Source organism: Saccopteryx leptura, chromosome 2 (genome assembly GCF_036850995.1).
Source record: "Saccopteryx leptura isolate mSacLep1 chromosome 2, mSacLep1_pri_phased_curated, whole genome shotgun sequence".
Classification (NCBI taxonomy): Eukaryota; Metazoa; Chordata; class Mammalia; order Chiroptera; family Emballonuridae; genus Saccopteryx; species Saccopteryx leptura.
Window position 1 is genome coordinate 250,458,497 of NC_089504.1, and position 265,758 is coordinate 250,724,254.

At 50.3% G+C, this 265,758-nt stretch overlaps 4 protein-coding genes across 19 annotated transcripts; 2 read left to right on the forward strand and 2 right to left on the reverse strand.

The window, feature by feature from the left end:
* The first annotated feature begins 12,810 nt into the window (after positions 1–12,810).
* Positions 12,811–32,231, forward strand: PIWIL1 (piwi like RNA-mediated gene silencing 1). The gene is made up of 20 exons (XM_066365991.1): positions 12,811–12,885; positions 13,210–13,321; positions 16,187–16,312; positions 16,807–17,021; positions 17,346–17,467; positions 18,356–18,436; positions 19,049–19,246; positions 19,562–19,673; positions 21,551–21,677; positions 21,887–22,004; positions 22,471–22,585; positions 23,546–23,733; positions 23,999–24,071; positions 25,377–25,577; positions 25,674–25,777; positions 26,604–26,674; positions 26,799–26,952; positions 29,828–29,953; positions 31,810–31,957; positions 32,115–32,231. The coding sequence occupies exons 1-20, from the start codon at positions 12,811–12,813 to the stop codon at positions 32,229–32,231; spliced, it is 2,583 nt and encodes an 860-aa protein (XP_066222088.1).
* A 5,015-nt stretch (positions 32,232–37,246) lies between these two features.
* On the reverse strand, positions 37,247–168,209 carry RIMBP2 (RIMS binding protein 2). Of its 15 annotated transcripts, XM_066371199.1 has the most exons (25): positions 163,601–163,664; positions 138,534–138,668; positions 91,829–91,918; positions 89,771–89,893; positions 84,589–84,693; positions 79,323–79,373; positions 77,205–77,225; positions 71,878–72,082; positions 67,524–67,669; positions 66,359–66,435; positions 65,076–65,185; positions 62,822–63,634; positions 60,616–60,767; positions 59,161–59,601; positions 57,342–57,482; positions 54,647–54,805; positions 50,687–51,376; positions 49,121–49,238; positions 46,678–46,862; positions 45,873–46,041; positions 42,125–42,228; positions 41,055–41,126; positions 39,753–39,887; positions 39,246–39,292; positions 37,776–37,840 (listed from the first exon to the last, which is right to left on the reverse strand). In XM_066371199.1, exons 5-24 carry the CDS (start codon positions 84,688–84,690, stop codon positions 39,266–39,268), a joined length of 3,918 nt encoding a protein of 1,305 aa, XP_066227296.1. In that variant the 5' UTR covers positions 84,691–84,693; positions 89,771–89,893; positions 91,829–91,918; positions 138,534–138,668; positions 163,601–163,664; the 3' UTR covers positions 37,776–37,840; positions 39,246–39,265. The 15 variants fall into 15 exon arrangements, with proteins under 15 accessions (XP_066227288.1, XP_066227292.1, XP_066227287.1 ...); XM_066371191.1 differs by lacking the exons at positions 39,246–39,292; positions 163,601–163,664 and adding an exon at positions 168,139–168,209 and having other exon boundaries at positions 37,247–37,840; XM_066371195.1 differs by lacking the exon at positions 39,246–39,292 and having other exon boundaries at positions 37,247–37,840; positions 62,822–63,631.
* A 17,309-nt stretch (positions 168,210–185,518) lies between these two features.
* On the reverse strand, positions 185,519–216,336 carry STX2 (syntaxin 2). 2 transcript variants are annotated; one of them, XM_066371207.1, is made up of 11 exons: positions 216,102–216,336; positions 206,597–206,671; positions 205,169–205,268; positions 200,097–200,171; positions 198,772–198,845; positions 198,012–198,120; positions 195,555–195,628; positions 195,326–195,463; positions 193,891–194,001; positions 191,562–191,687; positions 185,519–187,612 (listed from the first exon to the last, which is right to left on the reverse strand). In XM_066371207.1, exons 1-10 carry the CDS (start codon positions 216,129–216,131, stop codon positions 191,607–191,609), a joined length of 867 nt encoding a protein of 288 aa, XP_066227304.1. In that variant the 5' UTR covers positions 216,132–216,336; the 3' UTR covers positions 185,519–187,612; positions 191,562–191,606. The 2 variants fall into 2 exon arrangements, with proteins under 2 accessions (XP_066227304.1, XP_066227305.1); XM_066371208.1 differs by lacking the exon at positions 191,562–191,687.
* Positions 216,337–227,661: 11,325 nt separating this feature from the next.
* Positions 227,662–230,916, forward strand: RAN (RAN, member RAS oncogene family). Its single transcript, XM_066371209.1, has 7 exons — positions 227,662–227,772; positions 228,259–228,304; positions 228,573–228,657; positions 228,750–228,875; positions 229,911–230,098; positions 230,268–230,438; positions 230,527–230,916. The coding sequence occupies exons 2-7, from the start codon at positions 228,269–228,271 to the stop codon at positions 230,569–230,571; spliced, it is 651 nt and encodes a 216-aa protein (XP_066227306.1). The 5' UTR covers positions 227,662–227,772; positions 228,259–228,268; the 3' UTR covers positions 230,572–230,916.
* Positions 230,917–265,758: the final 34,842 nt, after the last annotated feature.

Sequence of the window (265,758 nt, forward strand, 5' to 3'; positions counted from 1 at the left end):
CACACACACACACACACACGCGCGCACACAGGCGCACGCACATGCACACACAGGCCATGAGAAAGCAGATCTCTCTCTCTCTCTCTCTCTCTCTTACACACACACACACACACACACACACACACACACACACACGGGCTGTGAGAAAGCAGATCTCAAAGCCAAGCCCCCTCGTGTGGGATTGGGAATCAGGGAAGCTGGGCGTTTGGGGTGGGGGGGGGGTGGGGAAAACTTGATACAAAATGGAAAATCACAAGCTTTCCAGGAACGTTCAGCTTCAAGATGACTTTGTCTCTGAGTCTCACCTGGTGGCCCTGAGCACCAAGCTGTTGAATGCATCCTGACCACCCCCACATCCTGCTCACACACTCCCATTACCCAGGTACTGACTTCAGGTGTCTTTGGAACCAGCCGCCTCCTGTAAGGAGATGCACATTTGTGTCCCACCGACCCAGGTGTTGCTAAAACAGGAGAGGCTTGTCCCTGTCACAGTTGCCCCAAAGGAAGACAGCAGCAGAGAAGGAACAAGAGCTGCTGGCTTGTTCTGTGTGAAGTCAGCCCACCGCCACTCCCCCACCCCCTGCAACACGTGGCCATCCCTAATCCCCTCAGGGAAAATTTGGGGCTGTCACTGTTTGCTCATGAGCTGTGACAAATGAAATACCCAGAAAGAGAACATTTGCGGAGGTTGGTTTTCATGTGGCCTTTAACGAATTTTGGGGGGTGGGGGGGTGGGGGGAAGTAGCAGGGAGAAAGGCCAGGGGAAGACAGCCCTGAACAATTCCCAAACTCACAGCAATCACTGTCTGTCAGTGTTAACTCTGGGCAAAGTTGGGGGTGGACTTTTAAAATCCTTAATATTTCATGAAACGGCCACTGATGTTTACAGGGTTGGTTTTCATTAGACTTCCTGGCTGGGCTGCCCTCACCCCGCTCACAAGGCAGGGCCTTTAAAAATAACACTGTGAAAGGGCTTTGATAATCCTTCTGTTTATCTTTCTGACCAAGCTGAGCTCAGATGATTCTCAAATCATATTTCTGTGGCTCTAACCCCCCCTCTGGCCCCCAGAGAGCGCAGCAGGGCCGCTATATAATCAAGTCCCCCACGGCGGGGAGGGCGGTGCCCAGGGCAGGCTCAGGGTAATCAGGAGACAGTGCGCCTTGCGTCACGCTGCCCCGTTTTGATGAAATATTCATCCATATTGATATGGAAGGCATCAAAATTACGGCTGAGAAGTCCTCTAACCTCTTCCTGAGCGTTAGCCTGACATATTACATGTCGCCCTTTCAAAGGGTCACCAAGCGTTTGATATTGTGGGATGGGGGTTCCCGGCCTTTACGATGAGGAAAAAACTGAAACACCTCTGACCCGCCCAGGGCCGACATGCCGTCTCGCTGTGTTGTTAATGAGAGTAAGCTGCTGTTTTTATTATTTTGAAAAGGGTGTGGGTTCACACACACACACACACAAACCATATGATACAAACAGGCATAAGGTAGGAAATAAAAATGATGAATACGACCATTATCCAGGGCATCTGTCTTTCTAGATCTGCAGACCACGTGCAGCACTCAGACACACATGGGAGATAGTTCTAAATACACGGGGAGAAAAAGAAAGAGACACAGGAAAAGAAAGAGGAGAGAGAAACAGAGGAGACAGGACAGGGGAGAGGAGACCTGCTCAAGAGAGGGCACATTACTCTGGCCACTTTGCCTACCTTTCACCACTAACAATGAATGGCAAAGTTTTTGATGCTGAGGAACACGGACCTGCACATAATTTGTTAGGAACTCGATAGATTACTAGTCTACAAACCATTATGTACTCAGAGAACAATATGTCTGTTGTTTCCACATGGTCTTGTCTTAAAGACATGAGTTCTCCATCACCTTTTTTGTTAGAGGTTAATGCCCTCGCCGTTACCCTTATAGCGAATTAATAAAGTTGAGTGTGAACTGCTATGTCAGTGAGCTGACTCTCAGCTGTTACACCCCAGTGTCCAGGAAGCATGCCCTTTGTTGAGTGTTATCAGATTTCCTTGAGGACCAAACATGGTGGGCACAGGAAAGACATGCATCCAATGGGAAAGAAGAGAAGGGTGGCGAGAATAAATGGAGTAGATCTGGGAAACATTCTAGGATCCTACTAGGAATTGTATGTGTAACTATGGTAAAAATTGAATACACGGGGTCCTCGGGTTACAACACTGTTCCGTTCCTACAACAGTGACGTAACCTGAATTTTGGTGTAAGTTGAAACACACCCTAGCCTAAGTCACTTAGCTATCCTAACACCATTGTAAAGTCATCATCTAGAACATAAAAACAACTAAGCCACAGAAAAAGGAAAAGGACATAAACATACTGTACACTGTACTATAGTAACAGAAAAAATGACCAAAAAATGCATATAAAAAAATCCTTACCTATTTTGCTGTGGTGGCTCGCACACTGAAAGGGGCACTGCAAGGCAGGAGAGAGGGACCCATTGGGAGGAGGAAGCTGGAGAGGCAGGAGAATCTGCAGACGGTGCTGAAGATACTGGGTCAGGGGAATCAGGATTGCCTAAGGAACAGGCAGGAGATGCTGGAGATGATTCTCCTTGTACTACAGGTGTTTCATCTTGAGAAGCAGTTGATGGAGAGGGTACAGGATCTGTTGCAGTCTACCTTCTTTAAGAATTATTTCAGGCTCATCTGGAAGGTTGATGATGACTTCTCTTCCAAAACCTGCCTATTCCTTCTCTTTCTCTCTTCCAAAAACCTTCTGCCAAACCCTTGGTAGTAAATCTCTTGGGCTCTGGGGTTTCTATCTTTTCCTCTTTAATCAGCTGCTTCTCCAGCTGAATGAGGTCCTTAGCAGACAGCCGCCAAAAAAAGCAACACGAATGGAACACTTGTGCTTTTAACTGCCAAAAATGGCGTAGGTAAGTGTGCTGGGGGAAGCCAGCCCCTCAATTTTTTTAAGTTTTTATGAGAGTGAGCATCGTAAACTTGAAATGTCATACATACAGACTGTCATGACCCGAGGAACCCATTTCCAGCTACATTAGTGTTCGTTTGCATATGTTAATGACTTCCATTTTTCAACCAAGGATGTAACTTCTTCGTTAAGGCGTCATACATATCAAAAGTGTTTTTAGGTCTTTTATTTTCATTTTTTTAACTGCACCAAACCAAAAGTTCAGCCTTTAGTCTTGGAAGGCACACGAGAGGCAGCAATTATCTGATGTGAATCTGCACCGTTTCCTTGTATGATATTATTCGGCTCCCACAGAACAGAACACCCATCAACCATGACATTGAGAATTGCTGTCCTGCGTTGATTTATTGAGCATGAAAACTTATTTATTTAAGCAGGTACACATGCGCAGACTCTGCACTTAGGGGGATGAATCGCTTAGCGGTGACTGACACGAGCTTTTGGCCCAGAGAGACCTAGACCCAAAATCCACCGGTTGCTGAATACATGCCCACACCTTCGTTTCTTTGTCTGAAAAGAAGGAATGGTAACTGTGCTTATCTTGCGGGGGGGGGGGGGGGGGGGGGGGGGTAGGGGTGTGGGGACAACATGAATCGATGTCCTGATATCACTCAGCGGCATGCCCTGGGGCAGGGCAAACGTGCTGTTCACACTGAGTGGCCTACAGAGGGCGGTGATGACCACAGGGAAGGAAACTTTCACACCCAAGCTGGTCACTATCAACACTGAACCTGGACACATGGTTTACAGCTGCCCAGGCTAGAGGATTTTCAGGTGAGTGGCAACCCGATCACACACTGACGACATCAGTGAATTAAAGTGGAAAACCCATCTGGAGTGACATGCCTGTCTTTTGGATGAGAAAATGAAATTTTACAAAGGTGTCAACTCCCTGCCTCCCACCCCCAATTCACCTGTAGGTTGTTGTGTTTTTTACAGCGTCCATCAGAAAGGGCTTTTCCCAGAGGTAAATGTGGGTTAGGAAGAGCAGGAATAGTCATGACTGTCCTCCCGTGAAACTGCAGCATGGATCAGACACCAAGCCAAGCATTCCTCTGCATCAGGGGCCCCCAAACTGCGGCCCACGGGCTGCATGTGGCCCCCTGAGGCCATTTATCCGCCCCCACTGCACTTCTGGAAGGGGCACCTCTTTCATTGGTGGTCAGTGAGAGGAGCATAGTTCCCATTGAAATACTGGTCAGTTTGTTGATTTAAATTTACTTGTTCTTTATTTTAAATATTGTATTTGTTCCCATTTTGTTTTTTTACTTTAAAATAAGATATGTGCAGTGTGCACAGGGATTTGTTCATAGTTTTTTTTTATAGTCTGGCCCTCCAACGGTCTGAGGCACAGTGAACTGGCCCCCTGTGTAAAAAGTTTGGGGACCCCTGCTCTACATCATCTCACTTTATCTCCTTAACATCTATATGGAGGAATCATACCATTCACGCAGTTAAAGCACACAAGTCAGGGCGTTTAGTATCTCCACAGGGCTGTGTCTCATCTGCACAATGTTAGGACACTTCCATCACCCCTGGGAGGAAACGCTGTGCCCATCAGCAGTCACGCCCCGTTTCACCACAACCCACCTCCCAGCCTTAAGCAATTGATCATCTCACATCTGCCTTTTATAGATTTGCACATTCTGGACATTCCCTGTGAATGGAGCCACAGGCCATGTGGTCCTTTGTGGCTTTTTTCACTCAGCATCACAGTTCCCAGATCCACCCAGGAAGTGGCACATGTCAAGAGCTTCATTGCCCATATTACCCACTAATAAATATCCCACTGCGTGGACAGACCACATTCTGGGTATCCGTGCACCTGTGATGAATATTTAGGTTGTTTCCATTCTTTGGTTATTATAAATGGTGACATGAATATTCCTGTACATGTTTGTGTCTGTGTGTATGTGGAATGCTGGGTCACATGGTACCTCTATGATTAACCTGTCGAGAAACTTCAGGGACTATTTTCCAAGCAGCTGCTCCAACTTACGTCCCCGTCGGCCGTGTACAAAGGGGATGGAGGGGGCCGATGTCTCCACCTCCTGATTGGCAACTGTCCTTCTTCTAATCATCCCGGTGGTGCGATGTGGTATCTCACTGGGGTTTTCAGTCTACTCTGCTTGATAACGGGTCTTGCTCAGCGTCTTTTTGTCTGCTCATTAGCCATTTCCATATCTTCTCTCTCTATTCAGATCCTCTGACCTTTTCTGATTGAGTTATTTGTTCTTATTACGGAATTGTAGGAGGGTTTTGTTTGTTTTTCGTATTCTAGCTACCACTCCCTTGTCACAAATAGGATGGTATCATCTGCCAAGAGCAATAGTTATACTTTCTCTGCAATCTGGATGTTCTCTGTTTTATTTTCTTGCCCGATTACCCTGCCTAGCATCTGTTGAGTAGAACAGGTGAGAGTAGACATTCTTGTCCTGTTCCCCCATCCAGGAGGAAAACACCCCTGTCTCCCCCATTTGATATCACAGTAGCTGTGGGGTTTCCATAGACCACCTAGTCAGGTTGAAGACGGTCCCACCCCATGGCGAGTTTGTCACGTGTCCTGTCACAAAAGGATGCTAACACTTGTCCAATGCTTTTCCTGCATCTGTGAAGACAGCCGTGTGGTTTGGGCCCATTAATCTATGATTTGTGGATGTGAAGTCTACCTTGCACTCCTAGGATAAATCCCACTGTGTCGTGGCGTAGGACCTTTTTGTTTTTTAATATGCCATGGATTGAGTTTGTTAGTATTTTGTTGAGAATATTTGCACCCATATAGAGAATATAGGTCTGTCATTTTCCTTCCCTGTAATAACATTGACTGGTTTTTGGTATCAGGGTAATACTGGACTCATTATTTAAAAAAAATATTAAGAAATCTTCCTTCTTACCCCCCCCCTTTTTTAATGTGTGCATAATTCATATTTATTCTTCTTTAGATGTGTGGTTAAGTTCACCAGTGAAGCCATCTGGGCTCAGGCAACATGAATAAAGTGCTAACCATGAGTTTACAGACATAGAGCCAAATTAACCAGAGAAAAGTGGTGTACGATTAGCAGGTGGCGTGCAATGTGACATTTGTGTGTGAATGGTTCCTTCTCCTAACTAGGTTGTATCCCTCTCTGCAATCTTGTTCATACGAGCGATTTGTATCTGAAACCCTCCTTGAAGTACAAAGACAGACTTCAATCCCATTAAAATTGCATCATCCCTGGCTCTCGTTAACAAAATCCAACACAGCAAAATTTCCCCATGCATCATCACTTATCAGACGGAGGTCTGGCATTCATTTGAGTAAAATAAAGCCGAAGTCACTGTCACTTCACTTACCTGTAACTCAGGTTTATAGACAGACACACTCCTCCTTCTTTTTTTTTTTTTTTTTCTTTTTTCTTTCTGAAGCTGGAAACAGGGAGAGACAGTCAGACAGACTCCCGCATGCGCCCGACCGGGATCTACCCGGCACGCCCACCAGGGGCGACACTCTGCCCACCAGGGGGCGATGCTCTGCCCCTCCGGGGCGTCGCTCTGCCGTGACCAGAGCCACTCTAGCACCTGGGGCAGAGGCCAAGGAGCCATCCCCAGCGCCTGGGCCATCCTTGCTCCAATGGAGTCTTGGCTGCGGGAGGGGAAGAGAGAGACAGAGAGGAAGGGGGGGGTGGAGAAGCAAATGGGCGCTTCTCCTATGTGCCCTGGCTGGGAATCGAACCCGGGTCCCCTGCACACCAGGCCGACGCTCTACCGCTGAACCAACCGGCCAGGGCCACACTCCTCCTTCTTAACCTGACACAAAATTTTAGGCAATTTACTTATATGATCTCGTTCAGTTTGTATGGTGCTCCTACGAGGCTGGAAGTTTTGGTTCTCAAATAACAATAAGGTGATGGGTGTCAGGGAGCTGTGACTTGCTTGGGGGTCACACACCCATAGATGTGCATTTTATCATGTATCCATTCAACAGATATTAAATGAGTCAATAATTTTAGGAGGGACTAACAATGGCAGTAAGTGATGGCGGCTTTGGGGGAGGGGCTTCAGCCACCTTCCCTGATCCACAGCCCCCACTCAAGCCAGCCCAGATCCACAGAAGACTTGGTGACCCATATGCCTGCCACATAAACACACTTCCAGACCAATGCCCTGGACCCTGCCCTCCCTCCTGCTTGGGAATGCCAACAGTGTCACTGGGTCCAGGCTGGGTGATTCGCTACAAAAAATATCCAGTGCCGTGTGGCCAGTCTATTCCACAGCCAGGAGCCAGCACCAGGAGTGTGGAGAATGGATAAAAAATTGAGATGTTCATTCAGGTGTCCAGGTGTGTCTAAAGCCAGGAACCACAGCTTCCAGATATCCTGAGGACGACTGGTCTTACACGCTCAAACCAACTGTCTAAGGCAAAGTCTGGTTCTGCTCCCTTTCTGGGCACGTGGCTTCCAAGTTACAAGTTCAGCACAATTCTCTGTTGCCTTCCCGACTAAAGCCAGAGGAAGATACTCATCTGGGATAGTGCTTTATAACGTCCCCAGGGTTGCATCACGTCACAGAGCTCGACAGAACTTCCCGTGATTTTGTAATAAAACTGCCAGTGTTTAGCTTCTGCTCCTGGAATGTAAAGAACTGCAGTGAGACTGGATGACATTTCAAAGGCTCCAGTTTATAAATAATAATACAGCTCAGGTTGACACATGACCCAAAATGTTTCTCCGTCTGCCACCAACCAGTTCACTCGTCCAACAATTTCCGAAAGAGGTATGTTTCAGGCTGGTTAGAAATCCAGCCTTGAACTACTCATTAAAAATATTTATCTATAGGCCCTGGCCTGTTGGCTCAGCGGTAGAGCGTCGGCCTAGCGTGCGGAGGACCCGGGTTCGATTCCCGGCCAGGGCACACAGGAGAAGTGCCCATTTGCTTCTCCACCCCTCCGCCGCGCTTTCCTCTCTGTCTCTCTCTTCCCCTCCTGCAGCCAAGGCTCCATTGGAGCAAAGATGGCCCGGGCGCTGGGGATGGCTCTGTGGCCTCTGCCTCAGGCGCTAGAGTGGCTCTGGTCGCAACATGGCGATGCCCAGGATGGGCAGAGCATCGCCCCCTGGTGGGCAGAGCGTGGCCCCTGGTGGGCGTGCCAGGTGGATCCCGGTCAGGCGCATGCGGGAGTCTGTCTGACTGTCTCTCCCTGTTTCCAGCTTCAGAAAAATGAAAAAAAAGAAAAAAAGAATAAAAACATTTATCTATATTGAATGTAAACTCTCATTGAGAAGTAAAAAATTTTAAAGCTTCTAAAGCAAAGCCTTTCAAGAGGGAACTCTAAAAAAAAAAAAGGAAGGAAGGAAGAAAAGAAAAAATTCGGAGTAACTATGTTATTAAACTTAGAAAGAAATGGAAGCTTCAGTGAACAAATTTAATTGTGTGTGTGTGATTTTATCATCTTTCAAGACAATAGGAATCTCTTTCCAAATTATATTTTTCAATGTACTCTCATCCTTACCATACTCCAAATGTGGAAACTTTGTGACAATTTCCCCTCTTCTGGGGAAGAGGCAGCGCCAGAAAGGAATGTCTCACAGGTCAGTCTGGAGGGGAGAAGCCCAGGGTCTGGCACTCCTTAGCAATACTAATAAGGATCTTCCTTCTAACAGACAATGGAGTATGTATGTTTCCCACGATTTACTTGGTGTGAAAGACCCGAAGAATAGATGCTGGAGGAGCAGAATCTGGTAGATTTTCTGGAACTCACCTGCAGGGGCAGCACCTGGATTCCCCTTAGGCTGAGCGACCTGGACATTCAGGAAGCAGAAGCTAAACATGGACAGCAACTTGGGTATGTATGGAGATTCAGCTTGATTCAGAATAGAGATCAATGAGCACTTATTCTGGACACACAGAATAAGAACCCTTGGATGGGGACACTAGAACCACCTACATCTTGCTGTGCCACAACTTCTGATGTCTTTAGGAACCAAGATTTCATACATCCTACACCCCAAGACACTCTGACAATGTATCACATGAGCACTGTCTCTTTGGCAGCTACAAGGAGTTCAGGAATAGGAGGTATATAAACACGGAGGGGAAAGTGTCCTTTCTACCCTATCTAATGTCCATTCAGGAGATTTCTATCCCCTGCATTTAAGGTTGCAGAGATCTATTTCTTGTTTTATTGCGTCATCTGCTGGTCAAGTCGCAGAACATGGTTTTCACCAAAAGCTTCCCTTTCCCCTGCAAAAGTTCATGTCCACATTGTATTCCAATCAGCGCTTTTCATTTTATAAAAAGCGCAAACCTTTGGAAGGTCTTTTATTTTTTTGGAGGAGGGGGCAAATTACTCCTGCCTGCAAGTGCCTTGCCTTTTCTTTTAGATTCTTTAGGTGTGAATATCAGGATCACAGATCCTGCCTCAAATTACTCAAACTTCTCTGAGTGTAAGCAACACTTGGCATCTTTTGTTAAAATTCTTTGCTCCCACCCAAAGCGACTGAAACAGCATGATCTGGGAATGTGTGTTTTCACAGGTTCCCCCCCCCCCCAGTGGGTTTTGACGATCAAGCTATGAGGCAAACAATGAAATCTAGCCTGTTTCTTTCAGTCCGTCCCTCCTCACCCCCCTTGGACAAGACGGTAGGACTTGGGGAAATAACTGGCTTAGGGAGACTGATGCCTTCTCCAACCCGCCCCTCTTCCAACCTCCACCGACATGTACACTCTTAAGGATGAATAAAAGCAATACGTTTTTGCTATATCATAAATGTCGCTTTATAACAAGGTCCTAGAGGTAACCAGATTGCTACACTGTCCCCTACGCTCGCTTGGTTATAAAGAAGTGATTGAATTCTTATAGGACTTCACTATGTAGTTCTTACTTACCATCAGCCCCACTTCCAAGCTGAGAAATAACTCCGTTCTCTTTTCCAATATTTACAATCGTGTTGTGTTGATGTTGCCCCAAGAGGAAGCGAACTCCTATGGCGTCCGCTCCAGCATCTAGCCCAGCGACCCATGTCAATCAACGTGGACCCTGAACCAGGTGTCTCAGCATCGACCTGAACTTGTCAACGATACAGGTGAGCGGGTCCCACCTACGGAACCTGCTGAATCGATGCAGGTGAGCGGGTCCCACCTACGGAACCTGCTGAATCGATGCAGGTGAGCGGGTCCCACCTACGGAACCTGCTGAATCGGAATGTCTGTAGCGTGGTTGGAGCGACCTGTGGGAAGCAGCCCCGCAGGTAGGTACTGTGGGGGCAGGTCCTCTCATGTTGACAGGCATGCACTCAGCACGCACCTTGTCCACTTGGAAAGCTCCGTGTGGCAGATACGCAGCCCCCCCCCCCCCTCCTGCCATCCTGCCTTAACCATGCCATTTTATTTTGGGGGGTTGGGAGTGCGCTTTCCCAAGAGGCTGAGAATCTTGCTCTCTGGATCCAAGCCTACACGTGCTTTTGTGCCCAGAAACCACGTGGTGCCTGGCTAAGTGGGTACCCGGAGCCCCGCCCTCTCACCCCGCAGCAGCCAATCAGGGTGCAGCGTGAGCTCCGCCACCGGCTGTTAGCCGCCGCACGTGCGGTGCCATGGTCCGTGAATCCGTGTCCATCCGCCCCGAAAGCGAGTACCGCGCCCCGCCGTCGCCTGCTGCTGGGCTTCCCCGGCATCAGCGAGGTCCCGGCGCGGAGGGATCCTGCGTGAGTAACCGTTGGCGCGGCGCAGCGCAGCGAGGACTGTTGGTGCGCAAGTGGCGGCCAGGCCCAAGGCGCTTCGGAGCGCAGCCCCAGGGCCGGGTGAGGCGGCGGGAGGGACCGGGACCGGGAGGTCGCGCAGTGTCAGGCCTGGGGCACCGCCCGCGTCACTCTGGGGAGCGACGGGGATCGTAACTGCGGCCGGGTGGCCTGGGCAGACGACGTGCACAGCGTCCCCGGGCCCCGGACAGACATCGCCATTCTGCGCGTCTCCTGAGGGCGGCGCGCTCCGAGTGGGCGGACGGACGGGCGGTGAGAATGGGGGTCTCCCCCGTCGTCTGATGATTTGCGTTTCCAGTAAGTTCCAGGTGCCACCGCCAGGCAGGGGCGGGCGCCTGGAGACCCGCCGCGCCTTGCACTTTCCATCTGGAACAGGGAGCTGTTCTTTAGGTTTAAAAAAAAGTGGCAGTGACCACCAGGCTGCCCGGCAGCGGAGACGAAGGGCTTCTGGCCTGGATGAGTTTGGGGGGCTGGTTATGGTGCAGGTGGGAGATGGTCCTCAGGGGAGAAGCTGGAGTCTCCAGGTTTGGGGAAGAGGGCGAGGCACTTGAGCCAAGGATACAGCGAGAGTCACGGCGTGTCGGTTGGGGTGCTGGTGAGGTTTGCAGGGGTGCCAGCCTGGACCCCCCAGCATGCCCGGTGCGGCCCTTCGCCTGCATCGCCACCGTGCTGGTGTCCGTCGAAATGAATGAGGCCACGCTGGCACCCTGGCAGGTTGGGTTGCGGCGTGCCCATTCTGGGGAATGGTCGAGTTAGAATCAGGTTGGAATAGTGTGTGTTTTCAGGCTGCCGTGTTTGCCTCTGACCCTGCGGACCTACTAGGAAGGGAAAGGGGTGTGTCACACCGGAAGGAGGATGGATGGTCACGGAATAGAATGTTTTCGATGCTGTTAAAACTCAGAAAAGATGATAACTCGATGATTCAAAGCAAAGTGACAATGTTCTATTGGCAATGCCCAACCCACTGCTGCTGAGCGCCCTGAGTTCTGTCTGGTGGCACTGACCACCTGCAGGAACTTGAGCAGTCTGGTCCGTGCCCGCCTCGGGTTACACCGGGCATCACGGGTGTTGCGGAGAAGCCGGGCTCTCTCGCACTGATCACAGGGGGTTCCCTCTTGTCTGCAAGCCCGGGACCGAGCACCAGTCCTACCTCATTCTCCATCTCAGTGTGAATGTTGGCTCATCAGAGAGGCAGGCCTCTTCAGCATGGACGTTAATTCCTGCCTTCTTTGTAAGAATGTTCTGCTTGTTTGCTTTGCTGAACTTGAAAACGTGGATAGGTACAAGTTTATCTGCCTCACCCAGTGGTGCTGATATCTGAATGCTCTGTCTGTGCCAGGTGCTTTGTGAGGGCTTCATGTGCCCTCACATGATCTGTGTGGCAGGTTGTCACAGCTCCTGCCTGCAGGTAAAGCCTCGGGTCCAAGCTTATGTAAAGGGGCGAGGTCTGGGCCGCACAGGCCCTCGGCAACCTGATGCTGCTACTTTTGGCTCTGGTGGTAGTGGCACCTCTTGGAAGAGGAGAGAGTCATTGGGTCAGGTGCAGAAGCAGCAAGCAGTAAAGGAGAAGGTTTGAGAGAAGTGGCTGAGTTATGTTTCTTTAGAGAGCACGTGGACAGTGGTGCCACACTCCGGAGAGAGACGCTGGGACATAAAGGGCGTGGGGGGTGTGAGGAGAGCCAGGAGGAAGCAGAATGTGTTACAGGGACGACACAAAGGCCCTGGCATGAAACTGCCACCCAGCCCAGCCCCACAGCAGCTTATGTGAACATCTTAGGTTTCTTAACAGTTTTTCTGTCTATAACAAATCCACTGAAAAGTGAAATATTGTGCTCAGTAAGGCTTCCACATTAGCCTGCTACCCAGCACAGCACTCCGTCCACAGTAGGCACGGAAGTTTGTTAAAAGTAGGAAACTTTGTGCTTTAAAAAACGATGTGGACAGGTTAGAAACGTGGTTAGGCAGGCGCTTATTTGATAATTGTAACTAAATCCATGTGAAGGTGACCGTGTGTAACAGTCAAATGTTACTGTCTACACGGTCGAAGCTGTGACAGTGTTGTCTTTACCTTTATTTCCTTTCAAGAAAGAACAAAATGACCGGGCGAGCCCGAGTGCGCGCGCGAGGAAGGGCTCGCGGTCAGACAGTGCAGCACGTGGGCGTTGCTGCGGTGAGTGACACCAGAATGGAACTGGGTACCAGCCAGCCCGCTCCCCCAGCTTGGGCTGGCTGAGGGCGGGTTTGAAAACTGACCCGTGAAGGAGGCAGAAGTCCACAGGAAGGTCGGCTCCATGTCCCCAGGGGTCAGAGGCTGGCTCTTTACTTTTGTTGGTGACCTTTCTTGAAGCTGAGTCTTTAGGATAAAACATTTGATTACTAATTTAGATCAGTTTGGGTTCAGTGCCTTCCTTAGACTCTCCTAAGACTAGGTACATGTTTTGTCTCATATCCTTGACCTTGTGACATAGATGCTCTTGTTTGTATGTAACTACAGAGTCCGCAACCTGGGTACAGTCAGCCGCGGCCTCAGCAGCTACTGTCTGAGGTGGAATTAGTTGGCCGTGGACGTCTGCGAGGACCAGTAGGAGCAACAGCCAAGTCACAAGGTGAAGGGAAAGTGAAAAGTGTGTGAGTGCATGCGTGGGTGTCAGACGTGAACCAGCCACCAGTGTGCAGACCCTACATGAAAAGGGGCCCTGGCGGCCCTTTGAAGCTTAGGAAGCTGTCCTCTCTCAGACAGACAGCCTGCTACTTGGGAGTCTCACGTGTGTCCCTGCTCCCTTGAGGTGAGGAGAGAACGTGCCCCTGGCTGGGTCCCAGGCTGTTCCAGGAAACTAAACTAAACTGAGGATACATCTGCTGATTGTGCATTTAAACCATTTTGGAACATTCTCTGGGCTTCTTTACTGTTCCCAGAAGCTGGACCATGATGAACACAGGACACTTTGGTTATAAAGCATGTTCACACGTGTTGTGTTGGCTCAGCCCGTTTCTCAGATGGAAGGCTGAGGTCGAAGCTGTGACAGCAGGTGGAGTCAGAACCCCAGTTCTGAAGGCAAACACTGCTTTTTAGCTCGATGTTGCAAAATGAATTACTCGGATATGTGACAGAAGATTCTTCTACGGTTTTCATTTGGTTTTTGCATAGGAGAAAACAGCCCGTGTCCACGCAGGGGTCAGGGTAAGGACATCAGGTTTCGGGGGGGGGGGGTAGTGCAGGAGAGCGGCTGCATCCAGAGGCGAGAGACGCGTGGTCCTGGAGGGCTGCTGCTTCCTTGCTGGGTTTCCAGCTCTAAGTCCCCATGTGCTCCAGACACAGTCATGACCAGCGACCCCATAACCACAGACACTCTCAGTGTCCAAGACAGCATGGACACAGGTGGCAGGAGGGAAGATATCGTTTCTAGCTGCACACTGAGAATGTGTATTCTCACGTGTTCACGCTACAGAGCTGGGACAGTGAGCAGGGGTGGCAGACAGGACATACCCTGAAAATACAACGGCCAGTGGACTCAGGAGGACTGCCCTTGAATTTGAGCTGAACTGGAACGTCATGTGCCGGTTCCTTCTCCACCGTTAGTCTTTGCCAGTGTGCTCCCTGAGGACTGCACAGCACTGTAGCTTCTGGTTGGTTCTGTCCCCCGCAGACGTCCCCCCAGACATAGCGTGAGCTCGCAAGTGCACAGGGTGCTAACCGCAGCCCAACAAGCATCGATTGGCAGTAACAGAACAGCCCTGGGGATGTCAAGTCCGCACAGGGAGTGTAGTCAGTGATGCTGTAATGCCTGTGCATGGTGCTAGGGGGCGGGGGTGGTTAGAAACATCAGGGGGATCACTCCCTAGTTATATAGATAGCTAATGATTATAGTGTACCCCTGAAACTAGTCTAAAACAATACTGAATGTCATCTATAGTTGTAAGTTTTTAAGAGTCAAGTAAAAACCATTGCACCTTAACAACAGAGTACCATTTAGCCATTTTCAGAATGAAGAAACCCACCTGAGCAATGTCACATGAAAACAGGTTGTAAAACAGCCTCTTTGTATTTTTAATAACGTGGATGTATATATACATTTTCTGTTTGAAAAGTGTTGCGGAAAAATCCGCACATTGTTGATAGCACTTTATTTAAAGAGTCAGTCGGAAGACAGTGTGTCTTGTGTCTGTCATGTGACATATCCAGTCACGTGTAATGCTTTTCTGGCACAAGAAGTTTTATTTTTTAAGTTAAGGTGCCTCATAAAGTTATGGGTATCTATCTCTTTAAAGGATTGTATTCAATCCTTTGTTTCTCTAATCTTGATGCCTCTGTTCTTTTGAAACTTAGCATATTTGACTTACTGAGCTATTTCAAAATACTTAGAAAAATTTCACTGAGTTAAAACTATGAGATGATGTGTTGGAGCAGTTTTAAAAGCATGTCTAGATTAACACAGCCTTGACCTGCACATCAGGTGGGGAAGAGTAAATCTAAATACACACTCTGTATTCATCTTTACTAACTTGCTAACAGTCACCGTGAATTCTGGGACACTCGATCCCCTCTGGAAATGGAGGAATCTGTCTTTGCAGTGAGGATCGCTGTGAGTGTTGAAGTGAGGACCCCATCTGAAAGGTGCTGTCACAGTAAGCATACCGTGTCTGCTGTGTTTGGAAATAGAGATGACGAGCTGAACAGCTGTCTAGTTGACAAGGCATCATTAGGGTGTGGGGTCGCTGAAGCCTCTCACACAGAACGAGAGCAGACCCAAATTGTTCCCAGCACAGTGCTCTGGTGGCTGCTGGAAGGGCTTAGCGAGGTTTCCAATTTCATCTCTTCTGAACCTGTTATCTACAGACAGGCCGGCAGCCGGGCTTTGGCTACACGTGCTAACATCCAGGTCACATGCACGGAGGGTGCACAGCTTCATCATTATTTATGTTCAGAAACTGGCAGTCAGGTTTTTGCATGCAGAGCTGAATTTTTTTAAATGACAGATTCAGATTTTTCAGGGGAAAGTTCAGACCCAGCCTTCCTGACCCGCTGTAGCTGTCAGGTCGGGTTCAGTGCGCCTGGCCTGTTGGTGTGGTTCCTCAGTCAAGGCTGTGGACTTAAAGACTGACATCCTGGGGGTGGAAAGTCCATGGAGTGAGACAGGTACGAACAGTTATGTGTCTAAAGGTCTGTAAGTGGAGCCCCTGAGGGTGGTGAGTTGCCAGAACCGGTGCTTCCGGGGGGACATTGTCATGCACAGCTCAAAACACTCCTGTGAGGTGTTGTCCTCGCCGTCCATGGGAGGAACTTGAGATCACATGGAAATGTTTTCATGGTCTATCTGGCGCCAATGTTGTGTGTAAGCCCGTTTTCTGCCATGGAAGTCCAGTTGGCAGTCTGAGCTGGCTCTGCTATTCATGGTCAGAAGGAACTGGGCCTTGTTCTTTATTTCATCTTCCATATTGTTTAGTTGTGTAATATTTTCTTTTCTTTTAAGAATTCCCAATTTCTGCTGGATTTCAGGAGTTATCATTAGCAGACAGAGGAGGTCGTCGTAGAGACTTCCACGATCTTGGTGTGAACACAAGACAGAACATTGACCATGTTAAAGAGTCAAAAACAGGTGGGTTAATAAGGACGCAGTTTCCTGAGCTGACCCTGCCAGTCCTCAGGACAGGGAATAGGAGGAAGCCCAGAGGCTCACATCCATACTGGGTGACACCATTTTACAGACGAGGTGTGTTGGGTTTGGGGTCCTGCATGGTCTTCACTCTTCCCTGTCCCCTGATGGGGCTTTAATGCAGAGGTTATAGATGTCTCTACCTGTCTCAAGTTGTTTGATTAAATACTACATAGATTATTTATTTTAAAACTTTTTGCCATGAAGAAATTTGGTTGGTCCAGTTGTAAGTTACTTAGTCTAAGGAGAATTTGCTCTAACTGCGTGCTTTTAGGGATGGGCACAGACAGGATGGCGGTCCCGGAGACAGGCGTCAGAGCAGGTTGTGCCTGTCTGTGCTCAGCTGTTGTTCACAGAGCTGGTTCTGCCACGGCACAGGGGCAGGTTTCCGGGGAGTAAGCCCGGTGTCTGGTTCACCAGCATGGCCTCTTTCTCAGGCTCTTCGGGCATCATCGTAAGGCTGAGCACGAACCATTTTCGGCTGACCTCCCGGCCCCAGTGGGCCTTGTATCAGTATCACATCGACTACAACCCGCTAATGGAAGCCCGCAGACTCCGCTCTGCTCTGCTTTTCCAACATGAAGACTTAATCGGAAGGTGTCATGCTTTTGATGGAACAATACTATTTTTGCCTAAAAGACTGACGCACAAGGTATTTCAAATGCTGGGTTGGGGAGAGGGAGGTGGGCGGTTCCGCCTCAGAGCAAGATGCCCACACTCTCGAGAAGCCCTCAGTGTCCCTGTCCCAAGGACTGGAGCCCTCATGCCCAGGGGTGCTGTCCATGTGCGTGCGCCCACACTCCGAGGAGCTGGTGGTGACTGCAGCGTCACACTGTGCCTGCTCCTCTCTCAGCTCTTTTTCTCACTGAAAAGCTTTCTCGTACTTGTTACTGTCGCCCTGTCAAACAGGCACTGTGTGATTAGCTTAGTTTTCTGTCAGCAATTCCACGTTCAGTTTTCCACTTCTCTGCATCAGGTTACGGAAGTGTTTAGTCAGACCCGAAACGGAGAGCACGTGAAGATAACCATCACTTTAACAAATGAGCTTCCACCTACATCACCAACTTGCTTGCAGTTCTATAACATTATTTTCAGGAGGTATGTTAGCATTTTTTAAACACTTTATTAAGAAATATTTAAAACCTACAGGAAAGTTGAAAGAGCTGCATAGTGAGCCCTGGATGGCAGGGGTTAGGGTCACGGGGCTGCTCTGAGCGTCCCCAGCGCGGGCCGTGGTGCACCGCTGTAAGCTCCCCTGTGGACTGCACCTGCTAGAGCCACAGGGAGTGGGTGCTGCGCGGGAGCGCCCCACTCGCCCTGATGTCTGCTGCTCCCGCAGGGCCTGTCTGAGGCTGGGCAGGACTGCTGGCTGCATCACGGGAGACGCATGCATGCTCTCCGGCTGCTTTCAGTGCAGATGCCATGTTTCCACGTCCACAGGGCCCTTTTCTGTGAAGCTTTCCTGGGGGGGGGGGCAGTCTGGGCGGGGCTGAGACTGATCTGTACTTTACCTCTTCCAGGTGGCCCTAAAGTATGGCCACTGATGCCAGGATGTTCGTTTTGGTGGGTACTTGTTTTGCATTAACATAATTAGTAGACCTATGTTTTTCTAAGTGAGGGGCTAGTAGACTTTTTCTGTGAAAAGGCAGGTAACCATGTCCAGTTTGTGGGCTGCATGGTGTCCATCTCAGCCACAGAGCACACGGAGCACGTGCCAGTGAGGGCTCACAGCTGAGCTCCAGCTGGACTTGAGTGATGGATGCTGACACTGAATTTCATGTAATTCGTGTCTCTTTTGATTTTTTTTGGCAACCTTTACAAAATGTGAGACGCCATTCACAGTCCCTCAACCCTGTGCCAGCAGCAGCTGTGAGGGTCAGGTCCGGCCGGGGCGTCCTTGGCCAGCCCCACGCTGGACGGCGCTGCTGTGACTGTGGCCAGAGGGCCTTCCCACTCACTGCTCTGCTCCGACCTCTCTGTCCCTAGGCTTCTGAAGATCATGAATTTGCAACAAATTGGACGGAATTATTACAACCCAAGTGACCCAATTGATATTCCAAATCACAGGTCTGTATGAAGTGGAGACTTTTTAGTCTTGAGGTTTAATCGCAAACTTTCAAAGTGGTACTCAAATTTGAAATGCTCAGATTTACGGCTGTGGCTGTTGGTGCCTACCATAAAGTGAACATTTAACTTGGCCTGAATAATCGAGGAGACATCCAGAATACTTGGATTGTAAGAGTCACAAGACAGTCTCCCAGGGTTGCTGGGGAGTGTGCAGTTGTCTAACGGCAGGCATGCACGTGCTCACAGGTAACACACCTGTCTGCCGACGGCCGCTTCAGAGGTTGGGTATCCTGGCTACGGCCCTGGTGTTTGGTTCATTAAAATAATTTAAGATGTTTTCAGTTAGATTGGCAGTCTTTTCGTGTCTTGGGCCAGGACACAGGATACTTTAATGAAGTTAATATACTAACTTAAAATGGACCTTATAACATTACTATGAAAGGATGTTCATGGTTGAAGATCTCAAGAGCAGTCTTTGAAACCATGTAAAACTTAGAAATAAGTCAGTTTATTCCATGAAAACTCTGTGCCTTAGACTCAATTAATGAGGACTGCGGTTATCCCGCACGCAGACTGCGGCATCCCCGCACGCTGACGCCCCCTGTGCCGCAGGTTGGTCATCTGGCCTGGCTTCACGACCTCCATCCTGCAGTACGAGAACAACATCATGCTGTGCACGGACGTCAGCCACAAGGTGCTGCGCAGTGAGACCGTGCTTGACTTCATGCTCAGCCTGTACCAGCAGACGGAGGAGCACCGGTTCCAGGAGCAGGTCTCCAAGGAGCTCGTCGGCCTCATCGTGCTTACCAAGTGAGGTTGCACACCGGGCGCCTGCACTCGGGAGGGTCCGCCCCACAACATGTGCCGCGCCCCGAGGACGAGGATGGGGGCACCGGGAACCTCTAGAGCAGAGGGCCTGGGAAGCATCCTCTTTGTGAGGGACACACGTCTGATGACTTTCCTCCCGTCCAATTTACCTTTGTTCTCAAAGAGTGATTCAGTGGCTTCCTTGTCTGTTTGCACTATCTGTAAGAAATCGTTTTCCTTTCCATGGCGTTGTGTGTTACTAAGTGACCAGAGTTTAGTGGTTACTCCATGTCTTGTCAAATGCTGATTGTTCCGCAGGTACAACAATAAAACATACAGAGTCGATGACATTGACTGGGACCAGAACCCGAACAGCACCTTTAAGAAGGCCGACGGCTCAGAAGTCAGCTTCCTGGAGTACTACAGGAAGGTGCGGTGCTGGGGCTGTGGGCCAAGGCATGGGCCTCCCCGAGGCCATGTGGGCTGGAGCAAGCTGGAGCGCCATCCCTCAGTGGGGCTCTCTGAGGCTTGCGCGTTTGGAAGGTCTGGGAAGGCAGCCACCATGAGGTAGTGGTGGCTTATTGCCAGCTGAGACATGCCCCGTTCAGGCCCCTTAAGCAGCAGAGTAACCGATCACATTTGAACCTGAGCATGTGGAGGACAGATAGACATGGCCATAGAGCACAGACACTGCAGGTGCACTGCTGACCATACGGTCCCTTTCTTTGTCGTTCATGCTTTTACCCTCCCCTGGGGTCAGGCTCCCTGAGCCGTCAGGTCCTGCGGGTCAGCTGGTAACCCTGTGCTGACAAGCTGGATGGGCTGGCGCTGCACAGCTGGCTCGGTTTGCTGGGTGACCCACTCACATGAGCTTTACAGAGACCACTCTTGCTTTTGGCACTGCGGGAGTCTGTCTCTCTGCCTCCCCACTTCTCACTGCAGAAAAATACAAAAAAAAAAGTATAGGTCTATTTCTACAAAGTATATCAATTAAAATCTCAAACTTGTCTTTGAAGTGCTAAAATTCACCTTTTTTTACATTCAGTAGATTATTTCCTTTTTCTAAAAAGCTGTACAAATGAGCTGTTCTGTACTCACGTTTCATCTCACAAGCACACACCTGACTCTAAGCGTCCTCTTGCTGGGTATGTGCTGTGGCCTGTGGGCTGCCGCTCCCCTGCAATGGGCTCAGGTGCCACCGTGCAGGGGGGCGGCTCAGGAGGCGCCCTGAGGGCTGACCGCACTCTGGGCAAAGTGAAAACAGGTCAGCTTGATTTCTCTTATTGACCTAAGTTCCTCGGGGTCAGAGGTTCTGATGGAAGGGTTCGCCTCTGGGGTTTGTTACTTGTCACTCTTGGGTGGGACGAGGTGGAGTCGGCCAGCAGCAGCAGGACCTCAGTGGGGCTGGACATATCGCGAGAGCGGGTCCTCACAAGGAGCCCCGGCGGTGCTGGTGGGACCTGTTGCGCGGACGACCGGGAGCGCAGAGAGAGGGACAAACGGGACCATGACTGCGAGTCAGAATGCGGATCCTCACCGACCCTGCCCATCCAAGTGTCTGGGAAAGGCAGTCCACAGGGAAGAAACGCGGCACCACCTGCTTTAAATGGGATTAAGTGCGTGTTTAAAACTTGATTTGGGCCTGACCAGGCAGTGGCGCAGTGGATAGAACATTGGACTGGGATGTGGAAGACCCCGGTTCGAGACCCCAAGGTTGCCAGCTTGAGTGTGGGCTCATCTGATTTGAGCTAGGCTCTGCTATAGCCCCAGTCAAGGCACATATGAGGAAGCAATTAATGAACAACTAAGGTGCCACAACAAAGAATTGATGCTTCTCATCTCTCTCCCTGTCTGTTCCTCTCTGTCACAAAAAACAAAACAAAAAACAACTTGGATGACTTTGCTATTGGTATGGTGGCGCAGTGGATAGAGCGTCGGACTGGGATGTGAAAAGACCCAGGTTCAAGACCCTGAGGTCGCCAGTTTGAGCGTGGGCTCATCTGGTTTGAGCAAAAGCTCACCAGCTTGGACCCAAGGTCGCTGGCTCAAGCAAGGGGTCACTTGGTTTGCTGAAGGCCCACAGTCAAGGCATGTATGAGAAAGCAATCAATGAACAACTAAGGTGTCGCAATGAAAAACTGATGATTGATGCTTCTCATCTCTCTCTGTTCCTGTCTGTCCCTATCTATTCCTCTCTCTGACTCTGTCTCTGTAAAAAAAAAAAAAAAAATTTAACCGACTTTTTTGTCAGTTGATGGTACTGAGGGCAGTTACTGTGAGCAGTGATGACACTCTTCTCTCAAACAGCAATACAACCAGGAGATCACTGACCTAAAACAGCCCGTGCTGGTCAGCCAGCCCAAGCGGAGGAGGGGTCCGGGTGGTGTGCTGCCTGGCCCTGCCATGCTCATCCCTGAGCTCTGCTACCTCACAGGTACAGCCAGTCCCACGTCCCCAAGGGAGGCTTCTCCACTGTCCCCCCTCGGGGCTCTGGCCCTCAGCTGCGTTTCTTCACACCCTCCCGTCCCCAGAACAGCCCTTAACGCTGCTGTGTCCCCTTGAAATTCTCCCTCTCTCCCTCCAGATGCTGAGATGTGATTCTTGTCCCCTTAAACACAGCCCTGTTAAGTGTTTTATTTCCAGGTCTGACTGATAAAATGCGCAACGACTTCAACGTGATGAAGGACCTGGCCGTGCACACGAGACTCACACCTGAGCAGAGGCAGCGGGAGGTGGGGCGGCTCATCGACTACATTCACAAGTATGGCTGCCGCCACTGCTGGGCGGCCTCTGTGCTGGGAGGCGAGGCGGGGCGGAGGCAGAGTGGCTCTCTCTTCCTTTTGCGCTGCAGTGAGGGGTGGGTTTGCTCTGCATGCTTCTAGCTGAGAGAAGAATACAGTAGTTAAACTTTGTAGCTCATGGCTTTCCCAATTCTTGTTAGAAAAGTTATAAGACAGTGTTTTGGGACAATTCTGTTTTCTCTCATATAACATCAAGGGGTTTACTTTGAGGAAGAGAGAGTTTGGGCCTCAGGACTTTAAGTCAAGGGTGTTGTGAAGGGAATGTGGGCATGGGAGCAGATGCCATGAGGAGCTTCTGTGTTCCCGCATCTGTCCTGGGGTTTCAGCCCCGAGACACACATGGGAAGGGCCTGGGGTGGTTGGGGTCTCTGGGCATCGTCTGTGTTTCCTTGGGTCTAGCAACACGTAAATGTGCTCGATTGACAGAGATGATAACGTTCAGAGGGAGCTTCGAGACTGGGGTTTGAGCTTCGACTCCAACCTGCTGTCCTTCTCAGGGAGGATTCTGCAAGCGGAGAAGATTCACCAAGGCGGGAAAACAGTAGGCGGCTTTAATGTTGTCATGAGGTCGGGCTGGGGGCAGAGACGCTGCTCAGCAAGCAGAAAGCGCTGCGGCCACCAGCGCACGGTGGCGTCGTGGGCACCCCGGGTGGGCGCTTGGCCCGCAGCCTCTCCCCCAGCTGCGCTGAGGGCAGCTCAGACCAAGTTCCTCACCCGAGTCATTTAAGGGGTGGGACTTCTAGGTAGGTGGGTTGCTATCCAGTCTGCCATGAAAGTGATGCTCACGTGGGAATTCCAGGGTTAGCTGCCTCTTCCTTCTGTCTTAGGAGATGTGGGTGAAGTGCTGACACCTTTTCCATTTTGTCCTGAGAAAAGGCATTCGCATGTGAGTGTGACGGAAGCGGTGTGAGTGCAGACACAGGGGCGATTCTGTAGGCACTATGCCTGGTGCTTTCTGAGCGCTCCGTCGGTGACAACCTCATCACACAACTCTGGGTTTTGTTACCCAGGCAAAAATACTGCAAAGAGCCATCCCCACTGGGCTGCTGGGGATGTGGGGACATAGTGCCAACCTTCCCTCTGATGCCTGTGACCGGGTCACTGTGCTGTCGGTGTCAGCCTGTGCCTTGTTGTCAGATGTCACAGCAGCTTTCAGTGTCTGACACCTGAGTCAGTTGCTTCCGTCTTTATCCTGAGGGAAGCACCTTCCTCCTGAGATTCTAGGAAGGAGGATAGAGAAGGCAGCTGGGACACTCGGAGTGCTTGTGCTGGAAGTGCGGGGGCAGCTGTTATGTGAATAGAGCTTACAGTTGCCACTGTCCTTCCGTCACAGGGCACACATCATCTCCCCCCACCCCTAGAGCCTCTGTCCATCATTGCCACCCAAATGGATGGGCACACTGTGGCTCTGAGGGTCAGACATGCCCTGGCAGTTAGTTATGACCGCCAGCTCTGTCCTGGGGCGCATGTGAATTCACAGTATCTCTGAACTCTCCCCTAGTTCGAGTACAGCCCACAGTTTGCAGACTGGTCCAAAGAAACAAGAGGTGCATCCTTAATCAGTGTTAAGCCACTGGATAACTGGCTGCTGATCTACACACGAAAGAATTATGAGGCAGCCAACTCACTGATACAAAACTTATTCAAAGTCACACCAGCCATGGGCGTACAGATGAAGAAGGCAATGATGTGAGTGCGTCGAGTCCTGTCCCTCAGACATGATGGGTGGACATGTGGCGGGTATGGGAGCTCAGAGGGATGAAAGTGTCACAAACAGTAAGTTGACCTTGGTATAAAGGCTGGATACAGGCCCACATCCTGTAGGTGCACGAGCGGCCACGGTGGGGCTGGGCAGGGCTGTTGGTGCCACCCTGCCCGGGTGACCCGTTTTGTGTCTTGTGTGTTGCGTCTACGTTTCCTTTCCTCAGCATCAGATTACACGTTTCCGTTCCAGGATTGAAGTGGACGATAGAACTGAAGCCTATTTAAGAGTCCTTCAGCAAAAGGTGACATCAGATACCCAGATGGTAAGTAGCTGGTTGATCTGTGGCGATTGTTCTATTGTAAAAGGAGCAATTGGCACTTGAACATCTTAGAACTCATTTTCCAGATGTTTTTTTAGGTTTCCAGAGCGGCCACAAAAGTGTGTTCTCCTTCTTCAGGTAGCTAAGTTAACACTAAGCCCAACTCTGTGCCTGGGAGCTTGTTCCCATGCACTGCAGAGGTGAGGGGAGTGGGGAGACACAGCCACCTGATACTCTGTTGGACTCAGAGACTTTAATTCTCTAGAAAATTTGGGGAAAACAGGCACAGGAATAAAAATCAGTGTAGTTGTTCAGCACACACGGAAGTAGAATTAGTGAGAAGGCTGAGACACATTTCATAAGCAGCTTGTGTTGCTTTAAACCTACGGGATGGATCGTGATGTTGTCTGGGTAATGGACTCGGGGTGGGAAAGGGGTTTTTCACATCAGCAAGGGAGAGGAAAATCTGGGATGTCAGTAGGGAGCACCTGGGAGTCAGGGCTGGATTCAGCTCCAGCACTTACATTTGGAACCCCAGAGTTTGGGTAGGAGTGGGTACATTTATTTTCCCACTCTATTGAGCTATAGTGGGCACATTAAAGTGTACAAGCTACACACCATGAAGCGATCGTCACAGCAGGGTTCGTGCCGCTCCGTCAGCTCACATGGCCACTGCTGTGATGTGTGGTGAGAACGTTGGAGATTGAGGCTCTGAGGCCCGCGGCAGTGCCACTGACTGTCACCATGCCGCACGTGAGGTCCACCCGCCCTCCACCCGGTACCCCCACCAGGCACCCCCACCAGGCAGGTGGCACCTCTGTCCTCCGTTTTGCTTCCAGGTGGCCCAGAGCTTCCTTGGAAGCTTCCTGGTCTGGTCAGGTTCTCAGGCCAGAGCTTTAGAGTTTAAAAGCCATGATTCCGGGGGTCCTGGGGGGGTCCTGCATGACTGACAACTGAGCATTTTAGAAAACGCCCCATCTGTCCACCTGTAAGCTATCACTTACTGGTTTTGCCCTGTTTCCTGCCTCTTGGTTGTTCCCAGCTGGTGACTGAACATGTCCCATGCAGCTCCCGAGCGGAGTGGTGGTCAGTGCCCAGGTGTTTGCTTGACATGTCTGTCAGTGTCTGTCCCTTAGTCATTGGACAGAATCAGAAAATACACATCACGCTGCCCAGCCACGTGGCAGAGACCAGAGTGGAACACGTGACCACCATTTCCATCTTGGGGGCTTCGTTTCCTGTTGTCTCCTTGACCTTGATCATCAGTTTCCTAATTCCCTGAATTGAGGGTATTTTGTTTGTTTGCAGGTGGTTTGTCTGTTGTCAAGTAGTCGGAAAGACAAGTATGATGCTATTAAGAAGTACCTGTGCACGGACTGCCCTACGCCTAGTCAGTGCGTGGTGGCCAAGACCCTGGGCAGGCAGCAGACGCTCATGGCCATTGCGACGAAAATCGCCTTGCAGATGAACTGCAAGATGGGCGGGGAGTTGTGGAGAGTGGACATGCCTGTGAGTCTTTACTGGTGGAGTCAAGTTTTAATTGCTTTCAGAAAACCAGGTTTACTAGTATTCCAGATATCTAAAATGACAATGTTTCTATTCAAGCTAAAACTAGTGATGATAGTTGGCATTGACTGTTACCATGACACCACAGCTGGACGGAGGTCAATTGCAGGATTTGTCGCCAGCATCAATGAAGGGATGACTCGGTGAGTGTGACCCGGGCACTGGGGATTCTGTCACACACAGGACACAAGCCCAGGCAGCTGGTCTCGGCTCTGTGAGGGACTGGCGCAGAGCTACTGCTTCGTTCCTAGCCTGCCGGTTTTTCTGACGTGAAATCCAGAAAGGTCGGAAAGAGAAATAATTACTAGCTACCCTGTCACTGCTGATTCCCTCCACCGTCCCTCATCGGGGGTGGTCAGTCTGCATTTCAGGTCATTTTACTGGTCTTTGTACTGAGGGGAAAGGTGCATATCGTTAACTGTGATCCTCTCTAAAACAAGGATGTTTATTGGGCACTGAAATCATTGACTTTATTTTGGAAAACCCACTTCAGTTCACCCCAGTCACTTGTGTGTTAGTGCAGTTATTTCCAATGCTTTTACGAGAACTGCTGAGAACAGGGCAGTTGAAGGTGTGTCTCACTCTGGCATCACCAATGGGCCTGTTTCGAGGTCTAAGGCTTCAGGAGCATGGCATGTACACTGGACCCTCGAGGGGAACATGGAAGTGAGCCTGACGTGAGTGCTGGCTTTCAGCCTGGGAAGCCCCTCCGGGCACTCCTGGGTGTGCACTCCCCTCCACAGGGGATTACTGTTTCGTTTCTGAGGAAAGAGAATTCAGGCTGTGGCATTTATCAGGGGTTTGCTTACCTTGTCACTTGCGTTTGAGATATCATGCAGTGTGTGAGGTGTTACCATGTCTGTAAGGGGGCTGAGGCTCCCGAGTTGCTAAGAGCAGAACGCGTGGACGGTTCAGAGGGAAGGAGGGCCCGATGGCCACGTGCTGAGCTCCACCCTGCTCTCTCAACAGCTGGTTCTCCCGCTGTGTGTTTCAAGACAGAGGACAAGAGCTGGTGGATGGGCTCAAAGTCTGCCTACAAGGTCAGTCTCCTGCCGGGCCTCCTGGTCCCCGCCCGGGGGCCTTCATGACCTGTCCTGAAGCCATGCTTCCAACGCGGGCAGGACTGGGTGGAGCCCCGTTGTACTGTGTTGGACTCTGTTGCAGCCGCGCTGCGGGCCTGGAACACGTGCAACGAGTACATGCCCAGCCGCATCATCGTGTACCGTGACGGCGTGGGCGACGGCCAGCTCAAGACGCTGGTGAACTACGAGGTGCCGCAGTTCCTGGACTGCCTCAAGTCTGTGGGCCGCGGCTACAAGTAAGCCCCATCTGTCACACTCATGCCGCCTGCTTTTGTCTGAGCCTATGGCCTGAGAGGACCTGGGAGGGACAGGAGGGTGAGTGGGGGCGGTTTTCCCCCGAAGGTGTCAGGGTGGCTGTGGATGTGTGTCCGGCCCTGGTTGTCCGCCGGCTGCCTCCTCACCTATAGCCATGAAGCACAGGGCTCAGACTGCCCGGCCCTCTGCAGTGTCCCTGGTGGGGATTGCAGTAAGTGCCCCAGAACTGCGTTATACGAGAACTGGTCAGGGGTGACCAGCCTATGTTTGGTGCCGTCGCAGGAGGCATACCACCATGCTTGTGCCAGCCGGGCCTGCATGCTGCCCATGTCCTAGGAAACCCTCCTCTACCCCTGCAGACAGCGGCGTCCCTGCATTGGGCAGCACCTGCCTCCCCTCAGGTGGCTGAGCGAGTGAGTGACATGTCGTGGGTGCATCTGACGGGCTGGCTGAGCAGGGCTGCTGCTCTGGGAGCAGGTGTGACCAGGGAGGCTGGGGGCTGGTGCGTGTGCACTTCTAGCCAGCCCTGGTCACTCCAGAGACGAGCGGCTCTGAAAGCCATTGACTGCCGGGGCCCAGTGCGGTTTCCCTGGCATGTGGGCTGAGCAGAGTGCGCTCCTTATTTTTAGCTCAGTTGGAGGGGATCACCAGGCCTCCTTTGGCCAAATTCTAAAGGTGTTGATTCTACACATTTGTTATAATGAGATGGTGATGCCAGTAAACATTCCACGAGTCCAGATGTTTTTATCTCCTGAAGTAATTGTGTTTGGGATTAAAGTGCCAATAATCATTTACTATTTTGGAAGTGAAGGAAAGTGTTGTTTTCTAGACTCCAAAAACTTTTAATGCTAACATAATGGTATTGACCTCATTTTCTCCTGATGTTTCTCTGGCCCCCTGTGAGGGGCGTTCTCTGTGCAGGGGGAGGTGTGGGGCAGAGGAAGGTGCCACGTGGCTGCGGCTCTGTCCATCTTAGCTGGTACTGCCGCACACAGCTCCTGGCGCTGCTTGTCTTCGTTACCATTTCTCAGCCTGGAGAGAGGCGGCTCCAGGCTGTGCAGAGCACAGGTAACAGTGCGAGAGCATATCCCTCCTTGAGCTGAGCGTTTGGATCCTGGGACACTGTCGGCCACACTGGGCCCTTTGAGCCATTTGGGTTTGGTTCCCAGGACTGCAGGACCAGCTCCTCATGCGCATGCATCTGTGTCAGAATTCTCCTCGGTGAGTGGTCCCACTTGTGGGGCGTGGGGCTCATCAGCCTTCCATTGAGCTGAGAGGGGTGCAGTTGCAGGGAGGGAGTTCAGTGGCTGCTAGACGACCCTCACGATGGCGTGAGTGATCTCCCCTGGGGATGCTGCTGTTTGTGGCTACAGAGATGAGTGACTGTGAGCAGTCAGTCTTGAAGTCGGTGTTGGGTTCATCCTGCTTTGCATTGTCCTAGGATCTGGGAGGGAAGAAGTGAAGGGGCACGTGGGATACGCTCGCACGGCACCCTGGACGTACCCAGCATGGGGGGTAACTAGTCTGGAGAAAGCGGAGGGCTGGCTAGTGTCCAGCAGTTATTCCATTGTTCCTCACGTGGAGAAGAGCAGTTTGGACTTCACTGTTTGCCATCCTTAGAATCACAGTGTTTGTTTTTACTTGAAAGGTTGATGTTAACATTTTATAAAGACTCAGCACGGGTGAGCTGATTTAGAATGTTTGAAATAAGTCAAAAATTACTTCAGTATACTGTGACTTGTCTTTGTGTCATCTCATTTGCTAACCTGTTGCTTGTGATGTCACAGGACTAAAATCCATGTTGCCTTTTGGTTGCTGAGACTGTGGGTTTATTATATCTAGAGCTGTTGATGCTGGGCCCCAACTGATGTCAACAGGCAGATAGTGACATTTCTGAAGATGTCCTGTGTTTACTTAAGTGAAGTCACCTCTCTCTCCCTTCTCTGTTTGGTGACTGCTCCATGAAGGAGCACAGTTTGGGGTCTCTGGACCATTTTTCCAGGCAGTGTATTGGGAACGGCCCTCCCCAGTCCGTTCTACATGTGGCGTCCTCTGCTTCCCAGAGTGTGGACTCCGTGCATTTATGCCCTTAAGGAACTGGTGCCCTGCTGGAAGAGAGCCCAGGGGAAACGGAGGCATTGCTATCATAACATCACACGTGCTTGTCACACAGCAACACGAAGAGCTGTGCGTGTCCATGTCCACTCGCTCCCAGATGGTGTGTGCATAGGTGTGACCGCTTCAAACAGGATCTGAAATGAGCCTTTATAGGCGGGTAGTAAAGGGTGTGTGGCCGTAACCCAGGCTGATCACAGGCTGCCAGGAAAGGCTGCCCAGGGAGAACCACAGGGCACGCAGGGAGCCGGGGGCTGAGCTGACATAGGGCTGGAAGTTCAAGGGGGACACCAGGTCATCTTGACCTACAGAAGCCCCAGGACAGCTGACGTGGGAGGGAGGGTAAGAATGAGCACTGCAGTGTGGCAGGGCTGGGGGCGGGGCCTCCACATTGTCAATCAGGTAGGCATTTTGAAAAGGAGGAAACCATTTAGCTTACCAGTCAAAGACTTCAGAGTTACTATTTTCCACATGGTAGAAAATGCCAATGAAGGGAGTCTCAAACTGTGAACTCAGAAGACATGTTGGACTTACCGTGCAGTGTGATAGGTGTGTAATATGCGTGGTCTGGTAACCACATGGAGGTGATCTGTCCCAGGGCACAGTCACTTCACGCCAGATCCTCCCAGGTTGAGGCGTCTTCCCGCACAGCATGGACGGCAGTGTGCACCTGCAGGGTCCGGCTGCCGGAACGGCCACTGCCCCGATAGGCTGCTGACCACCATTCCTCTCCACCGTCAGCCCCAGACTCACGGTCATCGTGGTGAAGAAACGAGTGAATGCCAGGTTTTTCGCTCAGTCTGGAGGAAGACTTCAGAACCCACTTCCTGGCACAGTCATTGATGTGGAGGTTACCCGACCTGAGTGGTGAGTCCGGCATGTCTGGTCAGGGGAGGCTGTTCTCTTATTTCGGAGCATGGCCCTAGAGTTCGTGATCTTGAACACGCTGACTTTTCCGTGCTCATGTTGTCTGTCTATAAATTCCAAGATGACCAGATAGCGCATGGTTAGTTCACACTGTCAGCAGCAGAGTGGTTTCTGTGCTCGTGTCTGTGGGCTGAGGGACCATCTCACAGAGCACAAATGCAGAGATGGGGCGGAGCGGGCGCCTATGGACTGCTTGCACTTGTTTCTACACGTGGAGCCTTCCCACAAGTTCTGTGTTCTAATCAGAAGTTTTAGAGCTGGGATGTACTTATTAGGCAAAGGTCCAGAAGTCACACCTGAAACTCAACTGCAGATGAGGAAGTGGCTTCTGAGTAAAGATAGCTTTTCCTGTAACTGGAAGCTACTCGGCCCCAGGACAGAGAACCCCCGCCAGCGTCCCAGGCACAAGCACACGCAGAGTCCAGCTCAAGGACATGAGCACCGGTTCTGCGTAATCACAGGAATGCCTTCCTCACGAGTGAACAGCTAGGGCGATTTGGCTTTACATGGAAATATTGGGAACCATTTTCAAAAGGCACTTTTATCAGGACACAGTTTCAGCTCTAGTGCAGTTTCTGTGTGAAGCACTCCTGCAGGAACCCGGGCGAGGGAGCCGTCACTGTGCTGTGTGAACACGTTTGTGCAGCTCGGTGTGTGTGACAGAAATGCTTATCTGAGCTGCACACTTGAACTTCAGTCTTTTTCTCTGGCAGATGTTAGTGGGGCAGTGCTTACGCAGGCGCTAACCACTTGGAGAGCCAGCCACAGAAGACAGCACTCTTCCCACAGGTGCTCCCGCTGTTCAGAATGGCCGTCCCACTTTTCTCACTGCCCTCTGGTGGCCACAGAGCCAGTGCAGTAGGGACCAGAGGGCATGTGGCTTCTGCACAGTGGGGAATGCAAGTTGAATTTGGAAGTAGGACAGTTTCACTCACTTTCACTAGATGCTGCTTAAAACTTAGCTGCCGACACAGCTTCGATCCCACAGAAGTGCCCTCAGAACGAACACCAGACCTGTTGAGTTGCCACACTTTGAGTGACAACGTGCTTCAGTTAGGACTGAGGCTTTGATTACAGGCCTGGTGTGATGCCTCTATTGTCTGGGGAGGTCATTTCCAAAACCCTCATCCTTCTTAAAATCTGTAATATGCTATTGATCAGTTCTGACTTCGCACCTTCTCTAGTCTCAGGGAACATAATAAATGGCAGAGTTAGCTTCCTCACATCTTTATCAGGTCAGATTATATTCTCTCTGGATATAGATTTTATTAATCCTAAGAAACTGGAAAAAACCACTCAGTTCTTTTTGACCATTTGTTCCCGTCCTGGTTCCACTTACGGCCTTCCATTCTCTCTTCCTTTTGCAGACTTGCTTTAAATCCTTATGGAGTGAAGTGAGTTATGTGTATCTCTGTTAAGTACAGTGGGAACAGCTAGAGGGAAAGTTCTGTGGTGAAGATGCATTTGGAGGTGACAGAGCCTTAAGCTGGGCCCCATCCCCACTGCCCTGCTGCTCCATGTTGTGGACATGGAGGGGTGGACTGTAGTATGCCCAGCAAACGTTCCCTGTGCCTCCATGCAAAGAATAGCAGTACATAAGCATCTTTCACACCCAGACAGTCCACAGTGGTTCATGCCAAGTGTCTGGACTTGAAGGGGAGCACACCGTCTATAGGACACCAGGTCACATCACTGTCCGAGGTCTTGTCACTGGAGGAAACCTAAATGCCCCTAATTTTAGCTTTCAGAAAGGTAAGCCTTACATCCACATGGTTTGTGTGTGTATGTAACTCCAGGTACGACTTTTTTATCGTGAGCCAGGCAGTGAGAAGCGGTAGTGTCTCCCCCACACATTACAATGTCATCTATGACAACAGTGGCCTGAAGCCGGACCACATCCAGAGGCTGACATACAAGCTGTGTCACATCTATTATAACTGGCCGGTAAGTACCTCATGTGGTGACGTTTGTTCCCACTGGGAGGGCCACTTTTCAAAATGGCATCACTGTATTCTCAAAGGCTTCCATAATTCATGTGACTTACAAGGGAGGAAAGAGACTTCGAGTAACGAGTAACGGAAGTTTTGTTTCCCCACCGCAGGGTGTCATCCGCGTGCCTGCACCTTGCCAGTATGCGCACAAGCTGGCTTTCCTCGTGGGCCAGAGCATCCACCGCGAGCCAAACCTGTCCCTGTCCAACCGCCTGTACTACCTCTAGCTGCTGAGGAGCCACGGTGCGGTCTGCTCTTCCCCAAACGATAACGGGTTTATTTCTAGCTTATTTTTTTTAACTGTTCTCTTTGTAGATGAAACTTGAGAAAGGAATTAAGAGGTCTGGAATCTTAATTCTAACATTGCTATTAACTGACTTATTTTATAGGTAAAAAGTAAGATTTTATATTTTAAATTGTTTGCTTCTCAAGTATATGGTGAGGGTTTTTGTTTGAAGAAATGTGGGTAATGTACTCGGAAACCATTTGAAAGTACTTTTATGAGTGAGAAAGTCTGACATAACTTTTATTAACCTTATTTTTGAAATATTTATTTTGAATATAAAGGAGAAAAGGCATAAGGTGGGAAGCGCACTCTAATCCTAAGATAAGGTTTTATTTAGATATCTTATCTCTCATATTTTAAAGATAAAACCCTGACCAGGTATAGGAGAGACGTGAAACTGGAGAAATAGGCTTATTTTTCATGGGGGGGGGGGTAGGTACTATGGAGCTTAAAAAAAAGATATTTGACTGCCTCAGGCACTAGAATGGCTCTGGTTGCAACAGAGCGATGCCCGGATGGGCAGAACATCGCCCCCTGGTGGGCGTGCCGGGTGGATTCCAGTCCGGTGCATGCGGGAGTCTGTCTGACTGCCTCCCGGTTTCCAGCTTCGGAAAAATAACAACAACAACAACAACAAAACAAAACAAAAAACAAACAAACAAAAAAATTCTGTCCAAAGAAATATTTTAACACCTTTTAACAGAAGAGGCCAGTAGTCTATATTGTTACTATTTAATTTTGCAACTAGGACATCATTCTATTTGATATAAAATAAAATTGAAGTGAATGTCACCTTATTTGAATTAGTGTAATTTTTTTATTGAAAGCATATGCATTTTTCTTGATTTAATGTCTTTTTGAAACTGTTGGAGAGTCCCTTCCATCAAAAAGATGTTCCAGGTCTACAAGCTAAACTAGTCACCAGTGAGGTCCAGTGAGAGTGGACTCTGTCAGAGAGGCCTCCGCTGCAGCAACAGTGTGAGACGGGCATCCACAGCTTGTCGGGAAACGCAGCCTAAGAAGCCAGTGTCCTTGTGAAGTGGATGATTATAACGGTTTCTCATCTACACATTTGTAGGAATTTTCAGGAAATTTTGTTAAGAGCAGGTTTGAGGTCAATGAATAATTGTATTATGAAACCTTAAAACATTGCCTAGCAATGGAATGGATATAAACACTAATTGTACACCAGCTGCTGAAGCTAGAATTCTATACAGTTCAGTAAAGTTACCAGCCTTACTCTTATTAGACTTGGTCTTATGCAATAAGCAACATTTAGATTTAGCCTTAATTAACATTGTGGATGAAAACCATTTTAAGAATTTTTGTAGTTCTTCGAGCTAAAATTGTTAACATTGATCGTGGCTATTAGTCCAGGTTTCTTAAGTTGTTTGACTTCTAAACATTAGAGAGGAAAGCAGAGGATTGTGAAGTTTCAGAAGAATGCCAAATAGAGACAGGAAACCAATGATGAAAGCTCTTACAGTATTAAGGAGTATAAGGAAGGTTGATTTGGGGCACTGATTTTTTACTTACAGATTTTTATGGCTGGCCAATCACTTCAATCCTTAAAGTCTTATTCTTGGCAGGCTTTTGTGTCTTTAACACCATGAAAAATTGGGAAATGTGGTAATTCTGGAAAAGTTGCAGTAGTCAAGAGACTCTCCCTCACTGTATGGTAAAGACTTCATTCAAGGGACAAAAAAAGTTGCTCAAATTAATATAAGCCAAAAGGGGCATGGATGGGCTTTCTCATTTATCCTGGGCAGTGGTTCCCTGAGTCTATTAAACGTCCCTCATTAGTTGTTGACAACACAGACTGCCAGCTCCGCACAGACCTGGGAGCTGGAGGTGCAGGGAGGCCAGGTGAACTGTGGTGGCAGCCGGGAGCCGCATGGTCTCGGACTTGGGCAGACAAGGCTGAGCAGCTGGAGCGTCAGAGTGATGAGATGACACGGAGGCTTCTCTGTCCGGGTCCTGCTTCCTTCTGCTTTGGTCTTAATCAGACTACCTTTACAGGTGCCCAAGGCCATGTCCAGGTTCATGTCTCGGTCCCGTCACCCCCCCACCCCCAGTGAAAGGACTCCTTGGGAGGGGCACCCCATGGCCTCAACGCAGGCAGGTGCCACACTGGTCCTGGGTCAGTGGAGGCGGCACCATGCAGGAAGGGCCAGGCCCTGCTCCTGGGCCACCAAGCACCTTCCTGTGTGGGAAAGGCACTGCCACACCATCTTTCTGGATGACACAAGAACCTTGAGCACTAATTCCTTTCCCTCTTTCCCATCTTACAGGTCATTGTTTTTTTAAGTCAACTTTATTGAGGTATAATTTTCATATAAATGGATGCAATTTGATGAATTTTGGCAAATTTAAACACCCCCGTGTCTGCCACCATGAAGATTTAGGAGCTCTCTTATAGTCTCTAAGCAACATTTTGTTTTTCAGTATACCTGTCTTACACACATTTCATTAAATTTATCCCTGAGTCTTTCCTATTTTTGATGCTAATATAACTACATATAATATTTTTTACTATGTTACATGTGTATTTTAATCTGTTTCTAATTGTTACCTGCTGGTCTGTAGAAGTGTAGTTGATTTTTGTATGTTGATCTTGTACTCCATCACCTTGCAGATTCACTGATTAAGATCAACAGCCTTTTGTGACCCCTTAGTGTCGCCCACAGTCATGTCGTCTGCAGAGAGACTGTCTCACTTCTTGCCCAAGTGCACGACATCAGCGTCCTTTTCCTTCCTTGTGCTGGTGAGAAGCCCCCCACAGTGTGGGACACAAGTCATCAGTGGACGTTATTGCCATTGAGGGTGGCATTCCTGTGAACTTTCCCAAGTTGAGATAAACTTCTGTCATTTCCTGCATTCCTAAACAGGCATGATTCTTGTCCAGGGCAGGACTGTCCCTGCATCTGCTGACATGACTAGAGCATTTCTCCTTTGTTCTGTTGATGCAAATACATTGCTTTTTCCCAGCATTCACACGGGCTCTCCTGTTCTTTGTATACTGCTGGATTCAGTCTGGTAATATGTTAAGGATTTTTCTTTTCCATTCATGATGCTGTTAGTCTGTAGTTTTCTAGCAATGTCCTTATCTAGTTTTGGTGTCAGGATAATGCTGGCCTTTTAAGTTTGAGTATTGTTCTTTCTTGTCGTCTCTGGAAGAATTTGTATACAGTTGTCATTTTGTGTACCTTAAATGTTTGTAATCTTCACCAAAGCTAAGTCCAGTTCATTGTTGCTTTGGATTTGTTGGGAAATCTGATTTTCAGAAGATGGAGAGAAACATAGTTCTACTGCTGCTGATTTTTCTTTTGGAGAAACTGTTTTCAGTTTATTTTGTATTGTGGTAAAATATATGTAACACAAAGTTAACCATGTCAACCATTTTTAAGTGCGTCATGGCATTAAGAAACTTCACACATACTTACATCGGTATTAAACTGGAATTTTTGTTTTAATTCAAACACTCTATTTAATCTAGCATTTCAGCTTTTGTTTCCCTTTTAGAGCTCCAGGATTTGTTTGCCCTGCATAACTAACTCTGCACCCTCCCCCAGCCCTGACTCTGCTTGTATGGGTTTCACTGTTTTAGATCCTACAGTAAGTGACATCATGCAGTATTTCTCTGTCATCAGTTCTACACTTTGTAAATGCAGTGGGTGAAAACAGTTCCACATGAATGACATGATGGTAGCGGTTATAATGATATACTCACTTTCATACAGGCATTTGAATTATATTTTTATCTTGCCATAAACCTGTTCGTTTTACCTCTTAATTAGGATAAACCCTATTCTTGGGAGAATTTTAAAATAATTATTTTTAAATTATTACTAATATAAATAAGGTTTTTAGGAAAAGTTGAGAAGTGGTGTTCTGTTGTATTTAGTTGGTGAGGCTCTCAGCTCATGTCATCTGAATTCTAATATTGCCAAAGGGGAAGGTATTACAGAATGGTTTGAATTCACTTTCTGGTCTTTGCTGTTTCCTATGCACAGGAATACTGACTCAGTGCTGCTTACCTGTTTTTGCCACTGACTGGGTTGTCACCAATGTGAGTGTGACAGCGCTTTGTAGATTACTCTCAAAAACCTAGGTCCAAACTACATATTTTTAAAAAATAAAAGGAGTTCCAAAAAAGGCAAGGTTATAATTTCTTTTGTCCATGGAGAATTCAGTTGTGCTGCTATGATCAAGTGTTCAAAACAATACAGAAGAGATGGCATTGTATAAAATAACAGTTTTATTTCTAGAAAATATTGGACAGTAACCATACACATACATGCCCACACCCACACAGCACTTCAGCACAGTCATTTCCTTTAACAAACCCACCGCAGAGTAGATTACATTTGACAACATTGCTTAGAAGACACAACAAGGAAAGCTGTCAGTCGTTCACAAACCTTCCATAAATTACAAAATAAAGGCAATTTTAAAAGTCGGTATAAAGAGTAAAAACAATTTACAAGTGGACAAGAATTACAAAATACTGACCATCGAATGCACCTGCCAGCAACTGTGAGAGTCTTTGTTCAAGTGCCAGTGGTGAGGGCTGGTGTGGAGCCATTTGAACAGACTGAAATTTGGGTGCTCTGCTGCGGCTTGTGCGTGATGGGATGGCTTTCGTGTGTGCTCTTCGGTGTTTGTGTGTGCCTGGCATTCTGACAAATAACGAAGGAACAGAAATCCATGTGCCACAAAGTGGGACACTGAAAGCAATGGGTAGTGTCAGCTTTCTGGCAGGTTTGCCTAGTGGTTTTACCAAATGAAGTTCCTTGCTCTCCTCTGCTTTGAATGATTTGAATAAGTAAACATTTCTGTGTTGCCTGGATTGCTCTGAAAGATGCAAACCAGGGTCTTAAAACTCACAGCCTGGACAACTAGTTTGAAACCCCTGTCTGTGTGTGGGGGTGGAGAGTACTGAACGCACCACACATATGAGTGTATAGCGAAGTTTTTATTGGACAGTACAAACCATTGTGCAGGAATAAGGCAGAACATCAAGGCGAATCAACTAGGAATTTCAAGACCAGAGTTAAAGTGACAGTTATGCATGTGAGGCAAGCATTCTGAAGAGGGAAGAGGGTGAACACCATTCCTTCGGGGCAGATGACAGATGCACAAAGACTGGAACCACGGGTGGGAGCCTAGTGGGGGCCCTCCGACAGGCCTGGGGCAGTGGGAGCTAGTGAGCCCGCCCGAGGCCCCGGGAGGAGCACAGCTGTCCTTGCAGGTGCTCTAAAGTGGCTGGAGGGGGAGGCGGGAATTAGGAAGTGCTGGAGTCAGGAAAGCCCTAGTTTGGAATCAAAGAAACCACACGATTTGGAGTAGTCCGGCTGCTGCTCACTTCACCGCGCCCAGCTTTTTCAGCAGTCTCTTGCCCTTGAAAAGCAGCCCCTTTTTCTTTCTCGAGGACATTTCCCTGCCTCTCCCAGGACTACCAGTACCCACAGATGATGCAGGTGACCCCGAATGGAGATGGGCTGTGGGGGACGGCGCTCTCCTTGCTGTACCTGACCCCTCAGGAGGAACCTGGTAGGTACAGTGTGACAGTTTATTGAGTGTCAGCGCCAATACCACAAGCCACTCGGCACACCACACGCCCGGCCCACGCACAGGGAGGGAAGGAAGGGAGAAAGGAGGGGTGTTCTTTCTTCTTTCAAGTGTTAAGGTGCCATGGGAGCACGCCCCCGCCCCGCGCCTCTGGCCATGGTCTAGCTGGCTCAGGCTGTGTCCTCAGGGCAGAGTGGCCAGTGCTTTGGCAGACAGAGCTAGGAAATCACTTCCTTTGTAAATTAAGACCAAAAGTAAGGGGAAAGCTATTTTAAGTTGATAGTAAAATTGGCCAAGTACCCATCAGTAATCTCAAAATCAAATGTTCATAAAGGGAATTTTGTTGTTTTTGAAAGCTACTTGGGTCTATAAACCCTGGTATGGTCAAGTGCATTCCTGGGTTAGAAACATTGGAGATGGCACACTGGTTGAAAGAAAAAAAAAAAAAAAACTAAAATGAACCTTAATTATAATCAAAGAAAGCTTAAAGGCCCTTATTGTGTGCTATCATCATTCACACACAACTGGAGATGGAATTTTGTCAGTTGTGTGCACAAGGTCGAGTTTCAGTGTCTCCATGACCTCAGCAGCTGTGCTCACGTGGCACCTGGTGGCCTCGCGCCTGACCTCGCCAGAGCAAGCGCCCTCCTACTACTGCATGTTCAGTATTCAGCAGGCAAGGGGTACCAGCCAAGGGGCTTCAAGCTTGCTTGGATTTAAAATCAAAGTCTAACTCTAATGGAAAACACCTTGTCAAGCATCCCAAAGTCACCTGAAGATACCGTGTCCTCTGTCTAAGGCAATCACCTGAGCTGCGTGCCTCACAGAACTCAGGATTGCATTGGTATGCCACCAGACTAGCCTTCCCCCATGTCTTTGTGCTTTGAAGAGAAACTAAGCTCTCATTAGAAAGAGGTATGGTGATTGCAGGCCGCACAGGCAGTGCGTGAGCACCTCCAGCCAGCCCCCTCACCGCTCAGCGGCTAGATCAAGTGACGCTTTAAAGTACTGTATATCTGCTGTAGTAAACATGTGCGAGGTTGTGCTTTTCCCAGAGTGGCTACCAATGCAATACGCAGCCTCAGTCATGAGCAGACATTGGAGCTCTCTGCGTAAACAAACAGCCTCTTAAGAAATATGTTCCCAATGTTGGCCTTTCAAACAGTCATGTGACTAGTTGGAACTGGTCGTGAAGCACAGGTCACCTCACTGCACAGTCAGCTTTACAACTGAGACCAAGTGACACCCTAATAGTTTAGGTCCAGTGATTTTTTTTGAGACATATTTCTTTTTTTACCCCCACAGTGAACCTTAAGTCTACCATGTTAGTCCATTAAGGTAGCTTAGGTTGGTATTTTACAGGTATCTTCAGTTGCTCACTTACGTGAAGGCTACATTGCCTGATTAAGGTGTGAAATGAACACTCTTCTTCTGTTTCCAAGCAGATGAGCAAAGAAATAAAAATATATACATAAAAATATAATATAGAAAAACTCGCAGTGATGAAATAAAATAAAAATGAGACACTAAACATGAATGTTATCTAATTGCTCGTGGCAGTGTGATCTTTGGTAGAGGGGCTGGCACCCTCGCGGGGCAAGTCTCCACTGCTGCCCTTGAGGACAAGGACAGGCCAGTACTCTTCCTGTTCATCAGACTGTGTGTGTCACGTGGTGGGGTCCCTTGTAAGTGTGGGTCGATTAGAACTGAAAGGGTCATTTTCTGTGCAGTAAGATTGGGAAGTAAGCATTTTTAGGCACAACCCCCAGAGACAGGCGGAGGAAAAATTCAGGGTGTATGCTTTCAGGCCAAGATGTAAAAGTAACAAAGACTGTATGAGAGCGTGGGTGGCAGTGGCAGGGACACTGAGCATGCTGGGACGGCTGCTTACCCTCTTAGCCTTGGAACGTGCCGGCGTGTCCTGTGCGTGGTGGGACGGGGCATCCGAGAGATAGACTTCCACGTCGTCAGGCACTTCTTCCAGGAAGTTTGAAGGCACAAGGCCTTTCTGCCCATTGAGCTCCCCCTAAAAACACAGGTGAGGGAGAAGGACCGTTTACTCCTCTTCCCACGAACCCACTTCTCCCTTGGCTACAGGAACAGACAGCTCAGAGCAGTGTGGGGGACTCACTCTGGTTCAAAGGAGGTACGACTTGAAGGGAATCGTGTTTCCAGACAACCCCAATCCTGACAGTGACCTCTGTGACCTGCCCTGGTCTGGCTGGTGGGGCAGAGCTGAGCAATCTGGTTTGTCGAGAGGCCTGGGTGGTTCTTAGCACCAGGCCTGCCTGGAGCCTCCCTGGAGGCCATCTTAGTACATGGGTCTCAACACTGGGATCTCAGCACACCTGGCACACCAACCCAGACAGACTCACTCCATTGTAAGGTAAGGGTGGGGGGCAGAGAACAGCTCGGTGAGTTAACCTGGCAAAATGGAGCATACTTTCATCCCCCTGGCACACACGTGCAGGAAGCCCTGCTTCATACTGGAGCCTCCTTCCAGACTTTTCCACCCACTCACATTTCTGCATGTGCAGGGTAGGATCATGGTCCACAGGTCGGGCTGCTATCTGGACCGAGGGCGTCACAGTCCACCACTGTTGCTTCTTCCCCCCTCAACACCAACCTGCCCCATATTTGCCCCAAACCAAGCCCCAGACCTGCTGCCCCAGGCCCATGGGCATCCGTTCTCTGCTCACAGGTCTGGGTGACAGCATGAAATAGTCCGCCTCCTGCATCAGCATTAAAGCCGCCCGGGCACACAAGTAACAAGGGCAGTAAACCCATGGATGGGGTCCCCCAAGGGGCAGAGGATGCCTATGACTCAACCAGAAACAGCCCAATTAAAAAGGGGCAAAGGACTCAAACAGACATTTCTCCAAAAAGGAATGCAATGGCCAACGTCATGACTACAGAGAAACGCAGAACAAAGTCAGGCGGTGCCCTTACCTCCCCTGGGATGGCTACCGTCAAAAACAACAAAATTACCAAAATGCAGGAACCAGTGCTGTGAAGATGAGGAGGGGTTGGAGCCCCGGTACAGCTGCTGTAGGAAAGCAGCCAGCTGGATCCTCAAGTACAAGTACAACCCTCTGACCCCACAAGTCCACTCTGAGTTCATACCCCAAAGAGAGAGAGAAACCAAACATACCCAGTGAGTGAAATGGGGCATCTTTATATTTCAAAAACTTACATAGTAAAACCCATCCTCATCAATTTCACCGAAAACAGAGATGATGTCTCCCGTGCAAAACGTGAGCTCAGCCTGCAGGGACAGAGCATGCAGTGAATAGCCTTGTCCTCTACAATGTGGGTTTTTCAGAAAAGTTGTGATTTACCCTTTTTTCTTATTTGGTATTAAGCTACTCTTTCAGTCAAATGAGAAAGAAAGGTACAACATTAATGATCGCCTCTGTTCATGGCCTCTTAGAAACTGTGACCCTTTGAAACCAGGCCACCACAGGAAGGCGCAGAAGTGCCCCGATTCCAGCCACACGCAGGTCACTGGCATGCCCACTGTGGTCTGTCCTTACAGCAGTCAAACCATTAGCTTTAGCACCTGGGATGTCAGGGAAATGTTCCTCACCGGGTAAGGACCTTTAATAAATATTCTCCCATTAAGTCTAAGAAAATCTGCGTAACCAAACGTCTATTTCGGTGTTCATGAGGGGCCAAGCTCTAGGCTGGGGCCACACAAATCTCGTATAGGTGCCCAAATGCACTTGTCTCTCTAAATGTGAAGATAGGAACAGAGAGCCCCTACTGAGGGCCACCAGGCACCAGAGAAATGTCCAGCCTGTTCAGAGCTCTCTGCACTGGACCCACAGGTCAGTCCCTTGTTGGGCATCACAGTATCACTGGGTGCCAGTGATGCAGACACCCCCACCCTCTGAGAAAGCTGTTCCATGAGGTGAACACCTAACCTTTCATGTCTGAGGCCAGCCCCTGCGGTTTCATTCGTGTGCACAAAGTGCAGACCCTCCCTCAACCTCCAACATGGGGGCTGAACTGCCATACTAGTCACTGACCCCACATGGCTCTTAGTCCTCTCTTTAGGGTGACACTATTGGGTACTCAGCACTGGGCCTGAGCCACAAACTGTCTTCCCAACAATGGCCACTGTACCCTGAGCATGTGAGTAGGCTGCCCGCCTGGCCCCCTGCTGAGCAGTTAACTACTCTAGGAGCCAGTCCTATCGAGTCACATGACTCTAGCATGGTGTTCGGGGACACTATGGGAAAAGCAGTGAGTAATGGCTGGTACCTCGACATCGATGTTGGGTGAGCTTTCTCTTGGATCGTAGTCATACAGGGCCACCATTCTGCGTGTGGACACTGAGTGCTGCCTGCCACTTCTCCTGTTCCTTTCTGCTTACAGCAGGGGAAGAAAAAAGCCATTGTGACTTCATTGCACAGCAGTGGGGCCCCTTGCCCTTGTAACCGTGGCAGTGGGCCCAACATGACCACCCGCTACCAGGTCTCAGGCTCATGGACACTGGTGACAGCCTCTGCTTTGAGGTCAGTCACCTGGGCTTACTATTCCTATGCTTTGTCTTACTGTTGAATAAGCAAGCCCATCTTCGTAGGGCCTGGGGATGATGTTTCCTTAAAACAAAATATATATATTCCAGAGGTAATGACCAGGCTCTAAATTGCTAATTTCACAGAGGACATTACAACTGTGAACTTATGAAGGTGACAGGGACAGTCCACATGTATGCTCTACTGAGCTGTCACTCAAATCATACAGTCCATTCTTCCTGACTATACTTCTATAGGTTATGATCAACTCATCGGGTCACATCACAACCGTGACCTTCAACCCAGTCTGTCACCGCTGAATCCTACATGCCCCTCATTTCCCCTCCAGCCCTAGGTAACCAATGATCTGTCTCCTGTCCCAATGCGTTGAGTGGAATCTGCAGCACATAACTTGGGGACTGGGCCTCTGTCATCTAGATAATGCTCCCAAGACCCGTTCATTACAGGTTCTGTCCTTTCTTCTGTTCTCACTGGGAGGCAGGTGGCACTGTGTAAATGCATCAGAGTTGCTACATCCATTTACCAGTCCAGAAACAACTGTTGTTTCCAGTACCAGTGTCACTGTCAGTCCTGCAGTTTAGTACATGAACACAGTCTCCATCTCTCTGAATTGTGGGACTGTACTGGAGGTTCTGCAAAGTGGTAGTGGCAGCAGGTGACAGTCCATGCCACACTGTTGCCGCCACTTGGCCAGCTTGTTTCATTGTAGCTCTTCTGCTGAGTGTGCCTCAGATTTCCATCACCGGCTCTCTCAGTATTTCACCGAGGTTACACATCCATCCACAAGCTGAATTACCATCCATTCGTCTATCTTCTTTGGTGAAATGGCCCTTCAAATCACCTGTTGACATTTCTGTTGGGTTGTTTTCTTGACGTCAAGTTTTGAAAGTTATTTGTGTATCCGAAATACAAACCCCTTTTCAGTTGAATTACTATAAATACTTCCTGCCAGCCCACAGCTTCTCTTCGTTCTCTTAATGGCATCTTTTTAAGCTTAGAAGCATTTAGTTTTGATAAAATCTAACATTTTTTTTCTTTTATGCATCATAATTTTAGTATCTTACCAAAGAAATCATTCCCTGGTCATCACAAAGTCTCCCTCTGTTTCTTCTAGAAGTTTTGCAGGCTTAGTTTTTATATTTAAGACAATGATCCATTTGGAGTTCTTTTTTTTTCTTCAATATAACAATATGGCTTGAGATTCATTCTGGGCATAGGAACGTCCTGCATTTGTTATTGAAAAGACAGTTCTTTCTCCACTGAATTCCCTTTTTACTTTTATCAAAAATCAATTGACCAAAAAGTGTTGGTCTGTTTCTGGACTCCATTCCGTCTCACTGATCCAGTGCGCGTTTCTCTCCATCACCACCTTGCCTTGATTAGTTCACCTTTATTGTAAACTCTTATGATCAGGCTGTATGAGTCCATCAACTTTGTTCTTTGTAAAAATTTTATCAGTGGTTCCAATTCCTATTGCTTTTCATATAAATTTTACATTTAGCTTATTGATTCTACTCACATCCCAACCTGGACTCTGAGTTGAACTGCATCCATCTCTAGGTCAGTTTGGGGATATTTCATATCATAATAATATTGAGAGCATGGTTTTATTCAGAAATTCTGTGATTTCTTTAACCAATGTTTTATAATTTTCAGCATACAGACCCTGACATATCTTGCTAGGCTTAACTCAAAGTATTTCATGTTTTGTTGTGTTATTGTAAATGGTATTATTTCTAAACTTAAATCTCAAATTTTCATTGCTAACATGGAAATACAATTGCTTTTGTAGCCATTGACCTTGCTAAGCTCACTTGTTAGGAACTTCTAGTTCTGTTTATATTATAGGTTCTTCGAGATTTTCTAAGTAGATTTTCATGTCACCTCCAGTCTGCGTCATTGACTCCTGTTCCTCCCTGACTGTGCTGGTCAGGAGCTGGATCAAGGGGCTAGAAGAGGAGGCAAGGGCAGATGGGCCTCCCTCCAGGCTCTCAGTCTCTCCCCAGTAAGTATGAGAATTCCTAGGAGCCAGAGGGCAAGTAGATGTCTAGCTATACTTAGAAAAATAAAACAGAATAAAGAGATATTTGATCTAATGGATGATGTAATTCAAGTTACTGGTTTTTAGTGGACCACTTCTAGGCTTTCTGGGTCTGTGATTATAGCCCATCCTCTCTCCTCTATGAATCCATCACCACTGACATCAGGGAAGGAAGTCAACCATGAAAGGCAGTATGAAGTAATGGGCTCAGAGAACTTCAGCTCATGGGCTTCATGTGGGCAGTAGATTCATATAAAACCTCAACTGTTGGACGAGTTTACTAATACCAGAAAGGTTGATACATTTCATTATTCTTACAATTATGCACACTCTTTGAACCACTGAGTTTTGTCTTTGAAGTCTGATTAAGAAGTTAACCTAGGCCCTGGCCGATTGGCTCAGTGGTAGAGCATCAGCCCAGCGTATGGATGTTCTGGTTCGATTCCTAGTCAGGGCACACAGGAGAAGTGCCCATCTGCTTCTCCACTCTTCCCCCCCTCACTTCTCTCCCTCTCTTCTCCTCCTGCAGCCATGGCTCAAATGGAGCAAGTTGGCCCTGGGCGCTGAGGATGGCTCTATGGCCTGTGCCTCAGGTGCTAAGAGCTCAGCTGCTAAGCAACAGAGCAACGCCCGAGATGGGCAGTGCATCGTCCTCTAGTGGGCTTGCCTGGTGGACCCTGGTCAGGGCCCATGTGGGAGTCTATCTTTCTGCCTCCCCTCCTCCCACTGAATTTTTTTTTAAAAAAAGGTAACCTAATGTTTCCATGTATTAAAACCTTAACTATGAATGACATAAAACTGATGTCTCCAACTACTTAGAAAAAGTAGACACTTTTTTTTTGTTTTGTGGGTTTTTTTTTAGTAGACACTTTTTAAAAGAGTAGATTCCTTGCACATGGGAAAAATGAAGATCATATAAATGTCAAGTTGCTTCAAAGTTCAGTGTCTGCTAAGGGTCTGCTTCCTGGTTCACAGACAACCATCTTCTCGCTGTGTCCTCACATGACAGAAAGGGCAGGGTGCTCTCCGGGGGGGGGGGCCCACCCTCATGACCTTATCCCCTCCCAAACTTCTCACCTCTTAACACTACTGCCCTGGGAGATAGGATCTCAATACAATAGTCTGGGGACACGGATGGACAATCCAAAATGACCACGAAGCAGGTGTCTATCAGGTGTGAAAAACTTCAGTGAGCAGGGCTGTGCTTCACCTTCGGGCAGAAGGTCGACTGCGTTTGCATCAGTGTCTAGGTGCACATGTCTGTAAAGCATGCAGAACTCTTACCACCCTGCTCCACAGCGCGCGTTTTGTACAAGGACAGTCAGTGGTGAATTTTCAGACACCTCTGGCATATTCACGTGCCACCTGCACGGGGACAGCCGGAGAGGAGCCCCACCAGCGAGTTCCGGTGAAGGGGGCCACTTCTTACCTATCTTCTCCACTGGCGTGTTGAGCGGGAGGAAGCCTTGTCTGAGGAGCTGGTCCATCATCTCCTCATCGTCGGCTTGGATTTCTGAGACCATGTTGCAGGGAATGAGGCCAAGTCTCGCACAGGTCTCCCCGCGGTAGAAGCCATCCGCATCCTTATCACCGTAAACCTGGGGCGGAGAGAACCCAAGGCCTTGTGATTGGCTGACTCAGAATCACCCACCTGCTTACAGTGCAGTGACTGGCTAGCTCAGAATCACATCTGCTTACAGTGTGGTGATTGGCTGGCTCAGAAACACACCACCCTTACAGTGCGGTACCTGGCTGGCTCAGAATCACGCCACCCTGCTTACAGTGCAGTGATTGGCTGGCTCAGACTTAGTTACTGTCCTTTCAGAAAGATCCTGTGCCTTCAGGACACAATCAGACACAGAAACATCATAGGTTGTAAGCAAGAATGCCACACAGCCCTCAGGACCAGGTTGGGGCACCGCAGGGCCCTCCGGGGCAGGTCTGAAGTCACACAGGGGGGAGAGGTGTTTGACGAGACACACATTCCCAACCCCCACCCCATGGAAGTGCCAGGGAGGCTACGGGCAGGGAGATTTCCTCCCTGAGAAGACAGTGTTGGCGGCTGTTCCAGAGTAGGACATCTCGGCCAGGAGGGGCGCTTCCTGTCACACAGCGGCTGGCACCAGCACCATCCCCAGGCCCTGCTGCTCCCCAGTGCCCCCTTGGGCCCAGGCTCACTCTGACCCGCCAGGCCCTCGCCTCTTGACAGTCGGGACACGCCATACAGGACCCACCTTGATGATCTGCCCCTCCTTGAAGGGCAGCTCCTCCTCCGCAGCGTCAGGGTTCGGGGACATGCTGAGCGGGTCATAGTCAAACAGTGCCACGAAGATGCGGGCCGGGGGCTCCTCGGCGCCGGGGTCGGTCTCAGAGTCCTCATAGAAGTCAGGGGAAAGCCTGTCCCGGTCGCTGTATTCATCTGGGAGGCGAGCCACGGAGGACAGAGCTCGATCAGCCCAGGGACTCGGGCACACTACCCTTCTCTTTTAAAATTGCATGTTACATGTGGGTGGAGATGGGTCTTCTTGGCCAGGGGTATGAAAAGCCTGTGGTACACACAAGCCAGGTACACGGACACAGGACTGAGCCAGACAGCTGTATGTCCTGGGACAGGCCGAGTTCTGACACTGCCACGCTGGACAGGTCATTCAAAGGCCATCACAGGCACCACAACGTTGTCTCCACAACAGGCCATCCAGAGCTCAGTGGGCGCTTCAAAGGCATTTGTGCATTCGTGCATTAGTCACAGTGGGACGTGGCTACCAAGCTGTTCTGTTCTCTTAGCTCTAAACATCTGAGTGGCAGGGCAGCACTCTTCATTAGTGAGGATGAGTGACTTCTACCCACGATCGCAGCTAACAGTGACTCTTTCTGACCCCAAGTTCACATGCACATAACACGTTAGTGTTGCTGCAGACACACATCTCTGTCATCATGTACCGTGACCTAGATGAGTGTGCACATACATTGTACACATGGAGAGGGAGAGTGCATGGGCTAGCCGCTGGCAGAGCGTGTGGTTCTCATCAGTGAGGTAGCCAATGAGAAATGCTGTGTCATCAGAAGAGAGGGCAGGCTGAGACAGCAGCCAGTCAAGGCTTTCTCACCTCACAGGAATGCATGAGGGGGACAGCAGGTTGTCCCAGGGGTTTGGAGAGACAGGTGATGCAAACTCAACTAAGCCACTGGCTTTTGTCACCAGCAGAAACATGTAGTCGAAAAGTAAAAAGTGCCTCATTTTTGGGAAACAATGTCTAAAGTCCAGTGAGATATTTACATTATTTAAGTTCGGAATCTTTTCAGAATGCCCAGATCAGCTAAAAATACAGTCATCTCCCTTCTGCGAGGGAACAAAACTTAAACAGCAGGCCTCTTTAATTGTTTTGTTTATAGTCAATGGCAAAATCTCATTATTATCTCAATAGTGCAACGCCAATGAGACCCCGAGAGTGGAAGGAGCGCAGGGTGCAGCGGCTGCCTGTGTGGGTGGGAGGGGCTGCAGAACTGCTGTCAACACCAGCAGGGTGCTGGGCTCCATGCGCTGGGACTCGGCTGGAGGTCTGCAGACAGCCTGACTGCCAGTGTCACTGAGAAAAGGGCAGTCGGCCAGTCAGCAATGTTTACAGCCTCTCCCCTCTGTACAGCCTCTCCCCTCTCCCTTCTTTCCTCCCTGGGGGAAAGAAGGCGCCTTCCTCAAGGGCTGGCCTCACTCATTTAGGGATTGGTTTTTATAATCTTTACTCTCTGGAAGTGGAGAAGTTGGGCTGCTTCTCCTTCTTTTGGGGCTGCTGAGCAAGATTTACTTTTGTCTTCTAAAAATGTAACGGGGCCTGACCTGTGGTGGCACAGTGGATAAAGTGTCAACCTGGAATGCTGAGGTCGCTGGTTCAAAACCCTGGGCTTGCCTAGTCAAGGCACATATGGGAGTTGATGCTTCCTGGTCCTCCCCCCTTTTTCTCTTTCTTTCTCTCTCTCTCTCTTTCTCTCTCTCTCTCTCTCTCTTTCTCTCTCTCCTCTCTAAAATGAATAAATAAAATCTAAAAAAAAAATTGGCCCTGGCCGGTTGGCTCAGCGGTAGAGCGTCGGCCTAGCGTGCGGAGGACCCGGGTTCGATTCCTGGCCAGGGCACACAGGAGAAGCGCCCATTTGCTTCTCCACCCCTCCGCCGTGCCTTCCTCTCTGTCTCTCTCTTCCCCTCCCGCAGCCAAGGCTCCACTGGAGCAAAGATGGCCCGGGCGCTGGGGATGGCTCCTTGGCCTCTGCCCCAGGCGCTAGAGTGGCTCTGGTCGCAACATGGCGACGCCCCCTGGTGGGCAGAGCGTCGCCCCTGGTGGGTGTGCCGGGTGGATCCCGGTCGGGCGCATGTGGGAGTCTGTCTGACTGTCTCTCCCTGTTTCCAGCTTCAGAAAATAGCAAAAAAATAAATAAAAATAAAAAATAAAAAATAAATTTTTTTTTAATTAAAAAATGTAACGGGACCGTTAATGTGAGGATATTTATAAAAAGATTTTATTTCTCTTGTGCTATTTCTGACTTCTTTTTGCCACAATGGAGAGTTTTCTGTATTTAGAGGAAAATGATATTACCAGTCATTTAAAAAATATATTTAGATTAAGGACTAAGCAGCCATGTGTCCTGTGATTGAAAAACAGACCAAGGTGTCAAACAGGCACTTACCGATGGACGGGACCATCACTGGCCGGGCCCTCGGAGGGACAGTGCTGCCGTGGGGAAACCTGCGACCCATGTGATCTGCCCTGTCAGCTCGTCCTGCGGTCGCTGGGTTTCCTAGAATCTGAAGACAGAACAACAAAGTCCTGAGTCTTGCCAGCCCTGGGAACACAAGAGTTAAGTCAGCCAAATCAATTCAACTTATAAGCAGAAGCTGTAAAGGCAACTAAACTTAGCTTTTAACTGAAAGGTTAGCTGAATGGCCTGGAAGACAAAGCCGCTCACCCCAGGCACCCCGACTTCCACAGCAGAGTTGCTTTTCGACACCCTTGGGGATGGGGGGTGGGAGGACAGAGAGAGTTCCTTGGGAGGCATCATTGTGTTGCTGCTCCTGCTGCAGAAGCTAGACATTTTGACCCAAAGTAAGAGTGACTTAAATACAACTCCTTGCCCCAATGGCCCCTTTGACTATGTACAGCCGTGACCTATAGGCTCTCCTTGAATGATCACAAAAGTGGGAAAATGCTGCATGGCCACAGGTCCCACTGGGACAGAACTGTACGTCAGGTTACTGAAAATTCAAAGACAGAAGTTTCTGGGTGTTTGAAACTCAAGGCAACCTCCTGGTTCTAATTTGAAGACACCAGTCATATTTAGGCTAACTTAATGGTTGTCCTGTATGGTTGTGTGTCTCTAACATGCATTAACAGTCAGAATCATATCAGATGATCAAACCAAAACCTCCTGCTCCCTGGTAAGTAATTTGAGTGGGGAAATCCTCGGGACCCAGGGAAGGAACAATACTTTTGGGGTTCTGATGAAAAAGAGGGCTTGTTGCAGGCAGGGCACAGCCTGTATCTGGTCCACTGTGACCTTCTTGTGGACAGATCATAAACTGCACGGGCTCAGAGCCTGGCCCACCTGAGGTTTCACCTGTGTGTTCATGGGTCACTCAGGTGTGGGAGGAGCAAATGTTCTGCAGAGAGGACAGCCAGAGATGAATGAAGCCCCTGACAGCCACTGACAGACCTAGAACACAAGGCAGGGGCATGTCTAGAACTGATGATGAAAAATTCATTCTGAAAACTGAATGCAGGGAAAAACTTTTGAAAACAATTCGCAAAAATGGGTCTCTTCAAAAATCGTTACATTTTTTTTCCAATTATAAATGAAGGCCAAAAACCTAAAACCACACCAAGAAGAAAACCTTCAATAATACCCGTAGTCATAAATCAGTCCCTCCGTTCGTTTTGAAAAAGTATGTGTTGTCAAACTTTTGGATAATCATAGTTCAGCTAACCCTTAATTAAAATTTAGATTCAGTTGTCCTTTAATTAAAGCAGCCATAATCATCGCTGATTTGGGGGCAGGGGGGAATCATTATTCAAAAGCAAAATAAAGAAATCTTGAGCACAAAAGATTGGGAAGCGATGGGCCAGGAAATCAAAACCGCATGGAAAACTAAAGACAGGCAGCAGAGAGTCCCGGGGAGGCACCAAATAAAGAGGTAAAATGGAGGATGCAGACGGATTGGTCTGGCAAGCGGAGGTGAGGAGGGCTCACTGCACACACCACGGGGCCTTCTGCAACTCGGGGAGAGGCCTGTGCGTGTTGGGCAGTCGCCCTACACTGGGGTGCTTTTATGCTTTTCTTCCAGACGTCCAGACCCGCGGGCTGGTCCCAGCCATGCCTCCTGGGGGAGGGCCTCTCCGGGCTCAGGCGGCCATCATCGCTCCTGACGACGGGAGTGGGGTCCACCTGCTCCCCAAAGTCTTCTTCAATGCTGGTCTGCCGGGTCAGCGTCCGCCGCCGGGCCAGCAGGGGCCTCAGGCTCCTACAGGGACAGAGCCCAGGGCCTGGGCTGCCTGTGGCGGCTGTGTTTCTGAAACTAAATCGCAGGTCCTCTTCTTCACTCCCACAGTCCAGGCCACTGTCTGGGCTCCTGGTGGCTGAGCGGCTGAACCGACAGCCTCTGTCCTCGAGAAGGAAGTCCTCGGAGTGGGGGCCCGCTGCGGAGCCCCTGGGTTTGGCAGGGAACCAGGAGCCCTGCGGGGCCTTGTCCCCCCTGCAGGGCCTGGCGGGCCTGGGCTCCCGGCCCCTGGACGAGCACCCTAAGCCCTGTCTGTGCAAGAACTCACAGTGCTCTGCGTCCTCCTCGGCTACTTCAGGGATACTGAACAGTCTCGTACTGTGCGGGGCCTGCGGGGGGCACTCGGGCTGCTCCAGGAAGGCCCCTTCAGAGGTCCTATGCTTAGGGCACTCCTAAGGGGACGCATGTGACAAACGGTGTGTGAGCAGACATGAAGTGGGCCGAGGGAGGGAAAGAAAACACAGACAGCATTAGTCTCAGAGGCCATGAGGGCAGGGAACATGCTGCTGGGGGCGGGGGGTAGCATGCTCACTCAGGCCAGGCTCTGACATGAGGATGGAGCCGGGCAGGAGAGGCGGGTGCAGGGTCAGACCATGCAGCTAAATCAGAGAAGTCGCTGGGGGCTGGGGGTGGCCAGGCGGCACAGGGCGGGACCCTGCCCACAGACCAACGTGCTTGGTTCTGTGAGCCTGTGTGCCCAGAGTGCCAGGGAGAGCTGATCCCTGCTGGCCGCCCCACAGTCTCAGGCAGCTGCCCAGCATGGCCCAGCCAAATCACAGAACAACTCCTCTCCCCTTTCACTCTCCTGTCGCACTTAGCTGCAATCCTTCTTTCCCACTTAGCTCAGTATCACTTTTCTCCCAGGCTAAAATTTAAGTATGAAACCAGGACCTTGTCACTCAGCACATGTCCTCGCTCTGGGACCAGCACCTGCTCCACAGTCTAGCCCACTAATGTCTGCAAAAGTCTGGGGGTCTGGGCCCTGGCCAGTTGGCTCAGCGGTAGAGCGTCGGCCTAGCGTGCGGAGGACCCGGGTTCGATTCCCGGCCAGGGCACATAGGAGAAGCGCCCATTTGCTTCTCCACCCCTCCGCCGCGCCTTCCTCTCTGTCTCTCTCTTCCCCTCCTGCAGCCAAGGCTCCAATGGAGCAAAGATGGCCCGGGCGCTGGGGACGGCTCTGTGGCCTCTGCCCCAGGCGCTAGAGTGGCTCTGGTCGCAACATGGCGACGCCCAGGATGGGCAGAGCATCGCCCCCTGGTGGGCAGAGCGTCGCCCCATGGTGGGCGTGCCGGGTACATCCCGGTCAGGCGCATGCGGGAGTCTGTCTGACTGTCTCTCCCTGTTTCCAGCTTCAGAAAAATGCAAAAAAAAAAAAAAAAAAAAAAAGTCTGGGGGTCTGCCTGCCCCTCCTCCAGGTTCTAGACTGCGAGGTCGGAGTGGAGAGCTGTGTCCTGGCCCCCAAGGGCCCCAGGGCCTGGGCCCAAGCTGGCTCACCCAGGGCATGAGTGCCGCGTGTCTGCACAAGCCTGCCCGGACTATTCCCCAGCCTCTGTCTCTGCTGTGCAGCAGGATCCCATGGGGGTGTCTCTGCTTTGGGAAGAGTGGGCCTCCCGGCCAGGCATGCCCCCCTGCCTTTCCTCCCACCAACTGCCCAGGTCCTCAGTGGACAGACCATGTAGGAACATCATGAACTGCTGCCCTGCTTGTGTGCACACTGGCCTGTGGGCTCTGTGAGCACAGGGGAGTGACAGGTTCACCTGGTGCAGTGTCTGCCCACGGGAGTGGGACCGCTGAGTGCCTGATGAGCGGGTGAATGGACCTGTACTCTGCCCGCTGAAACATCCCTCGTTTGCTAACAGGATACTACAGCATTGATTCTGGGAACAGGATGGCCAAAGACACCTGTGGTGGAGTGCAGGGTCTACCGGGGAGCTTCTGGAGGCCAGCAGGGACCATGCCAGGCAACTGGACCCTTCCAACCAGGAAAGGGGCTTGGCTGCAGCTTGGTGAGCCCAGGGCACAAGACCCCAATTCCTGTCTTGGAATTTCTAGAGAAGCCAGAAATCCAGAACAGCCTGAGACATCTGACTGTTAAAAATGTAAGAACACTACTGTGGACAAACTGAAGTGACCCTGCTGCTGTCAGCAGCCTCACCTCCTGCCATGTTCTTGAGCCCACACACTTCCTGCCAAGTGTTTGGCCCCCATTTTCGGCCAGCTGTGATGACCCACTCAGCTGTTCCCAAGGGAACGGGGGCCGTGCTTGTGCCGTGGGACATGGCCATCGTGTATTGTGATGACCCTGCCTGCCCTCTGGGCCTCCTCCCTGGGAGAGAAGATGACCTTTCATTTCTTTGCTCAGCAGTTCTCAGGAAGTACCATCCTGGGAGCTTCCCCCAGCAGAGGCATTGCGGACAGCGGGAAACTGGGAGTGTGCTTCTCTGGCTATGACCACCAGGGTGTCCTGGGAAAGGCCAGGCCTGACCCCCCAGGGCAGCCTGGGGCCTTCCTCCATCAGGAAGAGCTCCTGATTCCTGTGGACGGGGTGGCTTTGGGAACTGTCAGGGGCAGGGATGAAGAGCCAGCCAGAGTAGCGGAAGCTGCAACCGTGCTGAGTTGGCACAGGGACCGGCCTTGTTCTTTGGTGCCAGGCCTTTGTGGGGGCACAATCAGTCTCTCTATGCAGGGAGGCACTGGGTTGGCAGCCAGGTTTGGGTGTTGCCTTCCACCCACCATTCAGAATGCATGACCCTGAGTTCCTAGAGAGGGCACACTGGCCCCTTACTGCCCAGTGAGTCACCTCTATAGAGAGTCTTTTTCTTCTGAAAACCCCACAAAGCTGCTACCAGCTGTTCAGCCTTTTGCTGTCTTCCCCATTAGGTCGGGAAGAGCCCAAGGGCAGGGGTCTCATTTATCCTTACACCCCCAGCCTGGTGCAGGGCCTGCCATGCAGAGGTGACCAGCCCATATTGCCCAGCGGAGTGAATAAATGCCCGAGCCACAGCAGCCAGCAGAGTGGTGGACAGCTCCCCCGACAAGACCAGAGACACACAGTGGACCAGCCTCTTACTGCGCTCAGTTTCCATGAACTTGACCTCCCAGCAAACCCTCCGCTGACAGCCACACCAGAGGATGCTTGGTCTCTGATGGGAGCTGTCTGAGAAGGGCCTTGTTTTTGGACCCCACTGTCCCCTAGGATGGCCGCCCCTCCACCCCCTCCCAGAGGACCTAGCTCCGTCATGGAAGCATCTCACAAGTCCCAGCCAGCCCACGTGTCCCTGACCCTCGGTCCTGGCACAGGCTGACCCCTACTCCCTGGCTGTGGACTCTCAGAGGATGGGCACTTAAGGCTGGGTGTGGAGTAGGGGGGCCTTCCTTGTTCAGGTCTTTCCCGTTCAATTCCTGGTGTGGAACAGGGTGCCCCTAGGAGGGTGCCAAATGTGTTCTCCCAAACTCCTTCATCCAGACTTTTTGGTGAAGAGAATGGACCAAAAGGAAGGACAGGGAATTAATTCTTGGATGCAAATTCAATGGTGAAAAAGAAGCCAATCCAAACCCATGGGCTTCTGGGGGCTTCCAGAGGCAGGGTGAGGCTCCTCGGATCCGGCCTAGAGCCCCAGCAGAGAGCAGGACGGGGGAGAAGGCCGTGCCTGGCCACTGACCTTGAGGGCATTGTGAGATGTGCCGCTGGGCCTGCGCCTGCCCCCGCCCTCCAGCTGCATCTCCAAGCACAGCTCTTCCTCGTCCTCCTCCATGATGTCCGAGAGGTCTGAGCCCCGGCTACTCTCGGTGTGGTACTCGTCTCCATGGCAACAGTGCAGCTGGGGGCAGGAAGGGACATAGGTGAGCGCCCCCGCGAGGCTCTGCTCCCTTCCCTGATGACGCGTGAGCTCAAAAATGTGTCTGTGAGCGCAGAGACATGGCCTCAGCATCCATGTACTCGTGAGCTGAGAGGGCCACGGGAGGACCAGACAGGGTCCCCCAGTCTGAGCCCCAACAGGAACAGGCAGTGAGACCTGGGACTCCAGGCAGACCAAGGCCGGGGCTAGGAAAGCATCTCTTTCCTGGTGCCACCAGCATCTCTAGCTTAGGGCTGGACAAAGACACAAGGAGAGGTCGCACACCCAGGTGGCCACAGGGCTCAGGGACCATAAATGGAGAGTGGTGGATGGTGTGGATGTGGGCTTCTATGCACCTGACCGAGGAGTTTAAGATTTCAAATAATAGTATGTGGTCTAAGATACACAGGCACACACACACGTACACACACGGGCTGTCTGGAGCACAGCCCAGGATGGCTGGGCAGCATCAAAACTCTGTGAGGCTGGACTCAGTCTGTGCCCAGTTTGTCGCAGACACTGGCTTGGGGCAGTGTTAGAGGTGTCACGGAAAAGCCTCTGGAAAGTGAAGGGTGTACTTGGTCAGCGGCCTGACGGGGGCCCGGGTGACATGCACACCAGTTCAGCAGCTCGGCCTCTCTCCCTGTCCTGCCTCCCAAGCACGTACAGCAAAGTGAGTCAAGTCGCAGCGTTCAAACTGCGCCCTGGCTGCGCTCAGCTGTGTGAGCACAGCGCACCCATGGCAACACTCTGTCCTGGCTCAGTGCTGTCAACTGGGGACAGTCCCCTGCTTCCTAGTACATGACCCGACGAATGTGTGAAACAGCATCCTGAGACATGTTGACTAAAATACCCCTCTTTCAATTACCACCCTAAAGACGGCCTGCAGGGAAAGAGGCAGCAGGAGGACCCTGGGCAGGAGGTTCCAGAAGGTTCCAGAAGTTCCGCCTGACTCGTGTCTGAGAGAGGTGGCCTGGAAAGTCCTCAGCGAGGGCAGTTTGCTGCGCCAGCTTCTGAGCTGCTCCAACCCTAACTCTTCCAGTCAGGCCCCAAGTACAAGACACAGAGGCGCGTGGGTTTTAAGTGATGAGGTCTTCAAAGGCCCCTGGGAATGAACCCCCCTACAGGAGAATGGTCTCACTTGATGCAAGACCAGTGATGAGTTAGCAATAAGCTAGGGCAGTGGTTGGCAAACTTATTAGTCAACAGAGCCAAATATCAATAGTACAACGATTGACATCTTTTGAGAGCCAAATTTTTTAAACTTAAATTATATAGGTAGGTATACTCCTTATCAAGGTAGTGCCCGCATGTGGTATTTTATGGAAGAGCCATACTCAAGGGGCCAAAGAGCCGCATGTGGCTCGTGAGCCTCACTTTGCTGACCAGGGAGCTAGAGGGTGGGACGAGGTGTCTGTTCCTTGCCAGGTAGGTCATCGATAAACCTCTGGTTCTAGCACAGGGAATCCCATGAATCAGTGGTGGGCATGTGACCCTGGCCTGCCCAGTGAGAAGTCTCACGGAGGTACGGGGAAATACTTCCCTCCCAGTCCAGAGGAAAGCGCTGAGGAGAAAGCCCTTCCTCCTTCCATGCACCCCTCCTTTCTTATTGGGATGCTGTCCTACGAGAGTGTGATTACTGGAGCTGTGGCAGCTACTTCGTAACCATAAGGAAGATCAGAAGGACAGAAGATTTGGAACCCAGAGTCTGGATACAGCCGAGCAACTGAATTAACTTTGCAACTTCCTAACTGAACTTCCTGGGTACAGGGGAATTCAGTGTCTTTGTTGTCTTAGTCACTCTGAGCTGGGCATTCTGTTTCTTGTGCTAAAATCAATGCATATAGAATTAACTTATAAAGAAGCTGGTGCTTAGAGAAGCTGGGTAGCTTGCCTGCAGCTTCAATGGCAGCGGAAGCCAGTGACAGCCCCTTGCCCTGCTATAGGAGTATGTGTTGAAGGTGTTTGGTGTCTTCAAGCTCTGACACCACACAATCTGGGGACTCTCAGACCCTCCCCTCCTGCTGTCAAGTATTAGTCTGTGGTATCATTAGAAGCTGCATGGTCAGAACCTGGACACAAACCCACCCCAACTGAATTTGTTGTTTATGAGCCCGGCCTGGACATTCTGTCACTCAGAGCACAGGATACTGACCATTTTTTTCCCCGTGATGCCCAGCACATAGCAGACGCCCAGCAAACATTTACCTGGTCCATGAAAATGAATCGACACACGGTGGGTTTTGCCTAAGCTGACCCCAGGTGGTTATGTGCGGAGATGCCTGGCTCACAGAATTGCCACGTGACCAGGTTCTAGCACAGGGCAGTCAGGGCAGGGGCCTCACATTCAGACTTTTGAAACTTTCTCCAAATGAGGTCCCAAATGCACAGACATCATTAAATCTAAACTTCCCAGAGCAACTAAGATCGCTGTCCTGTGGCCCAGCCACCTCCTCATCTTTCTCGGGGACCCGAGGGGTGTCGTGACCTTCAGAGGCCTGTGCGGGGCTGTACTCACTGGCTTGCCAAGCTCGGAACCCTTCAGGAACTCGTCCACCGACGCGCCCCTCCGCTTGACATCTGGGGACTCGTAGCCGTCTTCCTCGTCGGAGTTGGCGTACTGCCCGCCCCTCTCCAGGAAGACGCTCCTTTTCTCTAGCTTGGAAGGAGAGGAGAGACGCGGGTGAGCAGAGAGACCACATGACCCCAGGGCTGCAGAGGGAAGGAGGTGTTCTGATGCCCAGGTTAGCTGGGCTCGCTCTCCCTCCGCCCAGCCCAGCCGACAGCCGCCCCCCTCCCCCGCCCCGCCAGGAGACACTATGCGCAGAAGGCCCCGGGTCAGAAACTGCGCGGCTCCGGGTGGGTTTCTGAAGCTGCCGGGCCTGCGACACAGGCCAGCGTCCCTCCCTCTCCTGCTCACGCTCACTGGAACCAGGTCTGGACACTGCTGGAAGGAACTTATGGCTACCAGTGAAAAGCCTGACTCTTAATGTGGCCACTTAGCACTTTCTTGAAAAATGAATCTCACATGTTTGCTCTCCACATCTGAGAGGGGAACCTGGCCAGGGGCCAGCAGCCCCAGGTGTCCCTGGGCCCTGTCTCTGTCTCCAGCTGCTCTGGGGTTCCTATGGGGGAGGGTTCTCAGGGTTGTAGGGTGCTTGGCTGCCATCAGACAGAGCAGAGGCCATAGCATCTGCCAGGCCTTCCTGCTCATGGGGTGTCGTCATAGTTCCACGCTCAAACGGCTAGGCTTCTGCTCTGTGAGAGGTCAGAGCAGCAGACAGTGGCCCGTGATAAACGGGCATGTTCCACAGCTTTTCCGTAATCAGAGGCCACAGATTGGTGTTTAATTGCTTTTTAAACATAGAGGCTAATACTGAACAAATTGGGAGGTTTTGCCCAGAAGCCTGGCTTGCAATGTTTCAAGAAGCTACATGGCTGTCACAGCAGCTCTCCTGCTCCCTGGAGTCCTGGACGTGACCTTCCTCTCGGCTCTGACCTGCGGGGGCTCCCTGACCCTGCCCCCAGCCTCCGGGGTTCTCCCGGCATTAGCTTTCAGAGAAGGCGCTGCCAGGAGCACCGTCCTGGAGAGACCCTGCAGGCTGGCTGGGAGGACCACGGACCCTGTTGCCCTCTGCCAGGGCCCTGACCATGCAGCAGACAGCTGGGCAGCCTGGAAGACGGGTGCCAGGCTTGTCCCCAGCAGGGGGAGGAGCCGGGCTTGTCCCTGGCAGGGCAGGAGCCGGGCCCAGCTCAGAGGACAGCAGGCTCACCTCACAGGGGTTTCTGAACCTTCACGCCTCTCTGCACACGCCACCTGGAACATGACCCCACACGCCCTGTCCCCATGACCCAGATGAGTCCTGAGAAGGGCCAGGCAGACATATGTGCTACACATACATGTATGTAAACATGTCTACCTATACATGTACCTGTCTCTGCATATGTGTACACACACATACACACACAGAGCGAGAACTCAGAAGTGAGCAGGGCCAGGTGGTGTGCCCCATTTAGGAAGATGGCCCCCCCAGGCAACCCCAGGAGGCACCTCCTGATCACTGGACACAAACCAAAGCCTGGTTAGGGGTGGTTGCAGCCACTTGCTAAGCCAGCTGGTAGGTGACTGCTGCCTCTGGTTACTCGAGTCCCTGTTTGCAAAGTGAGAACACAGTTTGATCCCATCAGGATCAGGCCTAACAAGCAACCCGAAGGGAGAGTGAGGGACACACGTGACACCCACAGTGCTGAGCGTTTGGGTGGAAGGCCTATCTCCACCAGGGTGGGGGGTCAGCGTGCACCCAGGAGCGGTGGGGACTGTGGGGGGCCAGCCTTACCCTGCTGCTCTCAGCCACTCTCTGCGCGGCTTCCCGGGCCATAGCCTTGGCGACGGAGGTGGACACGGGGGCCCCCTGCGGCTGCGGGAGGATCCGGCTGGGCGAGGGTGACCGCCTGCCCTGCAGGCTGGGCGGCTCCAGCATGTGCCCATGGGCAGGCGCCCGGCTGTGCTCCCAGGCCTCGTCCACTCTGACGTGGGGACCCAGGTGGTCGTCTTTGGTATCGGGGGCTCCGGCACTTGCTAATGGCTTCAGTGTGGGCGTGGCTCTCGGGGGGGCTGGAGGCACCAGGAGGTTGGGGGGGACAGCAGCAATGGCGGAGTCGACGGACTCACCCTGCGCAGACAGGGTCCGCACGCTCACACCCTTGGCTTCCAAGCTCTGCAGCCGCACCAGCTCCACGGCCGTACCATCTGCCGTGGGGGCAATCACCTCCGCCACCTGCCACAGAGAGAGCCCACTCACAGGCCACTGGCAGCCGCCAGCCCCTTCCTGCACCACTGAGCGGGGCCCGCCTCCAGTGCCTGCTGTGGCTGGGGACTGGGGCCCCATCTACGTCCAGCTCCACCACACTGCGCAGCCTGGACGTCCAGTGAGTTTCAGAGAGCAGAATAGGCGGGGAGGCCTGCAGATGTCAGCACTCCCCGGTGGTCGGAGGGCTGGAGGACCGATTAGGCCCATGGAGGAAAAGGCTTCCATGTCCAGAACCAACTCAGAGACAGATTCAGGGGCACAAAGGGGTCAGTGCACGAGGTTCATCACGGCCAAAGCTGGGCAGGAGGAAGGCCGGGCTGAGGCCAGGATGGGCTTCCTGTCCAGTGGAGACAGATCCGGACTGCCTGGACGGGGAGCAGAAAGGGCCATGCAGCCTGCAGGGAGGACGCTCAAGGTGGGAACTGGAGGAAGTGTGGACACTCACGTCCACCTCAGATCAGCCTTTGCTCCTCAGGGGGACTGAGGCCAGGTGGGTGGAAGATGGACAGAAGCTCCCACCCCAAAGGCCGTGTCTAATCCATGTTCTAGGATAGGGCTGGAGCTGGGGCCAAGTTTCCTGACACTAGACACTGCGGTCAAGGCCCGGCCATTTGAGTGAGGACTAATGGGGGAGAGTCAGTCTGGGGGAATCTATAAGCCCGTCATCCATAGAGGGGCCGTGATATTGGGGCACTCGAGACAGGTGGATTCTGAATACGGGGAGCAGGAGAACGAGAAAGGTCCAGATGAGCAGGGCATCTGTGGGAGGCAGGCAGAGAATTCTGGAAAGGGGGAAGGGACGGAGAAGGAGGGGACAGTACTCGGTGTTCTGCGGTGACCCAGGGGAGGGCAGGTGGCAGGTGTCTAACAAGTGCTGGGGGTTGGGCTGCCAAGGAGGGAGGGAGGACACTCCCGGCAGTCTCCTTTCCATAGAGAAGGTATAAAAACTCCCGGGGCAGGCTTCCCACCCCAACGACTCACCCTCTGCCCTTTTGCATACACGCCGTAGCCCGTAACGTTGGCCCCGTTGGACAGCCCGGTGGGGGTCAGGGCAGGCGGCTTCCAGGAGACATGGACGGTTGCTGGGGTGGCCCCAGCTTGGACGGTGACATCTTGTGGGGGAGCTGGAGGACCTGGGGACAGAGGCAGAGAACTTTTTTCACGGCATAGCCCTTGGCAGGTGAGGTGTTGCTAGGATGGGCTGGTCTCACCTGGAAAGGTCATTTGTTCGAGTACCAACTCCCAGTTGTTACGTAAATGAGTCATGGGGAACATGGTTGGCCGTGTTGTTTTAACTTTGTACAGTGACAGATGGCCACAGGTGCATTACAGTGTTCACTCGGCAAGGCATGTAAATAAATCACTGCTGTGCACCCAAAACTCACATGCAATTTTGTGTCCACTCCACTTCAATAAAATAAAATAAAAAACATGAGAAAAAGAAGGTGCCGGGCAAGGCGGGGAGATGGGCATGAGAGAGCAGAGGAGGGTGCCCTGTGGGCTATGTCCTGGGGAACCACGGCTCAGTTCTGTCTGTGGTTAGACAGAGCCGCCTGGCTGTCCCCAGGCCCACCTGTGACACAGGCCTTGACCAGTCAGTGCACCCCAGCTACAAGATGGCTGAGGGGACCCCAGCATTTGGCAGAGGTGACAAGACTCTCCCCACCCTGTCACTCTCTCAAAAGAGAATGAGAGCCTAGACTGTGTGTCACCCATGCCGTTTCCTTGTGGGAAGTTCAAGAGACAGGGCTCTGGCGACACCACCTGAACTTGGGAATCAGCTCTGTAGACATCCTGCCTGTAGCCCAGGAAGGGGCCTCCCCAGATCCCTAGTTTGCCGACACCCTGACCTGGGCTTGCAGCCCCCGCAGTGGGGAGAGGTGAATGTGGGCCTCTCAGCCACCTCGTTTGGATAACTGTGTCACAGCAGCTCAGGCGGCCTGGGAGTTAACCTGTGGGACACGCTATGTGCCTTCTCCTGGGTCCTGTCCCCTTCTCTCCAGGAAGCCTCTCCCAACTGTCCCCATGGACACGCGGTCACCTCTCCCCTTGTCCCAGTGGAGTCCGGGTCTGGGGTCTCGTTCCTCCCCAGCACTGAGCACAGGACCCCATGTTCATGGCTGTGTCCCAACAACAACAGGCAGGACATCAGACTGTCATATAACCAGTCCCCATGAGGACACACCGCTCATGACCTCATAGAGTCAGTCAGGCCCCAGTCTAGTGTGGACTCCGGGGACACCAAGGAATGAATGTGGAGTCAGTTCTGTGTTGGAAAGCCGATCGCATGGTCAGTGGGAGATAGAAGGCAGATGTTCGGTGAAATGCTAATGAACTGTAACTCTAGCAAGGAATGAGGTGGGGCAGGTGAAGGATGGGGACAGGCCAGGGCAGCATGTCAGAACTGTGACCACCACGGGACTGAGGAAGGCCCTGGGGAACAGCTTGTGTCCTCGAATGTCCCTGCAGGGACGCCTGCTCTGACCCCAGATGGCCGCTCTTCCCCGGGTGTGCAGGGCCCTCCACCTGGCCACACTGGATGGCGGCCTCATCCACGCCCTGGGGGTGGGGGGGTTGGCGCCCCTTCCCTGAGCAGCACCAGGATCCAGTAAGTCAGACAGCGAGCAGACCCAGCAGGCTCGTCCGTGTCACTGCCTGCAGCTCCCTGGAGTGTGGGGGGGTGGCCGTCCTCCCTCCAGTGACGGCAAGGACACCAAGGAGGGGACGGGGTTGCACAGTGGACATGTACAGAACCCAAACAGCAGGGATGGAGGAGCCCCTCTTCCACACAGTCCGCCCAGGTGTGTGATTTGTATCAAACAAAACAACGAGGAGTGCGGGTGCTCTGTTCACGCGGCAGGTGGCTGGGAGGAGCCAGATGGGCCCTGCTGTGTCCTGGGCCGCAGGTCCTGCCTCTCGACTCCAGGACAAGCCTCGGCCATGCAGGCATCAAAGGAAGAATTTCCAACACCGTGGCCCCAAACACAATCCAAGTTCCCTCTCTCTCCGTGTCATGCACCACACATGTACACACACATACACGCACTTACACACGCATGTCCTGTGTCTCACTGGTGACTTAGGGACCCCCAGGATAACTTAGCTGCATATGTACAGCTCTCCCCTCCTGCTCCCATACCCCACCACCCTCTGTCTCCACAGGTGACCCCCAGGAGGGCAGGCTCACCGGCAGGCAGAGTGGAGAACTCCACAAAGGCCTCCTTCTTCTCCCTCTGCTCCAAGGGCAGCTGCCACGGCATCTGGTGGGGCCTGGCCAGGACCTTGACCTTATAGGCCGTGTCGGGCCGGAGGTTGAAGAACTGGTACTTGTACCTGGCCGCCTTGACCACGTCCAGCTCCTCCTCGTTGAGGAAGATCACGTGGCTGTAGTTGCTGTTGGTGGGCAGCCAGGACAGCTGGGCGGAGATCTGGGTGATGTTGTCCACCCGCAGGTGGGAGGGGGCCACCACCACATCCTTGCCCACGAGCAGCGTGCACCGCAGCTGGTCCGAGCTGCCCCTGCTTGTCATGCACTGCACAGACACGCGGTGGGTGCAGGCAGCCATGTTCAGCTTCTCCACCAGGGCCTTAGTTCTGCCCAAGAGCGGGAGGCTCAGGCGCGGCTCCTGGTCCACCAGCACGATGTAGCCGCCCACGGTCCCCCACCCCGGCGGCACGGCCGGGGGCTCCCAGCCCACAATGACACTTTTGGCAAGTTGTTTGATGAGGGTGATTTTCCTCGGGTAAGGCACAATGTCTTCTCCGACGTCGTCGATGTGCACGTCCAGTGTCCCCACGCCATTGTCGGTGACGCCCGCGTCCAGGTGAGTGGGCGAGTGCAGGTCAAGGATACTCTCCCCGTCCAGGCCGAGGCCAGATTGGTTGATGAAGTTCTGACCCTGCTCGGTCCCCAGTGTGCTTAGCCGAGACTCGCTGTCCTGGACAAAGTCCACAAAGTTGGAGGGCACCAGACCCCTCTGCCCGTCCAGGAGTTCACCTGCTGGGGGCAACACCATGTTACTAGGGGACCTCTCTCTGGTTCGTGAGACAGTCTAACTTCCGTGTTCTGTCCATCCGAGAGGCTCTGAAGCCCAGTGGGGATGACCGTCCCCCTCCTTCGGAGTCTGAGGGGAAGGCTTGCTTGGCAGTCAAGCGACTCGGGGACTGGGAAGTGCTGTGCTGTGGTCTGATCCTAGCAGACCCTCATCTGAGGGATGTCTGACAGGCCCACGAGAAGCCATCGCAGCCATCTGTTTAATCAGTCCTGGGTTCTACCAGAGCAAATGAAGCCCCCGATTCTCCTCTGTGCCCTGTCACAAGTGCAGGTCTGGACCAGTCAGCCCTTGCCTGGATGGGGCTCCAGCCTCGCTGAACCCAGGGAAGATGGTAACGATGGTGGTGGTGACCGTGGTGTGAGGGGAATGACAGCTCACATCTGCTGAGCTAGGACCATGCCCCAGGCCCTCCTCTGGCCTATCTGTGCCCCGTTATCCTCACCGCCTCCCCGGGGCAGGGGGGGGCTCTCCATTCCACAGCAGGGGAAACTGAGGCATCAAGGGGTGATGACCTCAGGCACAGATGTCTACAGTGGTGGGGAAATCAGCAACACTGATGTGAATTTGAGTGTTGAAACGTTTCTGCCACCAGCTGTGGTGAAACGGTGCACAGTGACTGTCACTAATAGAAGTGACTCAGCCCCCAGGCGAGGCGGCTGCCACTCGTGGACAGCCAGAGAACACCCAGGACCAGCCTGTGTGTCAGCCTTGAGGCAACTCCTCGAGCCTGTGAGCTGGGCAGGTCACAGTGCTGCTCAGGGAACAGAAAGAGACCCCACACCCTGCTCTTTGTGACAGGCGATCAGGATGCTTGGGGAACTGAGGAACCCTGATTTATAAAGCTGCTATCATAGAATCCCCCTCAAGCTATAAAGGTCACAAAAGGTTATGCATTTCGGGTAGAAAAGCTCACATCCCTGATTCCACGCAGAGAGATGACTGTTAAGGGGTGATTGGCAGGATGGGGAGCCAGGCCACCCTCAGCGAACAGCAGGTTGTGAGGTCACCCTGATCCAGGGAGGCCACCTGGACGGGCCTGCCGGAGAGGACACTGATGGGGACTCGGGTGCTGGGCAGCAGCACAGAAAAGGGCGCAGAGAGCCCGCGGGTACCGGACATCCGTCAGCCCTGTGTCTGAGTGGCTGTCTGGGAAACTGCAGTGGTTACTATCTGCATCTTCCCCGAGGCCTGTGCTCAGAGCAGTCATCATAGGGGACCCACCTGGTCACCAGAAAGGGGACCCTGGAGGGTGAGCGTGGAGGTCAGAGCCGAGCACCAGCCAACAGGAGTGACTAGGGACCAGGCCTGTCCCACAGGCCCTGGACCAGTGAGTGCAGTGGGGGGGCCTGGACACGTGCACCGACCACCCACCGCACTCTAACAGACCTTCATAGAAGCCATCCTCATCCATGTCCCCGTAGACGTAGAGGTACTTCCCCGCCGTGAGGGGCAACTCGGCTTCCGGGTTCTCATTGGGCCCGTCAAAGGGGTTATAACTACGGGAGAAGCAAAACTCATTCAGGAGACGCACCGACAGAGGCCGGTCATGGCCCTGCCGGCACTAGCGGCTCTCCACAGACCCGTGTGACAGGCCTGCGTCAATGATGCAGCTCTCTGTGCACTGAAACGCCAGCTTGCTCTCACAGATTTAAGACAGACATCGTTCTGAAACCCAGCTGTGCATCTGCCAACTTTGTATCAGGTGGACGTATTTATAATTCTAATGTTTCTGTTCACACAGCTCAGTTCTAACATAACTCTCAATTTCCAAATTAGTAAGCAAAGAAGAAGATCATTAATGCTATAATGTTTCCACTTTTACCCTTTAGCAAAGGGAGGAATGCGTCACATTATGCCCTTTAGTAACCTGCCTGTTTTTCACACTTCACAATATGGCATGACTCTTTCCGCCTCATGAAATAATGTATTGTGGCCCTTTTAATGGGTGCATAATATTCCACTGGATAGATGAACATACTTTAACTCTCTAATGTGGGCACTGCTGTTGCTTCCAACTCTGGGCAAATGCAACCAGTGTTGCGTCAATGTCTTTACAAAGCCCTCTGCCCACTCTCTCCCCACAGATGAATCTCTTGGAAGTATATTTGTTTGGTCACAGCCATGCACTTTTCTGAGGTCTTGGGGATGCATCTCCAAAAATCATGACACCTGGACACACCGCTTTACCTTCCATCCCTGCTGGGAGTATCAAAGTGCACCATATCCTCAAGGCTTCAAAATACTGGAATGGACATCTTTTAAAGTCATGCCCAACTTATAAATAAAACTCTTGTTACATAAATTTTGGATTTTCTAGTTAAAAGATTAACCTGAAACAATAGAAAAGCTCCAATAAAAAAAAAAAAGGGCCATTCCTGTGGGTCGGGGGTGACAACCATGCACTGTAAGGTTGTAACAACCACACGCTAGTTTGCACAAACATATTCCTGTGAGGTCACAGGCTCTGTTGGATCTCATTAAATCTCCATGGGAAAAGCAGGACAGACAATCTTATTCCCAATTGTAGTAGCCCAACAAGGAGAGTGGACAGGACGAAGTCACGAGCTTGTCAGTGGTGGGGGTGTGACCAGAATTCAGGCCCCCATCCCCGCATCTGCCCCCAGGCCCTGCACTCACAAAGGACCCCGGTGCGGAGAGTGTGGCCTCACCTGTAGCGGGCGACACACAGGTGCACCTTCCCCGAGTACCTCTGCTTGGGGGGGTTGGCATTTCGTTCATTGTCCATCTGTCAACACAAGTGACATTCGGTTATGAAGCGGTGGTCTCACATTCCATGGGGGGGGGGGGATACGGGATCATCCCGCAGTCCCATGGGGCTATGCAGCCTCAGAGGGTGGAGTTCCCAGAAGATACCGCGGCCCCTCAGCCCAGGGACAAAGCCATGCAGACTCCTAGGTCACACAGAGGACCTTTACAAAGAACAGACTCAGAGTGAGGACCTTCCCCACTTAATTAAGGCATGGAGTGCCCTGAGCCAGGTCCTGAGAGGGTCCTTGGAAAACAAAGGTAGATAATGGCTTGTGCCCTATGCTCTCAAGGGCTCAGTCCAGGGAGGGAGAGACACGCCCACCATGCTCAGGGCTTAGGGCATGAGACACCCAAAAAGACAGCATGGAGAAGGAGACTGGGGCTCTTTCCTCCCAGCTCCCCAGTCTTGATGTCTGTAGAACACAAGGACTCTGCTCACGGTGGCCCCTTACTCAGCCCCTCATTGGTCCTAGGCTGGGGGCGGAGGGGTGAGCACGAGCTGTTGTGACCATGCTCCCTGGGATGGGGCAGCCACGGGCCCCCCCCCTTCCTCATCACACACGGTCTGCCCAGCGGTCGGCATGGGCTTCTAACACAGGAATCAGACTGTGTCACCCCCTCCCAGACTTTCCTTGGTCTCAAGTGGACTTCCCTGTGGCCCAGGGGTCAACTCAGTCTCCCACCCTCCCCACTCCTCTCCACACAGACAGGCTCCGGGGCTCCCTCATCAGCACAACGTGACACCCACGTCCCCACGGCCGTCTGAGGACGGCCGCCCTGCCCCATCTTGTCCCGCCGGGTCACCGGCTTGTGTCGTCAGTGTTGCCTGACGTGCTCCATGTTGGCTTGTTCATGGTCTGTTACCCCAGGAACACAGGGACAGGGTCCTCAGCCCTCACGTGCCCCCCCCCCATGGTGGGAGCTCAGTGAGACCGGCTGCGGGAGTTCATGGGTGGTGGGGCGGGGAGACCCAGGAGGAGGAGGAGGGTGGGGAGAACCGTCAGTGTCCACACCAGACGTCACGGTACAGGCCGGCCAGCGGGCCTCTCCCGGGACGGGACTCACGTCTGACTCAAATCTGCATTTTGGGCCTCCAGATCTTGACAGGAAGGTGGGCCTGACCGACAGAGGCTCTGGCTTGTCCCGGGGAAGCTGCAGGGGCCGGATGTAGTCCCCGATCACAGTGCGGCTTCCGAAGGCACTCTCCTGACCTGGCCGCAGGCATCGAGACAGCGGGAAGAAGAGACGACGTGATAAAGCGCCTTTGCCGTCTGCCCACCCCCCATCGTTGGCATCTGCTCTGGACCCGCAGCTGGGACCCACCATCCCCCACTCTCAGTCCATTCTGGACGCCCATCAGGCAGAGTCTGTCCCAGGACAGTGGCTGGGGGTGACAGGGCTGCCATGTGAGGCAGACGGTCCTGCCACGGTCAGAGAACTGAGGGGCGTCACCCCCTCCCTGGCTGAGCACAGAGGTCACACAGCACACACGATGTGCATGGCAGCCCGTCACCACCAGGGGGATACTGTGCGTGTGAGGAGGGAGCCTGCTGCTGGGGGCGGCCTGCACACTGGACCCTGGTGACCAGTGGTGGCTGTGGAGCTGCCCACCCAGCTTGTCACCCACGCCAGAGAACAAACTCCCCTTTGCTCATACCAGCTCAGGCTGGCTCTGCTGTCCCTTAGGATCCACAGGGTCCAAACTGACACACAGGGTGGCCAAAGACACTTCTGACAAGAGACTTACAAGGACCATAAAGCTCTCTGCCCATCCTGTCCTCCCAGGATGCAAGACAGCTGCTAAGCCCTGTCCCTGTCACACGGTGGGAGAACTGAGCATTGTGACCATGGCTGGCTGGGACTCTCAGATTAGATTAGAATCAGGGATATTTTATTCCCATATCCAGATGTGAAATCCAGAAGCAACTAATTCCGTCCCCAGGATCAGCCACCCAGGGGACTGAAGACTCCCCTCCCTGGTGTCTCTCTGTGGCTATCACGTCACGGGCCGGCTTCCCTGAGTCCAAGTCAGCAAGGACCAAGTGGTTCAAAACAATATGACAAGTGTCCCACACGGGCTGCCACAGTCGTCGCCCACACAGACCCCTCCCCCACCCCCCTGCCACCTGATTAAGAGAACACCAGAGAGCATTTCTGTAACGGAGGGTGGATGCTGTCATGACCCGGGTCCCCTGCCAGGCTGACGGGCCCCAGGAGTAGGGCCTGTGCACCGTTCACAGCTGTGCTGGGCACACAGCAGGAGCAGAGGAGATAGTCACTGAATGGACCGAGTCCTGGGGACTCAAAACGCCAACTCAGAACAGGGCTCGGCTGCAGGCCAGCACTGCTTTTCTGTCTGCGCGACAGAGGAGCGTCACCCCTGACACGTGACTTGTCCCAGGCAGTGACTTGCGAGTGAAAGTGACGTGTCCCATGCGGGGCAGGAGTCTACCATTTATTTTCCCTACAGTGGAACATTCTAGTCAGGAGGCTGTCTGCCACCTCTCCCGGGCGCCCTCAGTCAGCCCGAAATGGGCGCCCAACACAATCAAGACACAGATGTGGTATGGAGCCCCCGCGATCTGGGAGGTGTCTGGCCCCGTGGAGAACCCAGCCACCCTGATGGACAGATGGACACGTGGCTCCGGAACGGCATGGTGATGAACACGGTAGCGTCGCCCTGTGCTCAGGTCTAACTAACACAGATCCAGTCTGATGGGGAAAACGATGTGACAAACTTGAGAGAGGTCCCTCCACACTTCTCAGGAGGAGGTAAGCCTAGTCACCTCAGTAACAGGGCTGCACCTGCCCCTCTCGTGTGAACATCGCTCTTCCTGCGACTCAAACGCCTCAAGGGATGCATTTCCTGGGAAACGTGACCAGTGCTTCTCCAATCCTGGCTCCAGTCCCGAAGGCAGGCTGGCATGTGGGACTGGGGCGACAGCCTCTGTCCACACGTTCCCAACTGCAGGTTCCAGGGGTGACCGTCTGTGTGCAGTTCCCGCGTGCAGTTGTCCAACGTCACTCCTCTGCATGGACCGCCAGTCCCTCAAGCTCAGACTCAGCCCTCTGCTGTCCTCCTTGGCCACCGGGCCAGGCCGGCTCCAAGCAGAAGGAAACTGAGGCATGAGCAGCCCTTCTGCCCGGGACCGTCACCTCCTCTGCGGCCCAGCTTGTCCTCTGAGCCCTGCCCTCCCACACAGATCCTCCATGGAGACCAGGAGGCCCCACCAGTGGCTGAGACCTCCATGCTGCCCACCCTGGAATGGCTCTGGCGAGACTTTGGGATTGCAGGAGAAGACCTCTCACGGGCACTTGCCTGGCTTCGACCACTAATGCCAGCGCGGCAAGGATGATGTCAGCATGACACCGAGTGTCATCTGGCTAGTGGGCCCTCTGGTAACAGCTCCTTCAGTGAGCTGAGTCTTCCATGTGGCAAACTCAGGAGACGCGGCACGGCTGTGCTTCTGCTTGTTTTGATCTCAGGGTCTGTTTTCCATCATCCTGACTCAGATCCCATTCCAGATCCACCTTGAAACCAACTCGCTCCCGTGGACCCACGAGCTTCTGCCAGAATGACCTGTGTCCAGCTGCGCAGAAAGAGCCCCACGGTCCCAGGGCCTGTGGTGTCTAGAGGCACTGCTGCAGGGGTGGGCTTGGCGCATCCCGGACTCAGCTCCTGAAGCATCCCCTGCACTGATGGAGGACATTCGCTGGGACCTCACTGCAAGCAGGATGTGGCTGATGCCAAGCGCCTGCCTTCCGTGGGATGCGGGGGCACTGGTGGTACCAGGCAGAGGCACCCCCGTGGCCAGCCCCAGTGGAACCCGGCGCGCATGTGGCTGCATTTTCTGCTGTGTAGAAGGTGGCTCCTCCAGCGGGGAGAGCCCAGGCCGCCTCCAGGCAAGTCCTCCTGACGCCCTTCTCCTCCCTCAAGACCTGGCTGCGGCCTAGCCCGTCACTGGAACAGATCTTAGCCATGAGCACCACCGTGTGCTGGGTCCTGGGAACCATGCGGCGTGTTGGGCTCGGGGGCCCTGAAGGACACGCCTTACATCCCCACCCAAACACAAACCCTCTCCCCATCTGGTCAGGGCTGACACTCACCCCCTCGTATACCACAGGGTTCACAGCTCAAACACCCCTTCTTGGCGGCAGCCCCTCTGACCAACCCTCCTAAGTGGCCCCGGCCACTTTCCACCCTGTCACCCCGTCCTCTTGGATCTCCACCCAGTCACCCACCCATCCCCTAGTTTCCTGCCTGTCCCCTCCAAGGGGGCTGTGCCAGGCCTGGCACCGGACCGCAGCCCGGTGGTGTCAGGCACTCAGACATGTGCGGGGATATCCGGGCCTTGTCCCCGCCCTGTCCCCACAGCCACCAGCATGACCCCTGTGACGAGCAGGAGGGAAGGTGTGGGGTGCTGACGCAGAGAAAGTGACTGATCCAGAAGAGCCCCTGTCGCCTTGGTTTGATAACAAGAAGAACAGGTCACATATTCTGATAAGAAAAGGGGCCTGGAGATTCTCATCTGTGGACTCATCCCCCCTGAATTTAAAAAATCCTCTCTTCCAGTGGGCGGCCGTAACTGCTACCGGGTCAGCCTGTGCGCCCAGCGAACACCCATGGGGGAAGCTCCGTGCTAAATGGGGTTGTTTGCTGCATCTACACTGCAAACCTTCAATGGGGTTTCATCCAATGTCCCCGTGACCATTCTAACTGTGACAAAGAAAAACCATCCCCAACACTCATCCCACTCCCCCCCTGCACCTCCTAAACAGAAACAAGATGGGCGAGCATTAAAACTTGCCCACTGTTCTCAGCCCTGGCCAGGTGGTGCAGTGGATAGAGCATCACTCCCGCATGAAGGTTCGACCCCAGGTCAGGGCACATAGAAGAAGCAATCAGGGAGGGCACAGCTATAGGAACAACTGAGTAGAACATCGAGCTGATGTTTCTCTTTCTCTCCCTCTCTCAAGTCAATGGAATTTTTTTTTTTAATTAAAAATTCGCCTGTATTCTCACTACCTCTGTCAGAACCGAGTTCCAGGTATGTCACTGTGTCACCAGGGGGCTGATGGGGTGGAAGGAAGAGAGATAGCCAGAGAGAAACCCGGCTGGCAGGCCCTAGTGCAGGAGTCACAGTGTAGTCCCCGCCCCAGACCATTGGGTCAGCCCCTGATGACTCCTCAACTGTGTGGCCCCCACAAGGGCCCAACTCTCCTGTCTGTGAATGGGGCTCAGAACAGCACTGAGCCCGCACAGGGCCGGGGCCATGTTCGCTGACACCTGTCAGGTGCTCCTCCACCCTGGCACTCCGGCCCGCCTGCCCTCCCAGACCCCACTGTGCACAACCGCTCGTGGGGGGCGCCAGCCACCTACTCCACCTCAGCCCAGGTGGGAGGGGCTCTGGGTACTCACCTGACCCAATGGAGGGGGCTAGTCCGTTCATGAACGGCGGGAAAGGCTTGCTGGGGGACAAGGGGACATCCAAGGAAGTCAGCAAGCTGCCGCCCAGCAGGTCGATCTTGCCCGCGTGCTGCCGAAACTTCTCCAGGTCCCGGGACAGCAGGCTGAACTGCTCGCTCTGCACGCGGCACTTGTCCTCCAGCTCCCGCACCTTGCACTGCGAGAGGCACATGGGTCAGCGGGGTGGTGGGGAGGGTGCATCTGTGCATGGCTGTGAAAGTGTTGTGTGTGCCTGTGTGTGGCCGGCGCTGCCTCCCACCTCCAATGGAACAGTGCCTGATAAAAGCCTTCGGGGGTGGACATGAGAAACCACAGGGCCATGCGCACCATGAGCTCATGGGTTCCAGCCCACCACGGCCTGTCCTGGGCTCTGCATGTACACGGGCACTTTGAGGTCTGGACTGAGAGGGAGACACAGCCCAGACTGGGGCTCGGGCACACTTCCTCCAGGGGCACCTGTCCCCAATAGTGCAGAACCTCAGAGAAGACCGCGTTAGCAATAATGAGGAAGTGCCCCTTGCAGGATGCAACTGGCAACATGGCTGCTGTTTGCAGACACCTGGGCATGTCTCAGGACACACCAGGGAGGGCAGGAGTCTCCCTCGGGCACACAGGTCAGGGAAGGGTCTCCCACCAGCCCCCTGGTTCTCTCTGGTCCCCGCCCCAGCTTCTGCACAGATGGGCACCCACTCCGGAAGGGCACACAAAGGGTCCACTCCTCCCCCCTCACCCCAGCATCCTCTGCGTGGCACTAACCACTGCCCACATTTTATTAGCTCTCCGATGACCTGTCGTCTGTCTCCACAACTGGATGATAAGCTCCAAGCCTGTGCTCTCCAGCCCCTGATCATCCACAGTGCTTTGCGTAGGGTCAGCTCATAGTAGGTGCTCAATAAATATGTGCTGGGCCAACGATAGGAGGGACCCTGCTCTGCAGGCATCGGGTTCCTTGCTAATCTGCATGAAGCCCTGCCTATCACTGCCCCTTATGCCATGGTCAGCGGCAAGTCTGGGCTGCCATGTGATTGTGTGTGTGTGGTCTGGCTTCTCACATGAGGGCAGGGACTTCTGTCGCTGCTTTCCTGCCACGTCTCCAGCACTTGAAAGAGAGCTTGGTCCCAAGCCAGCACCCACACACATGTGGTTTAACCTGAGTGCCTGTGCAGGGAAGGAGGCGGTGGCACAGTGAGAAGAGACCCTCAGACCCGGAGGCCAGCGACACGCCTTCCCTCTACCGGCCCCTTAGTCCACGGTAAAATGCTGATTACAAACCTCTAACTGATTTATCTGATTCACTGAAAAATATCGGCAGGAATCTTTTAAAAAGCTGAATGAGCTCAGCTGTGTCACTGCGTCCACCGAGGAAGGCGCAGACTGGAAGGCCGCCCAGGCACGGTGGGGATGCGGGAAAGGGTCAATGCCCACGGGCAGCTCTGACCCCAGAGCAGGGGCGAGCGTCAGAGGCCCCAAGGCCAGGGGCTCTGGGCCTCACTGGTCACACAGGCAGGAACCTCGGACAGGAACAGCCAGCAGGCTCCTAGCCCTCTGGCGACCGCCCCCAGGACATCTGCCACCTGGATGCCCACTGATGCCCAGATGTGCCAGTCAGTAGGGACATCACCAGAAAACAGTTGGTGAGGTCACCAGCCTTTTCCTAAGTGTGATGAGTGGGAAAGGCAGGCCTTGCTGAAAGGTGTTTAAACTATGCCAACTGGGTCACCTTGCTTGGTCCGCCCACTCTTGAATGAACATGGTGTGAGCCTCGCATGATCTCAGGCTGGCTCTTAGGTCTGGGTCTCCGTCTGGTCCATGTCCAGATACTGGTGTGGAGGACTTCCATGGCCCAAGGCCACCAGGACCAGGTCCTTGGTGGACACTCCCCACAGCACTGAGCGACAGAGCCAGCGCCAATATGCCACCCTGTGAGCCCTTGCTCTGTGCAAGTCTGCACATGCAGGCCAGGACTCCCTGGAGCCACGCTGCAGGGAGCGGCCGGGCTCTCCTGCCCCCGATTCCCACCAGACAGAGTCTGAGCCGTGCTGCTCACACCCACTCGTCCAATCGTCTTTCCTGTTCCTGTCCGTGTGTCTCCTCAGCGCCTCAGAGGTCCAAGGCAGCAGGGTGCCAACCCTCAGACCATGCAGCTTCCAGACACCTGTTCTCACTGGTTTCAGGGGGAATGGTCAGAACAACAAAAAGATGAGAAGAGGGGACTCGCTGAGCCCCGAAGTGCACCTCCCCAGTGAGGGCGCCTTCTGGGAACTTCTCAGGCTCCTGTTTTCCTCCAACAGAAGAGGCAGGCTTCCCAGCAGGGCCTTGGGGCCCACAGACTGCTGGCCCAGCTGGAGGTGGGGGAAGTGTGGGCAGCTGAGGCAGGCAGGGGGATAAAGCCAGGCCCTGCTGAGTCAGCCGGGCTGCTGCTGCAGGTCTCCGGCCACTGCCCTGGCCCTGTGTCTCGAAGCCCAGACGCCCAGACGCCTAATGCATCTCAGACCCCGGCTGGAGGGCGGCTGCCCCCGCACTTAGACCTGACCACCCGGGAACAGGTGGTGTAAGCGTCAGGCAAGTGAGCTACGACTGGAACAAACAGCAGAGACCTGCAAATGTGGACATGGGTATTCATAAAGACGAAGGAAAACACACCCCGAATTGGGACACCCAGCATCCCCAGTTTCTCCACCCAGTGTGTCTCCTCTGGCCCCAGCGTCACAAAGGGCAGCCCGGGAGCGGGTGCCGAGCTCTGTGACCAGCCTGAGAGGAAAGGGATGCTGTGAACGGTCACTCCAGACAGCTGACCCGGGAGCATCCCAGGCAGACGGGGTCAGGGAGCCACTTGTCTTTTGGAGTCAATGAGGGTTGTGATGCTGTTTATTATTTGCTGAGCACCTACTATGTGCTGGGCCTGATGGGGGCTCCCGATGCACTGTTGATGATGGTTAGAAAGACTCAGGGGCTAAGTTGGCATGAGCCCAGCACAGAGCAAGGGAGACAAGTCCAAGGGGAGCAATGGCCAACGTCACAAACCCTTGCAGGTGGCAGGACAGACCCAGGCCTGACTGCAGGCTCCGAGCTGGGCCCACCCCTCATTCACTCAGGGGACATGGAGATAAGTCAGGCAGGCTCAGTGGACCTCAGTTTCCTCATCTGTAACTGGGGTGCAGAATCCGAGGGCACACTGAGCGCAGACTTCAGTCACACCCAGCATTGTCACACTTCTCGGCTGCGGGGACACCTGTTGTCAGCCCAGTGCGGCAGCGGTTTAAGCCCATGTGGGCACACCGGAGCTCCCCCCTGCTTTTCTTTTCTTTTCTTTTCTTTTTTTTTTTTTGTATTTTTCTGAATTTGGAAACGGGGAGGCAGTCAGACAGACTCCCGCATGTGCTCAACAGGGATCTAACCCGCATGCCCACCAGGGGGCGGTGCTCTGCCCATCTGGGGCATCGCTCTGTCGCAACCAGAGCCATTCTAGTGCCTGAGGCAGAGGCCATAAAGCCATCCTCAGCACCCGGGCCAACTTTGCTCCAATGGAGCCTCACTACGGGAGGGGAAGAGAGAGACAGAGAGGAAGGAGAGGGGGAGGGGTGGAGAAGTAGATGAGCGCTTCTCCTGTGTGCCCTGGCCGGGAATCGAACCTGGGACTCCCACACGCCAGGCCGACGCTCTACCACTGAGCCAACCGGCCAGGGCCACCCCCTGCTTTTCCTCAGCAGCCAGAGACACGGAGGCCCCCCACACACACTTTTTCAGAGCAACCCCCAATTACAGAGCACCTTGCACCCATTATGCACCCGTCTCTGTCCTGGCACTTACGCACATCATGACAGACGCTGGAAGGCCACACACACTCATCTGAACAGGCTCTGAATTCCAGGACCGTTAGGACAATGCAACCTTGACCCTGAAATGTAACTGAGGGGTCACCAGGGGAGACCCTGGGGAGTGAAGATGTCTGGAATAGAGGTGTTACACTCTGGAATTTTAGGGACGCAGCATCATTAGAACACGTGTGCTTTGGTCCACATGACAAATGCACCCGTTACACTGTCTAACTAATGCACAGTGAACTCCACGCTGGTGGGTCTGGAGCATTAATTTGTGTGTTTCTGTAACAAGGGTCCATGTTTCACTCAGATGAGCACTGTTATGGGTGGGACCCCAGACTCCTGTGCTGCCCTCAAGGAGCCAACGCAGGCAGGGAAAGGGAGGCCTCAGGGCAACCAAGATGGAGTCAGGGCTCATCCTGGACCAGACGTCACTCCCAAATACAGGAGCAGGCATGGTTTCCCTGTCACCACCCATCGCCTCTCCCAGCTAGGACGCATGGGTTCCGGCTGTAAAGGCCATGCCGGAGGTGGGGGCAGGGATGCATACCCTCCAGCTCCTGGGAGAAAGAGAATGCCCACAGGGAACAGGCCACAAACAATGGTGAGGTATAAACCTCAATCTGCCCGCTTCCCAGACTCTCAGCATGGACGGTATTCTATCACACTTGGAACCACAACTACATTGTCTCATACAGGTCCTGGAATTCAGACGTGGCAGAGATGCCATGGGCCATTATGTCACTGGCTTGGGCCCATGACCCATAAGCAGAGGTGACACTTGGTTCTGCAGCTGAGGCCCAGAAACGCAGACACGAGCTCCCCATGCCCCTGCTGCCCACACAGACACAGAACTCCTACAACAGACACGGACGCACAGGTGTAACGTTCAGGCTCCAGGTCTGAGTTTGACGACCAACCAGCCCAGCTCTGGGCCCTCAGCTGGCCCAGAAATGCAGACACGAGCTCCCCATGCCCCTGCTGCCCACACAGACACAGAACTCCTACAACAGACACGGACGCACAGGTGTAACGTTCAGGCTCCAGGTCTGAGTTCTGACGACCAACCAGCCCAGCTCTGGGCCCTCAGCTGGGCTCCTGACCACAAGGCTGGTCCCGTGCTCATGGATCCTCTGAATTCACGGAGCTGCTCTCCCAGCCTGAGAGTTACAACCTCGTCAGGAAATCGAAAAGCTGACTCGCTGGGCCAACTCAACACTTCAGGGGCCAAGACAGAGCATTCTGGGGCCCAGACGAACGTCTATGCCTCAGGGTGCTAGCTCCACAGGCTGCTCCTTAGCCCCCCACTGACCACAGGAGCCCCACCACCCTCTGCTGCATTGGGGAGTGGCTGCTTTGGGAAGAAGAGGGTTGAGCGGGCCCAGGGAGTACAGCTGGTCCATGCACAGGGAGGCACCAACAAGCACACAGGGGCAGGAACACACTCCCCTAAAATACCTGCATGCTCTCCAGGGTGCTCTGGGCGAAGCAACAGACAACCACAGAAAGATGTGTGAATAAAAGGAGACATGACTCAGCGCATCGCACTGCCTGTCCGTTTTGCAGACCAAAGTGAGGTACAGAGCCATCAACCCACATCAGGGCGGGCATGCACCCCACCAGCCCCAGGGTCATGACCTCATTGGGGCATGACCTCAGTGGGACTGTCACAGCGGCAGCTCAGAAAGCGATAGAAAGAACAGCACAGAAAGCTCAGTGGGCTTCGGGCAGCTGGAGAAAAGTCACGCTTGCAGCCAAGAGACAATGCAAACTAGAGTGCATGAGCGGTACCAGTGGGGCCTGGTGACCTCTTGGGAAGGCAGGCCAGGTGGGGGCGGCTGCGCATCATCTCACCTGCCAGTTGTCACACTGGCCCACAGGCATTCACCAGCTAAGGGACACTTTCAGAAAACCAATTTTAATAGCTCTGATGATGACAGAGCCTTCCCCTGCAGGAGAGATGCTTTAGATGGTAATGTAAGGGATGCAGGGGTTCTGTCTTAAGTGGTTGCTGTTTTCCTGGGGACGGGGACAGGGACGGGTCCTCTTAAAGAGGGCCACCACATCCCACACCTGCAGAGGGGCCTGGAAGAGGCCCTATTGGCCTTTTCGATGGAATGGAACCGAGAGAGGAGACCACGCCCTGTGGCTATACCTGTCAGGAAAGGCTGGCATGATGGGACATCTCCTCCAGCAGGTGAATGGACGCTGGGGCTGCCCAGCACCACCCACTCACTCATCACGCACAGAGGGTGCAGATGGTCAAGACTCTAGGTCAGAGGTCCCCAAACTTTTTACTCAGGGGGCCAGTCCCTCAGACCGTTGGAGGGCTGCCACATACAGTGCTCCTCTCACTGACCACCAATGAAAGAGGTGCCCCTTCCGGAAGTGTGGCGGGGGCCGAATAAATGGCCTCAGGGGGCCGCATGCGGCCCGCAGGCCGTAATTTCGGGACGCCTGCTCTAGGGTGATCCCAGGAGCTCCGACCGTCCAGCTCCCCAGTAGGCTGGACTCAGGGCAGGACCAGGGACAGAGGATGGTCACTCCCGACACAGCACCCACGTGGAGCTGGTGGACTTGGGGCCTCTTCCCTGCCCAGCTCCCAACAGCAGGCCCGGTGGGAGAGGCCACTGGGCGGCTAAGGAGGGCCGGTGGCTGTGCTCACTGCGGGCAGTGCTGTAGCCGGGCCTCTGAGGAACCCCGCTCCTTCAATTTCCTCGACCGTCCTTCCTCTAACTCTGTGGATGCGTCCCCAGACACCAGGTGCGGAGCGCTAACCCTGGGGTAGCCCCCAGTTTAACTCCCCGCACTTAATTTCACAGCAGGACGCCCACAGGAGCTGTCGCCCCACCCTTTCCCCTGAGGGACACGGGCTCCTCACCTCCTGGACATGTGCCTGAGTAAAGGAGGGCGTGGAGCAACTGCAGCTTTCCAGCTACCATGAGGGGTCCCCCCACGGAACCCAAAGCTCCTGCCCACACAAGGCCCATCCTCCTCATGTTCCAGCCAGGCAAGACTATACCCGCGCCCCCAGCCCTGCAGCTGGCTGCATGGCTGAGGGAAACTCGCCTACCCCAGGGGTCAGGAACCTATGGCTCGTGAGCCAGGTGTGGCTCTTTTGATGGCTGCATCTGGCTTGCAGACAAATCTTTAATAAAAAAATAATAATGTTAAAAATATAAAACATTCTCATGTATTACAATCCATTCATTTCCTACCGCTCATGTTCATGGTTGCAGGTGGCTGGAGCCAATCACAGCTGTCCTCCGGGACACCAAATTTTTGTTGGATAATGCGTAACATACACGGGTCGTTGTATGGTTCTCACGGAATTACATTTTAAAATATGTGGCGTTCATGGCTCTCTCAGCCAAAAAGGTTCCCGACCCTGGCCTACCCTCTCTGTGCCTCATTTCCTCGGGCAGACAAGGGGACTCAGGATGGATCTGCACACAGGCTGTGTGTGCAGCCCTAGAGACTGGTACCCCACGGACACTTGGTAAATGTGCCATATTGTTTCTCCGTTGTTTCTCCTGGGCCTGAGCCCACCCCACCGCGTACGCCCTACCCACTTACCTCTAGCAGCTGCACGGCACCTTCATGCTCCTTCTTAGCTTCCACCTGAGCCTTCATGGCGACAAAGAAAGAAAAGGGAACATTTCATGAAAAAAATCGAAGAACGTGGGTGGAACTCAAGTCTAACTCGTCAGGGAGGAAGTCGCTGGCCTTCATTCCCCCTAACACGTCCCCAGATTCTGAGCGTCTGAATCAGTTCCCAGCTTCAGGCACAATGACGCGGATCCTGGGTGGGTCTGACCCAGTCAGAACCGAAAGGGGCCCTGACCTGCAAGCACGTATGGGCTAGGGGAACCAGACAGGGCATGAGGGCGGCAGGCCCCGGCTCTGTTCCTGTGACGAGGTCACATGAGCAAGGTGCTGAACCTAGAATGGCAAGAGGACCCTCCGAGGCACCATCGTTTCCCCAAACGTCCTAAGTGTTCGGAAACAAAACAAGGTCCCATGAACCTGCCCCCCAAATACCAGAAGGTCAGTTGGGACCGCACAGGCCCTGAAGGGGAGGCTGCAGCGGGCGTCCTGAGCCTCTACCAGGCCGCCAGCAGGTCAGCCTGTAGCAGGGCCACCTCTTCAGACAACCTGGAGCAAGAAACATCTGCTCCGTGGAAGAAAACATTCTACACGTTTCACTACAGAAATGTCTCAGGATGGCTGCTTGCCTGGACCAAAGGGTGAGTTCACACTGGATAAAAAAGTGGGGTTTATAGACACAGCGGGATATGACTCAGCCATGAGAAAAGATGAAACACTGCCATTAGTGACGACATGGATGGACTCTGAGACCATTACACTACATGAGATGAGTCAGAAGGAAATGGACAAGGACCATATGATGTCACTCACATGTGGGACAGACAGAAACAACAAACAAACCATACAGAACAAACAGAAACTCACAGGCATGGACAACAGTCACCAGAGGGCAAGGGGGGAGGAGGGTCAAGAGAGACCAAAGAGGGTCAAAGGTCACACATATGGTGACTAAAGGATACCAGATTTTGGGTGACAGGTACGTAATGGCGTACACAAATGATGTAACAGAATTGTACATCTGAAACTTAAGCTATTAACCCGTGTCACCCCCATAATATTAATTAAAAAAAAAAAAAAAAAGACTTCTCAGTGCTGAAGGAGTGCTTTCTCCAGGTGTCTGGAGAAGAGAAGCAATATCCTAAAGCCAGCGGGTGTTACCTCAGCAGCGGCCACCGCGGACAGCAGACTTCTATGGGTCGGGGCGAGGGCGCGCTGCCACCACAGCATGGGGCAGGGACCAGCAGCCCCGGCTTCTACGGGTCACACATGCACATTCCACTCCCCCATGTTCCCAAGGACGTTCATAAAGGCTGGGGAAGTGCACAGGATGCGAAAATAATGACACCGTTCTTGAATTCAGCTCAGCCTCCCAAGTGCCTAAAATTGTTCCTTTCAAAGCAAAAGCAACGATACTTAACAAAAACGGGGGGGGGGGGGGAGACAGACCAGCAGAGAACATATAGGGATTATACAAATACCACCATTGAGCCAGTCGAGTCAAAGATAGTTTTCAAATGGCAGGATGAAAAAAAGAAAAGAAACAAAAACAACAGAGTGGCTGTTAAAACTCAGCCAAGTTGGCAGAGATGCCACTGTTTCCGGGCTTGGCTAAGAATCAGGAGATGGTGTTCGTAGGCTTCTCTGCAAGCTGGGCCACTTGGGCAATCAGAGCAGATTGTTAAAATTAACAGTTAAAATTGGCAGCACTGAATCCTTGTGAAATCTAAGCAACAGCTTCAGCAAGAAGGCTCGTTTCAGGGACTGCTTTGTGGGGAAGCTGTGACCCTCATCTGGACACAGCTCCCTACAGAGCACAGGGAGCCTGAGAGGCTTGGGGTCCTGCTGTCAGAAGAAAGGGGTGACCACCCCAGGGACCAAACGTCCAAAGGGGGTCACCATGCAGACACAGTAGCTTCAGGGGAGGCAGGAACACACACACGTGATGGACATTTGTTGTCCCAGTTCTGGACATCTGGCTGGGTAGAGGGAGCATGTTGCTCTCAGAGCAGTGAGCCCCAAGCACCATGGTGACTGGGTCACAGCGGTGGATGCTGGTCAGGATGAAGCAGGCAAGGATCATCTATGGGAGCTGGAAATCCAGTTCCACACCACACCGAGGGACATTCGTGGCACCAGGAGGGGGACGGCAAGGACCCTCGCGCCAGGTCCCTGCGCCCCGCAGAGCCAAAGAAGAAAGCCGATGAATGCGTACCGCTATCCAGGACTGGGGTCTGGGAGAAAACAAGACCAGGGCTCACGCCACACTGAACAGATGCAGCGGGCACTCTGTGGTCCCCTGCCACCTACGCACAGCTGCCCTACAGGCCTCCCAGGACAGCGCTTGGAGTGCAGGCAGTATTGACTAGGGGTGACAAGGCGAGCTGAGCTTCTCAGTGGTCGCACATTCCAGTCCCAGCCCTGAAATAGAAAGCAGTCCTTTCTCCCACAGGAGGGACTATGCAGTGAGCTCAAGCAGGTGCGTGGGTGAGGGTTACCTGTGAGCAGCCTTCTGCTCAGAGCCCACATGTGGTAACTGCCCTCATAACAAGGCGACAACGTCACCGCGCTGGAAACTGAGGCTAGGGAGCCCAGAGCAGTGGGACTCTGCTCACCCTTCACCTGGCACTGGGGTTTCGGAGCCAGACTTCCGGGGCCCCTGAGCACGTGTCCTCAGTCCAGGGGCCTCTTCGGCGGGGGGCCGTCACCCACAGGCTATGCTGAGGGCTGACTGCTGTCTCCACTGGTTCCTCTAACAGGCACTGAGGGGATGCTCCTTAGCACTTGTCACCACTCATCTTGCTCTGAGCACAAGCCGCATCAGTGGAGGGGGCCTGGCAGATGTCCCTTCCATCAGTCAGTCAGTGTTCTCGGGCGTCTCTCTCACTCTATATTTGTGGGGACCTGCCACATGCCAGGCAATGTGGGAGGTGTGCAGGCCACTCTGGGGCAGGGGGCACTCCTGCATGAGGTGATGTGGCAGGGAGGCCAGGAGGAGACGTCAGTGACGAAAACAGGCCAGCTCTGTCATCATCTGGGGACCAGGCACTGTGAGCAAAGACACTCGCCTCTTCCATCCATCACTCCAGCCTTTGTGACATTTTCAGGGTCGGAACTGATGTGATTCTCCCCCTATTTGTCCACACGCTCTCCCTGTGTGAGGACAGAGGCCAGCCTGCCCCTCCCTGTACTTCTAGTTTCCAGGACAACCACTGCGCAGCCCACAACTGACATCTATTGCCTGAGCAAGTAAAGGGAGGGAGGGAGGGACGATCGACCCAGACAGCAAGGGCCGGATGATGGTCGACCTCATAGGGGAAAGAAACAGAAAATGGATTCTGTGAAGAACACACCAACTCCGTCCAACTCAAGGCTCTATCTTCCTTGTGGAACCCTGCTAAAACTTGGCACTCTGAGAAATCAGGGCATCCGCACATTTGTGTTTCGTTAGCTCTCCCTCCATGCCCCTCACCCAGGAGGCATCGTGTGTTCAGGACAGAAATGGGGATGACCACTCAGGAAAAGGAACAAGGGAAACAGGACAGCATTTGGGCACAAATGGGCACCGCACGCCGGAGTGGGCACTGGGCCGGGGCATCCACTGCACGAGACCCTCGGTTAACGAACCTGAAGGCTTTGCAAAAAACCCGACCTGTCGCCCGTGTGGGACATTCATTTCCACAGGCTTGCTATCTGTCTCAGACACACCAGCCTGGGCACGCGGCTTCCGCTAGCAGGGAGTGGGCCACCCGGGCACCGGAAGGTCCCTACACACCAAGGGTGAAGATAAGAGGGATATTGCAGCCAGTGCCCAGCAGGGTCCTCTCTGGATAACATCTAGCAAAATATTGCTTCTCAGCTGCCAGCACCCTATGATGACAGGTAACAGGACCACGAGAGTCCTCATTAGCACTGGCTGAATGAAATCTGTCCTTAGCCTGACCAGGCAGTGGCACAGTGGATAGAGCATCAGACTGGGATGTGAAGGACCCAGGTTCGAGACCCTGAGGTCGCCAGCTTGTGCATGGGCTCATCTGGTTTGAGCAAAGCTCACCAGCTTGAGCCCAAGGTTGCTGGTTCAAGCAAGAGGTCACTCGGTCTGCTGAAGGCCCACGGTCAAGTTACATATGAGAAATCAATCAATAAACAACTAAAGAACTGCAACAAAGAATTGATGTTTCTCACCCCTCTCCCTTCCTGTCTATCCCTATTTGTCCCTCTCTCTGACTCTCTGTCTCTGCCACAAAAAAAAAAAATAAAATAAAATAAAATAAAATAAAATATCTGTCCTTAATATGAAGTCTCGATAAATGATGAGAGACATGGTCTCCGAAGTTGCCCACCTGGTACAGGCCCTCTGCCCAGGGCCCTGGTTCCAAAACCCCACCAACAGACCTGGCGTAGTGGTCAGGTGGGTGCAGGAGCTGCCCATGGTGGGGGGGGGGGCAGGGGACACCAGGCTTTTAGGAGGAAATGAGATGAGGGCTTTCATGGGGACCCAAGCCCCATAGCTCTGAAAGAGAGAGTCTCATGTATCAATATCTGGGGAGAGAGAGGACCACAGCCTTTAAAGTTCAGGGGGGACTTGATGTCTCAGCCCCACGTCTCCCCAGCATGGGAGCTGTATGTGCACATACTGAACTGCTTGGTCCACTCCTTCTCCCCTCTTGCTCTTCATCTGTCTGTCTGTGTCTCTGTCCCCCCTCTCTCATAATAACACATCACAGAACCTCCCAGGTAACAGACAGAAACCAAAACTATTCAGTGAGATCACTCGGGTCTGTGCTGTGGCAGTAACAGGACGGACACACGGAGCTCTCAGGCGGGCAGTGGCCTTGGCCCAGCTGCCCAGCCCACCGCACAGCACAGTGCTGCACAAACACCCAGACCCCGTCGAGCTGGTCCCCGTGTCTCTGTGGGCATGTCCCAGGGAAGGGCACAGGGACACTGGGGCAAGGCACAGCCCTGCCGGCCACCCAGAGTGTCCTCCTCCACACAGTCTCGCATGCAGTGAGTGTCAGTGCCTCTTGTTGGTTTCTGCAGTGTGGACATGAACGCAGGTCACCTCAGGAGCAGGTGAGAGCGCGGGGAACATGAAGGGCTCTGAGTCTCCCAGGCCAGGCTCTCGAGCCTGGGACGAAAGGCTCGGTGAGCAGCCAGCACCCTGGCCCATGCTGAACCCACCCACTGCCTCTTCCCTCTGCCCCGCTGGGCACCCCGCTGCCCGCTCGCTTACCTTCTGCAGAAGGTCAATCTCCTGCTGTTTGGCGTTGAGAACAGCCAGGGCCTGCTCATGCTCCAATTCCAGCTGCTGCCGCCTCTCAGCAGCCTCTCGCATATGCTGTGGGGAATAGGGTGAGCTCAGGCAGTGTGTGGGGTCTGCGCCATGCCAGGCATAGTGAGCCCCCCGCCCTGACCCTCAGCTCCTCGCTGCTGCCCCAAACATCTCCTGAGGGCAGCAGGACAGTCGGGGAAACCTTGGTGCCAGTGTGGCTTCCGCCCCTGGCTTTTCCTTTTTACAGTTTGAATGCAAGAGCTACAAGCTCCTGAGCGAACGTGAAGCCCTCTTCCTCATGTAGAAGCAGATGTCTCTTCTCTGCACTTTCCCCTGACGCTACGCCAATAGCAGCCACGGTTTCCTGCTTTTTCCCAGGCAGCAGGCACTGTCCCAAGCCTGTCACTGCTGCTACATAGGTCACATAATTCCCATGCTAACACAGTCACCTGACACAGAGCCATGTCACAATGCCACGTAGCGCTGTCATGAACAGTCACACAGTGCTGCTCGAACATGAAACTCCAGGTGCACAGCGTGTGTGGGGGACCGGAGGCCCTCCCAGCAGGACCAGGACAACGTATGAGGAGGAGGATGGCATTGGTAAGGTAACAACGGCAAAGCAGACGCACCGCCACGTGCCGGGCATCGTCTGGGTCCACACGCAACCTGTCGAATGAGGCCTGTGCTATGCTCAATGGTTACAACAGACACGGGAAGCAGAGCAACCTGCCTAAGGCTGCCGGGCGCCGCGCAGCAGAGCTGGGAAGCAGCCCTGACGTGGCCAGCATCCAAGCCAGGGCACGCCCACCTACTGCCCGTCTCCTGGCCTCAGGCCCCTCATCCACGGCCACTTCGTGCAGACATGACAGGGGCAGGTCAGCACTGTCGGGATCCCATGCACCAGCCTGGCTCAGAGGAACCATGATGCAGCTAATGACACATTCCGGCAAATTCCCCCAGAAGACAAACAAGCTGGTGGTACATATTTAGCTCCAGGAAGGAAGTCACCAGGGGAAGGAGGGGGCCATCTCCCTCACAGGGGTCCATCAGAAACGTCACGTGGATACAGACATTGCTCCAGGTGTGCAGTGACAGCTGTAGGATTGCGGAAGGACGGAGGACCACAGACACCTTAGCCGGCTTCTTGCTTAGGAACGAAAGGGACATGTGGCTTCCAGATCAAAGGGATGGGGACAGTGGGGGGGGGGGGGCAGCATTTACGTTTCTCGGGCTGATAAACTAAGTCAATACGCAGTAGTGGTCAGAAAGGCAGACACGTGTAAAACATACAGTGTCCAGGGACACGGTGTCTCAGGTCAATGACGGCCACGGCGCGGCAGGGAAGGCAGGACAGCTGGGTGCTCAGTCCCCACCTGTACCTTCATAGCCACATCCCTGCAGGGTGGCCTCTACCCCTCACCCCTCATCCCTCACCTGCTCACCCCTCCCCTCCACAGCCACCATGCAGCCTCCTCAGTGTCACTCTCTCCCACCTCCTGGCCGAAATCAGCTCCCTGCCATCCAGGCCAGCGGCCACTTCTCTGCCCCGGGGACCCGGTCCCTCAGGGATACTGGACATGAGGGGCACCCTCTGTCATAAGCTGGGACCTCTCCGCTCCTGCCCGGGAGCCGCACACTGGCCCAGTTTCCCCTCCTGCCTGCTCCCCAAATGCTGCACTGATCCCAGGAGGCCGTCTGCACGTCACTCACAACTCCGCGAGCCCTCACTGTTCAGGCAGTCCCTGGGTTCTCCCAAAGTGTCTGAGAAGCCCTACCTCTCACCCCCAGACAACGCCCCCCCCCCACATTCCTAATAGTGTGACTTCCACTTCCATCTACAAACATCTCCCCAACGCCAAGGCCACATGCCGTGGCCCTGGGATGCTTCACATCCGATCAGCACCAAGGACTATACACCACAGCAGAAGCTCCAGCCTGCAGCGCCCTGCCGGAGGCAGGGTTTATTTTTAAAGGGTGATATTTATAGCAGGATGTTGGCATGGATACGGGCGCTTAAGTAGCCGCTTCCCCCGGGAGCTTGGATGTGACAGGAGGGAAGGGACGCGGGGTGAACTGAGTCACTTCAATGCTGAAACCCCACTCCACTGGGGCAAAGAAATGAAGAAAAAGGTCATTTCCCTTCCCAGGAGTTACCAGTGATGCTCTTAACGTCACGTGAGGATGGGCTGTGCAACAGGGGAGGAACAGGCTTCCCTCGTGTCTGCAGAATGCCCAGTGAGCCAACACAACACTCACAGCATCCCCATCTTCAGAGCGAGGGGCCATGGAAAGCCGTCTGGGCTGCACATCCCGGGACTCCCTGTCCCCTCTGTGGAAGTCAGACTTGTGCATAATGAGACTGACCGTGATGAAGAGCCCTGTGAATTTTGAAAGCTGAGAGGTATTTTAGCCAACACATCTCAGCTCCTCATGCTGGGAAAAATGAGCCTGCGGAACCCCTTTTACAAGCACGGGTGCTTTCCAGGGTCCCGACTTGCTCTTAAGTCACCGGACTTGCCTCCCTCTCTGTCATCTGACCCTGATGGACTCTGAAATCACAGGACCCAGGAAGCTCATCTACACAGTTATTAAGGTCACTTTTCTGAAAGAGGGCAGTCTGTGGCCAGTGGTCTCCGACTGCCGGGCCCAGGATCAAAAGCCAGCCAGCGGAGGGCACACATTACAGTCAGCCAGACTTGCGTTTCGCTTGTGTGCGGGGGCCAGGCACATTTCTGAGCCTTAGTTTCCCTGCTTATCGAGTGGAGGGAAAGAACCCCATCTCCCCAAGGGCATTAGCTTCAGGGTGGCTGGCACAGAGTGAGGGTTGACATGACTGTGGAGGAGTTCTGATGCAGGCTGGATGCTTTATAATTTATATTTTGTTCGTTCCGTCTTTTTCATTATCCCATTTTCATTCCTCGGGATTATCTGAATGTTTCGGTGTTCCATGTTAATGTATTTACTGAGTGTTGATGACATATTTTTACATAACTTTCAGTGGCTGCTCCAGGGATCTCCACAGACATATTTAAATTTAAATAATCTATCCAGAATTCTAATTTGCCTCTCCCAGTGGAATGCAGAAACACTACCACCATCACAGTAACTTTCTCTCTTTGTGATATTGGCCTTGTTATCATCACATTGACATGCATCGAGAAGCAGCCGACAGTGTTGTAATTTTTCTTTGAACCATCACACATATTTTAAAGAGCGTAAGCGGAAAAAAAAACCCAGCCCATTTTATTCACCCAGCTACCTCTCATTTCTGTTTCTCTTACCCACCCAGTTTTTCCTGAGCACCCACTATTGCTCAGTACTGTGACAGGTGTGAGAGGCAGTACACAGACAAAACCAGAAGTCGTCTTGGCTGGCATGGAGCTCACGTGCTGGTGGGAAAAATATACATTGATCAGACAGGGATATAAAAATGCCAACTTGTGACCTGGGCCATGGAGTAGGAGACACAATGCTGAGAGACCTGCATCAGTAACAGTTGAGTTGTGGAGTGAAGACACAGGAGCAGAGCTATTGAGGGTGAGAAGGAATTGGTTAGAAGAGGGGAAGGCAAAGCATTTTCTGCAGAAGGAGCAGCCATGTGCAAAGGTCCTGCGGTGACTGGAGTCATGGACCAGACATCCAGAATGACAGAGAAGGAATTACCTTCCTCTGGACCAAGTAGGTGGGTAGATGGACAAACGGAAAAATCAGACGGGTCTGCGTCTCACAGGGACTGTGGGTTTGCACTGAAATGGAGAAAACCTCCTGGGCATGTGCTCTCATTTATGCAAAAATAACAACAGACGCTAACTCTGTGTCGGATTCTTGGAACAGAATAAAGAAATAAACAGGCCTTCTAAGCAAATGAATCAGAACTCGGGAGGGTTTTATTGGAGTGCACATCTCACCATAGAGAAGACAAGCTCAAACTATTCACTATACCTGAGAATGACCACGGGCAGGTCTGGGTCGTAGGTAGACGGTGAATCTTTGTGCACAGACATGAGGTAATGGGGGGTGGGGGCACATGAGGACAAGAACTGGCGATAAAGGCAGATTAATTATCGCTGTGGGAGTCACTCATTAATCCCAGATAATCAGCTGTTCATTACCACAAAATAAGCCTCAGATTATCTACATCTAAACTGACTAATCTGTTGATCATGAGAACAAAATTTTGTTCTGAATACGATTTCCTTTTTCTTGGAATCATAAAACAGAAGAGGCTAAATTTAATTAATTGCAATACTTTTTTACCCCTGGGTCAGATGCCTGGACTCGCGTCTTGTGCTGAAGCATGCAAGTGGGTCACTAGAAGGAGTTTCCAAGAACCCGGCTGTGAGCCTGCTCCCAGCAATGCCCACTGACAGCTGGACAGAGCTCTTGACAGCCTCTTGTCTAACAGGATGGCCCTAACTAAGTCACCATTTGTTTAATGAAACAAGTATCTGTCTTGAAGTGCCTCACTCCATGGTCTTGATGCAGGTGTCTGATTCCTTAATGGTTTGGGCTTCTCAGGACTCAGTGGGGATTTGAGGGAGTGAGCGTCTCCCCAGGAACTTATTTCCAAATGTCTCTGTCATGGGTGCTTGTGCTGCATGTGAATCTGGGGACACTGTGTGCCCCATCACAGTTGTCCAGCAACTCCTCTAGGAACTGCTCTCGGGCCAGGGGCGGACGCCACCTGCGAGTGAGGTCTCTCTGTGCCTCTGCACCCCCATCGGCCCCAACCCGGCCCAGCCCCCGCCTCTGCCAACAGTAGCGTTGCTGAGTGCTCATGTTAAACATTGTCCCTTCCCTGCCAAGACTCCAGTCCAGTCCTCAAAGAAAGACAGGTGTCCTGTGCTGTCTGACAAACAGAGCCCTTGGCCATCCATGCGAGGCAGCCCCACCGCCATGCAGATGGCGGCCCCCGCCTCCCACTCAGCTGTGTTTAACCCCCCAAGAAATGGAGATGCATAATTGGTGCATTTACTGGACTGCTGCCAGCACACTCAATTTTGTTGTTTATCGCTTTTTATACCAGAAAAGGAGTAAAAACAGTCCCAAGAGCCCTGAATTTTGATGACAGCTTGAGACAAATCCCCCCCTTTCTGCTTGGGAACCACACAGAGCCTGAGGGAGGCGGGCGGGCACCCACCTTCAGGACCTGTTCGAGGTTCTCCAGCTTGGCTTGCAGCCGGCGCTTCTCCCACACGGCCAAGTCGCGCTCTCTGGTCACCACGGCGAGCGTGTGGTTGAGCCGGGCATACTCCGCTTTCACCTGCAAGCGGGAGGGTGAGAGGAGGCTGCTGACCACACGGTGAGAGCCGTGGGCACCCGCCCAGCTGGCAGCAGGCACGTCCTCCCCTCTGCCTTCCCCAGGCGTGGACTTTGTGGTGGGACCACGCCTGCTGGGATGGATGCCAGCCCCAAGGCCAGGCCCATCAGGGTAGCCCTGCCCTCAGTATAGTGACTGGCAGGAGAGGGGCACAGGACCCAGGAGCACCCACAAAGAATGGGGCACTGCACCGTGTGGGTGCCTGGGGACAGACTCCCTCTTTTGCTGAGGACCAAAGGCCGCAGCTGAGGTGCCGTTTGCCATCACGAGGGAATGACCCTTCTGAGAACAGGGACAAGCAGGTGCAAGGCAGGACCCTGATGACATCGTGTGAATGCCCAGAGCAAGCTGTCGTGGTGCCGGTGCATGCATGGGCCCCTCCATGTGCTTACACTCATGCTTACACTAGCTCAAACTGTGTTCTGTCTCGCTGAACAGGAAGTCCTAAGAGATACAGAAGTGTCACCCAAACGGTCTAGGATGCTGATTCTTTTGTCTAAAACTGTCACCCGTCTTAGAAGTGGGTACAAATGGCAACAAGGCTCCAGGTGGATTAGAATGACGGTTGTTCCGATCACCTTGGGAACCACGTTTGTCCTCAGCCCACAAACGCCAGGGCTACAAGTGGGCATTCGCCCCCCCTCCTGGGGGACTTTCATTGTGCAGCCCCGATGAGCCAACCCCAGATTTACTTCTCCCCTCCTACCCACACGTTACAACACGAATTATGCTTTAGTAACACTGTCACAAAGTCATGCTTTCCAGCATATTGTGTCTAGGGTGTTCCGGTAACCTGACACTTTCTGTGGCCCCAAGAAGACACTCACTGGGCATTCTGACAGGACTGGAGGGAGGGGGAGCTGCCCTGAAGAGGTCATGGAAAGGCTGACTTGCGGAGTATTTTAATGCCGTTTGCCACAGTGATGGGAACTCCGAAACCCATTGGAGTGCCCCAGGTGGAAACGTCATGGCCAGGCTGAACAGAACCGTACTCCTGTGTGAATCTCAACACAGGTGGTGTAGGTTTCCTGAAAGGGACCTGAGACGAAGACAGAGGTCTGCCCGGCCGACACCCCCCCCCCCCCATCCAGCTCCCACAGGCCATGCTGAGTCGCTGCAGCTATTCTGCCTGTTGTTCCAGTTTAAGTAAGGTTGCCCCGGGGCGAGAAGGTCAGGGCCTCCGGGCGCAGACACACCTCCGCGTGAGGGCATCCGCCAGAGCCTCTCCCCAGTGCCAGCCCGGAAAGAAGGGGGCAGAGACAGAGGGGGTGGCAGGACGACGAAGGACAGGGGCCAAATGGAAAGATAGGATGTATCCCAAAATCATCTAACTATGGTGACACGTAGGTAACATGAAGTTTACCATCCTAGCCATTTATGTGCGCAGCTCAGTGACATTGTTAGTTCACACTGTTGTGTGGTCAACACCACCATCATCTTCATAACTTCCCCAGTTTCCCAAACTGAAGCTCCACCCCATGAACCCCACCCCCTGCTGCAACCCCAGCCCCAGCTCCCACCGTCCACTCTCTGCTCCCATGAATCTGACACATCTAGGTCCCTGATGTAAATGGAACCACATAGTATTTGTCATTCTGTGACTGGCTGATTTCACTGGTCCTATGTCCTCAGGATTCATCCACGTAGTAGCAAGTGTCAGAAACCCCTTCCTTTTTAAGACTGACTCACATTCCACTGTGTGGTTGGACCTCATCCATCAGTGGACACTCGGGTTGCTTCTACGTTTCAGCTGCTGTGAATGTGGGGGTGCACACCCCTCTTCAAGTCCCTGTGTCCAGGTCTGCTGGGTGCATGTCCCCGCCTTGCCACCCTGCCACCCTGCCTCCCGGTGGCCTGAGAGTGGTGTTGATGAGTTACCTGGTCCAGCTGCTGGGTCCTTGCGGGAAGGCCTGCATACTGGGGTCTCAGGCAAGGCGCTCCCTGGGCAGCGTCCTTCTGTTCATCTTCCTATGACAAAGGGAAAGGCAATGTGAGGTGAACTCCCCAGCTTGCGGAGACATGGTGGGGAATGGCAGTTAGAGACCCGGGGCATGTATGACCGCGAATCACAGCCACGGTGTGTGGGGCAGCTGCCTTTGTCCCGAACCCTGAGCTTCCCGCTGTGAGAGGGCAGCAGTGACCCTTCATGGTGCCGCTGTGAGAACAAGACAACACACAGCAAGCAGGAGGGGGAGCCCAGCAGACCGACCTTGCTTGGCTTCTCCCCGTGCAGCAGCCCACAGACTGGACTGCTGCCACTTACTGCCGGGCCCCCCAGCCAGAGGCCATTCATAGAGCAGCTGCTGAAAGACAAAATCACCCCCAGAACAAACAGTCTCCCCCACACTTCATGAGTCACAAAACACCTTAGCACAGCGGTTTTCAACCTGTGGGTCGCGACCCCGGCGGAGGTCGAACGACCAAAACACAGGGGTCGCCTAAAGCCATTGGAAAATACATATTTATTATACAATACATGTTTAATACATTTTTAAATAAAATATGTATTTCCAATGGCTTTAGGCAACCCCTGTGTTTTGGTCGTTCGACCCCCGCCGGGGTCGTGACCCACAGGTTGAGAACCGCTGCCTTAGCAGGTGCAGAGGCCCCCACAAGGTTATGCTACAAGAAACCCAGTCATGCCTTGACCGGTTGGCTCAGCGGTAGAGCGTCGGCCTGGCCGTGCAGAAGTCCCGGGTACGATTCCCGGCCAGGGCACACAGGAGAGGCGCCCATTTGCTTCCCCACCCCTCCCCCTCTCCTTCCTCTCTGTCTCTCTCTTCCCCTCCCACAGCGAGGCTCCATTGGAGCAAAGATGGCCCGGGCGCTGGGGATGGCTCTGTGGCCTCTGCCTCAGGCGCTAGACAGAGCGACGCCCCAGAGGGGCAGAGCATCGCCCCCTGGTGGGCATGCCGGATGGATCCTGGTCGGGCACATGCGGGAGTCTGTCTGACTGCCTCCCCGTTTCCAGCTTCGAAAAAATGAAAGAAACCCAATCATCACCAGAGATGCTGGGGAGTCCCGAAGAAAAGGGTGAAAGTATCTGTTTGAGCTGATTCAGACCATATGATGTGCTCACCAGAGAGGAGTGTCTCACGTCACCCACACATGGTGTTTACCCCTGAAAAAGGCCACGGGGATGAGGGGCATGGCACCTGTGGCCCCGCCCTCAGAGACATGGTCACAGTGCTTGGTCCTCCCTCCAGGACCGGCACGGGTGCCACTCTGTCGTGTGTGCCTTTGTGGTGCTGAGTCCAGGTGTGGATGCTGCCTGCTGCTCACGCCGCTTGCCAGTCCTACTGAGACGCTGAAAAGTGGGTTGACTCACCCTGAAAGCTCACGTCCCAGACGTGGGCCCACACTGCCACCCAGGGAAGCTGTCACTGATCTCACCAAATCAACACCCTCCCCAGATTAATCAGCCCCACCAAAGGATGACCACCAAGCAGATCACAGACCACCTTATGGACTAGCTACATGCGTGAGACCAGAAGCCCCCAAAGACATGGGCTTGGGGTCAGAACAGGACAAAATGGGAATCTCCCAACAGGCGTGGGTGACCCCAGCTGTGACAGTTCACAGGAGGAGGGGAAGGGGAGAGTGGGGGAGAGAAGGGAGGAGGGGGTGGGTTTGATGTGAGGGACACTGCTGTCTGAGAAATAAGGCTCCCAGGCCAGGGAAGACAGCAGCCATGTTGGTTCCTCGGGTCCTAGGTGTACACACACAGAAAGTGATTGATGCCCTGTCAGCTGCCCTGCTGTGGGTGTTGGGCACCTGCTGAGAACTGGCCACATCTGAGGGCCTAGGCAATCGAGTCTCATAACGCACGCCTACAGCCGGGCAATGGGCAGCCTGTGACTCACCCCTCACCAGGACTGTGACTGCGGGCTGTGTGACGCCACCCCAGCTCAGCTCTCCTGACCCAAAATAGCAAAGGCAGAGAGAGCAGGGTGGTGCTGTACAGGGGGTTCTCGAGCGTTGCAGGGGGAGTAGGTGGAGCCGTAGAGCTTTTACATCAAAAGCTGCACAAGTAAGATGGTCTAACCTCTTGCAAACAGTGCAGGTGGACAGGAGGAGCCCGCTCAGTGAAGACCCAGTACCAGGTGCAGACTCAGATGTCAGCAGCCACGTCTGAGAGGAACCCTCCCAGGCGGCCAGACTGCAGGGGTCTGGGTGGGCTTTTCCCATTGGACCCACGGGCAGCTCCTGGGGCTCTGGGTCTTCAGAAGGTGCACCCCTTCTCCATAAGGAGCACTGGTAAGACCCACAGTTCCCACAGTCAGCAGGGGAGATGCGACTTTCCCAGGGGGACAAATACATGAGGACAAGGAGACATTCTTTCCTGACTTGCCAACTCTATTCATTTCAGCAAAAATTCTCTGTGTGTGTGCGGCAGGTGCTGTGCTCACTGGACACCCGGAAACAGCCGCAAGGAAACGGCTGCCTCCACGCCTCCCAGGTTTGGCAGGCGAGGCCACGGCCACCCTGTGGCAGGATGATGGTGCCGCAGGAGCAGAAATGTTGGAGTGGCCAGCCTGACTGTCCCGAGATTGTGGAGAGTAACAAGGGCAATGCACATGATGCTTTGTGGGAAACAGAAGTCAGGTGACGTCATGTGTGCAGGAGTCTATAGGGCACTGATGGCAGAAACACTGAATGGACTGTCAGCTGGCCATCAGCATCACTATCGTCACAACAAAGGGAGACTCCATGCAAGAAAAACAGTATCAGCCAGATCATTACATTACAGTAAGTTTGAGTTTTGAACTTTATTGGTCTCTCTCATTGTTTCCCCTCTGATCTGTTAGCTCATTTTGACTTTATGGTTGAGAAAGCTGTAAATATTTTACAGACTGCTTTCACCACTGGGCCCATGTAATTACATTACAAATTTTAAATATGTAACCATATGAGAGTCAAATGGAATATAGGCTATGTCGCTGCGAGTCTACTATAATCATTTTACATAAGAATGACATGATTATTATCAATTATAACCTAATAAAAATCACTTAAGTCAATACTGGGGTGTTCTTGGTGGCAGTTTCCTCCCTGAAAAGGCTCCACGAGTGGCCGTAGCATAAAGGCATGGGTGGGCAGGGGGGCTGAGTGGCAAAGCGGGAGGAAAGAGGAGAAATGGCGTATGGGGGGCCTGGCTGCGAGCCCAAGGGAGGGGCAGGTGAAGAAAAACCCGAGTGCCCTGTCCATGGTCCTGCAAGCACTGAGCGGCACACCTGCCCTGTGCGGTCAAGGCCCTGGGCAGTTGGCTAGGTTGTCGCACAATGTGGAGCAAGCTCTGGGACTCAGAGACTTTCCATTCACCAGGCGTGACATGGGGCGGGTGATTTAACCCCTCTGGCCACTGCTGGCAATTTAAAGGAGCCTGACCAGGTGGTGGTGCAGTAGACAGAGTGTCAAACTGGGATGCAGAGGACCCAGGTTTGAAACCCTGAAGTCACCAGCTTGAGCATAGGATCACTGGCTTAAGTGTGAGATCATAGACATGACCCCATGTCACTGGCTTGAAGCCCAAGGTCACTGGCTTCAGCAAGGGGTCACTCACTCTGCTGTAGCCACCTGGTCAAGGCACCTATGAGAAAACAATCAATGAACAACTAAGGAGCCACAACAAAGAATCGATGCTTCTCATCACTCTCCCTTCCCGTCTGTCTGTCCCTATTTGTCCTTCTCTCTGTTTCTCTCACAACAAATAATAAATAAATAAAATGATGCACATGAATGCACTCTGCAACTGAAGGACCATCTGAGAGTGAGAGGTAGGAAGCTACAAAAGTGTCTGGCTTCCTAGTGCACTCTGGGTCTGCGGTGGAGGTGGGAGACAAACCCTGACCACTCAGTCCCCATCTGTGATCAGGAAAAACTGTAACCCTGCACAAGGTCTAATGCTGACACATGCACGCCACCCCTGACTGGCTCAACCTCCAGGCATCGTGTAGATGCCAACAGTGCAATTACAGCGATGCACCCTGGGCTGTTTAAAAGCTACTTTTCCGGGTTCCAAGATGGCCACAGAGTAGGCAGATGCTCCAACTCCCACTTCCCAGAACCAAGGTGGATTACAACTTAAATCTGAGAACACTCATTGTTAAAGACAAACTTTGGACTAAACTAAGAGGATTCTACAGCCAAGGACCACCAAAGATCCCACACTGAGACTGGTAGGAAAGGCGGAGACACGGAAAAGTCTGTTCCACTCCCGGGAGCAGGGAGTGACGCCCGAGAGGAACTTTCGCGACAGGGAGGGCTGTGCAGCAAGTTGTAGGTCCTTATCCCCAAAACCGGAATCCCAGCCTAGAGCCCTGGAGCCTGGAAGGAGCTTAAGGACTATATTTGGCTGAGAAAGGAGCCTAGATACTGTTTGAGAGAAGGAAGCAGGACTGTCAGACCCAGGCTCCATATTAAAGGAAATACACAGACAGCCTCACTCACAGCCACTTTGCCGGAGCACCAGGAAGACACCCAAAACCCTGGGCTGAGTCACTCCCCAAATTTAAAGTGAACCAGCATCACCAACAAAGAAAAGAAACTGCCCGTCCACCGGAGGCTCCCTACCCTAGCTAGAACAAAGGCACTTAGAGCCAGGCACCATGTTAGGGACACAAATAGGCGGTGCAGAATTCTAAGCTACACCACACACCACACTGCTGAGTGTTCACCCAGGGCAGGCAGGCTGGAGGCAGCAGGGCGAGGCTACGGAAGTTCGAGCGAGCACCCACAAGCCGGCCTGCAGAGCCGGAACTGCCGTTGCCGCTGGGGAAGCCCAGGCTCACACACATCCCTGCTCGCTGAGTGGCCCGTCCTTGGCAGGTGCGGAGGTCCGAGAGTCAGCAGAGGGGGAACGCGCGGGCATGCATGAGCCCGCCAGTGAGGGCAGAAGTCATGCCTGCTGCTGCAGGGATCTGGGCAGTGTGCAAACCTGCTCTGGGTGTGGGAGTGCCCTCAGTGGCAGCAAAAGCATGAGGGATCTCGGTGTTGATCCGAGAGGGCGCGTGCGACCCCCTGAGGTGGCCCCTGAGATCTGAGCTGACGGAGGCAGCCCCGGAAGCAGTCCAAACAGGCACGCAGGCATGCATGAGCCCCACCAGGGCAGCGGCGGTCGCAGAGGCGGACTAGAACCAGTAGCACCTGAGCCCAAAATCCCCAGGTAGCAACAGCGGAGGTGGCCTGGTAAACAGACCACACAACGGGAGCGAATAACACCTGAGGCTAAGGAGTGGCCACATCTAATACCATACCTAATCAGTGAATTACAGTACTCAGTCCAACAAGTAGCCAGGAATAAGAGACAACAGAAAGCAGATTTTAGGGAAACTTTAACTTTTAAAGGAACTTCTCCCAGGCCAAGAGTAGATAAAAGCAAGCCTAGGAGTGCAGCTGATATTTACAATGGCACCTGGACCCAGCAGAGGCAGCCAGAAGATCTGGATAACGTATAGCTCCCAAAAGGTGGATAATAACCAGTCACAGGCAGTGACCCCCACTAATCTGCCCCAGGCCCCAGCCAGGGAAGTCCAGGGCAACTCAGACAAAATGGGAGGACAGAAAAGTGCAATCCAAATGAATCAACAAGAGAAACCCTCAGAAAGCAAGCTGAGTGAGATGGATATAAGCAAACTACCAGTTGCAGAGTTTAAAATAATGATTATTAGAATGCTGAAAGATCTTAGAACAACAGTGGATCGACACAGTAAGCACATAAATAAAGAGATAACAAGCATCCAAAAGAACATTGAAATAATAAAGAAGAACCAGTCAGAAATGACAAATACGATATCAGAAATGAAGACTACACTAGAAGCAATTACAAGCAGGCTGGATGAAGCAGAGGATCAAATCAGCGATTTAGAAGACAAGATAAACGAAAACACGGAAGTAGAACAGCAAAAAGAAAAGGGACTGAAAAAATCTGAGGAAACTCTAAGAGAGCTCTGTGACAACCTAAAGAGAAACAATATTCGCATCATAGGAGTTCCTGAAGAAGAAGATAAAGAACAAGGGATAGAGACCTTGTTCAACCAAATAATAGCTGAAAACTTCCCTAAATTCAGCACCCATTTATGATCAAAACTCTCAACAAAGTGGGAATACAGGGAACATACCTCAACATGATAAAGGCCATCTATGACAAACCCACAGCCAACATCATAATTAATGGGCCAAAAAATTAAAAGCAATCCCCTTAAGATCAGGAACAAGGCAGGGGTGCCCCCTTTCATCACTCTTATTCAACATAGTACTGGAAGTCCTAACTACAGCAATCAGACAAGAAGAAGAAATAAAAGGCATCCAAATTAGAAAAGAAGAAGTAAACTATCATTATTTGCAGATGATATGATACTGTATATAGAAAACCCTAAAGTCTCAGTCAAAAAACTACTGGACCTGATAAATGAATTCAGCAAGGTGTCAGGGTGTAAAATTAATACACAGAAATCAGAGTCATTTTTATACATCAACAATGAACTGTCAGAAAAAGAAATTAAGAAAATCCCCTTTACTATTGCAACAACAACAAAAAAAGTACCTAGGAGAAAATTTAACCAAGGAGGTTAAAGACTTATACTCAGAAAATTATAAAACACTGATAAAAAGAAATCAAGGAAGATACAAACAAGTGGAAGCATATACCATGTTCATGGTTAGGAAGAATAAACATCATTAAAATGTCTATATTACCCAAAGCAATTTATAAATTCAATGCAATACCAATTAAAATACCAATGACATACTTCAAAGACATAGAACACATATTCCAAAAATTTATATGGAACCAAAAAGGAACACAAATAGCCTCAGCAATCTTGAAAAAGAAGAATAAAGTGGGAGGTATCACACTTCCTGATATCAAGTTATTCTACAAGTCCATTGTACTCAAAACAGCTTGGTACTGGCATAAGAACAGGCATATAGATCAATGGAACAGAACAAAAAACCCAGAAATAAACCCACACCTTTATGGACAATTGATATTTGACAAAGGAGGTAAGAGCATACAATGGAGTAAAGACAGTCTCTTTAACAAATGGTGTTGGGAAAACTGGACAGCTACCTGCAAAAAAATGAAACTAGACCACCAACTTATACCATTCACAAAAATAAACTCAAAATGGATAAAAGACTTAAATGTAAGTCGTGAAACCATAAGCATCTTAGAAGAAAACATAGGCAGTAAGCTCACCGACATCTCTTGCAGCAATATATTTGCTGATTTATCTCCACGGGCAAGTGAAATCAGACAGGATAAACAAATGTGACTATATCAAACTAAAAAGCTTTTGCACAGCTAAAGACAATATGAATAGAATAAAGACAAACCACAAAATGGGAGAACATATTTGACAATACGTCTGATAACGGGTTAATAACCAAAATTTATAAAGAACTTGTAAAACTCAAGGAAGACAAACAATCCAATCAAAAATGGGCAAAAGAAATGAATAGACACTTCTCCAAAGAGGACATACAGATGGCCAATAGACAGATGAAAAAAGGTTCAACATCACTAATCATTAGAGAAATGCAAATTAAAACCACAATGAAATAGCACCTCACACCAGTCAGAATGGCGCTCATTAACAAAACAACACATGATAGGTGCTGGTGAGGATGTGGAGAAAGGGGAACCCTCCTGCATTGCTGGTGGGAATGCAGACTGGTGCAGCCACTGTGGAAAACAGTATGGAGATTCCTCAAAAAATGGAATTGCCTTTTGACCCAGCGATCTCACTTATAGGAATATATCCCAAGAACATCATATCACTGACTCAAAAAAAGAAATGCACCCCCATGTTTATGGCAGCACTGTTCACAATAGCAAAGATCTGGGAACAGCCCAAGTGTCCGTCAGTGGACGATTGAATTAAAAAGTGGTGGTACATACATACGATGGAATACTACGGAGCCATGAAAAAGAAGAAAATGTTACCTTTTGCAACAACATGGATAGACCTGGAAACTATTATGTTAAGTGAAATAAGCCAGGCAGAGAAAGAAAAATATCATATAACCTTACTCATTTGAGGAATCCAAGGAACAATGTGAACTGAGGAATAGACTTAAACCTGAAGGGAAGGGGGGAGGGAGCTGTTGAGAGGAGGGGTAAGAGAGATGTTGAGGGGAATACTGGGTGGGGGGGGGATGCATTCGGTAGATACTAAATCTATGTAAGCACAATAAATAAATAAATAAATAAATAAATAAATAAATAAATAAATAAAATACAGTAGTCACATCTAAAATAAATAAGTAAATAAAAGCTACTTTTCTAACAGAGATTAGAGACAAACTCAAGTGGGAAAACAACGCACTCGGCAGGTTCTTGTGCAAGCTTGTGGCCTGGAGAAACCTTTGAATTTTACGTAAAGCTTCTCTCGATAAGTTAACTTTGTTCGCTTGCACATACCTGCAGTATGTGCTCTGTTTCACTCCTGGGGAACAAGCACGGTGAAACTTATGTTGGGTCCCCCCTGGTCTCGGAACACAGGCTGCCTCAAAGACAGCACTTCTCTCACCCAAAACAGTGGGGCAGAACTAGGAGAAGGGCTCTCACAGGGGGAGCGGAGCGAGAGCAGAGAAGACAGCAGTTACGAGGCGACCTGGCTGAGGATGTGGAAGTTGGAACCCTGCATCCCCCTCTTGCTGGTGGGGAGGTCAAATGGTGCAGCCTGTGTGGGAAATGTGATGGCTCCTCAAACAAGTTAGACAGAAGCACCGCTCCTGGGAATGTATCCAAAAGGGCTGGAAAGTGGTGTTCAAACAAACACTTCCCCGCGATGCTCACAGCAGCAATGTTCACGGCAGCCAAATGGTGGGGACAGCCCAGTGGTCCCTCAGTCAATGAATGGATAAATGGACAATACGACACAGCCATGAAAAGGGAAAGAAGCACTGACCCCTGCTACAACGTGGGTGCACCTCGAGAACATGACGCTGAGCAAGGGAAGCCAGACACAAAGGTCACATGTTGCTTGTGTGTATAAATATGTGTATTTATGTATTTATATCTATACACACACATATGATATAAAACATCAAACAAATAAATCCATAGAGACAGAAAGCATGTATGTGGTTGCCAGGGCCTGGGGGAGGGGTGTGGGGAAGGACAGCTACCGGGGATGGGGTTTCCCTTTGGGGTGATGACAGTGTCGTAAAACACTGGGGGGGGGGTTGTACAGCCTTGTGGATAGCCTATATTCCATTAACTGTGCCCTGGAAAAGGCTAATTTTATGTTATATGAATTTTTACCTCAATTAAAAACTAAAGATGCCACCCAGCCCTCCAGTGCTAGAGTCTGGGTCTGAGAGAGAAGAGCCAGTTCCCCAGCTCATGTTGCCCATGAGCTGTTCCCCGCACTGACACTCGGGACAGCTGGTCCCCTGAAAGCAAACCCCCCTGGCCTCTAGTCCTCAGTCAGTGAGCAGCCACCCTCCCCAAAGCCCCTGGGAAAAACTGAGGCTTATTCAGTGTATCTGCAAGGTGGCCCCCGCTAAAGGGACTGCCAGGTTCACTTTCTCCATATGTGGTTTCGGCATCACCTGCCAACTCGAGAACCAAATTTCCATGTAAGATGCGGCTCACCATGTATGGCTCAACTGTGTCCTACCTGCCTCCCAAAACCTTCAAGGATGCGTGTGATAAAAAAGACTTATGCATTAAGGCAGTCCAGAACAATGACGACGGGAAAAGGAAAACAGGGAACAACATGAAGAAAAATGTATACCAGGAAATCTCAGGCAGCCTTCATGCCCACAGACTGAACGCCCCAGGCATGTGCTGAGCTTGCCAGCCACTAATGTGAGAAGGAGGACTTATCAATCACCACGTTGTTAATGTGAACAATGAGCCTCCCAGGCCCTTTTACAAATAACACCGCAATAAAATATATGTGTGTGTGTGTGTGTGTGTGTCCTTTTAAAAACGTGCGTGCTTTTTTAGATGATTTATGTCTTGTTACAAACAGTATTCCTTCTTTAAGAGCAAGCGCCAGCATGCTGCTCACTCCTTCCAACCCAGGGGGCTCCCCTGCACCCAGCTCAAACTCTGGACCATGGAAACTTTGAGTGATATGAGCAAATGAGGATGGGGTTTCTGCCAACTGGCCCAACCAGGCAAAATCAGGCTGACAGTGTCTGAGCATTTATTTATTAGGGGCACATAGGGATTAGTTGGCTTTGGCAGTAAACTGTGTCCCAGCCCAACCCCAACCCTGGAACCTGGACGGGAAAACTTCTCTAGGTCTGCCCTGTCCAGTATGGCAGCCCTCAGCCACATCCAGCTGCTTGATTTTAAATCTAAGTTCGTGTAAATCAAATAAAACCCCAGTACTGAGAGCAGGATTCACCTCCTCTTGAGTGTGGACAAGACTCGGAGACCTGCTTCCAGAGACTGAATGTGGAAAGAGGAAGTCAGTCCCTCTGCCATGGAGAAAGCACACAAGGGGTCACATCAGCATCACTGAAAGGATGGGCAGGGACATGGGTGTGGGAGGACAGGGGCAGACCCGCTGGGAGGCTAGGGAGGTTGGTGAGGGAAAAGGAACAAGGACAGGGGACAGGCAGGAGGACACAGCGTGCGCAAAATTTTCATGAAGCGGAATCTCAAGTCTTAGCCATGCTCCCAAGTCAAGCCAAGTCTCCCAGTTCTCTGACACTCCTGGGCTCTGAGATGAATATTCATCACAGAGTATCGGCTTAACCCCCTTGCTTCTACAAAATCCTGTTGGAAAAAAAGGTAGTAAACTGAATTTGAGAAAAGGAGGTTCACAGTTTTGAAAGCCAGAAATCCAAAATCAAGGAGTCAACAAACCACAGTGTCTCCCAGAAACAAACCCCATTCAGAACAACATAAAATTTGGCATCAGTGGGAGAAAAGGAAACTGTCACATTGCAGCTCCTATGAAAGGGGCTGCTTTGAAGCTAATAAGCCCTCCCCCCACCATGGGATGTCAACAATATGCGAGCGAGAATGTGTGTATCTGAATTTTTTTTATACAGGTGTTAAAGTATTACATTCTGTGCCAATATCCTGCTTTTCTGGCTTATGATATTGCGAAGAAAGACAGGATTTGTTGTTCATCAAAAAGGACTTAGTGCCAACTCTAGCACAGGATCTTGGTGGGAAAAACATTTAACAAGGCTTGTGTGGAGGAATGAGTGGGCTTTCACAAGACACTGGTGCCTCCTGGTATAGTCCCAAGCACTTAGAGAAATCACTCCTTGTTCCTTTCTGTCAACTTTCTTTCCTCAGCTTAAGAGGATGATGACCCGGCCCTTCCTGGTTGGCTCAGTGGTACAGTGTCAGCCCGGCATGTGGAAGCCCCAGGTTCAATTCCCAGTCAGGGCACACAGGAGAAGAGCCCATCTGTATCTCTACCCCCTCCCCCCCCCCTCTTCTCTCTTTCTCTCTCTCTTCTCCTCCTACAGCCATGGCTTGATCAGAGCGAGTTGGCCGCAGGTACTGAGGATGGCTCCATGGCCTCCACCTCAGGCACTAAGAAGAGCTTGGTTGCTGAGCAATGGAGCAAGGGCCCCAGATGGGCAGAGTATCATCCCCTAGTGAGCTTGCCGGGTGGATCCCGGTATGGACGCATGTGGAAGTCTGTCTCTCTGCCTCCCCTTCTCTAAATGAATTAAAGAAAAAAAAGATGATGAAGACCCTTTTTATTCTGCCCCAGAAGCAACCTCCTTTTGGGGCAAAACTAAGTTCCTAGGTCCACAATAAGGCTGGTGAATGGGCAGTCCACCTGAATACAGCCAATGGATATCTGAAGCCACACTAGTGAATCATATGTAGATGACAGGCCTAGTGATGAGTTGTTTATGTGCAATTCACAGAAGTGTGCATTCTTGACAAAGCAAATTCATGAATACACCAATACACCAAGGGAAGAGAGGAACCAGAGAAACCTGAGCAGGGACCCCACATGTGAGGAGCCCAGTGTGTCCCCCCACCCCATGCCATGTAGCAAAGACCTGGAGAATGAGTCAAGCAGTGTTTCCAGTTAAAGAAAATTCTTTTCCAAAAAGTCCAATTATCCTGAAGGGTTTTAGTCATACGTAACACCCACCAAATACCAAATGGTCGAGCAGTTTCACTTAGTGCTAACAGCAAATTATGAATCACAAGCTTAAAAGAAAAAGTCCCCACAGACAGAAGTGTCCCTGGCAATTTCAGCTCCCACATAAGCCACCTGAACCAGTAAACCACTGTGCACATCATTTCCAAGACACAGGTTAAAGTGGACGGTGGTCTGTGGTGCTGATAATTGTTTCAATAAAATGTGTCCACTGGCATGAGGCTAAGGCACGGCAGTGACATAAAATAACAACAGAGCTTCTAACAAATGAAAGAACAACAACCGACCGCCTGACCGCTGGTGAAGCAGTGGATAGAGAGTTGACCTGGGATGTGGAAGTCCCAGGTTTGGAATCCCAAGGTCACCAGCTTGAGCCTAGGGTTGCTGACTTGAGCAAGGGGTCACTGGCTCAGCTTGAACGCCCTGGTCAAGGCACCTATGACAAGCAATCAATGAACAACTAAGGTGATACAACTACAAGTTGATGCTTCCCCCACCCCAGGCCCCCAAAAAAGGAAAGAAAGAGAAAAAGTGCAACAACCAACCTGTGTTTTAGGAAAGAACTCATCAAACCCACATTCTTTGGAGTAATTCAGGTTAGTTAGGGAGGTGGGGAGTGGGTGGTGTACACAGACTTAATATAACAAACAAAAAAATCTTTCTTCAACAACTTGATGTGGCGATCACATAAGCAGAGCAACCTGGGCCAGAAATTATCTCTTCTTCCCAAAAGTGACTTGATAAGCACATAAATTCATGAAAGAAAATTAGCATAGTAATATACTTTTCAAGACAATTACACAACTACGGGTAGGACAAGATGTGTGTCTAAAATGTAATAGAAAATAATAATGGCAATGAAGATGACGGCTAACCAGTGACAGGATTCTTCTCCCAAATAGCACTCTGCTAAAATATATGCATCTTCAGAGCTCGGGGAAAGCTGATAAGGCATCATTGATCCCGACACTAGGAATTAATATAACATGGTCATATTTTCATAACCGATCAGCTTGCTGATTCTGCCAGTTTAATATAAAAATCAGACAAATCAGTGATTAAAAAGTATCCCATTAGTTTCTGTCTGCACTGATGGTTGAAACTGATTAGAAACAGGACAATGTGGATCCAGGGTTGCGTGTTCTGTCCAAGGTGCTGATTAGAAACAGGACTACGTGGACCCAGGGTTGACCAGGCCTGCACGTCCTGTCCAAGGTGCTGATTAGAAACAGGACAAGGTAGACCCAGGGTTGACCGGGCTGGCGGTGCCCTGTCCAAGGTGCTGGTTAGAAAAGGGCCAAGGCCATTCCATCCTGCAGCAAGTTACCTCTGCGCACACGGAACACAGCATCTCAGATTTGGAGAAAACACAGAAAAAATAAAAAATAAAGGACAACACATGTGTGGCTAGCTCCACACCAAAGAGGCACAGGACAGACTGTGAATAACGTTCACATTATAACAACACTTTCTGAGCGCCCACGTGTGCCAGCTTTTGTGTTAGACACTCTACCTACATCTCTTCAACATTTACAACAATCCCGTAAGACAGGTGTGGTTATTTTGATCCCAAATTCTAATATGTAGAACTTGAATATTAGGGGTTAAATAACTTGACCAAGGTCACAGAGCTACCAAGTTGTAATCCTGGGCCCTGAACTGACTGCTATCTCTCTCCAAACATGACACCAGGATGGGGAAACAAACTTCAGTCCATATGGTTGTTGATGGACTGTGAGTACACTGACCGTGCGTGAAACCTAAGGACCTCATTTTGTTAGGACCAATTAGGAAGCCATGGCCACTGAACACTCAGAGTCAGCATCGAGGGAGAGCAGGAAAAGCGTTTCCAAATGGCCATTTCAACTTCTGGTGAAGGCAGCGGCTGGACAACACAAGGAACAGGGGGGCTTCATTTCTGTACGGCTCACTGTCCTGGACACAGATGACTTCTACTATTTATAGTCAGCCTCTGAGGTATATTCCATCTAATAACTCCAGGATCCTGGAGACAGCTTTGAGCACACCCCACTACCTCTCATTGGAGGGCAGAAATGTAATTATATTACTGAAAACTACAGAGTGGTAACTAACAAAAGCATAAATGTATCTATTTCCCAGGAAAAAAAAACAATTTTTAATGTCTTAAAATTTAACAAAGGACCTATCCCAGGTAGGAGGGCGGGGTAAGCTGATGGGTTTTTTTTCCTGATGTTTTCATGACTTTGACCTTGGAAGGATTTCTATATAAAAACGCAAACACACAAAAGCTGCCCATGCAAAAGCCAACCCTGTTAAATGGAGAAGGAAGGTGGGTTGAGCCCTTGCAAATAATGCTTCTTGTCTGACAAAGTTCATAATCATCTGGGTCCATTTGGAGCCATAATCATAAAAGGCTGGCTCTGGAAAACACGCCCCAATCGGAGGTCTCGGCACACAAAGGGAAGGGAGCCAGCAGGGAAGGGCAGTTGTCACGGTAACCCCAGTGCACCCAGGTGAGTCCCTCTGCCCCCTCCTGATTGGGAAAGGTGGGGAGAGAGGGAGCAGAATCGGCAGCTCTGGCCCGATTCTGACTGGCTCTCGAGGCCTACATATCTGCGTCCTGGCTGCAGAGACTCTGTCTGTAAAAGTGGAGGTGTTTTTCTGTGTGTTTCTCATCGCCGGTAGGTCACACCCGCCCTGCATCAGGCCAGATCCTCATTCTCTGGCTCAGGGAGCTGGTGCAGGGTGGCCCAGCCCTCTTGTCCCTGTGGTCGACAAGACAGACTCATGGCCACCAAATGCAGCTGGTTTCATAGCAGACTCTGGAGAGCAGCGGCCCACCCTGGAGAGATGCATCGCTCTTCGCTTAGCGTCTAAGATGGATGATGGCCTCGGGAGGTGGCATCAATCGGGCTGCTGTCTGGAAACAGGTGGCCCCTCCAGCTGGGACCCGGAGCTTCCAAGGAACCATGTGGAGAGGGTGTGGGTGCTCGGGTTGGGAGGGCTGTTACCCCTACGTCTGAGGAATGGGTGCGCTGGAGCCATGGGGGAGAATGTAGAAACACAGCACCCCAACCTGTGCCCTGACCCCTGTCCTGGCTGGAAGAAGTGCACAGGACCGCCCTGGGGGTCACAGGGCAGGATGAGGGAACTGGAGCTGGGGGGACAGGATGCCGGCACGCCAGGCCATTGGGTATGAGTCCTCACTACTGCCCCCCTGGTGTCCTGCACCCAAGTGTCCCAATTGTACATAAAAGGTCCTTGACTGTGAAAGTGTCCGGTGTGGGTCAGGTCCCGGGGCCACGTGCGTTGAGGCCAAGTCTCTGTGTATAATTCCCAAGATTGGCTCCAATTTCAGATGTCAGAGAGCCACGGTCCCTGCAGGGCCTATGATTCCCACCCTCAACCCTGCGGCCCACATCCATCTCGCCACAGACGCGGTGTGGCCACCTGGACCAAGTCCACATCACAGGAGGTGCTGTGGTCCCTGGGCCACACTGAGAGCCCTGCCCAGACCTTTTCCTGTCATACAGCTCACAAGCCGGCGTTCAGAGAAACAGGGACTCAGTGAACTGGGGGGCTGGCGGCGGGGGGGGGGGGTAGGATGCAGCTCATTACCTCTCTGTCTTTGTACAAACTGTATCACACAGCTCATTTATCACCAGTTCTACTACTGACGGTGCACTACTTCACAATCAGGTTGTGAGAAGACCACGGTGCCTCACTCTGGGGAAAATCAGCTGTCCTGCTGTGAATTGAGAGGCTCACACGGGCCCCTCCACCCAAAAGCCAGCAGGATCTGAGGTCGACAGCAGCCAGGGGGATGAGTTCACAGGTGCCCTGAGCCTGCCCTCAGCCATGTGAATAAGCTGGGAAGTGATCTCTCCCCAGGGGGCAGCTGCAGGGAACAGGGAACTCACCAGAGACCCTGAGCCCGAAGACCCCGCTGGGCTGCGCCTGGACCCTGACCTTCCCAGGCAGCAAGGCAGGAAATAGGTCTTGTGTTAAGGCCCTGGCTTTGGGATAATTTATTGTGTAAGCAATAGGCGCCTAGAAGAGCTGCCTTGAGAGACTGATAAATTGTTAATTGTGTTTTGCCCCTGGAGCTCTCTGTGGTCAGCACTATGACCTTGCTCAATACCTGGCCTTCACCGGGAGACAACATCTGGGACACTGTAGCCAAACTGCCTCCCCCAATTACTGCCTCTGCCCACTCAGTGGGTGGTGAGCGAGCCCCTGAGCCCCTCGGATGCGGTTTTCTCCTCTGAAGAGCGAGGTGGTGATGACATCAGTCTTATCGCCTCGCTGTGATCAATAAACAGGCAAACAGAGGTAACATGAGCGGAGGACACTGCTCAGAACAGTGAGCGGGCATGACCAGCAGCTGTCGTTACTCCTCTGTGACAAGGATGAGGAGGACTGGAGGCTGTTCACCAGGGGAGAGGCAAACAAAACGTTTACACGTGCGGGGCCACCTCAGGCGGGCGCTTCTCAGCTGACCATGTCCCTCCAAATCCTGCTGCATTGTCTTGCTGTAAATAGCTCTTGATGATGACATGGGAGCCATTAGCACCCCAGACACAGCTGAGTGTCAACACTCGCACAGCTCCGAGTAGCGTGGACATACGGGATCACAATATTTGTGATCACCAACCGACACAGCTTGCTCTGCAAACAAACAGCTGCCGGGTGGGGCTGGGCTTTCCCTCTCTCTGGAATTAAACACGAGAAATCCCTTCCTCCTGGGGATGGTGACATAGAGACAAGAGCACTGGCCTCCTTCTGCAAGGCAGGCCCAGGCCTCCCGAGCATGAGCACGTGCCCAGCGTTAGAGCTCGGAGCCAGCCCCCAGGACCCGAAGAAGAGCGCCTCAGGCTGCACCAGGAGGTTCCTGTGCTGGGTTCTCTGTCAAGGGCAGGAGGCCTCTTTCAGAAAGGGGCTGGCAGGCATCCTTCTTGACTCAAGAGGGACCAGAACTTCTTCGTAAAAAGGCAGAGTTGGGGCCTGACCAGGCAGTGGCGCAGTGGATAGAGCATCCGACTGGGATGCGGAGGACCCAGGTTCAAGACCCCGAGGTCGCCAGCTTGAGTGCAGGCTCATCTGGTTTGAACAAAAGCTCACCAGCTTGAGCCCAAGGTTGCTGGCTCGAGCAAGGGGTTACTCGATCTGCTGAAGGCCTGCGGTCAAGGCACATATGAGAAAGCAATCAATGAACAACTAAGGTGTTGCAACCCGCAACAAAAAACTGATGATTGATGCTTCTCATCTTTCCGTTTCTGTCTGTCTGTCCCTGTCTATCCCTCTCTCTGTAAAAAAAAAAAAAAAAAAGAATAAAGTTGAGCTTCTTTAAAAAAAAAAAAGGCAGAGTTGAGGCCGTGATTCTGCCTGTCTCTCAAGCTGCCAGGAGACTTTTCTCTTCACTGAAATGTTACATTACATTTTGCTGTCTGCCCTGTATTTTTTTTTTTCAAATAATGTATTTATTCACTTGGTCATGAAGGTGAAACTGTCAAGTAAGCTGGACCTCCGAGTTCTCAGAACAACCATGGCTCCGGTTCACTAAGGGGGAGCTGTGTACCAGGGGCCTGGTCCCCATGTGACGTACCACGCCTACAGCTCTCTACTACTGTGCCTGCTCGACAGAGCGGGAAACTGAGGCTGGGCAAGGAGGAGGAACTTACTGGAGACACAGCTACAAAGCCGCAGCTCCACTGAGCACCAGCGGTAGAGACCACAGGCTCGCGGACAGAGCTACAGGCCGCACAGTGTCACTGCAGGCACAATCTACCGCGCCCACCACGTCCGGGTGACATGAGGAAGAACACGTCCGTTCCAGACTCCAAGCTCCCGACTCTCATCCGCCCCCCGTAACTCCATCTCCCTTCCTGACTTAACTTCTCATCTCCGACGGTGGCCCACCTGATGCTGGGTCTGTCTGCCTCGGCGCTGCCGGCACTTGGTCTGGATGACTCTTTGCTGTGAGGCAGCACCCAGGCCCTTATCCTAGTGCCCCCAACCACCCAGCAGGACAGCCACCCCTGACACTGCCAAATGTCCGGGGGGGGGCACACCAGCTCCCCCTAGCCCCCGACTCTGGGAATCATGGGTCTAACCCAGTTGCTCCCTCCATTGTCCAACTTCTTTCCATGAGCCACCTTCAACCATGAGAATGACCCACTAACAACACCGCTCCAGACTGGCTGCAAACCCACCTCCAAAGGGGCATGTGCACCTGGTACTAACCTTGCCGACACGGCCAGAGCATCTCACCATGTTCTCCCACCCGGTGTCTAAGAGCCCACATCAGAATTTTCTGATCACCAGGTGCCATGGATTGAACGCTGTCTTCCCAAAATTCACAGGATGAGTTCCTCTGGGAGCCCCTCGACCTCAGAAAGTAGCCTTACTGAGAGATGGGGCCACTGCAGAGGATCCATCAGATTACGATGAGGTCATTCTGGAGCAGGGGCCTCTGACTGGTGTTCTTATGAAGGACACGGACACGGACACACACAGGGAGGCTGCCGGGTGCCGGTGGAAGCTGGGAAGGGGTGCTTCTAGAGGACGAAGACGTTACGAATTGCCTGCAGACCCCCAGGAGCTGCAGAGGGGCGTGAATGTATCCCCCCACAGCCACAGATGAACCAAACCTGCCAACTCCTTCATCTTGGACTTGTAGCCTCCCAATAGCCAGAGAAGCATCTTCTGTAGGTTACACCCTCCGTTTGTGGTACCTGGAGCCACGGCAGCCGCAGCAGGTGAAGATGTGGACGCACTCACTGCCCCGAAGCCTGACGTAGCTCAGGTCCTCACTCCCTCTCTGAGGTCTCAGACCTGGGCTCACTGCATGTACTCGGGGCCGCAGCCAGGACTGGTCGACGTGGCAAAGAGAATCACGGAGTAAGCAGCTGTTTGGGAACCTGACCCACAGGAACAAGGTGTCCCCAACCGAACTGTCACTTTCTTCTCCATCTCAGGCATCACGAAGCACTGATGTCCTTCTCCTCTTGTCAACTGTGTTTTTTTCCAGCAGACCAGATGCAAGAGACAGGTTGTTACAACGTCCAGCTGACCATTACGTGTGAGTGGGTTCGGGGTAGCTGCAAAACGCACCTCAAATCTCATTCTTCGGCCAAGGGACGAACATTCAGCAAGTGAACGAGGTGCAGGGAGTGTGGGCAGCGGCTGGGAAGGTTTCCGTCTCATTTCACTTCCAAACCTGAGACGTTATCACACGACCTCTGCTCCACGTCCATCAGACTTGAGGACGCGATCACCTGCGCTCCAGGGTTTGGAAAGGGTCTTAATTTCATCTGAACTTTTTCTTAATCACCTTTTCTAGCTGATAGAGTAACGTGTGCTCCCTGTAGAGAACACGGGAAACCTGGGAAAGTACCGACTGAGACAACTGAGAGCCCGCCTGAGCCCGCAAATGCGCTGGAAACTTTGATCTGTGAGACAGAGCCCGAGAGGAGACACAGAGCATGCCAGCCATCAATTTGTGAGCCTTGTTAACGTCTGCGCCTCCTCTCTCCCTGACACGCAACAAATGAGCCACTTGTGCCTAACCAAACACTGGGCTTTATCCAATTACTTCAAAGCCACCCTCAGAGAAACACAGAGTGCTTTATCTGCAAGAAACAACAATGTTACCAAATCCTTGAGAGAGTGGGCTTCCGTCTGCAAGGCAGAAAACAGATTTAAAGCAGCTTGATCAAACCGTACAAATGTGAGCTGGTGCAGGGGGCAGTCCTTCGGGCGGAGTCGTTCGGGGTCCCACCTGGGAGAGCTTCTCCCTCCCAGGTACCAAAACCACACACGTGTGACACCGGAGGGGCTGACTCTTGAATCTCACTCAGGAGAAAGGAAATCTTTCTGCAAGGTGATCTCAGGTCTCTCCTCATTTGTCACTTGTACCCCACCTACCCCACCAGGACCAGCCCCTCCATGGAGTGCAGCCCTGGCTGCAGGGTGAGGCTGCTGACCCCAAGGGCCAGGGGCCCCCTGAGAAAAGCGTTGGAAAGCTAAAAAAAAAAAGACTGGGGCTCTGTTTGGCAGGAGTAAGGGGGACAGTGGATGTTACTAGGTGACCAAGTGTCTTCTGCTTGCTGACAGCTTGTCAGAAAGAACCTGGGCACCACCGAGAGTGAAGGGAATTTGAAAGGCAGGTGAAAATCACTGAGCTAGGAGATACTGTGCCTCCAACAAAATCCAAGCAGAAATCACTGACGGCAGAATTCGGTGTGACGGGCGGCGTGAAGACAGCTTTGACTTCCCTGACCGAATCTCTTTAGCCCGTTTGTGCTGTGCAGAACGGGTCTGCTGAGAAACTGCTATCCTGCATTCAGGTCTAAACCTAACAGGACTTTTCAAAAACCACTCAAACATCTTAAGCACAAGTGACACACAAGGACTCACCCTGTCAATTTTGTATTTTCACGGCCCTTTAGACCAGTCGGCCTTGTTCAGTCAGTCCTCCTCTGCCCAGCTGAGCCCACTGCTCAACAGGGTATTTGGGTGGCATCTCAAAGCCCAGTAATCAGCTTGAACATGACACTAAACTGTTCCAAACACAAAACGGGAGATAAAAGAGCAATTGTGTGTCTGAATGTCAGGGGGGTTGTGTTTCCAGATCAGAAGTTTCCAGGAAAATGTCTGGGATTGGTCTCTGATGATTAATGAAGCCGTTCAAAGGACTGAGCAGTCAACTTACACAGGGAATAAACCAGGAAAATGGCAGCTCGTGAGCGAGACCACGCTGGGAGCGCTCACGTTTGATGCTCATGCCCTTTGAGAGGATCAGCAGACACACGTTCCTGCAGGGAGCACCTTATGGAGGTAGAACCAGGGTTGACGTCACAACTTCAGCCTTCATGATGTAACCTCAGCCGGGTTAGTGCAGTCACCCCTGTGGTTAGTTGTCCCCTCTGCTGACTGAGTAGTTACTGGGACCTGTGTACCAGCCGCTCCTCCAATTCTGCACCTACTGACCCCAAATGTAGGTCGCCATGTCATTCGCACCATGCAATGCCTGTTTCAATCGCATGTGACAGCCAAAGTCCTGCCTGCAAGGCGCCAGGTGACTGGACTCCAGGACCTGGGTTCCTGTTCTGGCCGCAGCCTGACAACTGCTCTGACCGCTCGCCTCACAGACCCTGCTCAAGGCCTTCGCACTGGCTGCCCTTTCTGCCTGGGACGCGCTTCTCCAAGGTTGCGACCTGGCACACTGCTGTGCCCTGCAGGTCTCTGTTCATGTTCCAGCTCTTCACTGAGGCCACCCCAGCCGCCTTCTTTAAAAGGTTTCAAATGTTTCCCCAGCCACCCCATCCCCATCTCCCCTCTTCCAAAGCAGTGCCCACTAATGCCCACAATATCCTGTCCTTCATAAAAACCTTTTTAGAGGGAAGAGTCACATAAAATAGGTGAACAATGTGGTGTCGTCTACTATAATAAGGGGTCAAGAGGCCTCTGAGGAGATGGCCAACATCGTTAGTCATTGCTGAGACGCAGGATGAAGCCACAGTGAGACACCCGTGCACACCCACTGAGATGGCGTGGTTTAGAAGGGGTGGGGGCCCTGGCTGGTTGGCTCAGTGGTAGAGCATTGGTCCAGCATATGGAAGTCTCAGGTTCAATTCCTGGCCAGGGCACACAGGAGAAGTGCCCATCTGCTTCTCCACCCTTCCCCTCTCCTTCCTCTCTGTCTCTCTCTTCCCCTCCTGCAGCCAAGGCTCCATTGGAGCAAAACTGGCCCAGGTGCTGAGGATGGCTCTATGGCCTCTGCCTCAGGCTCTAGAATGGCTCCATCCACAGCAGAGCAATGCCCCAGATGGGCAGAGCATTGCCCCCTGGTGGGCATGCCGGGTGGATCCCAGTCAGGTGCATGCGGGAGTCTGACTGCCTCCCCGCTTCTCACTTCAGAAAAATACAAAAAATAAATAAATAATAAAATAATAAAATAAAATAAAGAAATAAAAGGGGGAGGTGGTGACAACAGCTCGTGAGGACACGGAGGACAGCCGGATGTGTCAGGTGCAGCAGCTCTGGGAATGCATGAGCTTCCGCAACAGAACCATCATGTGATCACGAGGGCTGACAGTGGACCCCCAGAGCAGACGCCAGGAACCTGAGCACAGACCCCCGCGGGGACTCCAAGGACTTGCGAGGACAGACCCGTCCTGTGAGCCAGCAACTCCCCTCTCCCACTCTGTACTTACGTGCTGTTGTTGTTATTAGCTGACTCTCCCCACCCAGGGCAGCACCTTGAGAGAGGCTCACTGTCCTGCATGTCTCGCATCTACAACAGGGCCTGGGAAAGACTGAGGCTCAATAAATAGTCAGACGTGAACTAGGTGAACGGGCGGATGAGTTTCCGGTTTCGTCTTGTCGGTATCAGCTGGGCACTGGGAGGCCTTGTAACTCAGAGCTTCCTGCTCACGTCCCAGCCACAAAGCACACCTCTCTAGGTCCTGCAGCCTCGTGTAAAAGACCTTGTATTTATTACAGCCATGCCTGTCCACAGGGCAGCACCAACGCCGACACGAGCACTACAGCTAATGAAATAAAGCAGTGTTTCTGGGCTGTCGCCGCACAACATTCCAATTTTGCTGGAAAAGTAGGAAGGAGAGACAAACCCACTGCCGAATTCAATTATCTTTTAAATAATGCTCTCAATGCTCAACAGAGAGCAACACGAATCTGAACACCCGTCCGGAGACAATGAACTTTCTGCCCAGCAGCCTTGTCAGACACCTGCTCTTCATGGGAATCACGCAGTGGAACCTGTCATAGTAAAAAGGCTTAAGTCTGGAGCTGCCTACTCCTACAACTTGGGGACCTGGGGGAGGGTTAAGTGACACAACAGGAGAGAACAAAAAATACTTTAGAGGCAGAGAGAGTGAGGTATAAAGAGACTAAAACAACAGGAGAAAAGTTAACACAGAGAGTTGTGTCCACACGTCACCTGCCGACAGTGGTTCACTCTGGGAAAGTCAGAAACACAAAATACAGACCAGGGGAAACCAACCTTCTTTGTAACAAAGGGAACTTCTGAAGTCTCTACACTGTTGAAATGTATATGATAACATTATATTCATATAATTATTCCTTGCAGAGTCATAAGAACAGTGATTCAAAGACACAGAAACCTGGTCACATAGCTGGGGTGTGCGGACATGGCGTTGGGTATCCAAGGCTCTTGTCCATGACTGGGTCACTGGACCCACCGGGCTGTCCCTGCTGGCTATGTGCTGACATCTACGGATGTTTCTGTCCTATGAATTAGCGTTTACAGTGTCACTATGTTGTGACCGCCATGCAGATGCCTCCTGATAGCTTTTGTAGGGGATACATCACTCCCAACCACCTCTGCCCGGAGGGGACTCTCAGGAGATAGCGAGAGGCAGGTTTCCGGTTAGCGTCGTCACCGCTCAGACACGTCACTGGAGAGGGACAGGTTGTCTCAGGAGCAGCAGAGGACGCCTGTGAGCATCTCCCCCTCACTGTGCCCCAGCAGAGACACCCAAAGCAGCCAATCCCTCTCAGGGCTCTGGGACCCGCCTACCAGGCCTCTGTTGTAATGGCCAGTCTCGGGGTGTTCTCCACTCAGCAACCTCTTCCTGCCTTTTCAGTATCTGGTGAATGGTTCTGCAAAGATATGGGGGGCGGGGGGCAAAAGTAGACTTACAGTTGTAAGCATGTGGAACACAGTGTATTTCTGTGTTATTATTTATTTACTATTGTATTATTCATTTGTCTGGTTTGTTTTCTTAATTATTATTGTTCCCTATTTCCTCACCTTAGGATTTATCTTTTAGGTAATGGTGGCTGGTGATTTTACCTACTTTTGCCCAGCCCTGTATATATGAGATTCTCTCTTCTGAAAGAATGGTGTGGCCTCAGTCTCCCGGCTCGACCCCTGGCGATACATCTGTGCCAGTCAAATAAGGTGCAGCCTCTCTTCCCTACGCCTTGGAGCCATTACGCCAAGATAACCTACCACCTGTCAAGGAATCAAAGTAAGAGCAGCTGTCACAGAACCATCACCTCTCCCTGTTTCCTCCAAAAGATTCCCAGCAACTTGAAATCTAACGTCAGGGTCTCCCTCCCTCGCTTGTCAGATAAGTTCTTTCAATCCTAAGTAACTGAAGCAGCCCTAAGGTGAATTTATTGGAAGGTCTCTCATAACATCCAGAGCAAAGCTCGACAACCAATCATGCAAAAGGGGTGACCCAGGATGCGCCAGCAGCATCAGGCATCTGAGAACTTTTTTCCCAAGGGGCTTCTGTTCATGAGCTCCAGTTCCCCAAACACCTTCAGCAAACTCTAAACCCCAAATTCTCAGGACCCCGAATCTGATGGCCAGGCTTGGATCACTGGTACTACTGCCCAAGTCAGCTCCTGCAGGTGTACAGGGTTTCATGGTACCCTCACGGAACCAGGGCCAGCCTCAGAGAGCGGGATCATTATGAGCTAAACGCTCAGCCCCTTGAGCCCCTATCCACCAAGTTGAAGATGACATGCCCCTATGCTGGGAAACTCAGAAACAATGAAGAGACAACCCCACGGCTCCTAAGACTTCAACGGCACTCATAGTCCCTGTCACACTAATAAACCCTCTGGCAAACTTGAAAATACATGCTTCTTCTCAGTAGCTTAAAGCTAAATGCTTTGCAATATCTCTTGAAAACACTGCCAGTTTCCCAGCCCCACAGTCATGCTTCTTACAGACAAGATTTGACACAAACTAGTCTGCAAGCTCTTCTCTCAGCTGGATCCTATTAGGTAGGCAGAATTACCTGTGTGCCAAACAGGCCTTGGCAGAGGTATACAAACTACTTCTGGACAGTGGGGTGTTATCCAATCAGAGAAAACTGAGAAATTCCTTAAATTGATTTATAAAATGCCACAACCGCTCCGTATACAGCCAGCAGAAGCACCTGAGGGTCGTTTATTAATGACAGAACATCTTCCTTTGCGGTCCCACAGAGCGGGTTGGGCGGGTCTCCTTGGGTGTTTTGTTTGTTTGTTTGTTTGTTTGTTTGTTTTTTGTATCTTTCTGAAGTTGGAAACGGGGAAGCAGTCAGACTCCCGCATGCGCCCGACCAGGATCCACCCCATCCGGGGCGTCGCTCTGTTGCGACCAGAGCCATTCTAGCACCTGAGGCGGAGGCCACAGAGCCATCCTCCCAGCACCCAGGCCAACTTTTCCTCCAATGGAGCTTTGGCTGCGGGAGGGGAAGAGAGAGACAGAGAGGAAGGAGAGGGGGAGGGGTGGAGAAGCAGATGGGTGCTTCTCCTGTGTGCCCTGGCCAGGAATCAAACCCGGACTCTTGCACGCCAGGCTGACACTCTACCACTGAGCCAACCGGTCAGGGCTGTCCTTGGGTGTTTTATGATTGGCCTCAGCACCATGAGTCAAGTCTTATTAACCTCAGCTCGCTCACTGCTAGCCTACAACACGCTGACCTGGAGTAGCCCCGTCGGGTTCTACCCATGTCACTGGTGAGCCCGGATGACCTTGACCCCTACAAAAAGGGCAGGAGCCTAATCCCTAAAGAGGCTGTCAGAGGGAGCCCCCTCCACAGAAGAGCAGAGCTCGCTTAGCTGAGCAAAGCACCCCCCTATGGCTGCCTAATCCAGGCCCCTGTGCCTCTCCCCCTCATCCTAGGCCGCTCAGAAGTGAGGGAGAAGGTGAGGTGGGGGTGGGGCAGGGCAGGTGTGACAGCCAGTGGTGGGAACCCCCCAATCCTGCTGCAGAAATGCACCTCCTACCTTAGAGCACGGGGACCGCCCACAGGAGCCCAGCCACACCTGACAGTCTCCTCACGTCTCGCCCACCACATGGACCCCGTCAGGGGGACCGGCAGCCCCCAGACACAGAGCACAAACCAGACAGATGGAGTGCTTAGGAAACCAACCAGCTGACTGTAGGCACCATGGCAACAGGTTCGTCAAAGGGAAAATATGTATGTGTGCGTATAATTGTGTATGAATATACATAAGACTCGGAGCACAGAAAAGATGAGAAAGAAAAACCAACTGTGATTCTGGGTAGGATGATCAGAAGTATGTATACATTTTGCTGTACTTAAAATGTTCTTTATCAGTATAATATTTTAAAGATAGATCATTATGTATGTGTATGTCCGTATGTGTGTGTGTGTCCCTGTGTGTCCCTTTGTGTGTCTGTGTGTCCTGTGTGTCTGTCTGTGTGTGTCCCTGTCCGTGTCCGTGTGTGTCTGTGTGTATCCCTGTGTGTGTCCATGTGTGTCTGTGTCCGTGTGTGCTCTTCACTAGAGACCAGGGTGAGCTGTATAAATAAACTCGGGACTCGTGACCAAGGTCTTCTCGGGTGTCAGCAATGGGTCTTCTAAGGACGTTTCCCCCCTTGCTCCCTGCCCTCTCTCTGTGATGGAGGCCTGGCTCAGAGTGTGCTGGCTGAGGAGGGGGGGGTGCCTGTTTCTGGTCTGGGTGAGGAGGCGGCATACAGACAGCATGGACGTGCCAGTAGAGAACAGAAGCCAGGTCCATGCAGCCTCTAAATGCTGCAAGGCTCTGATGTGTGGGGAATCCAGACCTTGCGGAGGCCGGCCCAGAACTCGGGGCCGGCCGCCGAGAGCGGGAGCCCCTGCAGCTCACATTGCCCATGAACACCTCCCTCGCCTGTGCCCATGTCTCAGCGGGCACAGGATGGGATTCAGGATGGGGGAAGAAAGGGCTGCATTTCTGAGGGGAATGACAACACAAGCAGCCGGACCTTCATCTTCCTGAGTCGTCATTTAGATAGGTTATCGCCACACTGCGTGATGTCCCTGTTATAAGATCAACCTTTACTTTGCTCTCTTCATAAGGATTTCCAGTTAAATGTAATGAACAAATAGGAAGTCACCAAAAAGAGGGGGGAAAATATCCATCAAAGGGATTAAAAAGAAACCCTGTCATCCACACCTCACTGCCTCAGGCCGGAGCTGAGTGAGACAAGGATCAGCATTCTGAAAACCAAGAGGGAGCCCCCCCCACACACAGAACGCAGAGGATGGAGGGCCTCCCCTGGCCTGGGCAGGAGGCCTCAGCTCAGAGTCAGTCATCCTGCTCTGTGTCCACAGAGATACGGCAATTCTGGACAAATTATTTCCTTTTAAAGAATATCTGTTACTGCTGTCATTCCCACGTTTCCATAAAGAACATCCGGGTGTGTGTGTGTGTGTGTGTGTGTGTGTGTGTGTGAGAGAGAGAGAGAGAGAGAGAGAGAGATGCTCGGATGCGGTGTCCCCCAGGGAGTGTGTCCTTCCATGTGCGCGCTCTGACTTCAGGAGGGGGGTCTCAGCCCCGCTCACAGGGAGCCTGGCAGTTCCGGGGTGCAGATGAGAAAGAGGGTTCCTAAGCTGCGGGACCACGTGCTCAAGTACATGAGGATTCACGTGCCAGGGAACAGGTTCTCTGAGACTCCCTACTGAACAGGAGGGAGGGTCCCTGTAGCCGAGGTCACCTCGCCTACACCTGGGTCTCCCACACCCTCTGTAAAGCCAGTGGCCAGGGCCACCATCACAGCCGCCTGGCCCATGCAGATTCGCATTGGATTCGGACAGGCGGTAAAGAAACAACGGAGCCAAAAACTGGTGAGCCATCATCTTTAATCCTAGCTTGCACCCAGCGGGCAAGCAAAAACACATACTGGGCTCCAAAACCCACTCATTCAGTGCTCACAAAGCTACTGACTTATCTGAGTTTCCTAGAATCAAAGGTTTCTAGCTCACCAGGCTTACTCACCTCTGTTTCTCATCTCCTTCCTTCTCCCTGCATAAACTCTGCACAAACTGGCTTTTCCTTCAGCACTCTACCATCTTGGCTACTTCTCCTGGCCTCTTCCACATGGCCTTTCCCTGCTCTCCTCTCTAATGCTAATCTCAGGAACCAAGAGTAAGCTCCAGTTCTGCCCCACTTTATAGTGCAGAAATCAAAAACCTTTAATCCAATATACAAAATAGGGAAGTCTCTAATACAAAGTCACATGATGGGATTGCACCACCCCACATCAAAAAGGGTTGGAAAGGCTTAGTCCTAAAACCAAGCCCCAGGCTACAAGGATCCTGCCTGCCCATAACCTGCCCCCAACACACATTAATATCACCTAGGCAATGGCTTCCACGTGGGCAGTGCCATCTTTAACAAAGTGAGCATAATATATTTTATCTGCCCAACACCCTCCCAACAGCACCTCCTGGCACTGAGGTGGCCATCCTGCACTCAGGGGGATGACTCAGCTCCCTGGAGCCCTGTCAAGGGCATGGTCACGTGACCAGTTCCAGCCATTGTGCTGAGAGCAGCAGCAGGTGCCTCCAGCCAGGACTACCCAGGTCTAGGGTATTTAAAAAATGTTAAACCTTTCAAGGTAACACAATGGTGATGTCATTTTACATATCAAAATACATTCATAAACCTTTTAGTGTCTATCTCTCCTCCTTTGCCTAGAGCAGGGGTAGTCAACCTTTTTATACCTACCACCCACTTTTGTATCTCTGTTAGTAGTAAAATTTTCTAACCGCCCACTGGTTCCACAGTAATGGTGATTTATAAAGTAGGGAAGTAACTTTACTTTATAAAATTTATAAAGCAGAGTTACAGCAAGTTAAAGTACATAATATAATAATAATGACTTACCAAGTAGTTTGGCAGAATAAATCTTTATAAAACAACTTACTATAGTTAAATCTATCTTTTAATTTATACTTTGGTTGCTCCGCTACCACCCACCATGAAAGCTGGAATGCCCACTAGTGGGCGGTAGGGACCAGGTTGACTACCACTGGCCTAGAGCAGTGGTCCCCAACCCCCGGGCCACGGACCGGTACCGGTCCATGGGCCATTCGGTACCGGTCCACAGAGAAAGAATAAATAACTTACATTATTTCCACTTTATTTATATTTAAGTCTGAACAATGTTTATTTTTTAAAAATGATCAGATTCCCTCTGTTACATTCGTCTAAGACTCACTCTTGACGCTTGTCTTGGTCATGTGATACATTTATCCGTCCCACCCTGAAGGCCAATCTGTGAAAATATTTTCTGACATTAAACCGGTCTGTGGCCCAAAAAAGGTTGGGGACCACTGGCCTAGAGGATTCCAGGAAGGGAGGGAGAACTAAAATCAGTTGTAGGGTGGTATGTAAATTCTATCTCTTATTGAAAGGGAAAGGAAGTTCTTCAGATAAACTTAATCCTTTCAGAGAACTAAAACTAAGTGACCCTGTTGTCTTTGTAAGTCAGGAGATTTCTATATCCTTTTCCCTCCATTTTCCAAAGAAAGGACAGGACAGAAAACCTGACTTTTCCTCTTTAAAATGGCATTGCCAATACTAAGTTTTACAGTTCTCTCGCATCTTACCACAACAGCTACTTGCCATTCCTTGGACACTTTCAATAGTCAGACATTGCTGTAAACAATGAAAAAGACAGATAAAGTCCCTGTGCTGAGGGTAAGGACAGACAGACAACAGATCGATGTCAAAGGCGGGGGTGAACAGGGTAAAGAGGATGAGAACAAATGGGACAGAGTGCGGGGAGGGGGGTACCTGCCAGAGTCCAGCTCACACGGGCTCAGAAGCCAATCCTGCGCCTCTCCCCACATCTGTGTTCTGTGACGTCACCAGGAACTTGAAAGGACCCCTGGGGGAAGTACCTGCACCATGAAAATGGGCAAATGTAACAAAGCAGAGTGTTGTGGGGTTTTCTGTTCCACTGACATGCCCGAGCAGGAAGGAGGGGGTGGGTCCACTGGCTGCATGCAGGAGGACAAGCACGTCAGACAGAAGATGACACAGACACAGGGATAGCTTGACCCATGGAACCGCATGGGCATGTGGGGAGAAGAGTAGGGAGAGGTGGAGTCCAGGAGGTGTCCCACGGGGCCTGCCGGCATCGGGAGAACTCCACATGTTATCCTGGATGTGAGGACACATCTCTCTGGCCTCCCTGCACTTTTCAGTGCACAGTTTAAAACCTTAGAACCAGAGCAAAGACAAAAAAGAAAAGAGAGAAGGAGAACAGGAGGGGAGGCGATGGAAGTGCATGATTTCACGTCCACCAGGGACACTGAGTTTCAAGCAGAAAAGAAACAACTTTGTACCATTTCAGAGTTGCTCTCAACTGTAACTTCCAGGTCCCAGTGTCTGAGGTCCCAGCAGGTTGGCTGGGACCCTCAGAGCCTGAACAGCCATCCACCCTGCAGCCCTGGGCATCTGGGTCCCGAGCAGCATCCCCCACGGGAGTCCTGGGCCCCTGTGCTCATGTGTGCTTACTCATCCCTGGAACCAAAGCAATCACCCCCAAAAAAGAACCCAACCAAGCCATTCCTGTCTCCCAGCCAAGGCATGGGCAAACCTGCCTCTCACTGGTTGGAAGATGGAGGGACATGGGATGAAGACGGAGCTGGCACAAGCCGCTGCCAGCCGCCGCAGAGCTGCCAAGGCATATGTGTGCACCACAGGCCCTGAGTGGAAGCCCAAGCCCTAAACGAGTCACACCAGGAGAGAGATTAGGAAACGGTGTGTTCCCGCTGCCGTCCGGCAGGTGCGGTGTTGGCAGACAGAGAAAGGACTTCCTGCGGAAAGGAGCCCAAAACCGTGGCCAGGCAGGTGGGTCTGAGTGCAAAAGTGACCTCAGGAAGAGCAGAAGGAGGGGACAGGTGGCTGCGGCCCCAGGGTGGTCCCTCTGGATCCATCTGCTGAGGACAGACTGAGCTGTCTTCCTTTCCTGGCCAGGGAGACCCACTGCGTCTGCCACGGTGGCTGTCGCCCTGACGTGGCCCGCAGTCTGCAGGGAAGTCAGGCCTGGTAGCCACAGTCCTCACTGTCCCTGCTGCTGGTACGTGCACCAGTCTTCACGTTTCTGCCCCATGCACCCATCTCGCTTCTTGGCCCGCCCCTCACAAGCTTTTGAGTTTGCAGCCCCTGAGACCGTAAGAAAAGTGTCCATAAGAAAGACGGAAAGGAAAGGGGCCCAGGTGGATTGTCAATGTGGCTGACTGACTGCTTTTCTGTTACGACTTCCTCGGGCTTTCTCAACTGTGTCCTGGTCGCTTCGGAGCATTTTTGAAAGTAGGGATATAAAAGGACAAGCACTTCTGGTGACCCACCAGGGGCCCCATCAAACTGTCTCTTATGCAGCCCTCCTATTTCGTCACTTTGTCTGGTCCGGGGGGGTGGGGAGGGCGGATGCTGAAACAAGATGGAGAAGGGTAGAGTAGTAATGTCCTCCACTTCCTGTCCCACACCCAGACGCGTGGCAGCTGTCCATGACAGCCACCTTCCTTTGCTCCCACACAACCCTGCCAGCCCCCCACCCAGCAGCGTGAGCTACCCAGCCCGCAGAACATTCCAGGACCACCTCTAGTCCTCAGCCTGTGCACCTGCTGGTTCCCATGCCTGGTCTGTAATGTCTCTCTTCTCTAGCCCGCCATCCCAGGTTCTCTCCTGTCTTCAAACCTCAGCTCAAGTCCCACCGCTTCCAGGAAGCCTTCCTTCCCCCCACCCCCAGCTTTGGGTCCCTTCTCAGTTCTCAGCTCCGTATTGGTGTTTCCCAGGTATCAGGCAAGCAGGTAGGTCTCCCTTCCCTCTCTGAGCTATATCCACCTGTCTGTCCTCTTCATCCAAAAAGGTTTCCTATCTAGATCAATCCACTTCGTTTCAACGCTTTCTCAAATAAACTTACTCTCAAGGAGATATGATGTCACAACACTGAAACGGAGAACCAGGGTCATTTACTCTCGACTATAACCGTAAAGGTAAGTATAAGAGAAACCAGTCATCGTTAGAGCTTAGGTAAGCCCGCTGTATGCCCGCCACATGACAGCTCTTGGGGCCTGTCTTTGGCTGGAGATGTGGTAAGTAGAGTGAGTACTGACTGGAGACTGTCCCCCATTTTCAGAGTCAGAAAAGCTGCAGGAGACCAGCAGGGAGAGCTGTTCAAATACCTCATGACTGAATATCACCTAAAGCATTTGGGGACACATGACTCTGTGACATGTCCATTTTCTCACCGGATACGCACTGTTTTGTCGCCTGTTTAAACAGGAAGCTCCACGAAGAACAGCTTCCCATGTGTCCACCAAGGTGACCACACAGCGGAGCTCAGACAGAGATATTCAATGCATGCTGTGATTAAACTGGCATCCTGAACACGAGGGATGTCCTTCTTTGTCACCTGCACATCACAGGGGGCATCTGCTGTGACGGAATCAGCAATCCATTCTGAACTTCGTCTCCTCCACACCCTTGTGCACAGCGTCTTGGGCTAGATGCTCGGGACAGCGGTCTTGAGTCCTGAGCCCTCCCTGAGAAAGTCGGTGGCAGTACATAAATCAGACATCAGACTTGCTAACCAGTAATTGAAGAATCAATACCCTGATCCCGGTGACCTTACTAGCCCAGCCACAGTCAGTAACAGCAGTGAACACATCGCCCTCTCAGAGAGACCCAGACGAGCTAACAGCAACGTGATATGAGCTCCTTAACCGAAGACCCTTACACACACATTCACAAGCACATACACACTTCTTTGTTCTGTTCTGTGTTGCTTCCTGCTGAAATAAGTCAAAACAGACTCATTTTTTTAAAAGCAGCAGCTCTCAGTGAAAACACTCACTTAGGCACTCAAAGAAGAATTTTTCTTTCTGCACACAAAGCTCCTCCTTTTTCCAATGGGGGTCTTCTGAACCCTTGCCCAGAGGGTAGGACCCCTCAGACCAGCTGGAGCCTGGGCCTCTCTGCTCCTCAGCAAAGGCAAGGGGTTCCTGTGACTCCGGGACCCAGTGACACAGCTCCCAGGAAAGACCGTGCACTTCAGCCAGGCAGCCAGCTCCTGCCCATGAACTAGGGCCACCGACCTCCTGGTGTGCCTGGGACTGAGGGCCGCAGGCCCTGTGTGTGGGCTTTCTGTGCTAACCCTATTACAGTCTCAGGGGGACGGAATGGATGGGCCACCACATAAACACCCCTCTGCAGGGGTAGCTTCCACTGAGATCCAGTCTGTGCCTCTGCACCTACACGAGTCTCCCCAGTGCGCAGCCCAGGAACTCGCCGGCTCTCGGCTCCTCACCGGCACTCCCTGACCTGCCGGGGCATCGGGCTGTCCTGTGACCCTGCAGTCACCTCCCAGGAGCTTCTGGGAGTCATGTCCTCTGAGCTCCAGCACCCCCCGCGCCAGGCAGAGGCACGAGCCCACCCGCCACACGTCCTCCTTCACAGAACACGTGGGCACCCGCTCTCCTCTCTGGGAAAACGTCCCAGTCCAGGGTTTTCTCCTGCCATCAGACCTTTGTCTGGAACTTGTTTTGGTGTGAGGTCTGGAGAGGACGGTAACTGCCCATGTCACTCAGAGCTGTCAGGCAGGTGCCGTTTACAAAGTAGTCTTTCTTTCAGTATTGACTTGAAATAAAAATGTCAGATTTCAAATTCTTATGTGCGATAACAGTGATAACCCTTTATCATTAAAGCTGTACGGTGTTCAGGCCCCATAGTGAGCACTGTGCACAAGCGTGGCACCATCACTGACCCGGTTTTGGCAACAAAGTCACCAACATGTGGACAGGCTAAATCCACGGTATTCAAACTGGGGTCCCCCAAGCCACCTATGGCACCGGACCTGAGTCAGTCTATGAGGGACCCTCAGGGCAGGATGCACACCCCTATGTGCCAGTCACAGATTTAAATAACCTGCCCAATGTCATGGCTGGTTGATAGAGTGGCACTTGACCCCAGTGGCTGTATTCCAGAAACACCACCAGCATCCCTTCTCGTAGAAACACAGGGCCGCGTCCTGGTTTTCTGAGCAGAGCAGGGCAGAACGACCGCTGTGTTTGCTCTGACACGGGAGCCTCCTCCATGTTCTTGCTGATGTCTGAAAATCTCCAAATACCCCATGGCCCAACCCTCCGGCTTCTTACCAGTATTCTAAATATCATTATTTCCTCCATCGAACTGTAAACAGGGCTGGGAGAGCAATAGTAGTGACTGTAATAATAATGATAACATGAAATGATACTTATGAAATATTAGTAACAGAAACAACTGCTGCTTGCTGAGCGTGCCTGCCTGTGGAAGAGTTTCGTATCCCACCTCCTCCACTCTGGTAACAGCCCGCCTGGGAGGGTCCCCTTATCACTCCTCTCCCAAAGGAGAGACTGAGGCCAGGTATGTGCACACGCAGGCCCAGGCCAACAGCTAACGCGGGGTGGAGCTGGGACGCGTATCCTGGGGAGCTCCAGGGGTGGGTGGGGCCAGGGCAGAGGGACGTTCAGATGGGTTCCCGCTGCCCCCACTGCCCTGTACCCAGGGAGAGACGCAGGACCAGCAGGGCTGCTCTCCCAGCGAACACTCTAGGCTGCCTCTATGCCATGGTTCCCAAACGTACCTGCACATGGGAGTCACTGGGGGGTATTTTCAAACTCCCAAAAGTTGGGCCACACCCCAGAGCAACTCAGTTACCCTCCCAGGGGAGGGGAATGTGTCCTGCCGCCAGGTGTGGGTGTGGTTAGGACCACTGTTCTCAGTTCAGCGTCTGGGAGGGGCTGGTGTTCTGACCGGGCCATACAAACCCGCTCTGCATTCCTCGTCTTTCCAGAAAATTCATGGAAGGGGGTTTGTGTGGAAGTATCTTCTCAGGGAGGGCAGTCCCACACCAAGGACAGAGGGGGTTCTCAGTAAAATAACCCGAGAGAGCTGTGTCTGTGATGAGTGTTCTCAGCCTGTCACCGAGCACCTGGCAGGCAGAAACCCACTCTGAAGGATGTCATCCCTGCAACCTGGGCAGAAGCTGAAGTCCAGCCACCCGCTGACAACTCACATAACTGCTCCCAATTAGCCACCAGCATCTCGAAGACCAGGTGACTGAGCCCCCCGTGAGAAGGCAGAGGCCAGACAGCCCCACAGCAGCGAGGACACACTATGCCCTCTGCTGGGCCAGCGCCAGCGGGGCCCTACCACAAAGTGCTTCCAGAAAGACACCATTGAGACCCCCGACCGCCTCCGGGCTTCCCACAGCCGTTCTCGTCCACGGCAGAGTCACAACCTGGCAGCTCAAGACGGATTAGAGGGGAGGCTAGAAAACCAAGAGGTTCACACCCGCCCAGGGTGCAGACGAGACCCCTGTACTTCTCCCAGACACAGACGGATGGGTCTGTGCTCCTGGTGGAGGCCGGTGGCCTGCTGGGCACAGCCTGAGTCCCACTCCACTGCCCCTGTGACACTGTTCAAGTAAGGCCATGTTAGATAGTCACCCAGGGAGGTCTAGAACAGCAGACCCCACCTTCAATGTTACCCCACCTCTACCCCCGTGTCTATTCCCACAGTCCTGGCGGTTGTCTCCCTTCCACGGCCACAGCGTCTATGGGATCAGCCACCCCCCCCCCCCAGCTTCAGGAGTCAATCAAGCCGCTAGAATGCTGCTTCCTCCCCTCGACTTTAAGCCCTGCCAGCGACCTCACCACTGCTTCCTGTTTCTCTCCCCAAAGCTCACAAGCTACAGTCCCTCCCAGTCTTTTCCAAGTCCTAGCTGAGAGGGCTGCCTCCATGCCAGACCTGGCCCAGACTCAGCCCACGGTAGCCACTCCATCCCCTTGTCCAGCGGGGTGGTGTGTTTGGAATCAGGGTTCGGGCACCCCTCTTGCTGCCCAGGCTAGCTCTCGGTGGGCTCCAACCAGCAGGGAGAACCAAGCAACGATGGAGATCACGCACACAGCCGGTCCAAATCACCAGAACTCTTGTCCTCAGTGGAAATGGACAAACCTACCAGCTGCCAGAGCCCCAAGGCTACCCACTTGCACTGGGCAGGGGCAGGGCAGGCCATGGAGAGAAGGGTACAGACCCCTGGCAAATGCGGTTATCTCCTCTATTCCTGTGGGACTGGCAGCCACTGGGCTGCGGCATATGCATCATGCTGAGAGCGAGCTGTGTCCATAGATTAAAAATTGACTTGCTTTCCAGCCAGGTTTCCAGCTGGGTGCCTTAATTGAGTTTGGTTGTGAGTGGTACTGAGCTGCAGGCATCCTGGAGGCCGGCCTGGAGGAGGCCTTCTGCTTAGGGAGAGTTTTACAAGCTCTGTAATGAAGTTACCCTCCAGCCCACAAGCAACGCTTATCACCAGAGTCACCCTGGGCTCTCCCGCATATGCAATTAGGAACGCAGTGACTGGTCTACTTCTCCAAAGATGTTTGGTGGACTCGCGTCTGAGAAGGGAAAGGCCAGAGGGCTTGATCTCACTGGGGGAAAGCTACTCTAAAAGAGAGGCAATGATGAATTAAGTTAGTCATTTAATCGAGCAGCTACTGTATGTTCAGTATGCAAACACCTGTGATAATATCCCTCTAGAACAGGGGTCGGGAACCTATGGCTCACGAGCCAGATGTGGCTCTTTTGATGGCTGCATCTGGCTCACAGACAAATCTTTAATAAAAAAATAATAACAAAAAAAAAATAGCGTTAAAAATATAAAACATTCTCATGTATTGCAATCCATTCATTTCCTACCGCTCATGTTCATGGTTGTGGGTAGGCCAATCACAGCTGTCCTCTGGGACAACACCAAATTTTTATTAGATAATGCATAATGTACACGGGTCGTTGTATGGCTCTCACAAAATTACATTTTAAAATATGTGGCGTTCATGGCTCTCGGCCAAAAAGTTTCCCGACTCCTGCTCTAGAAACTTCTGGCGACCTTTATAGCTAATGGACTTGCAATGAGAAGCATTCAAGAGACAGCTCTTAATTAGCTCCACCCCAACCCAGATGCTGGCCGAGAAAGGTCTCCAGAGAGACCTCTCCTTACTTGAGGACTGTCTGCACAGTGCTGATCCCTGCACGAGGCACACCTGAGCACTGGCCCTCACCCTCGTCAGCACTCCTGCAATGGGTCTTACGCTGGCCCCTTCTGCACACGAGGAAATGGTCTCTCTTGTCTGTCTCTCCCCACAGCCAGACCCCCCTCAACAGCTCAGCCTCAGTGTCCCGAAGGCACATTCAGGATCACGAGAGCCGGGTGGCTCCAATCCCAGACGCACCCTCTGGAGTCCTGAGAATGTGGACATTAGGGTCCTCCTTCCATTTGTGGTAAGGTGCCAGAGAACTGTAAAACAGTATTGGCAACGCCATTTGTTGGGCAGATAAAATGTATTATGCTCACTTTGTTAAAGAGGCCGTTGCCCAGGTGGTATTAATGTGTGTTGGGGTGGGCTAAAGGCAGGCAGAATCCTTGTAGCCTGGGGCTTGGTTTTGGGATTAAGCCTTTCCTACCCTTTTTGGTGTAAGGTGGTACAATCCTATCATGCCTCAGAGAAGTGACTTTGTATTAAGAGACTTCCCTATTATGTATATTGGATTAAGGGTTTGGATTTCTATACTATAAAATGGGAACGGAGCGGGAGTTTGGTTCTTGGTTCCTGAGATTTTCAGCAGAGGAGAGAGTAGAGCCAGCAGCGGGAGGAGGCCACGTGGAGGAGGTCAGGAGAAGCAGCCAAGATGGTGGAGTGCTGAGTGAGATGCCAGTTTGTGTAGAGTTTGTATCTGGGATAAGGAAGGAGATGGGGAACTGAGGAGAAGAAGGCTGGTGAGCTAGAAATCTTTGATTCTAGGAAACTCGGATAAGTCAGTGGCTTTGTGAGCACTGAGTGTGACTGGGTTTTGGAGCCCGGTGTATGTTTTTACTTGCCCGCCGGGTGCAAGGTAGGATTAAAGGCTATGGCCCATCAGTTTTTGGCTCCGCTGTTTCTTTACCGACTGTCCGAATCCAATGCGAACCTGCATGGGCCGGGCTGCTGTGATAGTGGCCCTGGCCCTGCCTGCTGGCTTTACACCATTTTAAAGAGGAAAAGTCAGGCTTTCTGTCCTGTCCTTTCTTTGGAAAATGGAGGGAAAAGGATATAGAAATCTCCTGACTTACAAGGACAACTGGGTCATTTAGTTTTAGTTCTCTGAAAGGATTAAGTTTATCTGAAGAACTTCCTTTCCCTTTCAAGAAGAGATAGAATTTACATACCACCCTACATTGATTTTAGTTCTCCCTTCCTTCCTGGAATCCTCTAGACCAGTGGTCCCCAACCTTTTTTGGGCCACAGACCGGTTTAATGTCAGAAAATATTTTCACAGATTGGCCTTCAGGGTGGCACGGATAAATGTATCATGTGACCGAGACAAGCATCAAGAGTGAGTCTTAGATGAATGTAACAGAGGGAATCTGGTCATTTTTTTAAAATAATCATCATTCAGACTTAAATATAAATAAAACAGAAATAATGTAAGTTATTTATTCTTTCTCTGTGGACCGGTACCAAATGGCCCACGGACCGGTACCGGTCCATGGCCCGGGGGTTGGGGACCACTGCTCTAGGCCAGTGGTAGTCAACCTGGTCTCTACCGCCCACTAGTGGGCATTCCAGCTTTCATGGTGGGCGGTAGTGGAGCAACCAAAGTATAAATTAAAGGATAGATTTAACTATAATAAGTTGTTTTATAAAGATTTATTCTGCCAAACTACTTGGTAAGTCATTATTATTATATTATGTACTTTAACTTGCTGTAACTCTGCTTTATAAATTTTATAAAGTAAAGTTACTTCCCTACTTTATAAATCACCATTACTGTGGAACCAGTGGGCGGTTAGAAAATTTTACTACTAAACAGAGATACAAAAGTGGGCGGTAGGTATAAAAAGGTTGACTACCCCTGCTCTAGGCAAAGGAGGAGAGATAGACACTAAAAGCAGGGATCCCCAAACTTTTTACACAGGGGGCCAGTTCACTGTCCCTCAGACCGCTGGAGGGCCAGACTATAAAAAAAACTATGAACAAATCCCTATGCACACTGCACATATCTTATTTTAAAGTAAAAAAACAAAACGGGAACAAATACAATATTTAAAATAAAGAACAAGTAAATTTAAATCAACAAACTGACCAGTATTTCAATGGGAACTATGCTCCTCTCACTGACCACCAATGAAAGAGGTGCCCCTTCCGGAAGTGCAGTGGGGGCCGGATAAATGGCCTCAGGGGGCCGCATGCAGCCCGCGGGCCGTAGTTTGGGGACCCCTGACTAAAAGGTTTATAAATGTATTTTGATATGTAAAATGACATAACCATTGTGTTACCCTGAAAGTTTTAATGTTTCTTAAATCCCCTAGACAAATGTATCTTATTAATGATTGTGTCATGCTGTCATGCCCCCCCCAACCTGTGTGTGGTCAAAGGGTATATAACCAGCCTCTGAGATACATTTGGGGCTGCATGATTGGGTCAGATATTCCCCATGTTAGTCATATGCAGCCAGCATATTAATAAATCTCCTCCTTTTAATATAACCCTTCAAAATTCATCTGGACTTGGTGTCTCTATGTAAACCTGCAGAAGTGAGGTACGGTATTCTACAACATTTGGGGTATGGTACTTTACAACACATTTAGGGGAGCTACAGGCGGCCAACTAGATGTTAACAGCTTTCTTGCTAATGAAGTTTCTGTTTTTTTAAGTTGCTTTGTGGGAAGCTACCTTCAAATTGTGGCACCAAATTGGCAAAACTGGGGAAATAAATGGCTTTTCAATGTATTGTATTCTTTTCACTCATTTATCCATTGGATCATCTAATCGTTTATGCAGGCAGCATAGCTGCTGCTATTGTCAGAGAGACATCCTAGGTCAGGGGTCCCCAAACTATGGCCCGCGGGCTGCATGCGGCCCCCTGAGGCCATTTATCCGGCCCCCACTGCACTTCCGGAAGGGGCACCTCTTTCATTGGTGGTCAGTGAGAGGAGCATAGTTCCCATTGAAATACTGGTCAGTTTGTTGATTTAAATTTACTTGTTCTTTATTTTAAATATTGTATTTGTTCCCGTTTTGTTTTTTTACTTTAAAATAAGATATGTGCAGTGTGCATAGGGATTTGTTCATAGTTTTTTTTTATAGTCTGGCCCTCCAGCGGTCTGAGGGACAGTGAACTGGCCCCCTGTGTAAAAAGTTTGGGGACCCCTGTCCTAGGTGCTGGAAAACAGTAAACAAGGCTAACTCCCTGCCGTCGGGAAGTACATCACAGTGAGTCATCCAGATCATAGACAGACAGACAACCACAGCTGCAGGCTGTCTAGAGAGCTTTTAAGATGCATTAAGATAATTGCATCACAAAGCCAATCATCCCGACCAGGACTGAAATGCTGCTGTCTCTCTACAGTCTATGTCATCTTGGGCTTCTGAGATCCTCGGGAAACATACCCCTCAAATGCAAGGAAACCTACCACCCCCAGCTTAGAGTGGAGGCGGTGCGTCTGACTTGCCTACAGTAAACAAGGGGGGGTGGTAAAGTGGATTCAGAAAGCAGCAGCTCTGGATCAAGGGACCTGGGACACTTCCAGGTGAAACAGGAAGTGTGTGAGTACTTCTTTCCACAGTGACCAATTAGCACGGATCCCTGTCGTCATGGGAACCAGACATATTCCACAGCCACAGGTTAAAAATTAAGTTCCACCTGTGGTCGCGTCCCCTTATCAATCTCTCTGCATCCAAAGCCTCATCTGCGTGGGCAGCTGGCTGCCCTCTGCCCGGAACAGCTGCCACTGGTAAATGCCCTGTTGCCTGGTTACTAATTGGTGACACTGGAAACGCTGACTGGACCGCATCAGGAGAGAGATGGCCCTGCAGAAAGCACGCTGTCCTTGGCCTTCATGCCAGAGTGAACAAGGGGCCCGGCGGGCCAGCACTGTCCCCCGGGAGGCTCCTAGAGGCGTAGAGGACCCCGCTCAGAGCTGCCTTGCCCGCCCACACAACGGGGCAGGGAGGGAAGGGGACAAGGAGGCTCTGGACTTGTGCCACGCAGGCTGTGAAGGGTCACAAGGGAGAACCCACTTGGGCCCCTCGCCGGCTTCTGGTGTTTGACAACCTTGGTGCCCCTCGACTGGTAGATCACCCCCCACCTCTGCCTCCCTCTTCGCATGCATTTTCCCGGGCATATCCATCTCTCTGCCCAAACTCCTCCCTTTTTATAAGGACACCAGTCTTATTGGTTGAGTCTCAGGGAATGACCTCATTTTGACTAGAGTGACTCTTTAAAGACCCTACCTCCCAATAAAGTCACACTGAGGTCCTGGGGGTCAGGACTCCAACCTTTTGTGGGAGCACAAGTCACCTCTAACAGACTACAAAGGGACCCAGGGGGCCACTCCAGACACCCTGGCAAGCATCGGGAATCTGCAAATCCGAGCTCCTGCAGGGTGAGGCCGGGTCCCCTGTCGGCGCACCTGTGATTGTAAGGTTAGCAACAGGCAGGCAAGCGATGTGCCTGAGATCCGGCAGGCTGGAGATACAAACATGCAGAACACACCTCCGATGGAGGGACAGGTAAGCGCTCTCACGATCCCCTGGGGAGCTAGGTCATTCTTTTGTGGGGAAGAAGACCCTTCGATGAACATGAAAACTCTTGATCCTCATCAGGGGCTTCAGGAAAAGGTGTACTACAAGATGGGTGTGGAGGCACCAGACTTCAGGTGGACGCCCTCCATGAGTGGAAAGCAGGAAGCCCCAGCAAGGAGAGTTTTAAGTACTACCTGACGTTTAGAGCCTCACTGTAGACGTGTCAAGAAATAGAAAAATAGCAACAGATCTGTGAGCTCTAAGTGCACAATGAAGGGGCTCTGGTTGTAACTGAAGCTAACATAGAGGAAACTGAGATTCTCAAAACATTGCTTGGGCTCCTGGATCAAACCATTCCTGAAGCTGGACAACCCCCTCTTCAGTTACACCAGCCAATGAACTCCCCTTTCTGATGAAGCTAGTTTGAGCTGGGTTTTTATCACTAGCAAGCTAAAGAGCCCTGACAAACACACGAGCACAGGGCAGAGCAAGCCCAAAGACCTTTCCGAGAACACATTAAGACCAGCAGCCCCAGGTGCCTGTTCCACAGAACAAAAAAAGAAAGTCAAGTGCATTCCAAGGTCTAGCTTGGCCAAGAGACAAGAGTAGAAAAGATACTGTGAAGACCCATCTGCCAGAGCCAATAGTCTGAGATTCTCAGCTGTTTCCAGAGTCCCTGCCAGCTGCACGTGCACTGCACCTTGCTCTTTCTGCCCTTGCTGCCCTAGCCTCATGGGTGCTTCCTGACAGGCTCAGGACAGCAACCATGACAGTGTAACTATAGCCGCCATGAAGACTTTGATAACAGGGCCCGTTCCATCTTGACTTGTCTACTTAAAAAAAAAAAAAAAAAGGAACAAACAAAATGGAATTTAAAATACATAATTGCTTTAGTCGTGAAGGGTAATGACATTAAAAGCCATTTTAACCAGACATTTTCACATAAATCACATTATGCCAAGACAGTCTGTCCTGAGACCCCGACCAGACATGAGCCCGGAACTTGGGGGCAGCCCTGTCTGACCACTGTCTCAGGCTTAGTCCTGGAGCCTGGGAAACGCCTGCAGCTCCCAAGTTGTATCTCAGGCTATTGGGGACTGGGTCTCCCCAAACACTACAAGTCTGTCATTTCTGTGTCTCAACTATTTACATCCTGTTTTCCTTAACCAAGCATGTGTGTTTTATGGACGTCAAGATAACAACAAAGGACACTTTATATCACTACCATGAAACCGCTGGTTAAAATGCTAGTTATAATCATTCTAATAAATCATTACATTTACTCCAGCTAATACATGAGTGTATCTGTGTCTATGCTGTCACCTGGAGGACACTCTGGAAATACTGGGTTGGTCAACAGATCAAGGCAAAGCCAGGCTGACAGTCAGAAAATTCTCCACGGAGTAGAGATGCGGCAATCTCTCTTTCTCTCTCTGGCTGTACTCACGGCTTGAATGTAACCATGTCTGCTCTGAGAGCTCTCGGCACTGAGTCAACATTCTTGCTGGCCAACCCCAGGAAGAAGGAACATTCGACTTATGTAGGAGGCAGATGGCATGGGTCAAAGTCCCAGGACACTGGTGGGTCCACTTCCTCCCACTGTCAATGATTCCTGGTTTCAACAAATATTGACTGAGCACCTATAACGTACTGCCAGGTGGTTAGACTACCCATGCGTGTGTGCACACACATACATAAACATATAGAGAAAGGTTCAGAAAGACCGAACTGATGACAGCAGCTAGCTTGGTAGAAGAAAGAGTCAAAGACACTTTGTGAGTTTTCACAAACTGAATGTATCATTTTTCGCCCCAGTAACGACAAATGAACTTGAAAAGGAGCAGAGCTGTGTCTGTGTGCATGTGGAGACATACACACATGAATGTGCACACATAAATGTGCACACACACAAATGTACACACACTAATACACACATCCCATCTCTGTACATTGACCTACTTCATAACATATGGAGACGTGTGTGTGGCTGCGTACCCATGGGAAGAGGTCTGGAAATCCTGAAAGGAAAATCCACACCGTTACTAGTGGTCACCAGCAGGGTTAGGCATAGGAAAGTGACACTGGCCACCTGAACTTCCTGCCTTGCATAGCCCTGAAGAAGGTGACTTCACTCACTCACCCTCTACTGCCCCTGAAGTCTCACAAGGGAAAGGGATTTTAAAGACACTCACCCATATTCACAAGCCTCTGTGAAAGCGTTACTGAGACAGAGCTTCTCCAACTCAGGTCTGTGAACAAACATCCTAACAGTCTAGTTGCACGGAGGGGCGTCTGCTGGAGGGACGGTGACCTCGTATTAGGAATAATGACCAGCACAGATATCTAAATAGAACGTTGCCCTCAGAGAGCTTAAACCCTGGCAACCATGCAGGCCAGCTGGAGGCAGACTGAACTTGCCTCGGATTGCAGAAACTCTCTGTGCCTCCTGAGTCAACCATGCAAGCCTCTGGTGCTCACGGACCAGGCCTCCTGTTTCCATAAGTCATGAGGCTCTGTTTCTGATTGCTTTCCCTTCGCAGTGAAATAATTCATCCATTCCCTTCCAAAGTGAAAATAAAAGCTAAATTTAAATGTAATAACTTAATGATGCATCTGCAAAGCAGCCAACAATCTATCCAAAAAAAATCAGCCCGTTCCAAATATAGACAGAGTCCCACACATGCACATCATTCCTCTCTGCCGCTTTAACCCCAGAACGACCAAAACAAAAACATCAAGTAACCTGCTCTCAAGATCAACTTCCTGCACCCCCAAGAGAACAAAGCAACGTCTGTGGCCCTAGGCCATGGGGAGTAAATGAGCTGAAAAAATTACACTCAAGTAACGACCCACATCAGTCAGTGAGATGCATCCTGTTTGAAAGTGTTCTTAATGACACAATTTGTCTGTTTAGGGCATGCAGATAAACAAATAAATTACATCCGTGGAGAACTGCTGCTGCTATGTTGGTAATGATGAAAGAGATGAGTTTTGGGGATATTTTCCAGGCACCTCCCTACCCCCAAGGATCCTGCCTTTACGGATTAAATGATAGCTTTTTGTGTTTGGGGTTTTGGTTGAAACTGAAAATAAATCGCTACCAAGTATATATCCTATGTCTGAAACAGCCTAGATTCACACACAGAAAATGAACTCATAAATTAGAACTCACAGGAGTGGGTGTGAACTTAGTCTGCGGAACATATACTGGCTGAGGCCATTCTTACCATCACTATCACCACCACCATCCCCACTACCATTATCATCACAATCACCATCACCACTACCATCATCATCACCATCACCATCATCATCACCATCACCACTACCATCATCATCACCACCACCACCAACACCACCACTATCACCACCACCATCATCACCATCACCATCACCATCATCACCACCACCATCATCATCACCATCACTATCACCATCATCACCACCATCATCACCACCAACACCACCACCATCACCACCAACATCACCACCATCATCATCACCATCATCATCACCATCACCACCATCATCATCACCATCACCATCACCATCACCATCATCACCATCACCACCACCATCACCACCAACACCACCACCATCATCATCACCACCATCATCACTACCATCATCACTATCACCATCATGTTCACTGGAATATGAAACTCAGACCCATTTGTTTCTTTTTTTTTTTTAATTTTTTATTCAGAGACAGAGAGAGAGTCAGAGAGAGGGATAGATAGGGACAGACAGACAGGAACGGAGAGAGATGAGAGGCATCAATCATCAGTTTTTCATTGAGACACTTGAATTGTTCATTGATTGCTTTCTCATATGTGCCTTGACCACGGGCCTTCAGCAGACCGAGTAACCCCTTGCTCGAGCCAGCGACCTTGGGTCCAAGCTGGTGAGTTCTGCTCAAACCAGATGAGCCCGAGCTCAAGCTGGCGACCTCGGGGTCTCGAACCTGGGTCCTCGGCATCCCAGTCTGACGCTCTATCCACTGCGCCACTGCCTGGTCAGGCAGACCCATTTGTTTCTATCAGGAATAACCTCCAGTGCCATGCTCAGACAGCTGGTTCACTTTATGCTTTGTGTTCTAAATGTCTAACAACCACAGCAACCACAGCCTACCCAGCCATTTGCCATGTGAAAACCTTTGGCAGAAAGAAGCGGCTATTGTTCTAACCACCTACAATCATCTCAGGATCACAGGGTGTGAAGGACTGCTCCGTGTTCTGATCATGCCTCCATACAGCAACCCACAAACCAAACACACATAAAGAAACAAAGGAGGCAGCCCAGGTGTCACTCCTGAACTTTGGGCCCTGCCATCTGACTGCTGCTTTTCTCCATGTGTATGTGTAACGCAAACTCAAAAAACAGTTTCAGTGCAAAATGATATCCAAATCTTCCCCACAAATCTGAGGCTCTTTCCATCGCTCTCATCTTAGGCGAAATGACCCCTCCCTCCTACCACATCATCCATGCCAAAATCTGAACATCATGCTTGTCATGCCTTCCCACTTCTCTTCCCCTGTCCATCACAATGACTGACAGATCCAACAGCCCATTCATCTGCAATCTCATGAATGTCCTTCACTCTCATTACTGACACCCGATCCAAGCCTCCACTGCCACTCATCTGGACGGCACGTGGCCTCCTCACTCTCCCTGCTACCACACTTGCTCCATCTCTACACAAGTTTTGGAGTGATTGCTTTAGAAGGCAACTTTGGCCACGCCACTCTCCCACCTAAAATGTGTCACGACTGGCTGGCCATTGCTCTTCAAATTTACAGTCAATATACTAACACAGCCAACAAGGCCCTAAATGAGCTTCCCTGTCCATCTCTCTCTGCCTCTGTGTACAGAAAACTGCTTTCCATGCATCTGGCTCCTTCTTGCCTTGGGGACTTTGCACTGTCATCCCCCCATGACCCTACTCTCTCTACAACATCTGCTCTGGTCACCATGTTGCCCTCTCCAGCTAACTGACATACAGTTGACAGTTAACCATCACATGTTGAATAGACCACTAACCAGTGAAGATACAGACATAGCCCTTGACAAACACGGGGCATAGCTCCTCAGAAGGAAGGAAAGACAACTTACCACAAAATTCCACGACTGGGTTCCTGGTCTCAGGACAGGAAGTGGGAAACTCCCAGGTGTGTCTTCCCAACGTCGGGTCTGACCAAATGTGTCTTCTGGACCCACAGGCTTCAGGTATGATGGGTCATTTCTAAACTGTAGGAAGAAGCATACCATCTCCAGTCACACAAGAACAGCCTCTGAGTTGGCTTTTCTGCTCTGTCACTCTCCGCCATACCTAAGACACAGGAGACCTCAGGGACTGTGCTACCATTTCCCAGTTCTTAGCACTGAGGGCTGAGTAACAGAGCTGAGAGTGAACCATGGTCCCTGCCAGACACGGTTCTCTCCCTCCCTTCAACCAGATTTCTCGGTGTAGAATGTGCAGAACTACACCCCCTCCCTGCTGCAGAGCTTCTGTGACCGCCTGGGATCTGCAAGTTGCTCAGCACACACACAAAGAGAGAGAGAGAGAGAGAGAGAGAGAGAAAGTTTGGCTCACTGCCCACCCTATCTCATTGTGACACGCAGCTGGCTGATGACAACGGTGGACAGAATATCCTTCACTGCATAAACATGACGGCCACGGATTCCCAGAAGTGTTACTACAGGTCCAATTGATGAATTTAGGACTGAAACCCAGTCCGAATGACCAAAATCCGATTTGTGTCAATAGAGTAAACATTTCCTGCCTACGAAGATCCTGGCAGTTGTCAGACACAAACACAAACAAGACCGAGTACTTCCAGGACTCGCAATCTGACGGGGAGGCCAGAACATCCATGTGTAATTGTAATTCGAGGTCAACTTTAATAAGATTTAGAGTGATGCGCAGAGGAGATGGGGAGGGACTGTCTAGACAGGGGACTGGAGGCTGGAGGCTTATTTCCTGGAGACGGTTAATGACAGAGCTCAGGACCCAGGGGCAGCAGGTGGAGCTCCCAACAGTGAAGCATCATACTGAAAAACAGAAACTGAGAGAGACCCTCTCTTCCTCCTTTCCCCCTCCCCCTGCACAAAGCAGGTAGTTGGGCCTTTCTCCACACCACCCTCAAACTGGGCAGCAGACTAGAGACATCATTTTTATAGAAAACAGTGATCTAAGAAAGTCTCCCACATGGTGACACTAGCAGCTGCCACAACAGAATCTCCAGTGTCCTTGCTGTTACCTTGACGTGAGCCGCCATGGACAAGGCCCCCTGGCACCCATGGGATTGTCAAGACCTTGCTCCAAAACCAAACCACCAACTAAGGATTACTGGCTACATTAAAAAAAAAGAAGAAGAAGAAAGAAGAAGAAGATTAAAATCAAAGGATATAAAAGTGAAACCCAGAAGAGAGTGCAGCAATCAAAAGAAACTTGATGAGGATGAGAACAAGATGGTTGGAGAGAACAACAGAGGACAAAAGGAATTCGTGTCAATAACCACGAAGTTGCTAAAATGAAGTTTAAATGGTAAGAGTGGAAGATAAAGTTAAGGAAATCACGCCAAGTGGAAGAAAGAGAGTGAGAGAGAGTGAAAGAGAGAGAGAGAGAGAGAGAGAGGGAAGGGAGGGAGGGAGGGAGGGAGGGAGGAAGGAAGGCAGACAGGCTCTAAAGAACAAATCTGGGGCCCTGGCCAGTTGGCTCAGTGGTAGAGCATCAGCCTGGCATGCGGGAGTCCCGGGTTCGATTTCCGGCCAGGGCACACAGGAGAAGCGCCCATCTGCTTCTCCACCCCTCCCCCTCTCCTTCCTCTCTGTCTCTCTCTTCCCCTCCCGCAGCCAAGGCTCCATTGGAGTAAAGTTGGCCCGGGCGCTGAGGATGGCTCTGTGGCCTCTGCCTCGGGCGCTAGAATGGCTCTGGTTGCAACAGAGCAATGCCCCAGATGGGCAGAGCATCGCCCCCTGGTGGGCATGCCGGGTGGATCCTGGTTGGGCGCATGCGGAGTCTGTCTGACTGCCTCCCCGTTTCCAACTTCAGAAAAATAAAAAAAAATTTTTTTTAATTTAAAAAAAGAACAAATCTGGGAGGTCTAACTTCTACTGATAAGATTTCCAAAGAGAGAAAATGTAGAGAAGGAAACTGTCAGTAAAAATAGAAGAACGTGTCCTAGATTAACAGACCGTATGAGAGCTCTGCAAATCAAGTGCAAAAACAAACACCAAAAAAAACCCCACAAAAAACAAAACAAAAAATACTAAAAGTTGGCCCTGGCCGGTTGGCTCAGTGGTAGAGCATCAGCCTGGCGTACAGGAGTCCCAGGTTCGATTCCCGGCCAGGGCACACAGGAGAAGCGCCCACCTGCTTCTCCACCCCTCCCCCTCTCTTTCCTCTCTGTCTCTCTCTTCCCCTCCCACAGCCGAGGCTCCATTGGAGCAAAGATGGCCCGGGCACTGGGGATGGCTCCTTGGCCTCTGCCTCAGGCGCTAGAGTGGCTCTGGTCGCAACAGAACTACGCCCCGGATGGGCAGAGCATCGCCCCCTGGTGGGCGTGCCGGGTGGATCCCGGTCGGGCGCATGCGGGAGTCTGTCTGACTGCCTCCCTGTTTCCAGCTTCAGAAAAATACAAAAAACAAACAAACAAAAAATACTAAAAGAGAAAGCCGGAGAATCTAAGAAACCGCACATCCAACAAAGCAGTGAAAGAGAACTTCCAGGGTGACAGTTGAGCCTCAGGCCTCGAGAAATCTGTCTGTAGCAAGAAGACAGGGCTATAAAAGTTAAGTATCTGATGGAAACGAAGACTCAAAAAAAAAAAAGGTTTGATATGGAAAAGGCCCAGGAAAGAATTTTCAGCATGCGGATTGCATGGGGCACAATTGAAACTGAGGCAACTAATAACTCCAAAGAAAGAAAAAAGCCACTAACTGGTTCTACTGTTACCGCGTTACCAACAGACACATAATAACAACATAAACACTTGCTCACTTCACTAAAGCAGCAATTCACCTCCAGCTGTACTCAGGGCGGTGGGGTCTTCACCTACCACTGCACTTGCACATGGCACGGCTGGCTCGCGGGGCTGGCAGATTCTTTAAGGTAGGGCCCTCCTGTGCATTGTAGGGTGTTTAGCAGCAGCTCCAGTAGTAGCAATCAGACACCAGCAGCATGCACACCCAAGTCATAAAAAAATGCCTCCTGACACAACCCCTGGGGGACAGAGTTGCCCCTGCTTGAGAATCATCTATCTACCATGACAGGGAGGACCTTTCTGACTGATGAAAACTGATCAGTCAGAAATAGCTGTGTACGCATTTCATTTAGGATTACTGAGGTCACTGAAAGAAGAAGCTCACTAGAAGTGTTAAAAGTGGGTTAAAGGGACAACAGGCAGAAGACAACACCAGTAATGGCTGGTTCTATTACACACCCTCGGGCAATATTGATTTCTGCGCTATGCGCGTGTGTTTCAAACTTAAAAATCCACTTGGAGTGCAAAAGAAGGCAAGCTTCTGTCTACTTTGGGAATTCACCGAAGTCTTCGTGTATCAATCTTGTTACATGAACACCCTCAATATGCTTGTCTTTCCTCTAAATCACATGAAACAGATAGCTTATTCCATAACATCATGGTTTGTAAAACCTATGCACCTCCTCAACTCCTCTGCTACACCACACTGCTCCACTCACTACCCTGCGAGAGTGACTATGACAAGCCCTGAAAGGCATGAGGTAGTCTCTACGCACATCCCAAGGGCCAAAAAGAGTGTGAGTCAAAGCACCTCCCCCCCAGAAGAAGCCCAGCCAGCATGACATGTCCTGTGTCTTGACCACCTCCTCTGAATGTAAATCCCCCAAGACCCAATGGCCACCCACACATCATTTGTCCTAAGTAATCCCGTCTCTCAGAGAAAGTTAGGGATGCCACAAAAATAAAAATACAGAAAATGGTAACTGACAAGTTATGCTAATATTTTCTAATTCTATTAAAGAGAAAAAATATCTTAAGTAGGGCAATAATTCCCAGCTTCTCGATGCATTTAACAAATTTTGGTGCTCTCTGCATAGGATAAAAAAAAAATCACTTTTTTTTTTCCTTCATCTTTCTGGCTCTGGGTCTCTGCTTTTTCAAGCACTCTCCATTCTCGACTCTCTGCCCCACCCCCTGTCCACTCAGGGTTGGGGCTCAGTGGGTCTCATAACTCTCTATCCCACCAGGCTGACTTGTTAATGGTTACAAAGCATGAAAAACGACTACATATAATTACAGGTGAAGTGTGGTGATGATTCGTTCAGAAGCGGTCCAGCAAGGCAATGCCTTTCTTGAGGGGAGGTGCATGATCCACTCCCGCTGCACCCCAGCACATGTGAATGCTGGACTCCAGTACCCCTTCATACAAGCTTCTCAACAGAGCCGCCTGGGCAGAGCAGGGGAACAAAGCAATAATTTACTGATGTCCATTCTGTACGCTGCCCTCAAACACCAAGCCGCCTAAAACTCTGACCAAAGGCGCTGGCCTGCAAACACATTCACCGCTGAGCGCAAAGGAAATCCTTCTGCCCTGAGGAGCGGCCAGTCCTGCTACTTGTTGTCAGGGACAGATTCAGCCTGCATCATCTAACCATCTACGACAAGATTCTCCCCACACAGAAAAAATAAGAAGGAACCCCCAGGTCTGACAGCCAGCATGGCCTCCTGACATTTTCACATCTGTGATTTCAACCAATCTTAGACTTAACACAAAAGAAGAATCTGATTCTATTTATCTGAAACCTTCATGGCATTAAACCCGGCCTCGTGGGCCAGGCTTAAAGAACTGGCAGACGCTGCCCAAAAATTGAACAGGAAGAAAGAGTTAAAACTTTCCACTGGAGAACGTCACAACTTTGAACCTATGCTGCTTCCACGCCACTACTGCGATGCTACAGTGAGCACCTCCAGACTCGGCATCCAGAGGACGGAGACTTCCCGAGGGTGTCCAGCTGAATGGATGGACACGGGAGCCTCCCACCTGCACAGGAGAGACCTGTGCAGCCTTGGTCCCATGTGACACCCAGTGTAAGCGTCCTGTCACGTCCACCCAAGTAATGACCTCAGTGCAGGAGAACCTTCCTAGCCGGACATGGGGACGGACTCCGTACGTGCCCACAGGGTGGCCACGGTGATTCATGCCACAATCGCGACTGATTCATGCCACAATCGCGACCCCAAGGCTCTGAAATCCTGCATTGTCACAAACTCCACAGCTGCGAAGGCCCCTCCCCTTGATCCACAGGAGTCGTTTTCTCCATCCTCTGGCCAGCCGCCTCCAGGAAACTGACTTTCCTGCCTCTTGTCTAAGACCCACCCCCTTTACCCACCAGACTCTACCAGCCCCCGCCCAGAGTGGGTACTCACAAGATGCTGGGGTCGGTGCTCTGGGAGACCACAGGAACCAGCCCAGGCCACCCAGGAAGCACCTGCTTCCTGTCCCCAAGGACAGCAGCTCCCAGCCTCTGATGTCTGTGCCTGGCGGCAAGCGGGAAGGCTGTTTACTTATTCATACCCTGCCCCACCAGCCAGGAACTGCTTTGTGTCAGCTGAATAGGATGGGAACTCAATCCCCAATGCAGACTGCTCAGCACATGGCGTGTCCGTGTCCATCACAGCGTCATCACGCACAGGAGAACGCAGACGGCCCCAGAGTACTAGGGAAACAATCGTACCCTCCTTCCCTCAACCTGCCTGTGCCCTCTGACTGTCCCTAGCCCGGATGCACCCACCATGGGAGAAGAGGCAAGGTTCAGGCGGGGTTCCCTGGTCCCCTGGAAGGGCTGTGGGTGCTGAGGGCGAGAAGATGGAAATGTTTCAGAGTCAACAAGAAGCCCTGGAGGGCCGAGGGGGCCAAGAGAGGTCCATCTGTGTCAGGGTTACGACGGCCTGTGCTTTATCTCAGTAACCATGGGGTCTCCACATGGGGCAGGGCGGCACTGAGGGAGAGAAGTCACGGGATGCAGAGAACAAGCTGACCCAGACTCAGAAGAACTGTGTCAGGGGGTGGCTGCAGGGAACATGGCTGGAGGAGGTCATCTCTCTTCTTTTCGTGGAGAATTTACTCACTGGCGGCTACCGGTGACCACCGTCAAAACCTCCCCCAGGAAGCCAGTGCCCCTACCTCTGCCTCCGCACGGGGTGGGACACAGCCATCACGTTTTGTGTGTCTTGCCAAGCACCCCACTGAGTGTGGAGCCAAAGCTGCCACTCAAACGTCTGTTGAAATAGCAAATGAACAAAGCCTTCACGTCAAGTGTTGTTTCAGAAGGCGTACCAGTCAGGATGGGTCAGGTTATGCAGTGGTGACAGAGAGCCCTCAGATATCTGGGGCATAAACAAAAGACAGGTTTGTACCCCACTGAGGCTCAGTTGTGGAGGGTTGGCTCCAGCTCTGCTTACCCGTCCCCACTCTGGGCCCAGATGGATGGGGCCAGAAATTAGGGAGTGACCACACTGCCTACACCACACAGACAGCGGCCCTCGCTGAGCTGCCCTGCTGGGCTAAGTCCTCACATGTTCACCCAGCCTTCTCCCTTCCTGTCCACGGGTCATGGCTCTGATGCCACCCCTCCCCCAGAGGCTGTCTCCAACCTCCCGGGCTAAAGCACGCAGCCCCTAACCATCTCCCACCAGACATTAACTGCTTATCATGAGCTGTCCCATTGGAAGGCACGGTCACTGAGAGCACAGCCCTGGCTCATTTCGATCCCCACCGTGCCCCGAGACCAGTGCCAGCCACACAGCAAATGCTCAATAAACCCTGGCTGAGCGAAAGAAGGAAGAAGGCAGCACACCACATCGGAGAAGCCAGAACGTTGGTGTAATTGCTTACAAAATTAGAGAGCTTGAGAAGCGCCCTTCCCAGAGAAAGTCATATAATATAAATTCTGATCCAGGGCGGCACAATGAGAGTGACATAATTAGAGTGCGGGCTTTCGGCCACACACAGGGAGTCCACGTCAGCCCCACACTGTGTGGTGTGGGTCCGGTTCAAGACCAATCCGGATGATGGACAGCATGAGGCAGAGCTGGGGTGCTGGCAGCAAATGTCCATTGGCTCTGTGCACCCAGTCCTGCTGCTCATGTAGCCACCTCCTGACTCCACAGGCACCTCCCGGGGCACAGCCCGCAAGAAAGGGCAGAGAGGCCACAGGGGCGGGCGCCTGGCCCTGCTGACATGGTGGACCGGAATGAGACGCAGGCCATACTCCGGGGGAGACATCAGAGGCTGTGTGGCTGCAAAGGGGAGCCTGCTTTAAACTGTGGGCAGCACAGAGAAGGACAGATGAGGAGACACTGCCCTCAAGCTGAGGACAGTGAGTTCCTGGGATCACACCAGGTCTGATGCTTCCCTGGCCTATGGACCTTCAAGTGACATGAGTCTATTCGTCCCCATTTCAATACTTCAGCCACTTGGAGGTGCCTTTTCTTTTCACAGAAAGATTCCCAAAGAACAGAAATCTGACTTGAAGAAGCTTCTCCGTTTTGGCCTTCCTTGCCTAACGAGATGGATTCACTAGAGCTTCTTTCAAATGACTCAATAGCCTGGTTTGTATTCCAATGCTTTTAGAGCAAAAAGAAAACACTGCCACCAGCGAGGGACACTTCCTGTTTCCCCACCCCCACCCCCAGTGCCAGGAGCCCTGAACCACAACCACACTGAGGTGACTAAGTCCTTGTTCCTCTGCTCCTGGGGACCCATCCCTCCTGACCTCGAGGTGCTCTGTGAACAGGTGCTTTTCTGGCACCGGTCCAAGATCACAAGCACACCTCCGATCAGATGGCAGCGCCCTGGAGGTCTGGGGAGGTTTCCCAGTTTGAGCTTTAAACAGGGAGCGCTGTCATGGCAGGGGTGCCTTGTTTAAAATACAACCGGATCAAGCTACATCTGGAGTGAGCCTTCAATGTCAGCTACAAGCGAACAGGAGAAAGCAGGCTCCACAGTGAAATGACTTACTGGTGGTCATTCGTTTATCTCTTACAGCAGGGGTCAGGAACCTTTTTGGCTGCAAGAGCCATGAATGCCACATATTTTAAAATATAATTCTGTGAGAGCCATACAACAACCCATGTACGTTAAGCATTAGCCAATAAAAATTTGGTGTTGTCCCGGAGGACAGCTGTGATTGGCTCCAGCCACCTGCAACCATGAACATGAGCGGTAGGAAATGAATGGATTGTAATTCATGAGAATGTTTTATATTTTTAACATTATTATTTTTTTATTAAAGATTTGTCTGCGAGCCAGGTGCAGCCATCAAAAGAGCCACATCTGGCTCACTAGCCATAAGTTTCCGACCCCTGTCTTATAGTATCAGTGGGTGCCAGCGGTTCTTGCTGGTGGCAGCCTTCCTCTGCACGGCCACCTGGAGCCCCAGGTATGGCCCCTTCCCTCTGTGGCCCCCATGCTCTGGGGCCTCATGGGCCTCAGCACCCAGCACAGGTGGGGTAAGAAGGCTGTGCTGTGTCCACTTGGCACGGCCATCTGTGAATGGGAGCCAGGCTTCCTTTACGTGTGAGCTCGGCAGGGAAGCCATGGCACAGGGTGTACCAGGCACAGGGCATGCTAGGCGGGGTCTCCTGAGCCCCACAGGACCATCTGCCCAGAGGTCAGTTTCCTAACTTGGCTGAAAGTTTCCTAACCTGAAAACCACGTGGAAACATCATGCAGAGACAGACACTGACCTTGCATTAATCTCATTATCTGCAGACCCCTCTCTCCAATGCAGTGAGCAAGGAAAGGTAGGGTTGTTTTCTCAACTCATCACCATTTCTGGGGGGGGGGAGACAGTGGGGGGGTGATGGTGACAGGGAGAACTCTGTTCCTTCAGAACAAGCAGTGCTGTGTGCAGCTCACATCTTGTGATGATGCAGGTCTGTCACCATGGCTCCGCCCTCCAGGAGCCAACGGTGACTACACAAAAATGACAGTGTCAGCTAGGAAACAGAAGCAGCGTCCCCTGCACACACACACACGGCAGCACCAGCCCACCAGGCCCAGCCTGGAGGCAGGAAGAGCGCCCGTCTCAATCGGCCTGCACGTGGGACTAGACAGTCTAACGACCAAAGGGATCCTGCTCTGGGTCCAGGGACAAAGAGGGATTTTCACTGCCTGAGAAGTCAATGGCATCGACCTGCGATTTCGTCCAAGGGGACAGGGGCCAACAAGCTGTGGAGAGAGTCTAGCAGGGGCGGAGACAGCAAATAAGAAAGCTTTATTTTATTAGGCTCAGGAGTCCCCTTGTTCAAACTATTAGCTTTAATTGTCTTGTGAAGTGCATGATTTCCAGCCTCTGATGTTACTGTGCAGTAGCTGCCCAGGGTGTTTCTTTTAAAATGTCCCTTTGATATGTATTTTATCTTGCTTTGCCTATGCCCGTGCTGAGAACAGTCCGAACCAGAGACTGGGTAGCTGGATGTGCGGACAGACTGAGGGGCAGAGTGTGTGCCTGAGGCTGAGCCCCCAGACACTGAACTTTTCTGCTCTGGCCTCCCAGCACGAGTCAAGAGCCCCAGCAGCCTGGGGGGTGGCCTGCAGTCTGACTTCAATGGTCCTCCAGTCCTGCTTCAGAGGCTGACTAGAGGCCTCTGGTTCTGAGATGTGACAAGCACCTAGCTCCATGGGCAAGAATGCAAATTCCACTGTCCATGTGTATGTATTTACAGGAAATGCAAAAAAGCCTTCTTCTCTACTCTGCGCTGGGAGAAAACACAGTCATTTCAATGACGAAGGAAAGGAAACAAGTTTGAAAAGAAAGGGGACCAGGAGAATCATATTTCACTGAGTAAATTGACAAAAGGTCAAAAAGCTTGATCTCTGCCACCGTGGTGCTCCAGTCTGAAAACTGAACCACCATTTAAATATTTATAGGCAGGAGCCTGACCAGCAGTGATGGTTGTTGAATGCACGTGGCTGCCAGGCTGGGATCAGTTCACAGGTAGTCATGAGGTTCCCTTCTGAGAGGGCTCGTGGTCAGGGCGAGGCCACCACTGCTCCTGAAGAAGGTCCTGCTCCTGCCACTGGGGCAGGACCCGTGCCACTGCGTCCCGGACGCCCACGGCGCCTCATTCAATCAACGAGAGTACATACATGCTGGGCAGGACTGTTGATGGAAATGAGAAACTGTTTTCCATCAGCAGCGAGTCTGAGGGGGGGCTAAGCAGCATGTGGGAGGGAAGAAGGGAGGGAGGGAGGCCAAGTGGCACAGGGTGGCGCTCACAGTCACGTGATGTGGAGGGAGCAGGCCTTCCCTTCCAAGGAGGAGTCCTTAAACCCCAGCGAGCACAGTGCCAGTTCTTCAGGTGCCCTCTCTCCCCTCCGCCCTGTGGGTGGAGAGGGAGCTCAGAGCTGCACCCTAAGCTGAGCAAGAACTCACACTTAAAGAGTTTTAATAGCAAATCCTACACGGAGCAGTAGTGGTGGGGGGGATGTCAAAACACGGAGGCCAGCATGGCAGGGATGAATGAAGCGGGAGGTGGGATGGGGGTGGAAATCTAAATGGCTGACTGGGGCCAAGCGGAATGATTTTTTTTTTTCAAGAAAACTCTCAGGTGTTTGGAATAGTATGGGAAATGTTTGTACTTTTGGTTCTGGACATGGGCAACAAATTCAAAATTGAGAACATATGTCTGCAGGCCTTCTCAGGGCATTTAGATCAACACTTTGTGACCTTTGCCCTTTTCCTTCCCACTTGCCTTCATGTCCTTCCTCCACTTAGGGGCTTGTTCTGTCCCCAGAAAAGCAAGGAAGTCCCCAATATTCGGGCAGCCCCTCTCAGAAGGGGAACAGAGGAATGGCTGCTGCTGGGGAAACAGAGTCAGACCACTCCCGCTGATCTTCCTGGAGCGACGCCATTTGGGCTCCATTGTCCCAGCAGCCACTAACCTGCTCCCTGTCTGGGTTCCCAAGGACCTGCAGGAACTGCTGTGGGCAGAGGAGGTGGGGCCCGACCACAGCCCACCTGCGTCCCTGTCCTGTATCTGGGGCCAGCTGGGAGCTCTCCGGAAGACGGTCCCCACCCGCCTGGAGCAGGCACCCCTCTTTGTCTCAGACACAGAGAGGCCAAAAGCCCAAGTGGTGAACCCCTAAATAAGCAATCAAATGCCCCACACAGGTGCCCAGCTGGAACTGAGGGGCAGGGAGGAGGGGGGCATGACCCCAGTGATGCCCACAAACTCCAGTAGCCCAGCGTTCATGAGCCCCAAGCCACGGCAGCGCCCCTCAGTGCGCAGTGCGTCTGTGGGAAGGTGGGTCGCTCGCCCATGGAAGAGCCCCTTGTTCATGGTGAGGACATGGCCAGACACAGCAGCCTGCCTCTTGGGATAAATCGGGAGGGCAGGGCCATGTCTCTGCAGACCCGGGCATGCAGAGCCGATCTGCAAGGCTGGACGAGCCAGGCACCGGGGTGACATGTCCCTAACATCGGCATGCTCACCCCTAACCTTCAGTTGCTTTATTATCGCCAGAGACTATTTTAAATTAGGATAAAATACAACGTAAAATTTATGGTGTTAAAGTGTGCAGTGTTGTGGCGTTGGGTCCAGGCACAATGCTAAGCGAGTACCACCACTGTGTGGTTTCAGAATGTTTCCAAATAGAAACCACACCCCTACCAGCCATCATTCCCTCCCCCCTCTGGCCAGCCACCCCCACCGCCCGCCCAGCTCCTGGCTGCCACCCATCCACTTCTATCTCTGGTTTCTCCTGTTCTGGACATTTCATGTAAGTGGACCTTTTGTGCCTGGCTTCTCTCACTCAGCATCATGGTCTCAAGGTCCATCCACATTGGAGCAGGGGTCAGTGCTCCCTCCCTCTTCATGGCCGCATAATATTCCAGGGTATGGGTGGACCACGTGATGTTTGTCCCTGCCACCACTGACAGGCATGCAGCAGACTTTTGCACATGCGCTCGTTCAGTCATCTAGATGGGTTGAGACTATTATCGCACTTCACAGATTCTATAAGTAAGGATAAGAGTACCGAGAGAAGATCACTGCTCTAGAGGCACCGGCTCTAATGGGGCAGACCCAGGTTGGACCTAAGTCTTCTTGAAACGCCACCCTGCTCGCACCAGACCGCTGCCTCTGTTCTTGATTTCGTCAGCCCAACCTCAGGGAACGAAGGCTAGGCTGACGCCCCACGCTGTTTGCTCGTCCTCAGCTCTGTGCCCATGCCCGAAGGTTCCCTGACCCCAGCATCCCACTGCCCCATCGCCTTGCCCCGAGGGGCATGCCTCTCTCCACGTGCGGCAGCAGAACCGCCTTCTGCAGGACTGGCTGCTCCTTGGCCAAATCCCTTTCTCTGCCCTGTGACCTCCCCAACCCCACCTCTCACTGCCGCACCAGCAGCCTGCGCACACCACACCTTTATCCTTCATGCCATTCTGACATCTACCCTGAGCCCTCACACTTCTCCCCAATACTTCCCTCTGAGAGCGTATCCGTCAGATTGATTTCGGCCAAGTGTCACAGGACACCTGTGCCTCCATCAGTGATGAGCTGAGCTACTGTCCCCCATGACTCTGGAACACAACACGGGCCAGTATGATGGGCCAGCTTTGCTCCTTCCCCAGGCCCTGAGCTGTGGCCAGCGCCCCCGGTGCCGCCACAAACGCCCTTCTGAAAATGGGCCAGCCTCCAGTGAATGTCCTCTGGCCTTCTGTCTGACCTGAATCCCTCTCCCCGCACCTGCGCTTTCTGGTCTTGTCTGCTCCTCCCTGTATGAGAAACCTGTGCGGCATACCTCAGAGATGTTCCAGACCCCCAGTCAGCACACCTGCCCACCCACAGTGGCCCCTGGCTACTCCCTGGTCCCCACCCGATGAAGTTTCTCCTCACAAGGACCAGGTTTCTTATGTATTTGACACTCAGCCACTCGATGTCAATGGGGTCAAGGCAGTGGTTAGCACATGTCTCTGTTGCACACCATCCTGTCTGCTGCAGGGCAGTTTAGGGCACAGAACACAGCCCATGCGTCACCGGTGGGACCTTGAGGCTGCCACTGCCACACGTGAGGGCAGTGCAAACAAGGGCCTGAGTGTCACAGTCACGTGGCTGCACTGGACCCCAAGGGAGGAGGTCCGGCTATGACAGCTGCCCATCAAATCACTGTTCGGATTAAATGCACCCGCTGGGCTGAGAGGGGCTGCGTCGGCCCAGCTGAGGATCCAATGAGGAAGCAAGTGGCTATGCTGTGCTTGGGCCCTGGCCATGGCGCCCACAGCCAGTATTTAGTGCACAACCTTGCACCTCAGTGGGCGGCCGGCGGCAGGGCCAGGGCTCATCTTCTAACACCACTCAATGAGCCGGCGTCACCTGCCAGCTGGCGGGACGCCACCACCACTACGGGGGGGCCTTGGCTGCCAGGGCTGGGGAGATGGCAGCTCGGGTGTGAACTGGGAATGGTGGGGACAGGGCAGGGCTGTGGGGCGGCAGACATGCCCAGAAGGGAAGGGACAGAAGAGGAGCCACACCAGGTACAGCGTATAAACATGCACATACCCGTCACAAAGGACCCATCTGCCCTGGACGTGCACTGGTTAGAGACCAGCTCCCAAACAAAACGGCCGTGAAGGAAGCCAGTGAGGTTCCTTCCATGTCCTTACCTTTTAAATGAAAATATCCCACCCTGGTCTGGTAGCTCAGCTTGTTAGAGCATTGTCCCAGTGCACCAAGGTTGTGGCTTTGATCCCGGTCAGGGCATATACAAGAGTCAACTAATAAACACATAAGTAAGTAGAACAACAAATGGATGTTTCTCTCTCTCTCTCCCTCTCAAATCAATCAAGAAAGCCTTTCTCAGGGTGTGTGGTAGCAGCTTAACCATCTACTCCCCACCCCCCTATCCTGGGCTGGACAACGTGACTCTGATTTCCAGCCATTTATTTATCTCAGTAAAATGCGGCTACACCTTAGACGCCCTGGGAAGCTCATTATCACAAGATGCTCCTGGTAATGCTCACAGATCACTAGATCACCACAGCGGGCACAGGCCAGGCATGTCTACAAGTCAGATAACTGACCACAGCAGCTGCCACTGGGGCCGCCCAGTGACCAGGGACAGACGGCTCGTTGCTTACGCTGTGTCATCTGCCTTTTGTAACCACAGCTCACAGTCACGCAGGTGCCTCTCACTGCCTGTGCATGCCGGGCCCCCTCCATTTCCTGTGGCAGCTACCAAGGAACCTAATAAAACAATCGGCCAACCTTTGTGTTTGAAAGTTACCTTTAGAAATCGGGCAGGAATGGTATTTTGAGACCATCAGTAGTTTTTAAGTTTGGAGTGAACATATTCCTTGTGTCATCCAGCATCTTCTCCCCCAGCCACGCCCCCACCACCTTGGTCCCTGTGGCTTGGGGAGCAGGAACCATCCCTGCCTGATCTGAGGTCTGCAGGCCTGACTTGGGGCAGGACGCTGGGTCAGGTCCCCTAATCAGGATTTGAGAAGCATTAGCCCTCACGTGACCTACTGTCCCCTCCTGACCCAGATTAGCATTCTACAAACAAGATGTCCCTGCCGCTTGGGGGTGGGGAGGACACGTGGGTTTTTCACATTTGGAGTAAGATTCAACAACTTTGATGCGTGGATTATTTTGGAGATTTGTGTGTTGTTTTGAAATAAAGTTTCCTAGGAGCAAAGAAAGAAAAATAAAGTATCAGCCCATAATTGAGCAGCCCGGGAAAGGCAGAGAGGAGGAGGGAGAGAGACAGAAAGAGAGAGAGACAGACAGACTGAGAGACAGAGAGAACAATCTGGAAGCAAGGAGGGACATTGCACCCACACCCCACCGCTGATTCAGGGCCTGAGGTCTGACCCTGAGGAGGCAGGTGTACCTCCATAGTATTACAAGGAACATCGCAAAGTCCCCTCAATACTGTATCTCCCTTTCTGTGCCCGAAATGCCCATTGCAGCACCCTCCTTCTGGGTGAACCCCGGTAACCCCTGAACATGGGTGGGGGACAAACCTCACCAGGCAGGTTCTCCTGCAGGCCCGGGGAGCACCAAGGAGGAGGCAGAAGGAGGGAAACGCCGCTTAGTCCTAAATGGAGCCTCTCTGGCTGCCGGTCAAGGCCAAGCCCCTTCCTACCTAGGTTTTCAGAAAGGGGAGTTTCCAGCCTCTAGTTTGAAAAATATACAAATGTACCCCAAATGGCAGTTTTTAAATCCTGATGTCCCCTCTTCCCCGTGACTTTCCAGTTCATGACATGCTCTCTGAGAATCCCGGGTGACTAGGAATACACCCCCCACCCCTGTCTCCCACCATCAGCTCTGTAGATCCCTTTTCCCAAGTCCTGCGTCTGCAGCCTGGGGGAACATTGAAGATTCCCAAGTTCTGGGGTTCAAGCACCTGGTTCAAACCCCAGTGCCGGCACTTTCTGGCTGAGGGAGTGATCTCAGAGTAATGTCTTCACTCTCTGTGTCGCAGCTTCTTTGCCCACACAAGTGACTGTGTCTGTTTCCTGTGGTGGCTGTAACACTTCCAGCAACTGAGTGGTTGCAACCCACAGAAAGCCACCCTCCCACAGAGCTGGAGGCCGAATGTCTGGAAGCAAGGTTTTCGTGGCGGCTCGGGGTGGGATCATCCTGCCCCTTTCAGCTGCTGTGGGCTCCAGGCAGTAGTCCCCTGTCCTCGGCTGGGGACCATCTCTCCAGTACCCGCCCTCCTCAGTACATCCCCCACGGCTGCCTCTCTGTCCTATACCAGTGGGACTGCATTTAGGTCTCACCAGATGGTACAGGATGAGAGCCTCCCTGCAGGACCCTTAACTCAATCGCATCTTCTGTCACAGAGGTGCTATTCTCCTGTCACACAGTGCTTGCTGCCTCAGTTCCCAGGGACTGGGGCATGGAGGTAAGTTTTGGGGGCCACACACAGCTCTGTAGGGCCATCGCGGAGGGCTGCCAGGAAGGTGTAAGAGACCCCAAGGGCCCACAACAGGGCTGAGGGCTGCTGTGAGCAGTCACAATGTTGTCGCAGTGATGGCTGAGGTTGCTTTGCACTAACATGAACTCAGGGAGTGAGAAATCACTGCTTTCCATTCTCGTCCAAGAGTCCCTCCAAGGGGAGCTCTGACCGGGGCCCCAGTGTCTCTGCCACCTGACCAACCTGACCACCTCCCACATCAGGAGGGGCCCACCTCACACCCGGCCAGGCAGTAGAACAAGAGAGATCACACTCAAATCCCCCGTCTTCTTTTTCAGGCCTACATCATCTAAGATGACATAAAGATTTCATGGGTGGCAATCTCATGGAATTGCATTTGTTTATTTTTAGCCCAGATACATGTCTTTAGAACAGGAGATGAACTCCTTGGGAAAAGATATTGAGTCGGTACCAGCGCAGGCTTCGACGACGAAGGTGAATGAATGACTCCGTCCTGACAGGGGACAGGGAGTGTCTGCCCGGCTTGCGGGCCAGGCAGGGGAGGCAAGTGCTGGAACCACTCACACTCAGTACGCACACGGGAGAGGGTGCCTGTGGAACCCAAGTTTGGGAAATGTTAATCTGACATTTATAGCCCCCCACCTTGGAAGTGTGGGGACCAAACCTAGAGAGGTGATGTAAGCCACCCTCAGCCCCATGGCCCGTTAATTACAAAATGGAGACCTGACCCCAGGGCTCCTGGGGCAGCAACCCCATGCTTTCTGGAACTGGTTACACCTGGGGAGGGGGTCTATGTCCCCGGGTGTCATTCTGTGACTGTGAGCCGCAGACCTGGGTGGGGGCGGAGGGGGGACTGGCTGGCCCCGTTTCTGCTATGCTCCCAGCTGGTAACCTTCGCTGCATCCCTGCCGTGTCTATGCCTGTGGCCGGCCTGCTGGCCGCTGCCTCCCTCCCTCTGCTTCTGCAACGTGCCAGCTTGTTGTGCATGGGGTTTGGGCTCACCGGCTGCACACACCACGGGAGGCCATGCAGCCTGGCTCAGACAAAGAAAGGCCAGGGGCTCCTCCGGCTTATGGCCCCCTGTGCAGGGTCACGTGACAGGCACAGCCCCGCCCACCTCGGCTGGCACTTCTCCTTACATGCATGTTAAGCAGTTCTCCTTGAAGGAAAATACAGACTGCAGAAGTAGCATGGATAAAACATCTGGGCTGCCGCGCCCAGGACACCAGAGTCAGAACAAACTTGGCAGGACAGCTTAGAGGGGCACCTTTTCTCGGCAACCGAGACAGATGAGAGGACTGAGGAGCTCGGACCTGAGTAAGTGGGGGTCTGGGCTCTTACAGGGGCCTTTCTACTGCCCAGGTCACTGCAGCGGCCAGCATTTAACAGAGAGCCACAGGGGAGACAAGCCACCAGCCCATGACGCTCTCTGCATGTCACCTGCCGCAGGACGTGAGCCGGCCACCTGAGTAGCTGAGGTATAGAAAGCCGGCCAGGAGAAGAGACAGTGGGGTCAGGCAGGGGAGCAGCAGCAGAGCAAACAGGAATGCTGTGCCGGGGCAGGGGGGCAGGGAGGCAGGGAGGCCAGGAGAAGGGCTACATAATACATTAGATGGGATCTATCACCCTGGGGACCACTGACACCAGCCCACTAATTCCATTATCATCTTAATGACTGGTTTGCCTCTAGTACAAGAATAACAGCGGTGACAGCCACAGCCAGCACTTACAGAACCCTCGCTGTATGCCGGGCTCAGCTCTAAATGTCTCACCTCACGCAACTTCCTTACTTGTAGAGCGCCCTCGTCCGATCGAGGGGAAGGGTAACAGGTGTAACACTCACCATGTGCTCACTGCATCCTGGGCGCTCTTCCTGTGTTAGCTCATCTGATGACAGTACTTTGAGGAGGAGAAGGAAAATGCCATTGTGCTCCCATTTTATAGATGATAAAACAGAGGCACAAGAGAGGTTAAGAAACATGCCTGTGGCTATACAGCCAAGATCAGAACTAGCCAGTCTTGCTCAAGACCCTGCCCTCTAATCACAGCCAGTGCCACCTACCGAAGGCCACTTCAGACAGACACACCCGTGGAACTGACTTCTCCCACAGGTGCTAGAGGGGGAGAAGGGAATGCCCAGACTGGTCAGTGTGCTACCCTGGCAGTGTCTCACAGTAGTCAGGGGCATGAGCTCTCCCCCAAATGCCTCAGTTCATTCTGGCTGCACCCCTCACCTACACCCCTGACTTGGCCACATGAACTGGGTCTCATTCTCCCATCTGCAAGTCGCAAGGTACAACAGGACCTGCCTTACAGGGTTGATTGAGGGTTAAAAACGAGGTAACCAGCAGACACACTCACAGCTGGGCCTGGCACGTGGGGAGGGTGCGGTACACGGCTGTGGTGGGCACTGCTATTACTGTACCCCCAGCAGACTCGTTGAAATTCTAGTGGAATTATTCAGAACACAGCCAAGACCACCCACCCACCTTGTGGCAGGAGCGTCCATATCCTGACATTCATACAGAGCTCCCCTGCACCCAGCTGACCCAGCCAACTGTAGCCCACCGCACACTCCCCTCTGCCCCCAGGGAATAGCATTAACTGTGTAAAACCCCCAAATGGCCCAGAAAACACCAAGTAACTGAATTTATCCCCAAGCACCAAGATTAACTTCTCTGCTCTTGGGGACAAGCAGAGAGCTAAAGCCAGCTGAGCTACAGGGACAATGGGGAGCCTGAGGTACCGCTGACAGGTCCACACACAGCCTATGTCCCTGCAGGCGCCCAGCGCCCCTCTCCGGCCTGTAGCCGGCACACCTGTTACCCAGAGAAATAGGAGTTGGGATAGCGTCACCGTCCATTATTTGTTAATAATGGGAAACGTGGAAACAGCCTACATGGTTGTATGTGGTAACTACATTGAGGATGGCCTTGTTGAAATATTATGCAGCCATTCCAGAGGACGTTTCTGCAGTTTTTCACACCGTGAAAAAATGCCATTACCATGTAAAGTTAAAAAAACACACACAGACAATTCAAAATAGTTAACTACATAAAAACCCCAATGGGAAAAAAAAATCTACCTAAAAAATGCCAATGTTAACAATGGTTGTGTTTGGGTGACATGATTATGAGTCATATATCTTCTCTTCATGCTTTTTTGGTAGGTTCTAACTTTGCTACAATGAACATTCATAATAAAAATTAAAAGCTGTCAAGGGGGATGTTGAGGGAAACATGGGGGTGGGGGGGATATATTTGGTGGGACACTTGAATCTATGTAAACACAATAAATTTAAGTCAATTAAAAAGAAAATAAAAAGCTGTCATCCAAAAAAAAAAAAAAAAAAAGAGTTCCAGATGCAGAAACCACACTGCGGGCTGGGCAGGGACTGTCTGTGGGGCTGAGACGTCTGCTGCCCAAGCCCCAGCCATGATGGAAGCCAGTTGTCCAGCTCCAAGCTCACCTGGCATCCCTGCCCCAGAGTGGATCCCAGCTTAGAGCCCAGGCAGGGGCAGAGGCCCTGCTAAATTCCTTAAAAGACCTGGAACTTGTAACAGTACAAATGTTACATCTTGATACTCTGGGGCTTCCCTGGTGGTAGGGGGGGCAAAAAGAAAAAAAGAAGCAAACAGATCCCTGGCCCCATTTTCTGTCTACATCTCTGCCTCAAGGTAACAATGTAGCAACATGGTGGGGAGTGTGCTTCAGTTGCTGAAACAATGAGTCAATAATCACCATTAACCAGCTGGACAGGACCAACTCTGTTGAAACAGCTGCCGCAGCCAGCTCTAAATATTGTCACCACAGCGACACACAAGGTTTTGGCACCAGGAGTATCTCACCAGAGGGAATCTTACCAAATCCTACCGCCAGCTCCCCAGATAAGGCAATACCTCCAAATCCCACGCAAAGGGCTCTATTCCCAAAGCAGGGTGATAAGGTTTTCACCGCGGTGGAACCAGCCGGGGTGGGGGGCAGGGGAAAGGAGGAGAACCGGACCTCCTCAGGCCGAGGGACCCCCTTGGCCTATCCCAGAGGCTGGAGCTGACAACGGGCACCACTCACTGGTGTCCAGAGGCTTCTGGGAGCTCACAACTGAGGCTGGGGGGTTCATGAGGGGAGGTTTGGGGACCCCAGCCCACTTGTCCTTTTCCAAAATCATCCCATCAGCACCTCTGCACATCAGTCTATGAGAACTGAAGCCATAAGAGTGTCTCCCTTCCTTCAAACAGTCAGCACCTTTGCACTGGTGTCTGCACAGCTGGACCTTTCCCACCATTCATGGCTCAACTTGAACGTCACCTCTTCCACGAAGCCTTCCAGGATAACAAAGCCAATCACTCACATTAGGCTGTTGGGTGGAGGGAGAGAAGGAAGGCAAGAGGGAGAGAAGGAAGAAAAAGCCATCTGCAGGGAGGTGGAGAGTCAGACTCCTACATGTACCCAGACCGAGATCCACCTGACAACCCCTGTCTGGGGCTGATGTTCTCCCATCTAGGGCCACTGCTTCGTTGCTCAGCAACCAAGCCATTTTAGCTCCTGAGGTGAAGCCATGGAGCCATCCTCAGTGCCCGGGGCCAACTTGCTCATTAGAGCCATGGCTGTGGGAGAGGAAGATAGAGAGAAGTGCAAGGGGGAGGGTTGGAGAAGCAGATGGGCACTTCTCCTGTGTGCCCTGACCGAGAATCAAACCTGGGACTTCCACACACTGGGCAGATGCTCTACCAATGAGCCAACCGGCCAGGGCTCCAGGAGCCTAATTCTAATAGGAGCACTGACAATAACAGATAATTGTACGAAAAATATTTTTTTCTTCAAGTCTTCTCCGTGACCCTTGGTGACTGAAAACATAGCTTCAGAAATCAAGTTCAATTTGAGACTCGCCACTGAGAGTCTGGGCCAAACTGCCCCCATATGGCCCCCAGATATCTGGCTCTCAAAGGAAAGACCCATTACCCACAGGGTCCTGACACGTTAGGCCAGCAACACACCTGGAGGGGATCGCGATCCCTGAGAAGCAACAAGGCATGTGCACCCTCCTTCCAGGCTCCCACCTCTGACGAGACACCAGACCTGCTGCCCGGACACTTGCCATCTCCACCCTGCCTACTGCTTATCTTCGAGTCACAGAGTCTTTTACAGCCCGGTCTCCATCACCTTCAGGGAGAACTGGAGGGATGCATACCTACACGGCCCAGGGGATGTGTGCCAACGTTGGGGAATCGGAAGAGCTAAGTATTGGCGGGCACACAGGGAGAGAAGAACCCTGAAGACCCCACCCATATGAAGCAGACACGCCCCACAACCCAGCGACCCATGCTGAGGTGTACCAGGATGACCCTCACACAGGACTACAAGGCACGCGTGCAAGGACTTGTATGCCATTTGTGTGGCCAACCTGGCACCTCACTGAGGATCGGGCAGACACAGTGTGGCCTATGGACACTTTGGCATGTTGTGCAGTGATCAGAAGTGACCAGCCAGAAGTGCGCACAGCTACACGGACAGGCTGAAAAGCACAGAGCTGCACGGGAGACAGAGGAGTCAGAACCAGGTCTGGAGCAGAGCAGGACTCCTGCTCCTCACACACGAGGGCAACAGCACGGGTACCTCACAAAGTGCAAGCTCAAGGGCACTCAGTAACATACTGAAAGAGTTGCCCGTGATAGAGAAGGTACAAGGAGTGGGAGTGGGGTAAAAGGGAAGACAGAAATAATAAGACCAGGGGAGAGGGGAGAGGGGCAATGAAGAAGAGAGGAAGGGAGGGAGGGGTGGTGGGAGGGTGGGTGAGTGGGCAGATTGAAGGATGGATGAATGGATCAAAAGTTGGATAGATAGAAGAAGGGAAGGATGGATGAATAGAAGGAAGGCAAGAAGGAGAGAAGGAAAGCAAGAGGGAATAGAAGGAAGGCAAGAAGGAGAGAAGGAAGGCAAGAAGGAGAGAAGGAAGGCAAGAGGGAAGGAAGGGAGGGAGGGAGGGAGGGAGGGAGGGAGGGGAGGGGAAGAAAGGAAGGAAGGAAGGAAGGAAGGAAGGAAGGAAGGAAGGAAGGAAGGAGGGAGGGAGGGAGGGAGGGAGGGAGGGAAGGAGAAAGGGAAAGGAGGAAGGGGGGAGGGAGAGAGGGAGGAGAGAGAGGGAAGGAAGGAAGGAAGGAAGGAAGGAAGGAAGGAAGGAAGGAAGGAAGGAAGGAAGGAGGGAGGGAGGGAGGGAGGGAGGGAGGGAGGGAAGGAGAAAGGGAAAGGAGGAAGGGGGGGAGGGAGAGAGGGAGGAGAGAGAGGGAAGGAAGGAAGGAAGGAAGGAAGGAAGGAAGGAAGGAAGGAAGGAAGGAAGGAAAAGGGGAAGGAGAGAGGGAAAGGAGGAGAGGATAGGCAACGGCAGCATGTACGACTGAGGAGTGCATGGACTCTCCACCTCCACATGGCAGCCACGGAGCCGGCACTACCAGGACCTGGCACCACCAGGACCGGGACAGGCAGCCACTCCTTGACAAACAGCCCCACGAGCTGTGGAGCAGGCTCTCTAACGAGCAGACAGCTTCTCAAATGAGCAGAAGCAAAAAGCAAAGTTGGGGAAACACAGGTTATGAGATAAAATGATCTAGTCCAAAAGGAACCAGAGAAGTGGAAAACAGAATTTTCTAGAAGTTGGTGTCCTATTCATCCACAACAAACCAGGATAGCCTGTCCAGTCACTCACTGGCCCCAGCGCCTCCCACAGAGGGGGAAATGCCCCGAGAACACAGTGGGAACTCTCCGCCCCTGGGAGCAGGTGCTGACCAGGTTCCCACTGGGGAGGCTCCCAGCACAAGGAGGTCTGCATGCGGATGAGACAGACCCATCTGGGAAGTGAGTATTCTGTTACACTTCACTTATAACCCTAACCAAACCCTGAGAAAACAGGAACCACCTCCCAGAGATGTGTGACCACTGACCCAGTGATTCTCAAAGTGGGTCCTTGGAGAGGCATGGCTGGCACCCCTGGAAACTGAATGGTGCAAACTCCCGGCCCCAGACAGCCTGGCCAGACTCTGTGCTTCCACCCAGGGACTCAGACGCTTGGTAACATTCAAGAACGGCTGCTCTAACAAAAACTCCAGCCCTCCTCGGAGAACACCAAGGAGGGGTCAGTGGTGGAGAAGAGGGCAGCTCAGGACAGTGCCTCTGTCCCTGCCCTCGTGCCTGAGCACACAGGTTGTTCCACCCAAATGCCAGCCACACACCAAGCAAAATAGGTGAGAGTCAAGTCCCTGTGCAGGAAAGGGGCTGAATTGGTTGGCTGCCACCCCCCTTTTGTTAATTGCTAGAAATTCTCAGCTTGGTTCGCACACGGCCGCCTCACCTGGGAAGGTCTGATGGCACCCATGCACAGGCTGGGGTTTGGCTGTAGCTGGGTGCCCACGTGCCCTGGGCTGAGCCGGACACAGAGGCCTCTGGCCAGGGTCAGGGGGCTGGCCCTACAGTTCAGAGGCCTTCTTGGGCACATTGACAATGCCACACTTCCCCAGACCCAGCCGGTGAGCTTCTCAGAAGGGGGTGGGGTGGTAGCATCAGCCGCTAGCCACTTCCCTGAATAACCTCCCAATGCTCTGCTCTGTGTCCTGGGTGCAGTGCCAGATGGCTGGCCACGTAGCCCTGGACCCTGGGGCACAGCCTAGTCCCCCCACCGCCATCCTCCCCCACCCTAGCCCCACGCTGAACCCACAGACCCGCATGCTGCCATCACCTTGACTGGAGGCTCCAAACACACGTCACAGGGGCCCACACAGCGCCCTGAGATATGCAGCCCAAATCCCAGGCGCCGGCACTGGTCCAGGACAGAAGGAAATTCCAGGAGGTTCCAGCAGGGCCGGCGTCTGGGGTGGGGGTGGCCTCTATTTACCAGAGGGCCCCCCTGACTGTCCACCTGGCAGACAGGGTGAGCTATAAAGCATGTCCCTTCCTGTTGGTGCCCTCACTCAGGGGGCTCAGAAACGGGGCACAGAGGAGAGGGCTCCACGCCCCCACACACTGGCTGCCGGCCTTGCGGGCCTCCCCTTCCATCTGCTCTTCCATTTTCAGAGCCGCTCACTCCCTCCGGCAGCGGCTTCCTTAATGAGGCGGGGTCTCCCTCCAGGAAAGGAGGGAATGGATTCAGAGAAAGACCAGGTCTGGACCTCAAACCCTTCCCCCAGCCCCCAACCTCCATGTTCATCCCAACATCCTGAAAGACTGCCAGGATGGAGACCAGCAGAGGGGCCTGGGTAGCCCCTGTGGGAACCCCTGAGACCCCACCGCCTCCTGTCTACCCAATGACACCGGTGAGCCCCCTCCACCCAGCCAGCAGCCCCTGACAGTGATGAGGCTGGTGGGGACAGGCAGTGTGGGCTCCCTGGGGACAGGGGCACACCTGCTTCTACAGAGAACTCAGGGTCAGGACAGCAAGCCGCGCCCTCACCCCCGGCCCAGTCTCCCCCTAAACCCAACTTCTCCCTGGACAGGTGGTCCTGTGAGCACTGTGTTTGCAGGTGAAAAGGCAGCCTGCCTGGAGAGAGGCTGTCCAGCACAGGCTGCTGCGTGCACACAGGCACACACACACTCTCTACCGGAAATATCTGTTTTGACAAATTATTCAAGTCAGTCTAGGGGACGTGAATTGACAAAATCTTAATGTGCCGGTTCCTCACTCCAGGCGTTCCACATTTGGGCCGAGCTGGGGGTGAAGACAGCCAACTCTTTGATTTGGGAAGGGGGGTCTACCTCCCCTTCCTCATGCCAGCCCCCAGCTGCACGAATACCACTTCCAAAGCCCCAGACGCGTAGGTAACTGAGACAGTCAGACATCATCACATCCCGAGGTCAGAACGGCATGGTATGGCCGGGTGTGATGTGGAACTTTGCCCAGAGGGGCTGTTCTGCAAATCTGGGGGTGGGAGGAAGCGGGGAGCCCCACACAGAGAGAGGAAGCGGTCAGCCTTGCCCTTCAGAAAGGGATCCACCGGTCCTTGGGGACTGAGCGGCCCCATCCAGCCGAGCAGAGGGGTGGTCTGGAGACACTCCCTTCCATCTCTCCCGCACCAGGACCCACGCGCTCCCGCTGGCTGCCTGGACCCCTGCGGAAGAGCACCCTCAGGCCACTGTAAATAAACTTTGTCAGGGCAGAGTTTCTGCTACGGCCCTGCCCACGAGGCCCCGCAGCTCATGCGATGCGGGAAGGTGAGGGAACAAGAGGCTATTTTTAGGAGGAAAAACAAATCTCAGCCTACCTTCCAAGCAGCAGGGCCAAGACTCCAGCTTCACCGCTTCACCGCGGAGAGGACTGCAGTCTACTGTGTCAGATTACAAACTGGAGGCAGAGGGAGGGGGTGGGAGGGAGGAGAGGGAGGAGAGGAGAGAGAGGGAGAGCGAGAGAGGGAAAGCGAGAGAGGGAGAGAGAGAGGGAGGGAGGATCATCCGCCATGCAGCGGTACCCAGAGCCCATGAAACACCAGTGTTTAAACACACACACGCACATGCACATACGCACACGCGCGCACACACAAACACACAGACCAAGATGGCTTTCCCCTCACTGCCAGTTTCTTTTTCACCGAGCTGAGCCACGGTCAACGCCGGGACAGAAACGGAGGAGAATCAGCTCCCTCAGCCACATGGGGCTCGGAGCAAACCCCCCCTCCGTGGAGTAAAAAAAATGCCTGATCTCCCCTGCTGGCAGCCAGGGGTCTCCTGCAAGCAACAGCCTGAGGGCACAGGATGAAGATAAACCCACTGGTGCTCAGCCCCTGGACACCACAAGCCCAGGGCTCGTGATCATGCAGAGACCCGAGTGGCTGGGGTTGTTACCCACCGGTCTGGCTCCTCTGCCCCCCAAGCCTCCAGTGTGAAAAGGACAAATTGTGTCATCCCCACCCCCACCCCCAGAAGTGCGGGCGGCTACACAGATGGACCAGCTACCTAGCAACACTGGCGTGCAAGAGTCAAAGGCTAGGAGACCACGCTGGACTTCCTCCGGGATTGGAATCACATCATTTAAAGATACTGAACAGTTTAGCCCCTCTGGTGGGACACTGTGTTGGGCCCCCAAAAACCAGGGCGGTGGCGGGTCCTCCTGCTGCCCGCCTATACAGGGTCAGGGGAACAGAAGGCGTGCAGGCACTTGGAACCAGTGACCTCCAAGTCAAAGGCCAGAGGGAAACGCTTTTCCAAGACAGCTTCTTCAGGGTATATGGGTCCAGCACAGGTGCCCTGACCAGGACCCTGCTGCTGCTGGAATACAGGGAGCACCAGAAGGTGCTGGCAGGGTGCAAGGCTCCTTTCAGCCTCACAGCCACCGGTCCACTGGGTTCACTGGTGGCAGAGCCCTGTGCTGATACCAGCAGCAGGTGCCATCCCCCCACCCTTTCCCTTTTCATTTTGTGGGCAGAGCCATCAGGCCCATAAGTGTGACCAGCAAAGGGAGGAGCCATGCTAAGAAAACACAGGCACACGTGTTCACAACAGCCAAAAGGTAGGAGCGACTGAGGGTCCGTTGACAGGCGAATGATCCACAACCGTGGCCAGACCCTGCAATGGAACACTATCCAGCTGTGAACATGAACAGGAACTGAGTCCTGACTCACTACACTGTGGTAAAGCCTTGAAAACACGTGCTGAGAGAGAAGCCAGACACCAGAGACCACATGTGTATTGTACCTCACTGCTCCGTCTGCAGCAGAGGTTCAGCAGGCAGAGCCACAGACACAGAAAGCAGACCGGTGGTGGGCGTGACCGGCGCTGGGTGAGGGGTGGGGGGTAGTGGGCAGTGAATGCTAACAAGGATGTGGCTCAAGGTGGTGGTCACATGACACTGGGAGGGCCCTAAATGGCACGGAATGGTTCACTGTAAATGGTTAATTTTATGTTACATGAACCTCCCCTCAATTAAAAAAAGAAAAGGAAGAAGAAACAGAAACAGAAAAAGAAAAAGAAGGCTGGAAATGGTACTTGCATTGGGAGACCCACTAAATCCTGACTATGTGTGGCCTGGAGGGTCCGTCTGTCCCCTCATCTACAAAAGGGTCACACCTGCTTCTAAGAGAGCCATGGGCTGTTGTGGGAGACAAATCAGAAGAAGATAACCCTGTGCCCCTTAGCAAGGCCTCCTGTGACAGGTCTCAGGCAAGCTGAGGCCAGGAGACAGGCCTCCCCTCTGAGAGTCGTGTCTGAACAGGAAGGAAGGCAGAGATTACATGTCTGGGTGACAGGTTCTCATTTCCCAAAGCCTAGGTGAGTTCTGTGAACAAGATCATGGACAAGGCAGGGAGGCAGAGACTTCTGTGGGCCTGCGTTCAGGTGACCAGAAATGCTGAGGAAGCTGTCTGCCTCCGTCGGGGGATGCGAACGTGGTCAACGCAGGGGGAAGATTACCTAGGTCTGCAAGCTGTGCTCCCGGCTGAGACCTGCAGCCCTGAAAAAATAAGAGAACTAAACCCTTCAGACGCTGGTTACATGCCCCCCAGCTCCACATGGACACAGACCACAAAAAGGCCCTGCTAGCCACCAGGTCTAGTAGGCCATCAGCAGCTCCCGTAAACGTGCACTGTGTCTGCCAGATGTCAGAGATGTGTCAGAGGCAAAGCTGCAGAACTGACTGTTGGAGTTTTCCGATTGCTGGTGTGGAGGGGGCTCGGCCGGGCACGTCCCATTCAGAAGGGCCATCTGGGAAAAAGCACTCTCTTGGCGCAGTGGATAGAGCGTCAGATTGGGATGCAGAGTACCCAGGTTTGAAACTCTGAGGTCCCTGGCTAGACAGTGGGTTCACCAGCTTGAGCACGGGGTCACTGGCTTGAGCGTGAAATCATAGACATGAGCCCAAGGTCGCTGGCTTGAGCCCAAGGTCGCTGGCTTGAGCAAGGGGTCACTGGCTCTGCTGCAGCCTCCCAGTCAAGGCACATAGGAGAAAGCAATCAATGAACAACTAAAGAACTGCAATGAAGAATTGATGCTTCTCATCTCTCTCCTTCCTGTCTCTCTGTCCCTGTCTGTCCCTCTCTCTATCTTACTAAAGAAAAACAAAAATTTTCTCCCTAAATCAACCTTACAATTTCATGTGATTACAATAAAGGCAACGGCAGGACTTTTTAGACCTGTGGATGCCCAAGTCTAAGCTTTATATGAACATATAAACACAAAACTATAAACTGACAATTTTCGGGGTTAAAAAAAAAAGAGTAAAGGAAGGATACTAATCTCACCAGACATACAAGTATCTTATAAATACATAAATAAAATTGTTTGCTCATGAGGCATGGACAGCTAGGGCAAAAGAACAGGATTGGACAAACAGATCAAATTACACATGAGAAGTTAATATATGAATCTAATCGATATAAAAGGCCAATTGTTCTATAAATAATATTCAGAAAACGGGGTAATTTTAAAAATATTCTTACACAAAAATCAGCTCCAGATGAAATCAAATATCTAAACACATAAAGGAAAAATTAGACATCCTAGAAGAAACCAGAGATGATGAAAAGAAGGGCTGATTAAATTAGACTATGTGGCGATTTAAAACATCTGCACGGTGGAAACAATGCCACATAGAAAATCGAAAGATAATTTACAGGCTGGGATACAATATTTGGAACACAAGTTTCTGACTCAGATACAGGTCCAAGTTCTGTGGGGCCTGGAGTTTATTCAATTTGGGGAGCACTGTTTAAGATTAAAACAATGTTAAACCCACCAATACAAAACGGTACAAATATGACTATTAATAAAGAATGAAAATATAAATCGTAAGAAATTCCAGACTTTAAATAGCTAACACATCCCACAAACATCACAAAATTGAGAAAAATAGTAACATATTTGTTTAATCATCTGCCTGACACACCTTTGTAATACTTTTGTTTTTAAACACTTTTTTGGCTGCATTCTTTGATCACATCCTCCTATGAAAAACGATTTTGTAATATTATTCTCTTTTCTGAGAATAAGAAGAAAAATTCTTTCCCCTAGCACAACTGATCAGACTTTGTTTTTTAAGTTATTGGTAGTTTAAAGGTTTTTTTTTAACAAATGTATCTAATGTAAAATAACAAACCAACCTGTTGTTTTAATTGCTTATCCAAAATGTGTCCGACAAGTATCGCATCCTGATAAACACTACCTGATGGTGGCCATCAAATGAGAAAGTGAATTTACAGTGGGCTGCACTTGTGTTTGCTGGAGGACAGGGACAAACCAGGCAGGACTTCCCGGTCGGCCTTGCTCTGGTGAGAATGGCATCCTCCACTCACAGGGGCACATGTGAGGACCAGCCTTTGTCCCCAGACATTTCAAACCCCTTTGGGCACCCACTGCCCAAATGTCTCCAGTGCTAAACCCCTTCTGTGGCCATCTCGTGGCCAGGTCCTCGGCCACACGGGGTCACGAGGAATAACTCAGTGCAGACGGCAGTCTAAGTATTACTGGCAGCCACCCCGTACTGTGATGGCTGGTGAAAATTTATCCCCAGAAGTGACAGAAAACCAATTAGTGTGTCCCACTACATCCAGATTAAATGCAGCCCTAACTGAACTGCCTCTTAGCTAGATTTCTACCATGTGCAGAAATATTACTATTTCTTTTCTACTCAAAGCATGATTATTTACTAAAACTCATTGAACTATAAAGAAAAACAGTCTACAATTTTAAAAAAAAATGACCCTTGGTAACACACCACAGGTCCATGAATAAGGGAGGAATGCTGCTGTAGGTGACAGCTCTGAGACCCAGCCCCACCCACCCAGCCTGTGCGGTCCAGAAGGGGGGCACTCACATGGAAGTGTGGTCCCAGGTAGGGGGGGCACCCTGCCCAGATGGCCGCCAGCTGTCTCTGCAGCCACAGCAGCTCGGTCTGAGACTGTTTCAGCAGCTGCTCCACATCCGTGGGCTCCCGGCTGGGCAGCTCATCCTGGGGGAGAGAAACCACAGTCCCTCAGGCAGCAGCAGGCCCATCAACCGCGCAACTAACCCTGAGTCTAATCAACAGCTGGGGGGGGGGGGGGGGGAGAAAGGGAGAAAGGGAGAGAGGGAGAGAGGGAGAAAGGGAGAAAGGAAGAAAGGGAGAGAAGGAGAGAGACAGAGAAAGAGGGAAGGAGAGAAAGAGTGAAAGAAGGAGGGAGAAAAAGAGGGAGGGAGGGAGTGAGAGAGGAAGGAAGGAGAAAGAAGAAGGAGGGAGAGAGAAAGAAGGAGGGAGAGAGAAGGAGGGAGGGAGAGAGAAGGAGGGAGGGAGAAAGAGGGAGGGAGAGGGAGAAAGTTTTCTTTAGTTGGTCAGGAAACTCCCATCATGAATTTCAAAACCGCCCGTGTTTTGCCATGCACTGAGATGGTTCCAGCGACCAAGACCAACATCAGTTCACTCAGCAACTCAGGAAGCCCAACGAGAGAGGAGAAAATGTGCTCGTCTCGCTATACACAGCGTTAGTACAGCCATTTCCATCAGGGTTTGCAAAGGCAGAGCCCTGCGGGGAGCCAAACTGATTCGTGAAAGAGAGATATGGACCGGGGTGAGGGGACCTGTGTCCCTATGGGGACCTCTTGTCTTCTGACTTTTAACAGCGATGCAGTTTTAAATGTACTGCATATTCCACTCAATTCTGCTATCATGAAAGCAAATAAAAGTCTGTAATGAAAATGATAAGGAAACATGAGGTGGAGTGCTCATGGTTCGGTACTAAGTTGATAAAAAGAACTCGGAGCTCACTGCTACGCAGGGTATGGTGAGGAGGGTATAATGAGGGGACCCGCTGGCTCGGGGTGCCATAGCAGAGCTCCCTAGTCTGGGGAACTAGACAATAGATGTATTTCTCCACAGTTCTGGAGGCTGGAAGTCCAAGGTCAAGGTGCAGGCAGGGCTGGATCTCCTGAGCCTCTCTCCTCGGGGTGTAGACAGCCATCTCCTCTGTGTGGTCGCAGGGTCACCCCTCTGTGTGTCTGTATCTGGATCTCATCTTGTAAGGATGCCAGCAGACTGAATCAGGATTCTGAGACTGGGGTTAGGACTTCAATATGTGAAGTTCAGGGAACAATGTCCAACCCATAACAGCAAGGCACCCCAAAGCTCCGCAGGAGCAGAAGCCACTGGCACACCCGGGATGCGTGGAGACCCGGGGAGGCGGCCTCCCCAGCTCCCAGGACAGAGCTGCTGCCCAGGGGTTGGGACCACACAGGAGAGGATGTCCAGTGGGAGCTGAAGCCACAGGCACAGTCACAACTGGGGTGAGGACAAACACACTAGCCTCCCTCTGCTCCCGCTTCCCAGCCTTTGATGGTGGCCTGTCCTCAGCTGAGCCTCCCTGAGCCCCTTAGCAAGGGCACCTGGACGTGTCAGTTCAGGGGACAGGCCTTGTGCTAGGAGCCCAACAGGGGAGGAGATGGGTCCAAGCACACAAAGGGAAATCACAGGCTTGGAGGCTCCAGCCCAGGGTCGCCCTGTGGAAACTTGATCTTCCAATTCTCCGGGACACACTGGGGGTCTATCCTTATCTGACATCTTCCAATTATTTTAACTCCCTGTAGGTCACTAGCATGCAACATTTCCTCTAAAGTGACCAAGATGATGCACACAGCCTCATTCAGATGAATCTAGACCAGGGTGAATTCCAGAAGTTCCTGAAACAGAGGATCCATTCTCATCTCACAAAACCACCTCCCAAGCAACAGACTCGAAGACAACAGAAGACAACGCGGGACCCACCCTGGCCTCCGGTTTCAGGTCAGAGCGTCCAAGCTGCGAGACCAGAGGGAGCTAAACCAATTACGTTAATAACCACATCCTTCCTAGCTCCCCGTTCCCTGGAGGAAGCCTCACATGACGAAACTTCTCCTGGACTGTGGCTAAGGGGGACGCTAAATATAAACATCCGATCGGGCTAATTTTCCATCGGGGGTTTAGCATTCCATAGCTACAAGATAGGAGTTTTGGACTGCGTGATACCCACCTACCAGGACTTCACGAAGGGTGGAGATAAACATGCTCTGGGACGGGGCGGGGCGGAACCCCCCTCCCCTATGGGAAAGGGGAGGAGGCGGGTAGGGGGAGGAGGGAGGGTTGCAGGAACCGGGAGAGTTCAAGCCCCACCAAAAATAAGTCAGATTGAGTTCAAACGGTGTGAATGTCACCAGACACATGTGGGGTCCCTGGTTGGGGCCCTTCTGGATAGTTTCTAGGCTGAAGGGGACTCAGCCATTCGAGCCTCAGCTGCTGCCAAGGTGCCTCTGGGATTGTGTGCCAGGCTGCTGTATAATTTGATTCGTCCTTTGAAAATCTACACACCAAGAGTGAAGACTCTAACACTTGTAGGTCAGACTCCAGAGAAAGAGAAAATCACCCATGCGGGGAGATTCCTGATTTGAAAGGGCAGACCTGTGGACAGTGGTATGATGTAGAGGTCCCAGGGCCAAGTCTGGCCCACCACTCGTCTTGGCAAATGAGGTTTTATGGGAACACAGCCATACCCCTGGTTACAAATGCCGCAGCTGCTCCCCATGCTGTAATGGCAAAGCTGAGTCTCAGCAGAGACTGTATGGCTCAGTGGAGCCCAAAATATTCACTGTCTGACCCTTTACAGGAAAAGCCTGCCATGCCTTGATCAAAGGTTTCCAAGCGTTTGGATCAGATATCCCAACCGATGAACAAATCAGGGACCATGTACCCCTAATACGCGGATGAGGTGCAGGACAGTTCTGCAGCTTCAAGGTATTGCCCCACAAATCACGTACTAGTGACAGAGGGGAAGACAGAGACCTCAGAGTGGAAACCCTCTGGCAGACTCGGCATCAGCCAGGCACCCAGAGTCACGGCCCCAGAAACAGGATGAAAGCAAGATCACGCGCACCCTGGCCGGAAGCCCTGACGACTCAGCCTCACTTCAGCGGATGTCCTGCCAAAAACACATGGCTGAATCAAATCACAGAGAAACACCGGCAAACCCAGACCAAAGGGCCGACCAACAGGTGACTGGCCTGTCCCTGCCACATGTCAAGGTCACAATCGACAAGGAGGGGGCCAGGGGACTGTTCCTGATTAAAGAGGCTGAAGTGACTTGAGGACAACATGCAATGTGCAGTCCCAGAGTGAACGCTGGGCCAGGTGGAAAAGTAGCTATGTAGAAAATGGTTGGGGCCATTGATAAAATTTGAGTAGGGAGGATGGGTTGGAGAACAGTATTGTATCAGTATTAAATTTTCAGCTTTTGATCATGGTGCTGTGGTTGTACAGGAATATGTCCTTATTCTTAGCGAAACACACTGAAATATTTAGGGATAAAGGGGCAGCATGTCTGCAATTTACTTTCAAATAGATGGTTCTGAGGGGAAATCTCCCTCTTCCTTGCTCTGCTAACGGATGGAGAAATAGAGATGATAGGTTAAAGAGATAAAAAGAGGATTAGATAAATAGATAGATAAAATGATTTTTAAAATTGGGGCAAAATGTAAAGAATTGATGAATACAGGTAAAGGGTATAAGAGTTCTTTATGCTATCCTTGCTGCTTTTCTGTGTTAAACTACACCAAAAAGTGTTTTTCCAATGTTAAAACACTAGAAGATACAGTAAAATAATCTAGAAAATAGTAGAAAAATCCCCAAAGCACCCCCAAGGTGAAGCTCTGAATCACTCCTGGTAGCTCATGCCCTTTGGGTCTGGGTTCATCTGTTAACCAGGCCAGTAACGCAGACAATTTACCCTGAGACACCCGAGCTGGTCCCGTGGGGCCTTGTTCTTCATTGCCACTGTGCAGACGTCCGGGTGCCTGTCCAGCCTGGTAGCCCTGGGCACTGGCGGCAGGGGCTGCACTTCTCCATCTAACTCAGGATGTGGGGACAGGATGGGAAGTCGCCCTGCAGAAGGTGATGTGCCTTCCTCGGGTGAGGCCCAGCGTGGGGAGTCCCCCTGAAACAGAAAGGAGAGGTTCTGAATGCCCCTTGGTGTGGCTGGTGCGGCATATATTGCCAGTCCTTTCTGATACCCACTTGTCCCTTTCTATCTCTGTGAATAGGATACTGATTAAGTTTGGGTGGCAATGTACCAGACTGTTGGAATGCAAAAGCAGCTGTGTTAGTGTTCTGGCCAATGAGCTGCAAGCAGAGGTCTGATGGCGGTTGGGAGGGAAGAGTCCTGGAATTGTGTTCGCTTTCTTCATAAAGGGGAACAGATGAGGTTAGTGTTATCCCTCATCCTCCTGTTTCCTGTCCTGAATGCAGATGTGATGGCTGGAGCTGTGGCAGCCATGTTGCAATCATGAGGGAAAAGCCAAGAGAACCATAACAATAGCCCTGACATCCTTGAGCACTTAAATCATTGCCTGAAGCTGCCTATATTCAAATTTTATCTCATGTGAGAAAAACTAAGTCCTACGTGTTTAAGACACTGTTTGTTGCATAGTCTACTGTTTTGTAAAATCCATGTTTAATTGACATAATAATTTTTCTTTTTTTAATCTTGGGCTCCAGAGAATGGTTGTGATAAAACATTCTCCCTTACATTCTCTTAGGGTTTTTTCCTGTCCTCCCTCCCACAAGAAGATAGTTCTCAGTTAAACTATGGGGCTTAATTCTTAAGTCCTGATTCAGGCACAACTCCCATTGGGAGGGTTCTTTACATAAAGCTGAAGATTCCTACTTGCCTTCCCCAAACTAAACATTTCCCAATTCTGTTTAATTATTAACATGCTGCAGATGTATTTAAGGCATGATCCTAGCATCAGGTATATTTAAAACTCTAGCAAGGGTTCTGTTACACGAATAAATAAAGGATGAGCTGCTCCAGCCTGCCTCCCCGCGACTGCTCAGCGGCTCCCACATGCTTCTCACATTGCTGGTGGCGATTCCGACCCATCTGTTTGGCCAGTCAGCTGGTAGGATCTGAGTAAGGATCATGCTGAGGAAACTTAGGAGCCCAAGACTCTATGGGAAATAGCAAGCGTGACTGCCCACTGAGACATTATGCACGTGGGTCACTTGTCAAGACAGGCCCCGAAGTTCCAGGACCTCTGCAGCCTGACTCAGTCCAGGGCACAGAGCATGGCCAACACTGTGCTTACTGCTCACGCTCGAGCCTGAGGTACAGTCCAGAAACCAGAGCACCCCGAACACACAAGACTGGAACAGAAGCCAACAGACGTTGCCACGGAACAGAGACATGAGACTGAGATGCCAGGAAGAGCATAGGAGGAAACGTGGCTGTATGTGGCTCGGTCCACAATTCAGTTCTTGCTGGTCAAAAACTCTATCACCGAAAGGTGTTGTTTGGGTTAAGATATTATGACTCCAAAAAGCCCAAATAATTGGAAATTTTTCTAGATAGATTATGGGGATGGCAGTGAGGACAGGGGGAATGAGGGGTGCAGGGTGTGGGGGAGAGAGACTTCAGACACTTCTTAGTGAGTTGATCAGATGGCACAGAGTTGGCCTTGGAAGAGTGAAGTATAGAAAGGGTGAATTCTGGTAAATGTGTGCATATACACATACTCTTCTATATTGACTCAGAGCCCTGCCATGACAGTGCCCTGTGAGCAGGTGTCTGACGTGTGCATCACTTCAGGGAACATGCTGTAAGAGCCCACACATCTATGATGATCTCTCTTCTTCGTCTCCACAACCATGCAAGCATCTGTGGAGACAGAGCTGCCTCCAGCCCAGTCCCTCAGAACCACAGTGGTGCCCTGCAGTGGGTGTGCAGCCTGATGAAGGAATAAACTTACACTTTTATGCCACCTAGATTGTTTGTTACAGCAGCATATGCTAACCCAGGGGTTGGGAACCTTTTTGGCTGAGAGAGCCATAACACCACGTATTTTAAATACGTGTAATTCCATGAGAGCCATACAACAACCCGTGTATGTTACGCACTATCCAATAAAAATTTGGTGTTGTCCCGGAGGACAGCTGTGATTGGCTCCAGCCACCCGTAATCATGAACATGAGCGGTAGGAAATGAATGGATTGTAATACATGAGAATGTTTTATATTTGAACGTTATTATTTTTTTTATTAAAGATTTGTCTGTGAGCCAGATGCAGCCATCAAAAGAGCCACATCTGGCTTACGAGCCATAGGTTTCCGACCCCTGTGCTAACCTGTCCTGACTGCTTCTACAGGGCTCATATCAAGTGTGCACTAGATTCTAGCTTTGGGTGACCTTGGAGAAGTTGGCCAGCCTCTTCAAGCTTGTTTCCTTGTAATACGGGGTGAAAACACCCTATCTACTGTGTAGGACCGCTGTGGGACTGCAATGCAGCACTAGAATTCCTGTTATCATCATCATCATCATCATCATCATCATCATCATCATTACCATCCCAAAGGTATTTGATGAACGTTTTGGGAATTTAATGGGACTACATTTATCTATTCTCGGTAATGGAGAAAAATCTATTCCATTTCTTCTGATAGGACCAAACCCTACATCTACGGATTCCAAGCCCCAAGTCAAAGTGCCATCGACTGACTATATGGCATGGCACGTGCTTAATCTTATTGTCATCACTATAATTGTTATCATCATTCATGTCTATGGGTCTAGACTAACATCTGACTTTAGTTCTTTCTCCTAAAAAAAATAAAGCTGCACAAAATCCTTAACAAGACTTCCCCCCGCTGACCTCTCCCCCACAGCTCCTCCACCCACCTTGCATTTCCCTCTTTCCACTCTTTCGCACGTGCCTGAGATGATCTGATTTCTGTCCGATAAAGGAAGGCATGTGTATACCTTAGGTGCACAGGATGGAGGTAACTTGTCATTCCCTAGCTCAGCATTCTCCCATCCCAGCCACAGGGAGCCGAGCCCCACGTAGGAGCCAAAACCGCAGTAGTAGGCAGACACTTGCAACACCGAGCACCTGGGACATCACCTGGGCCTGGTGGCTCATGCCCAGCCAATGTTCTGCAGCTTGAGAAAATCGCTACCCTCTGGCGCCACCTGTTGACTCTCCACCTCCATCCTACCAAAGTCTCAGGCCAGAAGATAAGAAAAAGCAGACATTGCACTGGTTGTCTTCAGAATTTATCTCAGCCCCACCCAGGGGCGTGGAAGAGACTCCAGGGTGCTAAGGTGAGTCAATGACTGCTAACTGCGTGACCTTTTAGAATTTGAGAAGCTGTTTGAATTCACAGATGGGTAGTGTGACAGGTAGATGGGTAAATTTGTGATGAAGCAAGTCCAGCCAAATGCCAATCAGTTATAGAATCCTGATGGTGGGCATATCTGTGTTCAGGGTACAAGCCTTTCACGTTTTCCATATGCTTGAAAACTGCCATAAAAGTTGTTTGTGGGAACAGAGGGCTGCTTTTCATACAGACTTTTGTTTCTTCGCTCTCTGACCGGTGGATTTCTCTTTAGTGTGTCTGTCTGCGTTTACTGTTCCTGAATGTTGGTATCATGGTATCATAAGGTCTCCCCCCACCACCCGACTGTCCCCCTTTATAAACTGCATCCTCCAGGAAGACTTGAACACTCCCAGCTCTTGAGCCTTCTCTTCCCCTGACAGCCCCGCCCCCTCCTGCCTCTAGCACTGACCCCTTTAGTGAGACCACTCCGACTTGGAATGCCTGGACAGTACAAGCAGCATCTTAAATTCAACTGGATCAAAACCGGTGGCATCCTTGTCGGCACAAACCTCATTCCTCCCCACTGGCCCCACTCCGACCCCCTCCTGCCGGCTCAGAGCCCAGCGCTGGTCCCATTTCTGCTGCAGCCCTGGATGAAGTCCTCCTCCTCCTCCCCCTCCCCCTCCTCCCCCTCCCCCTCCTCCTCCTCCTCCTCAGTGTCTACTGGAAGCACCAAGCCCAACCTTTAGTGACACCACTGAGGGGTCCAGTTTCAAGTCCTTCCCCACCTTGCCAACCTCAGTTCATGGAAGGAGTACCAGGAACTAGCCGGCTATGGGGGCACCAAACAGTTATATGGTGCAAGGGGGGTTTGTTTTTTATTTTTTAATCTTGGGAATTCCAAAGTGGCTCCGACTCCCACAGGGCTCTGGGCAAGCTGACCACAAAATCACTTGTTCCCACCCTGGTCATCACCTAGGCGTCCCTTCCTCTGAGCTGCTTTGTCCCCATTTCCAGGGGGATTACTGGGAGCCACTAAGCATTGTGGGAAACTCCCTGGAGTGGCCTTCTCAGGAGGCCTTGCTTATTAAAGCTCGGACCCATGATTCATCCCACCTATTGACCAGAGAGTCCCCTGCTGGCCTGGGATCCTTCACGGGGCCTGAGCAGTCTGTTTTACAAAAGCATTCACCGCGGGGGTCCATGAGGCAGTGCTGTCCTACAGGTAACCATTGTTCCTGGATTATCTGTGTGCTGCTGGCTTGGAGGCCTGAAGGGGAGGCCCCCCTGCAGAAGCAGTGATAAACGGCTTGTCAAGGGTCGCACAGGTCAGTGAGAAAATGGGATTTGACTGACACACAATTCTATCCAGCAGAGGTTTTTAAGAAAACAGTTGCCAGGGAGAAAAAGAAGTCGCGTTCCACAGTTGGGCCGGCAGCCCCGAGTCAGTGCCTGGGAGGGGGCGCCCTCTGCTGCTTGTCCCATGCTCTTCAGGCCACTGGAACGGAGGTAGAGACATGAGGGGGGGGCAGTGACTGGCTGGGTCCAGCCAGCTGTCTTCAGGACCACCGTGTACTCCCCAATTGTATGCAGAGGGGAGATCATGGCTTTTTTAAATAGTTTTACTGAGGTATAACACACATCATAAAACATACCCGTTGTAAAGGCTGAGTTGGATGGTTTTAGTGCATTTGTTGTTACACAACCACCACCACCATCCAGTCCTAAAACACCTCCATCGCTCCAGAAAGTTCAAGGCCCCAGACTACCCCAGATCTGTTTCCTGTCTCTGCCGTCTGCCCGTCCGAGAAGTCGCAGAGAGATGAAGCCCTGCAGTCAGCAGCGTGTGGCTGGCTCCTTTCCTTCCGGGGACTGGTCAACCTCTCACCACGGGGTCTGCTTCGTGGCACGGACATGTCCCAGGTTCACCTTTTCCCTCAGTGGTGGGTGTCTCCAGCTTTGGAAACACCATCAGGAATGGTGCTGCTACAGATGTCTGCCTACAAGTCTCTGTGCCAGAGTTTATTTTCATCTCTCTTGGGTAACTACCTAGGTCGTGTAAGACTCTGTCAAGCTTTTGAAGAAACTGCCAGATTGTCTTCCACAACAGCTGTGCTGTCTTGGATTCCCACCAGCAACGCGCGAGGCCTCCCAGTTTCCCCACACCCTCGCCCACACAGCCAGGTCCTCTGCCTCCCGCCTCCCCAGGACAGATCCTGTTCTCTGGACGTGCCCCCCATTCTGGGGGCTACAGGCCCACGTAAGAGGTCAACCCAATCTCTGCCCCACATTGACCCACATAGAGGAGAGTTTCTTTATTATTGAATCAGCCCCAACATGTATGTGCAAGGGAGGCTCACATCAAGGCCCAGGCGTGCAGCTTCTCCTGAACACCTGGGGGGCGGGGGGAGGCAGCTGCCTCTTCAGACAGGGCTGCACGGCGTTCCGCCCTGCTGCTTGCACACTCATGGCTGTCTCTCTGTCACTGGGGTCAGCACAGCTGCCATTCACCCACCTGCGTCATTTACCATCAGGTTGGACTTATGCTCCTGTCTTCCACACTGGGAAGCAAGACAGTCCCAGAATGCCACTGTTTGAAAGGAAAATGGGCGAGAACAACATTCCCTGACCATCAACGCCCGTCTGTTTAGTCCACCTGCTGTGGCTCACTTATTTAGGCTCTGGGACACAGGCAGGCATATGAGCTGGTGACTCCTGACTCTACGATGTGACTAGTTCTCTTTCTGATAGACACATACTGAGTTTAAGAAAGTCCATTATGGGCCCTGGCCGGTTGGCTCAGAGGTAAAGCATCAGCCTGGCGTGCGGGGGACCCGGGTTCGATTCCCGGCCAGGGCACATAGGAGAGGCGCCCATTTGCTTCTCCACCCCTCCCCCTCCTTCCTCTCTGTCTCTCTCTTCCCCTCCCACAGCCAGGGCTCCATTGGAGCAAGGATGGCCCGGGCGCTGGGGATGGCTCCTTGGCCTCTGCCCCAGGCGCTAGAGTGGCTCTGGTCGCGGCAGAGCGACGCCCCGGAGGGGCAGAGCATTGCTCCCTGGTGGGCAGAGCGTCACCCCTGGTGGGCGTGCTGGGTGGATCCTGGTCGGGCGCATGCGGGACTCTGTCTGTCTCTCCCCGTTTCCAGCTTCAGAAAAATACAAAAAAAAAAAAAAAGAAAGTCCATTATGTGGTACCAAAAAATACATACAGCAGCTCATTAAGTGCAGCAAAATTTCTTGCTGTGAACGTGAATTCTGCACTTTGATATCAGCAGCCTCAACAAACAGTCAGTCCCCGGCCAGCTGCCTGCTGGTACCATGTTCTGCTGGGCTCTGTCCCACCTCTTTACTCTCTACCCTCATTTACCAACAAGACAGGTGTTAATAGTTTTCTTTAGCCAAAGGTTATTTTAAAATCATATGGCAATGCCCTGGCCGGTTGGCTCAGTGGTAGAGTGTCGGCCTGGCGTGCAGGAGTCCCGGGTTCGATTCTGGCCAGGGCACACAGGAGAGATGCCCATCTGCTTCTCCACCCCTCCCCCTCTCCTTCCTCTCTGTCTCTCTCTTCCCCTCCCACAGCCAGGGCTCCATTGGAGCAAAGTTGGCCCCAGCGCTGAGGATGGCTCTATGACCTCTGTCTCAGGTGCTAGAATGGCTCTGGTTGCAACAGAGCAACGCCCCAGATGGGCAGAGTATCGCCCTCTGATGGGCATGCCGGGTGGATCCTGGTTGGGCGCATGCAGGAGTCTGTCTGACTGCCTCCCCGTTTCCAACTTCAGAAAATACAAAAATAAATAAATAAATAAATAAATAAATAAATAAATAAAATAAAATCATATGGCAACTTCAAAAGAAAAGTTTTTCTCTGAATCGCCTATGCGTTCTTCTCCAGCCATAATACTCGTTTCCATGGACAAAAGTGGGTTCCCACCTTAGAGTGTGACACACCCAAAGATGTCACAGGGACCCGTCTACATTGCACCATGGCCCCATCTTCCCACAAAGGTGCCAAGTTTTGAAGCAACTCCTGCAAAGGCTGGTGTGTGGTGGAGCTGTTCCTCACAGGTCTTGGACTATACCTCCAACAATCCACACACTTGTTATCTGCAAGAAAATACCATTTCCCTCGGCCTGACCTGTGGTGGCGCAGTGGATAAAGCGTCGACCTGGAAATGCTGAGGTCACCGGTTCGAAACCCTGGGCTTGCCTGGTCAAGGCACATATGGGAGTTGATGTTTCCAGCTCCTCCCCCCTTCTCTCTCTCTGTCTCTCTCCTCTCTAAAAATGAATAAATAAAATTTAAATAAAAAGAAAATACCATTTCCCTCTCACTGAAATAGTTCGTTCTATCATGAATGAACAGAAGAAAACAGGATCAAACGAAGATGTGTTTCATCTGCCCTAAGAACATTTAACAGCTAAGAGCTGGGAAGCAGCAAGACTTTGAGTCAATGGTGGCAGTTCCTCCCCGCAGCTCCTGACCACCTCCCCCCACTGACCCCTCCAACAGGACAATGGTCACCAGGTATTTAAACATACTGATCTCTTTGAGTTTTTAGGGCCACAAAAAGTGCTGTTGGACAGCCCTAGAAGGTAAACACTAGCTATTTCCCAGGATGGCCAAATGGGCTGACAACTGGACAGTGGCTAGTTTGGAAATCCCAGCTGGTCTTCCAAGTGAAATGCCTGGTCAACAAGTACAATTTCCATATGTGCACTGAAGTCCCAGAGCATTCTCCTTCCAAAGAGGAGGCCATACACCGGGAGTTTGACGTGTCCTGCTCCAGGGGAACTTCCTGCAGAGGGTCAGCTTTAACCCCGCCACAGTCCTGTCATAGCACCCCAGAAGGTCAACCTAAAAGCTAGGACCTTATTCTTAGAATGAGCTAACCCATGTTCTTCCTACATATGGACAGACTGAGGCCCAGAGAAAAAAGCTGAGAAAAGCTATACTCAACCTCATCCAAGTTAGGAGGATCAGAGAACCACAATGCTTCAATGTACCAGCATGCAACAGACGACACAAAACTTACAACTGCCACTTGCTACTGACTGTACCACTTGACTCCATTTCAGAAACCACATATGTGAGGGGGGAAATGCATGTCTTAGAACCTATGAAATCTAGTCATCTAAATCAGTGGTCCCTAACCTTTTTTGGGCCACGGACCGGTTAAATGTCAGAAAATATTTTCACGGACCGGCCTTTAGGGTGGGACAGATAAATGTATCACGTGACCGAGACAAGCGTCAAAAGTGAGTCTTAGACGGATGTAACAGAGGGAATCTGGTCATTTTTTAAAAATAAAACATCGTTCAGACTTAAATATAAATAAAACAGAAATAATGTAAGTTATTTATTCTTTCTCTGCGGACCGGTACCAAATGGCCCATGGACCAGTACTGGTCTACGGCCCAGGGGTTGGGGACCACTGATCTAAATGATCTCAGTCAACCTCATTCATAGATGGAGCAGGCGTAACACATGAACTGTACTGTTAGAAATTCATAAAGCCTAGTATGTCCCTGTTCAAATGAATACACACCCTGATCGGAGTTTTCAGCCCTTCCATACCCCTTCCCTCACCCCAGCTGCTTCCCCAATGGGGACAGCTGGACACAAACCCCCAAATGATCTTTGTTTCCGACCAGTCCTTCTGCAATATTCAGCTGGCCACCTTGTCCTGCTGAAGTTCCTTTGTAAACATGCCCGTTTCTGCCCTTTCCTCCCCAAGCCCACACCTCTGCCTTGGGCCTTCTGGAGATGCACTCGGTTCTCACAATTCCAATACATGCAACCTCAAAAGAAAACCATCACTAATGAGATCCATGGCACTCACTTCTTCAAGGACTGAGCTCCATCTGAATGGCCCAGGCCAGTGCTAACAGCCAGGAAGATTGTCCCAATTCTGCACAGTCGCCGTCCCAGGGACCAGTCAAGGGAGTTCTGCGATCATGTCAGAATCCACAGGAGACCTTTTCCAGGAGGAAGGCTGTCTGCCTGGCTGGTGTTACCTCTGCTGAGATGCTGCCCAAAATATCCTGCTCACGACTCTGCTTTCCCATCTGACTGCCGAAGCAGAGAGTTCTGATGGGCGGCAAGTGGGAGTGCACGAAGCATGAGTCACATCTTTTCAAATAAAGCAGCTGTGGTCTCAGTCAGCTGTCCACTGTGGGCACCGGCCTCCTCACTGCAGAGAGAAGTCTTAGCAAGCCACCCTCGATCCAGACCCTCGGAGCCGCTCCCGGTCTCCTGGGTCCTATGGCAAGTTCTGTGTTAACCATGGGTCTCCATCAAGGTTTGTATTAGACACAGCTTTCCTATAACGCAGCATAGGGACCTCAAAGGTGTTTCTATTGCGTTCTATGAAAACACTAAGCTCTGCTGCAATGCCGGTGGCTGAGGCCAGGCAGGTTCACATTGAATTCGAGCAGATGGTAGAGAAACTGTGGAATTGGAAGATGTCGGGCCATTCCCATTGACTGGGGGCTTGAAGAGACCGGGGAGGGAATAAACAGAGGAAAACCTGCTTTTCACAGAGAAGGGCAAGGGATCAGGAAAACCAACCCTCATGGTGGCGACTGAGGGAATCAGCTTGTAGTGGCGGGAAGGCGACCTGGGAGAATCGTCCCCAAGGGAAAACACCAACAGCTATTCACAGAGACACACACGGCTTTCTGCCAGGTGCTCACACACTAATTGTGCAAATCGCCTGCAGCCAAGAAACCAGCGAGCAAGCCTAACACCGCTATTTCCCCCACAACTGCCTAAGTGGTCTTCCTCCTCCTATCCTTGGGTTGTCTCAACACAGGAAGCAGGGCAATACTGTTAAGACATAAAAGTCAGATTAAATATCTGTACACAAGCTCTTTCCCCAGAAATTTGAATGAATCACCCTCTTAACTTTTGTCAAATCTTTCCTGACCTCCCTGCATTCAAATACACAAGCTCCACACCTAAGAATTCTTTATCTTCTCAGATTCATTCTTCACAACTTTATGACACTGGACATACCCTTTACTTAATCATGGTGTTTGTTGCCGGTCTGTCTCCTCTGGACAGTAAGCCCTGTGGGTGCAGGGACTCTACATGGACAATTCACTGCTGTCTCCCCAGCATGGGGAATACGGCCCGGCACACAGGCATTCTGCATTTGTTAAGTGACAAGAGCTGCACATTTCATAAAATAAAAAAGGAAGGAAACTCGCACATTTCTTTGCTGGAGAGCAGAGTATAGCTACGTTCCCCTCGTCAAAAGAACACAATCTAAGATGAGTAAGAAAGCAAACCGTGTAGGCATCTAGATCAGGGGTCGGGAACCTATGGCTCGTGAGCCAGATATGGCTCTTTTGATGGCTGCATCTGGCTCACAGACAAATCTTTAATAAAAATAATAATGTTAAAAATATAAAACAAAAAAATATAAAACATTCTCATGTATTACAATCCATTCATTTCCTACTGCTCATGTTCATGGTTGCAGGTGGCGGGAGCCAATCACAGCTGTCCTCTGGAACAACATCAAATTTTTATTGGATAATGGGTAACATACACAGGTCGTTGTATGGCTCTCACGGAATTACATTTTAAAATATGTGGCGTTCATGGCTCTCTCAGCCAAAAAGGTTCCCGACCCCTGATCTAGATGGAGAACCTGAGCTCGCAGTTCCTGTGTCACAAGCTCAGGTGCAGAGGGACCAAGAACTCCAATCTGTGCAGGACCCAGCAGAGAGCTGGGGAACAGGAGCTGCCTTTGTTCTTGGTCTGCCGCGTTCAGCGGCAGTCCTGGCCCACTTCAGCATCTTCCAGATAAATGTCCAGATACCCACTACAGCAGCTTACTCAGCTATCCCAGAATCTTCTCTCTGTAGAAGTGACCCTAAAAATCCATGAAAGCTGGGATGGGGAGGAGGATACCCAAATTTGTCCTTATGGTGTCTGGTTCCTGCTGCCCACCCGGCACTTCCTAGCTCTGCATCCTCCAAGATGTCTCAGCAACCAGCCGCCCGTGCTGGGCACAGCCCCAGGGCCCAGCCCAGTGGGCACTTCCATCCACAGCCCTGTAACAACTCCTCTTGGCAGAGATGCAACACCAACCCTTTCTCTTACCTGCAAATGCAAGCAGACCACAAAAAATCACCTCCACCAGCAGGATGACACCAGACCCTCCACGGCCACCCAGAAATAGGCACACGGTGTCCACTGAGCCACCAGGACCGGCTGCAGCAGAAGTCCAGGAGTGAGGTGGTGCCCACAGTAGCTGCCATGCCTGAGCCTTCCCTCCGGTTCACAGGTCACATCCGGGCTCACCACCCTGGGAGGGGCAGTGCAGGGAGCTGTGGGATCACAGATGGCCCCCACTTTCTGTGCCTTCCCCCTGCTTTCGGGACTGGACCCCCAGGTCCTGGATGCACCTTGAAGATGGCAGAGGGCTCCCCCACGAGGACAGAGTACTGCAGAAGGGGGAGACACACAGCTGCTCCTCCCCCCAGGACCACAAAGTCAGCTATCTGCCCAGTCCTGTCCATTTCGGTGTCCCCACCCTGCCAGCCTGGCCAGAGGAGTGGTGACATGCAAAACGCAGCAGGTGTGAGGAGGACACTCCTCTCTCTTGACCATGAGATCTCCAGGACCAAGGGTTTATTTTTAAACTCTGGGTCATCTTCTTGTCATTATGAAAAATCCCCTTTTAGGGATTCATTGTTGGAGGAAACACTTTTTTTTTTTTCAGTCTTGGGGGTAATCACTTGAGGAGGCCTTTTGGGGACATACGAAGGCAAAGCCCACACGAAAACATTCTAGAAGCCGGAGTAGATGCCCCTGAGCACAGCGACCACATGCCGGGTGTCAATAACCGGCCCGAGCGCACCCCACGCTCAGTCCTCCGGGCAGGCCCACTTCGCAGGTGAAGCAGCAGTGGCCCAGAGTGGTTCAGGAACCTGCCCAATATCACACAGCGGTCGGATTCAAATCCAGAAAGCCCAGCTCCCCGGCGAGGGCTTTATGGTGACACTCCATCAGGTCGCACAGGACCCCGTGCAGCATGGCAACGACCTCCCTGGGGCTCCTGTGACGGGAGCCTGACTCATCCTTCGGACACACCGCCGGCACACTGGGAAGCGCACAAGCCGTGACTGTGAGGCCTCACTGCCCGATGCACCACATTGGTCCCCGCGGATGGCTGGGAACCGCACCGTCTGCACAGGCCACAGCTTGTGGGCCGGGCTGCACATGGACTTGGGTGAGGGCGCTGCGGCCTGTGGTGACCTACGACAGCACAGCTCCAGGGGCCGGCCATGGCGGGGCCCCCACACGGTCGAGATGGTGTAGACCGTGAACACGTGGAAACCGGGACCCACGCCGCGGAATCGTCAGGACCGGCCCTCACGAACCAAGAGGCCTGCCTAAGAAACCGGGAGAAGAGACTGTGAGAAAACCGAGAGAACCTACCACCGACGATTGACGAGGACCTGCGGGAACACGCCGGAGCTCCCGCGAGAACACGCCCGGAGGAACCGGGAATTCCGGAAGTGGGGAACACTGTGGCCGGACGGCCATCACCATTTTTTCCCCACAGCAGCTCCCCGCGAGGCCAGCGATTCCAGCGAGGCCAGCGATTCCAGCGGAGACGGGGCAGCTGCTCCGCGACCGAGGAAGCGAGTGTGGAGAACCCATGCACTTGGCGTGGGGAGGGCGGCCCCGGTATCGCGCCGGCGCGGCTGCCAGACCGTCAGCGCGCGGAGCCAGAGAGGGACAGGCTCCGAATCCTGGAAGGAGCACCTGCCGGATGCCGAAGGAACTCGGGCGGCTCCCCAACACGGCGCTGCTGACACTGGGGACCACAGACGCTTGGTATAATGACAAATTTAAAACGTATCAAAAACACCTACAATTATTACTACTACTACTACTATTATTATTATTGTTATTGAGAGCGAGGCAGGAGCACGGAGCTGCTTCTGTGTGTGCCCTGCCCCGGGACTCGAACCCACAACCTCCGTGCTCCGGAACAATGCCTGGACTGACCTAGCGATCCGGCCTGGGCTTTACCGAGAATTAACTCGTATTATTCTACATAATGATGACCACAGGTAAGAGTCATTTTCTTAATAGAGCAATTTATTCGTGACTATGCAATAAAATTCCTCCTAGATACCTTTACAGAAACTACAAGGCAGAAAGTCAGTGAGGTTTTTGTTTGTTTTTCTCCCGTTCTTGGAGAAGTTTTTCAAATGTAAACACAAAATATCTCAAGAAGTAATAAAAGGTAACAAATGAATCTGTTAAATATATTTTTAAAAATCTTTGATCTTGGATAGGTACAGGAGGCTTAAGACATACAAATGTGTTATCTGACAAACGACTTAAATGTCCAAATAGACATCAAAAAAGGCATTTCCATAACTTCAGCTGGAAAAACACAAATTCGGCAGGTACTTCAAATCCAGTGAAGCATGATCTGACAATGGAGACAGGTCATCAGCCCGAGGCTATACGTACATGCGGACATAATTACACAAACAGGTGTAGAAAAGGTACATTCAGACAGGCATGATCTCTGGTTAGGACGTCCTTCACGACGAGTTCAGTCTTCAATGGAAGCACAGATCAATGAGCTTATCCCACCAACAGACTGTGTACAATTTAAAAATACATGTTAGAGCCAGAGGGCTCCTAGAGTTATTATTGAGTGACGACTACCTGGTAAATAAAATGCATCCACACAGACTTGGATCTAAGCTAAGCAGTCAGATGCAAAAATTGTGAATGAAAGTCATAATTGTATTAAGAAACAACTTGCAAACTGTTCAGTATAATAATTCACACTTATTGTTTGGAATCATGGGTATCTAAGTTTTCAAACCAAACAATGTTAGAATACAGTCACATGCTTTTTTATACAACCAAATACATAAGTAACAAGAATTAACTATATTTTGTATATCCTTCATTTGAAATGTTGACTGGTTGCTACCTTAGAGTTTTCATACATCTTACAAGTCTAAAGCATATTATTATAATAAAAGCATTCATGAGCAATAATGTTTAATTATCGCAGATTCCTATAAACTTTGGGAATTAATTAAAGTTCAGCAGAATCGTGGATACTTAACATTGACGTGATCTACACACAACAGTTTAAAATAATTACCTAATGTCTAGGAATAATTCCCTTGAGTTTAGAATAAGTAGTAAATCTTTTGGTTTTTATCACCATCTTAACTTCAGATTTTATTAATGTAAACAAGGATCACAAACCTTATTTTTAATGAACAGAGAAGAGACCATTGTCTTCACAGTGCAGTAACTAATTTATTATCTGGGTAATGGAGTGGGTGGAGATGGGGCTGAGTATAAGACATTTCTGGGGGGCATCAGGCACATTTAAACCTCACAAACCAGTGTGAACAGAAGGCAGTGGAAAGAATTTTTGGGGTGCTTTACAACCAATGTTTTCTTTACCAGTGGCAAACTTTGTAAACAACTGTAGAAAGATGGCTCTAATATCATGAAGTTTCCTATTTCTTTTAAAAGGCAATTATTTAATATAAAAATTGAGTAAATTAAGGTGTTAATATATTAAACTTATAAACATTTAAAATTATAGATATCATACAAAACAGCTCTGTAATAAAAAAAATTATTTTTGCAAACAATAAACAAACATGAATTAAACATAGTACAAAACTGTCTCTTAATTAGCTTGTTAGCTAGGAGAAGGGGAAGGAAGAAAGTCTTAGACCTGAAATCTAATGGCTTTGGAACATAAAATATTCCTACTTAAACTTTACACACATATATTTTTAACACTGAAATATAAAAAGTTAAAAATTTCAGTAATTCCTTATTTTAAGGCCTTGAAACAAGTTTCACATTGTTAACAGTTTTATGATGAGTTATTTCCAGTCCAAGGAAGTTGGGGTTAACTTATCACATCCATTCTGCTTACAGCTTTTTGACTGAACAATACATTCTGTTGTGTATTCTCCAATTCACTAAAAAAAAGTCAGCACTCAGTGCCACGTGTCACAATGTCTAGGATTCATTCATGAAAGGGAGGACGTGGATTTGCTGCAGATGTGGTCTGACTCCAAGGACAAATGGGTTCTTGGGCTATGGTTGCTATCACAATACTGTTGCTAGGATAATTCCAAGGATCACAAGCAAAATAATTACACAAATAATAATGAACATCATTTTCTGCAAGATAAAGGAAAACATTAATTTGCATGGTATCAAAGAAAATAAATTACTCATGTCATTTCCTAATAAAATTCTGGAATGTCAGACAGTTTAAAATATAAATCTATGTATTATCAAGGAAGAACCTCCCATGTCACAGGATAGTTCCAAAGGTGAAACACTAAGTTACAGACACATGGATTAAATTAATAAAGTATGTACTATTATATTAAGAAAGTTATTTGCAGGAGGGGGGAGAGGGGGAGGGAGATATATTCAGTGGAACACTGGTAACTGTAAACACAACAAAGTAAAATCAATTAAAAAAAGTTATTTGCTCCTGAAAGGAATAAACAAGTCAACAAGTCTACTTGGCACCATGTGGGTTCTTAAGGACACTTTCTATTGATCATGACATTCCAAACTATTTCTCAGATGCACTGTACACATCTTTTTAAAACTTTAAATGACTCTTATTTCTCATTTGCTGAAAAGATCTTATTTATGCATTTTTTACATTGTGGTATGCACGTGTGTCCGAAATCAACAGTCTTGTAACTTAGTCTTCCATTGCTTCCATGACCCAGAAGCAGGATAATGTAGCATTGCCTTTTTTTTTTCCTTTTTAATTAACAAGCATCCTTGCAGTCAAAAGCTCAACAACCTTTAGCTTAAGAAAACCAGCATTCTCCAGGAAGCTTGTCCGCGGGAGAAGGGCAGGAAGTCCCAAAGATGAAAGGGACAGCACGATGTATGGCTTCTACTTCTCTTCGTGAAGCAGAGACGCGTCACTTTAAATTACAGTTACCAAATGCGTGCTGCACTTTCATCTAAGAAATCCCCTCTGCTGAAAGTGGACAGCTCTAAATTAGCCTCGGCACTCCGAGAGAGAGCTTGATTGAAGACGGCATAGCCGGGTCCCCCAGGAACTTTGAAGTCAGTTACTTAGAACCTAGGGAGCCCTACCTTCAAGATATCGCCTCTCCTTCAAAGTTCATGTCACTTGTTAATACTATGTCTGTCCTGGATAGCGGGACTTGAGGGAATCCTCTTCCTGTGTTTTCCTGGGACCTGCTCTTAGCACTTTTCTAGAGATAGCTGTTTCCTTTGACCCATCATACCTCTACCTCCTCCTCCCCATCAGCACCCAGCCTTCAGCTCCAGCACCTGTGCAGGTGTCTGTTACCCTCACTCCACCTAGAATCACCTTTGCAACTGGCTGCCCCGGACATGTGCTGATTTCTGCAGCGTTCTGGTATTTGCCGAGTGCCCAGGACTTTGGATGTCTGTACTGTCCTCCACATCTGGCTTCTTTGCTACTCACAATTCCTGCCCTGCACGCTGTGTACTTAATAACTGTTCTTGTCTCAAGTCATGCTGGCAGCTCCTGCCAGGTGCTGGGACTTTCTCCGCAGTGGACAGAGCACACCCTGAGAGTCACTCACATTCTGGGTTCAAGTCACAGCTCTCCCACCAACTATATGGAAATCCTGGGCGAGGTGCTCCCCTAGCCTGTCTCCTCATAGACCACTGGGCATCCCACCCCCATCAGGCTTGGGTGTCACCTCCACAAACTGCCTGCACTGCATGTCTGGCTGTAGGAAGGCTTTGCTGAACAATTTGCTGAAAGAATAAATTAATTTTTCAAAAGTATAATCAAAGAAAGACATCAGCCACTCCATTTGTATAAAAAAATTGCTGGTATGCACTTTGATGTGTTTTTTTAATTAATGAGACTGTTTTGTGTTCATTTGTTTTAAGGGGCCTAGGGTACAGAATAATCCGACAGTCACACTGACAGGACCCTACTTTTATTCACAGCATTGCCAAAGAGCACCAGTGAAAAAGCAGCTCATTTCACTGGGTCTAACCTAAAAATTAATTTTATCTTAGTGTAACCACATTCATCTAACCATGTTATGGCCACTAGGAAAAACTAAGAAAATTTATGTTTTAGAAAGAGTTTTAAAAAGTATTTTTAAGTACCATTATATCAGGAAGAAAACTCATAGGTACCACACTTTCAACAGAGCTAACATGAGAGCAGCAAGGATACACACACCTACCACCTAATAAAAACAGTGCTGCGATGCCTTCTGTCTTCCAAAGAACAGGCTGTGAACAAACTCAACATCCCAGAGTTCATTACAGGAGCAATTTCAAGTGCAATTTTGTGGCTGGATGCTAAGTGTCACAAGCTCACGTTAAGAAAGGTTGGCTCAGTGGTAGAGCGTCGGCCTGGCATGCAGGAGCCCCACGTTCGATTCCTGGCCAGGGCACACAGGAGAAGCGCCCATCTGCTTCTCCACCCTTCCCCCTCTCCTTCCTCTCTGTCTCTCTCTTCCCCTCCCGCAGCCAAGGCTCCACTGGAGCAAAGTTGGCCGGGACGCTGAGGACGGCTCCATGGCCTCCCCTCAGGTGCTAGAATGGCTCTGGTTGCAACAGAGCAATGCCCCAGATGGGCAGAGCATCGCCCCCCCTGGTGGGCGTGCCAGGTGGATCCCAGTCAGGTGCATGCGGGAGTCTGTCTGACTGCCCTCCCCGTTTCCAACTTAAGAAAAATACAAAACAAAACAACTCTGAAAGACGGAACAGCAGCAGTGAAACCTGACCGTACCGGTGGTTCCTTTCTAGGACAATACCTTATTTTTTAAGATAAAGTTGCAAGTGTCTATCAAGACTGAATTCATCCAGGGCTATCTGTCACAATCTAGATACCCAGGGACATTTCACAATTTTAATCACAATGATTATATGCCCACCACATTTTTTTTTCTTTTTTTCTTTCTTTTTTTTTTTTTTTTTTTTACAGGAACAGAGAATCAGAGAGAGGGATAGACAGGAACAGAAAGACAGGAATGGAGAGATGAGAAGCATCAATCATTAGTTTCTCGTTGCGCATTGCGACACCTTAGTTGTTCATTGATTGCTTTCTCATATGTGCCTTGACCGCGGGCCTTCAGCAAACCGAGTAACCCCTTGCTTGAGCCAGCGACCTTGGGTCCAAGCTGGTGAGCTTTTGCTCAAGCCAGATGAGACCGCGCTCAAGCTGGTGACCTCAGGGTCTTGAACCTGGGTCCTCGGCATCCCAGTCCAACGCTCTATCCACTGTGCCACCACCTAGTCAGGCCCACCACACATTTTGAGAGAAGTAACTGGTATGTCTGAATTTAATACACTGGAGAACACTCTAATTTAAGGGTTAATTAATACAAGTAGGCTGATGCCAAATGCATAATAAAAACAGTAAAAAGGCAAATCTACTCAAGTTTGGAGAAGGGTGATACATAATAAGCAAAAATAAAGATACTTTGAATAATTGAATACCTTTCATATTCAGAATTGTTTAAGAACTAACAGGCATGCTAACTAAAAAAAAAAAAGATTTCATTTTAAAAAGGTAGTATTTTTAAAACAGTACATGGATAAGGAAACATTTTATTTTCATTGACTGTTTTTTGTAGTTTTTCTCCAAATCCCTCTAATTCCACAGCAAAACGATAAGTAAATATATTTCACAAGCAACTTTCTGTTGAGATTATTCAAAAGTAAAAATTTAAGAGCTAAATTAAAATATTAAAGTGTTAGTTTTTAAACTGAGAATTAACTTTCACTGCAAGGATGATTACACTTAAGGGCCTATGATAAGGAGTGAAGTTGCCCCAGATTAAAAGAAAACAAAATTGGGAGAGACCAAGACGCTGCTGCCTGCTGTACGATCACATGCAAGTGACACAAGTAAACCTAGAAGCTTAAAAAAAAAAAAACCACTACCTAGAAGAAAGAAGGCCTGGCCTTAAAATGGATGACCACACTGCTTGCTTCTGCTCGGCACAGGCGCCCAGAGGACATTAGGGCATCACTCCACTGGCACGCTGCTACCACTGTTAAGCATATTAAGGTTGGGCAGCACTACTGTTAGCTAACTGAGGAAGTAAATAAGTTAATAAGTTGGTTAGTTACTTACTACCGCGCTGGCAGAGAGGCACGCACACTGATGTTATCCGCATCATCATTTGCCAACTGATAAACCAATAATTAGAGCAATTACAGCCACCAGAACCACCGACACAGCAACAATTATCCACTTTTTCTGTCAAAGGAAAGCAAGCTGATTATGTCTTGGTTAATTTCATATCGCCACAGTAGAAGACATCCCTCATTTAAAATAAAACCATCCATCAGAATTCGTTTTAAAATCTAAGCTACAGAACTTCTTACTATTTCTGTTTGATAATTTTTAGTTCTCAAAAAGTGACTTTTAAGGTCAGAGGATTGGTAGTAGACAGAACTTTCAGAATATCGGGTTTCATCAGTAGGAGACCTGCATGATCACATCATTTTGATCAATGGACTGAGAGACACTTTTTTCTCATTAATAGAGCTATGTAACCAGCCCAACTAGGAAATTAGCTCTCTATAATTAAAGCCCCACAGTCTTGTTTCTCCTTGTTCTGTTTGGTGTTGGCAGTTAGCTCCCTCACTGCTCCTGCCACACCATGTAAAATAAACCACTCCGATATGGCCACCTGGTCTCTCAGGGGCCACATACAGCTGCCATGAGAATAAAAATAGGACACCAGGAGAGGAGACGACTGGCATCTGTAGAGGCGCAGCTGCAAAGCAACTGAGAAGTAGAATGACAAGTCATATAAGCTGTGGTTCTGGATGCCAGGGATTGAATAGGAAAAGAGAGTGACAGTTTTTGACTCAGGCATCACCATTTTTGACCAGCGGGCATCTAGGCGATGTACAGACCCTGTCACCTCCTAAAGCGAGGCTGACTCAGCAGGTTTAGAATGAAAATCTACTGCTCACTCTACCATCTTTTATCTTTGCAAAACCCATGAACTCTTCCTTAAAATTTTCATTGGACTGACGTGACAATTTCATGGAGAAAAGGAAGGAAACTGCCTCTTTTTAATGATCTTTTTAAAAGTAAAATTCCACTTTGTGCCTGGAACTAGGCTAAACACTTTACCTACGAATCCCCTCACCTTGCTTCAAGGGTCAGCACTTTGCCAGGTGATGAAACGGAACAACATGAGAAACCATGCTTAGTTAGCACAGCAGATGAGCCCAGGGAAAAGCAGAGTGAGGTACTTTGCAGGCTGACAGGAAAGCACAAACATGCACCCCAGTCGGGAAGGTCGCTGTGCTGCCACTGCAGGTGAACCTGCCCACGAAACCCAATGCCTTATTTCTTCTGAACATTTGGAAATCCTCCCTTTACAAGGCCTTTGTTGCCGTGGCATTGGAACCCTCTGCAGACCAGCACTTAGCCAGCAGCTTCTAGGGCACTGCTCACCCAAAAAGCCAGTTTCCGGGAGGTGGGGTGACACAGGGAAGGTGGTGGTTTGGTCCTCTGTCAGAGAGAGAGGCCAACAACTGGTGGGCAAGGACACATATACAAGAGTTTTCTAGAACTTAATTTTGTACTTGCATTGTTTTTATAGAAGAGCTTTGGCTCATACACAGGACACAGTTAAGATCCAGATAAAAATAATCAAACTCGTACAAAACTTAAATGTGGGTGCTACATAACAGCTCAGGTCCAGTCCCAAAAATTCTCCTTTTCCCCCAAAAAGGATCAGCAAATAACCCAAACAAAGAATAAAGTATTCATTGAAAAAAAAAGTATAATCTATGAATTTTAGGAGAATTTCCAATCCAATTAGTTTACCTCTCTCCAAATAATGACCCAAGAAACAGAGAACTCTAGAACTTAAACCCATCCTACCTAGAAAAGGAATATGGCCCAACTTCTGGTTGTGAAGGGTCTTAATTACTTAGAACACAGACAAGTTTATAGTCAACATAATTGAACAAATTTTAAAACGTTTTAGGGAAAAGAATTACTTAATTTCTAAAATAAAACTTCACATTTTTGCCTGACCAGGCAATGGCACAGTGGATAGAGCGTTGGACTGGGATGCGGAAGACCCAGGTTCGAGACCCCGAACTCACCAGCTTGAGCCCAAGGTCGCTGGCTCGAGCAAGGAGTTACTCGGTCTGCTGAAGGCCCACGGTCAAGGCACATATGAGAAAGCAATCAATGAACAACTAAGGTGCGCAACGAGAAACTAATGATTGATGCTTCTCATCTCTCCGTTCCTGTCTGTCTGTCCCTGTCTATCCCTCTCTCTGACTCACTCTCTGTAAAAAAAAAAAAAAAAAAAAAAAAATTAAAACTTCACATTTTTATGTCTTGGAATACTTTTTAAGTTGGCTTATTTCATGTCACAACTTGAAACCAAATAGAAAAATGCACTTTAATTCTTAAAAACCAAACTCACCCTTCTTGCTTTGCTCTGATACTTAATAGCTTTTTTTGTTTCTTCCTTGGCATGTTCTACATAGTCTCCGGCATTCATAACATTTTTTTCTATGTTGTTGATCATTTCACCCTTAAAACAAAAAATTTCAAACTTAGAAGACATTCTCAAATTACTTAATTATATATCTTAAGACAAGACAACCATGGGGCATCAGTCAAGTTTTCACATGAACGTAATGTGCATGGAGTGAACACTGAATTTTTTTGACATTTTGAAAAGATGAGACCATGTACTGATACAAAGTAATCTAAATTGATTTATATTTTAAAAAGAACTATAAGGGATGGACAACAATACCAGTAAAGGTATCTCAGTGGACTGTGAGGTACACTGTAACATGAACACTAACCAGCAGGTGAGCATGGTGAAGGAGAGGGGGTGGCTTAGGCTAAACCAACATTTTACTATTATGCACAAAAATACAACATACAAGGAATGTCTTCTCTAACGCATAGAAAACTGTTGAGATATCTTTAAAATATCGTTAAACTAAGACTAGCTTACAGTTGACACTTAAGCTGATTAGCTTAATGCAGGGGTGCCCAAACTTTTTACATAGGGGGCCAGTTCTCTGTCCCTCAGACCGTTGGAGGGCCGGAGTATAAAAAAAACTATGAACAAATCCCTATGCACACTGCACATATCTTATTTTTAAGTAAAAAAACAAAACGGGAACAAATACAATATTTAAAATAAAGAACAAGTAAATTTAAATCAACAAACTGACCAGTATTTCAATGGGAACTATGCTCCTCTCACTGACCACCAATGAAAGAGGTGCCCCTTCCAGAAGTGCGGTGGGGGCCGGATAAATGGCCTCAGGGGGCCGCATGTGGCCCGCGGGCCGTAGTTTGGGGACCCCTGGCTTAATGAGTGGAAATGTGAAGTGAGGTGAAGAAGGTGAAATGTTCAGGGAGGAAACAGTTGGTTACCGGGTTTTCTGTCCACCAGCAGACATCACTGCAGCAGTGCGGAGTACAGCAGTGAAGAAGGACACACAATTAACAGACTCATCCTCAAACTGAAACTCACTGCTAAGCTTTGACTATAAACACATTTTGAATTAGATGAGTCAATATTATGCAATACTGACAATTCTAAAAGGAAACAATGGAACAGGGCTAAAAACAGCAATCTTTCTAATGGAGCTTAAAGTAATACACTTGGTATAAGCAATCATAATTAAATTCTAAGGTACTAAAATCTTTACACATTACAAAAACAATGTGGTGTCTAACTGGGTTCACTCTTCCATTGCAGTCACGTTACAGTAAACTTCTGAATTTTAAGACTGCATCCGAAATACTGGCTTTCCCAGGAACAGTGGCATCAAGCAAGAGGTTTTATGAACGTCTGTGGCCTATCTCAGACACATGACGGCGCCTGCGGCTACCTGCGTCTCCACAAACATGGCCATGTCCATGAACATCTCATGCAGCTCTCGGATGCTGGTCTCCAGCTTCATGATGTCCTGGTGGCGCGACTCAATTTCATTGAGAGCTTGTCTAGTGATCTGTGAATCTGATATAATCTTTGAAAAACAAAAACAAGAAAAAGAAATGCTGAAGATCTTGTGACTGCTTCGAAAGCAGAAGAAAAGCGCAGACGCCGCGGGCACTCACATCGGAGGTGAAGATGGATGGGTTCCCGCTTTCCAGCATAGCCTCCAGCTCCTCATCAGTTGTGCTCTTCCCAGCTGCAAGGTGAATAGTTAAGAGTGGAACAAGGTTTAAAACCAACGTTTTCAACCCTGAGTCAACAACTCAAGTCTGAGTTGTTAGCATCTTAGACAGTGTTTTTCTAACCTTTTGAATACATTTCCTTAGGCAAGTGTTAATGAGGAGAGAAACTAATGTAAGACTGAGAAAAGGAGGAAGACCAGAAAACACTCATGAGAAACCTATCTGCAATGAAGGAAATTTCAGTATGAATGAAAAACAATCATAAAAAGGAAATAGACACAATTTTTTCAGCATGTCAGTTTTCCTAAAAGTTTAACTCTGTCTTATGGAAAAAGGGAGTAAGCTGAATTCAGCGTATTTTAAATGGACATAAATAAAGACGGCATAATCAGAATCAGATACTTTAATACCTTCTATGTTTTGGTTGTTAATATTTTTTTACCTTGGCCCTGGCCGGTTGGCTCAGCGGTAGAGCGTTGGCCTAGCGTGCGGAGGACCCGGGTTCGATTCCCGGCCAGGGCACATAGGAGAAGCGCCCATTTGCTTCTCCACCCCCACTTCCTTCTTCTCTGTCTCTCTCTTCCCCTCCCGCAGCCAAGGCTCCATTGGAGCAAAGATGGCCCTGGCGCTGGGGATGGCTCTGTGGCCTCTGCCCCAGGCGCTAGAGTGGCTCTGGTCGCAACATGGCGACGCCCAGGATGGGCAGAGCATCGCCCCCTGGTGGGCAGAGCGTAGCCCAATAGTGGGCGTGCCGGGTGGATCCCGGTCGGGCGCATGCGGGAGTCTGTCTGACTGTCTCTCCCTGTTTCCAGCTTCAGAAAAATGCAAAAAAAAAAAAAAAAAAAAAAAATATATTTTTTTACCTTGAGTTTCATGTTATTAATGGTCTCTATGAAAAAACCAAATTGATAATTACTATTTTCCACAATTTGTGCCACAAAAGACAAAATTAAATGAATAAATATCATAATTAAAATATCATTCAATGTGAATGCTGACTGCAGCATTATTCAAATCACCACACAGTGGAAACAGCCCAAAAGGTCCATCATCTGATGAAGGGTAAACAAAACATGGTCCATCCACACCCAGAACATGATTCAGCCACAGAAAGGGGTGCAATACTGACACCTGCTACAATGTGGCTGAACCCTGAAAAACTGTTAAATGAAAAGAGACTCATCACAAAGACCACATATTGTATAACCCCATTTACATGAAATGTCCAAAGTGGGCAGATGTATAGAGACAGAGAAGTAGGCTGGTGGTTGCCTGGGGCTCACAGCAGGGAAACAGGGAGTGACTGACAATGGATGGGTGTGGAGTTTGGCTCTGCAGTGATGAAAATGTTCTCAAATTGACTTTGATAATATACTACAAAAAAGTACTGCCTAGCATCCACACAGCATGTTAATCATGTCCTCATCAAGTTTGTTAAAGGGTGTTCAGTGAGGTTTGTGCTCACGGCTGTGCCCATACCCGTCCGTGGATGCTGCACCTGCAGGGGTTATGTCCAGCTGATGGACCGATCTGTTATAATGGGGAGTAAGCTAACTGCCTTTGCCCAGGGAGACACAAGCTCTGTCTTGCAAGGCTGACTGCTACACAGATACCCACAAAGGACAGTCTGGAGCAAAAGGGCAGCTAGTGTTGGCTCCCCAGACAAGCAGAGCCCTAAGGCCCACCGAGAACTATCTCCCAAGACAGGGCAGGCAGGACAGAAAAGTACTTGAAGAAATAATGGCTGAAAGTTTTCCAAATCTGGTAACACTCTAAATGTAATATATTTATAATTAGAAAGTGATTTAAAGCCACTCACCTAGAATTTCTTTTTTTTTTTTTTTTTTTTTTTTTTTGTATTTTTCTGAAGCTGGAAACAGGGAGAGACAGACTCCCGCATGCGCCCAACCGGGATCCACCCGGCACGCCCACCAGGGGGCGATGCTCTGCCCCTCTGGGGCGTCGCTCTATTGTGACCAGAGCCACTCTAGCGCCTGGGGCAGAGGCCGAGGAGCCATCCCCAGCGCCCGGGCCATCTTTGCTCCAATGGAGCCTCGGCTGCGGGAGGGGAAGAAAGAGACAGAGAGGAAGGAGAGGGGGAGGGGTGGAGAAGCAGATGGATGCTTCTCCTGTGTGCCCTGGCCGGGAATCGAACCCGGGACTTCTGCATGCCAGGCCGACGCTCTACCACTGAGCCAACCGGCCAGGGCCAGAATTTTCTAAAAGGCATAAATAAATAAGAGGTTTGGTGACTCAAAGAACAGGAGGCTAGAAAAGGGCTTTAGGTTTCACAAGACTGGCAAAAAGAGATGAAATGACTTTTTTGAAGTTACAGTGCTTTGACGTTGGACCTTAGGCAGAAGTGTTTCTAACCAGAGGGCGTTTCCGTTCACTCACTTATTTCCAGCTGGCGCTGTATGCGGCCTTTGCTCCGCTCCCGGAAGAGAGTCTGTGCTTCACTGTATTCCGTCATAACCTCCACAAACTTTCGAGACAGTACTGAGTGCTGGCAACAGAGGAAACACGAGATTACTATTATGACGGTCATGTCTTCTATTGAAAGTGATGCATAAAAACATCACATGTGGACATTCAAACTACTACACTGCTCCTTTAAATGGAAAATAAGAACGATAGCCACTTCCTGTATAACAGAATCGACGTGAGGATTTTTACATGCATCATCTCTTCTGATCTCACAATAACCCCATGGCACTATTACTATTTCCCGCCTTACAGAAGTAGGAGCCATGATAGAGAGGGGTCACCTAGCCCGTGGTGACGGCCGCCTGGAGCCGACATGGCAACCAAGCAGGCTGACCCGAGAGCCAGCACACTTCTTCACCACTTGTCAAGCACAGTTAAGCAGATTTTCCCTCTGCCGCACCCTAACTTCTGAAAGGTGGGGGCCTCAACCACGAACTCTAAAGTGATTCAAACAGTCTCCCCTCTTCTGAAGAGCATTCTGTTGATGGACTGAATAGATTGTTTTCTCCATAATAGGGGGGTAATCTATAAACACTACACCTTTTTCATGGAAAAATATGAGGATTAATGTGACAGTGAAGATAAAAGGATCTTGTAGCTGAAAGAAGAAATTAAGAAGACCTATTATTCCCTGACACCATGTCAGTCTAGGGGAGGCTGACAAGCAAACCTGGGTCCTCCGTATCCGAACGTCCATGGAAACGCGGTGCCCACTCTCATCCTGATCCAAACTTTGTTCAATAGCTGGGAACAAACAGGGGAGAGTGACCTTTTATACCAATAAATGGACTATTTCAAGCCAAACCTCACAATACATTTCCCAATAAATGTGTGGATCCTGGTAATAATCATCAAGTGCTGATAATATCACAAAATAAAACCAGACATTATATGTTAATATTTAAAAGGAAAAAAAAAAGCCTGAATTTGATCAAGTTTATAGAACTGAACTATCAACCTACAGGAACTACAGAAGATACTAGAACCTGTTAAATGATATTATAGGGGTGAAACCCGCAAAACTCTGAAGTCCGACAAATTCTGATGGACAAACATTCTGGTTTCTCCAACCAAAAGAAAAAGTGCTATGGGGGAAAAAACAGGAGGAGAATCTGATCTTTAAAAACCTTAAGTGACACATCAACCAAGCACAGTGCATGGTCCTTATTTTGAAATCCTTCTGTCTTAGAAATACACCCTGAAGCATATACTACTGATGAAGTCATCAATGTCTGGGATTGGCTGTGAGATCGTCTGTGTGGGGTGGGAGCCACTGCAAAGGCTAGTACGAAGGCTGTGGACCTTAGACTATGGCAGCACCTCCCTGCTGTAGACAGGTCGGAAAATTTCCATACTGAGTCTTTTTTGATCTGCAGAGATTTTCCTGACTTGAATACTGGTTTGCAAGAATTAAATACAATGTGTCTTTCTACCATTTCAAGAAAACACAGCCTCAGCCTCTGTCCACATCCCATAGGGAAGCTGCAGCTGCTCAGAAACCCCTAGTGTGGGATGGACACAGGGTCATGAGCTCAGCTGAACTGTGCTCCACACTCAGAGAACCCACTGACTAATAGGTCCACTTGAGAGCCTGCCAGTGCATTTTAAAGGCTATTCACCTTCTCAGACAGACATCTGTAAGGTAGCCAAAAGCGTCATAAAATATACCAGAAGAGATAAATAATTTATAAGCACTGCCAGGTTTAATCTTGTTGACCATCAATTAGTGTTTCTCCCCTAAATTTAAGTATTAACAAACATTAGCTTCAGCTCTTCATATGCAATCCTTAGACGGTTTAAAAATTCCAGAATAATGATTAGCTTAAACAAAACGCTTACTATACCAAGTACATACATACAAGTTTATTTTAGAGTGCTACAATTTTAACTTTTTAACTTTTGAAAATATAAAAATAAAAAAGTATAAAGAAAAAAAACACGAATACCCATAGTTCCACCATCAGTGATAGAACGTAACCAAACCTTTAAACTTACACTTTAACTTGGTGCGGATTTTATTAGCAGTTTTCTTGATTTCTTTGTTCAGCTCTTCAAGCTCCTCTTTTATTTCTTTAAAATTAAAAAAAAAAAAGTAATCTGAGCAATAATATCCAACATCAACAATGTCCAAATACACTTAAATGGAACAGTATTTGGTAAATGTTCAAGGGTGTTTGTTTCTTTAGAAAAACTACTAAGCATGCTGGCAGTTCTCAAAGTGTGGATCCTGGACCAGCAGCCTCAACGCCAGGTGGGAGCTCTGGAGAAATACAAGTTCCTGCGCCCACCCACACCCAGACCTACACCATAGACATGCAGGTGGGACCGGACATGACCAAGGCCCCCAGGTGATTCTCGTGCACACCTGAAGTTGAGACTAGCCGGCCTATCCCAGTTCACTATCTCCACCGCTAACACCCAGACCCAAAAAAGGGCAGAAGTTGAACCATGTTCCGGAAGAAGAAAGGTCTGCCATGTGTCTGACCTCTCTCCTGCACTTCACTGAGCAATGAGAGCAGGCCCCTGGGCATGCTGGCTCCTGCACTGGGGGACATGGAAGCCAACATCCCCCAAGACTCAGTAGTGTGCCTGGGGAGGGAGAACCCAGCACAGACGTCTAAGTGAGGACGCACACGGAGCGGGAGAAACGGGACAGGGACCTGGCCTGGGCAGCGCCAGACCATGGCTGAGGACATGACACACCAGGCTCTGGGCACAGTCGTGAACCACTGAGGACAACTGAGGACAGAGCCTGCTGGTGGACAGAGCCCCACTTTTCAGCTGCCACTCAGAAATAGACCTCGCCTCTCTGGAGAAGAAAGCCAAGTGGGTGGGGGACACTCCAGACGGAGATACTGGACATCTAATCTGCTAATACGGGCATGCAGGACTCAAGCTTTAGGGAAATACACAGGGGCTGATCCTCTAAGTCAGTGGTCCCCAACCCCCGGGCTGCAGACAGGTACCGGTCCGCAGAAAAAGAATAAATAACTTACATTATTTCCGTTTTATTTATATTTAAGTCTGAACAATGTTTTATTTTTAAAAAATGACCAGATTCCCTCTGTTATATCTGTCTAAGACTCACTCTTGATGCTTGTCTCGTAAGTTCGACAATTATATTTTAAAATACCACAGTTTTTACGCCGGTCGCATAATTTTATTTTGTGCATTTATCCGTCCCACCCTAAAGGCTGGTCTGTGAAAATATTTTCTGACATTAAACCGGTCCATGACCCAAAAAAGGTTGGGACCACTGCTCTAATTGACAGAAGCAGGTCATACGCTTGAATTTGATAAGGGTGACATCCCAGTCACTCAGAAAAGGACAGGATGCCGGGAACTGCCCCTTCCAGTAAACTAGGTAATTCTGATCAGTCCTCCAGCTGGGCGAAATCAGAAACTCTGGATAGACATGTTTTAAATCTGCTTCCAGTTATCAGCAAGGTACAATGGCAGGAGAGGAGCCCCAGGGGCAGCTGAGGCCATGGGGAGGAAGCGGAGCAGGACTGCTGAGCCTAAGGCCACGGCCCTGCAGGGCTGGAGCTGCACTCGGAATCACTGCAGGAACCAGAGCCAGAACTGCTGGTGCCCCCCTACTAGTCAGAATGCTTAAAAATCATCTGTGAAAGAACGTACTGTCCTACGACTCAAGTTACTGCCACCTGTTTTCCTGTACAAAGTCCAGTAGTCAGTCAAAAATAACCAGGCAAACGGCAAGAAAACAGAACAGGAATGCAACCCAAGAAGCACAACAGATGACACAACCAGATCCACAGGGGCACCAGTTAACAGGGTTATCTGACAACAGAGACGTGACATGAAAATAATTAGAGCCAAAGGGGTAAATACAAGATTATGAGTTTTGTCAGAAAATAGGACAGTATAAAAAGGAACCAAATGAAACTGCAGAACTGAAAAAGACTAAAAATAATTGTGTGTGCAAGAAGAGATCCCATGGCTGGAGAAATAACAGCTGAAAAGAAGTTCGAAGGTCAATCAGGAATGTGATTTCAGAATAAGATGGAATAAGACAAAACGGTGGAGAACAGTGAATAAAGGGCAAGAGACATAAAGGGCAGAGGGGAAAGATCTAAGACACACATAATGCAGGTCTCGCGGAGACATGACAGAAAATGGAGCAAAGATGACTTCTGAAGAGAAAATGGTCAAGATATTTCCAAAACTGCCACAAAAAAAAAAAAATCCTAAGGTTCAAGAAGCTTTGTGAAAAGCAGGATAAATAAAAAAAAACCCCACATCTGGAAAGATCCAAATCAAATTGCTAAACCCAAAGACTAAAAATCAAATGTCTTAAAAGCTACAGTTAGACAACTGACTTGAAAAGACAATAGAAAGATACCTTCAAAATCTTCAAGGCAGTGAAAGAAAGTAACTTTCAAACTAGACTCCTGTACTCAGCACAAATACCCTTCAGGAATGCAATCATATACTGTAATATAAATCATATAAATATAATTTCAGACTATAACACGACCTGACTAAGAGAAGTAATAAAGAGTGGGTTTTCCTAATTTTTAAAGTTGTTTTTATTGATTTTAGAGAGAGAGAGAGAGATTAATTTGTTGTCTCACTTATTTATGTATCCTTGGTCATCTCCCGTATGTGCCCTGACCAGGATCAAACCCACAACGTTGGCATATTGAAACAATGATCTAACCAGCTGAGCTACCCAGCCAGGGATAGAGAGTGTTTTATTTTAGAAAGAAGAAAGAATATCCAGATGGAAGTTCTGAGACACAAGAAAATGGGGCCCTTATTATGTGTAAAGACGTGTCGGTCCAAATGCCTATTTATATTGAAGATAAATATAAATATACATATATGTTATTTCCATCTATTACGTGCCAATAGCAAATAAGTAGAAAGAGATGAATTAAAGTTTTCCTCAGGTCCTTGTATTACTTGGAAGTAGTAAAAATAAAAGCTTATATTAGATTTTTAACAAATCAAGAACGCACACTATAATCTATAGAACTAACCACTAAAACAATAAACAGTAAATAGTATATACCAGTGGTAATCAACCTGGTCTGGGCATTCCAGCTTTCATGGTGGGCGGTAACGGAGCAACCAAAGTATAAATTAAAAGATAGATTTAACTATAGTAAGTTGTTTTATAAAGATTTATTCTGCCAAACTTAGCAAAAATCTGACATAAAGTACTTGGTAAGTAACTATTATTATATGCTTTAACTTGCTGTAACTCTGCTTTATAAATTTTATAAAATAAAGTTACTTCCCTACGTTATAAATCACCATTACTGTGGAACCGGTGGGCGGTTAGAAAATTTTACTACTAACAGATATAAAAGTGGGCAGTAGGTATAAAAAGGTTGACTACCCCTGGTCTATACTATATATATATGCCAACTCATGGGGGAGGAGATAAAATTCTTTAAAACCAATCCAAAAGAAAGCATGAAAAGAAAAAAAGTAACAGAACAAAAGGCAAATACGGTTATAAATGTTAGCCCCAATATAAAAATTAACCCAGTAAACAGACTAAAAGCACTGATTAAAGATCAAAAAAAAAAAAAGGCAGCGGTAGAGCGTCGGCCTAGCGTGCGGAGGACCCGGGTTCGATTCCCGGCCAGGGCACACAGGAGAAGCGCCCATTTGCTTCTCCACCCCTCCGCCGCGCTTTCCTCTCTGTCTCTCTCTTCCCCTCCCGCAGCCAAGGCTCCATTGGAGCAAAGATGGCCCGGGCGCTGGGGATGGCTCTGTGGCCTCTGCCTCAGGCGCTAGAGTGGCTCTGGTCGCAACATGGCGACGCCCAGGATGGGCAGAGCATCGCCCCCTGGTGGGCAGAGCGTTGCTCCATGGTGGGCGTGCCGGGTGGATCCCGGTCGGGCGCATGCGGGAGTCTGTCTGACTGTCTCTCCCTGTTTCCAGCTTCAGAAAAATGAAAAAAAAAAAAAAAAAAAAAGGTAAAACTGGATAAAAGGACAAACCCACCTTTTGTTTACAAGATGTAAGAGAAACATCTAAAATATAAGGACACAGAAAAGTGAAAAGGAAAACGGTAGGACCATACGTGCCCCGCACCCAGTTAGAGAGAGCACTGGCTCGACATGCCCGAGCAACCTGTGTGGCTCCGTTCAGAGCAAGCGGATGTAGAGGCGTGGGCATTCCTAGAGATAAGGGGACAGGTCAGATGATAAAGGTTCTGTTCACCACAGTGAGAGCCTTATCTGCTAACTCAGTGGTTCTCAACCTGTGGGTCGCGACCCACAGGTTGAGAACCGCTGTGCTAAGTGAACCGGGTCCAGATAGTTACACAGGACAGCATGGGGACAGGTTTGGAAAGAACTCGGACTGTGGATCAGATCGGTACTCTTATCGATGTTAGCTCTCTGAATGAGGTCAAAACACTGCCACATGTGAGAGAACAGCTTTCTCAGGAGTTAGGAACAGAGGAGAGTCAGCAGGGGAGGAAAGAACACTTGCGTGGATAAGACTCCACACTGGAGAGATGCCAGTCATGCCCCACAGTGGGTGTGGGCTCCACTATGGTCTCTGCCTTACCCAGGCCCTTGTCACATGTTCAGAGCTTACCGGTAGGTCAGGGAGACACCTCCTCCTAACTGCCCCCTCCCTGAGCCCATTCCCTTGCAATCACCTGCTCCTGTGCCGCACTCACAGAGGCTGAGAACAGCACACTCCACGCCTGTCTGTTCTGCTCAGAACCAGCTCTAACTAGCACTGTTTTCCTAATCAATCCCTAAGCAATATTTCTCTGGACACAAAATTCTCCTTCCTCTTCAACTGTGGATACAATACAGATGTGAGGTCCAACCACTGACATGGCCCCATGCTCCGCAGAACCTCTCTGGGGGACTGGAATCTGGATCTGTCTGCAGGTCCCTGGACATTACCCAGCAGTGGCTCCAGGCCGACACCACGAAGCAAGAGCCAGGAACCACACAGACGCCGCAGCTCATGTGACTGTGCATCGAGGCCCAGCTCCACCATCTGTGCAGCGAGGGCTGAGGCCTGAGTTACCCACAGCAAGAGAGACAGACAGACAGGCAGACACAACTTACTTCCTTCTGGGTTTGGTGCAGAAAGAATGATGCTATGGTTTTTCTTTACTTCCTCCACATACTGCGCTATTTTCAATATGCTGCTTCTGATCTCCTCCACCTAGGACAGAGAGAAAGTCATCACCATGTGGCAAATTCAGATTCGCTACTGCTTTCGATACATAAGGAAAGGATGAAGAAGGGAAATGGGTGAATAATTACACATGAAAGAAATAAAAGCTGCTTCTCATTTCACATTGATAATCAATTCAAGAAAATGTGCACCGTATTAAGTTATGACCATGGCAGTGTCGATCAACATTCACATGCAACATTTATGTAACATTTAAGACCTGACTGCCACCTTCTAAAACTGAGTTACGTGAACAGACATCATTGGCATCTCTATTTGTCTAAGTCCTTTCCTGGAAATGAACTGTAAAATAAATCGACTGCTTAACAAACAACAACCTGAACCTAAGTTAGATTCCATCCCTCTCAAACTTCCTAGGATGGCCCCTGCTTCCACATGCATCTGAGAGCCCACAGCCAGAGGGGGTCAGTGCCAGGTGAGCAAAGACGACCACTTGTGACAGTCAGGGGCCTGCTGTTAATTCTCCTGTCAGATACGACAGTCTTCAAAACGAGAAATGTTCCTTTGAAAAATGGGTATGGGAGAGTTAAGCATCCAGGTATAGGGGGCATGGGGGTGAAATCAGAAAAATAACGATTTCATAAAGTAGGCAGGGGAGCTGGGACAATAGAGTCTAGCTTCCTAAGTGACATCAGGAAATCCAGGGTCATAGCAACTTTGTACCTAAACGTAAGTTCCTGTCTCCAACAACAGAAGCTCCTCGTTCTCCATGAGAGAACATTAGGAACTAACATCAATACTGGAAACCCAGTAACAAGGTTCACACTAGGTATTCGATAAATTCTGCCTGAAATCTGGAAGACTTTTTAACTTTTTAAGCAAGTAATTAACATTATACATCTACACACTGACAGACCAGTGCAGAATGTCGATGGATTTAAGGGTCATCTGAAACTGTTACTCAATTCAGCACAATCACGGCAAGTCTGGCAAATGAAGTTTTCATCATTAACAATCATCCTGGACACATTTATTTTCTTCATGATTAACAAAGTCAAAATACTTGCTCTGTGACTCTATTTCAAAAATTAAAAGATTATGCAAGACATGATCCGTTGCATAGGTTTAAGAACTTAAACCCAGCAGGAGCCTGACACCAGCCTTGGGAGCTACAGGGGGAAACGGGCGGGGAGCCATCAGACTCGTATAATTCTAGAGGACTCACAGAATTCAAACAGCAACTTTTAAAAATATCAGTGTTAGTATTATTTTCAATATGGCAAATGCACAGTTACATCAATCTAGCTATGTTTAAAGAAGGAAAGTCTGGCTGGGTTTCACAGAATGACCCTTACCTGATGGAAGAAATCATCCATAAAATGGTCCTTCTCAACGACGACTGCTGCATCCCCATCATCATTTTTCCTACACTACAATGGAAAATAGAAATTTCAGATCTTAAATTTTTTCATGTAGGCACAGTCAATTAAAAGGACAAGAGCAGCCCCGGCTGGTTGGCTCAGTGGTAGAGCATCAGCCTGGTATGTAGAAGTCCCAGGTTCGATTCCTGGCCAGAGCACACAGGAGAAGTGCCTATCTGCTTCTCCACCCTTCCCTTTCTCCTTTCTCTCTGTCTCTCTCTTTCCCTGCCACAGCCAAGTCTCCATCAGAGCAAAGCTGGCCTGGTGCTGAGGATGGCTCTATGGCCTCTGCCTCAGGCGCTAGAATGGCTCCAGTTGCAACAGAGCAACATCCCAGATGGGCAGAGCATCGCCCCCTGGTGGGCATGCTGGGTGGATCCCGGTTGGGGGCATGCGGGAGTCAGTCTGCCTGCCTCCCTGCTTCTCACTTCAGAAAAATACAAAAATAATAATAATAATAAAAGGACAAGAGCAATTCAGGTCCTCCAGGGTCTCAACCCACAAGAGCCAAATTGTACCAAGCCAGCAAAGCTCCACATGACGACTTGACCTGGCGGCCACAGCGAGCAGTGTAGAACACTGAGAAACCGGCAGCCCTGCTGGAGGGCATGTCTCAGGGACAACAGGGGCGCCTGAATGGTGTAGCATCATTCACTTCCCGTAAGGCATTCGGCGTAACACAAGTCCATTTTACCCTCAAGAAGTGAAACTGCTTGGATTGCAATATTTCCTATAAAGATGAAAAATGCTGACACCGCAGGCAACCTTTTTAGGGTCCATAATAATTGACAAGGAACTTCCACATCCGTTCTTCCCTAAGTGAGTTCCCACGGGCCGTGCCCACACTCTCATCAACAACCATTCAATAGGGGATAATTCAGTAAAGGAGACCTTAGGAAGTAAACTGTGAAAGAAAGCAACTCTAATGACCACTGGGAAGAACCAGAATGACACCCTAGTTCAGAAATCTGGCACTTCCTGTAAGTGTAAAACCACATCAAAAAACAAAGAGTGAGGACTATTCTAGGCCAGTGGTTCTCACACTAGAGCTGCATCAGAACCCCCCTGAAAGCTGGGTCTCTGACTCAGCAAGCCTGGGGTGAGCATTCCGTGTGTTACTGGACATTCTAGAATCCTGCCGGATTCTAACAAGTTCCAGGTGAAGCTGCTGGTCTGGGGACCCCACGGGAAGCAGCACTTTCCAAGCAGGCAACACAACCCAACAGTGCAAAGCCTCTCCTGGGGGGAAAGACCCAAGGAGCCAGCCTCGGAACCACACGAAGCCCATCAAAGCATGTGCGGCCACGTCCATCCATGGGAGGTCTGTAGACGAGACAGAGAAAGCAGAAAAACAACCTGCCAGGGAGCAGTGCCCAGAGCTGCTCCGCAGGCTCCCCAGGACACACCTGACGCGTCAGCCCAAGTCCAGCCCAGAGCTGTGCCCACGGATGAGACCTCCCGCGTCCTTTGGAAAACGGAGGTCTCTGCCCACTGCAAGGTTGCATGCACTGCCTGTAGCTTTACTGACCTACAACCCAGGAATAGTTTGGAAACAAAATTCTTCTAAAATGTAGCTAACAAACATCTGAAAAATGCAATAAATGTGTTGAGGAAGCACAAAACACCTCCGTCTGCAGCACCCAGGGTTCTCGCTGAGGCAGGTGGACTTGGCCTAAAATCAACCATGGTCTGTCACGGCCCTATGGCTCTCGCTGTGGCCTCCCAGCCTGGGGCTCCTCTGGGCGGAGATGAGGCAAAGATGAGACAATGGGGTGGGAAAGGGGAAGCAACAGTGTTTCTAAGAAGAAAGGCAAGCCCACACACAAGGGCCTGCCCACACACAAGGGCCTTTCTGAGAAGAACGCAAGAACTCCGCATCACCAGGGCACACAACACCCAGGCACAGGCAGTTCACGGATGGAGCAGACTGTGTCCCGAGAGCAAGCACTGAAGCCCCAACCCCCAGTACATCAGCATGTGAACCCCATCTGGATAAAGGGTCTGTGCAGATGGACCTAGGTAAGATGACATCATACTAGAGTAGGGTAGGCCCTTGACCCCACCTGCCTAGTGTCCTCATAGGAAGAAACAGGCCTACATGGGGAAGATGGCATATCTATGAGCCCAGGACCGCCGAGGACTGCAAGCAGCACAGAATGCCAGACAAGGCCAGTTACAATGCTCCCTACAGCTTCGAGGGAGCACAGCCCTGCTGACACCCGGAGGACTGCAGACCTTGGCCCTCCAGAGCTGTGAGCTCACACGTCTGCTGCTTTAAGTCCCTTTGTGAGGCCAGTGCATTAGATCACTAATACACTGACCCCGTCCTCTCACCTTTAATCTGCTGTACCAATAAACCAGACATTTCCCCTTTAACTCTTTCACTGTGAGCATGGTGTCAGCGGGAAGAAGGACCGCTGTATGGGGGCAATGGCCCACCAACTCCCTGCGACCCTGTCTCCTGGTCTGTGAACCAGAGACCCCGGTGCCAGCCTCCTCCGGTATGCGGCTGTGAGCATCAGGCGTCTTCCCACGGGGAGCATGCACATAGCGGCATACCAAGAGAGGCTTTTAAACTGATTTCTGGTCCCTGCTCTTCACTGGAAGCAGCACTTAGCGACCGGCACTCAGCTAACAAGCAACAGAAACCAGTCCCGCCACTGCTCTCCAGGGTCCCACATCCCCAGAGGAAAAAGGAGCTGTGGACAGGTACTGAGTGTAGTGCACCCTTGCACTGAATCCTGGCCACCGCCACCCAGCCTGTCCCGTCCCCTCCAGGTCACACATCAGAGCACATAGAATGGCTGAGGAATGTGCCTCAAGTCCCCGAGCTGAGTAAGCAGTAGCCAAGCCACGTTTCAACCCAGGTCTGTCTGACTTTCTAAGACTCTCCATCCTGACAATTCCACGGTGCCAACTCGTAAAAACACAAAAAGCTGTCTGTCCTTCCGCTCCGGCTCAGGACCGCACATAACTGGAGGTACTTCCCCAGCCGGACTCCCGCTCACTGCATTATCCCCGCTCTGCCAGGAGGAGGTTGAGGCACCTTGGAGTGCAGGAAGCTGAGCCGGCCTGGTCTGACTGCCCCCTCCCTGCTCTTACACTCGGACAGTCCACCTCCTCCTGTGGAAGGAGTCCCACTGCAGGCCCTCAATCCTTCCAGCCCATGGTGTGTCCCTACCCATCCTGAGTGGGCCCTGGTTCCACTAGTTCCCTGAGGCTGTCCATGAAAGGAGGGGCAGAATATAATGAGGGAGGTGTCACCACTAAGTAGTCACCTCTCTGTGAACTGAACGTGGTTAGCACAGGGAGGGAAGAGGACAGACAGGAACGTGACCGAGAAGGCTGGCCAGCCTTCCTGCGCCCAGAGACGGGGCGCTGAGAAATGCTCCTGCCCACATGACCCTGACAGGGCCCCTCGCACAGCACCATTAAAAGTCATCCCAGGTTCACAGCCACCTGGACTTTGTTTTACTCCTTGTTATGGACAATTACAAACAGATAAGAAAACAGGAACAATATCACGAGCCATCAATGTACTGGTCACCCGGGTTCAACAGGATCCACCTTGTACACCCCACTGCACCTCCACCCTACCCCAATACTAGACCCTCACAAAAGATGCCTGTCGTGTGCACAACACAGCTGAGAACCCACACTAAGGGCTCTCCTACCACTCCAGTATGGGGACTGTTTCCTGTTACAGGGCTCAGGAGAGATGGTGACCCACAGGTTGCTTTCCCTAAGGACAGCAAGTCATTTTACCACCAGAGCTCTCTTGCTCCCTCCAGCGGGCAGTAAAGAAACAAACACTGAAGAAACACAACGGCCCCAACTCCCGGAAACACACATGTCATCGGGACCTTTACTCATGTCATTCAGCTGCTACTAGGTCATCTTTACCTGTGGATCAACCGTGAAAGGGCCAGATGGCTAGAGACAGACTTCCCCTACTGTCTTCTTTTAAATGTAGTTTTAAGCCTTACGTTTCTTATTTCTACCAGGAATTCTCAAAACTATTGGATATTAGAAAATAGACCCAGTAACATTATCCTAGCTTTTCCATTCATTCATATATATATATATATATATATATATATATGTATATGTATATATATATATGTATATGACTACCAAATAAATGCTATTTAATAGAATGTTCACTGTAGATATTAGCAGAAGCTGCATCATCAAAAATTAGTAGGACCCAAAGCTGGACAGCACCCTGGCTTTTTTCTCCATGTGCACATATATGAGGTAGGGCCTTGCACAGAAACAATAATTGTGGGGAAATGAGATCAATGAGCTTGAAATATGCACAGTGGTGCTACCATCTTTGCTGCTACCATACCTTCACTTCTCCTTCAGAATTAAATCACTTGAATAAAAGACCATTGATGATTTAATAGAATAAAAGCTATTAACCAGTTTGTAATTACAGTGCCAAATGTAACAACATTCTTTTCTTATGTTTGTATGATTCCTGTTCTGTGCCCTGTGGCAGTGTGTTACACTGGTTCATGTGTTTGCATTTTACTACATATTCGTCTGCCTTATTAATATCATACATCTACTTTTTCATGGAACTTTGACTTCACTGCACAAACCCTCTGCTGAGCATGGGCTTTCTCCTCTAAAGGATCTGTATAAAAATTGCTCCTTACTGCTCACTTTTGTGCAGTAGTGACAACCAAACTGGCCAGCTTTCTGTCCTCCACAACCCCCGTCCCCACCTCCAAGCCTTGGAATTGGCTGTCCTGCCCATACCTGCACATGCAGGTGCCTCCTCACCCAGGCCTTAGTGCAGAGATGGTGCCCTGGACTGCCAGCTGCACAGCAGCCATAGCTCACAGCCCTCAGAGCCATGCCTGCAGGAGACATTTTACCACAGCTGAGCTGCCACTTGCCCACTCCCACACGACACTCCCCAGGAGCGAGGGCTCATGCATCATGCCTGAAACAGTGCCCTTCGGTGAAGACCTGCTGAACAAATAAACAGAGAGCAAAGAGATGAGGACTAGAGCAGACCCGAAGCACACAGAAAGGACAGAGGGGCGGAGAACAAAAAGCAGTGGGGAGTGCACAGACCAGCCAGGTGGATTGCTGGTCCTGGTCCCAGTCCCAAACCCCAGAAGTCTGATGGTAATCTGCTCTCCCACGAGCACCAGTCTGCCTCTTAATACATCTCCCTTCTCTGTTTTAGCTCACTTCTGTCCCTTGCACCTGAAAGAGCCTTGGGGACCAGATGTCACTGTTGGGTACATTTTTCTTACTACAGGCATTTCCAAACAGAAACACCCAATTCAGAACACACCTAGCAGGACACTGAGGCTCACTGACTGTGCCAGTCGGCCCTGGAAAGGGGGGAGGAGGGCCTGGGGGGTGCAGGGAGAAACAGAAACACGCCTGTGCTCAAGGACAAGAAGACAGCTATCTTTGGAGATACCAGAGAGAAGGAGGGAGGGAAGACTTCTAGGTGTGAGGCTGGCAGAGAGAGGGAGAGAGCCATCCGTGGTTCTCACAGGGCAGCAGCAAGTGCAAAAGCACCGAGGTGGGAGGGCTTGTTGGGGACAGTGAGCTGTATCTCAGGGCTGGAGCGGGGCGATCGTAAGGAAGCAAGTGTGCTAAAGAAGAAACCCCATTGTGACCTGGCTATCTCTTAGGTTTTCTATTCCTGAAATTCAGAATAGACTTGAAGTGAAAAACAAGAAGTATTCCTCTGTGTGAATACAGAGGTTCTGCTATCTTAAAAAAAAAAAGAACACACTGTGTATGCAAACGGATATATTTATGATACTTAACAAAGAAACTATAGATTCCAACTGTGGGAAGTTTGCATGATGATAAACAAAATATAAAAAGTTGCAAGGACTGAATAAACCATGAAATTCTAAACTACAACCATATGCATTTGTGAAATTATATACGTTATCAAATTCTTAGTGTTTTAAGTTTCAGGGAAGTCATTAGAAAGAATGTTTTATTTTATAAATCAGAATCTGAATATTTAATATAAAACATTCTACACTACAAGTGCAATCTGAGCTGTCAAAATGTAACTTTAAAACTATCTAAGCAGCTTCTCCTGACCCTTAAAAATTATATTGGCAATTCACCTTGAACCCAGGGACCGAAAATAATCTGGTCACTTCTCTTGGGTCTACTAATTGATACCACATAGCTACCAAGTATCTGTTATCCTGCAAACAGTTCCCACAGCTGAAACCTATAGTTAGTTTCTCTATCCTTAACTAGAATAAATCTGTTTGCATAGACAAACTTTTTTTTTTTTAGCCATATCTTGTAGAATCACCATTCCACATGGGTTTACTTATATCTTCAGATGCATTTCATGATGCCTCCTTCACTCGTCCTTGCCCAGGCTGTGTACACCAACAATGTGCACCCAACTCATAGGGGTGTCTCTGTAACTCGCACACTACCTCACTGAGATCTGGCACCCAAAGGTCTTTTGGGTGATTCTTTTACTTTTTGTCAATCAGAAACATCCTTCTGGACTTATGAGTCTAGGAGATCTTGGGCAAGTCACTTAAAAGTTTCTGCACCCAAATGAACTCATTAGTTAAAAAAAGAATCATTTGTTAGAAGTGGCTGAGTCTATACTTGATGAATTGTATGGGACAAACTAAGGAAGTCCTTTCCAAAGTTATCAGTGATCATCTTTTTTCTCAGGAGGAAACATTAACAGCTAATGAATGAAACTTTTTGGAGGCATCACAAATATTTTGTCAGCTGATGAGGCATTTTAATAACTACTAAAATAAATATTAAACTTTACCTCGGAAAAACACCAGCCATTTAGAAAGAAACACAGTTGTGAGCTAACGTTCAAATACTCTAAGAACCACTTGGAAAAAAACACATTTCTTGGGGATAGGGGAATATTTATCTCTTATATCTGATAACTTTCAGATGAGTTTTTTAATGTTAAAAGTTTTTAAACTTCAAGTATGTCAAATTCAATTTTAACTTAATATTTTATACAGTGTCCGTAAAGTCATGGTGCACTTTTGACCGGTCATAGGAAAGCAACAAAAGACGATAGAAATGTGAAATCTGCACCAAATAAAAGGAAAACTCTCCCAGTTTCATACCTATTCAGTGCAGTTCGATTGGGCTCACGCACAGATTTTTTAGGGCTCCTTAGGTAGCTATCCCGTTTGGCCTCTACAGACTCGTCACTGACTGATGGCCTACCAGAACGGGGTTTCTGCACCAAACTGCCGGTTTCCTTCAACTGCTTATCCCACCGAGTAATGTTATTCCTATGTGGTGGCGCTTCATTATAAACGCGCCAATATTCACATTGCACTTTGGTCACAGATTCGAATTTAGCGAGCCACAGAACACACTGAACTTTCCTCTGTACCGTCCACATCTCGACTGGCATAGCCGTGGGATGCTCCTCTGTATACACGGTGTTACATCATCATCTGCGCATGAGCACATGCTGCCACATCATCCTACAGAAACTGGGAGGGTTTTCCTTTTATTTGGTGCAGATTTCACATTTCTATCGTCTTTTATTGCTTTCCTGTGACCGGTCAAAAAGTGCACCATGACTTTACGGACACACTGTAGTAGAAAGCTGCTTCTCATAACTCCCTGAAAACAAAAAAATACTAAATATTAATAGCACTTATAATTACACAGCATTCTCTCTCCACCTTATCCCAAAGTATCACTCATAAGAGGTAATTTTATGTTTCACAACTCCCTCCTTTAAGTAGACAAGAGAGATATTATTATCCCCATATTATATACATGAAAATTGAAGTTTTGAGAGTCTTAAAATTAATTTTCCCAAGATTAGACAACTCCAGAAGTAGAAACTTCCACTAATTTGCTCTACAATGGCTCTGTCTCACCTAGAGCAGGATGGTTTTGGAGACAGTCACTCGTGGCTCTGAAATTTTTACTAACACTGTTGCTGTCAGAGCTGGAACATATAAAACACTTAGAGTGACAAACCTGTACCTTTTCTATGTTTTGCTAATCAAGCCAAGAAAACTGCTTCTGTAGTCTACTGAGACATCCTTTACTAAATTCCCCAGGATCATAAATTTGGGTATGTTTTGTTGAAATTGTTACAGCTCTCGTGTGAAGATACTTTCAGCAAGTCCTCATTTAACAAACAGTGGAGCTCCTGCAGGTGGCACAGACATTCTCCAGAGCGAGATAACAACAGTAATTTGCTATGTTTAACATGATGTTCGCTGTGCACTGCAGATGTCAAAATATTTGAGCACTGATAAAAAGGGAAGGAAAGAAACATCCTTCCTATGATCACTATGAAGAAACTCCCTTGTAATGGGTGTAAAGGGTACTTTCCACGATCCTATTGCCTTTCTGCACCAGGGGGTTCCTCCTCCAACCCACAGAACACGGCTATCTGAGTGACCCTTCTCTCTACCCTCCTATGGCTGCCCATGACCAGTTCCAGCCTAGAAGCCAAGCAGAGAAGTTAATTCATTACAAGCAATGGATGCCTGAGAGCAGTAAGCCCAGCACCCTGTTCTTATCTGAGGCTGCCAACGCTTCCAGGGCAGAGGCTTTTTTGTCTGATCACTGGGACACAAAATGTAAACACCAGACCTAAATCATGCTTATGTTTTTAAAGAAAACGGTCAAAGTGTTTCGACGCGCCCACCCTCTACAAGCAGCAGCCAACCACTCTTGTCACCGCCCCCGGTGTCATTCCGTGCAGCCATCTGTAACTTGTCTACAAAGCATCAGCTGTCCCAAGTGAACTGCGCTTCCCTCCCTCAAGTCAGCAGGTAACTTGCGAGCACTTCTGCTGGTCCAGCACCGACTTTGCCAACGGCTGGGTGGCTCAGTGGCTCGGTGCGCTGGCCACTGGCGAAGAGCAAACACGGCCCAGTTCTCCGAAAGCAAACTGTTTACTGGGGAAGAACAAGGCGCAGCCCGTGCCCGCCTGTCCCTCACCCCGCTGCGGGCGCCCAGCGGCCAAGCGCCCATTTGAATGTGCCAGCCTGTGCAAGACCGCGCAGCGACCGCGACCCCCTGCGCTCCTGCCACATGCGAGGCCTGAGTCGAACCCCAGGGACACAGCAGGGAGAGAGGGGACGAAGCCTGCCCTGGGGCGCTGTGATGGGAGTGATTTCGGGGAAGATCTCGGCCCAGCGAGCGCGGAGCACAGCTCCGATGAAGACTTCATGGCCTGGCCCGGACACTTGCCTGGGAACCCTCGCAACACCCAGTTTCCCCACCAGTTGAAGCGAGGGCACTTTAAGCGCTGCCCCTCGGTGGTCGGGCGTCCAAAACACCGTGGACACAGCGCTCCCGACCCCGCGAGCCCACCACCCCAAAACACCTTCTCGCGAACCCCCAGCCGGGTCCAGGCCCCGCCCACCCCGGCCCGAACCGCTATCCGCCCGCCCGCCCGCCAGCCGCTCACCGCCGTCAGGTCCGGCAGCCGGTCCCGCATCCCCGCGGGCCGGGCGCCGCGCCCCGCAGCTCAGGCCTGCCCCGCGCCGCCGCCTCGGCGCGCCGGTCGCCCAGCTTCGCGACGAACCAGCCGCCGCCTCCTGCCGAGCCGGCGCTGCCACGGCAACCGCGCCCGTGCGCTCTGCGCATGCCCGGGCCGCGCCGCGCCCTAGCCCACGCAGCCTGCGGAAATCTTCCTGCGGGAATGCTGCGCCCGGAGGGGCGGGGCCTAGAGCGAGGGGGCGGACCCTGCTGGGGCTGGGAAGCGACCCGGGCTGACGCAGAAGGGGGCAGGGCCTTTGGGAAAGATGGGCAGGGGCGGTGCCCAGCGAGTTGTGCTCTGATGGCCTCTTTGCTGGGTCAGCTGGATGTGCCATTTGTTCCTTATTGATTTGTTTTTGTGTTTGTGCTTCCACATTCATTTTATTTCTTTTACTAAAATAATGGTGTCAATTTTGGTAACAAATGTAGCAAGGCTATGAAAATGAGCTGGGTGCAGCTTTGAAGGTACATGCCCAGAACAGGCTTTCTCTTCAGCAGTCACCCCAGGGTTTCGTGTGTATAAAGGAGAAGAGCTCAAGTACTGAAGACAATGTGTGAGGGACGTGAAGGTCAGGAGTAGAACTCAAAAAAATATATATAATAATAATAATGACTAGAACTCAAAATGGCATGGGGTGTGAATATGCAGTGTTCATCTTTGATCTGGGATGCTAGCAGTTCAGACATGCCAAAGAGAAGCCCTAAAGAGAAGCCTTAAATGTCTCCTTTACGTGAAAAGGTGAGTCCAGCACAATAATATATTTAGAGAGTGACGGACCACATAGTTCTGATGCCGGTTTAAGTGGGGTTTGTGTATGGTGTCATATAAAAAAGCATTTCACTGGACCCACACTTGGAGAAGCTTAGGCTTTTGCAGTAGGATTCATTCACAGTTGAAATAGAATGCTGCTGACAGGTGATCAATGTCTCATTCCCCTCTGTCTCACCGAGGGAAAAGTCCAGTCTAGTCTTAAGCCCAGTATAAAAGCCAAATTCAGGTATTTTGTGCCATGGTTTGGCCCACATCAAAGCTTACTTAGTCCAGGCCCTGCCTGGTTGGCTTAGTGATAGAGCATCAACCCAGCTTGTGGAAATCCTGGGTTCAGTTCCTAGTCAGGGTACACAAAAGAAGCGCCCATCTGCTTCTCTTCCTCTCCCACTCCACCTTCTCTTTCTTTCCATCCCCCAGCCATGGCATGATTGATTTGAGCATGTTGGCTCTGGATGCTGAGGATGGCTCCCTGAAGCCTTCGCCTCAGGTGCTAAAAATAGCTCAGTTGCAAGCATTGCCCAAGATGGTCAGAGCATCAGCCACAGATGGGGTGCTTGTGGGAGTCTGTCTCTCTATCTCCCCTCCTCTCACTTAAAGATTAAAAGAAAAAGAAAGAGTGAGCTTAGTCCAGTCCAGGCACTGCTGAAAGCCTGTACCTGGGAGATGTCCAGCTACTAGCCCACACAGCATGGCTGCAAATATGGCTAATGATTTTCTTCTGACAGCAGGAGGACAGAGAGAATGGCAAAAGGGCCAGATCTCTATAAAGCACGTGTTTGTATTTTCAGGCTGGGAAGGGCTAACTTTCCTTAAGCCAATCAATCTTCTTTAAAATCTCACAGGCTTGCATTGATTCTTCCCATTAACCAATCAGAGGATTCTGAGGGCACAATGGATTCCTGAAATGTGCAATTGAGCCTATGAATATTTTTTAGCCTTCTAGCAAATTAAGCTAAATGGGATGTTGAAGCTTCTTACTGAGGCAGGCTTTCCAAGTCTTATAAAATAAAATGTCCAACTCCCTTTGCTCTCTTACCCCTTTAATACCTAGCTACTTGCCTATGTTACTATCTTTTATTACAGTATATTGTTGTAATCGTTCTATTGTTCCTTGCTATTAATCTCTTATTGTGTCTACTTTATAAATTAAATTGTATCATAGGTAAATGTAGGTACAGGAAAAAACATAATGTGTATAGGGTCTGGTGCTCTCCCCAGTTTCAGGCATTCACAGAGGGTCTTGGAACAGAACCCCCCACTGATAAGGAAGGGCCACTGTAATCCACTCATTGAGGGCAGGGATTTTTGTCCACTTTGCTAATTATCTCTGACACTAACAAGTGGGCACCTTAATGAGCTGGAAGAGGGAAGGAGACAGATTCTCCCCTGAAGCCCCCCAGAAAAGGCAGATTTCAGCCTGCTGAGACATCTGACCCCCACCATTGTAAGCTAATAAACCTGGGTTAAGTTAAAGCACGAAGTTTGTGGTGGTTTGTTACAACAGCCGTGGGAGACATACAATGAGTGACGTCATAAAGCCATTTGAAGATCATGTATCCAACCCCACCTTCATAAAGGTCACCTGTTTCTAAGCTGAGCATTAAACAAGGCTATATTGCATTTCCAAAGACCTTACAAGCTTCATCTTCATTTACGTTTACATTCTGTAAGCAGGATCAGAAGGCAAAGAGAATTCTAACTCCGTCTTCGACTTACAATAGGCACCAACGCTCTTACAGTCAACTGGCAACTGCTCTGATTCTTTTGGGGTCTGAATTGAAATGGACTCTTACAATTTTTCCTACCGTTACTTTAAGTGCAATAAAAAAATAATGTAAATGAGAACAACAGAATTTTAAAATAGGCAGGAACCTTGCTAGGGAGCAAATCCAAACTCTGCTCCTGGTCGGAAGTGTCACTTTGGGGGAGCTACCTGAACTCTTTGTGCTCTAGGTTTCCCCAGGGGTGCTTTCCACAGACCTCCTCACAGGGATCATGAGAGGATGAGTTGAAGCGTTATGTACACAGGCAAGCAGTGTAAACAGAAGCCATTAATATACCCAAGAGAATTTACTCATTCCACAAAGAAAGAATGTGCAGTTCACCACGCATAAACTTTTTCATTCGTGCAACACGTCTATGAGCCACCTTTTGAACGTCAGGATTGAAATGGTTCTTAGGGACGAAAAGACACAGGTATCCCCGATCAGCGGGAGAAGCAAACTCCAACCACAGTAAGATGTTGTTTTCCCAACTTCCGGGAAAATGGAAATAGGAGACACACATCCCTTTGACCTAGATAGAGTTCCTCTGGAGGAATCTAAAGCACCATAATAATAAAAGCCCAGGTCACAAATTCATAGGTTAAGGATATGAACTCCACGTCGTTTTATGGGGGGAGAAAAGCTATAAAACACATGCACGTCTACTGGTAGTGGCAGGTTTGAATGCCACAGGAGTCACTGTGTGGTGACAGGTAGGTAAGATGGACAGTAATGTAGAAGGACACATGGCCCGGTGCACCCCCAGCCTCCCTCAGAGTGAGGTGATGCGTCCAGGCAGCCCTGGGATGTGCTGTCAGGATCAATATAGAAAAACAGCCCTCACACAGCCTGGAGCTCGTTTCCAGTTCTGAACGGTTCTGACAAAGCTGAATATGAATTTATATATGTATGAAATCAAGTTAAGATGAGGTCCGTAGGGCCCTGGCTGGTTGGCTTAGCAGTAGAGCATCGGCTTGGCGTGTGGATGTCGCGGGTTTGATTCCCAGTCAGGGCACACAGGAGAAGCAACATTCAGCTTCTCCACCCCTCCCCTTCTGTCTTCTCTCTCTCTGTCTCTCTCTTCCCCTCCTGTAGCCATGACTCAGTTAGAGCAAGTTGGTCCTGGGCACTGAAGATGGCTCTTTGGCCTCACCTCAGGCACTAAAAGTAGCTCGGTTGCTGAGCAATGTAGCAAGGGCCCCAGCTGGGCAGAGCATCTTTTAGTAGGGGGCTTGCTGGGTGGATCCCGGTCAGGGCACATGCAGGAATCTGTCTCTCAGCTTCTCACATAAGGGGGGAAAAAAAGAGAAAAAAAAAGATGAGGTCAGTAGGGTGGTGTCCATCCAAGAAGAAGAGATGAGGACCACAGACACACACAGAGGGCCAACCAGGTGAAGAGACACAGGGAGAGTGCTATGTGATGTCAGAGGAAGATGTTGGAAGAATGCCTCCACAAACACCAATATCAAAAAAGTAAGAGGAAAGCCTGGAACAGTCTCCCCAGAGCCTTCTGAGAGAGCATGGCCCTGCCAACACCTTGATTTTGGAATTCCAGAACCATGACAGAATAAATTTCTGTTATTTTAGGGCACCCAGTTTGTGGTATTTTGTTATGGCAGCCCTTGGGAACCAATACACCCTGTAATTACCTTATAAATAGCACCGTTATTTGCATTGGTGATTGCCATGTCTTATAAGAGTCAGTTCGTTAAAAAGCAAGCATTGAAAATGTCCCTCAGTTTTGAAACCTAAAAAAAATATACTGAGGCCCTGGCCGGTTGGCTCAGCAGTAGAGCATCGGCCTGGCATGCGGGGGACCCGGGTTCGATTCCAGGCCAGGGCACATAGGAGAAGCGCCCATTTGCTTCTCCACCCCCACCCCTCCTTCCTCTCTGTCTCTCTCTTCCCCTCCCGCAGCCAAGGCTCCATTGGAGCAAAGATGGCCCGGGCGCTGGGGATGGCTCCTTGGCCTCTGCCCCAGGCGCTAGAGTGGCTCTGGTCACGGCAGAGCGACGCCCCAGAGGGGCAGAGCATCGCCCCCTGGTGGGCAGAGCGTCGCCCCTGGTGGGCAGCCGGGTGGATCCTGGTCGGGCGCATGCGGGAGTCTGTCTGACTGTCTCTCCCCATTTCCAGCTTCAGAAAAATACAAAAAATATATATATATATACTGAAATTTAAATACTATACATTTTTTATTTTATTTTTTAATTTAAATTTAATTTTTTTGTGACAGAGACAGAGAGAGGGACAGATAGGAACAGACAGACAAGAGGGGAGAGAGATGAGAAGCATCAATTCTTCGTTGTGGCTCCTTAGTTTCTCACTGATTGCTTTCTCAAATGTGCCTTGACCAGGGGGCTCCAGCAGACTGAATGACCCCTTGCTCAAGCTGGCAACCTTAGGCTCATGCTGGTGAGCCTTGCTCAAACCAGATGAGCCCACACTCAAGCTGGCAACCTCGGGGTTTCGAACCTGGGTCCTCCGTGTCCCAGTCTGACGCTCTATCCATTGTGCCACCACCTGGTCAGGCTAAATACCTATACATTTTTTTAAAAAAATATTTTATTTATTAATTTTACAGAGAGAGGAGAGAGGGGTATGGTGAGAAGCATCAACTCATAGTTGCTTCACTTTAGTCGTGTGTTGATTCCTTGTGGTTTCGAACCAGTGGTTTCGAACCTGGTTTCGTTCCAGTTCGACACTTTTCCACTGCATCACCACAGGTCAGGCTAAATACATATACATTTAAATATGTACTAGAAATGCTGAAATTTTTCATATATATACTTGCAATGTATCTATATATTTATGTACAAATATTTATATCTATAGTAATAAAATTACTATATTTATATAGATACAACTACTATATAGATACCATACTATACATTATATATATAAGATTTAGTTATATATGGAGGTAAATATAGATATGTTGACGTCTAGAGATAGGTATCTAGAGATAGATAGATAGATAGATTGATTGATAGAAAGTGTCCTAGACCTGTCTTAACCTCTGGGATATCCTGTTAAGTCCTACTTCTGTGTCCTTATGACACTTTCTATCTTATTTTCCTAGACCAGACTCTCCTAAAGTGACATAGGACACAGAATGAAAGTTTCTTTCATAGACAGTGTCTGTCCTACGCCGGACTGCCAATGGTCTGTTTTTAAAGTCTCTCTTGCTAAAAAGAATCAACCGTTGTGCTTAATACAAGGGCCCTTTGCACTGACCCTAACCCTTGTTTACACAGACATACAGTCAAAATTTGAGCCCCTCCTAACCTCTATAAGCTCATCTTCTCCAGCCGCAGGCCTCCCCACTGCCCCTGACAGCTCTAGGCCAGATCTACCGCAGGGCCTTTGCATGGGACAGTCCTTCTCTGTTGGGGACCGAAAAATAAACAGGGTATTTTGCAGTTTGGATATCTTGGGGACAGAGGTGTTGGGCCCAACCCCCCACCTCACCTGCCTAATTAAGTTAACAAAGGGCTGTGCTTCAGTACTCAACTTGCCCACCCATGTTCCCCAGAAGGGCTGGAAGCTAGTTTCTTATTGGTGTAAAGTTAGATTGACAGTATAGTGGGGGTTGTCTTTGAGTTGCCTTGGAAACTTAATTGAATTGCTAATGGCCCATGTTTGGCCAGGAATAAAGATGGATGTCTTTCTGGGGACAGCCATGTTTGGCAGCTAGAGAACAGTAGTGACTGTTGCCAGGCCATGGCATCCTCCCGAACCCATCCTGTTATATATCTTTAAGTCTTTGTCTATCTTTAATTCAATTTCATACCTTTACCTGCTCAGGACTCTGGAATAGACTCGTTGCAGCTGGCTTGTGACATTTCTCCCTGGAGTTCTCTCCCCTCAAATATCTGTGAGGCTCCATCCTTTCCCTTCAGCAAGTCTTGGCTCAAATGTCTTTCTCTCTTTTAGGGAAGGCCAGCTGGTCACCCCTCCTCACTGTCTTATATATTTTACCTACTTACCAAGTCTATATATATCTTGCTTCTTCCTTCTAGAATGAAAGCACCGTGAGGCGAAGTCTGCTTTGTCACTGCCCCAGTTCTTAGGGAGCGCGTGGTACATGGTTGGAACTCAATAAAACTTACTTGAATGATGAGATCATTTGTATTTTTCTCATCGCTGTGTCTTAGACTCACTAAACAATAGGTTGTGAATGCAAACAGTTCAGAGCTCAGGCCAACAAGCGAGGAGGGCAGGCTAAGTGTGCAAATGACACTAGACCACCTGAGATTTAATGAGGAATGGCAAGACCGGAGGTAAACTGCAGGGTTTGTCCCATTTGGGGATGGCAGAGGAAAAGTGGCTATCTCCATCCAGATGGTTGTGACCACGCCAAGAAATCAGGCCCAATGCCTACAGTCCTGATTTTTCCAAAGAAACCAGAAACTTAGATTTTCATGTAAAATATCCTAATTTTTTCTATATTAACTACCTGTTGCTCAATAGCCAATTATATTAGAAGTCAATGGCTTGAAATGGCAATGAGTCCATAGTATTATCACACAGAGTTGCTGTTACCCAGGAAACCAGGAGTGACTTACCTAGGAGGTTCTGACTCTAGGTCTCAGGAACTTGCAGGTGTACAACATAGGGAGGGGCTGCAGCTATCAAAGGCTTGACTGGGGTTGGAGCATCGCTTCTAAGAGGGTCCATCCATGGCCAGAAAGTTCCTATGGCTCTTTGTCTGGGGGCCTCAGCTCCATATCACAGGAAGCCGTCCATGGGGCTGTGCTTGTCCCCACAATGTGGTCACTGGCTGCCCCCACCATGATCCCAGATAGCGAGGTGGAAGCCACAGTCATCTCTGCAGTCACACACTGTCCATCTTGACACACTCCCTGTGTTAGAAGAGAGTCACTAAGTCCGGACCACACTCGAGGTGGGGAGAATTAAGCTCAAATGCATGCGGGCTTGTTTCAAGACCCTTCACGTTTGAAAATGCTGGCAATGAGTTCAGATAGAGAGCATGCTGTGTGTGACCCATCCCAGGAGAGGCCAGAGGACACACCTGCATGTCAAATTGCATGCACGGCCATCCAAGTGTACCCTCCGCATTGTTCAGATAGATTTTTATACGAAACAGACTGGATGGCTATATGGCATGAATTTATGACATCTCTCCATTTGCCTGACTTGTGGTGGCACAGTCGATAAAGCATCAACCTGGAATGCTGAGGTCACTGGTTTGAACCCCTGGTCTTCCCTGGTCAAGGCCCATATAGGAGGTAACTACTACAAGTTGATGCTTCCTGCTTCTCCCTTCCACCCCCAGCTTTCTCCCTCTGTCCACTGCCCCCTCTCTCTAACAATCAATAAATAAAAATTTAAAAAATAATTTAAGAAAAGAAAATTGAGTGTCAGATAAAGAAAACATCTCCTGTAGTAAGTTACCGACATGCACCAACTGGACTAATTGAATGCATCAGATAATGAAAATTGTCATTATAAGAATAGCTTCCTGATTGGTTTGCTGACTCAACACAGTTGAGGGAAACTTCACAAATAGAAAAGCTGGGCCCTGTAGTTTGCAAATGTTTGAGTAATTTGCTTAATGGTTAGTCTCTGACATGAGATCACATTATTAAAATTCTAATAAGCTTGTATATTTAAAGCACTATTGTTATCAGAATACAATGCTGCTTTCTGATTACTCTTTCTGTGTTCAGATGGAGTTAAGAGTAATTCATCTGACACTTCCAACAAGTATTGACTGTGCAGCCATTATATGCCAGCCGCTGTGCTGCATATCTTGAACACCAAGCCAAACAAGGTACTTTGTTTATTCCAATGCGGAAAAGAAAGATAAAAAAAAAAAAAAGCAAGATGGTAGATAAGCAAGATATTTTCAGTGAGCAGCAAGTGCTTTGGAGAAAATAAAATGGGTGCTGGGATGGCAGTGGCTGGCGTGATAGAAAGGCTGGTCAGGGTGGGCCTCCCAGAGGAGGTGACTTTTGAGCTGTGACCAGCAGGGTGAGAAGGAGCCAGTCAAGCAAGCAGGTGGAAGAATTGCATTTTAGGCAGAGGGACCAGTAAGTGCAAAGGCCCTGTGGCAGGAACAAACTTGGCCAAGGTAAGATTCAGAAAGGCTTGTGTGGCTACCCCAGGGTGACAGAGACAAAGGCCTGAGATGGAGCAGGAGAGCGGGCACAAGCAAGACCACGTGGGACCTGGCTGGTGGTGAATTTCACATATCTCAGTGAGACAGACAGAAAACCATCGCAGGGCTGAAGAGGGGAGGGCGTTCTGATATGTGTTCAGAAGCTGCCCCTGTGCCTCCTGATAAGATGCTGAGAGACAGACACAAAACATCATTTCTATGGGATCCCAACCCAAGCTGCACAGCCTGACTCTAACCCCGAACGAGCACAAGACAAATCCAAATGGAAGAGGGACATTCTGCAAGGTAAGTGGCCCACAAAATACTCAGCAAAGGTGTCAGGGTCGTGAGACACGAGGACAAAAGCGCTGTTCCAGATGGAGACAGACTGAAAAGACAGGGCAGTAGTTAGTTAAAGGTGCCATGTGCAACAGTGTGGATTGGGCACCAGTGAAAGGAGAGGAGCGAAACCCCTGACTGCGAAGGTCTGTGGATTAACTCACAGAACTTATCCATGGCATTTCCTGATTCTGATAGGTGTCCAGGAGCTAGATAACAGAATGGCCTCGGTTTTAAGAGCGAAGCACTGAGAGGCATCCTGTTTGCTAGTTCCTCTCAAATATTGTAGAGGGAAAAACCATATATAGACATATACTGACAGAAGGAGAGAACGACAAAGACCAATGGTAAAGGAAGCAATGTCAATAGTTGGGGACATCAGCAGTAAATGGATGCTGAATTTTCACGTATTTTTGCAACCTTTTTTTTTTTTTTGTAATTCTGCACACGTTTCTTTGTGTATTTGGCTGCAGTGTTTTACCTACAGGTTAAGCGTGGTTTTTCAAATCCATGTTGGATGGCCAACTTGGGCAGCTGGAAGAGCTCGGGCAGCTGATTGGGAAAAGCATGGCATCTGCCAGTTTGAGTGTAATTTTCCTGTTTTTCACTGGGGTCCGTAAGATGATCATTAATTAAGAGTTGTGGGATCGGGCCAGTCAATGACTCTTGCAGCTAAGGAACAAACCACCCAGAAGGCTGGGTGTGAGACCAACTATTACTCTTCGTTTGGCATATTTCCCCATAGCTTTTTGGCAGAAATTTTTTTCAATGCCAGAGATATAAACACTGGTGTTGTCACCACCTAGAATTATATGATCATTAATTTATTATCATATTTGCTTCCTTGGCCTTTCATAAAACTAGAACATTGCAGATCAAGTCTTCTTTGACCTTGGTGCTCATTCCCATCAAATGCTTTTCTACCGTCTCAAAGGAACAACCATCAAAATTCAGACTATATCCTTGCAGTCAATTTTTAAAAATTTTACATATATATCCAAGAAATAATATGGTTTCATGTGTTTGTAAAAAACATACGTAAATGGTGTTATACTGTGTATAATTTCTATACGTAAAATGATGATATTCTATAGTGTTAGGTTGTATCAGGCTATTATCCTGTTTTTCTTGAACTTTTTTTTTGCAATGTTATCCTTTTAAGACCTATCTGATCCTGTGATATAGATGGACTTTACTCCTTTTAAATGGTGTACAGCAATCCATAGTATAGATATAACATATTTCACTTATACACTTCCCTACTGGACATTTATGTGTCATTTATTATGATGTCACAGTAAGCATTGTGACCCCAGTCTCCTTGTGCATGTGCGTGAGTGTAACTCCAGGGTATCTACCTAGAAATAAACATGTGGGGACTTCAGCTCTGGACATTGATGTTTTATTATTAGTTTCTGCTCTCCCAGAGACCAAACCAGTTTACACTCCCACCAGCAGCACGCGGATCTGCTGGGTATTTTCCAGGGTCCTCTGGGGCACTGGCACGGAGTTGTCAGCAGGCAGATTCGCAGACGTGTTGTGCCCAGTTCGCGTCACTCGGGCTCACAAACGACTTGCCTGCAAGTGCATTCAGGAACAGTCTCAGTCCTAGGTCATTTATTTGGGTTTTCCAGCTCCGGGAAGTCCCCATGGACCTTCCCCAAGGACCATGACTGCGCTGGGGGGCTCCTGGCTGCCTGCTCCTGCTGCCACTCGTGGTTGCTTGCTTGGGGAGGGGACCAAGTCATCACACTGTGGTTGTCCCTACAAATGCCCAAAACTGGCCTTCTACCTGGGAGATGGGAGTACTGGAGTCAGCCCACTTTGCTGAAAGTGAGCTAGCGGGCATTTCATCTCCTGAGGTGGGCATCCCAGGGGCAAATGCCTCCTGAGGCCACCGCACGGCTCTTGCGTGGGCTTGGCAGCCTGTTCTCAAGAGTCTGAACTTAAATGCTCATGGGCTGCACCCAAATTTGCTACTATTGTAGGACGAGCTGCCAAGGTTGAACACACACCCATTCATTACCCACTTTGCAGGAAACGAAACCCTGTTGACCACTTACTTTTCACCCCCAACAAGGCCCCGATAGAGACCCAGGGGCGGGGACCGGGGAGCCGCAACCCCTGCCTCGGCGCGGGCAGCAGGGGCTGCCTTGTGCGTGTCTGTGAGGGAGGGAGGCTCACGGGCTTTGTGTGGGACGCACCCCCGCGTTTCCCGCCCAAAGGGTGGGGGCCAGCCCCACCCGGCTCTGTGACCACAGCAGCAGCAGGGCGCGCCGCCTGCCGTCAGCGCATGCACGCGGGGGAACCCAGCCTTGGGGAGGACGCACGTGGCCGGGAGATCCGCCGTGCGTGCGTGCGCGCCCGCGCGCTCGTCCCGCCTCCCGCTCCCGTCGCACCGCCCATCTTCTCTTCCGCACCCGCAGACGGGTGCGACCCGCGGCGTACGTGCGCGCGCGCGCCAGGCCACGTGGGAGCGGCGCGGCGCCGTTGCCCCGCCTTCCTCGGCGCGCGCTGGCGTCGGCTGCGTCTCCGGGCATTTGAATTGCGCTTCCGCCATCTTTCCAGCTCTTAGGTAGACGGGGCCCGGAGACGCTTCTGGAAGGTATCCGTGGCCGCCGGGCGGGCCGGGGGCCAAGGACGAGGGCCAAGGACGGGGAGCGGGGCCGGGGCGTCGTGGCGGCGGACCGGGCCAGGCGGCGGCCGTCAGCGGGCGGTTACTCCGGGCCCAGGCGGCAGGCGGGCGCAGGGTGTCGTCCCAGCCGGCGGCTGAGGCCGTGGGGCCGGAGTCCCGGCGCGGGGGGCCGGGCCGGGCGGCGGGGACGGGCTGGAAAGGCGGTAGTGCAGTCCCGGCCCGGCCGCGTGACCAGGCGCTTTTCGCGGGCCGGTCTCCGAGCGGCTCCTCCGGCGGGCGCGCGGCCAGCCCGGCGCTGAATGAGCGGGCGGGGACCCGCCGCCATTGCGCGCCCGCGTGCCGCCGCCGCCCTGTCCGGCCTGCCCGCGTGGGCGCGGGGCGCCGCCTTTGTGGGCGCACGTGGGCCGCCAGCCCGCCATGTGCGCGGGGCCTGATCGCGTCTCCCTTGCTTTGCAGCCACATCGCCATGGCCGCCCAAGGAGAGCCCCAGGTCCAGTTCAAAGTATGTCGTCCTCGGAGCTGCGCCGTGGGCGGCAGGCGCCCGGGTCCGAGGGGCGGGAGGGAGAGTGGCACGTCCCCATCGCCTGCCTGCCTTGCCCGGGGTCCCTCTCGCGCCGCGGGCGCCTGTGTGTCCCCGTCAAACGGACAGGGGGACCCTGCGGCCCTTTGTTGAACGGGTCCCGGAGGCTTTAACCGCTCCGTCATCCTGGGATCCGGGTGGGGCACGTGTTGGGGGAGTTGGTTGAAAAAACTTGGTTTCCCAACAACAGCTCGTTTTGGTGGGTGATGGTGGGACCGGGAAGACGACCTTCGTGAAACGCCACCTGACCGGGGAGTTCGAGAAGAAGTATGTCGGTACGTCGGCGGGGAGGCCGCTGTGGGTGGAGGGGGCGTGCGCCGCGGGGAGCCCCTTCCCCTCCGCTAACGCGGGGTGCTTCTCGTTTCAGCCACCCTGGGCGTGGAGGTCCATCCCCTCGTGTTCCACACCAACAGAGGGCCCATCAAGTTCAACGTGTGGGACACGGCGGGCCAGGAGAAGTTCGGTGGGCTGAGGGACGGCTACTACATCCAAGGTAGGCGTCCGCGGGGCAGCCGCAGGTTCTGGGAGGGAGTGTGTGTGTGGGTGGGGAGGTGGTTCAGTCTCCATGGTTCCACTGGCCAGCAGGTCTGGTCCCCTGAGCACAGCCGAGTTCTGTCACTGGGTCACGTGCGGTGAACTGGTTTATAATCACTTAAGAGCAGGAGTCAAGAAGGGGAGCTTGTTACCACATCCTCGGCATTTGGAAATTTATTAGTCTGGTGCTGACCAGTGGTGATTTTTTGTCCACTCCCTTAGAAAGGTGTAGCATGTATCAGAGGAGTTAGGTTTAGGGTCTCTCGGAAATGTGTAAGACCAGCTGATTTCTTTTCAATTGCACTAAAGTTTTCAGAATAGCTTTTTCAAAATACTTTTTTTTAAATTGTAAAAGAAATAAATGTTCACTGTCCCAAAGAGAAAGGTGAATAGAGAAAGTACTCATTTCCTGGAATCCCACACTCTTGGCAAAGAATTGTTTGGACTCCTTTCTGCCTGTTAGCTTCCTTTGTGTACATACAAATGTTTAAGCTAAGAAATTCTTGTGCTGTACATACTTTATTACTGCACTAAGGCTATTTTTGTAGGTCAGTGTATATATAGACTGACCTGGCTTGTTAAAAAAAACGCATAAAATGATCTAGTGTGTTAAGCCATTTAAAGGCTTTTTTAAAAATAGATTTCTAGACCCTTGTAGTACAGAGGTGAGTTCTCTGGAATGCTGATTTATCATTAATCTACTTTGAGTACTTTTGGGGGGATGAGGCAAAACTAATGAAATATATATAGAGAGAGATTTGTCTCTGTAAAGCTGGTCTTTTATGCTTTTGTATAAAATAAACAGGAATTATAAACAATACTGTATTAATAATGATTTAAGATCCTTAAACTTGGAAGAGACCTTGAAATTGAGACACCTAGACAACCTAGAGTTTGGCCTGAGACTATGAGTTCGAGTTCATAGTTCTTAGTATTTCTCATCCTTGTACTCGATTCCTAGGAATGTACTGATTACTGTAAATCCATCTTTCAGCCCAGTGTGCCATTATAATGTTTGATGTAACTTCAAGAGTTACTTACAAGAATGTGCCTAACTGGCATAGAGATCTGGTGCGAGTGTGTGAAAACATCCCCATCGTGTTGTGTGGCAACAAAGTGGACATTAAAGACAGGAAAGTTAAGGCCAAATCAATTGTTTTCCACCGAAAGAAGAATCTTCAGGTTTGTTACTTAAAACTTACTGAATTTATGACCCTTAAATGAAATTACAATGTCAATTTGTTAAAGTGACTCATAAATGTGTGTGGACTGAAAAAATTTTGTCTAATTTTAGATTGAAACGCCCCTTATAATAATCTTTTAAATTTAATTTTACTTCCCTTCATAACAGTACTATGACATTTCTGCCAAAAGTAACTACAACTTTGAAAAGCCCTTCCTCTGGCTTGCTAGAAAACTAATCGGAGACCCTAACTTGGAGTTTGTCGCCATGCCTGCCCTCGCCCCTCCAGAGGTTGTCATGGACCCAGCCTTGGCAGCGCAGTACGAGCACGATCTAGAGGTACGGGTCTATCTGGCCGGGGCGCTGTTAGAGGGGCAATTCCTGCCGGCTCTGGTCAGGAGTGTCACCATCTTGCATCTCTGTCCAGGTTGCTCAGACCACCGCTCTCCCGGACGAGGACGACGACCTGTGAGCAGGGAAGCTGGAGCCCAGCGTCAGAAGTCTAGTTTTATAGGCAACTGTCCTGTGATGTCAGTGGTGCAGCGTGTTTGCCACTTTATTATCTAGCTAAGCAGAACCTGTGCTTGATCTTGGGATGCTGAGAGATGAATGGGCTTCAGAGTGAATGTGGCAGTTAAAAAATACCTTCGTTTTCTGGACCTGCATATTTAGTTGTTTGGAGCACAGTTGTTTCCTTATTGAGTTTCAACCATAAGACTGCTGCAGTAGCATCACAATATTCCGTGGTCAAACCTTGTTTGTTAATGTCATTCCCAATCCTTTCGTTTAGAATCAGAATAAAGTTGTATTTCAAGTATCTCAGCAAGTGAACTCATCCCTTGTTTAATGAGCATTTTAAAACTACTAACAAGGAAAATTGTGCTGCTCCTATTTAGATTGCCTTTACTATTATCAGTTAAGTTGAAGTGATCAGTTTTTCCTGTCTTCATTTGTTGTACATTTGAAGCATTTCACACAAGTGAAATGACAGATCAATATTTTATTGGTAAGTTAAGAGGTGTAAATATTGTCAATGCAGTTAAGCTAAAGTAACATCTACCCACCTGCCTTCTGGACAGGTATAGTCTAGGGAAGAGCTTGTTCAAGGTTTACACAGCCTGCCAGAATGAAAGAGGTATGTGGCTAGGCATTTCAAATAGATGTTTTAAGAACTATAGTTGCTTTTATTTTATGGCAAAAGTAGCTGTGTGCTAGTCTAGAGCTTTCCGAAGTCAGGTGAAACCATGCAGATGAGCAGTGGCCTGCGGAAAGGCCCAACTGTTAAAAATGAATATGAACTGCATTTCTTTGCTTTTTGTTTAATGTTAGATGTTAGTGTAAAGTTGATAGTCTTAAGAAAATGTTCCGTATTTACATGCTGCTTTCAAGTCTCCCCAAGCTTTAAATTAAAGATGCCAAAAAAATGAGGATTTACGATAGCCGCACCGCAGCATTAATGATTTTTTTTGAGTGATTTTAGTGAGCGGTCAAGGGCAGAGGCATAACCAGGAACTGCTATTACAGAGAAGTGGGTCTTGCTCTTCAGTGATCTTGTGTACGGTTTCTACAGGTAAAAACGAGTTGGTTCTGCCTGGCCTGAGTTGGAGCCCAGTGTCACTGCATTGTAGTTGAGGATTCTTGAAAAGATGAGCTATTCTGCTCATGTAAGTACTGCTGGCTTTCAGTTGACCAAAGTTTTTTAGCCGTCCAGTTTTCTGTAAAGGATGACTTCCTTCCCCAAAAAGAAGGTAGGAAAGGATCTCTTAAATATGTGGTAAAATAATATACCAGGATAGCACTGATTAAATTTTGATTAAAGTTGAGTTAAACATCGTAAGGTTCACTTAGATTTGAATGCATATATGCTGTGCTCTATTCAATTCAGAACCAGGTGTTAACAGTCTGAGAAGGTGTGAGACGTTCCCAAAGTTAGAATGAAACCTTTATTTAAGATAATTTAATGTAAGGGATATGTGTGTGCGTGCGTGTGTAGATTGAAAGTGTGACAGATCCTCTGAATCTTAAATGTAACCATGAAATTTTGGAAGCTGTGTACTATAGGGTGGGAGAGAACTTACAAGTCAATTGGAAGAAAAGATTGCTGCAAAATATAGTGCTTCTACTTTCTCAGATTTTCAATCTCTAGTATTTACAAAATATTAAATAGCACAGATTATTGTGTTGGTGGGGAGAGTTCTATCCAGTTTGAAAATGGGTGAAATTTGCCACTCGATATTTTGAAATATGGTATCTAATGGGGGAGGCCTGGGGTTGAAAACCTCATGTATGGATACCGTTTGGTTACTGTGAACTAGTCATAATGTGTTGGAGCAAACGAGTAAGACTAGCATAGCTAACTTTGCAGCAATGGTTTTCATGTAGTAGATAGAGGTCTTTTGTTTGCTGAAACACTTCATAAAGCAGAATTTGATGCTAGGGAGCACTGGTAAGTTCCAGCAAGGGTGAAATGTTTCTGAAAAGTGGTTTCTTCATGTGTGTGACCAGTATTTTTAAAAAGCATATAGAATGGTTTCTTGGGTCTGTCGATCTCAAACTAAGTGAAGAGCAGAGGTTTAAAAAAAATAATAAAAAGGACCAGTTTCCTGAGGATTTTTGATTCTTTGTAAGACATGACTCTTAGGAAATTAGGTGTTGAGTAAATGGGGTGAAAGTTAAATTGGTTTGATTCGTGCGTGTGGGACAAACCTACCTCCTGTTTTGATGATACCTTTGGCCACATTGGGGCAGCGGGTGTCATGCTGGCCGGTGTAACATGGCATCCTGAAATCTGCACATGCATCAGGCAGGCACTGTGCTAGCAACATCCTCTCAGCCCTCCCCACACCTCTTACCCTTCACACTGGCAGGTAATTGGGGAGGGAAAGGGTTTTCCAGGCCCTAGAATGCCGTCAGGGCATTCAGAAGGTGGGTCTGACCATGCCTTCGCCGCCCCATGTTGACCAGGCCCTGCAGCAGTGGACCCTATCCTTGGTCACTCCCACCCTGCAGCCTTGGTGTGTCTTGTTTCTTTTCTCAACTAAGAGGTTATTTAGGCAAGTCACAGAGGTGGTAGCTGTGGGGCAGCCGGGCTGCATGGGGTTAGGAGGTGAGTCACAGGCAGGAGGGTCCGTGGGGCTGAGGGGAGTGCACGCAGAGGGTCAGAGTGGGCAGGTTTCAGCACTGCGTCCTTCCCTGGGTCCTGCTGCTGCGTGCCCCAGTGCACCCAGCCCTGGCCAGCCTATTGGCTGGGTCGGGCACTGTGGACTTATGCAACTCCTCAGCCTGCTGTTTTACCCATTTATTCCAGCCTGTCTCCATCAGGCGTGGGGAGTGGTCAGGAAACAGGCAGGTGTGGCTCACCGAGTTAAATGGTGCTGTCCGTACATTGGGTCTCTGACACCTTGGCCAGTGCAGATGGAAGAGGCACCTGGAGTTTTCTTGGTTTTCAGTCCCTGCCTTCAAGAGGGAAATGCAACCCTTCCATGTGAATGGTGCACTTAGGATGGGGACATTGAGCTGTGCCCTCAGGGTGGTGGCAATGGCCCGGGGCTTGGCTACAAAGCTTTTATCCCCATGGGCAGTGTTATATAACAGCAGAAGTGAGTGGTGACTAGGGTGGGATGTAGGTGATCTTAATGCATGATGGGCACTCAGCCCTTTGGGGCAGCCTGGGGCGAGTCTGAAGGTGTGTGACGAGAGCCTGAGGCAAAGGGTCAAGCAAGTGGGGGTACCTGGTGAGGGTTTCCTGAAGCCCATTTACAGAATTGGGGCTCAATGCAGCGGGAGCCACGGAAGAGTCAGAGGGCATGTCCAGGGCGCTAGAACAGTCTCGCCTTAGCCCCCTCAAGTCCATTCACGCTGCAACGCTCTAGAAAAGGGAGGAGGACACCGTGGTCCCAACAATCTCCTTCCAACAAATGTCCCGGGGAAACTCCATGGAGTGAGCGTCTGCTATGAAGGCCAGGCCCACCTCTTCACAGCCACTGACAGCCCCCACTTGCATTCAGGCGGCGCCAACAAGTGACTGTTGTGTTGACTGTACAGTGTGCTGTTGTGATGAAATGACCACCATCCAGCTACTCGGCGTGTTCATGAACCCTGTCATTTGTGTGTGTAGCAAGAACATCTAAGATCATTCTCTTAGCAATTTCTAATGCTCTACAGAAATCCCCCTGCCCACAGTCTCAGTCACCCACGCCTGGCTGGTCGTCATGACTCAGTGATCCTCCTGACATCCCCTAACTGCGTCCCAACACCTGCATTGCTCACCTCATGTGTCTCAGGAAGGGTGAGTGAAGGGACCACACACACATAATACTACAGTTACTTTGTTGTCCTTTATTAATCACCTCCTGGGCCCAATTTGTAAGTGAAACTTATGAAGTATAGAGAGAGACATACGCCTAGGCGTGGGTGCTATAGTGGTTTCAGGCAGCAACGGGTAGTGGAGCAGGTCCCCTGCTATAAAGGGATTGCTAGGGTACTCCCTGGAGTCACGGTGTTGTCCCTCAGCCTTCCACCCCCCTTTACCCTGCACAGCAAACTGAACCCTCGACCCACATCTCCCCCCTCTCCTCTCCCCCCATCCCCTGGCAGCCCTCCTTCCTGTCCTCTCCCATGAATTCTATTTATTTTCGATCCCATGTACAATCATTGCCCCACACTCTGTTTCTGTGCCTGGTTTATTTCACTCAGTGTAATGTCCTCAAAGTTCATCATGTTGTAAATTGGTGTTTTTTTCAACAGCCAGTCTGCAGACCGGTGCCGGCCCGCCAGAAATTCCTTGAGTCCATCATCACCGGGTCTACTATCTTCATACAATACTGGGGTGGTTAACTCCCGCGGACGAGTGGTTGAAAACTGCTGTAGATGACAGGCTTTCCCTTTTTAAGGCTGATTAATACTCCGCTGTGGACTTACCTCATTTTCCTTATTCATTCCCCTGTCGTGGACACAGGTTGGATACCTTATCTTGGCTGTTGTAATTAAGTCAGCTGCTGAGGTGAGGGGTAAGAACATCAAGGAGCTTACCCATGTAGCGAGAACAGGCAGTATTTCCACTTAAAGTTACTGCTTTATGAATTCAACACCCAAAGAGTTTACAGACAGAAATCTCAGGGGAGATGGTGCTGGCAAGCCTCCAGGCATGAGATCTAAGAAACCAGCCTGTGAAGAGGACGTGGAGGCCAGCCTACTGAGTGGACCAGTGGGCAGCTGGGGCGAATCACATTGGCTCTGCTTTCTTTCCTCCCTGATATCTCTGACCACCTCCCCCCCAAGTGAAAAAAGTTAATGTACTCTACGTATTAAAAGTTGAGGGATTTGAGCCCTAAAACAGTTTGACATTTTTGTCGTATAACTTCCCTAATCCAGAAAATGCGGGTAGGCTCTTAAACTACCTACCCTGACCTTTTCCTCTCTGTTCCCGGTGGCCTTTCCTGTGTGCAGTACTGTCAGCAATAGCTTGGTCGCCCAGAGCATGGCCGGGCCATCACGCTTTCCACGGGTTTTTCTGTGTCGTCTCTACACCCTGCTGACCCCGGTGGGCCTAGCTCTTCGGAGGACATGCATCTCCAGCTGCTCAGACCTCATCTTTCCCTGCATGTGCACTCCCAATGGCCCCATTTTAAGATTCTAACTTGAAGGTGTGCCTTGCTTTGTCTCCTAATCCTAGATGGAAAACCAAAATGGTTTTAAAAGACTGCCCGTGTGTGTATGGCTTTCTTGTGCTGTGCATCTTCAGACTGGGGTGCCCCCCCCCCCCCCCACCGCTTCTCCAAGGATTTGTATTGTGAGGCTTCAGCTTGGAGCTCAGGAAATACTGACTGGTGACGTTGGGTTTGGAGTGAGAGGGAGAAACAAAGAAAATGGCCCTGAAAAATGGAAAGCTTCAAGTGCAAAAATAAAAAATGCTCATACTGGCCCAGGTCCCAGAAGGTTCGAATACTCCGAGGGGACATTAACCAAAGGGCGCTGACTGGTTTCTGTGGTTTGCCGTTTAACCAGTTAGGGCACATTTACCTATCACTCCATTAACAGTTGCTGGTTATGAATCAGTCATGAGGGTGAGATACCACCGGGACAGACTGAAGAGGGGTTACTGAAGTGTGACCAACAGCACGTGGATAAATTTCCAAGCTGGGGACGGGGGCACCGTCGTGCATGCCCCCTCTCAGAAGAAAGGGTGTGAGAGGTGACCTGAGAGCACAGCTGCACCTTCTCTGCAATGCTTATGTCTGTAGAAATGTCTGGCGCAGCACACACTTCATCCTCAGAGGGCCCCTGATGGACTTGAGTATCTTTATGATGGGTCATTCAACAGCCACACTTCCCAGAAAGATGGACATTTCTCTCTCCGTTGAAACTAAGAGTTACTCTCCAATGGGGGGAGCAGGTGTGTGTTTCCAAAACAAAGTCTTACGCTCTGACAACTGTAAATAGAAGGTGGTGATTTGGGAGGGAGTGGGATGTGGGGAGGGTGGTCCCTCGTGCGGTCTGCGAACGCAATTGAGTTGTATTTGAACCAGATAGACAAAACCTCTGGACGATGTCCGGTGTCACAAGCGCCTATCTGGACATGTACATGTGATCCCAACTCAAATGGCTGTTCACATGGCTCCAGCTACGTCTTTCCTCTGCTTCGTCCATGGAAACGTCGCCTTTCCCCTTTGGGACCTTCATGTTTTCTATCCTGTTGGCTGGAGACGTTATTGAATGGCTGGGTCCTCCTTAAGGTTCCCATCAGCACAGAGGCACCTATTGGTACCCTTTCTAGTGGTGCCACTGCGTGCCCCAGGCGTTCGTCTGCCTTCCTGATGCCGATCCCTGGTGGCTGGACCACGGGAGAGCACGGGGATGGTGCACCCGTCTGACCGCGTCTGCATCCTGGGAGTGAGCCGTGGCACCGAGGTCAGTCGGCTTGTTGCGAAATGTTGGAAAAAAGCATTTTGTTGGACTGTGAAATCACTGTTGTGTTTATTTCACGGTGGCCCACACAGTGGCAATTTCATATGATTGAGCCTAGAAGTTGGACACCTTCCTGGCTGTTTAAGCAGTTCTCAGGAATGTTCTCACACAGAACGGGGTTCTTCCCTCCGCCCACACAGGTGTATTATTCTGCCGAAGCTGCCTCTCTTTCCTCCCCCAATTGCTGACCCTTTTTTTTCCCTTTTTTTCCTGCCAACTTTCCATTTTTAGCCTGGCTAATGCCAGCCAGTGATTTAGGGGGAGAGCAGTCAAACGATTTGCATGAATACATGAAAATGTTGATACCACCTCCTTCATACCAGAAGTATGGGCTTTAAAAAAAAAAGCCCTGGCCAGCTGGCTCAGTGGTAGAATGGCAGCCCAGTGTGTGGAAGTCCCAGGTTATAATTCCAGCCAGGGCACACAGGAGAAGCGCCCATCTCCCCCTCTCCTTCCTCTCTGTCTCTCTTCCTCTCCCGCAGCCAAGGCTCCACTGGAGCAAAGTTGGCCCGTACACTGAGGATGGCTCCATGGCCTCTGCCTCAGGCGCTAGAATGGCTCCAGTTGCCGCAACACAACGCCCCAGATGGGCAGAGCATTGCTCCCTGGTGGGCATGCTGAGTGGATCCTGGTCGTGTGCATGTGGGAGTCTGTCAGACTGCCTCCCCACTTCTAACTTCGGAAAAATACAAAAAAAGAAAAAAAAAAATGGTAAGCCATGAGTACTTTCAATTGTTGTCATTTAAGATCCTTTAATATTGAAACGGACCAGTGTTTTGTGGACAGCTGTATTTGTCAGTGCTTTTGCTATTGCACATGACAAAAAAAATCTAAATTAAAGCAGCTTAAAGAAAGAGTTATTTATTTATATGTAATGAGAAGTCTAGACGTCAGCTTACAGCGAGACTGGAGTGAGAACAGCTGGATCCCCTCCACCCCTACACACACACACACACACACACACACACACACACACACACACACACTGAAACAGGTAAAAATTAGATAAAACATTAGATAAAATGATGGTTTGTAAGACATTTTAATGCTGAGCAACAAAAAAAAGTCATCCTGGAGATGGACACATGTGAAGTGAGCCTCTGAAATACTCCAGCTTCTCCCTGGAGATAGTTTCCAAGCTGTGGCCCAGAGAGGACAACAAAGGGGAGCTCAGCCGTCCCCCCTCCCAAGTTGAGGATACAGACTTGGGGTTCCAGGGAGCAGGAGCGACTCCAGTGTATGGATCAGAGTCCCAGGAGAGGGCTGTGCAGGGACATCGTCACACAGGTCTGCGGGGTAGTGGAGGGGGTGGGAGTCCTGTGTGTGTTTATCTGAGTCCCGGGACATGCATCTGGGAAGACACTCAGCTAAAGAACCACTCGAAAGGATTAGACAGAACCAATCCTGGAGCACACGCAGGGCTGGGCACCGTTCCTGCTGCCGCCGGCCAGAAAGCAGATGTCATAATTTATGGGCATTAAAGTAAAGTGCTCAAAAGGACTGGCCTCAGGAATGGGGCAAGAATTGGACGTCGACCTAAAAGCTGCTCTAATCTTGCCTAAAAGCTTAAAATCAAGATTCGAAGGGATTACATTGTTGCCAAATAACTTAATATACCACCCCTGCCTGGCTGGCTCAGATCTCAAGAATATTAATAGGATCGGAGAGTATCCAACAGTCAGCAATGTGAAATGTGCAGTGCTCTGTGACCAAGAAGAAACGACAAGGCATGCAAAACAGCAGGGAAAATTGGGACCCGTCAGAAGGAGAAACGTTAATGCGCCAAAAAATCAATGCAGAAAAACAACACGACAATTACTAGACAAGGACATCAAAACACTTCACTCTAACCCTATTTCTTTGGTGTGTTCAAGATGGTATGTCAATGTCCTCAGAGGGTCCTCCCAATAGAAGCATGGTGAGCATTTGACAAAACCCAGTATTACTCCTGATGACAAGGGTCAGTAAACTAGTTTTGGAAGGAAACTTCTTTGGCCTGTATTGGTAATATAATATGGCCTTTACTGTGTTGAGGTATGTCCCTCTATTCCCACTTTGAGAATTTTTTTTTTAAATCATGAATAGGTGCTGGGTTTTGTCAAATGCTGTTTCTATATCTATTGATATGACCGTGTGGTTTTTATTTGTCATTTTGTTCATGGGGTGTATCACATTAATTGATTTGTGGATATTGTACCGACCTTGTATCCCAGAAACAAATTGCAGAGGATCATGGGTATGTGGTCTGTTAAATGTGTTGCTGCATTCAGTTTGCTAATATTTTGTTGAGGATTTTTGTATCCACGTTCATCAGGGATACTGGTCTGTAGTTTTCTTGTGGTGTCCTGTCTGGCTTTGGTATCAGGGTGAGGCTGTCCTTGTAAAGCATTTGGGAGCGTCCCCTCCTCTTCAGTTTGTCAGAAGAGTTTGAGAAGGATTGGTGTTCATTCCCCTTTAAGTGTTGGATAAAATTCACCAGCGAAGCCATCTGGTACTGAACTTTTCTTTGCTGGGAGGTTTGATGAATGATTCAATTAATAACCTGAATGATGATTGGCGTGTTCAGAGTCTCTATTTCTAAACCACTGGCTTAATTACCATGTTTCCCCGAAAATAAGACAGTGTCTTATATTAATTCTTGCTCCTAAAGATGCGCTAGGTCTTATTTTTCAGGGGATGTCTTATTTTTCCGTGAACAAGGATTCACATTTATTGTTGAACAAAAAAAATCAACATTTATTAATATACTGTAGTCATGTCATCACAAACGTCAGCATAACCAACCAAACTCTGAATTCCATCAAGGATTTCTTGTGGCTCTTAATTCCATGTACAACAATCTACCCTGTTTCCCCGAAAATAAGACAGTGTCTTATATTAATTTTTGCTCCAAAAGACACACTAGGTCTTATTTTCAGGGGAGTCCTTATATTTCTAAGCTTGAAAAAAAATTGCACTAGGTCTTATTTTCAGGGAAACAAGGTAGTTGAACATAAAACTTCCCAGACTGTACCCTGTACTCAGTGATTCGGAATCTTCAGAGGATGGGTCTGGGCCTCTGTGATTTTAGAGAGTCCCCCAGACTTACCTGACTACCAGTCAAGTTTGGAAGATCACTGAGATGATTCTCTTCTCTCCAATGTGGTAAAGGGCTTATTCCATCAGGTGATCTGCCTCCTGGTCCAGCCGTGGTTGGCCAGTCTGGATGGTGCCTCGTGTGCTGAAAGCCTGCAGAGGCCATAGCTGAACCTGCGTCATGGACAAGCTCAGTACCCCGGGGCCAGGGAACAAAATTCTGTTCCATAAAATGAAGACTTTGCAAGCGATCATTTTGAAGTGGACATCATTGATAATAATGACACTATTTAACGCCCAGGACCTGTGGGTTGGGCAGGTGCCTCCCTCCCCGAACTCTCTCCCTCCTGGACTTACAGCCCTCAGATGTGACTGATGGTGCTGGGCACATAGTGGTCACTCACTGATGGGTGAATTCCCTTCTGTGCCACACGGGGGCACTCACGCTCCATGCTGGTGGCCACACACTTGTGGGCAGGAATCTGTGAAAACCAGTCCAGGGTAATGGCCCATCCAGTTTTCCTTCTCGAAAAGCGGACAGGCAAGAGCCCCCCCCCCCCCCCCCCCCCGTGATTAGTGACCACGGTTGCAGGTTTGTAGGTTGCTAGGGAAGAAAGCCAAACCACGTGTGTATCAGGTAGGTGGGAGCAGGCGAGACGAAGTCGCCCCTTCTGCGCTGGGGGGCCCAACTATCACCTGCTCCTTGCTAATGAGATGCCAGGTGCTCAGAGCTACCCAGCTCAGGGAGGGCCATGGGGACCCGCAGTTCGCCCTCAGCCACTTGGGCCACTGGCCGTCACCCCAACCCCTCGTCCACGGCTGCGACGGTCATCCAGGAGGCCATGTCATTGAACGCCTCAGCCAAGCTGGACAGATGCTGCTTCTCTGAGAGCTTGAGTCCTGCTTCCTGTGGTGGCAGTGGAGGTGGCGGTGATAGGGGGTTCAGGGAGACTGTTGCGCATGCGTGCACCAGGGCCCTGAGGGAAACGAGATTTCCTCTCTGGCCGACCAAACACTGAACTTGAAACAGCCAGCAAAGCAAGCCGGCCTTGCAGGGGCTCTGAAGGGGACGCCGCCTCCTGGCTGGGTCACGGGGGCACATGAGCTGTGGTTACCAGGTCAGCCCCTGGAAGCTAGAGACCCTCTGTGGTGTCCAGGTGGCATGGAGGGCCACACGGCTTGGTCCAGCCTGGTGCTGTTGTGTGAGGGGTTCCTGAGGTTTCAGGGGATGCTCAGTCCCGGTGCTGGGAGAGAGGCAAGGGCCATTTCTCAGCACAAGGGCCCTGATGGAAGCTGCAGCTGTCTCCTGGTTCTTCGGTGCTTTTCTGAGGTGATGCCATACACTCACAGGTTGAAGGACGCAGGTGCATCTGGGAGCTTACCCAGTGACACCCCACGGACCCAGCAGGTCAGCAGTGCAGCCAGGGACTCTGCTTTTCCGAACAGCCCCACTGATTTCGCTGCTGCTGCTGCTGTCGCCGCGGTTTCGGTGACCACACTTGATGCTGAGGTCTCGGTTCATTCCAGGTCACTGACTGCCCACCTGTGTCCGGAGTCCCGACTGTTGGTGGCTGGAGAGAAATGCTGAGGGAAGCTGAACTTGTTCCCTGGGCTGCTGAGGCTTATCATTTTAGTCTGGGACCCAGATAACCACAGAGGTGGGCAACTGCTGACTTTCAAGGCCGCGATCAGTGAATCCCAGCTGAGGGCTGCACAAGTGTGTCAGGGCGTGAGCTGGTTTCAGATGGCGGGTGAGGACTCCCAAGTGGTCTGCCAGACGACTGGGTTGGATCGACTGAGGGAGTCTCAGGCAACGGCCGGTACAGACAGCCCATGCCTGGATGATGGAGCTGGGCGTGCAAAGACCCTGGGGCAGGAGGGGTACAGGTTTCTTGGAAAAGCTGGAAAGTCCACTTGGTTGGAACACAGCAAGGTGGGAATAATCTGGGTCTGAGGCTGGAGAAGACACAGGAGCCTGGCAAGATGCTGGGGGTCCCACCTGCGTCCGGGGCCATCCTGCCGAGTTGAAAAATGCAAGCGTACTGCATAGCATGGGAAAGGGGAACAAAGCCCCCTCATTGTTACAGTAAGGGCAGCATGTCTGCCTTTGACAGACTAAGCCTTGCAAAGCGCATCGGCCCGGGTTATGTGGCCCCAGAGACTGAGCCGGTGCTGGAATGCCCACACGAGGGCAGCAGAGCAGAGGACGTGGGGCTCAGCCACAGTGAAGCGGCAGAGGAGGGGTTGCCATAGGATTCTGACACTGATTTTCCAGACCTCCTGCTGCATAGACTCCTTAGTCTCCAGGTGAAAGAGACAGTGTATGGGGAATTGGCACCCCCTCCTCCATCGCGTGGGCCTCACCGGAGCGGGATGTTAGCCCCATGCTCCCATCTGCGGGACAGCCACGGTGATGCGGTCCTTAATTAGCTCTGAGGGACACCAGGAGGGACTCTCCACCTGCAGGTGCTGGGGTGGCTGCAGGGACAGGTGACCATAGGCTGTGTATGCCGTGATTCCATCCTGTCTTAGAGACGTTAGGTTGGCCATTCCTAGCTCTGGGACTCTTGCCCCTGTCCTTCCCACACTCAGAGCCAAGATCTGATGGCCAACAGACCCCCACACAGAAGGGGACGGACTTCAGATGCATCAACTTACTTACACAGTTGCCAATAACCAACTTTGATGGTGAAGTGAACTACGTGAACCAGACCGCTTAACAAGGGGGACACGTTTGTTGTGCGGACACTGCAGGGGGACTGAACCTCGACCTGCACGCGCAGTACAGCCCATGGCCATCGCTGTACGTGCTGGCTGTTGACCTGCGGGGCAGCCCAGTAGGTTTGTTTACAGCAGCACCCCCAGAAACACATTTTGCTGTGACGTTACCATGGCCACCCTGTCCCTAGGCAGTAGGAATTTTTCAGCTCCGTTGGCATCTTCCTTAAGTAGCATGGGACTCGCCAATTTCTTTCTCATGTTGTCTCTTGTCTCTTGTTCATTGGCTGAGGTGGAGGTGTCAGAAGCTGGTGTTCCCCATAATCTCCAAGCACTGAGGGTCAGTGTGGGGACATCCATGCTCATAGCTGCTGGCTCATTCTCTTGGTGCCCTAAAAAAAAATAAAATGCCTGTATGTTTCCCGGGCTGAAATTGGAGTGGCCCCACACCTGTCCTCTCACCCTAAAAGAGGACGGGCGGCCACTTGAAGTGCCAGTCCCGCCCAACCCTGTGATCTCCAGTCGTGGGTCTGGTTGGGGGATGCACATGGATGGCTGGGTTTGCACGGTTTGCTCCCTCTGGCCGGGGTCTCCGTGCGGCATTGTCGTTGTGGGCTTACTCCTCTCCAGCTTGGTGGACACAGGGTTTCATAGCTTGGCCTCTCTGGGTGGTTAGGTGTGGCCCATGAAATGTGGGTAGAAGTGACACGTGGCAGTCCTGGTCTGACCTGGAAGTCTCCCTGCACGACCAGCATCCATTTATTTCCTGGTCTTTCCCACCAGCTTGATAGAGACGAGACTTTCGGAGAGTCCGGCCCCTGGAGCTGGTTGGGAGAAGCCGTGTTTAGGGAAACGTATGGGTGAGGAATACATGTCTATCTGCATGTGTAGGGCTTGCTTGTTACAGCGGAGGACACGGTCTTACCTAATACACAGAGAGATGTTCTTTTTTTTTTTTTTTTAATTGTATTCTTCAGTTACAGTTGATGTGCCATGTTAAATTAGTTTCAGGTGTGCAGCACAGCAGTCAGACATTTATATAACTTACGGAGCAATCCCCCCAGTGTTGCCAATACCCACCTGTCCCATACGTCCTTACGAGGATATTGCTGACTGGATTCCCCGTGCTGTACTTGACATCCCTGGGGCTGCTCTTACAACTCGCAGTGTAAATAACGTGAGCTTTTCCTTCGGATTCAGGGGCAGAAGTTTACAGGGAGGGGTCAGCTGAGCGGGGTTTGTCCAGAGAGCCTCCTCTTGACCTTCTTGGAATTCGGCCCCTCCTCCCTGGGTCCTTCTCTGCCAACGTGTATTTTAGGGCCAAATAATGACCGGACCTGGCTTGTTTGGCCTGTGCCGTCAACTCACAAGACAAGTTCTCAGAGATCTTCGCCAAGGGCGTGCCCCTCAGTGTTGCCTCACATCTGGTGGTGGGCGGAGGGGGCGGCCGCTTGGTGGAGAACAAGGTATGTGTAAACATCATATCATTCCCCCCACACACACACTGATAGCAAGTGTGCTAGTCAGGGTCCTGGGTTGCAGGCTGTACACGGACTGGCTTTTTGTGCAGGGAGGAAAATTTTGGAAAGATATTGAGGGTTCACAGACTCTTTGAGGGGCTGGGAAGGCAGACCCCAGAGGCACAGCGGAAGCAGGGGTGTGATGACATTGCCATCAGTCACAGAACCCCCTAGACTGTGCTCAGGTAGGGAAATGGGGGTGGTCTTTTCCCTTTAAGCTTCCAAAAAGGGTAAGGATGTCACCTCCTGCTGTGCCCATCCATGCACAGCTCCTCCAAAAATAATATTCTTTTTAAGTTTCTTTCGATATTGGACTCCAGTGCAGGTGACCCTTGTTGGTGGTGCCGTCCGTGACTTGGGGAGCCAGGTCCTTCTAGTGGGAACTCCAGTACACTTGTGTCCCCTGCCTTCAAGCAGAAAAGACAGGTGGTGTCTTGCGTGCGTCTGAAACCCCGGCCTGGACGAATGACCAGTGTTTCTGAGGCTCACATTCCCAGACCAGTGACAAGGCTCACATAACCTCCTGGGGTGCTGGGACAGGTACACAGGGAGCAGGGGGCACTCACGGGCCTTGTTAGGGTGCTGCCAGAGGAGAGGGTGGCTGGCTCCTGGACAGATAAGAAAGGGACCTCTCTCAGCTCCTGGATGGGACGTGTACATGTGAAATCTGGGGAACACTGTCCTCCATGGGCTCCAAGGACACAGGGGTGGGCACTCATGTTTGCTGAGCAGTTCGTATACATTGGGCACTTGGCAAATACAACCTTACTCCATCCTTAGCCTGCCCCTCTGGAGTTAATACTTGTTCCACCTTGCACATGAGTAACTCCGGGGGCGGGGAGGGCCTGCAGGGTGATGCAGGGAACAGCAGCAGAGCAGGGAATTCAGGCCCCGTCCACTTACTGCCCGGCGTGGGGGCCACTGGGCTCTGACCTCACCCTGAAGTCTCTGATTCTTGCTGGGGAGAGTTTGGAACATTGACAGTTTGGATCAAGACAAGCCCTTTGCCGGTAAAAGTAAGCAGCAGAGGTCAGACATCAGGTTTCCCTGCGGGGAGGGGATTTTGGGAGAAGCTGGAAGGCTGGGGGGGGGGGGGGGGGGACTGGAGAGGGAGAAAGAGGGAAATGACCTGGCTGGAATGTGAGCCGTTACCATCATCTGGTATTTCCCTAATTGCCAAAAAGAAAAGAAAGAAAAGAAAAGAAATATAGAAACGGAAGGATGCCACATGGTCTAGGCCAGGGGTTGGGAACCTATGGCTTGCGAGCCAGATGTGGCTCTTTTGATGGCTGCATCTGGCTCGCAGACAAATCTTTAATAAAAAAAAATGTAAAAATATAAAACACTCTCATGTATTACAATCCATTCATTTCCTACTGCTCATGTTCATCATTGCGGGTGGCTGGAGCCAATCACAGCTGTCCTCCGGGACAACACCAAATTTTTATTGGATAACGCGGAACATACATGGGTTGTTTATGGCTCTCACGGAATTACATTTTAAAATATGTGAAGTTCATGGCTCTCTCAGCCAAAAAAGTTCTCGACCCCTGGTCTAGGCGTTGGCTTTCTTGGTAAAAGCACGCTAGCCTGTAATCACATTAAGATAGGAGAGGAATCACTCACCCCGTGAGCTCACTTTGGGTTGGCTTTAGCCCGTGGCTTCGGAATCACAGCACTTTGGAGGGAGGTACGTTAGCCGGAGATATGAGATGCGAAAGCTATGTTGCTAATTGCCTTCCATTATGAACCCAGGCGACACTTAATGCCGCGAGGGGGACGTAAAACGATCCAGGAAGCTAAAAGTAGAAACAGTCCTTGACGGAGCTGGAAGTTCTGTTTTCCGAGTAGGGAATGATGGTTTAATGGTCACAGAACACTATTTTCTACCACTTAGTAAGATTAGCAGCGGTGGCTTATGAAGATTAGAGAATCCTGGCTAGTTTATAGGTTGGGTAAGAGGCATCAGAGGCAGATCAGTGGGCCTGCCCAGCAAGGTGACAAGGTGACACTTGGCTCTAATAAAAATTGTTGAATAAGGAGCATAGGGCGGGGGGGCAGGGTGAGGCCAGCATGCCTGTCTGTCCATCTGTCTGCCTGTCCATTGCTTTAGGCACTTAAAATATCTGTGATGGTCTCTGACCCGGGTGGTAGCATTTTCTTGGCCAAATCCCTTGCCTACACTGGTCAATACAAAGGTCGAAAACCGGCCTCCTCTGGCCTGTGTCTATCTTTCCAGAATATTTGAATTTTCTGTGAGTGTTGAGAAATCAGAAGACTTGACCCAAAATTTAGAATTTGCGGCTTCTCCAAAAAACACCCCCCCAAAAAAATATCCCCCCCAAAATCAGAAGATGTTGCAAAGACAGAGCTCTTGTTTCTGCCTGGCAGAAGGACTTCATTCCCCAGGTCTTGGGCAGCCTCCAGAGTGGTATTGATTACTGTCCAGTTGCCGGCCACGGTCCCGGCCATCACAAGCAGATGTGTCTGTCCTCACCGGCGTCCGTCAGCTCATGTTTGCAGCCACATGGGAAGGTTCACATTCCCCTGTCCTCACCAACATTTGGGATAGTCCGTCTTTGCAATTTTAGCCACGCTGGAGTGTGTGGGGTAGAAATCATCGTGGTCTGAATGTGTCTCTTCCTAAGGACTAAGGGTGTTGAGCAACTGGTCATGTGCTTATTGGCCGTTGACAGCTTATCTTTTTTGAAGTGTCACTGTGCCAGCAACGGCTCTCAACCCTGAACTTTCCAGCCCCTTCCTGCGTTCCCAGACCAGGGTCTGACATCCCTCCCTGGGGTGCCGGCCCTCGCCAGGCAGCCCCCATCCTTTAGAGCAGCGGTTCTCAACCTGTGGGTCACGACCCCGGCGGGGTCAAATGACCAAAACACAGGGGTCGCCTAAAGCCATCAGAAAATACATATTTATTATACAATACAGGGGTCGCCTAAAGCCATCAGAAAATACATATTTATTATACAATACATTTTTAAATAAAATATGTATTTCCGATGGCTTTAGGCGACCCCTGTGTTTTGGTCGTTCGACCCCCGCCGGGTCGCGACCCACAGGTTGAGAACCGCTGCTGTAGAGCAAGGGTCCCCAAACTTTTTACACAAGGGGCCAGTTCACTGTCCCTCAGACTGTTGGAGGGCCGGACTATAAAAAAAACTATGAAAAAATCCCTATGCACACTGCACATATCTTATTTTAAACAAAATGGGAATAAATATAATATTTAAAATAAAGAACAAGTACATTTAAATCAACAAACTGACCAGTATTTCAATGGGAACTATGCTCCTCTCACTGACCACCAATGAAAGAGGTGCCCCTTCTAGAAGTGAAACGGGGGGCCGGATAAATAGCCTCAGGGGGCCACATGCGGCCCGCAGGCTGTAGTTTGGGGACCCCTGCTTTAGAGGGAAGACTCCCCGCTCCTGGGGAACCCCACCAAAGCTGGAGGGCAAAGACACCCCTTGCTGATACCATATGTGCAGGTTGGCTTTCTTTTACATGGATCACTGGGCAAAGCACAATGTCAAGAGTTTGATGCCTGGGGAACTGTGGAAATAGCCTACTGCCTCTATCACTCTAGTGAGTGCCAGGCTCATTACCAGGGGAAATCTTCCCCTGAATGGCCATCGATACAGCAGATAAGACCACCCACCGTCTAGTCACCATTGCATTCCATCAGACTCTCTCCTTCAGGTGATGTACAGTGAGCAAGAGATGCCCTTAGGTTGACTGCCATGGCCGGTGACTGAATGGCATCCTACTTGTGTGGTCTTCCTCTCCGTCCCTGGGCTTTTCCTGTCCCTCTGGCCAGACTGGGAATTCTGTGGGACAGGTGTCATTCAATGTGTTCATCCGTGTTCCTCCCAGCCCCCAGCAAAGAGCCACGCACCGCTGGGCTTGGACTTGCTTCCAGTGGTGGTGAATTCCGGAGAGTGCCAACCAGGCACCAGAACTCGGGGCTTGCGGTTTTTCTAAACATAGATGCCAGTTTCTTCCTGGAGAAGGCAGACCTTGCGATGGGGGCAGCTGACAGAGCCTCCAACAAGCTGTTATTCATCCGAAGAAGAACCTCAGGCTAAATATAGAAGTAAATAGAGGTCAGGAGCTTCCAGAACATACAGCATCCTCTCATCTGCTATTTTAAAGTCTTCGGGCCGGGAAAGAATAGCCTTTGTGTTCTGCTTTCCGAGCGAAAGTAGTGGGTGTGTTGGGTCTGGGTGGTTTGGGAGGAAAGAGGTTTCTTTGCCATTGATCAGAGTCAAATTCTCAAGTGTGGTGAGGGTGAATGTTGTATATTCAGGACAAAAAGCAACAACCCCAAAACAAAAGCTAAGTGGAGAACTGGCTATATAATAACAGTGCAACAAGCCAGTTTCTTAAAATGAGAAGCTTTGTGATGTGTGCTAAACTTCTGTGCAACAGGATTTGAATGAAGCCGTTGGTCGAATCTGATCTTCTCGTGAAGATGTGAGATGTCACCTGCAAGGCTAGAGGCCCTCTTTGATGTCTGGCCCTTCCCTTCCTTGTCCTGAGGTATATCTTGTCTTCTGACAGCTGCCTGTGTCCTTCCAGCCCTCCCTGTATGCCTTTGCGTGCGTTCATATGTACAGAGGGAAGCCACAGTACATGTGTGTGCACATGTTCACGTGTGTTGGAGACCCTGTCCTATTAGTGCCCATAGATCTTACTCGTTTTTGTTTTTTAGCTGCTACACAGGATGTGCCTCAGTGAATTTAGCCACTTCTGAAGTGTTGAGGGAATTCGGGAGCCTCAGGGATTCATACAGTTTGACAATTTGTCGGGAATGAGTAATCTCGGATTTCTTTAAGCTTCTGAAAAGTCCCTGTCATTCTGAGAATTTTTACATAAGCCCCTGCAACAAATCTGGGTTCCTTTTTTTGAAAAATGGTAGCATTCTGCCCCTCTCCCCCCCCACCACCCCTTGTGCCCCCCTCTTTCTCCTGTAGATAATCATTTGCTTCAGTTAATGTGTTGTTAATTCTCTCTCCCATTCCTTGGTGACTGAGATTAAAATAATCACCAGGTCTCAATGACGTTGATCAGAAACGGGTCTGAAGACACAGTCAACAATGAGCCAGAGAGGGACCCTGGGCTGGAGCTGTTAGCTTCTTCCCACACCTTCCCACAGAAGGGGGTCTGAGAGCGCAACTGACATTTGGGAGGGCAGAGCTGTACACAGGACAGTCATCCAAGGTCCTGGATCCACCAGATTCACCACTGGCCCTGGGGCACTTTCTTTTCGTGCCTATCACATGGAGTGGCGGCAATATGGCTTCTCGGCAATGGTGCTTCCTGTCAGCTTTGGGCATTTCCTTCTGGCTTCTTTCCAGTTTCAGCACCCTCCATGAGCTCCCGTCTTCCTCCTTGACGTCTGGCCCCCCTGCCTCTCCTTCTCTCTCTCTCTACTCTTTCTTTCAGCCTCGCAAAGGGCCAACACCGTCAACAGTGTGTACTGGCTTAAAGCATTGCAATCCGACTGTGTAACGGTCACCACGTGCACGTGTGTGTTAGTCCGTGTTTGACTTAGGTAACGTGGCAACCTCTCATCTCCCCCAGTGCAGCAGGAGCTCTCGTCCATGCAGCGGCAGCATCCCCTACTGGGGAAGAGATTTTACAGTCGTCTCAGCCCAAGCTTCCCAGGCAGGTAACGTAGGTACAGAGACGTTTAGCTGCCTACTCCTCATGCGTGTGCGTCCTTGCGTTCGTCGTTCCAGTCCAGTCCAAAGTTCACATCTCACTGCCTCTCTGTCATAAGTTCCCTCTTAATTAAAATAAACACTCTGCCAACTGTTATAAACACTCCTGGCTGCACGTCAACCCCGTTTTCTCGTTCCACATGAGCTTGCAGATTTGCAGTCCTTCCTCAGAGGCCTCAAACTCTATCCGTTTCTGTCCTAATGAGAAGACCACTGGGCACACTGGCCAGCGTCTTCCTGTTTCATGGCCATGGCCAGCGAGAGCAGATTATTGTGAAAAGGCTCAAGCAGGGCTGGGATAGGAAGTGTTTTTGTTTTTTCCAATAGGTTGAGAAGACAATGCTATGAAATTGAGAAGGTTTCCAAAGTCCTTGAATCGTCTGTCACATATGAAGTCACTGTACAAACGCAATCCTGCATGCGATGCCTATGAACATGACCCTGCATGTGCGTCTGAAATACATGAACGAGCAAGGGTGGGGTTTAAGGTGACCACAAGTGGCGACCACTACATATCTGTGCACAGATAGACTAGAGTATCCAGGTGATGGTGACCTTTAACCATGTCCATTTTTTTTCTCTATAACATGTTTTTCTCTTGGAATGTTCAGGACCTAGAGAGGCTGTATGGTGTGGTGGTTAGGAATGCGGCTTCCTGGGTTTGAATCTCGACTCCCCTGCTCATGACCTGTTTGACCCTGGGGGACTTGCTCCACCTTTCCTCTCTGGGCTTCAGTTTTCTGATCTGCAAAGCAGGGATGAAACATTGCATAGGTCTCATGAGGGTTCTCGTTGAAGATCTAATGACCTGGCTGCTACAAGGAGGCACTTAGCACAAGCCCTGAATGTGGAGACGTGGGTTCCGTGTAAGCTTCAGGGATGATGACAGGTATAGCTGATGAAGATAAGGGTAATGATGGTGTCTGTCATTATGGTGAAGATGGTGATGCTCTTGGCAGGGCAGAAGGGTGAAGATGGGGAAGAAGAAGGTGACGTTCTACGATGGTGATGCTATTCATGAAGAAGAAGATGATGATGATGAAGATAATAGTGCTGTGATGATGAAGACTATGTTCAGTGATGTCGAAGGCTACCAAGAAGGGACATCGCACTATGCTCCCTGGCAGTCGGTCTGATTGAGGAGCTCCTCATTAGAGGAGTGCAGAGACCAAAAAAAATAAATAAATTTAAAAAAAGAAAAAAAAAATCTAAAAGTGAACTAAAAATACACTTGTTAAGAATCTCGGAAAGGTCCTGGTTGCAGGTATATTTTCTCATTTTCCGGAATGAATGACAACTTCATTACTCCGTGACCTCTTCGGTGGCACAGCGGTCTAGTCTGTGTGCCCATGGATATCCGGTTCTGCCACTACACCCCTTCAAGGTTTGATTTCACACGCAAAGGGAAAAAGACTGGCTGTGGACATGGGGATGCTTTCAGAGCTAGGCTTCCCTACCAGCCCCCCTCCCCCACACACTACCCCACGTGGTGGCTGCTCCTACAGGTCTGAATAAGATGTGTGCACGCATGTACTGTAAACATTCATTTGCTTTGCTGGTTTCATCCTTTTCCCCATGTAACGTCCTTCTGAGTGCTCAGTCCTCCTCAGAAGTCTTGTAGTCTTGCCTTGGAAAGATTGTCTTGAAACTGTCAGCATGACGATTGGGAACCTCTCGCCCTAGGACATATACCCCAGTTTTCAAATGGACTTTGGCTAACCCACCGTCTCTTGCTGCAGGGTAGGACCTGGGACCTAAACCAGATGCTCTCAGAAGGACGAAGTGTCCAGTGACTTCATATCATTAATTTAAATAGATTAAAATGTATAACATGACTTGGCAGCCTCTTTGTCTGATAACCTCTGAGTATGTGCACAAGGAAAAATTTTTTTTAAAGGATAATTCCTGCCACAATAGGAACGATTTCATCAAGGGACCGAAGAAGAATGAGGCCCCTAAGTGACACCTGTGCAGCCAGTATATTGATATTAATAGCAATAATTAACCCGTTTCAGTCACCCGTCAGCAATTATGTTGAGGGGACTCATGAAATACGGTCTTCTCTGAGGGCGTCAATGGCGCCATCTTCTTCCACGGCAGAGGGCATGTCTTGCCCTTGTTAAGCGTGGAGCAAACAGATGCAGACAGTGCTTCCAATCCATTCTTCACATTCTGGGTGTGACACTTTCTCAAGTGGGGGTTCTCTAGACATCCAGAACTTGGGGTCGAGGAGAGCCAGTGACCCAGGCTGAGACATTAACTCCTTGTGGCATCTTAGTTCTCGGAGGTGGATCACCTTCCCCTGTGGCAAGTGTGAGAACGTGCGAAAATTAACATAAGTCAGTCTTGTTCTCTACAGACCCCGAGTCCTTGGGGCCGGGGCGTTGACCACAGTTTCACAAGTGTAACGTGAGTGTGGGCATGCTTCCCTCCCCATCTTGCCTGCGCCCCAAAACTGTTTACACATACAGGGTGGGAGGCTTTGGTCCTCTGAACCATGCCCCCCCAAACCTGCATCAGCAACACCGTGCTGGTTTCACTGTCGTCTTTGTTCCCTTTTGGATGAGAAGTGAGTCGGACCCACTGAGCCGTCTGTGGTGGTCCTCGCTTCACATTAGGAATGGTGAGACAACCCTTGTTCTCTGGAATTTTTAGGGGATGCCTTCATGGGAAACGAAACCAACCAGGAGCGAAATCAAACCGCTGGGGAGCTGGTTACATCCTTCTCTCCCAGGAGTTACCAAAGATTTTCGGACCTGTCATCGATAAATGCTCAGGGAGCTTTTCACTCCATCATTGACAAAATTCCATGTACAAGGGTCTTTTCCACCTTTTAAAAATGAATGAGATCTTCTTTGGGATAAAGTGAAAGATTAAAAAAACCCCCAAAAAGCAGCCACTCACCCTGGTGAGATTTCTGCCAGCCTCAAAGGGCGGGTTTTCCCAAGAACCGCCCCCCACCCCGGGCAGAAGTCCTGTCTGACACAGATTTCCACGTGATTGCATTGAAGACCTGAGTGGGGTTGGGATTTGAACGTGCTGAGATTCGTACTGGGCTTCACCATGCCCTGAGGACTCAGAGAAAAAGATTGAGGGAGATACCTTATTTTTTTGTATTTTTCTGAAGTGAGAAGCGAGGGGCAGCAGACAGACAGACTCCTGCATGCACCCGACTGGGGTCCACCCAGCATGTCCACCAGGGTTGCAACCAGAGCCATTCTAGCGCCTGAGGTGGAGGCCATGGAGCCATCCTCAGCACCTGGGCCAACTTTGCTCCAATGGAGCCTTGGCTGTGGAAGGGGAAGAGAGAGACAGAGAGGAAGGAGAGGGGGAAGGGTGGAGAAGCAGATGGGTGCTTCTCCTGTGTGCCCTGACTCGGAATTGATCCCAGGACTTCCACAAGCTGAGCCGACACTCTACTGCTGAGCCAACTGGCCAGGGCTGAGATACCTTTTGATCTTTGATGCTGGAAAGATCATGAGACCTGTGATAGGAAGCGGAACAGAGAGGGTGCTTCCTTTTCTTTGCTTTCTTATTTATTTATTTATTTTTAGTTGCTACTTTGAAGGAACTGCCTGCAGGTCAGCTTCCTCCCTCCGTGTGTGGTCTGGCTCCACTCACTGGCTGAGACTTGCATTCCATGGATACTCAGAGAACTGGAGGCTGGAGACAGACAGACCAGGGAGGGGAGCTGCGGCAGGGATGCGGGGCGACACCAGGACAGTGAAAGGTCCTTTTGTTACCAACACCAGCTGCCGGGACCCAGGATGGTCACAGGGGAGGCTCTCCGGAGCAGAGATAAACACACTTTTGAAAAGCCGGCTGAGAAGTGGGTATTTCCACCACCACCCCTTTTCTGTTGCAGACCAGAACTGTCAACAGGACATTTTTAGTTATGCAAGCTGTTTCTGAAGTGGTTCTTGTGGGCAGTGTGTGACTTCTCACGAGGGTCACCAACCAGCCCATGATGTGGAACAGGCCAGCAAGCTGTCAGGTGGGCGGTTCTGTCTTGAGATGTGAAGACTTCAGGGGACCTCCTCTGTCTCACAGTGGAATGGCTCTGGGGGTCACAAGGCGGCCAGCCTGTTCCCAGAAGGACGTCCACACATCTCCCCGGTATTCTGACAATATTCATGGAGTCTCCCCGGTGTCGCTGATGACCCCTGCATGCCGCAGGGCTGGGATGTGCCTTAGTCTGCCCTGAAGGACACACAGCTAGCTCTTGGCAGTCACCATGTTAGGTCCCGGGAGAACAGGGTCACCTTGGAAGTTTGGTCATCACTCATTCTGCATTTCTGTCCCCTTGGCTCCAGCCCCCAACCTGCTGCCACCAGTCTGTATCTTTTCAACTTCTTTCTTCTTCCTAAATCACACTGCTTCCCTGGCTGCTCACGCCTACATCCTGGTGTCAGTGCTGACATCTCAACTCCTCTCCTTCCCCTCATCCCATTCACCCCGCCCCATCCCCGCTTCATTTCCCAAAGCGTATCTCCCTTCAACCTACTCCCCTTCCTTCCCATGGCCACCACCCTGTCCCAGCCACCACTACCTCTTGGTTGGATGTCCTCAAAGCTGCTGGATTTCCTGCATCCAGGGGTGCCGTGCCCTCCAATAATCTGTTGTGCATACAGCAACCAGAGCAGTCTTCTAAGGACTTAGATGAGCTCATGTAGCCTCTCCTGCAAAGCCTTCCATGACTCCCCATCCACGTGGACCCCAGTCCGACCTCCTTTCCATGTCAGCGGGGTTCCCCATGGGAGCTCTCTGGGTTTCATCTTCCGTTTCTCTTTTTTATGATGTGTATGATCTTTGGCAAGTTACTTAATGGTCTATGCCTCAATTTCTTTACTTATAAAATACAGACTTGATAAGTACTTACCTCGTAGAATTGCTAGAAATAATAGAGAAAACAATGCATATAAGACATTTAACGTGGCTTGGTAATATTGGTAGTATTCAGTGTGTCAGGCTGAGGGTAGAGGCCTTCAAGTCTGATGTCAGGTAGGATGTGAATTTAAGATAAAAGATAGGCAAGGAAATTCCAAGTGGAGCCATGTGATCAGAGGGAGCAGGAAGGGGCAGGGTGAATGGCTGGCAGTACTGGAAATACTCAATCTAGTTGGGGAAATAGGAAGAAAAGATGATAATGTTGGGAAGTTATGTGGTACTGTAACGGGAAGGGACATATTAGTAGCCATCCTCTCTGGTGAATATTTCTGTATCACCGAAGATGTCTAAGCAAGAGAAATTGTTGAGGTGCCTTCATTTCTGCAACAATATACTTGCTCAGAAGTCTTTAGGAACACATCATGAGTTAGTAAAACTTATTTCTTCCCTTCTGCTTGATTCAGGTTAATTTTGCTCTTTTCTCATTTCTTAACAATGGACCTTTCGACGATTGATTTGGGAGCTTTATTTTCTTTTACTAGAAGTATTTAGGACTATGCATTTCCCTCAAAGCACTGCTTTAGCTGTATCCCATACATCTCGATACGTTACATTGTCATTTCCACTCTGTTCAAAATAATTCCCTCGAGTGTTCTTCTTTTACCTAATGGATTGGTTTGGGAATATGTGGTTAAATTTCCAAGTGACTGAAAATTTACCTATTGTTTTGTTGTTATGGATTTCTAGTTCAATATCATTATGTCCAGACTGCATACTGTGTATGAGTTCATCTTTAAATGGGCTCAGATGTGCTTGATGGATGAGGATATGGTCTATCATGGTGAATGTCTCATGGGCATTTGTGTGTCTGCCGTTGTTGGGTGGAGTGTTCCACAAATGCCAATTGGATCCAGATTGTTGTTCATGTTGCTCATGTCTCCTAAATCCCTTGCTAATTGTCTGTCTCCTTGTTCTATCTGTTATTGAGAAGGGACTGATGAAGCCTCCATTTTTGTGGGTTTGTCTGCTTCCCCTTTGCATTCTGCCAGCTTTTTCTTCCTTGTTTTATAGCTCTGTAGCTAAGTGCATATACATATGATATTATTATGTCTTCTTGATGAACAGACTCTTTTATGTACGTACAATCCTTCTTTCTCTTGGTAATTTTGTTTATTCTGAAGTCTATCTTGTCTCATATTAATGTAACCAGTCCAGCCTTTATTGGGGGGGGGTAGTGTTGTCTTTTTTCATTTATCTTTTTCCGTTTTCTCACTTTTTAGCTTACTTAGCTCATTATATTTGAAGTGAGTTTCCTGTAGACAGCATATACTGAAGGTTGTTGTAGAAAATCTAATCAGACAGTTTCTGTCATAATTGTTGTGTTGTATATAACTCATTATTGATAATTTTGGATTTAGATCAGTCATTTTTTCTTATTTTTTTCTGTTTGTTTCATTTTGTTTTTGCTCCTCTGTTTCCTTCTTTTGGTTTATGGGAATGTATTTTAACATTAAAAAATTTTTTTTTTAAATTTATTCATTTTAGAAAGTATAGGGGGGGGGGAAGGAGCAGGAAGCATCAACTCCTATATCAACCTTGACCAGACAAGTGCAGGGTTTCAAACCGGCGACCTCAGTGTTCCAGGTTGATGCTTTATCCACTGCACCACCCGGGTCAGGCTATTTTAACATTTTATTGTAGTTATTATTTTGAGTTTTGACTGTATCACTGCATACATGTTCAGTGGTTACTGTAGGGATGGCCAAATCCATCCTCCACTTTTCATAGTCTGTTTAGAATCCATAGTTTACTACTTCAGTTTGCATGTAAAAATCTTGTCATTCTGTAGGTCCCTTTAGCCTCCTATCCTCATGTCATGTGTTGCGTTCGTGTGTGTTGGGAAAACAGGTGTGTTAGGCTTGCTTACTTGTACTTTGCCTGATTAGTGTGTGAGCACATGGCAGGGCCACATGTGTGTAGTCTGTGTAAGGTTACGGGTTCCTACCCTCAGGGTGGTAGATGGCAGATTGTGGATTGTCTGCCCGCCATTGTGAGGGGCCGTGTTGCAGTTCGTTTGCCTGAGAAGTGGTTTTCCCTGCCTGCGTGTTTGTCTGCCATTGAGAGACTCTATTAAGCAGGAATGGCCCAATGCTTTCCGGCTCCACGCCTCCACTGTCTGCCCACATCCAGTGCGAACCTTCCTGGCCTTAGCCACAGGCATTACAGTTACTGACCTCCAATCTTTCTGTTGCTCTTTCTCCCCTCCTAGAGAATGGAGCCAACAAAAGGTATGTGCAGACGAAGACACAGAAACTAAGTTCCTGATGCCATTGGCTGAGTCTTGACTGTGGCCCCACGATCCTCTGGACTTCTCCTACTTAGAGTAAAGACATAACATCTCCACCTTTTGTTTCAACCCATTTTGCGTTAGAGTCGCTGTCCTTTGCGGCAGAGAGCAGCACCCTGTTGATACAGCCTCATGATGGAGATTCTGGGGAAGGGCATCAGGATAATTCTGTTCTCATGCTTTCAGTGAGAACAGGCTCACATGTGACAGAGCCGTGGTGAGAATTAGATTTCAAACCCAAGCATCTTTCTTTTTATTTATTTTTTATTTTAATTTATTTGTATTTTTTGTATTTTTCTGAAGTTGGAAACAGGGAGGCACTCAGACAGACTCCCGCATGCACCCGACTGGGATCCACCCGGCATGCCCACCAGGGGGCGATGCTCTGCCCATCTGGGGCATTGCTCTGTTGCAATCAGAGCCATTCTAGTGCCTGAGGCAGAGGCCATAGAGCCATCCTCAGTGCCCAGGCCAGCTTTGCTCCCATGGAGCCTTGGCTGTGGGAGGGGAAGAGAGAGACAGAGAGGAAGGAGAGGGGGAGGGGTGGAGAAGCAGATGGGTGCATCTCCTGTGCGCCCTGGCTGGGAATCAAACCCAGGACTCCTGCACGCCAGGCCAACACTCTACCACTGAGCCAACTGGCCAGGGCCTATTTTTTATTATTTATTTTTATTTTTTTATTCAGTGAGAGGAGGGGAGGCAGAGAGACAGCCTCCTGCATGTACCCCAACCGGGATCCACCCAAGAAGCCCACTAGAGGGTGATGCTCTATCCATCTGGGGCGTTGCTCTGTTGCTTAGCGACTGAGCTCTTCTTAGTGCCTGAGGCAGAGGCCATGGAGCCATCCTCAGTGCCTGTGGCCAACTCACTTCAATTGAGCTATGGCTGCAGGAGGGGGAGAGAGAGAAAAGGAGAGGCAGAAGGGGTGTAGAAGCAGATAGGTGCTTCTCCTGTGTGCTCTGTCCAGGAATCGAACCCAGGACATCCACACGCCAGGCTGACACTCTACCATTGAGCCAACCGGCCAGGACCTCTTTTTCATATTTTTTCTTTATTTGACTTCTACTTTAATCCCATATTTAGGGTCTCTAAGAAATTCAAGACTAGCATGTGTGTTGATACAACCTCTCCCAGGAATAGATCCATGCAGTGCAGCTCCATTTGGAAGATTTTTTATGGAGCATGACATTGTTCCTCACTGAAATGGTGAGGACTGTCTTAATGAATTGCTAATTGGGCAGCAACGGTTCAGCACGGTCTTCTCAGAGGTGGAGGAAATCGATCGTCTTTTTTTTTCTCTGCGGCTGATTTCACTCAAATCAAGTCACACTGTTTGCTGGGTGATACGTTAATTGCTTGAGCGATGACGGTGGTAGTGGGGACGGATGGGGATCACTGAGTGCCTCACTGTCTGCTCAGATTCCATCTGTTGTTGCCTAGAGCTGTTCATTCCTCTGTCGCAGGCAGGTGAGATTAAAAACAAATGTGTGGGCGGGGACCTTGGGGCCCTTCACATGGCCCCACAGTCTTGGTTGGAGATTATTTCCTGGTACAAGTAACTGGAATGAGACTCCGATAGCTTAACCAAATAGCGGGGTGGGTCTGGCAGTTCCAATGTTGTCATCAAGGACCCAAGCTTCTTCTAATCTTTGTCTCTGTGGGGGCAGGCTTATTTAGATACAATTCATAGGTAGGAAGGAAAAATAATCACCCTTTTTAGAGTACGTTTCTACGAGCTTTGACAAACACAGAGGTATGTGACCACCACCTAAGACGATGTAGAACAGGTCTGGCATATCCCCCACCCCCACAATGTCCCTCTGTGGTTAACATCACCTCTCACCGCCTACCCTGATGACCACTGGTCTGTCTCTGTCTCTACTGCTTGGTCTCTCCATGAATGCCACGTGATTGAACTGGTCTAGCCTGTAGCCTTGCGAGCCTGGCTTCTTTTGCTTGGGACAATGAATTTGAGATTTATGCTGTAGTGTGTCTCAGTATTTTATCCTTTGCAGAAGAACTGAGTAGTACTCTATTTCACGGGTACACCACAGTTTGTCGATCCAATTTGCTAGCTGGAGGACAATTGGACTGCATCTGGTTATTCGGAGATTAGCAATCAAACCGCTCCATTAGCTTTTGTTGGGAGCATGTCCCATTCTCTCCGGTAAGGGACCCAGGAGAGGGATTGCTAGGTGGTGTGGTGGGTATTGGATTAAATTCATACAAAACTGCATGCCTGTATTTCAAATGGCTGAACCATTCTTCGCAGTAACGTCCATGAGTTCCTCACCAGCACGGCATTTTAGCTTCTCCTCTGCCCCCCTTTGAAATAGGGGTGTGATGGTATCTCCCTGTGGGTTTAATTTGCATTTCTGTAACAGCTGAAGCTGTTGAGCATCTTTTCATGAATTAATTTCCTATCAACGTGTCATCTTTGGTGAAATGTTTCCTCATGATCCTTTGCCCCCCCCCCCCCATTTTTTTATTGGCTTGTTTGTTTGATCGAAGTTGGAGCATCTTTTATCAAGATTCGTGTTTGGCACATATTTTTTTTTTAGCCAGCTCATTTTCTTAACATGGTCCTTTGATGAGCTTAAGTGTTCAATCTGGATGAAGTCCAATTTCTAATTTTTTTTTTCCTTTTATGGTTTGTAAGTCTTGTGTCTTTTCTAATGAGCCTTTGCCTAACTCAAGGTCACCAAAACCTCCCCCTATGTTCTCTACTAGACATGGAAAACTTTTGTAGTTTTAGGTTTAGGACTGTATTTCCATTTGAGTTCATTTTTGTTGTTCTATGAGGTATGGATTGAGTCTTTATTTATTTTTTGTATGTGTGTGTTCAGTCACCCCAGTTCCATGTGGTGACAACTGTCCTCCTCCATGGGGTTCCAACCTGTGCACTTTTGTTGAAAATCAGTCTACAGGCCCTGGCCAGTTGGTTCTGTGGTAGAGTGTCAGCCTGGTGTGTGGAAGTCCCGGGTTCAATCACCGGCCAGGGCACACAGGAGAAGTACCCATCTGCTTCTCCACCCTTCCCCCTCTCCTTTTTCTCTCTTTCTCTCTCTCTCTTCCCTTCCCCCAGCCAGGGCTCCATTGAAGCAAAGGTGGCCCGGGCACTGAGGACGGCTCCATGGCCTGCATCTCAGGTGCTAAAAATAGCTCGGTTGCAAACATGATTCCCAAAGGGCAGAGCATCAGCTTCAGACAGGGTTTTCCGGGTGGATCCTGGTCGGGGTACATGTGGGAGTCTGTCTCTCTATCTCCCCTCTTCTCACTTGGAAAAGAAAAAAAAAGGAAAAAATCAGTCTACAATGTGGGTGCCAGTCTGCATTTTCTTTGCTGTTTCAGCTATACATGTGTATAACTTTGTGCTGATACCACACTTCTGATGACTGTTGCCTTATAGCAAGTCTTAAAATTAGGTGTTACAGTTCTCCAACGTTGTACATTTCTTTTTAGAATAGTTTTGGCCATTCCAGTCTCTTTGTCTTTCCACATACTCATTGGAATCAGCACGTGGGTGGTACTGAGAATCCCAGTGGGACTCCAGTTGGGATGTACGACTGGGATTTGAGCATGGATATTTGTGGGCAGTTGGCACGATAACAAAATTTAATCCTCCTAGCTAAGGACACAGTGTGCCTCTCCGTTCATGTAGGTGCCCTTTGTGCATATTTTGTTAGATTGATAACTTGTTTCATTTTTGGCACTATTATAAGGGATATTTTGTATCTTTTGATTTCTAATTATTCATTGCTTACATATCCAAATACGGTCAATTTTTTTTTTTATCTTGACCTTGTTTCTTATTACCTTGATTGGCTCACTTATTACAGTAGTTCTAATAATTTTATATACTTGATATAGAGTTCCTCCATTTGAAGTGTACCATTCAGTGTTTTCTAGTGTGCTAACAGTTATTCAACCATCCCCAGAATCTAATTTTAGAAGCTTTCCACCATCTCAGGTCTGGATTCTCTTTCTTTCATTTGGATTTCTAGTTTAATTCCATTATGATGAGAGAACACACCTTACGTGACTTTGGTATTTCATATTTGTTGAGTTTTCTTTTTTTTTTTTTTCCTTAAGTGAGAGACAGGGAGGCAGAGAGACAGACACCTGCACGTGCCCAACCAGGATCCACCTGGCATGGTGATGCTCTGCCCATCTGGGGCATTGCTCCATTCCTTGGCAACCAAGCTATTCTAGTGCCTGAGGCAGAGGCTATGGAACCATCCTCAGCACCCAAGCTGCCTTGCTCTAATTGAGCCATGGCTGCAGGAGGGGAAGAAAGAGAGAGAGAGAGAGAAAAGCAAGAAGGGGAGGGGTGGAGAAGCAGATGGGCGCTTCTCTTGTGTGGCCTGACCAGGAATCAAACCTGGGACATCCACACACTGGGCCAACTCTCTACCACTGAGCCAACTGGCCAGGGCCTTGTTGAGCTTTATTTATTTATTTTAATGGCTCAGACTGTGGTTTATCTCGGTGAGTGGCTTATGTGCCTTCAAAGAGAATGTTGTTTTCCTGCTGTTGGGTGGACCATTTTATCAATGTCCTTATCCCAGGAGGTGGACAGTGTTGGTCAGGTCTTCTGTATCTTTAGCAATTTTCTGTCTGCTTATTTTACTGACTCTCCCTGGGATGAGGGGGAGGTGTTTCCTGACACAACTGAGCTTTCTCTATTTTCCTTCCAGTGATAGCATTTTGTAACCTCGCATCTTGCCGTCTTTTTGTTAGACGTATTTAGATTGTTATGTGTTGTTGCTGAATACATCTCATTATCTGTCGTTGGTAACGATCCTCCTTCTCGGGGATGACGTCCCCTGTTTAGACGTCCCCTTTGATAAGAGAGCTTCAACAGGTCCCTGCAGAGGAGTGTTTACACTCTCTGTCCTTTCTATCTGCTAACACATTTAACCTGGCTGTGTACATTTATTTAAAATGTGTTTCTTGTAGATAGCAGATGCCCGGGTCTTTCTGTTTGGTCCAGTCTGGGAAACTTGAGTTTTATTTGGTGTGTTCAGATAATCTAAATTCAGTGCAGTGATTGAGATGATTGGAACTAAGTCAGCGTTCTTGCCAATTATTTTATTTGTTCCATGTGGCCTTTGTTCTCTCCTTATCTCTCCCCACCCCCTACTTTGGATTACTTCAGAATTTGCCACGATTCATTTTATGTCTTATTATTAGCTCAGCTTATTACTTATGTCTCTGCAACATCTTTTCCATGGATTGTCTTAAGGTTTTCCTCAGTGGTTGCCATAGAGGGTGTCCCTCTCATCAATTGCACATGATCTTCCAGTCATCACACCCCAGTTCAGGGCCCAGCAGGTGCCCCACTGTGGTAGCCTCCATTTCCTCCTCCTAGCTTTTGTGATTTTCTTTTTTTTTTTTTTTTTTTATTAAGTGAGAGGTTAGGTTGGCAGAGAGGCAAAGAGACAGACTCCTGCATGCGCTCTGACCAGGATCCACCCAGCAAGTCCACTAGGGGCAATGCTCTGCTCATCTGGGGCTGCTGCTCCATTGCTTGGCAACTGAGCTATTTCAGCACTGCAGGCGAAGCCATGGAGCTATCCTCAGTGTCCGGGGCCAACTTGCTCAAACCATTTGAGCCGTGGCTGCAGGAGAGGAAAGGGGAGAGGGGGAGAGAAGCAGATGGGCCCTTCTCCTGTGTGCCCTTACTGGGAATCCAAACCGGTACATCCACATGCTGGGCTGACGCTCTACCACTGACCCAACTGGCCAGGGGTGATGTTTTTATACATTTCCTTTTTACAAACCCATTGCTCTCTTACCCACAGCACCTTCTACTTATTTTATTAGATAGTGTTACTGTCACAGCAACTAAAAGTAAGAGATATTGTCTTTGCTATGTGCCCGAGGCATAGCCATTTCCGGGAATCTTTATTTTTCTTCTGTCTCGTGCATTGTTGTTCATGCCTAAAGAGCGTTTGCATGCCTGGTGATGCTGGTCCTCTCAGTGCTTGTCTGAAAACGTGTTTCTCTTTTATTGAGATATAAGTCAGATACCGGAAAATCAACTTTTTCCAAATGTGAGATTTGGTGATTTTCTTAAGCTGTCATGGCTGTCTGATTTCAGCGTCCATTCCTTGTCTCCAGGAGAGACTGCGCACTGTGAGCAGTCCTTCCCCACCTACCCACTCCTCTCCATTCCATCCCTGTGGAGGTTGTTCCCAGACATGGGCCAGGTGCCCCCCGCCCCCCCCCCCCCCCCCCCGCATGTTAGCTGTGTCGCAGCGCTGTCCTCCAGCTTGCCCGGTTCCGGATAAAGAGTGCACCAGGCCCTGGGCTTTGCTCCACTGCCTGTCCTGTGTGCCTTTCCCTCTTGCTGTCTGGGGTTTGCTTTACCATCCAGTCATTAGCAGCTCGATGATCATGTGTCCCTGTCGGCCCAGGACTGTGTGCGGTGTGTGTATGAGGCTATATGTGTGTGTTGTGTGTTGGTATATATGATGTGTATTGTGTGGTGTGCATGTGTGTGTTATCAGAGTGGGCATGTGAGTGTATGTGTGTGTTGTGTGTGGTGTGGTTGCTATTTATCTTTCTTGGCATTGTCTGAGGCTCTTGGGCCTGTGGTTGAGCTCATGTCATTATTTTTGAACATTCTTGGCCATTCTCTCTTCAAGCATTTTTTTTTTGCCTCATTTTCTCACTTCTGCGTCTGGAATTTCAATCACACATGTGTTAGATTACTTGATATTGTGACACTGCTCCTCTGCCCTGTGTTTTAGCAAAGTTACTCTTTCCATTTTCTCTCTGTGCGCCAGCCCTGGGTCACTTTAATGGCCTACTGTGAGGTTCATGGAACCCCCTCCCCCCGAACTCCAGGCAGACAGGGGACATCTGCTGTGAGCTGACTGAGGGGACGTTTGACCTGTCACCTGTTTCATTCTTGGCGATGACATTTCCTCTGGAAACAGACCCTCCGTTTTGTGATTCCCATCTCTCTACAGAATGTCCCCGTCGGCCCTGGGACTGTTGCTGCCTCCACCTCCTGGAGCTCTGAGCACTTTCTGATTTATGGTGCTGGCTGCTTTGTCTCCTGACAGTGGGTTGGTTTTTCCTGCTGTTTGGTCATCATTTGAGAAGGGACGCTGGGCATTCAGTATAAGACAGTGGAAACTTGGGTAAATGATATTCATCCCAGGAAATGGGCACAGCTCTCTTCTGCTAGGCCTGTAGTGTGTGTGTGTGTGTGTGTGTGTGTGTGTATGAGTGCAGGTGCATGTGAGCTTACATATGTATATGTACTGCATGCATATGTGTGTCTGCATTCTGTGCATGCATGTATGACTATATGTGCGTGTTAAGTCAGTCTGTCAGGTGTGCAGCTGGGTGGAGTCCTGTTGCTATGGTCACCTCCACACACCATGGGCTCCAGGCCCTCGGGCACAGCCCAGTGCCCAGGAGGGCTATGTCTGGCAGAAGGAGCCTCCAAGTGTCCTGTCCACTGTCAGTCTGGGCCTTTCTCATGCTCCAGACACCTCCTCGCATGTTTGCTCCTCCCATTACCAAACACAGGGTCTTGCTAGGCGGAAGTGGGGGACTGTCTTCCGGTCCTCAGTCCTAGGTGACCCACGTACCTGTGTCTCAGGTGCACTTGCTCAGTGGCTCTGCCCCTGTCCCAGTACACGGAGATCCTTTTGCCTCTCCCCTGGGGACAGAGGTTCTTACCCTGTGACCTGGGGTGCAGGGGTCCTTCTTCCCGGTGATATAAGGACTTTGCTCCTTGGAGAGAAAGGTCAAGGCCGGCATTGTGCCTTTGCACGGTGGAGGCCACTCCCTTCTGCACATGTGTAACCGCTGAGATGCGGCAGCCAGCTCCCCACCTGCCTCCATCTTCCCTGAGCCCCTGCTGGGGTCATGGAGAAGGGTCCGGGAGGGGACGTGAGCTTCCCTAAAGCCAGCAGTTACCAGGGGTCCTGTGCCCTCACCCTCGCCCAAACCGGCCATTCCAAAGTCAGTACAATTCTTTTGCTGAATTCTTCTTACCTGTCTGGGCTCCAGGGTGGCTTTGCAGGTTAGCTAGCCGCTGCGCCCATGAAGGGGTGATGCTCTGTCCAGCGTTCCACATCCTTGGGTGCGCCCACTCTCAGATCGCAGGACGGCCGCCCTAGAGAGCGACTCTACCTGTCACTCCCATGTTCCCGCCAGAAGAAAAGTTAAGGTCAGAACTATCAGGAATAGCAAAGATCCAAAGCGCCTTCTCAGAAGCCTGTACCTCCTTGTGCCATCAAGTGGCCACCCCGGCTGGAGGGGAAGCCGTCACTTCTAACAGAGCTCAGTGCCCCCCCCCCCACACACACACACTTGGGATTCTGTGCAGGAAGGACAAAAGAAATAGATTTGGGTTGGGGGGCAGGTAGCCACATCTACCACACATGTTC

Bases quoted from the DNA above. Each gene is read 5' to 3' on its own strand.
- PIWIL1 (XM_066365991.1), top strand. From the start codon at position 12,811: ATGACCGGGCGAGCCCGAGTGCGCGCGCGAGGAAGGGCTCGCGGTCAG. The intron at 25,778-26,603 runs GTGAGTGTGACC...CTCTCTCAACAG, and splicing joins ATCAATGAAGGGATGACTCG to CTGGTTCTCCCGCTGTGTGT. The intron at 26,675-26,798 runs GTCAGTCTCCTG...ACTCTGTTGCAG, and splicing joins GCTCAAAGTCTGCCTACAAG to CCGCGCTGCGGGCCTGGAAC.
- RIMBP2 (XM_066371191.1), bottom strand. From the start codon at position 84,690: ATGCGAGAGGCTGCTGAGAGGCGGCAGCAGCTGGAATTGGAGCATGAG. The intron at 66,436-67,523 runs GTGAGTCCCGTC...TTGTGTTGACAG, and splicing joins AATGCAGATTTGAGTCAGAC to ATGGACAATGAACGAAATGC. The intron at 37,841-39,752 runs GTAAGCAGCCGT...TGTACCTACCAG, and splicing joins CACGTTCCAAGGCTAAGAGG to GTTCCTCCTGAGGGGTCAGG.
- STX2 (XM_066371207.1), bottom strand. From the start codon at position 216,131: ATGCGGGACCGGCTGCCGGACCTGACGGCG. The intron at 195,464-195,554 runs GTGAGTGCCCGC...TGTTTTTCAAAG, and splicing joins CATCCATCTTCACCTCCGAT to ATTATATCAGATTCACAGAT. The intron at 194,002-195,325 runs GTAGCCGCAGGC...TTTTGTTTTAAG, and splicing joins CCATGTTTGTGGAGACGCAG to GGTGAAATGATCAACAACAT.
- RAN (XM_066371209.1), top strand. From the start codon at position 228,269: ATGGCCGCCCAAGGAGAGCCCCAGGTCCAGTTCAAA. The intron at 228,305-228,572 runs GTATGTCGTCCT...TCCCAACAACAG, and splicing joins AGCCCCAGGTCCAGTTCAAA to CTCGTTTTGGTGGGTGATGG. The intron at 228,876-229,910 runs GTAGGCGTCCGC...TCCATCTTTCAG, and splicing joins GGACGGCTACTACATCCAAG to CCCAGTGTGCCATTATAATG.